The sequence below is a fragment of the Bos indicus genome, chromosome 22 (genome assembly GCF_029378745.1).
Source record: "Bos indicus isolate NIAB-ARS_2022 breed Sahiwal x Tharparkar chromosome 22, NIAB-ARS_B.indTharparkar_mat_pri_1.0, whole genome shotgun sequence".
In the NCBI taxonomy this organism is placed as follows: domain Eukaryota; kingdom Metazoa; phylum Chordata; class Mammalia; order Artiodactyla; family Bovidae; genus Bos; species Bos indicus.
Window position 1 is genome coordinate 57,088,969 of NC_091781.1, and position 250,565 is coordinate 57,339,533.

Below are 250,565 nucleotides of genomic sequence, written 5' to 3' on the forward strand. Positions count from 1 at the left end.
TAAGGGAACCTGTCCCAGGGGTCTTTGGAATGAAGAGGAAAGCATAGAGAGAGCTTGAGAACAGAACAGAAACCAGCGTCACCGATTATCATCGTCCTGTGGGTCCTTCCTTGGTAGAGTCTCCCTCCCGTCGTCTTCGGATGAACGCCTACCCATCCTGCTGGACCCGGCTCACGGGCCATCGCTGACGGTCTCCGCTGTCTCGGCTGCGCAGGCGGAACTGACGGGGGCTCCTCCTTCGGTCCTGCAGGGCCCTGGGCACCCAGCCTCGCCCCTGCACGGTTTGGTCCGGGTTTGCTCCTCCCTCTCCTCCATCCCCCCGAGTCCCTGCAAGGCGGCAGCCCTGTTCGGTCCACCTTTTTCCTAATTGAATTCTCCCTATTTTTGCCTCTGTCACCCCAGGCAAGGCAACTAAATGCACTGCGGAGCTCTGGTAACAGCTTCCTAAGGGGTCTCCCTGCTCGTCTTCCTCCATTCCGGTCCAGGCTGACGTTTGAGCCTGACGGGTCCCTGCCCAAAGCCCTTCAAGGGCAGAGTAGGACTGGAAGACACGGAGTCAGATTTTCATTCCGGTTTGCTAAGGCTGACGTGATGCCCAGCACATTGCTTTCTGGAACGCTTGGCTGCTTCATCTATGAAATGAAGGCATCACCTCCTCCCACAAGGCTGTAGAAGGAACACAATGAAAAACGCATGTGAAATGCATCAAGGGCGTTTAGCCAAACCCAAATTTAGCTATTACTACTTCTGTTATCCTTGAGAGGCCGGGCTCATCAGGGGAGAAGGAAAGCATGTCTGAAAAGTCCCTGTCCAGGAATTCAGACTACATCCTGAAGGGCCCCGTGTCCCGGAGCAAGTTTCTCTGTGTGTGCGTGTGTGTGTGTGTGCGTGTGTGTGTGTGTGTGTGTGTGTTATTCTGTCGCTCTGTCGTGTTCAACTCTTTGAGACCCCATGGACTGTAGCCCGCCAGGCTTCTCTGTCCATGGAATTTTCTCGGCAAGAATGCTGGAGTGGGTTGCCGTTTCCTCCTCCAGGGGATCTTCCTGACCCAGGGTTCAAACCCACATCTCCTGCGTCTCTTGCGTTAGCAGGCAGATTCTTTAACCACTGAGCCACCAGGGAAGCCCCACAAGTTTCTTTAATTATTCACGAAGAGGTGAACTCTTACCTAGGATCCCATTTCCATAAGAAACTGCATTTCATGTGCCCCTTGCTGAGCTCAATCCATAAGGCAAAGGGGAAAAGACTCTTCCTTACCCTTAACATTAAATACAAATATTAGAGAATTTGGTGCGGGTTTTTTGTTTGTTTGTTTTACCACTTATGAAGCACTTTCCTACCCAGCATAGAATTTGGAGACGATTTTAATGGGAAGAAAGCACAGCCAAATCTTAATAGTGATAGTCTCTGGCGTGCTGCGATTCATGGGGTCGCAAAGAGTCGGACACGACTGAGCGACTGATCTGATCTGATCTGGATGGTGGGATTTGAGGTGATTTTAACCTTACTTGTGTTTCCCTAAAACTTCAAAATCTTCTGCAGTTTCAGAGCTGAATAGAAACAATGGTTGCATAATATTGTGAATGCAATAAATGCGCTAAATCGTAAAGTGTAAAATTTTACGTTATGTGAATTTCACCTCATCCAAAAGATCTCCTGCAATACTACACACGTGATTTCATACTCATTTATGAAAATGAGGTTTGAGGCGAGAACAAGCAAGGACTTTTAAGGCTCAAAGGCAGTTCAATCAGCAGTCACTCTCCGGCTCCCATGTCCGAGTCATAATCCCAGGCAGCCAGCCTGCAACGCGCTCCTCCGACCACCAGGGGGCTCTGAAGAGGCCTGGCGTCCCTACTCGCGGGAGGGCGCCTGCTCTTGCTCTTGCGCCTTCGGAGCACGTGTGCGCGCGTGGGGCGTGGCCCGCGTGGCCGCCTGAAGGGCTGGGCGTCGCCCACTCGGCTATGTCCCTGTTGCCTCTCGCCTGACTGAGTAACTTCATGTCTGACAGACTTCGTGTCTGACTGAACTGCCGCCCCGAGTCCTTGCGAGCCCCCCATCTCCTCGCCCCCCGGCCCCAGCCTTCTTCCGTCCGTCCGGGCGGGTCCCAGACTTCCATCTCCCACCCCGAGCGAGTTCCCGGTCCCGCCTGCTGTCCTCCGGGGGGCCCTCGGTGACCCCGGCCCCATGGCGCTGCAGGCGCTGCAGAGCTCGGGGGTGGCCTTCCGCAAGATCCTGTCTGACTTCCCCGAGGAGCTGAGGCTGGCTTTCGCCTACGGCTCGGGGGTGTACCGCCAGGCGGGGCCCAGCTCAGACCAGAAGGTGAGCCCGGGAGGTCCCTTTGCCTTCGGTCCCTCCCGAGCCCTGGAGCTGCCGGGCCGCTCTGCGCATCCCCGTATCAACTCGCGAAGTCCTGACACAAACCCTACGAAAGGGCTCTTAGCAGAGCGGCAGCCTGAGCTGCGCTTCCAAAGACACGTAGGAGTCCGCTTGAGTCTAAGAGCGGGAGATGCAATTATGTGGAGGGAAGAGCTGGTGCCGGGACAAGACGGGAAAAAAAAAAAAACAAAAACACTTGGCCAGGTCCTCGTTCAGTGTTCTCGAGTTTTCTGGAAAGCTTAAAAAAAAAAAAAATTGATAATCTGGGTTCCAGTTGCGGAGATTCAGATTTAATTAGTCTGGGATGAGCCCAGGCTTTAGGAATTTAAAAAACGTCCTAGTCCCAGGTGATTCTATCTCGCAGCCAAGCTTGAGGGTTACGTCTCTGGCTGTAGAAGAAAATACAAAGTGATTCTCCTGACTTTGGGAAGCTGGTGGACGGATGGTAGAGTTAGGGCATTTGCAGTGACTTTAACAAATAGCAAGGGCTTCCCTGGTAGCTCAGCTGGTCAAGAATCCGTCTGCAATGCAGGAGACCCCGGTTTGATTCCTGGCTCCGGGAGATCCCCTGGAGAAGGGATAGGCTTCCCACTCCAGTATTCTTGGGCTTCCCTGGTGGCTCAGACAGTAAAGAAATAGCCTGCAATGCCAGAGTCTTCGGTTCAATCTCTGGGTTGGGATCCCTTGGAGGAGGGAACAGGTACCCACTTCAGTATCCTTGCCTGGGGAGTTCCATGGACAGAGGAGCCTGACAGGCTACAGTCCATGGCGGGTCACAAAGAATCTGACACGACTGAGCAACTTTGCACTTGGCACTAACTAAATCTGAAACCTGTATGCAAGTCAAGAAGCAACAGTTAGAATCAAACATGGAACAATGAACTGATTCAAAATTGGGAAAGGAGTATGTCTAGGCTGTATATTGTCACTCTGCTTACTTAACTTATATGCAGAGTACATCACGTGAAATGGCAGGCTGGATGAAGCACAAGCTGGAATCAACATTGCTGGGAGAAATATCAATAACCTCAAATATGCAGATGACGCCACCCTTATGGCAGAAGGCAAAGAGGAAATAAAGAGCCTCTTGAAGGTGAAAGGGGAGAGTGAAAAGCTGGCTTAAAACTCAGCATTCAACAAAGGAAGATCATGGCATTCAGTCTCATCACTTCATGGCAAATTGATGGAGAAACGATAGAAAGAGGGACAGGCTTTACTTTCTTGGGTTCCGAAATCACTGCAGATGATGACCACAGCCATGAAATTAAAAGACACTTGCTCCTTGGAAGAAAAGCTATGACCAGCCTAGACAGTATAATAAAAAGCACAGACGTTACTTTGCCAACAAAGGTCTGTCTAGTCAAAGCTGTGGTTTTTCCAGTAGTTGTATGGATGTGAGAGTTGGACTATAAGGAAAGCTGAGCACCAAAGAATTGATGCTTTTGAACTGTGGTGTTGGAGAAGACTCTTGAGAGTCCCTTGGACTGCAAGGAGATCCAATCAGTCCATCCTAAAGAAAATCAGTCCTGAATATTCATTGGAAGGACTGATGCTGAAGCTGAAGCTCCAATACTTTGGCCATCTGATGTGAAGAACTGACTGACTGGAAAAGACCCTAATGCTGGGAAAGATTGAAAGCGGGAGGAGAAGGGGACGACAGAGGATGAGATGGTTGGATGGCATCACCGACTCGATGGACATGCGTTTGAACAAGCTCCAGGAGTTGGTGATAGACAGGGAAGCCTGGTGTGCTGCAGTCCATGGGGTCGAAAAGAGTTGGACTTGACTGAGTGATTGAACTGATTGAACTAACAGGGAGAGTTAGTGGGTGAGCAGTATATTTCTCTGACCCAGGACATTTACCAAGTCTGTTTAGGGCAAGGCGTTGTTACGCTTCAGAATTGGCTGAGCATAACAGAAGTGAGGGTACAGTTTTCCTTGTGATTGCAGGTTTTTTTTTCTGCAAATGGGGGAAAACAAGTTTGCTTCCAAGGTGGAGTCAAAATTTAAGACATAAAAAATGGCAGACATATTTGCTGTTTAATGAGGCTTTTGATTGACTTCAACAAGGCTTTTGAGCTCCTGCTGAATTAAGGTAAAAGGAGCAGGAGTCTAGATAGAGATGTTTTCTGTATGTGCAGCTCCTGTTCCGGACTGGGTTTTTTGGTTTTTGTTTTTTAAATAAACAAAGGGAATGGTCACGTGCTGTCTGCTCTAGGGCCTCTTGGCTTTGGACACCTGGCTGTAACCTTTCAGTTAATCTTTCCCTGTTCACTTCCTGGTGAGGCCATCTATACCATGCCTTGAATTTCCTGGTTCCCACCTATACTAGTGTTTAAGTAATGTGCTTATTTTGTATTTTATTGTGCTCAGTTGCTCAGTCTTTTCCAGCTCTTTTCAACCCCATGGACTGTAGCCCACGTGGCTCCTCTGTTCATGGAATTCTCCAGGCAAGAATACTGGAGTGGGTTGCCATTTCTTCCTCCAGGGGATCTTCCTGACCTAGAGATTAAACCCTCATTTCCGTGTCTCCTGCATTAGCAGGTGGATTCTTTACCACTGAGCCACCTGGGAAGCCCCCTAATTTAAGGAGTACATGGAACAACAGACTGGTTCCAAATAGGAAAAGGAGTATGTCAAGGCTGTATATTGTCACCCTGCTTATTTAACTTCTATGCAGAGTACATCATGAGAAACGCTGGGCTGGAAGAAGCACAAGCTGGAATCAAGATTGCCGGGAGAAATATCAATAACCTCAGATATACAGATGACACCACCCTTATGGCAGAAAGTGAAGAGGAACTAAAAGCCTCTTGATGAAAGTGAAAGAGGAGAGTGAAAAAGTTGGCTTAAAGCTCAACATTCAGAAAACTAAGATCATGGCATCTGGTCCCATCACTTCATGGCAAATAGATGGGGAAACAGTGGAAACAGTGTCAGACTTTATTTTTGGAGGCTCCAAAATCACTGCAGATGGTGACTGCAGCCATGAAATTAAAAGACGCTTACTCCTTGGAAGGAAAGTTATGACCAACCTAGATAAGCATATTAAAAAGAAGAGATATTACTTTGCTAACAAAGGTCCATCTAGTCAAGGCTATGGTTTTTCCAGTAGTCGTGTATGCATGTGAGAGTTGGACTGTGAAGAAAGCTGAGCACCGAAGAATTGATGCTTTTGAACTGTGGTGTTGGAGAAGACTCTTGAGAGTCCCTTGGACTGCAAGGAGATCCAACCAGTCCATTCTAAAGGAGATCAGCCCTGGGTGTTCTTTGGAAGGAATGATGCTAAAGCTGAAACTCCAGTACTTTGGCCACCTGGAAAAGACTCTGATGCTGGGAGGGATTTGGGGCAGGAGGAAAAGGGGACGACAGAGGATGAGATGGCTGAATGGCATCACTGACTTGATGCACATGAGTTTGGGTGAATTCCGGGAGTTGGTGATGGGACAGGGAGGCCTGGTGTGCTGCGATTCATGGGGTCATAAAGAGTCAGACACAACTGAGTGACTGAACTGAACTGAACTTTTCTTTAAATTGACAACATATGGGAAATGATACATTTGGGGCACACAGGAAATTATAGATTATAATAGGTTATTTTTTTCCAACATACATTAACATGAAAAAATTTTAAAACATGTCCACTCAAATTCATAACTATCACCACTAGTTTGTAGGAAACTCAGAGCATCTTGATTCTATAGTCACCTCTTCTTTTTCCTGTGAAGATTTTCCTTTGAGCAGACCTGGAATTCCCTCCAAGAAAAGGAAGGAATTTCCCTCACCCTTGTCCCCTGCAAGTTCACAAGTAGATTCCAGCACCTGAGTCTGTCCCAGATGAGTCCCTGCCTCGGTGCCCTGGTTACTGGCAGGCAGCCTCGTGTGTGGTGGTGCATCCTTTGTCTGACCTCCCTTTCTGCTGCAGGAGCATTTCTTACCACGGCAGCCAGTCTCCCTCTTTGGTCCATCTGCCACCACTCTATACCTGCATCCCATCCAGCCCTACCGACCTAGACACAGCTCCCAGAACATGCCCAGCTCTTGTCTCCTCCACAAGAGCGTTTTCACCCAACAGGACTCCCCCCGACCCCGTTCCTCAGGCCTTGCCTAACACTTCACCAAATCTGCTTAACTTGTGCATTCTTGAAGACTCAGACTTACCAGAGTCTTGAAGAGTGTCGTCTCATAGGAAAATTCCTCCTTCCTCTGTGACCCCATTCTGAGTGAAATTCCCTTAGCAAGTCGTTTTGCTAATAATCTGTCTTCTCCCCAGTTGACTTTGAGCTCTTTATCTCAGGACCCATCAGAGCTCATCCTAGATGATCAGGGAGAGGTTGGCTAATGGGTGAAGTTAAGATAACTTATTTCCCTTTGCATAATGCTTTATAGAGCTTGTCCACATGGTGTTATCTGATCTGAAAGAAAAGTGGAGCACATTTAACTGTTTAGGTGGAAGACAGTGTAGCAAAGTGGTCTAGCCCAGAATTTGGAACCAGACTGTGTCTATCACTCATTAACCGTGTGTCCTTGGGCAGGGAGCTTACTCTGTGCCATGGTTTCCTTTCCTGTAGAAATGGGATAATAATGGTATCTACCTTGTAGGATTGTTTTGAGGATAAAAAGAGTTACTGTATGTATAATACAGAAAGTATTTAAAAGAGGGCTGGAACATTACTTCAGTCAGCATTACTGTTATATGAGTTGAGGAAAACGAAGCTCAACCTGGTTCCAGAGGTTTGCTTAAGTTTCTGACCCTGAGTCTGCTGTTAATCACAGCAACGTTGAATCTTAGAACTTTCAACTCTGTCTCGCTGTCTTTCTAGGAGTTAAAACTAAAAATCCTCTTTTCTTCACCTCTCAGAATGTCATGTGGAACTTCGTGTTCACATATGTTGAGACCCTGTCACATGGCATTCAAAAAACCTGAAGAAAAATTGGAACCATTACTCTTTCCTTAAAGTATTGGGCTGGTAAAGAATCTGCCTGCAATGCAGGAGACCCCAGTTCGATTCCTGGGTTGTGAAGATCCCCTGGAGCAGGGATAGGCTACCCACTCCAGTATTCTTGGGCTTCCCTTGTGGTTCAGATGGTAAAGAATCCGCCTGCAATGTGGGAGACCTGGGTTCAGAAGATCCCCTGGACAAGGGAAAGGCTACCCACGCCAGTATTCTGGCCTGAAGAATTCCATGGCTTGTATAGTCCATGGGGTCACAAAGAGTCGGATACAACTTAATGACTAGAAAAAAAGTATTGGGACCAAGGATTATCACTCCTGTCCAGAATAACCACGGCACCGGTGATCATGTGTGACGGGAGGGTGAGTGACTTCGGGCCTCTGTCTTAACTTCGGTGGCTATTAACCTTTATTCTTAGAGTTCCAGCTAAATATGTGTGTTCTTACAGTCAGGAACTGTTCACACTTTTGCCGGATGAAGGTGATGAATGTGACTGTGTTTTATTTGTTGCCTTTGGCCAAATGTTTTTTGGCTGGGAAAGATAGGGGGCGGCAGAGGATGAGATGTTTAGACTGCATCACCGACTCGATGGACATGAGTTTGACTCTGGAGTCAAATTTCAGGAGATAGTAAAGGACAGGGAAGCCTGTGGCTTAGTGACCGAACAGCAACAGCAGCTGTTTCTTGGTGTCAAGTTTTAGTGCCTCAGCAGCACCCGAGCGCGCCTGTCGGGCGCACAGGTGGTGGCCCTGCCCCCAGAGTTCCTGAATCAGAAGGTCTGGGAGAGGGTTTGAGGATTTGCAGTTTTCACTCACTGAGAGGTAATCGTCCTGTAACGCTGGGCTGGTTGTAGGTGTGTGGCGTAATGACTGATCTTACTGCGGGTTGATGACCACGGTAAGTCTAGTTAACACCCATCACCATACATAGTTGGTTTTCTGGTGATGAGAACTTTTAAGGTTTACTCTCTCAGCAGCAAGGATTTGCATTTCTTTTTTAAAATTTTATTTATTTTTAATTGGAGGATAATTGCTTTGCACTACTGTGTTGGTTTCTGCCATACATCAGCATGAATTAGCCGTAGGTATACGTATGTCCCCTCCATCTTGAACATACTGCCCACCCCATCCCACCCCTCTGAGCTGCTGCCGAGTGTCAGGTGAGCTCCCTGTGTTGTATAGCAACTCCCCACTAGCTATCTCTTGTACACATGGTGGTGTATATTTCAGTGCTTCTCTCTCAGTTTTTCCCACCTTCTCCTGCCCCCTGGATTTGCATTTCTAACAGGCTTCCAAATGATGCTGATGCTGCCCATCTGGAACATACTTTGAGAACCACTGGTTTGGTCAGTGGGAGGAAGGGGCAGACTCATTGCAGATCAGGGTGGAAATTAATCTTATTTATACGGAGAGGCACACACTCCCAGGGAGAAGTTGGAAGTGAAGAGGGGATCATAGGTAGTTGGAAGCCTGTGGTGCCCAGTGGGAGGAACTCCTTGGTGCCATCGGTTGGGCAGAATTTGATGACGGGTGTTGGAGGGCAGATGAGCACCCCGATCCTGGTGGAGGGTTGTCTCACTGTGGGGACCCTGCCCAGTGGTCATTCTGATGAGGAGTCCAGGCTCTAAGAGGACGTCCAGGAACCCGGCATGACCCCAGTGTGAGAGGACCAGTGGAAGCTAAGTCGGGCCTCCTAGAGTCAGCCGGGCAGAGGGTGACTGCTGTGCCTGCACTGCTCCAGGCTCCCGACAGCTCAGGGCCGTCACCCTTCCCTGGGCAGACGAGTCACCTGAGGATCTTGTTGGAACACAGATTCTGATTCACTGGGTCTGTGACGCTGATGCTGCTGGGCGGTGGATAACACTTTGAAAGGCAGGAGGCTGGAGTACCAACTTGAGAAGGGTTTTGCAGGCCTATCTGAGTGAGGCAGGGATGAGCGCTGTGGTTGATATGGTGATGTCTGCATCGCCTTTGGGCCGGGCGTTTACTTTTCTGGTTGCCGTCTGGTCCTGCCTCCCAGCTGTTAGGCGCCTGGGGCAAGAAGGGCTCTGCGGTGCGGTGGCCGGAGTCGGGGGAAGCGGGTCACTCAGCCCAGCCCTGCACATCCGCGCTAGTCATGGAGCTCGGAGCTCTATGCTTTCTCCGGTATTAATGTTATGCTGAGCCGACCTCTAATTTAGTAGTTTCAAACATATTACAGGCGCCAGTAACCAAATGTTTGGGCATAACTGTGTGCCAAAGGGACTGTACTTTTTAATTGAAATTCTTCAGCTACTTTTTAGATATTTGTAGCCTGCGAAGGCTGCTTGGATACTGAAGTTCAGTGAAGTGAGTCTGAAGATATCTGTTGAAGCAAATGGGATTTTGTAACCGGGAACAACTGCATTCAGGGTTTTGTGCAAATTACTACTGAGATGAGCTTGACCATAGTTCCATGTGTTCAGAGCTGATAAAGATGTTTTATGTTTGCATGTTGCATTGTAATTACAGAGGTGTTTGAAATAGTCAACCGTGAAAGAGAAATTCACCATGTAAAGGATGTCAGTGAAAACTTTGAGAAAAATTTCTCATTCTCTGTGATGAAACAACACTGGAAGCCCAGACTGAAATTCAGGGACCTGGTTTGGCTCTGCTCCACCGGGTGCCACCTCAGGCACACCATTTATTCTCTCTGAGCATCAGGTTTCTTATTTCTCACATGAGGAGCGTGAACTGTGCCACGTGCCTGTCAGGACCATTGTTTTTATTGATATTTCCAGTCCATTGAGGACCAAGACCAGACAGCCTATAGAGCCATTCTGCCTCTGACATCACAAGTGCCAGAGTTAAAGCTGTGGTCATCGCACCATGAATACCTCAGGCGACAGACAGTCTTGGAAACTAACCCTTTGCAGAAGATTTCATGGAGATGTGTTTTTACAAGGTAGGCGGTCTTTTGAGTGGCTTTGGAAATCAAGCTTCTGCCCTGGTCGGAAATTTAGGTCTTTATATTTTGCACTTGCACAAGGGTCAGTATGGCATTTTGCTCTTTCTCATGCACGACTCTTTTCTTTTCCAGCTTATCAAATACAGAGTTATTAGCACCAGTGTTTTGATCGAAGATCTCCTCAACTGGAATAACTTAGACATTGCTGGTCGACTCCAAAAACCAGTGAGTGAGTGTTGTTAGGGATGGTTCTCCTCTCCGGACCATGCTCCTGGGCTGCTCCCTGCTTTGACTTTCTGCAGATGTTTGCGGTAATTCCACACTCAACCAAGTGCTCCAAGGCTTAATTCAGGGCCGTTAAATCCTTATGAGGGAGGAGGCAATATGGAATTAAGTAGCTTATGTACCATATGAAGCTTTGTATGTTATAAATATTCCATTAAAAAAATAAGGACAAAAGGTAAAAGGTAGAATTCAGGTTTTACAATTCAGTTCAGTTGCTCAGTCGTGTCTGACTCCTTGTGACCCCGTGGACTGCAGCACACCAGACTTCCCTGTCCATCACCAACTCTTGGAGCTTGCTCAAACTCATGTCCATCAAGTCAGTAATGCCATCCAACCATCTCATCTTCTGTCATTCCCTTCTCCTCCTACCTTCAGTCTTTCTTCAATCAGGTTCTTGAGCCTGATTTATAAAATAGTTAAGTCTTCTAATATTGTTATTCACAATTAATTTAAAAAAAAAACAGAGAAGAAACTATACTTTGGGATTTACATCATTCCCATCTTTCCTTGCCATCTAATACACTTTTAATTTGGAGTTTGTCATACTGTTTGTGTCTTTTATGTGTTGTCTGAATTTTGTCAGAAATGATCTGTGTTTGATAAATGAAAGGCAGTCTAAACCCTACTTTCTGGAACACGAGGAGAGTGCTTACAGCACTAAAGGATCAGAGACGGCAGCTGCGTTTCAGATACGTGAGTGTCCTCAGGAGGGATTTCTAGACCCACTGCTTGCTTAGAAAGTCAGTCAGAAGCAGCATGATGGTCCACAATCGTGTCGGGAGTGCACACTGGCACAGTCGCTACAGAGAGCAACGTGGCAGTTCTGGTTCTAAGCTCGTGCCGTAGAGCAGTGCTGTTCACACGCGGCCCCTGGAGCAGCATCAGCGTCACCTGGGAACCTGGCAGAAATGTACCCCAGCCTGCCGAGTCAGAGTCTCTGGGGATGGGCCTAATACTGGGTGTTTGAACAGGCCCTGCAGGAGACTCTGATCTCCTAAAGGTGAGAAGCCCCGGCTCAGAGAAGCGCATGCGCTGTGCACCAGGAGACACACAGGGAAGCTCCCTTCAGCTGCGGGCTCAGCTTCGGGCTCTCACTGAATCTTCCCCGCAAGCTCGTAAGCCTGGCTCAGGTATGAACCCCGTCACAGAGGTAGTGAGAGACAGGGCGTGAGCACATGCTGGCGACTGCAGTGCCGTCTTCACGACCAGTCAGACACACTGGAGCAGTTTGTATCTCGATGGGAGGGGAGCACAGACAGCAGTTTCTTCTAGCTGGTTTTCTTTCCTTTTTCCTTACTCAGGTTCAGATCAGTTCAAAATAGAGCGTGGCCTGCTCAGGTTAGATAAGAACAGAGATGAGTTCTGAATAAAGAAGTAAAATGCCTTTGTCTACCATAAAATTAAATGAAGAACAAAGAGATTAAAAAATAAAATTCTCAATTTCTCAAAGGTCATTTATTCCATTTTGTACTAACTTTTTCAAAACTCGTGGGGTTTCCTCATTTAGAAAAATATTTATTTTGTTTTCTTTCCTATGTCATGAGTTCTCTGATTTGGGCTTAAAACAGGAGACTCCAGAATTAGATTAGTAACTATTTCATGTCAACGGGCCTAACACTGCAGTATCTTCAGGGCTGAGGGTTTTGGACAGCTCCAGTGCGTGTAGTAACACCCAGGTTGGGCAGTGCCCCACTTCGGGAAGTCTTCTGAGCGTCCTGCTTTTCCAGGTGAAGATCGTGGCGATGAATGAGGATGTGGCCCTCCGCTCGGCCCTGGATCAAAACCTGAAGAGCGCTGTGACCGCGGCTTTCCTCATGCTCCCCGAAAGCTTTGCTGAAGAAGACCTGTTTACGGAGATCGCCGGGCTCTCCTACTCAGGTTAGTAGGTTTCGTGCTGCACTTCCTGCCGGAAAGAGATTCGCTGTTGGAAGATCGAGCAGGCCCAACCCCCCCGCCCCTCGCTGGCAACAGAGGTTCTGGTCCCAGCACCTCTCTGAAGGTCTCTGCAGGAACCTGCCATCTGCCTCCTTGCCCCCAAGGTCTCTTCCTTTTCACATCCCTACATAGGCTAACCCTTCTGTTGTTGTTATCGTTAATTTTTATTTTGAAACACTTTCAGAGTACAGGTACGTTTCAGTAATCATCCAGAAAGCTATGCCCTTTCCCCAGAAACGACTCACACTTGTTTTATCATTCTCTCTGTATCAGTGATGTTCAGAAGTTGACAGCAGAACCCCCTGGAAGGCCTGTCAGAACAGACAAGACAGTCGATTTGGGAGGTCTGGGGTGGGGTCCCCAAAGTCTGTATTTCTCTCCCGTTCCTGGTGATGCTGATGCTCCTCCAGGGACCCACTTTGAGAACCACTGCTCCCTCTCTGCACGTAATACGCCGCATGATGCATGTTCTTCTGAACTGTTAGGGAGTCGGGCACACGTGTCACATCCCCTTTAGGCCCATTACTTCAGTGTGTGTTTCCTAAGAACAGGGCATCCTCTCGCAGAACCACAGTGCAGGCGCCAAATAGCAACGATGCATCACTTCTATCAAACTGATAAGTTTTACTTCTAATGTTGTCGGTTGTCCCCATAATGTCCTTTCTAATATTTTACCCTCAAGTACATGATCCCGTCAGGGATCGCATAATGTATTTAGATGCCATCTCTTTTATCTTTTAATTTGTAACGTTTCCTCAGCCTTTCTTTGTCTCGTATGACACTCACATATTTGCAGTCTGCAGACCAGTGATGTTGGTGCCCTGATAAGCAGTGTTTTCTCCTGTCTAAGCAAACTGGGGAGACATTTGAAGGTCAGGCCAGTATCCTATTTCTTAACGAAACTTTCCCTCGAGGGTGAATTTCCACTGATGATTCTTGCTGGAAACAGTCTTTACTATGATGGGTGCAAAGTGGTGACTTGGCCACTCCACCTTTCCTCACATTAAGGAAACTTTCTCCCTCGTTCTCCATTCATCTATTTATTTATCTGAATATTAACTTCCTTTCCCCTTAAGCCAGCTGTGCTCCTCAAAGTTATCAGGGGGAGGAGGAGGCCGAGAGGGCAGAGCCTGGCCCCTCACTGTAGCCTTGGCCCCAGGAGCCCCCCAGCAATCCTTAACATGTTAAGAATTTGTGTATAACTCCATTTTCAGAAAAGTAGTTTGCCTCTTAAGTGGTAGTTTGAAAACCACTATCTTAAATATTCTCTTTACCCACTTTTAAGTATGACTCGAAGAAGTCTATGCTCAAAATACTGCAGAGGCAGCTGACTCATTCTCTGAATCCCTGTACAGATAAGATTTCATGGAGACGCCATGCTCACAGAGATGCAAAAGGTCTCGCTCTTCAGTCTTATTCCCAAAACGTATGTGCTGTGACTGTCATGCAGCACGGGTGAGAAGGCAGGTGAAATAGCCTTGGTCTCGGTTGCTTCCAGCATCTCACGGCAGCCTCGCTGCCTGTCAGCAAAGGCCAAGGGGACAGCATGGTGGGGCTGCTCCAGGAGGAACGTGGGGAGGGGGCCTCTGTCTGGGTGCCTCCCCGACCCCGCTCACCTGTGAGGAAAGGTGGACCTGAACCTTCGGTCGACTTTGTGGGAGAAGATGCAGAGCCGTCCTCTGCTCTGACCACGTCGTCAGCATCAGCTTAGTGTTAGGTGGACTCCAGGTTGCTGCTGTTGTTCAGTCGCTCAGTTGTGTCTGACTCTTTGTGACCCCATGGACTGCAGCATGCCAGGCTCCTCTGTCCTTTACCATCTCCCAGAGTTTGCTCAAACTCATGTCCATCGAGTCGGTGATGCCATCCAACCATCTCATTCTCTGTCATCCCCTTCTCCTCCTGCCCTCAATCTTTCCCAGCATCAGGGTCTTTTCCAATGAGTCAGCTCTTTGCATCAGCTGCTCAAAGTATTGGAGCTTCATCTTCAGCATCAGTTCTTCCAGTGAATATTCAGGGTTGATTTCCTTTAGGATGGACTGGTTGGATCTCCTTGCAGTCCAAGGGTCTCTCAAGAGTCTTCTCCAACACCACAGTTCAAAAACATCAATTCTTTGGTGCTCAGCTTTCTTTATAGTCCAACTCTCACATCCATATATACAACTGGAAAAACCATAGCCTTGACTAGATGGACCTTTGTCAGCAAAGTGATTTCTCTACTTTTTACACTGTCTAGGTTCGTCATAGCTTTCCTTCCAAGGAGCAAGCTCTTTTAATTGCATGACTCTAGGATTTCTCTATAAATTCCAAACATTGACTGAAGACATTTATTTACAGACTTTAAGTAAGCATTCAATCACTTTCAATCTTGAGCTGACTTTTGTTCCACCTCCTGAAAGGACCATGTCATACGCTCCTGGTTTCTCCTGTTGTTTAGTAAACACTTGCTGATTCATAGCAGAATCATCCTCTGCTCTGCTTCTTCTAGAATATTCACTAAGAGCTGCTGTATAGCGATGCTGTTCCATAATCAGTGGCTCCGTAAGTGGGTAGGTGGGTGGATGCGTAGGTGGGCGGCTGAGCACTTACCCTTTACTCCACCACGGATCCTCATGTTGCCGCCTCCGCTCAGCAGACGTGTGTGTCCTGTGTCTCCTGTGCCACACACTGCGCTAGGCCGGGTGCGAGCTCGCAAGCGAGATGCAATGAATCTCCTCATGGAGGTCATGTTCTTTTAGGGAGAGACTGACGGCAAAGAAGCAGTAGGCAGTTGCAGACAGCGGTGAGTGCCGTGAGGAGAAGAAAATACTGCAGGTTGAGGGTGAGGCTGTTTCTCAGTGGGTGGTTCAGGAAGGGCCTCCGAGGCAGGGGATGGTGTCTACGAGCCTGCCCGGGGCTGTTGGGGAAGAGCTGACCGATGAGTGCGTTGCTCCCCAGAGCCAGGTCTCACACCCTGCTGTGTCTGACCCCAGCCCCACAGCCTCTGGTCGCTCCCATTTCTCATCTCGCCTCCTCCTTTTCTTTCTATTTGTCATTGCTTAACCAGCCTTGGGTCTGAGATTTTGGCCAAGTAGCCCACATTACTCATTTCAAAGAGGTTGACTTCTTTTTCCTACAACACTTAGGACACAATGCTTTGCGAATCCTCCCCAGTTCAGTTCAGTCGCTCAGTCGTGTCCGATTCTTTGCGACCCCATGGGCCGAAGCACGCCAGGCCTCCCTGCCCATCACCAACTCCTGGAGCTCACTCAAACTCATGTCCATCGAGTCCGTGATGCCATCCAACCATCTCCTCCTCTGTCGTCCCCTTCTCCTCCCACCTTCAATCTTTCCCAGCATCAGGGTCTTTTCTAGTGAGTCAGTTCTTTGCATAAGGTGGTCAAAGTATTGAAGTTTCAGCTTCAGCATCAGTCCTTTCAATGAATATTCAGGACTGACTTCCTTTAGGATTGACCGGTTTGCTGCTGCTGCTAAGTCGCTTCAGTTCCTCAAATCCTCAAATCCTCCCCAAAGGGGACTGATTCCCACTCTGTGTGGTCCCTACCTTGTGAGTGAGACCTTTTCCAAAAAGTATTCTGTAAATAAATTGTTTAGATTGGGAATCTATTTCCCTATTGAAACAGCATAATATATGATGGTTGTTGGTACGCCAGGACACAGTGTAATTAATGGTTAACTAGCTTGTGATATGATGGAACTAGACTGGGATGGTGCAGATGGGGAAGGATCTAGGTCCTGCAGGCAGGTGTCTTCTGTAGATGTGAGACTTACCTCAGGTGATGTGTTGAAAACCAGCTTTTCTTCTTGCCTTTCCTGGGCTTCTGAGAACGCAGTATCCTTGAATTGATCAGATTCTAATCTCTTCGGGAAACCACCCAAACCTCTCAAGCCCTCAGACTATTCCAGACTTCAAATTACCCACCAATCTCATTTTTATTTATAACTTGGACATTTATTTTCCACTTATTTCTAGTTGAGAGGTGATATGTTGTCCCTAACCTGCGAAGTTCCGTTTCTCCCTGGCGGAGTCTGGGGGACATGGAGAAAACAGTTGTCTCCGTGTCATTGGACAAGTTCCTGCCAGAAATTGTTGGCGGAGGCAGGATCTGTCAGTATTACTAGCAGTAATAATAATAATAATCCCTGTATTCTGTGTAGTATTTGAGGATCACTTTAACTGCCCCAGGGTCAGTATTTATGGCATTATCATTATAAATGGTGGTGAGAAAGGAGTGGGTGGAAGATGGGAGCCTGCAGAATCGGGGAGCAGAAAGCCCTCTAATCCTTCAGTTATTCTTAGAAGTCAGCATTTAAGCAAACAGAAAAGGAAACCGAATGGACTTTTTAAAGGGCCACCTTCACGTTCTTGTGCAAGTGCAGACTACTGACTAGTGTTAGGTAATGATCCCTGGTTTAACATTTATCAAGTGAATCAGTGTCCCATACCTTATAAAGAATTAAGGATGCAATGTCTGCTCTAAGGAGCTTCACATTAATCAACATATGTGGTCATAGTGAGTCAGTGGCAGACTTCAAAACAGTCCAGGTGGAAAAGGCAGGGGTGTATAAGTGCATGTCCCATTCAGGGAGGGAGGAGCGGATGGACGTGATGGAGGTCCACGCTGGTGGCCGGAGAAAGGCACATTCTTTGTCATATGTCAGGAATGACTCTCGGTACTTTGATCTAATAACTCATTTCATCCTCACACACAACCCTTTGATAGGTGCTATATTATTGCCCCATTTAACAGATGAGAAAACCAAGGCCCAGGTCTGTCTCAGGTCAGTTGTCTGGTAGATTAGTAGGTGGTAGCACTGGAATCTGAGCCCACACCCTTTTTTTTTTCTTTTAGCTTTTTATTTTGTATTGAGGTATAGTGGCACCCCACTCCAGTCCTCTTGCCTGGAAAATCCCATGGACAGAGGAGCCTGGTGGGCTGCAGTCCATGGGGTCACTAGGAGTCGGATGCAACTGAGCGACTTCACTTTCACTTTTCACTTTCATGCATTGGAGAAGGAAATGGCAACCCACTCCAGTGTTCTTGCCTGGAGAATCCCAGGGATGGGGGAGCCTGGTGGGCTGCCGTCTCTGGGGTTGCACAGAGTCGGACACGACTGGAGTGACTTACCTTACCTTATAGCTGATTAACAATGTTATGATAGTTTCAGGTGAACAGCAAAGGGGCTCAGTCATACATATACATGTTTCCACCCTCCGCCAAACTCCCCACCCATCCAGGCTGTCCCATAACATTGAGCAGAGTTCCATGTGAGCCCTCATTCTTAATCATTGAAAGTCACTGCCTCTGGTGTTTCGGAGAAGTTAGACCCAGATTGGGCAGAGCATGGAATACAAAGTGAAGAGATGGGAATTTGACAACCAGTATGCAGCTGAGAGCCACAGAAGTTTTCTGGCATTGCAAGTTGGGCCAGGATTTGTGGTTGTGGAAAGATAATTTTGCCAGCAGTGTGCAGGAGGGAGAAAGACTGAGAATGAGAACGTTTTTTCCCTCAGCACATAATCACGAGAGTTTCCTCTGCTGGACGCCCTTCTAAGCTCTGGGGATAAGGCAGGCATGGCCCCGGCCCTCGTGGCGCTTTCTCTGCAGTTGAAAAGCCCGACGGCAGACATGTGGCAGCACAGAACAGGGGAGGGGGCGGGCGTCACTTTGGTGCAACCAGAGATGGCCTCTCCCCAGGGGGACCTGAGCACTGGCGTCTGAGCACCCGTGAGGAGAGCCACAGGAGAGCTGACCAGGCAGCGAGGGGCCTGCAGGGAGGACGGTTGGGACCCGGCCGGTGTTGGGTCACCTCCAGAAACCCCCCGCCTCGTGGCACATAGCAGGCCCCTCTGCGTGTGGGTGGATGGACAGGGCGCAGCCAGTCTGGACGGCGATAAGCGCTCAGGCAGGGCCTCAGGACCACAACAGCCTCACGTGGAAACAGCTGCTCAGCTGGGTGTTCCGTTTAGTCACTAAGTCGTGTCCAGCTCTTCTGTGATCCCGTGGACTATAGCCCACCAGGCTCCTCTGTCCATGGGATTTCCCAGGCAAGAATACTGGAGTGGGTTCCATTTGCTTCTCCAGGGGATCTTCCTGACCCAGGGATCGATCCCTGACCAGGGATCTCCTGCACTGGCAGGTGGATTCTTTATCACTGAGCCTCAGGAATCCCATTCTGTTTAGTACTTTGCTTTTTCTAATCATTATATTACTTCATGGAAGGCAGCATTAGTACAGAGTTCATAAGCTGGGGCTCTGCAGTCAGACTCCTGGGTTTACCTCTTAGCTTTAACCTTAACTAACTTTCTGTCTTTGGGCAAGTTTCTTATCTCCTTGTGACTCAGTTTCTTTCTCTCTAAAGGAGTTTTTTATACGGATGAAGCTAAACCATACATGTAAATTAAATTGTATGTGCCTGGCACATCGTAAATGCTCAGTAAATGTTATCCTGCATTATTCTAGATCCATGTTTGCTTGTATTAACATAGGGCTTCCCTGGTGGCTCAGACGGTAAAGAATCTTCCTGCAATGTGGGAGACCCGAGTTCCATCCCTGGGTTGGGAAGATCTCCTGGAGAAGGAAATGGCAATCTATTCAGTATCCTTGCCTGGAGAACTCCATGGACAGCGGAGCCTGTCAGGCTACAGTCCTTGGGGTCACAAAGGGTCAGACACGACTGAGCAACTAACACACACACCACACAGCCACTTGCTGTAGACAGAAAGGCAAGGCTGCAGTCAGACCTGAGCCTGAACACCAGCCTCGTGGAGGTGCTGGAACCTTTCCGAGCCCGTTTTCTCCTTTGTAAAGGGGAAATAACTATTTCATAAGAAGATTTTCCATGAGATAATATGTATAAAACCCCAGCATCACAGCTCACTGATGGTTGGCGCTCAGAAAATGACTCCTGTCATTATTCATCACTGTTACTGTGTATCATCGCTGACTGCAGAGACTTTCCTCAGGCTGAGACACCCTGATCCGCCCAGTGCTTCAGTGACTGGTGGACACTCAGGCTGCCTTCATCTACCATTGTTTTACTAATGACATGACTACGGTTCACTTCGGCCAAATCTGTTTGGTAGGGAAGAGAGCAAAGGGGGACACTAGCTTCCTTGGACACGTTCGCCAAACTGGGATTATGTCGTCTGATACACTAACCACTAAATACATGTTGGCAAATGATGCGTGTCAGAGTTAGCAGAGGACTTAAGTCAGGTAGAGTCACTTGGCCCTTCACAGTCCTTGAGGAACGAAAAACCCCTTCAACCGCTGACATGTGCGAGAGAGAGAATGGGTTTCTTTTTCGGTGCCAGATTGTCTGAGTGCAGCCTCAGCTACTTCAAGGAACAAGACAAAGCAGTGAGGAAGTGCCAGCTGAGTGTTTCTTAGAGAAAAAAAATTAGGAATGAGTGCCAGCCCTCTACAGTGTGAGTGAACATCCCCATTTCTGGATCCTGGTGGAAGCCAGTAGAGAGACATTTCCTCTGGGGCGAGAGCTCCTGCGATTTCTTCCATGACATTCACACCTCTGCCCTCGCCAGCAGTGTCCCTGGGTGACGTGGATGTTGGGAGTGACTCTCGCAGTCATTTGGAAACAGATTTCCGCAGGCTTGGCAAGCCTGAGCGCTTGCTGAAGCCTCGCTCAGAACGCTTCTTTACTCGGTCACTAGCTGGTTCCTGAGCGTGCCGCGCTCCTGAAAGGGTGTCAGTCACCACCCGTGTCTAACGTCTCTGGGTTACTTACTGTGTGTCTGGTAGTGTTCTAAGTGCTTTACATGTACTAACTCATTTAATCCTGGAAATTCATGAACCTGCTGTACTGCTGCTCCGTATTGTACTGTGTCTGGAGATCCCGAAGCCAGAGCAGGAGGGAGCTCGTGCTGGGCCCTGCAGCTTCTAGTCCAGCGTGCGGGTGAACACAGGCGCTCTGGTCCAGGATCCTCGCTCCTCCCCTTCCCTGTCCTGCAGAGCGCCTGTGTGGCACGTGCCCTTCCTGGCTCACACCGGGAACTATGGTAGGGACTGTAGGGCCGCTTGGGGCTCCTCCCCGTTCCTGGCCATCTTCCTCTGCTTGTGTTTCCTTCTTTGCACTTTCCACCTTCTGAGGTACTGTTTATTTGTTGGGTTTCTTGTCTCTGGTCTTTGTTCCACCTCTAGGATGCGGAAGGCAGACGTATTTCCTTGCGTTGTTCACTCTCCTTCAGTGATTATAGTGGCACCTGACAGATACTAGGTGCTCGGTAAATACTTAGGGGACGGGTGGGTGGGTGGATGGCTGTGGTACTGGTTCCTTCCTGAATCAGTATCGTAAACCTGATGCTTCCTGCACCTATTTGTGTTCTCTAAAGTGTGCAAGAGAAAAATTTATATATGATTCAAATGCATAGCACCAACGCATCAACTATTTGTTCTTACCTCATTCTCCTCCATGTGTGAGTTAGTGCAGTGATGGAAATATTTTGGAGGATGTATTTTGAATGATGTGTTAGGCTGCCACCTAGAAATACTGCCTTAGTCATCTTTGTTGAAATAATTATTTTTTCCACGTGCAAAAGAATGAAATTGGACCCCTTACACACCCTACACAAAATTTAGTCAAAATAGATCATGGATGTGGTAAAGAATACACCTTCCAGTGCAGGAGATCCAAGAGACACAGGTTCCATCCTGGGTTGGGAAGGCCCCCTGGAGCAGGAGGTGGCACCACACTCCAGTACTCTTGCCTGGAAAATTCCATGGGCAGAGGAGCCTGATGCAGGCTACAGTCCATGGGGTCGCAAAGAGTCAGACATGACTGAGCGACTGAGCACACACACACAGATCATGGACATAAGAGCTAAAACCATAAGACTTTTCGAAGAGTCAGTTTGAGTTATGCAGTGTGTTCTTAAATATATACCAAAAGCAACAAAAGAAGAAATAGATCAATATAAAAATTAAACTTCTGTGCTGCAAAAAATCATTGTCAGGAAAGTGAAAAGGCAGACAATGAAATGGAAAGAAACACTTGCAAATCATATATCTGATAAGTAACTAGTATCTGGAATATATAAAGAATTCTTAGAACACTGTAAAAAGACAAATAGCCCAATATAGAAATGGGCAAAGGATTTGCATAGACTTTTTTTTCAAAGAAAGTGTACAAATAGCAAATAAGCACATGAAAAGGTATCAGCACCATTTGTCATTAGACCCCAATTCCCTCTCAAAGCCTATAATCAAAATACAGATGAAAACAGGTGTTGAAGCTGTGGAGAAACGGACCTGCATACATTGCTGAAGGAATGTGAATAATACAGCCACTTTGGAAAAATCAGTTTGGCAGTTCCTCAAAATATTAAAGCGACTATTTGACCCAACAATTCTACTCCTGGGTATCTACCCAAGAGAAATGAAAATATGTATCCACCAAAAACTCATACACAACTGTTCATAGCAGTGTTATTGATTAAAAAAAAAAGGCCCAAAAGTAAAAACAACCCAAATGCCTGCTGAGAGATGGATATATAAATGTGGTACATCCACCCAGTGGAATATTACTTAGCCACAAACAGGAATAAGTACTGATAGGTGCTCCAACATGATGAACTTGAAAACATTCTGATCATAAGATACCCTATATTGTGCAGTTCCACTGGTGACTCAGAAGTTAAAGCATCTGCCTCCAAAGCGGGAGACCCGGGTTCGATCCCTGGGTTGAGAAGATTCCCTGGAGAATGAAATGGCAACCCACTCCAGTATTCTTGCCTGGAGAATCCCATGGTCGGAGGAGCCTGGTAGGCTACAGTCCACGGGATCGCAGAGTCGAACACGACTGAGCGACTTCACTTTTCACTCATACAAAGTGTCCAGAACAGGAAAATCTGTAGAGGAAGAAAGTGGATTAGTCTCTGAGCCGGGCTGAGGGCGGAAGCAGGGAGGGCGAGTGACTGCTGACGTAGAGGGTTTCTTTTAGGGAGGCTGAAATGGTCTTAAGTTAGATGGTTGCTTAACCCTGTAAATATGCTAAAAAAACAGTTATGTGCATTACATAAGAATTATATGGTATGTGAATTATATTTTAAAAAAAAAACAGTCTAAAATGAATATTATGTTGCACATATCAGCTTCCAGTTTGAGCTCCTGTTCCTGACCACTTCCACATCAGGAGTCCCGGGCACTAACCTGCTCTGAAATGCTGTTTCCATGTCACTTGCTGCTTGAGGCAGAGTCTGTATCTTTGTATGCCCTGAGTCCAACCAGCTCCCGGCACTTAGAAGCCACCCAGATATTTACCGAACCGAGATGACAGGAGTGTGGCAGTTCGTCTAAGAGGGAAAGTTAGCCTGCCAGTGTCGTAGAAACCCAGGGCTTCCTGCACCCTCTGCCCTGCCCCTCCCATATACACATCATGACAGCAGTACTGTCTGCTCACTGTGGACAGAGCATCCTCTGATACCTTAATCACTGAAACCTAAAGGCAGTCTTGTGAGGTTCGTGTGACTGTTGCAGAGAAGGAAGCTGATTGAGAAAGGTTAAGTAACTCACCCCCAGTCTCCCAGGGATATGGCCAGACCTGAGAGCCGGGCCTTTCCGCTCACACCCTTATGTTCCTAATAAGGTCCCTGACTGCTGGGGACGTGCTGGAATCATGGAGCAGGCCAGCTCCAAATGGACTACAAGCCTCTGAATTTGTCTTACTTCAGGTCAAGGAGAGATTACCCTTTTGTCTAGCCATCACATTAGACAGGCTGTTCTCTGGCTTGGGTAGTTAAGAGTTAAACTCCCGTAAAATACAAGTCAGCAGTCAGTTTTTCCTCAATCTCTGTGTTTTGTTGTGAGCCTATCTCCAGAGGTAAGAAAAATTGATTATTAGGATTAAATGCTGGTTCATGCAGTGCCCAAAATTTTATTCATTTTTTTTGAAGCAGCGGGTAATAAGCCCATTTGCTTGCTGTTCCCCATGGCTGAGCTGGTTCTGCTGCACAGCAGTTAGAGAAATCCAATTCAGCAGACATTTATGGATCTGCCTTCATGTGCCAGGCAGCAGGTGAGGAGCCGGGGTCACAGGGACGAATACGCTTTGGTCCCTGTTCGAAGAAAGTCCTTAATGTTTCCCAGCTCCTTTCATCGTGACCGGCATTTGTTGTTTGGGGAAGGTTTGGATCATTTGCCTTTACATTTTGGTGAAATATACTCCCTCTCTCAGAAAATTACTGTCTAAAATGTAAGAGCTTTTGTTTGTTAAATGTACAGGAGGTAAGGAGGTGGCATAAATATTTAGATCTCGACAGTGGCGCACTGATGCTTCAATTCTGAGCCAGCTATGTGAGACTCAGAGTTAGATGACATTTCATCCCTTCAGGGAGAAGTAGAAAACATTTATAGGCTCTGAATGAAAGCATGAGGGTATATACACAATTCAAAGTCAACCCAGCTGCCTCTCCATTCACATTTGCTGGGACAGCATGTCTGTGCATCCGTGAACTTACTTCAGAGCGCTAGAGGTAGTGAGCCAGCATTACAGAAGTGAGGGAAAGGGGGGAAATTACAGGGGAGAATTACAGAGTGAAGCGAAGTTAGCACCTGAAATGTCACTGCCCTGATCCTGGGACGTGGCCGGGCCTTGGGCAGGTTGTTGCTCCTTGTCCTCGTCCATGAGATTGAGGATAATCAGCACCTTCCTTGTGAGGCTTGGCAGCCTTAAATGAGACAGCAGATGCGGAGCACATGCCTTTAAAGAGCCCACAGTAAATGTGTCTCTTATTAGAGCAAACGGCCACCTCATGCGAAGAGTTGACTCATTGGAAAAGACTCTGATGCTGGGAGGGATTGGGGGCAGGAGGAAAAGGGGACGACAGAGGATGAGATGGCTGGATGGCATCACTGACTCGATGGACGTGAGTCTGAGTGAACTCCGGGAGTTGGTGATGGACAGGGAGGCCTGGGGTGCTGCGATTCATGGGGTTGCAAAGAGTCGGACACGACTGAGCGACTGAACTGAACTGAACTGAACCATTTAAAAGTAGTCCTTTGTCTTTTTTTTTTCCCAAAGCTGTTTCCTTCTGGTACTTTTGTGTCCTGGCTTCTCAGCTGCACATTATTCCATGGTCATTTTCCATCTCACTGTGTGGTTCCTGTAACTCTTAGTGGGCACGCCCCGGTCTGTGGTCGGTGTGGGTGCACTGTTCCCCTGTTGAGGGACATTTGGTTGCTGCCAGGATTTCACTGTTGTAAATCATGCTTCAGTGAAGAGTCGTGTGTGTGGAGGGTGTTCACTGGCTTCCTGGGAGACCTCAGTCCAGTTCCATCATCTCCGTGTGCCTGTCCCCTTCCTGCCACGTGGGGAGGCGGCAGTGCCCAGCTGAGGGGACAGCTGTGTGGGCAGACGAGGTAGAACGATGACCCAGATCCTCAGCGGGCTTCATCTCCTGGCCTCTGTTTGGGTTTGGGGCTTGGGGCTCGCTCTACAGAGATGAGGCTTCGTCAGTCACAGCTTCCAGAAGGACTGTAGCAGCATACGAGTCAAGAGAGTTACGTGAGAGAACCAGTTTCTCCAGCCTCTCACTAGCAGTCATCCTCGCGTGTAATTGTGTAAACAAACAGAAAACACTGTCTCTGTGTTTGAGCGGCTTGTTAGGGCAGGACTCACTCGAGCTCACTGCCCTAACCAGTTCCCACCTCATCTCACAGAGGTCAGGTTCCAGAGGCTGTCCATGAATCTTTTCCAAAGCTTGTAGTCCCCACACGCTTTCTACCAAATTGCAGTACATGTTGGTTCTTTGAAACTTAAAAATCCAGTGTATTTTATTCCTCACTGAGGTACATGCTTACTGTTGAGTATCTGTTAATTTTTCCAAACAAACCCACAGTTTGCTGTAGAAAATTTGCCATGGTGGGTCATAATTTCGATGATTCCCTTTCTGCTCTGCGGAAAAAAATCGGCAAGGACAACCACACACCCTGGTTTGCCCACTTTATACTCATCATAATGTGATGACTCATAGCACCCCCCTCACTGTCAAAAGTGGCCTCTTTTGGATGAAAAGTTATATTATCATCCTCGCCCCAGGGCTTCCTCAGCTGCAGAGGTATGTGTCTGATCTTCCCACCTCCCTCCTGCCCTGGACGACTTTCTCTCTGCCCAGCAACGGCTTCAGCCATGTGGCTTTCTCTAGGCTTTCCCTGGAGGTCCTCATACGTGCCCAGCCTCTTCCATGTATCACACAGCTGTGTCCTTGGTACTGTTTATTGGGCTTAGTATAACATCCTCTCAGTTCAGTTCAGGCGCTCAGTCGTGTCCAGCTCTTTGTGACCCCATGGACTGCAGCACGCCATGCCTCCCTGTTCATCACCAACTCCCAGAGCTTACTCAAAATCACGTCCATCGAGTTGGTGATGTCATCCAACCATCTCATCCTTTGTCGCCCCCTTCTCCTCCCACCTTCAATCTTTCCCAGCATCAGGGTCTTTTCAAATGAGTCAGTTCGTCACATCAGGTGGCCAAAGTATTGGAGTTTCAGCTTCAGCATCAGTCCTTCCAAAGAATATTCAGGAGTGATTTCCTTTAGGATGGACTGGTTGGATCTCCTTGCTGCCCAAGGGACTTTAAAGAATCTTCTCCAACATCACGGTTCAAAAGCATCAATTCTTCGGTGCTCAGCTTTCTTTATAGTCCAACTCTCACATCCATACATGACTACTGGAAAAACCGTAGCTTTGACTAGGCTTTGGTGTAGTCAATAAAGCAGAAGAAGATGTCTTTCTGGAACTCTCTTGCTTTTTTGATGATCCAACAGATGTTGACAATTTGATCTCTGGTTCCTCTGCCTTTTCTAAATGCAGCTTGAACATCTGGAAGTTCACGGTTCACGTACTGTTGAAGCCTGGCTTGGAGAATTTTGAGGATTACTTTACTAGCGTGTGAGATGAGTGCAATTGTACGGTAGTTTGAGCATTCTTTGACATTGTCTTTCTTTGGGATTGGAATGCAAACTGACCTTTTCCAGTCCTGTGGCCACTGCTGAGTTTTCCAAATTTGCTGGCATATTGAGTGCAGCACTTTCACAGCATCATCTTTCAGGATTTGAAATAGCTCAACTGGAATTCCATCACCTCCACTAGCTTTGTTCGCAGTGATGCTTCCTAAGGCCCACTTGACATCGCCTTCCAGTCTGGCTCTAGGTGAGTGATCACACCATCCTCTAGGTCCAGTTATATTGTTGCAAATAGCAACATTTCCTTCTTCTTTTATGGCTGATATTCCTTTCCATATATGTGTATATATTCCCATCTTTATCCATTCATCTATCAGTGGGCACTTAGGTTGTTTACTTATCTTGGCAAATGGAAATAATGCTGCAGTGAACATAGGCATGCAGATGTCTTATCAGATCAGCTGCCTGATTGTTTGGTGTGGCATCAGGGTGTTGCTGGTTGTTTTCCCAGCCTTGGAGGAGTGGCATGTCGAAGCTTCCCTGTGGGCCCAGCAGCATGCCCCTTTGCTGACCAGGACTCCCTGCTCTGCGGTGCCCCCTGTATGGGTCTCAGGGGCCCTTCTGTTGGGGCGGGGCTGGCTTCTGGGCATGCGCATAGGCGGGGCTGCTCCCTGGCCCAGGAGCTGCCGGCCCTGCCTGTGCGGTGGCTGCTGACGTGCCGGTGGTCGGGGCTTGTCCAAGGGTGACTGGCTGTAGGGCCTGCGGTGGTTCCAGCCCACTGGGTAGCAGGCTGGTGCTGACGGGCTGGACAGAGGATGCCAAGATGGCCCTGGCCAGCAGTGGAGTAGTCGTGGGCGGAATGAGCTTCTCGGGAGGGCGGCCATCAGTGTCTCTGTCCCCAGGAGGAAGCCTCGTTGCCTCTTGCTTCTCCAGATCAGCAGTTCACCACTTGCAACTTTTTTTTTTTTTTTTAATTTTGTTTTATTTTTAAACTTTACATAATTGTATTAGTTTTGCCAAATATCAAAATGAATCCACCGCAGGTTATATCAGCTTTAAAGTTTATCCTAAATGTAAACTTTGCCCTTATCAAATATAATAAGGTTATTCATATTTGCAGAGCACCTAAAAAGCCCTCATACAAACACAGCAGGCAGGGCCAAGCTGAGTGAGCAGCACCAAGGATGAGATAACACACCACCCCCGTCTTGATTGGTCACAGGCGGAGTTTTGTTAACAAGATGAAAGTCTATAAATAGAGAAGCTTGTGCATTGGAAAAACAAGTGCATATTAACTCTCAGGGTGACTTCCTTCTTTACTGAGGTATATTTTAACTGGCTAAAGGGCTTTGTCATGATGGTGTGATCACTCACCTAGAGCCAGACATCCTGGAATGTGAAGTCAAGTGGGCCTTAGAAAGCATCACTGCGAACAAAGCTAGTGGAGGTGATGGAATTCCAGTTGAGCTATTTCAAATCCTTTAGATGATGCTGTGAAAGTACTGCACTCTGTTGGGAAGCGTAGTGCAAAATAGCCGTAAAAGGAGAAAGTCCTTGGGAAAATGGCGAAGGGCCAGAAATACCCGGCTTTGCACTGGGGACAGAAAAACATCTCCTGCCTTCGGTTATGCTCGGCACCAAGAGTTAATAGGAATGTTACTTGTGAAAGCAGGTTGTGGGATAAGCCCATGAGTCATTTAGAGCACACTGGCCTTGAAATGTTTTCACTGATTATGTGTTAACTCCATATGCGCTCTGCTGACCGTATACTCTAAGCTCTTTGTTCCTGCTTCTATAAAAAAGTTTGACTGCAGAAATAAACTTGTCAGTCCTTGCAAGAGACTGTCCAAGTGTCCTCCTTTCAGGTTCATCGCTTCCAAGTCCCGGGGAGAAAATCCCCAACAAGTGGCACCACGAACAGGGACTTGAGAGGAAGGCTGAACAAAGCGATGAGCCCCTGCAGAAAGAGGTAAGCAGGATGGGAGAACATAGCAGTAAAATTCCTTTCATTTCTATAATGCATCATTTTTTTAAACAAAATGGTATTAATGTTTCAAGAGATCAGTTGAACGATTGCTATCATATTTTACTGGAACAATTCATGGTTCTCAGAAGAGGGGACACTCAATCTAGACATATAGAAAAGGGTTAAAAATAATATTTTGTGAGCATATCGGCAAGGATTACATGGTCACTCATACGGGCTATCATAGAACAAATTGAAGGGCATAACGTTGATTTGGAAGTAAAAACTATTCGATCTTTACATGAATATGAGCTTAAGGAACAAGATACGCAAGGTGCTTTGAAATATAAGAATGTTATGCTCAATCAGACACAATCCTTAGAAAAACAACTTAGAGACATATATATACAGGATATATGTATTTGACAGTATTTGTCAAAACTGAAGCCACTTAGAACGGAGGTCATTTCATTCAACGGACAGCCCAAATCTGAGGTTTTTCCTTCTGCTCCGCCTGTAACAGCAATTGCTAACTTTGCTCATACTAATCATTTCACTCCTCCTTGGGAGATGCCTGCTTGCACTTTCGCTTTCCCGATGCAATTTAATCAACCTGCCCAAGACCAAAATACTTGGGCTAATCTAGATTTTAGCATGTTGTCTAGCTTTAAGAAAGCATGCACTCTGTATGGACCTACTTCTCCTTACTGTATAGAATTTCTCGGAGGATGGGCTGGCCATTGGATGCCATATGATTTTTTTCAAATAGCAAAGATAATTCAAAATCCTCAACAATTACTTCAGTGGCAAATATGGGTTAATGATAAGGCCCAACAAATGCTGATTGACCAATCTCATGGTAACCCTGCCAATTTAACCTATGATATACTCACTGGAACAAGAGCCATGGCTGATATGATTGCACAATTAGCTAATATTACCCTTGAGATATTACATTTCATTAAAGAAACTGCCTGCAGGGCATAAGCAAAGGTTGATAGCACTAACTCTGATGGTTCATTTATTAAGATTATTCAAGGACATAAAGAAGAATATTCTCAATTTATAGGAAAATTAAAGGATGAAATTGAGAAATCTATTAAGGATGTGACTTTACAAAATATTATTTTAAAACAACTTGCTTTTGAAAATGCTAATGAGGAATGTCGATCCATGCTTAGACCAATTCAAGAGACTAGCTCTCTTATGGAATATTTGAAAGCATATAGGGACATCAGATCTATGTCCCATAGAGCAAAATTGGCAACATTAGAAACCTTTAATGTACAAAAGGCTGCTAATACCAAATGTTTTAACTGTGGGAAGCCCAACCATATGAAAAAACAATGTTGCCTACCAACACAGGCCGAAAAAAATAATACTACTTCTAATAAGAAGAGACCCCCAAGAATATGTCCAAGATGTAAAAGGGGGTTCCATTGGCTGAATGAATGTCATTCTAAATTTGATAAGGATGGAAACACCTTGAACCCCGGTGCACAACAAAAACAACAGGGAAACTGATAAAGGGGCCGTCCTCTAGCCCCACTACAAAAGGAGGACCTAGTGTTATGATGCTACAAGCAGCTACATCTAAGAGTGCTTGCATTGATGTATCTAGTCCTTATGATATGGAACTAATAGAATTATGCAACCCCCACAAAATTCCCACTGGATATTACAGCCTGATTCCACCCAGGACAATGGGACTAATTTTGGGACATAGTAGCTGCACAATGAGAGGTTTAGTGGTATTGACCGGTGTTATGGACAAAGATTATGAAGGGGAAATACATGTTATGGTAAATGTTATGAAAACGGGAAATGCATACTTACAAAAAGGGGAACGTTTCACACAATTATTACTTTTGCCATATGTTAAACCAATGAAGGCATCTGATAAAGTTCGGCAGGGAAGCTTTGGCAGTACCAACCTTACTGCTGCACTATCCACCTTATTAAAGGAACATCAGAAACCCATGCTTACTTTACGCATACGGGGAAAGAATTTCACAGGCATGTTAGATACCGGAGCTAACATTTCAATCATTAGAGCTGCAGAGTGGCCCCTCGATTGGGGTAAGGTTATGGCTCCTTCTAGACTATTAGGAATGGATGAAACTGATGCCGCACAAACTTTTGTCAGTGCATCCTATTTACAAGTGTATGGCCCTGATCAAATTGTAGCTTATCTTAAACCATATATTACTAATATCCCTATCAATTTATGGGGACAGGATTTTCTTGAACAAACGAAAGCCACAATTTCTTTAAATGAACCTTTTTAATGGGGGCCATTGAGTTAACACTGCTGCCCCTCGATTGGGAATCTAATACCCCAGTATGGACACCTCAGTGGCCCCTAACTAAAGAAAAATTGGCAACTCTTACACAATTAGTAAATGAACAATTACAAAAAGCTCATATAGAACCTTCATTTTCCCCATGGAATTCCCCTGTTTTTGTAATAAAAAAAGAAATCAAGAAAATGGCGAATATTGATAGATTTAAGAAATGTTAATAATACCATGTCACCTATGGGGCCCTTACAACCCAGATTGCCCTCCCCTTCTATGGTACCAAAAGGATGGTCTGTAGGTATTATTGACTTACAAGACTGCTTTTTTACTATACCTTTGCTCCCTAAAGATAGAAAACGTTTTGCCTTTTCAGTTCCTTCTATAAATCACATGGCTCCTATTAAAAGATTCCAATGGAAGGTGCTACCTCAGGGAATGATGAACTCCCCTACCATTTGCCAATATCTCATAACTGTTTTATTACAACCCATTAGAGACAAGTATCCTACTGCGTTTATAATTCATTATATGGATGATGTACTTCTCTCTATGGAATCTGAACTCTGTTTGCAACAGTTATACAATGAAGTTACTACTACTCTTCAAAATCATGGCCTGCTTGTTGCGCCAGATAAAATTCAATGGAAAGCACCCTTTAATTATTTACGACATGTTATAGGAGAATCTAAAATCAAACCTCAAAAAAACTCAAATTTCTGTGCAGTCTCTACGCATGCTGAATGATTTTCAAAAATTGCTAGGAGATATTAATTGGCTGCAGCCATCTGTTGGCATCCCCACCTATGCCTTACAAAATCTATTTAAAATTTTAGAGGGATCCCCTGACCCTAATAGCCCTAGGCAGCTAACAAAAGAGGCCAAAGAAGAACTGGCCTTAATGGAGAAACGCATTCAACAATCTTTTTCAACTCGGCTAGATTATGATCAATCAGTTTCTTTATATATATTCCCCACTGAACATTCGCCCATTGCAATTATAGCTCAACATAGCCCAATAGAATGGGTATATTTACACACTAAACAGTCTAAAAAAATTATGTCATATATTGAGAAAATAGGGCACTTAATTATGTCAGGAAGAAGCCATGTACAAACTTTGACTGGATTTGATCCATATGCAATACATGTTCCCTTGACAAAAAAAGGAATTGCAAATTACCTTACAGTACAACTTGACCATGCAAATGGCATTAAATGATTTTCAAAATGTTATCTCATTTCATTTGCCGAAAGGAAAATTATGGGACTTTCTACAATGTACTAAATTCATTGTAACTAATGTCATTGCATCCCAGCCTATTATCAATGCACCCACCTATTTCATTGATGGCAACAAGAAAGGCATAGCAGGGATTGTCGGCCCTGATATCAAAGAGAAATTACCCACTACCTATTCTTCAGTACAAAGAGCTGAATTATATGCTTTATATGCTCTTTTGTCACTTCAACCATTATCCTTCAATGTATATACTGATTCCAAATACCTTGCTTCCCTTTTTCCTGATTTTGTTACCGCCTTTTCATACAACCTAGATGAAGAATTATACACTCTCTTTTCACAGACTCGAGCTTTAATTCGCTCACGTACGGAACCTTTCCTTATTGCACATATACGTGCTCGTTCAGGTTTACCTGGCCCTCTGGTCGCAAGAAATGATGCTGTTGACAGGCTCATAGCTCCCATTTTTACATCTGCCAATGACAAACATGCTAATCTTCATACCAGTGCTAACAGATTGCAATCTAAATACCGTATTCCTCTCACTGAAACCCCACATATTATTAAAACCTATGATGTTTGCGCCCCTCTGCACTTACGAACTACAATTTCAGGAATTAATCCCCGGGGGCAACAACCTAATTCCCTTTAGCAATCTGATTTCACTCACTGCTCCTTAAGAAAGTTTTCTTTGCTTTTTGTCTCAGTTGATACATTTTTGGGCTTTATCTGGGCAGTACCTGTCTCTTCAGAATCTAACGAACACACCATTTCCACACTCTACTCACCTTCCCCATTATGGGGATTCCTTCTGTCTTGAAAACAAACAATAGACCTGCATTCACCTCACATTCATTTCGTTCATTTTCATCAGAATGGAACATAACACACATTACAAGAATACCCTATAATCCTCAGGGTCAAATTATTATTGAAAGAGCCCACCACACCCTAAAAACTCGTTTACTAAAACAGAAAGGGGAGATATGGAAGAGGAGATAGACTTCTTATCCTATGAACCCTCAATTACAATTATCTTTAACTCTTTATTCCCTGAATTTTTTTAACTTAACAAAAAATAATTCTGACACTCATGCAGATAGACATTTTACAGAAGACAAAACAGCAAATTAGAAATCAATACACCAATATGGTATAAGCAATTTAATCAGTGGCTGCCAGGAATCTTACGACTCCTAGGCAAGGGTTATGGTCTTGTCATTGCAGATGGAGAGGAAATCTAGGTTCCCCTTCGCTATGTCCGTTACTGAGAGGGACCCCAAGACCGGACTCCCTCGGGAAGTGACGAAGTTGACGCAAAGGGTCTCGTCAATGACCCTGGAGGAGCCAATGAGGAAACGCCATCGTCTGAATCCTTACCCGACATGGGCTCAAGTGAAAAACATGACTTGTCAGGCTGAGCAGACACTGAAGAGCAAGAGGAACATCATAATCGCTCCTGGTTTAATAGATCAAGCATTGGAGGCTTTCATAAATCTAAAACAAGTTTCTGGACTGATAAGGACATATTGCTGAATTGGTATAACAGGGGCTTATCACCCCCACGACCCAGGATTGTCGTCCCCATTGTGGGGCCAGAGCAGTGGCACATTTGGAAAATTCCAGCAGCTTTAGAGCACTTCGCTAATGTTTATGGGACTATGGGTGTGTTTTGTCCTTCTAATTATACCTTCCTATACAATAGTACTGGCTATATTCAATCATATGTTCACCTTCTGTACTTGTTTATTGTCGGGCATTTTGATATTGACTTATCGACCAAGATTGTCAATTGTACTGCATGTGCATTGTATACCTGCCTTAATCACACCATTTCCTATCACAATGCTAGCATTGCGCTAGTTAAACAAAGATCTGAGTTATGGCTTCCCATAAACTTAACTGAGCCTTGGACTGATTCTGTATTTCTTTCTGTGTTCTTGAAAATTGGACTCGACAAGCTCAAATAGATCAGCAATTACAAACACGAATGAATGAGTTACAAACTGTGGTTATCCACTTAGGATACAAATGAGTTATCCACTCAGGAGATCAAGTGCAGCAACTGACGTTCCAAATACGTGTACATTGTCACTGGAATTTTACTTCTTTTTGTCTGACTAACATGCCCTATAATAGCACTGAATATCCTTGGGATAAAGTTAAAGTGCATTTGCAGGATCTCACAAATAACTCAAGTTTAGACATCAATTTGTTGAAACAACAAGTTGCTAATTTTCAAGTTAGGGTACCTAGGGAATTGTATAGCACTCAATTCTATGATACTTTAACCAAAACCCTATGGTCTCTAGACCCTAGAGCTTAGCTTTCAGGAAGCAATATTTTTATATATGTATTAATCACCCTGCTCTTTTTGTCCTTGATTATGGGATACAGAAGTCTCTACTCAAGACTCCATGCTTCCCACAACGGAGTCCAAGTAGCAGCCGCCATGCTTAATTTAAAAACAAAAGGAGAATATGTTGGGAAGCGTAGTGCAAAATAACTGTAAAAGGAGAAAGTCCTTGGGAAAATGGCGAAAGGCCAGAAATACCCGGCTTTGCACTGCGGACAGAAAAACATCTCCTGCCTTTGGTTATGCTCAGCACCAAGAGTTAATAGGGATGTTACTTGTGAAAGCAGGTTGTGGGATAAGCCCATGAGTCATTTAGAGCGCGCTGGCCTTGAAATGTTTTCACTGATTATGTATTAACTCCGTATGTGCTCTGCTGACCGTATACTTTAAGCTCTTTGTTCCTGCTTCTATAAAAAAGCTTGACTGCAGAAATAAACTTGTCAGTCCTTGCAAGAGACTGTCCAAGTGTCCTCCTTTCAGGTTCGTCGCTTCCAAGTCCCGGGGAGAAAATCCCCAACACACTCAATGTGCCAGCAAATTTGGAAAACTCAGCAGTGGCCACAGGACTGGAAAAGGTCAGTTTGCATTCCAATCCCAAAGAAAGGCAATGCCAAAAAATGCTCAAACTACCGCACAATTGCACTCATCTCACACGCTAGTAAAATAATGCTCAAAATTCTCCAAGCCAGGCTTCAGCAATACGTGAACCGTGAACTTCCAGATGTTCAAGCTGGTTTTTGAAAATGCAGAGGAACCAGAGATCAAATTGCCAACATCCTCTGGATCATGGAAAAAGCAAGAGAGTTCCAGGAAAACTATTTCTGTTTTATCGACTATGCCAAAGCCTTTGACTGTGTGGATCACAATAAACTGTGGCAAATTCTGAAAGAGATGGGAATACCAGACCACCTGACCTGCCTCTTGAGAAACCTGTATGCAGGTCAGGAAGCAACAGTTAGAACTGGACATGGAGCAACAGACTGGTTCCAAATAGGAAAAGGAGTACGTCAAGGCTGTATATTGTCACCCTGTTTATTTAACTTATATGCAGAGTACATCATGAGAAATGCTGGGCTGGAAGAAGCACAAACTGGAATCAAGATTGCCAGGAGAAACAGCAATAACCTCAGATATGCAGATGACCCCACCCTTATGGCAGAAAGTAAAGAGGAACTAAAAAGCCTCTTGATGAAAGTGAAAGAGGAGAGTGAAAAAGTTGGCTTAAAGCTCAACATTCAGAAAACTAAGATCATGGCATCTGGCCCCATCACTTCCTGGGAGATAGATGGGGAAACAGTGGAAACAGTGTCAGACTTTATTTTTGGGGGCTCCAAAATCACTGCAGATGGTGATTGCAGCCATGAAATTAAAAGACACTTGCTCCTTGGAAGGAAAGTTATGACCAACCTAGATAGCATATTAAAAAGCAGAGATATTGTTTTGCCAACAGAGGTCTGTCTAGTCAAGGCTATGGTTTTTCCAGTGGTCATGTATGGGTGTGAGAGTTGGACTGTGAAGAAAGCTGAGCGCCAAAGAATTGATGCTTTTGAACTGTGGTGTTGGAGAAGACTCTTGAGAGGCCCTTGGACTGCAAGGAGATCCAACCAGTCCATCCTAAAGGAAATCAGTCCTGGGTGTTCATTGGAAGGACTGATGCTGAAGCTGAAACTCCAATAGTTTGGCCACCTCATGCGAAGAGTTGACTGATTGGAAAAGACTCTGATGCTGGGAGGGATTGGGGGCAGGAGGAGAAGGGGACGACAGAGGATGAGATGGCTGGATGGCATCACCGACTCGATGCAGATGAGTTTGAGTGAACTTCGGGAGCTGGTGATGGACAGGGAGGTCGCAAAGAGTCAGACACGACTGAGCGACTGAACTGAACTGAACTGAAAGGGCTTTGTGGTTTGAGAGTCTCTATTTCCCCCCAGACAAGTGCCTGCATTCCTGGGCTGCTGTGTTCACGTCTTGAAGGTGAAAAAGCCAGTGTTTCGAGTGAGAGATCCTGCCAGGCTGACCTGGTGCACTGTCAGCTGGGGGGGCTTTGGTTCACAGGTCATTTGGGGGCCTGCAGTCCACAGGGCAGACTCTGAAGTCGCAGTGCAAAACTGGTTTTGTGCTTGTTTTAACCAGGTGACTTTTGGACAGTGGTTGGAGAGGATAAGGCAAAAGTGTTGAATATTGTGAAGCCCAACATGGCCCACTTCCGGGAGCTGTACGGCAGCATTCTGCAGGAGAGCCCCCAGGTGGTGTATAAGGCCCAGCAGGGCAGCCTGGAGGTGAGCGGTCGGTGGGACATCACGGGTCCGTCCTGAGGCAGGAGCCCGTTTAAGGGGAAAAGTCGAGTGCGCAGTATGACCAGTGTGGTAACTATTCACAGAAAGTGCGTTTTGCGTGTAAACGTGTTCTCTGTGTGTTTGAAATAAGGCTAAAAGGTCGCATAAGAAACTAGTGACAGACAGGAGGCTGCCTCTGGAGAAGGGCCAGGGGCTGACATGAGCCGGGTGGGGGCCGGTCTTCACCGTGTGTACCTTTTTGCCATTTGAACTTCTTGCTACATATATTAATTATTAATCAGAAACAAATAGAAGCAAACTCTGAAATTACCTTCTCTTCGCCTCCAAACCCATCTGCCTCCCAGAGGTAGTCTTATTCACAGGTTGGTGTGTTTGCTTCCAGATCTCATTGCATGCGCTTCTGTGTGTATTTGTACGTGTATAGACATGTAGGAAGTGGCTTGGTCTTTTTCATTTTTTTTTTTACATAAATGTATTCATATATGTTATTCTGAAGCTTGTTTCTCCCCCACTTGTTATATGTATTGTGTCTTGGGACTTTTCTTTTGACATAGCGGACAAGGCTTTCTTTCAAGGCATTTATCAAAAAAATACTAAGTTTTTTGAAAATAAAAGTCAAAGAACCTTTGAAAAATGTAATTTGGATATAAGATTTTTTAAACTATAGGATTTGTGGTTTTTTAATCTTTACGATAACACCATTAACTTTTTTAAAGCTCCTCCTCTTCCACATAATAGAGGCAATTCATGTTGAATAACAAATTAATGGTATTTCTAGAACTGAAAGGAAACTTTAAAAAACAGGAATTATTTTAAATGTAGTGTTAGAGAATAACATGAATGCCCAGAATACCCACCACTCAGGTTAACAGATTTTGCAGTGTTTGCTTTAGATTGAGGTTTTGTGTTTTTAATTTTTACTCTTCTCAAAGTGATGCCTGCACACTTTAAAAATCAGGTGACACCCCAAGGTTTTTACGAAAAGCAGCATTTCTCTGCTGCACAGCTCCTACTTTCCCAGAGAAGCTGCTTTCATCTCCTTCACTGAGGCTTCTGGTGTTTATCTCCATATTTATAAGTAATGTGGTTTGACTGTTATTTCTTGATTTGTTTTCAGTTTTGTACATTTTTTGTCACCCTTTTATGGAAAATGAGAATTTTTTACTCTCATGCACTCCATTCACACACACACACTCTCTCTCTCTCACGCACTCTTTCCGCCTCTCTCTTCACCACCACTCACTTATGCTCCACATATAGTTATTACATGGGCTTTCCACATGGTTCAGTGATCCACCCAGATGGTTAAGATCCATCCACCTGCAGTGCAGATGTGGGTTCAATCCCTGGATTAGGAGGATCCCCTGGAGGAGGGCATGGCAACTCACTCCAGTATTCTTGCCTGGAGAATCCCATGCACAGAGGAGCCTAGTAGGCTACAATCCATGGGGTCGCAGAGTCGGGACACAACTGAAGTGACTGAGCATGCATGTATGCATAATTATTACGTAAATTTAGGTTAATAGTCAAAATTTACTTTATTAAGACAACTGGGTTTCTTCATTGCTGCCATATACTACTGTGAAGTTTACTTTCCTGCACAACTTTGTTTTTCTTGGAGTTAATCAGTCCATTTGTTCCTTCTTGCTTAGTGTCTACATTGTTGTGGTTCAGTCGCTAAGTCATGTCCAACTCTTTGCGACCCATGGACTGCAGCATGCCAGGCTCCCTTGTCCTTCACCATCTCCCAGAGTTTGCTCAAACTCACATCCATTGAGTCAATGATGCCATCCAACCATCTCATCCTCTGCTGCCTCCTCCTCCTGCCCTCAGTCTTTCCCAGAATCAGGGTCTTTTCCAATGAGTCAGCTCTTCACATCACATGGCGAAAGTATTAGAGCTTCAGCTTCAGCATCAGTCCTTCGAATGAATCGTCAAGGTTGATTTCCTTTAGGATTGACTGGTTTGATCTCCTTGCAGTCCAGGGGACTTTCAAGAGTCTTCTCCAGCACCACAGTTTGAAAGCATCAATTTTTCAGTGCTCAGGCTTCTTTATGGTCCAACTCTCACATCTGTACACGACTACTGGAAAAACCATAGCCTTGACCATACAGACCTTTGTCGGCAAAGTGACTTCTCTGCATTCTAATACACTGTCTAGGCTGGTCATAGCTTTTCTTCCAAGGAGCATCTTTTAATCTCATGGCTGCAATCACTGTCCGCAGTGATTTTGGAGCTGAAGAAAGTAAAGTCTGTCAGTGTTTCCATTTTTTCCCCCATCTATTTACCATGAAGTGATAGGACCAGATGCCATGATCTTAGTGTTTTGAATGTTGAGTTTTAAGCCAACTTTTTCACTCTCCTCTTTGAGCTTCATCAAGAGGCTCTTCAGTTCCTCTTCACTGCCATTAGGGTGGTGTCATCTGCATATCTGAGGTTGTTGATATTTCTCCTGACAGTCTTGATTCCAGCTTGTGCTTCATCCAGCACAGCGTTTCTCATGATGTACTCTGCATGTAAGTTAAATAAGTAGGGTGACAAAATACAGCCTTGACACACTCCTTTCCCAATTTTGAACCAGTTTGTTGTTCTATGTCCAGTTCTAACTGTTGCTTCTTGACCTGCATACAGGTTTCTCAGAATGCAGGTAAGGTGGTCTGGTATTCCTATCTCTTTCAAGAATTTTCCACAGTTTGCTGTGATCCACACAGTCAAAGGTCTTAGCATGGTCAAGAAGCAGAAGTAGATTTTTTTTTTTTAATTCTCTTGCTTTTTCTGTGACCCAGTGGATGTTGACAATTTGATCTCTGGTTTCTCTGCCTTTTCTAAATCCACATTGTACATCTGAAAGTTCTCAGTACACATACTGTTGAAGCCTAGCTTGAAAGATTTTGAGCATTACCTTGCTATGAAATGAGTACAATTGTGTGGTGATTTGCACATTCTTTGGCATTATCCTTCTTTGGTATTGGAATGAAAACTGACCTTTTCCAGTCTTGTGGCCACTGCTGAGTTTTCCAAATTTGCCGGCTAATTGAGTACAGCACTCTACCAGCATCATCTTTTAGGATTTGAAATGGCTTAGCTGGAATTTTATCACTTCTACTGCCTTTGTTCATAGTAATGCTTCCTAAGGCCCATTTGACTTCACACTCCAGGATGTCTGGCTCTAGGTGAGTGACCACACCATGGTGGTTATCCAGGTCATTAAGACCTTTCTTGTATAGTTCTTCTGGGTATTCTTGCCACCTCCTCTTAATCTCTTCTGCTTCATCTAAGTCCTTACCGTTTTTGCCCTTTATCATGCCCATCTTTGCATGAAATGTTCCCTTTGTATCTAATTTTCTTGAAGAGATCTCTAGTCTTTCCCTTTCTATTTTGAAAGGACATTTTCCCCTCTATTTCTTGGTGTTGTTCACTTAAGAAGACTTTCTTTTGTCTTCTTGCTTTTCTCTGCAACTCTGCATTCAGATGGGTATATCTTTCCCTTTCTCCTTTGCCTTTCACTTCTCTTCTTTTCTCAGCTATTTGTAAGCCCTCCTCAGACAACCATTTTGCCTTCTTGCATTTCTTTTTCTTGGGGATGGTTTTGGTCACTGCCTCTTACACAGTCTTACGAACCTCCGTCAATAGTTCTTCAGGCAGTCTGTCAGATCTAACCCCTTGAATCTATTTGTCATTTCCACTATATAATCATAAGGGATTTTATTTAGGTCATACCTGGATGGCCTACTTTCTTCAATTTAAGTCTGAATTTTGCAATAAGGAACTGATGATCTGAGCCTTAGTCAGCTCCAGGTCTTGTTTTTGCTGACCATATAGAGCTTTTCCATCTTCGGCTACAAAGAATATAAAAGTGAAAGTCACTCAGTCGTGTCCAACTCCTTGCAACCCCATGGACTCTGGGCCAGAATACTGGAGTGGGTAGCCTTTCCCTTTTCCAGAGGATATCCCAACCCAGGGATTGAACCCAGGTCTCCCGCACTGCAGGTGGATTCTTGACTAGCTGAACCACAAGGAAAGCCCAAGAATACTGGAGTGGGTAGCCTGTCCCTTCTCCAGCGGATCTTTCCGACCCAGGAATTGAACCAGGGTCTCCTGCATTGCAGGTGGATTCTTAACCAAATGAGCTATCAGGGAAGCCCTGATTTTGGTATTGACCATCTGGTGACATCCATGTGTAGAGTTGTCTCTTGTGTTGTGGGAAGAGGGTGTTTGCTATGACCAGTGCATTCTCTTGGCAAAACTCTGTTAGCCTTTGCCCTGCTTCATTTTGCACTCCAAGCCAAACTTGCCTGTTACTCCAGCTATCTCCTGCCTTCCTACTTTTGCATTCCATTCCCCTGTGATGAAAAGGACATCTTGTTTTGGTGTTAGTTCTGGAAGGTCTTGTATTTTCTATATACTTGTAAATAATTCACCCTCAAACTCTCCTACAAATCTGTAAAACATCCTCCTTTGTAGACAAACACATCAGGTGTTTTCTCTGTTTCTTGCTTTTCGTGGGGACCTTCTTCCTGAAGTCCTGTGTCCCCCGTTCCTTTCGGGGCTGGTTGCTTTCTAGACACGCTGCACAGCTCTTCCCCTGGAGCTTTGTTTCATTATCACCTATAGTACAGGGTTCTTCCTTGCTGCTTTCATCTTCTCCTTCTCTCTCTCAGTGGTATTTCGTTGAGATGTCCATCTGCCTCTCCCTAATGATTGCTTTTCTTGTGCTTAAGCAAAATTGCCACCGCAGCAGCACATTCTGCTTACTGTTCACCTCTTTAAATCTGCTTCGTGATCGGCCGTTCTTTTTTGAACTGTTCCTGATGACCAGCTCTAGGACGTTTCTGGAGATGGGGTGTCATTTCCAGGGCCCCAGCGCTTGTGAGTACCCAGTGCCCAGAAGCGGTGGTTTTCAAGGTGTTGTTACAGGACATGTCCACAAGGCGGCAGCACGTCTCCATTTCCAGGTCTGGGTGGGCCGCAAGCAGAGCTTTAAAAGAAAGTGGCTTTCCTGGGTGGGAGAGGAGGGTGGACAGGCCGAGAAGAAACAGCCGAGGGCTTGTGCTCCTTGCTGTTTCCCACCCTCGACAGATACCAAGCCCTGACAGACCGCTCCGCGGAGGACGCTGTGGTTCCTAGGTCGGGGGACGGCTCCGTGCGAGGAGGCTGCAGCGGGGAATCCCACCGGCGTGAGAGTTGCGCACCAGGTGACTTTTGCAAGCTCTTCCAGCCCAGAGCGCGCACCGCTGTTTGGATACGGGAGGTTTCATGGAGGCTTCAGGGGGCTGCGCCTGGATCGGGAGATTGTGGTCCCCACTACAAGAGACCAGACACTCCAGGACTCAGGGGAGCTCGTTTGCTGACCCATCCTCCCCAGCTCTCTCATCTGGCCGAGTCCAGGCTGCAGGGCCCCAGGCTGCTCAGGCCCCAGAAAGGTGACACAAGCCTGCTGAAAGGGCCTTCAGGGAGATAGTGTTCACGTTTCTGTTTTTTTTTTCCCCACCCCACTTCTCTCTAGGTTGAAGGGGTTATGTTAGGTTGGAATAGAGTTCATTTACAACGTTGTGGGTTTTTTTGGGGGCGGGGGGGAGGGTTTCCAGCCACCTGATTCTGTTACGCTAAACATGTTCTGTGTTGATTTCTTTCTCCATACAGATTTCTAGAGTGTGTGGAGCACAGCAGCCTGTGCGAATGGGACCTTTTTGATAATTTATCTATATATTAGTGCATATCTATTACTCTCAAACACCTCATATATGCCTCTCCCTGCTCTTTCTGCTTTGGTAGCCATCTGTTTGGTTTCTGGTCCCGAGAATCAGTTTTTCTTTCCTAAATGAGTCCATTTGTTTCAGTCTTTGGATTCCGTCTCTAAATGACATTAGAAGGTGTTTGTGGTTCTATGCCGGCGGCCCTTCACTTAGTGTGGTCTACTCCAGGTCCATCCATTTTTCTGTTTTTTCTGCAAACAGCAGTATTTCAGTCCTTATTTTGGCAGAGTAATATCCCAGGGTATGAATGAACCAGATCTTCTTGAGGCATCCATCACCGATGGAGATTTTTTGTTGTTTCCAGGTCTCCGCTTGTGAATGACGCTGCATGCAGGTTGGGTGAGTGTGTCTTTGCGAATGAAGGTTGGTTTTACTTGTTTGTTTTTAATTTTTATTTTTTTCACATAGCACCCAGGAGTGTGATCTCAGGCTTAAATGGTAGGTGAATTTTTATTTTTGAAAGGGCCCTTCCTTCCGTTCTCCATCATGGCTCTTAGCAATTGACCTTCCCAAAAATGGCGAAGGAGGCCTCCCTCTCCTCCATGCCCTCCCTGGAATGTATTGTCAGCCTTGATTGATCTGCTTTCTAACTGGTGTGAGGTGATACCTGGTGGTGATTTGATTGCCCTCTCATAATAATTGATAAGGGAGAGCCATGGTTTTTGTGCAAAAAATTAAAACACACAGTGGGTGTAAAAAGCCCTCTTGACATTTGCTCTCTGAAAGGTGCTTGTGTTTTGAATTGTTTTTACTTACCTCCCCGGGCATTTTCTAGGTCTCTGGGAACTTCTACCGTCTCCCAGGCCTCGGGGCTCAAGGCTGGTCAGGCTCCAGGGCTATGACACAAGCCCAGGTCACTGAGGGCTCAGGGAAGAGTCGTGGCATTTTGTGTGTTAATGTGTGTGTGTGTGTGTGTGTGTGTGCCCTCTTCCTTTAGAGTTTTCATTTTTTTTTTTCAATTGGAATTGAGTTCATTTTCAATGTTGTGCTTCTTTGGGTGTTAGGTACCCTAACTGTTATCCACGCATTTCATTTCAGGCTTTTTTTTCCATACAGGTTGTTAGAGAGGGTTGAGCAGAGTCCCTGATGCTGGACAGTTGGTCCTCGTGACGACTTTCTGTATGCTAGTGGGGATTCGTCAATCCCAGACTCCTAATTCATCCCTCCCTCCTCCCCCCACCTTTTTCCATTGGTAACCATCAGTTTGTTGTTTTTTTTTTTCCTGGGTCTGGGCATTGCTTTCTCTTAGGTCAACAGGTCCGTTTCTGTCCATTTTCCACTGCCTGTCCAAGTGACATCACAGGCTATTTGTCGTTCTGTGACTGAGGTCCTTCACTAAGTATGATCAGCTCGGTTCATCTGTGTGGTTGCAAAAGGCAGCATTTCATTCATTTCTATTTATGGCTGAGTGAGAGTCCCTTGCATCTGGGTGCCACGTCTTGCTGGCGCATCCATCTGTCCATGGACATGTTTGTTGCCTGCTGACCTTGGGATTGCAGATTATTCTGCAGTGAACATTGGTTTCGCCCGTTGTTTCCACCCTTTGTTTGGGAATCAGAGTTTTTCTTTGCATATAGTTTCAGGAGTGTGATTGCGGGACCCATTGGTAGAGATCCATCTGTATTTGTATTTATCTTCTCTGAGGGTGCGACCTTCAAACCTTTGCCATCGTGATTCCTGTGCTTTTTCCTTCCCCAAACGACCGTCGGATGGGTCCCTTTCCCCTGGGCCCTATCCCGCTTTGATTCTCTATTGCATTTTTCCTGATCTCCTCTCTGATGGCTGTGAAGTGGTATCTGGTTGAGATTTCTATCTGTCTCTCCCTAATGCTTGCTGCTCTTGTGCTTAAGCAAAATCACCACCGCAGGAACTCATTCTGCCTGCCTACCACTCACCTCTTGAAATTTGCATCTTGAATGGGGCTTCTTTTTTGAACTGTTTCTGATGACCAACCCTAGGACGTTTCTGGAGGTGGGGTGTCATTTCCAGGGCCCCAGCGCTTTTGAGTATCCAGTCCCCAGAAGCTTTGGTTTTCAAGGTGTTGTTACAGGACGTATCCATAAGGCGGCAGCACGTTTCCATTTTGGGGTCTGGGTGGGCGGCAAGCAGAGCTTTAAAAGAAAGTGGCTTTCCTGGGTGGGAGAGGAGGGTGGACAGGCCGAGAAGAAACAGCCGAGGGCTTGTGCTCCTTGCTGTTTCCCGGGACGTTTCCCACCCCCGACGGATGCCAAGCCCTGACAGACCGCTCCGCTGAGGACGCTGTGGTTCCTAGGTGGGGAGACAGCTCCATGCGAGGAGGCTGCAGCGGGGAATCCCACCGGCGTGAGAGTTGCGCACCAGGTGACTTTTGCAAGCTCTTCCAGTCCAGAGCACGCACCGATCCTTGGATGCAGAGGGTGCACCTGGATCGTGAGATCATGGTCCGGTCCACGTGGGACCAGACACTCCAGGTCTCAAGGGAGAGACACGTCCTCCCCAGCTCTCTCAGCTGGCCCAGAGTCCAGCCTCGGGGGCCCCAGGCTGCTCAGGCTCCGGGGACGTGACACAAGCCCCAGTCACCGAGACTTCAGGTACAGAGCCTTGGCATTATCTTTTTTTTTTTCTTCTTTCAATTTCAGGTCTTTTGTTTATGTTGGAATAAAGTTGATATTGTATGTTGTGTTTCTTTGAGTGTTTAGCATCCTGTTTCTATTACACATTTATATAGAAGTATTCTTTGTTATTTTTTTTAAACTGTTGGTTTTTAGATTATTTTGAGTAGTGTTCCCTTGTTGATTAGGTCCTCCTTGACTATTTATATGTATTAGAATTGATATATTACTCCTGTACTTCTAATATATCTCCCCACTTAGCTTTTTGCTTCGTTAAGCATCAGTTTATTGTCTGATTCCTGGAATAGGTTTCCACTTTGTAAATGGCTATGTTTGTATTAGTTTGTTGATGCCATCTCATGAAATCATAGGCTACTTTTGCTCTCTGCCTGACGCCCTTCACCAGTATGATCAACTCTAGGTCCATCCATGCTGTTGCAAAAGGCAGTTTTTCATTCATTGTTTTTTTTTCTTGTCTGAGTCATAGTTCATTATATATACGTACTACATCTTGACACATCCGTCTCTCTCTGGACACTCCTGTTGATCCCACTTCTTGGCTCTCATATCATAAATTATGATGCAGTGAATGTTGTTTGTATGTTTCCTTTCGAATGTCAGGTTTTCTTTTCTTTTTTTTTTTGCATTTATGTCCAGGAGTTTGATCACCGGCTCAACTTTTTGTGGTATTTTGTAAAAATACATATTTATTTATTTACTTGTTTGGCTGCCCTTGGTCTTAGTTCCAGTACCCAGGATCTTTATTTGCAGAATGCAGACTCTTAGTTGCTTAGTTGTGGCGTGTGGCATCTATTTCCCTGACCAGGGATCAATCGAACCTGGACCTCCTGCATTGGGAGCATGGAGTCTTAGCTTTGGACTCTCAGGAAGTGTCCCTCATTGAAATTTTTTTTTTTTTTGAAGGGGAACGTTCCTACCATTCTAAGTCTTATCCGTTCATATTCCCAAAAAGAGTGAAGGAGAGTTCATTTTTTCCTTGCCCCCCAACATTTATTACCATTGTGACATCTTTTTCACTCTCCTCTTTCACTTTCATCAAGAGGCTTTTTAGTTCCTCTTCACTTTCTGTGATAAGGGTGGTGTCATCTGCATATCTGAGGTTATTGATATTTCTCCCAGCAATCTTGATTCCAGCTTGTGCTTCTTCCAGCCCAGCATTTCTCATGATGTGCTCTGCATATAAGTTAAATAAGCAAGGTGACAATATACAGCCTTGCTGCTGCTGCTAAGTTGCTTCAGTTGTGTCCAACTCTGTGCGACCCTATAGACGGCAGCCCACCAGGCTGTTCTTGTTCTCAAGGCAAGAACACTGGAGTGGGTTGCCATTTCCTTCTCCAATGCATGAAAGTGAAAAGAGAAAGTGAAGTCACTCAGTCGTGTCTGACTCTGTCCATCACCAACTCCCAGAGTTCACCCAAATCCATGTCCATTGAGTCGGTGATGCCATCCAACCATCTCACCCTCTGTCGTCCCCTTCTCCTCCTGCCCTCAATCTTTCCCAGCACCAAGGTCTTTTCAAATGAGTCAGCTCTTCACATCAGGTGGCTGAAGTATTGGAGTTGCAGCTTCAACATCAGTCCTTCCAATGAACACTCAGGACTGATCTCCTTTAGGATGGACTGGTTGGATCTCCTTGCAGTCCAGCCACTAAGGCTACCCTACCACTAGGATATTGGAGACCAGTTGACTTTTCGAAGCTCTTGCATCTTCCATGTCCACCATCACTTGGGTGCAGTAGGTCTGGTTGTGCTGCTGCAGCGCCCGCCTGGGTCAGGAGAGTTTGGTCTCCATCAGCATGGACGAGGTATTAGAGGCCCAAACGGGGCTCATTTGCCAGACTATCCTGTCTTACCTCCCTCGGCCCCACTGCAGTACAGCCTTGGGATTCAAGTCTCCTCAGATTTAGGGATGTCAAAGCAGTCAGGGTCACCGAGGCCCATGGTGAATATAATGAGCACCCCCCCTTTTTTGGGTCACTGTTTTTTTTTTAATCCATTCATCCATTCCTGGATACTCTAGGTTGCTTCCATATCTTGCCTCTTGTAAGAGATGCTGCAGCAGGTAAGTGGATGCAGATGCCTTTTTCAGTTAGTCTTTTCTTCAGATAAAACCTAGAAGCAGAATTAGTGAACCCCATTGCAGCTCTATTTTTAATTTTTTGAGGCACTCCATACTGTATGCAGGTCAGGAAGCAACAGTTAGAACTGGACATGGAACAACAGACTGGTTCCAAATAGGAAAAGGAGTACCTCAAGGCTGTATATTGTCACCCTGCTTATTTAACTTATATGCAGAGTACGTCATGAGAAACGCTGGGCTGGAGGAAGCACAAGCTGGAATCAAGATTGCCGGGAGAAATATCAATAAACTCCGATATGCAGATGACACCACCCTTATGGCAGAAAGTGAAGAGGAACTAAAAAGCCTCTTGATGAAAGTGAAAGTGGAGAGTGAAAAAGTTGGCTTAAAGCTCAACATTCAGAAAACGAAGATCATGCATCTGGCCCCATCACTTCATGGGAAATAGACGGGGAAACAGTGGAAACAGTGTCAGACTTTATTTTTTTGGGCTCCAAAATCATTGCAGATGGTGACTGCAGCCAGGAAATTAAAAGACACTTACTCCTTGGAAGGAAAGTTATGACCAACCTAGACAGCATATTGAAAAGCAGAGACATTACTTTGTCAACAAAGGTCAGTCTAATCAAGGCAATGGTTTTTCCAGTGGTCATGTGTGGATGTGAGAGTTGGACTGTGAAGAAATCTGAGCACCGAAGAATTGATGCTTTTGAACTGTGGTGTTGGAGAAGACTCTTGGGAGTCCCTTGGACTGCAAGGAGATCCAACCAGTCCATTCTAAAGGAGATCAGCCCTGTGTGTTCTTTGGAAAGACTGATGCTGAAGCTGAAACACCAGTACTTTGGCCACCTCATGTGAAGAGTTGACTCATTGGAAAAGACTCTGATGCTGGGAGGGATTGAGGGCAGGAGGAGAAGGGGACGACAGAGGATGAGATGGCTGGATGGCGTCACTGACTCGATGGACATGAGTTTGAGTGAACTCCGGGAGTTGGTAATGGACAGGGAGGCCTGGCGTGCTGCGATCCATGGGGTCGCAAAGAGTCGGACACGACTGAGTGACTGAACTGAAGTGAACTGATGCTATTTTCCACAATGGCTGCATCACTTTACAGTCGCAGTTCCCATCTTCACCAGCACGTTTCTTGGTGATACAGCCACTCAGCTACCAGGTGATGTCTCATCGCCATCTTGTTTTGCATTTGAAGATTCACAGATTTTCCTGAGCACCCTGTACATGCTTGGGTTGGATCCTCTGTCTTATTTCAAGCTTAAGCCCATGCAGTAATATTCTAGACGGTTCCACATACTGCAAGTTTCTCAAATAGCCTTTTCTCTCTAGCTCTCAGGACCTTTATGTACTAGGTATATGTGCTCAGTTGCGTGTGACTCTTTGGGACCCCACGGACTCTAGCCCACCAGGTTCCTCTGTCCATATGATTTCCCAGGCAAGAATACTGGAGTGGGTTGCCATTTCTTCCTCCGGGGGATCTTCGAAACCCAGGGATCGAACCCACATCTCCTGCATTGCCTGGCGGATTCTTTACCACTGAATCACCTAGGAAGCCCCAGAACTTTTATTGTTTCTAATTAATTTATTAATAGAACTGCAGTTGTTGGTCTGGAGGACGCATTAAAGACCCCTGGATGCCTCATATACTACGCACCTTGGCCAAGGCCTAAAGGGCTACAAGGTTCGGTTTTCCAATCTGTGCAATGGAGTGGAAAGCAAGGGATGGGGTTTAACTTCACCTCTCCCCACCTCCCCACCCGCCACCACCCCCCGACTCTCAGCCCCTGAACTTCCAGTAGTTATGTAAGGATGTGAGAGTTGGTCCATAAAGAAGGCCTTTTCCAATTGTGATCTTGGAGGAGACTCTTCAGAGTCCCTTGGACTGCAAGGAGATCTAACCAGTCAATCCTAATCGAAATCAACCCTGAATATTCATTGGAAGGACTGATGCTGAAGTTGAACTTTCAATACTCTGGCCACCTGATGCGAAGAGCTGACTCACTGGAAAAGACCCTGGGGCTGGGAAAGATTGAAGCGGGGAGGAGAAGGGGATGACAGAAGATGAGCGGGTTGGATGGCATCGCCACTCGATGGACATGAGTTTGAGCAAACTCCGAGACAGAGAGAGAGAAAGAGGACAGGGTAGCCTGGCGTGCTGCAGTCCATGGGGTCACAAGGCGTCAGACACGACCTAGCAGTTGAACAACAACCCCAAGTTCCGGGGTTGGGAAAAACGTATAATCAAGGAGCGTCACCCGGCCACTCGGAGAAGGCAATGGCAACCCACTCCAGTGTTCTTGCCTGGACAATCCCAGGGACGGCGGAGCCTGGTGGGCTGCCGTCTATGGGGTCGCACAGAGTCGGACACGACTGAAGGGAAAAAACAAAACAAACCCGACCACTCGTTCCGGCGCCTGCGCAGAAGCCGCCGCTGCGCCGTTCCTGGGGAATTTTTTTCCGGCCTCTCGATGACTCGGCGCTCCTACGTGTTTTCTCCCCCGGTCTTTTGGTTTCGGTGCCGCCGCAGGCGTGCCTGCCGAGCGCCGAGGTGTTGATGGAGATGGCGGCCGCGCCCGAGTGAAGGCTTGTGGAGGCCCGGAGCCCGCGTCTGACGACTGGACAGGCCTGAGCGCCCGGGGGAGGCCCGAGCAGGGTACAGAGAAGGCCAGGCGACTCTCCGGGTTGGGGCGCCACCCCGCTTCGGCAAGCAGACGGGCGGTTGGTGGCGGTGGCCGGGTGGCCCTGTGTTGTGGTGGCTGTGACTTGCGTGGTGGGCGCCGGGCCTCTCCTGCCGCGCGCCCCACCCGAGTGTCCGCGGTGCTTTTACTCCGGCCGTGGCTGCGCGGGGACGCGTTAGCGGTGTTGGGTTCTGCGGCGGGGGGCTGCGTGGTCCCAGGCTGCGGCGAGCGGCCGGCGGCGCTCGCGCTGGACGAGGAGTTGCAGGAACCGTGGGCCTTATTTGGATTTCGGACAGGATTTCGGGTATGCGGGTCTCGCTTGTGTTGTGGACGTGGGGCCCAGCTAGGTGGTTTGTAGTGGGTGTTTGGTTACGTGATCTTAAGAGTTCGTTCATTCATTCATTCCCTCCCGGGGCGTTATTGGGATCATCGGAGGTTGGTGCCGGGCACTGACCTGCGGGTGTGGTGGTAGGAACATGGACGTGGCCTCTGCCCTCACACAGCTCACAGGCTGTGGGTTTTCGTCGCTTTGTGTACCTGTGGTTACAAATTGAGGTTAGTGCTGTGAGGAGAGGTGCCAGGGACAGAACACCCTGAGCAGTGCTTTTTCGAGGACGTGAGGGTGCCTTGAGATTTCGGGAGTGGTGTTGGATTTGCGGCTGGTTGGGTGAGTGGGAAGAGAGGAGGCTCGGGTGATCCTCTGGCTAGGAACTGCTTGTTCTTTCAGCGGCTGTCTGTGGAAGGGGCTGAGCTGTGATTGTATGTAATCATCGGGCTTTTTCACTGGAGGAAGAAAACAGGAACCTCGTGTTTCATTTGTTTATTTCCTGGGACACCGACCCCGCTTGGCTTTGATGACTGGGCAGTCCCTCCTCAGTGGCCTGTAAGCGGGTCCATCGGCAGCTCAAAGCTGAGGTTCATACGTTCCTGCTCACTCTCCACCCTCGTTTGTGGCCTCAGATTCTTGAGAAGTTTTTCTGGCTTTGGTGGAATGGTTTTGCCTACGTTTTTCCCTGTGGCTGGGAGTCTTTTCAAGTTGACATTGAAAGTGACTTTGTCCAGGCTGGATAAAACTGAAAATGTAACTTATTAAACTCTGAATTGTTTAAGCACTGGGTTCTTTTATTTTTGAGGCAGGGAGAATGTTAGGTTTGCTGGTTTATGAAGTCTAGTAAGTTTATGAACAAGTACCGTACAAAATAAGACACAAATATATTTTTCTTTTTTTTGATAAATATTTGTGTTATTTTCAGTTTGAGGCGATCAAAGTAGATTTTTCTTTCTGATCACTCAAGTTTCTAATGCTGCTCCTTAGACTGAAGTTGACATTTTTGTTTGGTTTCTAGGATAGATGCTATCCCTTTAACATCAGTGCATTTCTGATACAGATGCAAAAACTCCATATATGTAGTTGAATAAATGGTCAAGGGAAAGAGAGTCAAGTAAAAATTTCTGCTTGTTGAGAACTACTTCAGACATGGCATGCACATTATGAAGTTGGAATAAATGTTAGAGAATTGACCCTTTTGATGTTGTATTTTCCTTTCTTATCTTCAGGAGTCTGTGCTTCCCTCTTCATTGAGTTGTTGTCCAGTGATGGTCTCAGCTTACAAAGTTTTAGGTTTCCGTCTAAGGATTTGGGAAAGCAGTTTGTATTCTCAGACTTGCACTGGAAAACATTAAGTACCCATCTTGAATTGTGAAAAGAACAAGGAAAGTTCTCAGTTGCTGCTAATTTGCCTGAATTTGTTACCCCCTCCCTTTTCTTTTTTCCTTTCGCAGGACTTCTGCTCCAGAGAGGACACCTCATCTGGGACCATGATGCCACTTCCGCATCGTCTGGGTGCTGCTTGATCCCTTGTCTAAGCTAATGCTGTGGGATCCCTTGTCTCTTGTGGAGGAATCCAGCTGACTCTTGGCATGAGGCCCCTGCGTTTTGGGGGTTGAGAGAGACACCCCATGGCGTCTCTGGATGACCCAGGAGAAGTGAGAGAGGGCTTCCTCTGCCCTTTGTGCCTGAAGGACCTGCAGTCTTTCTATCAGCTGCAGTCACATTATGAGGAAGAGCACTCCGGGGAAGACCGTGATGTCAAAGGGCAAATTAAAAGTAAGAGGCTAGGATTTCCTGCTTATCCTGTTCTGTCATTTGGAGCTTTAACTCATGGGATGGTTTTTATCAGCTCCCATGGATGCCACTGTGGACTAAAAAAAGATGTACAAGTTGAGAGTTGTGAGTTAAGTTTTATTTGGGGCAAAATGAGGACTGCAGCTCTGGAGGCAGCATCTCAGATAGCTCTGAGAGACTGCTCCAAAGCAGAAGTGGGGGAGAGTCAATATATAAGGTTTTGGTGAAGGGGGAGTTCAGTACCATGAAGCACTCAATTTACAACAGGTTTTTTGTTAGTCATGAGGGTCTGATGTCACCATGAAGGGATTTAGTGCTTCTCTAGATATGAGGAGATCCAAGGATTGAGATCATAAAATCTGTTCCTAAAAACACCCAACTATCTAAAGAGCTGTCCCACCAGATTCCCTGGAGCGCAGAGCACCTCCCTCCACCCTGAACTCCCTCAGGGGTTGCTGAAGGTCAGCAGCTAGAGCAGCGTGGGGTTCAGTCTCCAGAGGCAGGTGGCACACACTTTGTTGTTCAGTTGTTGGCAATGCTCTTGGTAAGTGCCAGTTTGTAGTTGACACCACCATCACACGATAACTAAGAGTAAGTTAATAATAACAATAGAGAACATGTTTCTAGTGTTTTCCATGTTCAGTTCGGTTCAGTCGCTCAGTCGTGTCCGACTCTTTGTGACCCCATGAACTGTAGGCCTACCAGGCTCCCCCATCCATGGGATTTTCCAGGCAAGGGGACTGGAGTGGGGTGCCATTTCCAGGTTTTTTAGCAGGCAGTATTAAAAACACTCCCCTGCATCAATTTCATTGAATTCTCACCATAACTGTATTGTCAATGAGCCCCATTTTTCTGATGAGGATTCCAGACACACACATGAAACGCCGAGATAATGCCTACACAGTGAGGCTTCACATATAATGTGAAGCTGCACAGTGAGGTGGAGCCTGGCTCTGAACCCAGTAAGTGTAATTACTGTTCTCTGCTGTCTCTTCTAGCCTGTTTGAATTATCCAACTGCCAGTGCCAGAGGGTTTTGGGGTGGAATTCCTTTCCTTTGCTATGTAAGCGGAGGCACATTGTACACCCGTTTACCTGTCACAGATTCAGGCTTTCCTGCCATCCTTAATTCCTTCACTGCACCTTGCCCTCTGCAGCGCAGGAAAAGGAAGGTATGGTTGAAATGTAAGGAGGAAAACCCACAGAGGTGAAACTTGGTGTCTTCCAAGTTTCCAAACTTGGTGAGCTTCCAAGGACCCTCAGGTCCTAAAGGGTTGTAAAAAGAATTTTTGAAGGCAATTTTTGCTGTTCAGAGTATTCATTTCCTAGATTTCAGACTCTAACCCCTAAGTACGATGCTGGTGCTCTGGAACGCTCTTTCCTAGTGATTCAGTTAAGTGCTGGCCACACTTCTGAAGGCAATGAAATTAAAAAGGTCTGATGCCGTATTCACAACTTTGTCGGGTGGGAGAGAAAGGAGTGATCCATGTATTCCTAAGTGGACTTTGGCCTCCACACATGTGAGTCACACACCGCCTGTAATCAAAATAATCTCACTCCCTGTCTCACTTTTCAGTTCAGAAAAAAAGTTGTTGAAAGCATTACTACTTATAACCTCTGACAAAAAATATGACAGCTGAACATTTCAGAATCCTGAGGGCTACAGTGGACGAGGTGGCTTCTGGCTGCAGAGTCTGGAGCAGCCTCTTAGGAGGCTCTTAGGAGACGAAAGAGAAGAAAGAACAAGAGAGAAATGTGTGTTCTTTCACATACTCTCCCAACAACCCTGCAGGAAGGTGGTTGATCTCATTTTACAGAGAAACAGCAAGACTCTGAGATGTACAGTGACTTCTCCAAGGTCACGCAGGGATTGACAGAACTAGGCCTTGGCCCCGTGTCTTCCATGCTCTGCCCGTGGCATCACAGCGGAGGTGAGGCCCTGTATTCTGATCACAGCGAACACTGCAGCTGGAAAACTAGCAAACAAATGAACTGCTTGTCTAAGTGGCCTTGGGACAACTGAGGGGCTCCGTGGTTTTCCGTGAACACCCAGTCACGGTGTCAGCTGGACTGGGTCGTATACTGGGATTCTGCTAAGGCTTTGGTGCTGGTGGCTAGAGAGGTTAGAGAGTGGTGTCTTCACATTGCTGGGACGACTGCGCTTCTATTAGGGAAAATGTGTAAGATTATTGAAATAATAGATAGAGGACCTTTTGTTTCCGTCTGAAAGGAAGTGAGGGCTAATCGTGAATCCTGGCTAGAAAGAGACTGGAAGTTATCAAATTTAGTTCCTCTTTTCTGTCAGTGTTTCTCTCTGCTTTTGTGTTTCTGCCTCCTTTGAGAGACAGTGGATTTCTTGTCAGCTTTGGCTGTGAAGGGAAGATGGGCAAAATGAATCAGACACCTAGATTTTAGGCCCCTCTCCTTTCATCTGGCTCATAATCACAAAACATTTGCAAGAAGTCAAGACTCCGGCTTTCTTCTCAACTAATGGAAAGGAGAAACGTGGTACTGAGCTGAAATGCTGTGGGCTGATCAGATACTGGAAACTACGTCTCCACGTGGAGTTCCTTGCTCCTTCCTCCTGCTTCCTTTACTTGACTTGTGGGTGCTTGGAAAACCTGGGACTGGAAAGAACTCTCAAAGATGATGCCAGCTAAGGGGCCAGGCTGCGAGCACGAAAGCCTGCTTTTATTAGGGAGGGCGTTCCTCATTTTCCGTTTAGCGTTGGTCACAATGGAAGGCTACAAGAGGAACCTTCTTTGGTTGACTTAAGCTTTGGTTCTAACTCCAACATAGCCTCTTAAAAGTAGCCTCACCATCCCTTCAAGGGCAGGTTTTGGGCTGTTTTCTCTCCTAACTCCCAATATCTGGCATCAGAGGGACACTGTGTCTACAGCCCATGGTCCTCCTGGTGCCTTCACTAAGCTTACTTTATTTATTTTTTAAATTATTTTATTTATTTATTTTTGATCTTTTGGGGGGACTGTTTTCTTTCCTTCTTGTTTTTAATTTTTATTGCAGTACAGTTGCTTTACAATGTTGTGTTAGTTTCTGCTGTACAGCAAAGTGAATCAGCTATACGTAGGCAAACATCCCCCTCTTTTTTAATTTTCTTCCTGGTTAGGTCACCACAGAGCATTGAGTAGAGTTCTCTGTGCTACACTGTGGGTTCTAGGCTTCCTTTGTAGCTGCCTTCTGCCCCAAAGCCATACAAAACCTTTCAGGAAGGGTTCATTGCCTGGTCCATCTTGAATTGAGGACATGTGCCTTGTCTGAAATGCATTTTGTTTTTTTTTTTACCAGAGCCTTTTCAGGACACAAGGGCTGTCAGTTGAATTATCTTTCCTGATTCTCTCTGTTCCTCTTAATCAGCCTCTTATTTGGGAAACTTAAAATCTGGGAGCCACTCTGGTGTTCATACAGATTCTGATTCCATTTGTCTTGCTGGAATCTGGGAGGCAAGACCCAAGGCTAGGGAGTGACTTGGGGGGGAGACGATGCTCTCTGTAGTGTCCTCATGCCCCTGCTGGCTAGCCCTCCCTCCACCTTTCGAACTCTCGACTGGGCGTTTTTGTCCTCATAGGAGCACATGGTTCCTTGTATGTCCTTCCTTGGCCTCCAACTATTAACTGTCCTTGAAGTTCTTGAATTTTATCTGAAGTCTGTTTTGCAGCCCTAAGATTGTAGACTAGACTTAATCATAACAGTACTGCTGAAATCACCATCTGCAGCTTTCTTATGGGACCCGAGACCCAGGGGTTCCCTTCTGTACTACACGTCCAGCATGTACAGACCTTTCATAGTATTTGTCCAGGTCTTTGAATCCAAGAGTCTTGACCTCAGAACCAATTTTCTGGTAGGGTTTGCTTATGTTCCTCAGCCTGCCATTGAGTCTCCCCTTAACTTCATAATTGATTTAAATCAATTATTTTTTTAAGCGAGAAGATCCCTATAATGATACGGGCTGGAGGATGGGATTGGGACAGTGGTCCTAGAAGTTTGCCTCCTTCCCTCCTACTGCTTCTGTCCTTGAAGAATGAAAGAACCCTGGTACAGGAGAATTCATGAAATGCACTGGGAGCCTGTTGATGGGGGAAATCTGAGTGCTGTTCCTGTAGCACCTCAACACTCCACTGGTATTCTTCATGGATTCATATGGCGTTTGTTCCATTTTTTAAGGTCTTGTCCAGAAGGCTAGGAAAGCAAAGAACAGGCTGTTGAAACGGGAAGGAGATGATCGAGCTGAATCAGGCACCCAAGGATACGAGTCTTTCAGCTATGGAGGGGTCGATCCTTACATGTGGGAACCCCAGGAGCTTGGTAAGAAATGCTTTTCATTCATTCATTCATTATTGAGCGTCTGTATGTTTTCAGAGTTGGCTGAAGAGACACCAGTAAACCTGCATGGTTGTAAGCGTCCCATGACCTTTGTGTCCTAGTGGGGGGAGATACAGAGAAGGTAATGGCACCCCACTCCAGTACTCTTGCCTGGAAAATCCCATGGATGGAGGAGCCTGGAAGGCTGCAGTCCATGGGGTCGCTGAGGGTTGGACACGACTGAGTGACTTCACTTTCACTTTTCACTTTCATGCATTGGAGAAGGAAATGGCAACCCACTCCAGTGTTCTTGCCTGGAGAATCCCAGGGATGGCGGAGCCCGGTGGGCTGCTGTCTCTGGGGTCGCACAGAGTCGGACACGACTGAAGCGACTCAGCAGCAGCAGCAGCAGCAGCAGCAGGGGAGAGATAACCAACAAGGATGAGCTGGGCATTCAAACACAAAGCATTGCGGCGTTAGGCACCGAGTTAAATCTTTACATGTGGACTCTCATTTAATTGTTGCTGAACTCCATGGGGACCTGCCCAGGGTCAGGCAGCTGGGGCGCTGCAGAACTGAAATAGGAGTCCGAGTCTCTGGACATCAGTCCAGACACAGTCCACTGTCTCTTCTCATATAGATGCTACCTGCCTACTGAAAACCACCGGTTCATGCAGCTTAATTTTCTGAAGTGTGTAATTGTGGTATCATCTACTTGCTTTCCGAGTTATCATCTTTTGAGGGTAATGGAAGTAATCTAAAATTGTTTTGGTGATGGTTGCACAAGCCTGTCAGTAAACTAAAACCCACTGATTTTGTATGCTGTAAATGGTGAATTGTATGTATTTGAATGATAACTCAGTGAAGCTTTTACCAAAAAGATCATGCCACATGGAGCTGAACTAATCTTCCATGTCCTTTAACTGTTGAACGTTAGTGATCATTAATATAATACTGTCTGTCCATGTGATGGATAAATAATGATTTTTTTTTGGTAGTACTTTGTTATACTTTGTTTGCTTTTTGGCTGAGCCACGTGCCATGTGGGATCCTAATTCCCTGACCAGGGACTGAAGCCACAACCCCCGCATTGGATGTGGTGTCTTAACCACCAGTTGCTAGGGGAGTCAGGTACTACTTTACTATACTTTGATACTCATTATCTTGTTCACCTTTCATAAAAGCCATGTGAGGTGGAAAGGATAGTGATGCCCATTCCATTTAAAGTTAAATAAGATTTAAAAGTCAAAGTCAGTTCCACGACCACACACCAGTCAAATTTTAAGAGCTCAATCTCCATGTGTGGCCAGTGGCTAACATATTAGAGAGTGGCAACGTTTTACTTTCATCATGGCAGGAGAAAATAGAAATAAGACTATATGCATATACTTATTTGTTACATATGAAACACAATTAAAAACATGAAGGAGACATTTTAAGTGTATGACCTCTTATGAGTTTTTTGATAACTTATTTCATGATTGCCAGTGTTAAATTTTTCAAGGTGATGTTCCAGTTAACTTCCCTGATTTAACAACTGAAGGAAGGCACAAATTGCAAAAGGTCAAGAGAATGGCAGATTTTCAGAGTTAATGCTTATTAACACTCCTAAAAATTTGAAACTAAATTTTAATTAGATGTTAACATTATGGCTAGGAAGAAGAGAATAATAGATGGTTAAGAATCTAGTATAAAGATCTTGGGACTTCCCTGGCAGTCCAGTGGTTAAAACTTCACCTTCCAATGTAAGGGGTGTATGTTCGATCCCTGGCCAGGGAGCTAAGACCCCACATGCCTTGCAACCAAAAGACCAAGACATAAAACAGAAACGATATTGTAACATATTCAATAAAGCCTTTACAAATGATGCACATCAAAATCTTTAAAAAAAAAAAAAAAAAGAATCTAGTATAAAGATCTAGATACAGTAAAGTACCTACATGAACAAGCCGTCTTTGGGAGGAAGAAATGAATTGAGTGCTGGGAGGGGTTGGGGTCAGGGCCGGCTTTCAGAAGCGGTGAGAGATTGAGCAGGAGCTCTTCCAGATGCTCTGAGACAAAAGGCTACTTGGTTCCATCTGTATGAGGATTGTCCTAGGTCTTGGCTGCTGGACTGAGGATGCTATCGGTTGAACTAGCCCCACAAAGGCGTCTCTTAGCATTTGTATGTTGGGGGCTATTTAGAGAAGGGTTGTGTTCATTCTGATGAAAAAGCCATATTGTACCAACTGTGAAAAGTATAGAAAAGTTTAAGATTAAAAAAAAAGGCCCATAATGTTATTTCCTTCTTCTTTAACAAAAGTTCACATGCCGGGCAGTGTTCTAAGGGTTTTATAAATTTAACTTCTTTAATCTGGATAACAGCACTGTGCGGTAGCTATTCCTGTTTTCCCCATTTTATAGCTGAGTACTCCATGTTACAGAGATGTTAAGGAACTTGTCCAAGGTCACACAGTGTGTGGCAGAATTGAGCACAGGCTGGTTCCAGAGTCCAGGCTCTGTCCTTGAGGTCTTTCTTAATGTACTTTGTGGCCCCAAGGTGACCATAGTTATCATTTTAGCAAACTTCCTTCCGTTTGCTTTTCTAGTTTTTAAATTTTTATTAAGACTCTAAAATCCTAGATTTTTGGCTTGCTTTTGAAATTCAGGGTAGGGAGGCTCCCTCAGGGAAATGACAATTCATTTATGTTGACTCCTCCCTTCCTTCTAGGTGCTATGCGAAGCCATCTTTCTGACTTCAAAAAACACCGAGCTGCCAGAATTGACCACTATGTCGTTGAAGTCAATAAATTAATAATCAGGTTAGAGAAGGTAAATTTTTTTGTTTTAAAACACGTTTTTTTTCTGCAAGTATAAATTCTTTGAAGGGAAATTTACATTTCTGCAGCGGGTGTGTCACCTTAAATCTATCGTGTGTGTCTGACGCTGGCAGGAAAACACCCCACGTACAGTGGTGCTGAGGATGTGGTGCATGGTTCTAGCCTGGGCTGGTTTTACTGAGGGTAGCAGCCCGGGTCGATGACTGGCCACATACCTAGCTTCCCTTTTCCTTCCTGTGAAGCCCACTTGACTGCCTGGCAGCCCTTCTGCCTTCAGATCCTGTCCTCATTTGGGGGGTCCCAGGCACCGTCACGCGAAGGGGTAGAGTGGGTGATACCTTGTGATGGCAGCAGGCTGGGAGCCAGACGCGGGAGGAGTGCCCACCAGGACCAGCGTATGGGGTGGGAACCTCTTGTCCTGTGGTTGGTTTAAGAGCGAGTCTTGAGTACCATGACTGCTCTCTTTTACATCAGCCCTGGAAACGCTTGATGCATATCCGCTGGGCTGTGAGATAGGCCGGCACGGCAGCACTACGGGTTCAGCTCTCTGCGTGCACGTCGTGGGGCAGGAATCTTGTGTCCGCTTTCATTGTCCAGGAGGGCTGTGGAGAATCGGGGGTCCCCCCTTGCTCGCGGTAGCCACCCCACCGTGTCCTTGCCTGCCCCTGGCTATTGCTTCCCTGGGCAGCCGACATTCAGACTGGAATGGGTCATGGGAAGGCGAGTGCCTTCTGGATGCAAAGCTAATAGTCTGTCCCCGTGAAGTTGTTTGTGACATCGTGGGGTTGGAGATGACATAAGACTTGAGTACTGCCCGTGTGCTCCTTCCCACTCGATGCCTCCGCCTGTAGACAGTGTATCCACCACCAGATTCATTCTTTTTGACCCTTTTTTCTCCTTGTCAGCTGACTGCGTTTGACAGAACAAATACCGAGTCTGCGAAGATCCGAGGTAACTCTAGAACTTTGCTCACATTCCTTCTGTTCTTTATCGTTCATCCTGACCCGATCTCTTTTTTTAAGACGGCCTCCCTTTGTGTGTGATTGGTTTTTGTCTTGTTCTTCCCACAGCAATAGAAAAGTCCGTGGTGCCTTGGGTCAACGACCAGGATGTCCCTTTCTGTCCGGACTGTGGGAATAAGTTCAGCATCCGTAACCGCCGCCACCACTGCCGCCTCTGCGGGTCTATCATGTGCAAGAAGTGCATGGAGCTTATCAGCCTTCCCTTGGCAAGTAGGTGACGTGGAGGCGGCCTGGACCCTGACCTCCATCGAGACCAGCCTCCACTGGGGGGCTGGGGGGGCTTTGTGTTTCAGTGTATGGCCCATGGGACCTTCATTCTTTTACTGTTGATCCCTTAGGCCCACTGCAGCCTCAGCCCTGCGCCAGGCCCACGAGGGCAATGGTCTGTGCTAGAGGTGACCAGCGTTTCCCATGAGAGACCAGATAGTGAGCACTTCAGGCTTTGTGGCTCACATCCTGTCTCTGTGGCATTTCCTCTTTATTACACAGCCTTTTTGAAGTGTGCAAACCATAGGTAGCTTGAGGGCCACATACAAAACCAGCGGACTTGGCTCACTGGTGGTTGTTTGCCCACGTGTGGTCTGTCAGCATCGTCCATTCCTCCAGGGCAGGAGGAACCCAGTGGCCTAGGACTTTGACTCTCAGCTGGTGAAAAGTTGCTGGAGATGCTCTCAAGGCATTCTGGCTGACTCTGGGATGTGGGGGGTTTTGCAACCCTGCAGAGTTGCACTGACTCTGCACATGCTGTTGGGTGCAGGGCGTCTGGGTAACGTGGGATGGGGCAGATGTTTCCTGGGTGGGGCTCTGGTGTCCAGTGGGCATGTGTCACCTTGGTAAGTTCCCTCTCTCCCTGAGACAACTCCCTTTCTCAGCTGAGCTATGGTTTGGGGACACTCTTCACCTTCCTTCTCTTGGGCTGATTGATATTTACTGGGCAGCTGCTGTGCGGTAGCCCTATTGGAACAAACCCATAGGGATGCAGCGATGAATGAGACAGTTTGTGCCCTCGGAATCACAACTGCTTGGGCAGCTCTGGGCTGTGCATAGAGCTGTCATCACATGGAACAAGTGGGAAGTGCCCCAGGAGGAGCGACATGGTGGGAACTGATAGGTGGGCAAATGGTTTTTGCCTCAAGGAATTGGGGAAGGCTTCCTGGAGGATGTGCCATTTGAGCTGAGCTTTGGCAGGGGTAACAGTTGGGTTTTGGGCGTGGGGAAAGGCTGCGGGGGACGGTCCCAGGGAGAGCCTGGGTGTGTCCGGGCAGCTGGAGCAGGGCAGGAGGCGGTAAGGCCAGATTGGGATGAGCCTCAGAGCTTCAAGGACAGATTGTCCTTGGCTCCTGGCTCTCTCCTGGAGGCACTGGGCATCCAGCCTACCACAGAGCCTGAGTCCCGACAGGCAGAGGTGTGGGTGCCTCTTGCCCGGGGCAGCATCAGCTCCCCACCTGTGGAGTTCACTACTGCCCATCTGTGTTCTTTACAGACAAGCTCACCAGTGCCAGCAAGGACTCCCTGAGTGCTCACACCAGCCCCAGCCAGTCACCCAACAGCGTCCACGGCTCCCGCCGGGGCAGCATTAGCAGCGTGAGCAGCGTGAGCTCCGTCCTGGACGAGAAGGATGACGACCGGATCCGCTGCTGCACACACTGCAAGGACACGCTGCTCAAGAGGGAGCAGCAGATCGACGAGAAGGAGCGCACGCCCGACATCGTGAGGCTCTACGAGGTGACTCCTGGACCGGCTTGAGTCCCATTCGAGAGGCCGGGCTGTTGGTCATGTGCACGCCCGCAGATTTTGAAGAATGCTTTGGGAAAGCGTTCCTTCCAGTTATTTTTAGTTTCTGCCAGTGGGCACTAGCTAGGGCCCTGAGTGAGTCGCAGTCACTGGGTGTGTTGCAACAAACTGGCTTCCTTGCCCTTCCCTGCCCGCCTGAGAGTTGGAGGTTGGTGCTTTCGGTGGCCCCGGGGCAAGAGGAGGAAGGCTGGTTGCCATGTGGTGGTGTGGACAGGCTCTGTGGGTCAGAGTGGGAGCAGGAGCTGGTGGTGAATTGTGGACCAGAAGGGTCCTGGGACACTCACTTGGGAGTTTGAGAAACTTCCCCGAAGCATAGAGCTTCCTCTTTTGAGTCCCTTCAGATGCCTCAGCTCTGGTTACCACCGGCGACCCTGCAGTGCCTTGAGTAGCTGCTACGTTACAGGAGCAGAGTGTGGCCAGAGCCTGCGGTTTAGAGTCAGACTGGGGGTGAGCTTGACTCTGCCTCCTAACCCGGATGAGGCCCGTAGGCTGAGAAGGATGAGCCAGGAGGGTGTTGGGCAAGGAGGTGATAGGAAACGGGGAGGCGCGGAAGGAAGCAATTGGTGCAAAGCCGGATAGGGAGGAGGGAGTTTTTGTCTGGTCGTCACTGAATGGTCACTGTTAGCAGTTCTGCAGGTCCCAGAGGCTGTGTTTCTGGAACCACCATGAGAATAGTCAGACTGCTAGAAATGGTGTCAGTGAAAGCCTTGCTGAGCTGCAGACGTAGCCGTTGTCCATTGTTACATGGAGCTCACGATCTGATAATTTCTATAAGCAGCCGCCGAGCTTTTGGTTTCCTTCTTTTTTGAAGTGAGCCCTGGCAATGCCTTGCATGGTGTCCGGCATCACCTGGCAGGTAAAGGCCATAGCAACTGATCTCTTTTGCTACCTTGGCGAGCTCACGTGACATGTGTCCTGGAGGGCCTTGCTCCTCTTAAAAACATCTGGCCAAAGTTCACCCTTCTTTCCTTCCTACAAGATTTCCTTGTAGAGTAGGTCTGTAAATCAGGAAAATGGTAACAATGAACAGAACAAAACTAAAAGCCACTCTCTGCATTTTTTTTTTAATTTAGAAAACTGCACATTTTATATACATCTCCACTGATTCCACACAACCTTTGTGTTGCCTTTTCTGTATCTTGAGACACAACCTACTTCTTCTCTTTTGTTCTTAGAAATTACGGCTTTGCATGGAGAAAGTTGACCAAAAAGCTCCAGAATACATCAAGATGGCAGCATCGTTAAAGTAAGCTCTTCCTCTCTGTTTTACTGACTCAGTGGTGACTGTTTTCTGGCATTTTGGTCAGTTCTTCAGTAGCTGAATATGTAGGGCCTGCCCCCTTTCCCCTCAGTCCTCACAGCTAGACGCCGCAGCCCTGCCAGCAGGCGGTGGAAGTGCAGGGAGCCCTGTTTCTTGAGCCCTCTCAGCCCCACTGTCCCGACTACCCCCGTGTATCTGCGCCTCCTGGGTCCCGGTCCCCCTCTCTCCACTTCTTGCCCGAGACCACTGGCTCTGAAGGAGAGCAGGGAAAGGACACAGTCCCTTCTCTGCCTGCAGTTCACTCAGCAGTCACTTCACTCAGTGGATCACACTGCCCTCCTGTGAGCAGCTGCAAAGAAGCGTAAACCTCCCTGGAATGGAGAGTCCTTGACTGGGAGCGTCTGCTGCCTGCTCCATTCCTCCCTGGAACTCACTGGACTCAACGCGCCCTCCTCCCACCCCTGCCCACGGGTTTAAAATTAGAGTGGGCCTACCTTCTACCTGGACGCCAGCAGCGTCAGCTGGTGTTCCGGGCAGTGCGCTGGTGTCCAGCCCTTTCCTCAGGACGTTGTCACCCGAGGGCCTCCTCTCCCAGAGTCCTGTGGGGTTTTTGCTTTGTGCCTTCGACACCACTGTGGGTCCGTGGGCTCTCCTCTAGCCAGAGGGGAGCTACCGTTGCTGAGAACGTCTCCAGGTGTGTTAACTCTTCCTCCCAAGACCAGTTCTGCAGAGCTTCAGTACGTGCGTCTCAGTCTGTCACTCAGTCATTCAGTGGGTGTTTATCAAGCACGCGTTGGGTGCCAAGCACTCTTCTGAGCGCTGGGGCTGTAGCAGTGCACAGCGAAGACAGCGCCATTATCACGGGAGTGCAGACCGTGACAAGCGAACAAGTAACACAGAAGATAACGAAGCCGGGCCTGACGGCTGCCCCGAGGATAACACAGTGGGTTGATGTGACTGAGACCAGGGCAGCGATTCCAGATTTAGGCCAGCCCTGTTATCTTCCACATGACTTGGTGATATCGAGACAAAGTACAAGTCCTCTTGGTTCTGGTCTGATGTTCTTTTTGCAAACTGTGCTGTTAGAGATGATGAAACAACTTTGCTGAGTCTGTAGATTACAGAACACACCAGGGTTTTTCCAGCCAGGATTGCCCGATAGAGGGAAACCAGGTTAGCCTGGCAGGGCTTTTATTTAACTTAACTTGCTGCTGCCTCAGGAAGGGAGCTGAGTGGCCATAGCTGAGGCTGGATTAATAGCTGGGAGATCACGTGAAATGCTTCTGTTCTCAGGAAACCTTAAGCTCGTCCCATGTGTTAGTTACTGGGGGTATAAAAATGAAAAACCATCATCACTGCACTTGGAATTCAGCACTCTGGTGGGAGTGTGTGTGCGCGCTTAGTTGCTAAGTGATGTCTGACTCTTTTCCACCCCATGGACTGTGATTTCCCAGGCAAGAATACTGGAGTGGGTTGCCATTTCCTTCTCCAGGGGATCCTCTTGCTCCAGGGATCGAATCTAGGTCTCCTGCTTGGCAGGCAGATTCTTTACCACTGAGCCACCAGGGAAGCTGCCTGGTGGGAGTGGCAGCCTCGTAAATGAAATTCTGAGACCACATGATAACCACGTTGTTCCTCTGAGACTGATAAGCCCCCACTGGCCTTTTCTGATGTCCCCTCCTCTGCTCTCTGGGTGGTCTTTGAGGAAAGAAAAGTGCCTTCTCCTCTGGTGTGGGGTAAGCAACTCATCCCTCTTCCTAGATGCACAGAAGTCGTTCCGGGAAAGTGTTAGGCTGAAGCAGGGTCAGTCCTGCTTATTTTGACAACGAGCTTAGGAGCTGGCCGTCATAGGCCTCGGCACTGGTTTTCCCACGGCATCAGCAAGTTAAAAGCGACTTCTGGTTAATTAACACTCACATTTTGAAAAGGAACGAGCATTGCATTATATGAAAGTGACAGTGAAAGTCGCTCAGTCGTGTCTGATTCTTTGCGACCCACGGACTATACTGTCCATGGAATGCGCCAGGCCAGAATACTGGAGTGGGTAGCCTTTCCCTTTGCCAGGGGATCTTCCCAACCCAGGGATTGAACCCAGGTCTTCCGCATTGCAGGTGGATTCTTTACCAGCAGAGCCACATGGCGGGGGAGTCTAAAATGACTTGAAGAGAATTAACTATCCCTCTCTCTGTGAGGCCTTAAACCTGTAGAGTCCTTTTACACCACACTCTCCATTCAGTGCCGTGAAACCTAGATCAAACATCTGCATTATTTCTCCCTAGTGCTGGAGAGACAACCTACAGTCTGGAACATGCCGGTGACCTTCGAGTGGAAGTGCAGAAAGTGTATGAGCTAATAGACGCGTTAAGGTAAGGTCTGTTAGGTGATGTTCCTACCTGTTGGCTTAAGTGGAGGATGTGCTGGGTTTACCGGGTGGTGGGCGGCCAGCAGACCTAGCTTACCTGGTCCTGGTGATCGGGGGTGTTGTGTGAGGAGGAGGCTGAGGGGGCTGCCAGCTCCGGCCCTCAGTGCGTCTCGGTAACTTGCTTGAGGAGTTTACCGTTCATGATTGTTAAAGGAACAGGAGCCGGTTGGCGTCAGCTGTGTGTCGGTCACGGGCTGCTTCCACTCAGGGTGGCTCTTGTGTTCTGCCACAGTTACCCTGTGACGTAGAGATTAACACCCCCATTTCATAGGTGCAAGAGTGCACCCCAGCTAGCGAAAGTGCTGGAACCAGGATGGAGTCCAGACTCTTTCTTCAGTTTGACCACTGCTTTTTTTTTTGGCTGCACTGTGTGGCTTGTGGGATTTTATTTCCCCAACCAGGGACCAGAACCAGGCGTGCGGCAGTGAAAGTGGCCGAGTCTTACTGAACCACCAGGGACTTCCCAGCTACTGTTTTTAACTGTGGATTGGCTGTTGGGGTTAGCTCAGCCCTTTGCGGTATAGGAAGTACTGTGATTCAGAAAACAGAGATGCGGAACCCTTGTCCATCCGGACATGAAAGACAGAGGTTGCAGGATCAGATGCAAAGTGAAAATGCAGGTCCTTGATCCAAGTTCAGAATTGTAAGGGACTTCCCTGATGGTCCCGTGGTCAGGAATCCGCCTTCCGATGTGGGTTCAATCCCTGATCGAGGAACTGAGATTCCACATACCACGGGGCAGCCAAGCCCGTGTACTGCAACTACTGAGCCCTCGCCCCACAACTGAAGAGAAGTCTGTGTGTCGCACCCGAGAGCCTGCAGCAGCAACCAGGACCTGATGCAGCCAAATACAGAAATAAATACAAAAAGGAGGCTTGTGAGGCAGTGACAGCAGAGCGCTAAACTAAGCACAGGGCTCCCCTGCTGCACCGGTCATGGCCCTCGGTGGCTGGGTGTTTGTCGTTCGCCCTGTGCTTGTTTGGGGCCTCAGGTACAGCCAGCAGGTAAGAAACGGGCTTCACTTGCAAGGACGTTTCAGGGGAGCCTGGAGCCCATTTCTCGTCATACCTTGCCGGCATGCAAGCCTGGCGACTGGGGACTCTTCATCCGTGTTTCTGAGGCTGGCCATGCCTCGTACAGCGACGTGTTTGTTCTCATGCAGTAAGAAGATCTTAACCTTAGACATGAAGCAGGACCCGCCGCCACATCCGAACACGCTGCGGCTGCAGAGGATGATCAGATACTCGGCCACACTGTTTGTGCAGGTAAAGCCGCCACTCTCCACCACTCAGAGGGTGGACAGGGCCCATGGCTTGCTTGTTCTCTGTTCGTACACTTACTGCTCTTTAGGGTTACACGTGTGTCAGCCACATCTAGAGAAAAATCTGCATGTCAAAAGAAAGTGACATAGACCCTGCTCTGGGTGTGCTCACCACCCTTTATGTAACTGTTCCCCTGTCCCTGGGCATCTGATGGGCTCCCATTTCTCCGCTGCTGTGAGGAGTGCCTGGTGGACCTGCTTGCACAGAGCATTTTCTCCTTGGGATAAGCTCCTGGGGGCTCTCCCTGGGCTCTTGGTCTGGAGGAGACAGGTGATTGTTCAAGGGCTCACTCCACCTGGGAGGCTGCATCTGAGTCGTCTTGACCTCAGAAAGCCCTTGTGAGAGTCACAGTCGCCTGTGCGGCTCCTGACGGAGATGTACATGTGCTGTTGGGTTAGTTACCTGACACCATCCTGCAGAGCGAGGCCCCTCCTGCTTCTGATGGATGACTGTATTCCATAGTCGTCGGTGGGTGCCTGCTGCGGCCCAGGCAGTTTTAGGTGCTGGGTGTCCTGATAGACCTTCCCGTTCTCATAGAGCTTATATTATAGAGAGGGGATGGATGAGAAAGAACCGAATATATGGTTTAAGAGGGTGGAAAGTGCTGGGGAGAAATGGAAGGAGGGCATGGGGGTTGGGCTCAGACGGTAGCTTACAGATGTGGTAATGGACAAGGAGGGCAGGAAAAGGCCTCACTGAGACAGCAAGTAACCGGGATGTCTGGTGTTGATCATCTAATGAAAAGGCTGGCCCTCCATAAGGAAGCTGGCACGGACCTGATTTCAGGGTTTGGTCCTTCCCTGCTCTGCTTGTTAGGGTGACTGTCTGAGACCGATGTGACGTAGCTTCAGCGGGCTCTCACTAGGGAACTTCAGATTCATTTTTTTCCCCCCTGAAAAGGGTTTAAGTGTAAAATTGTCCGTGACCCCCTACAGGAAAAGTTGCTTGGTCTGATGTCACTGCCAACCAAAGAGCAGTTTGAGGAACTGAAACAGAAAAGGAAGCAGGAGATGGAGCAGAAGAGGATCCTGGAGAGGCAGGTGAGCGAGGCAGGGGACGCTGGCACCCGGCTTCTTCCACGCGGCTCCATGAGCACAGAGGCCTCCACAGGCTCCCAGGAGGTCCCATGAGGTTGTCGTTAAGTCAGAACCTCTCACTCACTCTGGTTTGTGTTTTCCTTCTGTTCTGGCCTCTTGCATTTTAGAAATCAAAGTAACTGTTTTTCTCCCCCAGATCCTATTTTTCTTTCAGAGGTTCTGCTGATTTTCTCTTGTCTAGAATACCATGGAGACTGGCAGTCCTCCCCGTGGTACGGGCTGCAGATGACCCAGACACCAGGGAGTTCTTAGAACACTTTGGGACATGCAGTATTAAGCAGAGAATAATATGTGTGTTTAAGATTGTGTGAGAGTCCAGTGTAGATGAGTGGTAATAGACCTCAGAGGTTTAAGGTAAGTGTTTAGCCAGTGAATGTGAAATGGAGGAACGCTTACCTCTTAACTTACTGTTGTTATTTTAATTTTGAAAAATCATGGCTTGATTTTAGCAGCTGGATATCATAGTCCTGAGGTGGGGAATTGGGGTCTCACTGGAATGGGCATGGCGTGGCCGCAGTGGTGGCCGGCAGTGTGGCTGTTGGCCTGGTGACCGTGTTTCTTTTTGGCTTTGGTGTCTTCCCAGGCTGCCCTGGAATCCCAGCGGAGGCTTGAGGAGAGGCGGAGTGACCTGGCGTCCCGCGCGACCAACGGGGAGGTAGCGCCCCCTCGCAGGGGTCCTGCCCCGCTGAGAAAGGCTGAGGGCTGGCTCCCGCTGTCGGAAGGCCAGAGGCAGAGCGAGGACCCGGACCCCCTCCTGCAGCAGATCCACAACATCACGTCCTTTATCCGGCAGGCCAAGGCCGCGGGCCGGACGGATGAAGTGCGCACGCTGCAGGAGAACCTGCGCCAGCTGCAGGACGAGTACGACCAGCAGCAGACCGAGAAGGCCATCGCACTGTCCCGCAGGCAGGCCGAGGAGGAGGACCTGCAGCGGGAACAGCTGCAGGTGCTGCGGGAGCGGGAGCGGGAGCGCGAGCAGGGCCAGGCGGCCTCTCTGCACACGCGGACTCGGTCCCTGGACTTCCGGGAGATCAGGCCTTTTCAGCTGGAGCCGAGCAGGGAGCCACGCACGCACCTCGCTCACGCTTTGGATCTGGGCTCTTCCCCAGCTCGGAGCGGCACTGCCACCAAGACCTCTCCACCCAGCTCGGCTCCCGAGCCCTTCCGAGGGTGGTCTGGGCCCCCAGCCCTGGGCCAGGAGTTCCTGCCCCAAAGCACCGCGTCGCCTCGCAGTGAGGCGCCCTCCCTGAATCCCTTCGATGAGGAAGAAGACCTCGCCAGCCCCTCAGCTGAGGACACGGCCAACCCTCCTGCTCCAGAGCCTTCCCTTGGCCCGCCAGCCTGTGTGCTCAGAGAGTACAACCCTTTTGAGGAAGAGGATGAAGAGGATGCTGTGGCGGGGAATCCCTTCACTAAGCCAGACGGCCCCGCCCCCAACCCCTTCGAGGAGGAAGATGAGCACCCGCCGCGGACACCCGCATCCCCCCCTGTCCCTGGCAACCCCTTTGAGGAGGCCCCCTGCACCAACCCCTTTGAGGAGGAGAGCGACGGTGGGCAGGAGGGCGCCGAGCCCATCGAGGAGGAGCTGCTGCTCCAGCAGATCGACAACATCAAGGCGTACATCTTCGACGCCAAGCAGTGCGGCCGCCTGGACGAGGTGGAGGTGCTGACCGAGAACTTGAGGGAGCTGAGGCGCACCCTGGCCAGACAGAAGGGGGGCACCGACTGACCTGGCCGGGCGGCGGGCTGGGGGCGGAGCATGGAGGGGGAAGGTGGAGTTTAAGGTGCCTGCAAGGTTAGGGTGGAGGAATTGGCTATTTGGTGCTGTACACTTGGGAGCTTTTCCTGTGACAGCTGAATAATAAAATGGGAACGACAACAGGGAGAACCAGCATGCATTTGCTGCTCTTCCTGAATTTTTTTTAATAATTGGGTTTTCCCTGTAGAAGGGACGTGAAATCTTCACTGCCGAGGTGTCACAAGTGCGGTTCTGTTGGGCCGTGGGCAGAAATGGCTTCCGTGTACACCTTGTGCCCGCATTCGCTCCTGCCCGGTGTCGGTCAGTTTGCAGTGTTAGAGGGCAGCCTTTTATAGGGCCCTTCCTTTAGCCAAGACACACAGCATAGAGCTCTTTACATCTTACTTGGTTCTGGCGGAAGTCTGTCCCATTAGACTATGTTCTTTTGCCTGGGACTTCCACTGCCCTCTTGGGCATGTCCTGTGTGATGGCCGGGGACGGTCTCACTGTGGAGGCAACAGTGTAGACCCAGGAAAGCCCCTCTTTAGAGGGGTGATGGGGGTGAGGTTTCCTCACGGTCTCTTGCCCTCTTCCTTTCAGTTCTTATTTCTCTCTTTCAGGAAGTTAATCTCCCAGTGCAGGGTTATCACTGTGAGTCTGTTCATGAGTTTTTTAGAGAACAGCAGTTTTTAACTTTTTGGCTGATAGAAGTAGTATACTTTGGGAGCAGAGTCTCTGTCCAAGTGTTGCTCTGTGGAATTGAATGACCACTGGGACAATTTTCTGTACCCGGAGAAAGCGTCCTCTAGAGCTTTGGCACAGTTACTCTGATCTGGGCTTTTTCAAAGGGCCCAGGCTATAGTTTAGGAGATGGTGGTCAGGAAGCCCTCATGAAACCTTGTCAGAAGAGCTGAAGTCCCCTGAGTCAGAAGGTCAATGACAGTAACTTCCAAGGCTCGTCAATGAGCCTTTTTGTCTTGCAGGTCATCTTGTGCTGACCGTGGGCACTGGTGAGATACTCTCTCACCTACATTTAGTAGTAGTAAGAAATTAAATGGGGAATTCCCTGGCAGTCCAGTAGTTAAGACTCCGAGCTTTCATTGCTGAGGGCATGGGTTTAATCCCTGGTCAGGGAACTAAGATCCTGCAAGGGGTGTGGTGTGGCCAAAAATAAATAAAAGTAAAATGTTTGCAGGAGGCACAACCCAGGATCATTCTGGTAGAACCGCAGTACTTGAACTCTTCACCAGTTAAGGGCAAAAAGGGAAATTGTGAATTTTCGCTTTGGTGCTTAGGTTTACAGGGACATGACCCTTAACTGACATCTGACATCAGATACCCAAGTGTGCTCAGCTCTGGGTAGAGTTGCTGCAGTTACGCTTGTTAAATAATGAACAATAACTCACCACTAGTCACTTTATACCCATAACTAACTCTGGCTCTTATGGTCCCTGGTTACTGGTGTAAGGGCTGAAATTTATTTTGTCTCATTCTGGGAAGACCCCTGTTGATCTTGGGAATGTCTGAAAAAATACTGTGGTGTAACAGTAATCTGAATTTGTGTTGACACTATTCACATTTCTTTAGCCCCTGCTGGCTCTTTGGGCTGAATGAAGAGGTCCTGTACAGAACCTTCCCGAATGAAGAAGCCTGGCAGTGGGGAGTGGGTGGGTGGAGCGTGTGTGGAGGACCTCTTGAGTTTGGGTCCTGTTCGTAAAGCAGTGTGAGTGGGTTACTAAGGTCAGCCAGTTACCAGCCTTGCTGATTGTCATGGTTTTGGGAAGCTGGCAGTCAGGCATCTTAGATGCTGCCTGGTACAGATGTCCTTACCCCCTCAAGGTCAGTGCTCTTCATGCTGTTACTCTTGAGGGACTTAGGATGACTGCACACTCCTCGCTGCTCGGTCTGTCCTTTCTCTCTGACCGAGAAGAAGGAAGCTCTCTGCACCAAAAAGCAGGTAGTTCCGGAGCCAAGTGCTGCTTGCCCTCATAGTTATTTTTCTAATGAGAATATATCTCTTTTAGTTAGCTGGTGGTTTCAGTTAAGACTAGTTTAGCAAACATACCCTTTCCCTGAAATCAGCTGCAGGTAGCAATCTGTTAGTAACTTAAGAGCACTGAGAACCAGACCTATAAGAAACATGTTTTTAAATTTAAAAAAGAATCACTGAATATACTAAACCAAACTAAAACCCTCTGATGTGATTGAATTCCTCCATGGCTACATTCTCCTGTAATCACAGACATGACTGGAGTCAGAATTCTCTATCCCTCTGTTGTACCATTTCCCAGAATTCATAGACCCAAAGATGGGCACAATGTTGGATTTACAGGGATGGGGGAGCACCATGGAAAAAGTGGCCTATGAATTGCAACCACAACCACAACCACAACTTCAAGTTCTTCCCTCATGTCAGTGCTTCACTCGTCCTACATCCCTTCAGTGCAGACAGCTCCATCCATCGCATCAGAAAATGAGCAAGTCCTTGATCCATCGTTGCCAGATGTCCCTAGACACAGATCATGTGTGGAAGAGACTCTGGGGATTCGGGCATCAAATGAAGCTTTTCCCTTTTATGCCTTGATTATATTTTCCCTTGTCTAATACACTAAGGACACTTATTCATTATACTCGCTGCTCAATGTGTCTCTTTTGTTCAGATACTAAAATGTACCTGAGTCACCAAGAGCCATGTAGGAGGCTGGACGTTGGCATAGATGGGTGATGGGACTCAAGGTGAGAGGCTGGTCTCTAATAGGTCACAGGCTGTGGTAGTAGATTGTGCTGGTCACCCGACATCGACAGTTGGAGGGTCATTGATTTGCATGTACTACTCTGGGGCCTTGTATTGGAACCTTTTTAAAAAAATAAAATAACAAGATATTCACGGTTGAGGGTGTGTGTGTATGTGTGTGTGTTTGTGCACACCAAGAATTACCAGATAACATCTGGTCATCTCCTTAATAATACCAGTTCTCTCGTTAATGACTTCTGAGTACAAGAAAACAGCCCCAGCTCCTGTGATCCCCGTGTGGTTATGGCCTCCAGACAAAACCAGGAGTCTTCCCAAGGGATAAATACGGGTTCCAGTTCTGCCCTTATGTTCAGTGATTCCTGCAGTGTTGATGAAATGAACTGTCTTACACAGGTGTCTTGCCCAAAGGTAGCAGAATTGGGCAACGGGAAGAGAGAGGAAGCTGCTGAGTGGGTCTTCGATGTTGCCATCACTTGGACCTTTGAGACCTCCCAGGACTAACCCTGGAGGAGGTGATGTTTAGGAGAGTGTAGGGTGTCCCTCAGGCTGCCACTCACATGCTAGTCCACACTCAGCCTCCAGCCGTTCAGCTCATGTTCCAGCTGAGGTTCCAGTGGCTTCTGCTGCAGGTAAGCAGATCTTGGCTGTCCTCTGCATTCACCTCTCCAAGTTTCTAGGTGGTAGTCGGCCCTGCCAACTCAGATCTCTGGGGTCCGAAGAGTCACTGACTTTCAGTTTGCCCAGCTTTCTCATGTAAGGACAGGAGTGACAACTATCAAACTTAATGTTTCTGAGTTGAAGCTGAAAGTCCTGAAGTCTTTTTGAAAACCCTGCTAGGCTACTGAAGAGTTTAAGGCAGAAGAGCTTTTGACCTTAAAGTTCAGAAGAGGTGCTTCCTGTGGATGAAATGTCCTCCCTAATGTTAGAAACCTGAGTGTCTAAACACGAAGCAGGCCAGGGCAAGCTTGGGTTTTGGAATCAGGCAGACCTAGGCTGGAATCCCAGGGGTGTAACCCTTAGCATGCTTAACCTCACCACACTCTCTTTGATCTGTAAACTGGAGTTGTTTGGAGGTTTAAATGAGGTACCCATGCCCTATACTTGACTTTCTGTCTGACCTACAGCAGGCACTGAGTATTACCTGTTTGTTTTGTTTTTAAATTTTCTATTTATTTAGCTGTGCTGGGTCTTAGTTGCAGCACGTGGGATCCTCGAGCTTCTTTGCAGCATGTCAGATCTTTAGCTGAAGCATGTGGGATCTAGTTCCCAACTAGGGATTGAACCCAGACCCCTGCATTGGGACTGTGGGGTCCTAGGCACTGGACCACCAGGAGAGTACCGTACAAGGAAGGGTACTTTGAGTTGTAGGGTACTTTCAATGAAAGAATCAGTGAGTCTGGAGGTCGGTCATAGAGACTTCCTTTGTTGTTCTGTTGCTATGTCGTGTCTGACTCTGCGACCCCATGGACTGCAGCGTGCCACGCTTCTCTGGCCTTCCCTGTATAGGAGCTCTGGCCAGGAGCTGGGAACAAAGACCAAATATATTTCTTTTTTTATCACAGAGGTGGATTAAGAAACACTTACAAAGGTCACAGCCCAAGGACACTGATCCATTAAAATACTGAGATTTCACCATAAAATTATAGAATGCTTCCCTTCCCCTACACCTTACCACCACACCAAAAGAACTCCAGTATAAGTGTAGACTACAACTGAATGAGGTGCAAAGCACACTCTCTCTAGGGAAGCCCAAAGTCACAAGAGACAAAAGCTAAGACACTAGAAGAGTTGAAGCCTCTGGCCACCTACAGCTATAGCAAACATTAAACAGCTCAAGTCCCAGCCAGAATAACATAACCCTTCATAATAGAGGCTTATTTACCTCAGTTCCTATTACCTAATACAGCCAATAATGTCTGACTTTCAACAAAAAATTTTAAGTGTGCTAAAAAAAGGTAAGGGAAAAAAACCCCACTCTGATAAGACAAGTATATATCACAACCAGATTCAGATACTAGACAGATGTTGGAGTTACCAGATAGCAAAGTTAAGTGATTAATATGGTAAAGAGTCTAGTGGTAAAAGTAAATAATATGCAAGACGAGATGAGTAATGGAAACAGAGATAAGGAAACAGATTGAAAGGAAATGCTAGAAATAAAAAACACTAACAATGCTTCTGATGGGCACATCAGTTAATTGGACACAGCCAAGGAAAGAATCAGTTGACTGGACACAGCCAAGGAAAGAATCAGTGAGTCTGGAGGTTGGTCACAGAGACTTCCTTTGTTGTTCAGTTGCTATGTCGTGTCTGGCTCTGTGACCCCATGGACTGCAGCATGCCACACTTCCCTGTCCTTCCCTATCTCCCGGAGCTTGCTCCAACTCATGTCCATTGAGACAGTGATGCCATCCAACCGTCTCATCCTCTGTCACCCCCTTCTTCTGTTCTCAGTCTCTCCCAGCATCAGGGTCTTTCCCAGTGAGTCAGCTCTCTGCATCATGTGGCCAAAGTATTGGAGCTTTAGCTTTAGCATCAGTCCTTCCAATGAATATTCAGGGTTGATTTCTACTGGAGAAAGGATAGGCTTACCCACTCCAGTGTTTTGGGCTTCCCTTGTGGCTCAGCGGGTAAAGAATCCTCCTGCAATGCACGCATCCTGGGTTCGATCTCTGGTTGGGAAGATCGGCAGAAGGGAAAGGCTACCCACTCCAGTAGTCTGGCCTGGAGAATTCCATGGACTGTATAGTCTATGGGGTTGCAAAGAGTCAGACATGACTGAGTGACTTCCTCTTTCACTTTTCCTTTAGGACTGACTGGTTTGATCTCCTTGCAGTCCAAGGGACTCTCAAGAGTCTTCTCTAGCACCACAATTCAAAAACATCAATTCTTTGGTGCTCAGCTTTCTTATGGTACAACTCTCAGATCTGTACATGACTACTGGAAAAACCATAGCTTTGACTATATGGACCTTTGTCAGCAAAGTGATGTCTCTGCTTTTTAAAACACTGTATAGGTTTTTCATAGCCTTTCTTCCAAGGAGCAAGTGTCTTTATATTTCATGACTGCAGTCACCATCCTCAGTGATTTTGGAGCACAGGAAAATAAAATCTGTCACTGTTGCCACTTTTTTCCCACCTATTTGCCATGAAATGATGGGACCAAATGCCATGATCTTAGTTTTTGAATGTTGAGTTTTAAGCCAGCTTTTTCACTCTCCTCTTTCACCCTCATCAAGAGGCTTTTTAGTTCCTCTTCAGTGGCTCAGAGGATAAAGCGTCTGCCTGCAATACGGGAGACCTGGGTTCGATCCCTGGGTCGGGAAGATCCCCTGGAGAAGGAAGTGGCAACCCACTCCAGTATTCTTGCCTGGAGAATTCCATGGACGGAGGAGCTTGATGGGCTACAGTCCACGGGGTCGCAAAGAGTCAGACACGACTGAGCGACTTCACTTTCACTTTCTACCATTAAAGTGGTGTCATCTGCATATCTGAGATTGTTGATATTTCTCCTGGCAATCTTGACTCCAACTTGTGATTCATCCAGCCTGGCATTTTTCACATGATGTACTCTGCATATAAGTTAAACAAGCAAGTTGACTATATACAGCCTTGACATACTCCTTTCCCAGTTTTGAACCAGTTTGTTGTTTTTCCATGTCTGGTTCTAACTGCCATTTTTTATCCTGCATACAGGTTTCTCAGGAGACAGGTAAGATGGTCTGGTACTCTCATCTCTCTTAAGAATTTTCTACAATTTGTTATGATCCACACAGTCAAAGGCTTTAACATAGAAAATGAAGCAGAAGTAGATTTTTTTTGGAATTTCCTTGCTTTTTCTATGATCCAGGGGATGCTGGCAATTTGACGTTTGGTTCCTTGGCCCTTTCTAAATCTAGCTTGTACATCTGGAACTTCACAGTTCACATACTATTGAAGTCTAGCTTGGAGGATTTTGAGCATTACCTTGCTAGTATGTGAAATGAGCACACTTGTATGGTAGTTTGAGCATTCTTTGGCATTGCCTTTCTTTGGGATTGGAATGAAAACTGACCTTTTTCAGTCCTGTGGCCACTGCTGCGTTTTCCAAATTTACTGGCAGATTTCCCTACTGAAATGCAAATGGGTAAAAGGATGGAAAACAACAACAACAAACCCACAGAACATCTAAGAACGATGGGACAATTTCAGAAGAGGTAAAACATACATAATCAGAATACCAGGAGGAAAAAAAGAGAATAAAAATATTTTAAGTAATAATGGCCAAGAATTTTCCAAAATGAATGGCAGTCACCAAACTACAAGTCCAGGAAAGCTCCGAGAACATCAAGCAGGATAAATACCAAAAACATACCCTAGGTATCTCTCTCTCTCTTTTTCTTTTTTCTTTTTGCCTAGAAATTTTATTCTGGTGCACTTCACTGGATTGACAAGTACCTTAGATATTTAATTTTGCTAGAAATACATACTGTGTGCAGGTTATATAATATATATGTGTCTACACACACACACACACACCCCATATACCTAAATTTGAATTCTACTTGTGTGGGTGATGACAAAGGTGATAATTGTCATAACCTATACACCTAGGTATATCTTATTCAAACTCTATAAACGAAAGACATAAAGAAAATCTTGAAAGAAACCGGAAGAAAAAACTATCTTACCCACAGTGGAAAAAAAGGACGGCTGCCTCCTACTCAGAAACCATGCAAGAGAGTGGAGTGAAACATTTAAAGTGTTGAAAGTTGCCCCCCATTCCCAACCTGTATTTCTGTATCTGGTAAAACTGTCCTTCAAAAGTAAAGAACAACCGACATATTCGGATCAATAAGAGTACCTCAGAAAGAGTACTTCTCAGCCACCTTTTGCTTTTCAAGAAATAGAGATCCAGAGCTCTCAAGTGATGGAACTAGAAAGTGGATAGATACTCAATTCCTTTTTTTCCCCCTTTCGCAAGTCAGTTTTTGTTTTTTGTTTGTTTTTTAAGTCAGTGTTAGACATTGCGCAGTCCTAGCCCTTCACCGTAAAGCTGGAGAAGTTGAATGAGGAAAACTGACAGACTTGAGGTTGAACAGAAAGTTATTGGGCGCCTTGGTATTCAAACTCAGCTCTCCCGAACTACTTCCTCCTGTTAAGTTTGTTGTCCGAATGACCGAGTCTGAGTCTACATAAAATGTTTTCCCTTGGCGGAAGGGAGAAGGACCGAGTCACAGAGCATCAAAACCTAAAGTTCCACGAATTCCAAGGCTGTAAGGCAGAGGAGCTGTCTCCCCGCCCACGCCGCCGCCACCTGAGGAGAGCCCCGCCAGCCAGGACTACAAGTCCCAAGGTGCTCCGCGGCGCGCGTGCTGCCCGCCGGGAGCGACCCTCCCTCTCCCGTGAGTCTGCGCGGGAAGTGGAAGCCGGCGCTGAGGCGAGGCGGCCGGCTGGGAGCAGGGGAGCTGTCGGCCGTGCTCGCTTCTCCGCGCTTCTGGACTCGTGGCCGGCAAGCCGGCCCCGACTCCGCCGCCGCCATGCCCATGAAGGGCCGCTTTCCGATCCGCCGCACCCTGCAGTACCTCAGTCAGGGGGACGTGGTGTTCAAGGACTCGGTGAAGGTTATGACGGTGAACTACAACACGCACGGGGAGCTGGGCGAAGGCGCCAGGTCAGTCCGAGCTGCCGGCTCCCACCAATCGCCTGCGAGCCCGCTGGAGACCTGGCGCCACTGTGCCTGCCCCACTGCGCGGACGGGCAGCTGCTCCAGGTCCCACAGCAGAAGGGGACCCTGGGCCGGGCTGGGTGAGGGGTGGGGTGGATGGAGCCCAGCCCGGGGCCACCGAGCCGCTGGCGTCCCGGCTCTCCTTGCACTCGCGGGCTCCGGGCGAGTTGTGTTTCCTCAGTGTCCCGACTGGGGGGACACCTGTGTCCCAGGGCTGAGGTGGGGGTGCGCTGGGAGAGGTTGCCGCCGCTGGCCTTGGTAGGGCCGGAGCCCTCAGGCGTGCAGCGCGGTGTCTGAATGCTCCGCGTGCTGTCTAAGCCCGTTTGCTGTTCACCGCAGTGTTCCTCTCGGCCCAGGGATGAGGGAGCGCGAGACGGTGAGGGACCGGCTCGGCCAGGCACACCCTCCTGCAGGCTGGTGAGGGGCAGCTCTGAAAGTGCTTCTTCTCCAAGGTCTCCTCACCGTTGTTGTTGTTGTTTTTTAATTTTGGGCTGTGCTGGTCTTCAGTTGCCGCGGGGGGAGCGGGGGAGCTTTCTTTTGTTACCCGAGCAGGGGCTACTCATTGCGCCGGCCTCTCTGGTTGTGGACCACCGGCTGTGCGCGCCCGGGCTTAGATGCGCTGCAGCGTGTGGGATCTTTCTTCCCGACCAGGGATGGCGCCCGCGCCCCTTGCTCCACCACCGGACCACTAGGAACGTCCGGACTCATCACCCGTATAAATGAAGGGACTGCCCGTGCCAGCTCTGCAGCCTCCCTTTACCCACTTCGCCCCTGCACCCCCGACTCCTTGATGCTCTTCAGCCCGCAGCAGAGTCGGGGTTCATTGGAAGGGAAGCTTGCAAATGAAAGGTTTGAACTGGACCTTGAGGCAGCCGACAGTGCTCTGGGCTTCTCAGGTGTTAGATATAAATTTACCGAGTGCCTGCTCATGCCGCCCCGCGATGTGTGCTGGGAATGTAATTCCTGTTTTTCAGAAACTTTGGGCCTGGGTATGTGGGATGGATCAGACTGTGATTGGAGAGCAGCTCCCTGTGGAGGGTGGTCCCCCCCACTCGGGGGGGTTCTTCAGTGCAGGGCTGTTCAGGAGAGCCAGAAGCTACCCCCTAGCTGTGTTTGCTTCCACAGGTGTACCTAGGAACTTGGACCTGCTTGTGTGGGGTCAGCTGGTTATGAGGGCTTCCTGGAAGACTCGGTCATAGGGCTGAACGGGCTCCAGATCGCCTGCATAACTGACTTTGAATCCTTCTATCCACACCAGGAGTCCCAGGGCAGAGGCCAGACAGGTACAGCAAAGGAGGGACACAGTGTGGATGGACCTGCAGTAAAGGGAAATACTGCCCTGTCTCAGGGGGTCACTCACTGCTTGGCCACATGTTAGCTAGGTGGGCCCCATGGAGAATCTCTGACTTGTCAAGAAGCCTGAATTTCAGCTTTTTGTGTAAGTCTCTGGTGTTTTAAATGGTCAGCTGGGGAATTCTAGGACTTCCTTAGTAGTCCAGTGGCTAAAACTCAGTACTCCCAATGAAGGGGGCCCAGCGTTCAATCCTTGGTCAGGGAAGTAGATCCCACTTGCTGCAGCTAAGACCCAGGGCAGCCAAATAAATACGTATATTTTTTAAAAAGACCAGTCAGTCAGAATAGACCTGCTCATACTTGCATGCTCAAATATTTTAATATTCTTTAGGTAAACAGTAGCCAAACAGCCTTTGTTCCTAGTGATAAAGGCTTGCGTTGTTTCACTGGTATTGAGGTTTTAGCCTGGCAGACTTGCTCTTTGTAGGCCCACTGGCCTTTGCCCTGGGCACTTCAGCTGTCCCTCCGTTTCAGGTGCCAGTGGTCAGCACAGCCTTGGGCTAGTGAGTCTTAGGCTGTGCGCTGGGTGTGTGGGGAGCCGCCTTATTCGGTGTCTGAGCTGTTCCACCTCACTTCTGCCAGGTGTTCTTGCCCTCACGATGCAACGGGAGTAGTAACAGCTGCTGGCATTTATCAGGTTCTGTGTTCAGCCCTGTGCTGTGGGGTCCAGGTGAATTTGATAATGACTGGAGCCCAATGCTCACGGCCCTGAGTCTGTGGCTTACTGGTCATGTGACCAAGGACCTTTTACTTTTTGGACTTTTTTTTTTTAAACATTTGTTCATTAGGCTGCACTGGGTCTTAGTGGCAGCCTGCAGGATCTTCGATCTTTGTTTCGGCCTGCAGGATCTTTAGTTGGGGCACGTGAACTTCCTGGTGGTCCAGTGGCTAAGACTCGGTGCTTCCAGTGCAGGGTGCCTGGGTTGGATCCCTGACATGTTTTCTTGATGTAAAAACCCCACCCTCTGGGGTTGCTGCCAGCATTCGAGTGTAAGTGCCCAGGTGCGAACTGAAGGTACCTTTTGTTATTACCCTCCACGCCATGCTCCAGCAGGAACTGTTACATAGGCCTGCTGAATGTTGTCCTAGTAGTTCCAGGTGCGAGAAGCTTTTCACAGATGTGCCCTGATTTGTTTGTAAACAGTTTTGCTACGTGGCCATCTTCTGCTGTGGGGTGGGAATTGAGGAGAGGGGTCCTGAGTCCGGCAAAGTCCAGTCCTGTGAGCTGTGATGGTCTCCAAAGCTTATTATGGTAGTTAGTACTCTGCTTCCGCTTCCTCCCAGAGGCAACTACTTTTCAACTCTAACCATTTGATTAGCGAAGTGTTTTACCGCCATATAAATACCATAGTTAGCTCCTTTTATTTTCTTAGCTTTAGGCTTTATCGATTGACCTGCTACTTTAGAAGGCAAGGATTTAGCTCTCCCAGCAGCACTGCCATTCCCCACCCCAACACATGCATGTTGAGTGTGAGTTGGAAAAGAATTTCCAGACAGTGTTTCAGAAAGGAGTTTATTAAGAACAAAGAGCAGAGATAATGAGGGCACTGCAGGCACAGAGGGCCGACCCCTGACCAACCAGGGAGAGCCAATGCAGGCTTAGTAGCCGATTTTTATAGTCTCAAGACAGAAAATTCCTGCCAGAAGGGTGACATTAGGTGATTGGTTAGGGTGGATATTTGTACCTAGTGTGGGATCAGGGAGCTGGCCGGTTTAGATGGGTTGGGTGCTTATGGCAACGGTCACTATGGGCTCAGTCAGTTCCGGAGGTGACCAGGGTTGCGTCTGTGGCCTTGCTATGGGACTCCACAGTGCATGCTGCTCGACAGCCCCACCTCCTCCCAACAGTCATTTAAGAATTTCGAATAAATTCACTGTTACTTGATTTTGCTCCATCCTGCAGCCGGAACAAAAGCCCCAGTAAGGCCTTGCCTGAATCTCTTGCCTGAATTCACTGTTAAGTCACTATGACTGTAAACACTATACATAGTTGAGTCAGAGTACGGTGATTATTTTTTATTTTTCTTTTTGCAGTTTTTTGTTTCCCTAGCTTTATTAATTGTCATTGCTTTTGTTTTAACTTTGGATTCTGCGCCAGTTTTGGACATCTGCCCAAGCAGATGTCAAACAGTCAGGCTCTCTGTTGCTCCTGTCCTTTTCTTGAGAATAGACTGCAAGCTCCTGTGTGGACTGCTTGTCCTGCCTCCACCGTGCTGACATAAATGCTGAAGCGCAGAGCAGTGACTTGCTGGGACGTGGTAAAGCCAGGCAGGCTCCTCTCCTGAGTGCCGCTTACACCTGTTCATGTTCTGGTGTGGGGGCAGGGCGGCAGCAGGAAGCAGAGGGTGCGTTGAAATTCGGGTCATTTGGGGCGCCTTTAATCAAGGGATGATTTGCAAAGGTGTGGCAAGAGTGGGAAAAGAAACCGTAAGGGGTAATACGGACCAGGGTGCTTGGCTTTCCCCAAGCAGTAGAGGTTGGCTAGAGGCCTGACAGGAGATTCAGGCAAGGCCTTACTGGGGCTTTTGTTCCGGCTGCAGGATGGAGCAAAATCAAGTAACAGGCTCCCTTGAGCTGTTTCCCTCTGTGAGGTGACGGTGGTGGTGTGTCCAGGGAGAACTACAACAGCAACTGTGTAGGGACTAGATGGGGGAAGGAGCCAGGCTGCCTCTGGCTTAACTGTTGACTCGAGCAGGGGTCATGTTGCCCCTGCCAAGGAGCCATTATGCTCGGATACGTATTCGTGTCAGTCCCAGGGATGAAGTCTCTAACGTGTTTTCGTGTGTTTATTTTTACTGTATTTTACTGGAGTGTAGTTGCCTCACAGCATTGTGTCCGTTTCTGCGGTACCGCATCCTGAATCCGTCAGTCGTGTGTGCTCATGTAGCCCCTCCCTCCTAAGCCTCGCGCCCACCCCACATCCTGGCCCTCTGGGTCACCCAGCGCTCAGGGCTGAGCCCCCTGAGTTACGCAGCCGCTTCCTGCTCGTCGTGTTTCACCCAGGGTAGTCTGTAATGTCCGCGCTAGTCGGTCAGCTTGCCCCCCATGTGTCCACAGTCCGCTCTCCGCGTCTGAGCCTGGGTTCCGGCCCTGCAGTAGGTTCATCAGTCCCATTTTTCTAGATTCCAAATGTATACATTAATATTTGCTGTTTCTAACTTCACTGGGTGAAACAGGCTCTGGGTTAAACATTATTTCAGCTGACTCAAACTTGCTACTTTTTATGGCTGAGGACTGTTACATTGTATAAATGTACCACTTGTCTTTATCCATTCATCCCTCTGTGGACATCCAGGTTGCTTCCATGTCCTAGCCATTGTAAGTAGTGCCTCAATGAACATGGGGTTGCATGTGTCTTTTTTTAGAATTTATTTTATATTTTTGGCCACACGGAGTCTTTGTTGTGGTGTGCGGGCTTCATCCAGTTGGCAGTGAGTGGGGCTAGTCTTTGTTGCGCTGCGTGGACTTGTCATTTCGGCGGCTTCTCGTTGTGGAGCAGGGGCTCCAGGAACACAGGTTCAGCAGTCGCGGCTCACCAGCTCCAGAGCAAGGGCTCGGTGGTGGTGGCTCAGGGGCCTCATCGCTGCGAATCATGTGGACTCTTCCCCAGCCAGGGATCAAATCTGTGTCGCCTGCATTGGCAGGAGGTTTCTTATCCCCTGTACCACCAGGAAAGTCCTATGTGTGTCTTTTTGAATTACGTTTTTGGCAGGGTATGTGCCAAGGAGTGGGATTGCTGACACATGGTAGTCTTATTTCTATTGTTTAAGACATCTCCTTAGACACTGATGAAATCACTGCAGATGGTGACTGCAGCCAGGAATTTAAAGGCGCTTGCCCCTTGGAAGAAAAACTATGACCAGCCTAGACAGCATATTAAAAAGCAGAGACATTACTTTGCCAACAAAAGTCTGTCTAGTCAAAGCTATGGTTTTTCCAGTAGTCATGGATGGATGTGAGCGTTGGACTATAAAGAAAGCTGAGTGCCGAAGAGTTGATGCTTTTGAACTGTGGTGTTGGAGAAGACTCTTGAGAATCCCTTGGACTGCAAGGAGATCCAACCTGGGTGTTCGTTGGAAGGACTGATGCTGAAGCTGAAACTCCCATACTTTGGCCACTTGATGTGACTCATTGGAAAAGACCCTGATGCTGGGAGGGATTGGGGCAGGAGGAGAAAGGGACAACAGAGGATGAGATGGCTGGATGGCATCACTGACTCGATGGACATGAGTTTGAGTGAACTCTGGGAGTTGGTGCTGGACAGGGAGGCCTGGTGTGCTGCGATTCATGGGGTCGCAAAGAGTCGGACACGACTGAGCGACTGAACTGAACTGATATGATATTTGTTTTTCTCTCTCTGACTTACTTCACTCTGTATAAGAGGCTCTAGGTTCATCCACCTCCCTAAAACTGACTCAACTTCCATCCTTTTTATCGCTGAGTAATATTCCATTGTATATATGTACCACGACTTCTTTATCCATTCATCTGTCCACAGACATCTAAGTTGCCTACGTGTCCTGGCTGCCACAAATAGTGCTGTGGTGAACGTTGAGGTACATGTGCTTTTTAAATTATGGTTTTCTCAAGGTAGATGCCCAGTAGTGAGACTGCTGGGTGATGGTATTTTTTTTTTTTTTTTTAATTGGAGGATAACTGCTTTACCATACTGTGTTGGTTTCTGCCATACATCACCATGAATCAGCCATAGGTATGCATATGTGCCCTCCCTCTTGAACCTCCTTGGCACCTCCCACGCCATCCTACCCCTCTAGGTTGTCAGAAAATACCAGGCTGGTCTCCACGGCTCATAAAGCAAATTCCCATGGCTATCCATTTTACTTATGTATTTCAATACTACTTTCAGTTCATCCCAACCTCTCCTTTTCCCACTGTATCCAGAAGAATGTGCACTATGTCTGCCTCTGTATTACTGACCTGCTAATGGGTTCATAACTACCGTTTTTGAAATCCGTGCATGTGCATAAATATATTTGTTTTCTGACATCACTGTGTTTAACAGGCTTTAGGATCATCTTCCTCACTAGATCTGACTCTTATTCCTTCCTTTGTATGGCTGAGTACCATTCCACGGTATATGTGTACCACCAGCTCGACGGACATGAGTGTGAGCAAGCTCTGGGAGTTGGTGCTGGACAGGGAGGCCTGTGTGCTGCAGTTCATGGGGTCACAAAGAGTCGGACACGACTGAGCACCGCACTGATATGTGTACCACACGTCCTTGTCCATTCATCTGTGGATGAGCATCTAGGTTGCTTCTGTGTCCTGGCTATCGAAAATACTGCTGCAGTGAACTTTGGGGATACACGTGTCTCTTTGAATTACGGTTTTCTCGGGGTCTGTGCCCTGTAGTGGGATTGCGTATAACGTAGTAGTCTGTCCCTACTTTTAAAGGAATATCCACACTGTTGTCCATGGTGGCTGTAGCAGTTTGCATTCCCACCAACAGTGCAAGAAGGTTCCCTTTTCTCCACAGCCTCTCCAGCATTTATTCTTTGCAGAATTTTTGATGATGGCAGTTCTGACTCTCTGAGATGATATCTCATTGAAGTTTTCATTTGCATTTCTCTAATACTGACTGATGTTGAACGACATTTCATGTGTTGGTTGCCCATCTGTATGTCTTTGGAGAGATGTCCATTTAGGTATTGTGCATGTGTTTTGAATGGATTTTTATTCTTTGTTTGTTGACATTGAGCTCCAGAAACTATATATTTTAGAAGGTAATCAGATGTCAGCTGCTTCCTTTAAAATATTGTCTCTGATTCTGAGTGTGTTGTCTTTACCATTTTGTGTGTAGCTTCCTTTGTTGGGCAAACCTTTTAAGTTTAATTAGGTTCAAGTTTTATTTTTGGTTTTATTTTCATTATTTTAGAAAATGTGTCAGAAACTTATTTTTTTATTTTTCATAATTATTTCATTCTTTAACTGGAGTATGTTTGCTTTACAATTATGTGTTGGTTTTTGCCATACAAAGTGTCAGTCAACCATATATGTGTATATACCCCCTCCATCCTGAACCTCTGTCCCACCAACCCCCACCCCTCTGGGTCATCACGGCTCACCAGGATAAGCCCCTGTTACACAGTAACTATGCATCACTGTGCATTTTACACATGGTCATGTGTGTATTTCCATGCCACGAAGACTCCTTAGAGTCCCTTGGACTGCAAGGAGATCCAACCAGTCCGTTCTGAAGGAGATCAGTCCTGGGTGTTCATTGGAAGGAATGATGCTAAAGCTGAAACTCCAGGACTTTGGCCACCTCATGTGAAGAGTTGACTCATTGGAAAAGACCCTGATGCTGGGAGGGATTGGGGGCAGGAGGAGAAGGGACGACAGAGGATGAGATGGTTGGATGGCATCACTGATTCGTTGGACGTGAGTTTGGGTGAACTCCGGGAGTTGGTGATGGACAGGGAGGCCTGGCGTGCTGCAGTTCATGGGGTCGCAAAGAGCTGGACACGACTGAGCGACTGAACTGAACTCTCAATTTGTCCCACCCAGTCCTTCCTCTGCTGAGTCCACAAGTCGCTTCTCTACTTCTGGGTCTTATTCCTGCCCTGAAAATAGGTTCATCGATACCATTTTCCTAGATACCATATGCTAAGTCACTTCAGTCGTGTCCAACTCTGTGCGACCCCATAAACGGCAGCCCGCCAGGCTCCCTGTCCCTGGGATTCTCCAGGCAAGAACACTGGAGTGGGTTGCCATTTTCTTCTCCAGTGCATGAAAGTGAAAAGAAAGTGAAGATACCATATAGATGCACCAAATACAATATTTGTTTTTCTGACTTCTTCACTCTGTCTGAGAGGCTCCAGGTTCAACCCCGTCCGTGGAACTGAATCAAATCCGTTCCTTATGGCTGAGTAATATCCCTTGGTGGGCTTCCTTTGTGGCTCAGCTGGTGAAGAATCCGTCTGCAGTGCGGGAGACCAGCGTTTGATCCCTGGGTTGGGACGATCCCCTGGAGAAGGGAAAGGCTACCCACTCCAGTATTCTGGCCTGGAGAATTCCATGGACTGTATAGTTCATGGGGTCACAAAGAGTTGGACACGACTGAGTGACTTCCACTTTCAGTATCCCATGGTATATCTGTAGCACAACTTCTTTATCTGTTCACGTGTTGACATACATCTAGGTTGCTTCCATGTCCTGTCTATTGGAAATGGACATAGATAATTGGGATACAGGTGTCTTTCTGAATTATTGTTTTCTCAGGGTATATGCCCAGTAGTGGGATTACTTGGTCCTATGGTAGTTTTATCCCTACCTGTTTTAAGGGGTGTCCATACCATTGTTCGTGATGGCTGTAGCAGTTTACATTCCCACCCACAGTGCAAGGGTGTTCCTTTTCTGTGCACCCTCTCCAGCATTTATTCTTTGTCGAATTTTTGATTGTGGCCTTTCTGACCCTGTGAAGTGATACCTTATTGAGGTTTTCATTTACATTTCTCTAATAGTGAGCAATGTTGATCATATTTTCATGTGTTTGTTGGTTATCTGTATCTCTTCTTTGGAGAGATGTCCATTTAGTCTTCCCCCATTTTTTTGTATTAGATTGCCTTTTTTCTTGAGCTGACTGTGGTTCAGATCATGAACTCCTTACTGCAGAATTCAGACTTAAATTGAAGAAGCTAGGGAAAACCACTAGGCCATTCAGGTATGACCTAAATCGAATCCCTTATGATTATACAGTGGAAGTAATGGATTCAAGGGATTGGATCTGATAAACAGAGTGCCTGAAGGACTATAGGTAGAGGTTCTTAACATTGTGCAGGAGGCAGTGATCAAAAATGCAAAAAAGCAAAATATTTGTCTGAGGAGGCCTTACAAATAGCTGAGAATAGAAGAGAAGCAAAAGAGAAAAGGAAAGATACCCATCTGAATACAGAGTTACAAAGAATAGCAAGGAGAGATAAGAAAGCCTTCTCAAGAGAAGAGTGCAAAGAAATAGAGGAAAACAATAGAATGGGAAAGAGTAGAGATCTCGAAGAAAATTAGAGATACCAAGGGAACAAGGGACATTGCAGTCCAACCAGTCCATCCTAAAGGAGATCAGTCCTGGGTGTTCATTGGAAGGACTGATGCTGAAGCTGAAACTCCAATACTTTGGGCCACCTGATGCGAAGAACTGACTCATTTGAAAAGACCCCGATGCTGGGAAAGATTGAAGGCCGGAGAAGGGGACGACAGAGGATGAGATGGTTGGATGGCATCACTGACTCGATCGACGTGAGTTTGAGTGAACTCCAGGAGTTGGTGATGGACAGGGAGGCCTGGCGTGCTGCGGTCCAAGGGGTTGCAAAGAGTTGGACACAACTGAGCAACTGAACTGAAGGGGACATTCCATGCAGGGGTGGGCACGATATGTATGGACAGTATGGACCGAACAGAAGCAGAAGATAGTAAGAAGAGGTGGCAAGAATACACAGAAAGTATACAGAAGAACTGTACAAAAAAGGTCTTAATGGCCTGGATAACCACAATGGTGTGATCACTCACCTAGAGCCAGACATCCTGGAGTGTGAAGTCAAGTGGGCCTTAGGAAGCACTACTACAAACCAAGCTAGTGGAGGTGATGGAATTCCAGCTGAGCTATTTCAGTTCCTAAAAGATGATGCTGTTAAAGTGCTGCACTCAGTATGACAGTGAATTTGGAAACTCAGCACTGGCCACAGGACTGGAAAAGGTCAGTTTTCATTCCAGTCCCAAAGAAGGGCAGTGCCAAAGAATGTTCAAACTATTGCACAATTATGCACATTTTATATGCTAGCAAAGCAATGCTCTAAATCCTTTGAGGTAGGCTTCAACAGTACCTGGACCGAGAACTTGCAGATGTACAAGCTGGGTTTGGGAAAGGCAGGGGAACCAAAGATCAAATTTCCAACATCTACTGGATCATAGAAAAAGCAAGGGAATTCCAGAAAAACATCTACTTCTGTTTCATTGACTAAAGGCTTTGACTGTGTGGATCACAACAAACTGTGGATAATTCTGAAAAAGATGGAAATACCAGACCACCGTACCTATCTCCTGAGAAACCTGTATACAGGTCAAGAAGCAACAGAACCTTACATGGAACAAGTGACTGGTTCCAAATTGGGAAAGGAGTATGTCAAGGCTGTATATTGTCACCCTGCTTATTTAACTCATATGCAGAGTACATCATGTGAAATGACAAGCTGGGTAAAGCTTAGGTTGGAATCAAGATATCTGGAAGAAGTATCAGTAACCACAGATATGCAGATGACACCACCCTAATGGCAGAAAGCAAAGAAGAACTAAAGAGCCTCTTGATGACGGTGAAAAGAAGAGAGTAAAAAAAAAGCTGGCTAAAGTTTCAACATTCAAAAAACTTAAGATCATTGTATCCAGTCACATCACCTCATGGCAGACAGGGACATGGAAACAGTGACAGACTTTATTTTCTTGGGCTCCAGAATTACTGTGAATGGTGACTGCAGCCATGAAATTAAAAGACGCTCCTTAGGAGAAAAGCTAAGACCAACCAAGACAGCATGTTAAAAAGCAGAGACATCAGTTTGTTGACCTAAGTCCGTCTAGTCAAAGCTATGGTCTTTCCAGTAGTCATGTATGGATGTGAGAGTTGGACCATAAAGAAGGCTAAGTGCCAAGTAATTGATGCTTTTGAACTGTGGTGTTGGAGAAGACTCCTGGGAGTCCCTTGGACTCCAAGGAGATCAAATCAGTCAATCCTAAAGGAAATCAACCCTGAATATGCATTAGAAGGACACATGCTGAAGCTCCAATACTTTCGCCCCCTGATGTGAAGAGCCAGCTCATTGGAAATGACCCTGATGCTGGGAAACATTGAGGGCAGGAGGAGAAGGGGTGACAGAGGGTGAGATGATTGGATGGCATCACCGACTCAATGGACATGAGTTGAGCAAACTCCAGGAGATAGTGAAGGACAGCGAAGCCTGGCGTACTCCAGTCCAGGGTTGCAAATAGTCCTACATGACGGAGCGTCTGAATAACACAATTTTTCTTGAAACTGAACTCAGTGAGCTGTTTGTATATTTTGGAAGTTAATCTGTTCTCAGTTTCCTTGTTTCAGATATTGTCCCCCATTCTGAGTGTTGTCTTTTCATGTTGTCTGCAGTTTCCTTCGTTGTGCAGAAGTTTTTAAGAATGTTCCAGTTATTTATTTTTGCTTTTATATTCATCATTTTTGAATGTGGGTCAAGATTTTTAATTTTTTTCATAATTAAAACTTTCTTTCAACTGAATGTTGTGTTGGTTTCATCATACAACAACCGAGTCCGCCATAAACACACGTATGTCCCGTCCTTCTTGAACCGCATCCACCCTCACCCGTCTAGGTCATCACAGCTCCCCAGGCTGAGTTCCCTGTGTTATACGGCCGCTTCCCATTAAGTATGCATTTTCACATGGTACTGTTTATGTTTCAGTGCTGCTCTCTCAATCCGTCCCACCTTGTCCTTCCCCCACCTTGACCAAAGTCCGTTGTCCCTCTGGGTGTCTATTCCTGCCCTGCTCATGGGTTCAATGCCATTTGTCTAGATTCCCATGTATATTAATATATGATACTTGTTTTTCTGAATTCGTTCTGTATAAGAGACTCTAGGTTCATCCACCACCCTCAGAACTTCCTCAGATTCCTTCCTTTTTATGGCTGAATACTATTCCATTGCATATATGTACGACAGCTTCCGTCTCCGTTCATCTGTGGATGGGCATCTGTCTTGCTTCCATGTCCCAGCTATCATAAACAGTGCAGCAGTGCGCTTTGGGGTACATGTCTGCTTTTTAATTATGATTTTTTCAGGGTATATGGCCAGTAGTGGGATTACCAACTCATATGGTCATATTTGGCAACCCACTCTGGTGTTTGTGCCTGGAGAGCCCCGTGGACATAGGAGTCAGGCCATCTACAGTCCGTGGGGTCGCAAAGAGCTGGACTTGACTGAGCGACTCACAGTAGAGTACGGTCATAGGATGCCCAGTTTAACAGACCTCCATACTGCTGTCCATAGTTGTATCAGTGTGCATGCCCGGTAACAGTCCAGGAGGCGCGCATTTCCCCACACCTTCTCCAGTACTTATTGATGGAAGTTTTGATACTAGCCATTCTGACCCGTGTGAGGTAGTGCCTCATTGAGCTTCTCGTTTGTATTTCTCTCTCAATGAGTGATGTTGATCATATTTTCATGTGTTTGCTGGCCAAGAGTATATATTCTTTGGAGAGATGTCTATTTAGGTCTTCCAGGTATTTTTTGATCAGATTGTTTGTTATTTTTGAAGTTAAGCTCCATGAGCTTTTTGTATAATTTGGAGCTTAATCGTTCATCAGTCGCTGTTTTTGCAAACATTGTCTCCCATTCTGTGGATTGTCTTTTCGTTTTGTTTGTGGTTTCTTTGCTGTGCCAAAGCTTTTAAGTTTAAAAATGTCCTAATTGTTTATTTTTGTTTTTATATTCATTATTTTCAAAGGTGGATCAAGCTTTTTTATTTTTTAAATAATTTTTCTTTAGTTTTTAAAATCAAAATGTTTTTTCTGACAGTTTTTGTTAACTGTTTTACGGTGTTGCGTTGGTTTCTGCCATAAAACAGTGAATCAGACATAATTATACGTACATCCCTTCCCTCTTGAATGTCCCCCCAAGCTGCCCCATCCACCACCGCCCACATGCCATCCCTCTAGGTCATCACAGAGCGCTAGGCTGACCTCCCTGTGCTATGTGGCAGCTACTCACTAGCTATCCATCTTACCACTGGTAATACACATATCTCAGTGCTACTCTCTCAACTCCTCCCACCCTGTGCTTCTGGCACTGTGTCTACAAGTCCATTCTTTACCTCAGGGTCTCTATTCCCACCCTGCAGATTGGTTCATCGGTACCATTTTTCTGGATTTCGTACATATGCGTTAATATACGATACTTGTTTTTCTGACCTACTTTACTCTGTATTAGAGGCTCTAGGTTCATACACCTATCTAGAACTGACTCAAAGTTGTTCCTTTTTATGGCTGAGTAATATTCCATTCAATATATGTACCACAACTTTTTTATCCACTCATCTGTTGACAGATATCTAGGTCGATTGCATATCCTATCATAAGAAACAGAGTCGATAGCCAGGATAGTGACTATCCATTGCACTGAAATAGTGCAATGAACCCTGGAGTTTGAGTTTTTTTGAATTACTGGTTTCTCAGGTGTATGCTCAGTAGTGGGGTTGGTGGGGTGTATGGTAGTTTTTTTTTTTTTCTTGTTTTTTTAAGTCTCCATACTGTTCTCTGTTGTGGCCATATCAATTTACATTTTCACCAGCGGTGTGAGAGGGTCCTCTCTTCTCATCCTCTTCTGAATTTTTTGTTTGTAGAATTTTTTTGATAATGACCTTTCTGACCCGTATATGACTCCTCATTGCTGTTTTCATTGACATTTCTCTGACCTTGAGCGATATTGAGCCTCTTTTATGTGTTTGTTGGCCATCTGTGTTCACAAAGGTGGATCCACAATTTTTATTGTATTTTTAACTTTTTAATCAGTATTTACAAATGATTTTTAATTGGAGTATAATTATGTTAACATGTTGTGTTGGTGTCTTCCATGTAGCAGCTTGACTCAGCTGTAAATATACATGTGTCATCTCCCTCTTTAATCTCTCTCCCCGCCCTTGTCCAATCTGGAATAGCCATCATATGCTTAACTTTGAACTGTTGTATCCAAAAAGGCACACATTTTACCAAAAGGTTAAAAAAAAGGCCTAAAAGGAGAACTACAACTCTAGCTGCTAAGGAGCTGAGGACGGGATGGAACCAGGTTGACTTTGGTTTTACTGTTGGCCGGACAGCAGGTGGTGGGGCCCCTCCCCGCTCCCAAGGAGCCATTGTGCTTGGATATGTATTTTTGTTAATCTTAGGGTTAAAGTCTAACCTGTTTTTCTATTTTATTTTTATTGGAATAGAATTGCTTTACTGAGTTGTTAGTTTCTGCTGTGCAGCATCGTGAATCCTTTACGTGTGTTCATATATCCTCTTCCTCTGGAGCCTTCCCGCCCCCCCAGATATCACCTGTCTAGGTCCTCACAGTGGAGATGGCAATGGCACCCCACTCCAGTACTCTTGCCTGGAAAATCCCATGGACGGAGGAGCCCGGTGGGCTGCAGTCCATGGGGTTGCTAAGAGTCGCACACACGGAGCGACTTCACTTTCACTTTTCACTTTCACCCATTAGAGAAGGAAATGGCAACCCACTCCAGTGTTCTTGCCTGGAGAATCCCAGGGACGGGGGAAGCCTGCTGGGCTGCCGTCTCTGGGGTTGCACAGAGTCGGACACGACTGACGCGACTTAGCAGCAGCAGCAGCAGGTCCTCACAGAGCCCTCACCTGTGCTGTGCTTCCTGTGGCTGTGCTTCCTCACCTGTGCTTCCGCTGGCTGTCCGTTGTCCACGTGGTACAGTGTAGATGTCGGTTCTAGTCTCTCAGTTCACACCCCTTCTTTCCACGCCTGTGTCCACAAGCCCTTTCTCTGTGTGTCTCTTCATGCCCTGCAAGGAGGTGCACCGTACCATTTTTCTAAAGCCTCTATATGTGTGTTAATATATGATACTTGTGTTTTTCCTTCTGACTTACTTCAGTCTGTAAAACAAGCTCTAGGTTCATCCACCTCAGTTCAGCTGACTCAAATTCGTTCCTCTTTGTGGCTGAGTGATATGCCTTTGTATATACGTGTCATATCTTCTTTACCCATTCGTTCATCTGTCGGTAGACATCTAGGTTGCTTCCATGGCCCAGCTATTATGAGTAGTGCTGCAGTGAACGTTGGGGCACACGCGTCTTTTTGTGTCTAGCGTAGTTGGTTTGTGTCTCCGCCCGTGCTGGCTCCTGCTGCAGCGCCCGGGCCCCCCTGCAGCGGCCCCTGTGGCGCAGGCTCTGGGCTCAGGGTGGGCTGTGGCACCAGCTGTGCTTGCCCTGCAGTGCGTGGGCGCTTCTCAGACCAGGGATCGAACCTGTTTCCTTGCATTGGCAGATGGATTCTTATCCACTGTACCATCGGGGAAATCCCTCCATGTGTCTTCCTGAGTTACGGTTTTTCCAGGGTATATGCCCAGTAGTCGGAGAAGGCAACGGCACCCGACTCCAGTGTTTCGGCCATAGAGCGACGTGAATCAGCTATAAATACGCCCGCTCCCTCTGGAACCCCCCTTTCACCACCCCTCATCCCGCCGCTCTGGGTTTCCCTGCGGCACTGCATCAAGCTCCACGTGTCACACAGCAGCTGCCCGCTGGCTGTTCCCCGCGTGATGTGTGTGTGTTTCGGGGCTGCTCTCTCAGTTCACCCCAACCTCTCCTTCCCCCGCCGTGTCTCGAGTCTGTCGTCTACGTCTGCGTCTCTATTCCTGTCCTGAAAATAGGCTCATCAGTACCATTTTTCTAGACTCCATTTACATACACCTGTATACGATGTTTGTTTTTTCTTTCTGACTTACTTCACTCTGTATAAAAGCCTCTAGGTTCATCCACCTGAGTTTTACTGACTGAAATCCATTCCTTTTTATGGCTGAGTAATATTCCATTTTAAATATGTACCAGAACTTCCTCATCTAGGCATCTTCCATGTCCTGACGACTGTGAATAGTCCTGCAGTGAACATTTGGATGTATATGTGTTGTTGAGTTGTGGTTTTCTCAGGGGATATGCCCAGTGGTGCTGGGTTACATGGGAATTTGACTCCTAGCTGTTTAAGACCTCTCCATGCTGTTCTCCCTTTGACTGTGTCAGTTTACCATCCTACCAGCTGTGCAAGAGGGCTCCCTCTTTTCCAAGCCCTCGCCAGCATTTATTATTTGTGGATTTTTTGATGGTGGCCACCCTGAATGGTTCGAGATGATATCTCAATGTAGTTTTGATTTGCGTTTCTCTAATAATGAGCGATGTTGAGCTTTTTTTCATGTGCTTCTTGGCCACCTGTATATCTTCTTTGGAGAAACGGCTGTTTAGGTCTTCTGCCTGGTTTTTGATTGGGTTTGTTTTTCTGATACTGAGCTGCACAAGCTGCTTTTATATTTTGGAGATTTAATCATTTGTCAGTTGCTTCACTTACAATTATATTCTCCCATTCTGAGCGTTGTCTTTTTGTTTTGTTTATGGTTTCTTATGCTGTGCAGAAAGCTTTGTGTTTATTTAGGTCCCATTTGTTTATTTGGTTTTTATATTCACTATTTTACAAGTTTGGTCAAAATTTTTTATTTTACTTTAATTTTTAAATTAATATACTATTTTCTTTTTTTAAAAAAAAATCCTAACTGTGCAGTGTCCTACTTGTAGCATTTGAGATCTTTAGTTGTGACATTTGAAATCTTATAGTTGGAGCATGGAAACCCTTAGTTCCACCGTGTGGGATCCAGTTCCCCGGCCAGGGAGTGAACCTTGGGCCCCGGCCTTGGAGTGTGGAGTCTGAGTCCTGTCCACTGGACCACCAGAGACGTGCCTGTTTCTCTGTCTTTTAGAGTGTGACGTCTGGACCCCTTGGTCCCAGGTTTCCTTGGACTGAAGAATCTTAGTCTCAGGTTTACAACAGTAGGGAAGACAACAGAGTATCCGAGGAAATATGGCCTAAAGAAGTGTGACTGAAGAGAAGAGAGTTAACAAGGAAATAAAAACCTCCAAAGTTTTTTACACCTCGTGGAATCCAGGAGAAACCATTTTTCGGTGTCCCTGCCCATAGTGAATAGCGAGGTTTGGTGGTTAATTGTCTGCTGAAGCCAAGTGGCTTGTCAGTTTTTCTCAATGTTGGTTTCTTTTTATTCTTTTAATTCATTTATTTGTCTTTGGCTGTGCAGGGTCTTCATTGCTGCGCGTGGGCTTTCTCTACTTGAGGTGGGCGGGGCGACTCTGCTGAGGTGCTCAGGCCTCTCCCTGTGGCAGCTTTCTTGTGCTGGAGCTCAGGCGTTAGGCGCGAGGGCTCATTTGCTCTGGGGCATGGGTCGGACCCGTGTCCCCTGCCTTGGCAGAGGGATTCCTCCCCACGGTGCCAGCAGGGAGGTTTTCTCAGGGTGGTTTTACCTGGTTTGGACATCAGACCTGCTTTGTTTGCCTCCTGATCTGCCCTGTTGTTCCCACGGGGTAATTTGAAAAATTTCCTTTCGGTGTCTATGGCAGTAGATGGCTACCACTCAGTCCCATCTTTTACAGGGGAATGTTTTGCATTCAAAAGCCCTATTTCTTTCTGGAGAGTTGCATGGGCATGTAAAACAAGGTAGGCATATTTTGAGTCTGTATATGTATTTCTAATTTTTCCTTTCCCCAACGTAAGGCCTTAGTTAGGGCTGTTAGCTCAGCCTTCTGGGCTGAAGTGCTAGGTGGCAAAGGTTTTGCTGCTGCTGCTGCTTAAAAGAAAAAAAAACCCAACAGCAGTCAGTGAGCCTAAAGAGCATTTGGCATTTCCTCAGAGGACGTCCTCATCAGCTAGAAACACAGATCGGATTGACTCTTTCAACTCGTCATTGTCCTGAAACCGTGGGCTCAGCTTCCAAACGCTGTGGCCCCAGGCAGGGGTGGCCCCAGCCACTCGGCTCTGTGTAGTCTGTCATGTTTTAAAGTGTCTAAGCCCATGTTTTATCTCCAAGAATGGGGAAGGTGGAATGTGCAGATTGAAGTAGATAGAGCGTTGGGATAAAACACTGATTTCTGTTTGTTTTCTTTTAAAGCAGAACACACATTTTTCTACCTTATTTTCTAATTTTTATTTTATGATACTAGTGAAAATTGGAAGGTGTATAAATGTTACAAACCTCTAATTGCTGAAGAGCACTGAGGAAATGGGAGTGCACACTGAGAAGAATAAAGACAAAACAGTTTTCTTGAAAGCAGATAGGTGATTGAGTATTTAAACAAACCAGCATCATTTATAACCTTCAAAAAATTACCCGAGTCAGAGTGTACAGTGCACACTGCATGGAGGTGCAGCGCACGTGGGAACGTAGCCTCAGGTTACGCAGCTGTGACACGCTCCCGTCCACGCACAGGCCGGCGGGGGCTTGTGTCTGTGCGCTCACGCCAGTGTTGCTAGCGAGCATTTGCACCGGCAAGTTTTGAGGGTTAGCTCTGAGGATCAAGCAGTCAAGCCTGGTCCTTAGGAAGGTGGCCTCCAGTTAGCCAGTGGTGAGTCCCTTACTTCCGGTGACTGTCCAGAGGTACGCTTGTTAGCTTCTTCCACTAAAAAAGCAGTGCCAGGTACCACCCGGAGGCAGCCAGGCCATGAAATCTAGTTTAGGAAAATAGCCTGTAGGCTGAGGAACTTGTCCTAGCTTTTGTACTAGGACCCCCAGAGGGGCTCCCTGCTCTCACCTACACTTAAGATAAATGTGTTTTGTTTTGTTTTTTCAGTTGGTGAGCCCCAGAGCAGGAGCTCTGGTGAGGGCCTCTGTGGTATTGTTGAAATACCCTTGTTCCCCAATCCGAAGTAATGGCTCTGCATCTGGGCCTTTGGTGGCTTCATATGCAGGTCTGGCCATTAGTCCCAATTCTGGAATCCAGATTCTGCAAAATCCTGTCATGCCTAAGAAAGTACAAAGGTACTTTTTTTTTTTTTTGTCTTTGGGACGCTTAGGCCTAATATAGCTTGTTTTCTCTCTGGAGAGAACTGTCTCCTCCCAGCGTTTGTAATATATCCCAGATATTTAACTTGTTGCTTTGAGATTTGTGCTTTTCTCCCCCACCCTCCTTTTTTTTTTTTCTGGGAGATCCTGTAGCCATGGACCCCAAGACAATTAAGGACTTAGGTGATATTCTGATCTGAGGCCTCCATGGTAGGACTGTGTATTAGCGTGTCATCTGCATTCTGTGGAAAGGCCCCTTCTTTCTGTCTGTGACTGGCTGCGTTGGGTCTCCGCCGCTGGGTGTGGACTCGACTCTAGTTGCATGAGCGGGGCTGCCCTCCAGTTGCATTCCGATGGCTGCTCTACTTGGGGACCTTGGGCTTGGTTGCCACACAGCGTGCGGAATCTTCCCAGACCAAGGATGGAATCCATGTCCCCTGCGTTGGCAGGGGGATTCTCAACCACTGGACCACCAAGGAATTCCCAAACGGCCCCATCTCTTAAGTCTGTTTCCCTTAGTTCTTTTCCTAGGGTCTGAGCGGACAACACGGGCGGTCTGAAACTCCTGAGGCAGGACTGTCCAGGTGTATTGTTACATTTGGCCTGGGACGAACGCAGCTGTCCCTGAGGCCACGCGGGCACAGTAGCCACCTGGCGTGTCCGGGACTCTGGGCCTTCGCGCTGTTACGGGTTGGCCGCAGTGGGTGTGGAGAGACCCCTGCCTCGCTTACTGCCCTAAGGTCTTCAGCTGTTCGATATTCCCCATTTAGCTGAATAACTGGCAGAATAGGGACATTGCATGGAGACTGACAGGGCGCTAAGAGGCCTTAATTTAAGAATTTCTCTATGAAGGGCTGCAAACTTTTTTTTGCTTCCAACTTTATGGGTTATACTGTCTTTTGTTAGGATAAGTGACTCTGGCTTAAGGCTTATTTTTAAAGGTTGAGCATTTATAGCTGTCCCAGGGATTCCCAGTCCACAGGGTCGCAAAGACTTGGACTCGACTGAACAACTGAACTGACTGAGGGATTCCCTTGTCTCAAACTGCAGGGTTGGCTCCGTGTGGAATATGGCTGGCAACCAACCCTTGTTCTTCCAGCTAATTTGTTGTAAGAGTCAAGAAAGGGGGCCTCTCAGGGCCTGCTAACTGTAATAAGACTCCAAAAGAGCCCAGAAAACGGCGTGTGAGATGAAACGCTGTTCAAATAGACAAGTGAGAGGCCCAGCGAAGACGCGAGTGTGAGGCTTTCCCTTGACACCGTCACAGCACAGCTTTTGGAGGGAAGAGGCCCAGCCTGAGAAATCAGGACAGAGTGAGTGACTCTGGTATCAGTTAAAAGTTGATTTTCTTACCTGCCGTGCCAAGGGCCACCCGAGGCTCCTTGAGGGAGATAGACGTCTTGTTGAAGGAGGGCCACCAGCATCCCGGGCCACCTCAGATGTCCAGTGTGGTCGTCTCCGGAGTGGGAGCCGCCCTTCCCTTCCCCCTGCCCCCAGTCCCACTTCCAATGATCTGTTTGTCTGCAGACTGGGCACGGACCAGGGGGTTCTTTCTGGCACTTTGGAGCCCACTGGCTGGTTGACTTACATTTGAACCATCCCCCTTGCTGGTTTTATCTCCAGGTAGATGCTTAAACTTCCTTTCCCGCCTTGGGTTGTCCTGAGGTTGCCAGGCATGGCTGACAGCTGTGAGCCTCAGTTTAGCTTGAGCCCTGACTTGTTTTTACATCAGGTTCTCCATCCTCGGTTTGGTCTGGATTACTGAACACCCCAAGGGCCACCTCTAGGAGTTGTGGCACTGGGGTCTGTGGGCCGAATTGTAACTTCTGGAGTTTCCACCTAATGTTAGGGCTGACAGAATGTTCCAGCAGGGTCTGACCGTCAGGAGTGGGTGGATCAGTGTCAGTAGATTTTCTAAAAGCCTCCATCTGCCGTCCGTGAAAGAAAGCTGGATTTTTTTTTTTTTTCTTTCTTTTGGGTCACTTCTTTGACCTTTTCGTCGTTAACTGACCTGTGGACACACTTTCTCACCCTCCCAAGGCACACCACATCACGCGCTTCCTGGCTTCTGTTCCCTCCCAGTAACTGTAGCTCCTGCTGGGCCCCTGATTTGGAACTGCGTCTCCGCACATAGTTTAATGTTCGCAGGCTGGTCACCGTGTCGCTGGGCTGCTGCCCCAGTTCTGTTTTTCCTCGCAGATACAACAAGTAGAGAAGACTATTTCGACATCCTTCCAAGTAGAATCAAAGGCCAGTGTTAGGGCCTGAAACCCTTCGACAAACTTACTAGGGTCTTGAGAAAACTGGCTCAGTCTGCCTTGGGCTAACTACATCGATTAAAGAGAAGAGCACATGTCCTTTGATTGCCTCTTTGCCATCTGCCACTTGCCTCAGAGGGCACACTTTGCCCGATCTTGGATGGTAGGAAGTTCCACTGCGAGTTGCTGGGGTGTGGGATTGGTCAGAGGCATCTGGGGAAGTAGGTGCCTCGGGGGAAGCAGGTGGGTCTAGAGAAGCAGGGGAAGCTTGGTCTCCCCCTGAGAGTTGGGGGGTGTTAGGAGATGACCTGAAATGCCAGGTGTGCCTTTGAATGCCCAGAAACCGCTTAGAGTGAGTGGGGTTGTGGTAAAGGACCACGAAGACTTGGACGTACAGAGCCTCAGTCCATTTTCCTATCTTGTGACAGTAAAGATTTCCGGTTGCAAGATGATATTGTAATTTAGAGACGGATTTTCAGGACATTTTTCTCCATCTCCCAACCTATATAAAGGCCAAGCAGTGTTATAGTAAAAGTTTTTTTTTTTTTTTCCCTTTTAAGCCTATCTATTTTTAACACTTCTAATTTTTAAGGATACATTCCTGAGGTGTCTCTTCTGGTTTAGAACAGGATCCTCCCATGTTGAGTCATTTGCAACCAAGAGCACTTCTAGAAATGAAACCCAGCATCCCAGAGACATTTTCCCAGGAGGCTTTTGTCAGAGTGTGGTTGGAGTGCCGTCCTCACCTAGTGGGGTTTTGAGCATCTCCTACTCTGGCCACCTCCATCCCTTGCCCCAGGGGTTCCGATGGGGAACATTTGAACCAGTGCCAGTGCGTTGCTAGACTCTCCCTGAGGGGGGCATCTGTTGTCTATAAGCTTGTGGTCCTACAGCAGTTTTCTCTATGTTGGATGTTGGGGTGTATTCCTCAAGAGTGGGCATCTATAAATCCCAGAATGTGGACTGCTTGGAAGTGGACAGCTGAATAGTCTGTAATGAGGTACGGGCTGCTGAAGCCTGGAGGAAAGGGGAGATTAGAGATGGAGAAAGGAACTCCTGGAGGAACTGGAGCTGGGCATGGTGGAGAAGGCCCCGGGGTCAGGAACTGGAGCTGGGCACGGTGGAGAGGGCCCTGGGGTCAGGAACTGGAGCTGGGCACGATAGGGAAGGCCCCAGGGTTAGGAGCTGGAGCTGGGCATGGTGGAGAAGGCCCCGGGGTCAGGAACTGGAGCTGGGCATGGTGGAGGAGGCCCCTGGGTCAGGAACTGGAGCTGGGCACGGTGGAGGAGGCCCCGGGGTCAGGAGCTGGAGCTGGGCACGGTGAATGCCCCGGGGTCAGGAACAGGAACTGGAGCTGGGCATGGTGGAGAAGGCCCCGTGGTCAGGAGCTGGAGCTGTTCACAGTGGAGAAGGCCCTGGGGTAAGGAACTGGAGCTGGGCACGATAGGGAAGGCCCCAGGGTTAGGAGCTGGAGCTGGGCATGGTGGAGAAGGCCCCGGGGTCAGGAACTGGAGCTGGGCACGGTGGAGGAGGCCCCGGGGTCAGGAACTGGAGCTGGGCACGGTGGAGGAGGCCCCAGGGTCAGGAACTGGAGCTGGGCACGGTGGAGGAGGCCCCGGGGTCAGGAGCTGGAGCTGGGCACGGTGGAGAAGGCCCCGGGGTCAGGAGCTGGAGCTGGGCACGGTGAATGCCCCGGGGTCAGGAACAGGAACTGGAGCTGGGCATGGTGGAGAAGACCCTGTCGTCAGGAGCTGGAGCTGTTCACAGTGGAGAAGGCCCTGGGGTCAGGAGCTGGAGCTGGAGGTGGGAGTGCTCCCACAGGGGATTTGTTGGACAGAGTAAGGTGAGAGACTAGACGGCAGAAAAGCCTGAGACCCTTTCCCCCATATGTTTGGTGGCTGTGATAAAATTGGAGACAACCTGTACCTGACACAGGGAGCAGCGGGTTTGGACAGCATTTCCCATATAATTTAACGTACGAGTTAAATCAGGATCTGTTTGGGATACTCCAGGGGCCCTTTAAAACACCACAAGGTTAGCCGGAGGCCAGAAGAACTTTAATTAGAATTTGATGTTTGGGGGTACTCTTTCTACCCCCTTCTGATGCCTATGTCAGAAGCTTTCTCTATCTCCTTTATACTTTAATAAAACTTTATTACACACACACACACACACAAAAGAATTTAATGTTTGGGAAGTCTGTCAAAAATGTAAAAAACCCAGTCAGATCAAATCATAGGTCACCGTGAAGCAATTATTCCTTAAGCGAAGGTGAAAAAAATAAATTTCAAAAGTAAACTAAGTGTAGATCACTTAAAGGCACAGGAACTCACAGTCTATTATCAGAAGCAGCGTCCCAGGAAAATGTCCTTCTCTCATGAAAGACCAAAGCTAGCCCTTCTATAGCCTGTCTTAGTAAAATCCACTTACCTACTAAGATTTAATTCCACTTTAGAAAATCCCAACCCCATACAAAATTCTTCCCAGTATTCTACTTCTGCAAACCTGTCCTTTTCTGTAGCAATACTTTGTCCCTTATTCTTCAGTTTAGAAATAATCAGCCTTAGCAGAAAAACCACCCTTTTTCCTTTAACAAAGTGTATGTCCATTTCTCATACCTCCTTTTTTAAAAATGTACATCTCACAGACTTTTACATTGGCATTCTATCAGTTGGTAGAGAACGTCTCAAAGCAGCACCGGACAAGCTTAAGTTTCTCTTGCACAAAGGTAGGCAAATTTAGGCTTATTTAGCAATTAATATTTCCAACATTTTATCTATCGTATTTGAAATGGCCTGGATATTCAGTGAATCCCTATATTTAACGTAAATTTAGTTTTGAGTACCAAGGTGTACAGAGACGTTTTGCTTTTTAAAATATTTATTTATGTCTTTGGCTGCGGCAGTTTCCTGGCAGCACAGGGGTCTTCACGGCAGGCGTGGGGCCCTTTGTTGTGGACTCGCTAGTTGTCCTCGGCTCAGTGGTTGCAGCCCAGGCTTAGTCTTGGCGTGGCGCGGCGAGTCTTCGCTCCTTCACCAGGAGTCGAACTCTGGTCCTGCGTGGACGGTTTCTTAACCCATAGTGCAGCATGGAGGTCCTGTAAAGAGACTGTTCAGATGGATGTTTCTAAAACACAGTCATTCCCCTAGAGTTAACCAACAAGGGTTCATCCCATTTACTTAAAAATTTAATCATATCAGATTATTACACCTGTTGGCAAATTTCATAACAAAAACACAGCGTGTACTTAACTGACCTTCAGTAACCTTAGGTGCAGTGCAAGTATTATATTTATTGTTGATGGCTCTAAAGACAGATCTGTATGAGGTAAACCCACAAGCTTAAGTCAGACTAACCAATTTCTATAGAACCAGAGATTTCCTAGTTTTCCGGCTTGAATTTAAAACTGCCTCCTTCCTCTGGGGCACTACAGACAAGCGGGCTGATCCTGACTTCAGGCAAAACAGTTACTTTGCAAAAGCAGAGGACAGCTGCAGGCTCAGAGCCCAGGCAGAATAGTGACATTGCGAAAGCTGAGGAGGTAAGTGCAATCCCCTCTAGGATTTTTGTCCTTTAAAATTCCTCCAAGTACCCCACTCCAGGACTCTTGCCTGGCAAATCCCATGGATGGAGGAGCCTGGTAGGCTGCAGTCCATGGGGTCGCTAAGAGTTGGAGACGACCGAGCGACTTCACTTTCACTTTTCACTTCCATGCATTGCAGAAGAAATGGCAACCCACTCCAGTGTTCTTGCCTGGAGAATCCCAGGGACGGGGGAGCCTGGTGGGCTGCCGTCTATGGGGTCGCACAGAGTCAGACACTACTGAAGCGACTTCAGCAGCAGCAGCAGCAGCAAGTAACCCAAAGCTGGAGTCTCAGGCAATGTGGGCTGCATTTGTATTTCAAAATTTAAATGCTCCACCCTGCCCAGTTTTGGCAGACCTGCAGGAGCAACCAGACAGACAAAAGTACTTAAAAGAAAGACCCCAGTGAAGGGGAGGTGTAGGGAGGAGGGACAGAAAAGACTGAAAACAAGAGAGCAAGACAGCAGGGTCCAGCCACTGTGATCTCTACAGTCACAGAGCTCTCTCGGAAGGAGAGGACAGAGATTTCAGGGGAGGGAAAGCATTGCCCCAACCAGGGTCCCGAGGCCCCCAGGAGCCAGGAAGGCAGACTTACCACATGCCCTGATGGTGAAAAATGAGGTTCAGGTAGGCACTGGTCAGCCACGCTAAAGTTGCACTCTGTAGTCTTGGATGTGCCCGGGTCCTCGCCCTGGAAGGGGACTGCCCCAGGTTGGGTGCCATCAGCTGGCCGGGTTCTTGGCCTTCCCCGACCAATAGAAACGGACAGACCCGAAACTCAGGAGACGCTTTACTGGAGTTCTTGCGCTGGCTACAGGAGGGAGCAGGCCCTGGAGCTGGTTCCTTATATGCTGTGAGGCTAGGGGTGTGTCCAGGGGTCGGGCTAGAGGTGGGGCTTAGGTGTTTTGCCCACCTCTTTGTGGTGTTGAGTGCAGCGGGGCATGCGCAGTACCCTGTTTTTGCTCCCGGCTCTTCAGAAGTGGCAGTTGGGGTTTGTATATTTTGTATCTTTTGGTCCAGAACGTGCCCCACCTGGGCATGCACACGGAGTTATTTTTAGTCCCAGATAGTTTCTTTGTATTTTGTTGCTCCCCAAGAGGTAGGTCCAGGTGCAGGCTTTGCAGGAGTGACGAGGAGAATGATTGTTGGGCCCTGGGGATGAAGAGGGCTGCCTGACAGGAGCCTGTGGAGCTGTGACTGAGCCTGGGGTCGGCCAGAGAAATAACTACCTTGACTCTCCCTGTCTTTCTCTTTTGACAACGCTCACTTCAGTTCAGTTCAGTCAATCAGTCGTGTCCGACTCTCTGCGACCCCATGAATCACAGCACGCCAGGCCTCCCTGTCCATCACCAACTCCCAGAGTTCACCCAAACTCATGTCCGTCGAGTCGGTGATGCCATCCAGCCATCTCATCCTCTGTCGTCCCCTTCTCCTCCTGCCCCCAATCCCTCCCAGCATCAGAGTCTTTTCCAATGAGTCAACTCTTCACATGAGGTGGCCAAAGTTTGGAGTTTCAACTTCAGTATCAGTCCTTCCAATGAACACCCAGGACTGATCTCCTTTAGGATGGACTGGTTGGATCTTCTTGCAGTCCAAGGGACTCTCAAGAGTCTTCTCCAACACCACGGTTCAAAAGCATCAATTCTTCGGTGCTCAGCTTTCTTCACAGTCCAACTCTCACATCCATACGTGACCACTGGAAAAACCATAGCCTTGACTAGATAGACCTTTGTTGGCAAAGTAATGTCTCTGCTTTTGAATATGCTATCTAGGTTGGTCTTAACTTTCCTTCCAAGGAGTAAGCATCTTTTAATTTCCTGGCTGTAGTTACCATCTGCAGTGATTTTGGAGCCCCAAAAAATAAAGTCTGACACTGTTTCCACTGTTTCCCCATCTATTTCCCATGAAGTGATGGGACCAGATGCCGTGATCTTCGTTTTCTGAATGTTGAGCTGGAAAAGGTCAGTTTTTATAACAATCTCAAAGAAAGGCAATCCCAAAGAATGCTCAAACTACTGTGCAATTGCACTCATCTCACACGCTAGTAAAGTCATGCTCAAAATTCTCCGAGCCAGGCTTCAGCAATACGTGAACCATGAACTTCCAGATGTTCAAGCTGGTTTTAGAAAAGGCAGAGGAACCAGAGATCAAATTGCCAACATCCTCTGGATCATGATAAAGCAAGAGAGTTCCAGAAAAACATCTATTTCTGCTTTATTGACTATGCCAAAGCCTTTGACTGTGTGGATCACAATAAAATGTGGAAAATTCTGAAAGAAATGGGACCACCTGACCTGCCTCTTTAGAAACCTATATGCAGGTCAGGAAGCAACAGTTAGAACTGGACATGGAACAACAGATTGGTTCCAAATAGGAAAAGGAGTACGTCAAAGCTGTATATTGTCACCCTGCTTATTTAACTTCTGTGCAGAGCACATCATGAGAAACGCTGGGCTGGAAGAAGCACAAGCTGGAATTAAGATTGCCAGGAGAAATATCAATAACCTCAGATATGCAGATGATACCACCCTTATGGCAGAAAGTGAAGAAGAACTAAAGAGCCTCTTGATGAAAGAGGAGAGTGAAAAGTTGGCTTAAAGCTCAACATTCAGAAAATGAAGATCATGACAGTGCTCGCTGTGGGCTAAATCCAACACGAAGCCATAGGGGAAGAAAGCCGACTTCCTAGCACGTATCTGTTAGCCACTCAGGATGGAGAGCAGGTAGAGAGGGATCCAGGTGTACAGTGGTGTCATAATTTATATAGTCAGTCTGGCATTTAAGCTGTTTCTGTTCCTTTGCTGTAAAAAAATGATACTGCAGTAAAGTTCACGGGTGTCTTTGCATTCAAGTGTGAAAATACCTAAAGGCAGAGGTGAAATCATTGAGTTAAGATCTGTGCTAGTTCCAACATGGCCCCCAAGGAAGTGGAACCAATGAATATACATAGGAAAGGTTTCCTCGCTTCTGTAAGTGTGAAAATGTTAGTTGCTCAGTCATGGCCGACTCTTTGCGACCTCATGGACTGTAGCCCACCAGGCTCCTCTGTTCATGAAATTCTCCAGGCAAGAATACTCGAGTGGGTCGCCATTCCTTTCTTCAAGGGATCTTTCCAACCCAGGAATCAAACCCCGGTCTCCTGCATTACAGGCAGATTCTTTACTGTCTGAGCCACCAGGGAAGCCCCCTTCACTTTTATCAATTAATTGCTTATAACGAGAAGGGAACGGCTACCCATTCCAGTATTCTTGCCTGGAGAATTCCACGGACCAGAGGAGCCTGGAGTGCTGTAATCCATGGGGTTGCAAGAGTCGGCCACGACTGAGTGATTAACACTTTCACCTTTTAAGCAATCTAAGAGATGAAACTGTTTAATTGTTGGGAAGACACTGGGGATCCTTCCTCGGATAGACCATGTGGGTTTCTGCCTCTTGGTGGCCTTTGCCTCTAGTACTGGGTTATAGATTTGTTACAGGTGTGCAGAATTCTGCGTAAGGGAATTAACCTTTTGTTTTGTGTTTTGTGCTTGGCAGATGTTGATTTTGCTTTTGGTAAGTTTTGCCTTGCAAAGGGTTGTATGTATTTATCTGTTTACCTATGGCTGCCCTGAGTCCTCATCGTGGCACGCTGCTCTTCATTGCTACAAGCCAGCTTCCTCTGGTTGCAGCAAGCAGGGCCTTCTCTCATTGCAGAACATGGGCTCTAGAGCGTGAAGGCTTCAGTGGTTGCAGCTCCCAGGCTAAATAACTGGGGCACGTGGGCTTAAATGCCCCGTGGCCTGTGGGTTCTTAGTTCCTCAACCAGGCATTGAACCCGTATCCCCTGCACTGGCAAGTGGACTCTCAACCCCCGCCACCAGTTGTTCCGTTGCTAAGTCGTGTCTGACTCTGTGAGCCTGTGAACTGCAGCACTCCAGGCTTCCCTGTCCTCCTCTATTTCCTGGAGTTTGCTCCTCTTCCTGTCCATTGAGTCAGTGATGCTGTCGCACTGTCTCACCCTCTGCCCTCCCCTTCTCCTCATGCCCTCAATCTTACCCAGCATCACGGTCTTTTCCACTAAGTCAGCTCTTTGTATCAGGTGGCCAAAGAATTGGAGCTTCAGCATCAGTCTCTCCGGTGAATATTCAGGGTTGATTTCTTTTAGGATTGACTGGTTTGATCTCCTTGCTGTCCAAGGGACTCTCAAGAGTCCCCTCCAGCACCACAATTCAAAACCATCAGTTTCTTGGCACTCAGCCTTCTTTATGGTCCAGCTCTCACATTTGTACAGGATTACTGGAAAAACCATAGTTTTGACTATATAAACTTTTGTTAGCGAAGTGAAACCTCTGCTTTTCAATACACTGTCTAGGTTTGTCATAGCTTTCCTCCCAAGGTGTCTTTTAATTTCATGGCAGCAGTCACCATCTGCAGTGGTTTTGGAGCCCGAAAATAAAACCTTTAATTGCTTCCACTTTTTCCCCCTTCTATTTGTCATGGAGTGATGTGACCAGATGCCACAATCTTAGTTTTTTGCATGTTGAGTTTTAAGCCAGCTTTTTAACTCTCTTTTCACCCTCATCAAGAGGCTCTTTAATTCTTCCTGGTTGTTGGTGTTTCTCCCCGCAGTCTTGATTCCAGCTTGTGATTCATCCAGCCTGGCATTTCGCATGATATGCTCTGTGTATAAGTTAAATAAGCAGGATGAGAATATACAGCCTCGTCATACTCCTTTCCCAATTTGAAACCAGTCAGTTGTTCAATATCCGATTCTAACTGCTGCTTCTTGATCCGCATACAGGTTTCTCAGACAGATAAGGAGGTCTGGTATTCCCATCTCTTTTAAGAGTTTCCCACAGTTTGTTGTGGTACACGCAGTTAAAGGCTGTAATGTAATCAGTGAAGTAGATGGTTTTCTGAAATTCCCTTCCTTTTCCTGTGATCCGACAGACGTTGGCAATTTAATCTTTGGTTCCTCTGCCTTTTCTCAACCCAGCTTATGCATCTGGAATTCTTTTCGAGTGCTGCTGAAGCCTTGCTTGAAGGATGTTGAGCCATTGCCTTGCTAGTGTGTGAAATGAGTGTGATTGTGTGGTGCTTGCATTGTCCTTCTTTGGGATTGGAATGAAAACTGACCTTTTCCCATCCTATGGCTACTTCTGAGTTTTTCAAATTTGCTGACATATTGAGTGCAGCACTTTAACAATGTCATCTTTCAGGGTTTGTAATAGCTCAGCCGGCTCCACTAGCTTTGTTTGTGGTAATGCTTCCTAAGGCCCACTTTACTTCGAATTCCAGGATGTCTGGTTCTAGGTGGGTGATCATACTATAGTGGTTATCTGGGTCATTAATACTTTTTTGTGTGTAGTTCTGTGTATTCTTGCTACCTCTTCTTAATCTCTTCTGCCTCTGTTACTCTTTACCATTTCTGTCCTCTACTGTGCCCATCCTTGCATGAAGTGTTCCCTTAATATCTCCAGTATTCTTGAAGAGATCTCTAGTCTTTCCCATTCTGTTGTTATTTTCTGTTCTTTGAAGGAGGCCTTCTTATCTCTCCTTGCTATTCTCTGGAGCTCTGCATTCAGTTGGGTGTATCTTTCCCTTTCTCCTCTCTTCTTTCCTCATCTCTTTGTAAAGCCTCCTTGACAACCACTTTGCTGTCTTGCATTTCTTTTTCTTTGGGGTGGTTTTGGTCCCTGCCTCCTGTACAGTGTTACAAACCTCCATCCGTAGTTCTTCAGGCGCTCTGTCCACCAGATCTGATTCCTTGAATCTATTCATCACCGTCACCGTATAATCATAGGGGATTTGATTTAGGTCATACCTGAATGGTCTAGTGGTTTCTCCTACTTTCTTCAGTTTAAGCCTGAATTTGGCAATGAGGAGTTCATGATCTGAGGCACAGTCAGCTCCTGGTCTTGTTTTTGCTAACTGTATAAGCTTCTTCATCTTTGGCTGCAAAGAATATAATCAGTCTGATTTCTGTGACCATTTGGTGAGGTCCACGTGTAGAGTCATTTCTTGTGTTATTGGAAAAGAATGTTTACTATGACCAGTGAGTTCTCTTGACAGAACTTTTGGTCTTTGCCCTGCTTCATTCTGTCCTCCAAGGCCAAACTTGCCTGTTACTCCAGGTATCTCTGGACTTCCTAGTTCTACATTCCAATCCCCTCTGATGAAAAGGGCATCTCTTTTTGCTGTTAGTTCTAGAAGGTCTTGTAGGTTTTTATAGAACAGGTCAACTTTGGCTTCTTTGGCATCAGTGGTTGGGGCATAGACTTGGATTGCTGTGATGTTGAATGGTTTGCCTTGAAACCAAACTGAGATCATTCTATCCTTTTTGAGATTGCACCCAAGTACTGCATTTCAGACTCTTGTTGACTGTGAGAGCTACTCCATTTCTTCTAAGGGATCCTTTCCCACAGTAGTAGATATAACGGTCATCTAAATTAAATTCACCCATTCCTGTCCGTGTTAGTTCACTGATTCCTAAGATGTCAATGTTCACCCTTAACACCTCCTATCTGACCACTTCCAAATTACCTCGATTCGGGGACCTAACTCTCCCGGTTCCTATGCAGTATTGTTCTTTACAGCATCAGAATTTACTTTCATCACCAGACACATCCACAACTGAGCATCGTTTCCACTTTGGCCAGAGGCTTCCTTCCTTCTGGAGCTATTAGTAACTGTCCTCCACTCTTCGCCAGTAGCATGATGGACACCTTCCGATCTGGGGGGCTCATTTTCTGGTGTTATTTGCCTTTTCACACTATTCATAGGCTTCTTGCGACAAGAACACTGGAGTGGTTTACCATTCCTTCCTCCGGTGGATCATGTTTTGTCAGAACTCTTCACTGTGACCCGACTGTCTTGGGTGGCCCTGAATGGCGTAGCTTGAGTTACACAAGCTCCTTCACCACAAAAAGGCTGTGATGGCAGACCACCAGGGAAATCCTGCAAAGGTTTTAATTAATCAAATTGGTCTGTGTTTTAAACTTTCTGAGTTCAGTGATTTATCCACTCCTAGATTGGAGAAGGTAATGGCACCCCACTCCAGTACTCTTGCCTGGAAAATCCCATGGACGGAGGAGCCTAGTAGGCTGCAGTCCATGGGGTCTCTAGGAGTCGGACACGACTGAGCGACTTCAGTTTCACTTTTCACTTTCATGCATTAGAGAAGGAAATGGCAACCCACTGCAGTGTTCTTGCCTGGAGAATCCCAGGGACGGGGGAGCCTGGTGGGCTGCCGTCTATGGGGTCGCACAGAGTTGAACACGACTAAAGTAGTTAGCAGCAGCAGCAGATTGTAAGAGTATTCCCCATGATTGTTCTTATGGTTCCTTTTATTTTTAAATATTGATGTAAAAACATAAGGACTTCCTTGATAGCTCAGTTGGTAAAGAATCCACCTGCAATGCAGGAGACCCTGGTTCAATTCCTGGGTCGGGCAGATCCGTTGGAGAAGGGAAAGGCTACCCCCTCCAGTATTCTGGCCTGGAGAATTTCATGGGCTGCATAGTCCATGGGTTCGCAAAGAGTCTAACACGACTGAGCAACTTTCATGACGATGATAAAAACATCAAGTGCTCACCTGGAGATGCACAGCTTCTCAGATGAGCACACTGTGTGACTGTCTCACCAAGCAAGACCAAGGACATTTCATTTTTGTATTTATACTTCTGCTTTGGTGAGTTTTAGGGTAATGTGCCATGTGAGGTAAGGATATAGATTTCTTTTCCTTAAATGACAAATCAGGGATCCCAGCATTCAGACAGCATGTTAATAGACTCCTGTGACCTGCTTTTCCTCACTCCACCTTTTTGGGGGGCTGAGTCCTCTCAGAATCTGATGAGAGTTCTGAATTTCTCTTTAGAAGAATACACAGGTGCATAAAGTTTAGGTTAGAAACTCTCATGGGTTTAATTTCTTGTGTTGCAGGAAATTCGTGTTTTTCAACATACCTCAGATCCAGTACAAGAACCCCTGGGTGCAGATCATGCTGTTTAAGAACATGACGCCGACCCCTTTCCTGCGGTTCTATCTGGGTGAGTGTCCCAGCTGTCTGGCGCGGGTTGGAAAAGAATTTCCAGACACAGAGCATTTCAGAAGGGAGTGAGTTTATTAAGAGCAAAGAGCAGAGATAATGAAGACACTGCAAACCCAGCGGGCCAGCACCTGGCAGACCAGGGGGAGCCCCCGCTTTCGGGGGTCAGCAGCCAGTTTCTATCATCTGAAGACAAAGTTCCTGCTGGAAGGGCGGCGCTAGGTGACTGGTTAGGGCCCTCAAGGGTGAGACTGGAGCCGGCATTTTCACCTAACTTAGGGTCAAGAAGCCTGCTTGCTGCTGACCCGGGGCGCTTTGGGGAACGGTTACAGTGGGGCTCAGTCAGTTCCGGACATGATCTTGGTTCTGGGCTCCACCTCTGTGGCCACGGGTTAGGGCTCCGCAGTGAGCACACGGCCCTCGGCTGTGGCCCAGGCCTGCCGTCCCCCGTGCTCCTCCTGTGCGGCCGTCACTGGGGCCTGAGAGGGGAGCTCTGTGAACCTGTTGGTCCTGTTGCCTTGGCTTCTGCACCTGGTGCCCAGCGGCCACCAAGATCTCTCTGCCCGCACCCCCCACCCCCGCCAGACTCACTCCCGTCGCCCCACGTCTCCTACAGGCTCACATCGTGCGGGCCAGTCTCTGCACATTGCCTTGCTGCACTGTGCTTTAATGCCTTTGCTCATGTCAGGCCCTCTGCTGGAAATCCCCTTTCTACTTTTCTTGGCTAAATTAAAAAATAAATCCTTTGAGAGTCAGCTTGGGTACCAGCTCCCCCAGGAAGCCTCCCTGCCCCTTAGATGGGTCTCCCAGGGTGCGTCCCTCAGCACTGGCCACGTTCTCTTGAACTGCGTGTGTGTGTGTCCCCTTTCTGGATCATACACTTTCACGATGCGCTCCTGTCCTCTTGAGGCACAAATTGTGAAGATTCCCTTCATTTGGGCTCAGTCCCTGGAAGTCAGAGCCAACGTTTTAGCCTGGCTCTCTCCTCAGTCATTCTGATCAAGTATTGTTCCTAGTTCCGTATGTCTAGGGGAGGGCAAAATATCTGCCTTACACGGTTACGAGAGTCAAATGCAGTGTAGATTGGGAAATGCATCAGGAAACAAATCGATGATGTTCTTCACTCATTCAACAAATATGTGTCAGGCTCCTGCTAGGACCCATGGACTCTTCTGGGTGCTTGGGGTATCAGGGAGCCACAAGGTCAAAGATGCCTAGTCGTGTAGAGATGACGTTCCAGTGGGAGGAGACAGAATGAACGGGGACTCAGTGACGTGGGTTGTTAGACGACGAGCGCGGTGGGAAAAAAGAAAAGCAGAGCAAGGTGGAGCCGAGGAGTGTGGCGGGGCTTTGCCAGTTCCATGTTTGTGCTGTTGTTTTTAAAAACTGACTTTATTGTGGGATAATTTACCCATAATGCGCAGGTCTTTTGTGCACAGAGGGATGAGCTCCGGTAGATCTGCGGGCCCGTGTCACCCTTCCCCAGTGAAGACAACATCTCTCCTACTCCAGGGAGTCCCCCAGGACTGCTTTCCCGTCAGCTCCCACTCCCAGCAGAGGCGATCACTGCGAGCGGTTCTTCCTTTCGTGTGTGTGCGTGGCCTGTGGGATTCGTTCCCCGACCAGGGGTCGAACCCTGGCCCTCAGCAGGGACAGCACTGCATCCTAAGCACCAACCGCCAGGGAATTCCGGCTGCCGGCAGTTCTTTCACCGTAGGCTAATTATTTGCTTGTTTATTTTTGGCCGCGCTGAGGCTTCACTGCTTTGCACTGGCTTTTCTCGAGTTGAGGTGAGCGGGGCTTCTCGTTGCGGGGCCCGGGCTCCAGGTGCGCGGGCTCGGCAGTTGTGGCGCCCGGGCTTGGTTGCTCTGAATAAGCTGTGGGCTCTTCCCAGACCAGGACTAAACTGTGTCCCCGGCACTGGCAGGCGGATTCTCCTCTGCACCGCCAGGGACGTCCAAGACTGCCTCATTTTGTTTGTTTCAGGACTTCGTCTCGAGTCTCACAGTATATATTCTTCTGTGTCTGGTTTTCGCTCGTGGTGTTGAGAGTCACTCACGTTGTGCGTATCCGTAGCTCACTCATTTTTACTGCTGAGCAGTGTGATGAACATTTGGGTTTTTGACAGGTGTCCAGACAGAGTTACAGGTGTGAGATTTATGGAGGGCAGGGCGGCAGGGCTGACATCCCCGGAAGGAGGCCTGGACAGGAGTTGCCCCAGACGGAGGTGCGGCGCTGGGAACCGGGGGGCCGGCCCGCAGGCGGCTCTGCAGGAGCAGCAGGTCCTGGACAGAGGCTGGGGGCGCCGGGCTTGGTGGTGCTGCCGGGCTGGGGGTGTCCTCGCTCGGGGGGGCTGTGGGCCTAGGTGCTCAGTGCTCCTGGGCACAGGCTCGGGCTGGGCTTGTCCGCAGAGTAGACACACAGCGTCCTTAGAAGCCACCAGACAGGCTTCCAAGGTGACCCTGCCGTTCAGCCTGCAGCACGCAGGGTGAGGGTCCTGCTGGCCCCCCGGCCTCAGCCCAGCCGCTCCCGTTACTCGTCTGCATTTCCTGTCACCCTGAGCTTGGGGCCTTAAAGCCACACAGAGTCCTTACCTGAGAGTTTTGTAGGTCTCAAGTCCAGCAGGGCGTAAACTCAGGCTGTCAGCAGAGCCTCCGCTCCTGGAGGCCCTGGGCTGAAGCGTTCCCCGGCCGCAGCCAGCTTGTTGAGGCCACGCCGCCCTTGGCTCCAGGCTTGGCTCTGGGCCTGGCTCCAGGCCTCCCTCCGTCCTCGGGCACCGCCTTGGCGGCCGGCTGCCTCCCTGTCCTGCGTGCCTCTGACCACCGCCTGGGAAGCTCTCCAGCTCTAAGGACCGTGGAAAGTGGAGGCGCCAGGTTGCCCGGGAGACTCTCCCCATTTCTGGGTCCTTGAGTTTGATTGCATCTGCAGAGGCGCCTTGGCCACATCAGGCGTCATTCACAGGTTCTCGCGGACGAAGAGGGGCCGTCTGTGGGAGCCCCTCCTCCTGCCACGCGAGTGTTTCCAGTGTTAGCCATTCCAGCGGGGGAGTGTCTCCTTGGCATCTTGGTTTGCATTTCCCTGTGAGTGTCTTTCCATGCGTGTATTGGCCATTCATTTCTTTCTTTTCTGAAGAGTCTACTTGGATCTTTTCTTGTTGAGGTGCTCGTATATTCTGCATTCAGTTCCTTTGTCAGATAGATGTATTGTGACTATTTCCTGTCTGTGGCAGGCTTTTCATTTTCTTAATGGTGTCTTTTGAAGAGCAGAAGCTTTCATTTTGATGAATTTCAGCTTCTCAGCTGTTCTCTTTTGTCTAGTACTTTCTGTACTAGACATTCAGTCTGTGATCTAGTTATTTGTGTGTTAAGTGAGAGAAGGATTGAGGTTTGTTTTTGGTTTTTTTGGATTTGGGATATTCAGCTGTTGTAGCACCATTTGTTGAAAGATAGTCACTTCTCTTATGAAATTTCTTGGACGTCTCTGTCAAAAAAAAAAAAATTGACTGTGGCTGGATAAACAAAATGCATATATTCATTCAGTGGGATATCATTTGGTCACGAAAAGGACAGAAGTACCGGCAGGGCTTCAGCATGGGTGAACCTTGTAAACACGCCAGCAGAAAGAAGGCAGACGTGGAAGCTGTGCGTGCGGCACACGAGCAGAGCCACAGGACAGGAAGTGCTTGTCTGGGGCTGGGGCGCTGTGGGGAGGAGGAAGGCCCAGCTTCACGGGTACGGGGGTCTGTTTGGGGTCACAGGAATGTGCTGGAGCCTCAGTAGCCGTGATGTTGCACAACATAGCGAGAGTGCCAACACCCGCCAGATCACACTTTAAGATGGCTACATGGGGGCTTTCCCTGACTGTCCAGCCGTTAGGGCTCCACGCTGTCCCTGCCAAAGGCGTGGGTTCAGTCGCTGTCTGGGGAACTAAGATCTTGCAAGGCACAAGGCCAAAACCAAATAAAACTGAAGTATAGTTGGTGTACAGTAGTATAAGTCACAGGTGTACAAAACAGTGAATCACAGTTGTACAGGTCACGTGCAGTTTGTGACACAGTGCTGCCTGTGTTCCCCACGGAGCGCATCTCTGTACGTTATTCTCGTCTAACGCTTTGTATCTCGCGCCCTGCCCCTTACCGCCCCTCTGTCCGTCCTGGTCCCTGCTGCTAAGCGCTGGTTTGTTCTCTGTATCTGTGAGTCTTCTTTTTTGTTATGCTTACTAGTCCGTTGTACTTTTTAGATGCCACAAATAAGTGATAACGCGCAGTATTTGTCTTTCTCTGACTTAGTTCACTTACATTGTTGTTCATTCGCTAAGTCGTGTCCATTTTTTTGTGACCCCATGGACTGCAGCATGCCAGACTTCCCTGTCCTTCACCGTCTCCCAGAGTTGCTCAGAGTTATGTCTGTTGAGTCAGTGATGCCATCCAACCATCTCATCCTCTGTCGCCCCCTTCTCCTCCTGCCCTCAATCTTTCCCAGCATCAGGGTCTTTTCCTGTGAGTCAGCTCTTCGCATCAGGTGGCCAAAGGATTGGAGCTTTAACTTCAGCATCAGTCCTTCCAGTGAATATTCAGGACTGATTTCCTTTAGGATTAACTGGTTTGATCTCCTTGCAGCCCAAGGGACTCTCAAGAGTCTTCTCCACCACTACAGTTTGAAATCATCCGTTCTTCGGTGCTCAGTCTTCTTTATGGTCCAACTCTCATGTCCATACATGACCACTGGAAAAACCATAGCTTCGACTAGATGGACCTTTTTTGGCAAAGTAATGTCTCTGCTTTTTAATATGCTGTCTAGGTGTGTCATAGCTTTCCTTCCAAGGAGTAAGCGTCTTTTAATTTCAGGGCTGCAGTCATCATCCACAGTGATTTTGGAACCTAAGAAAATAAAATTTGTCACTTTATATTTTTTCCCCATCTGTTTGCCATGAAGTGATGAGACTGGATGCCATGATCCTAGTTTTCTGAATGTTGTTTTTTTTTTTTTTGACGTTTCATGCTTTTATTTCTTGATTTATTTGTGGCTGTCCTGGGTCTTCGTTGCTTCACGAGCTTTTCTCTAGTTGCAGCGTGTGGAGGCTACTTTCTGGTTGCGGCGTGTGGCTTCCGTATTGTGGAGCACAGAATGTAGGGTGCTCCCAGCTCCGGGGCTCCAGAATGCAGGCTCGGTGGTTGTGGCTCCCGGGCTTACTTGCTGTGCGGCATGGGGACTCTTCCCACACCAGGGAATGAGCCCGTGTCTCCTGCACATGCAGGTGGATTCTTTGCCACCGAGCCACCAGGGAAGCCCTAGGCACATTTCAAAGTGTGGAATTCACTCTGTGAACTGACTCCGTGGACTTGACTCCTAAACATACGTTCCAAGAGTTTTAGGCGAGAGGTGGTTCTCCACAGCACGCTGGCCACCACCAAATGCCTGCTTACGGGGAGCTGGCTCAGTGCACTGCGCGCCTCCCGTCACGGGTCCTGACACTGCTGTGGTGAGGTCTGTGGGCCGCCGTGGAAGGTGGCCCAGGCCCACTGTCAGATGGAGAGTGAGTTGTAGAAGTGTGGGCCGTTGTATTACTTGTTGCACATCAGCAGCACCTCAAGCTCCTTGACGTTGTGGACCAGGAACTTCCGGAAGCCGCTGGGCAGCATGTGCTTGGTTTTCTTGTTGCTCCCATAACCGATGTTGGGCATCAAGATCTGGCCCTTGAATCTTCTGCGCACCCTGTTGTCAATGCCTCTGGGCTTCCGTCAGTTCCGCTTGATTTTGACACATTGGTCTGACTGATGCTGGATGAACTTCTTGGTCCTCTTTTTGATGATCTTAGGCTTCACGAGGGGTCTGAGGGCGGCCATGATGCCGAGTCAGAGATGGCTGCCTGAATGTTGAGTTTTAAGCCAGCTTTTTCACTCTCCTCTTTCACCTTTATCAAGAGGCTCTTTAGTTCCTCTTTGCTTTCTGGCATTAGAGTGGTGTCATCTGCATATCTGACATTGTTATTTCTCCTGAATTAATTAATAAATCTTAATTCCAGCTTGTGATTCATCCAGCCCAGGATTTCACATGATATACCCTTCATATAAGTTAAATAAGAAAGGGTGACAATATACAGCCTAGACGTACTCCTTTCCCAATTCTGAACCGGTCCGTTCCATGTCCAGTTCTAACTGCTGCTGCTTATCCTGCATACAGCTTTCTCAGGAGGCAGGTAAAGTGGTCTGGTATTCCCATCTCTTTCAGAATTTTCCAGTTTGTGATCCACACAGTCAAAGGCTTTAGCCTAGTCAATGAAACAGAAGTAGATGATTTTTTTTTTTTTTAATTCTCTTGCTTTCTCTATGATCCAACCTATGTTGGCCATTTAGTCTCTGCGTCCTCTTCCTTTTCTAAATCTAGCTTGTACATCTTGGTTCACAGCTTGAAGTTCTTGGTTCACGTACTGTTGAACCCTAGCTTGAATGATTTTGAGCGTTACCTTGCTAGCGTGTGAAATGAGCGCGATTGTACGGTAGTCTGAACGTTCTTTAGCTTTGTCCTTTTTCGGTATTGGAATGAAAACTGATATTTTCCAGTCTTGTGGCCACTGTTGAGTTTCACAGATTTGCTGGCGTGTTAGATGCAGCACTTTAACCGCCTTGTTATTGTAAACAGCTCAGTTAGAATTCCTTCACCTCCACCAGCTTTGCTCGATGCCTCCTAAGGCCCGCGTGACTTCACAGTCCGGGACGTCTGACTCTAGGTGAGCGATCACACCGTCGTGGTTATCTGGGTCATTAAGACCTTGTTTGTACAGTTCTTCTGTGTATTCTTGCCACCTCTTCTTAATCTCTTCTGCTTCTGTTAGGTCCTTACAGTTTCTCTCCTTTATCGTGCCCATCTTTGCACGAAACGTTGCCTTGCTATCTTCAATTTTTTTTGAGATCTCTCGTCTTTTCCTTTCTGTTGTTTTTGTCTATTTCTTTGCATTTTCGGTTAAAAAGGCTTTCTTATCTCCCCTTGGTATTTTTTGGAACTCTGCATTCAGTTGTTGCCTTTCTCCTTTGGCTTCTCTCTGCAGCTGTTCATAAGGCCTCCTCAGACACCACTTCACCTTCCGCATTTCTTTTTCTCGGGGATGTGTTTGATCAGTACCCCCTTGTACAGTGTTACGAGCCTCCATCCATAGTTCTACCAGATCTCACCCCTTGAATCTATTCGTCACCTGCAGTCTGTGATCATTAGGGGATCATAAGGGCTTAGTTTATACCCAGATGGTCTAGTGGCTTTCCCTACTGTCTTCAATTTCAGTCTGAATTTGGCAATAAGGAGTTCATGATCTGAGCCACAGTCAGCTCCCGGTCTTGTTTTTGCTGACTGTATAGAGCTTCCCCATCTTTGGCTGCAAAGAATATAATCAGTCTGATTTCTGTATTTGACCATCTGGTCATGTCCATACATCACCAGATGTAGAGTTGTCTCTTCATCCATGTTGCTGCAAATGGCAAAAAAAATTTTTATGGCTGATATCCCAGTGTGTGTGTGCACGCGTGCAGCACATCTGAACCCATTCATCTGTTGATTTATGCTTCCATATCTTGACAATTATATTAAATAATGCTGCTCCAAATATTGGGGTGCATGTATCTTTCTAGAAGAGCTTAGAGGGTAAAGCATTTGCCTGCAATGCAGGAGACCCGGGTTTGATCCCTGGGTCAGGAAGATCCCCTGGAGGAGGAAATGGCAACCCACTCCAGTATTCTTGCCTGGAGAATCCCATGGACAGAGGAGCCTAGTGGGCTACAGTCCGTGGGGCCGCAAAGAGTTGGACACAACTGAGCTACTTCACTTTGTATCTTTCTAAAACACGTTTTGTTTTGTTTTCTCAGATGTATACCCAAGAGTGGAATTGCTGGGTCATGTGGTGGTTCTGTGTTTAGTTTCTTGAGAACCTTCTCTACCGTCTTCCACAGTAGCTGCACCAGTTTACATTCCCATCAGCATGTGGACAGAGGAGCCTGGTGGGCGGGAGTCCATGGGGTCTCAAAGAGTCAGACACAATTTAGCGATGGAACAACAGCGTGGTACAGTGGTCCCATTTCTCCCATCCTTGCCGACCCTTGTGCGTGGGGTCTCTGTTGATAGCCGTTCTGACAAATGGGAGGTGATAGCTTAATCGTGATTCTGATTTGCGTTTCTCTGGAGATTATCTTAGAATCTTTCTCTGTGCCTGTGGGTCATTTGCATTTCCTTTGGGAAAGATGTCAGTTCTTCTGCCCATTTTTTGTCAGCTTTTATTTTTGATACCGAGTTGTGTGAGCTGTTTATATATTTTAAATGTTAACCCCTTATTGTATCATTTACCGTTATTTCCCCCCACTTCATAGGTTGTCTTTTTGTTTTCTGGTTTGCTGTGTCCGAAGCTTTTAAGTTTAACTGGGTCCCATTTGTTCAGTTCAGTTGCTCAGGAGTGTCCGACTCTTTGCAACCCCATGGACTGCTACACGCCAGGCTTCCCTGTCCATCACCAACTCCCGGATCTTGCTCAGACTCAAGTGTTTTTAGTTTTTAAACAAGTATTTATGAATTTGGCTTCCCTGGTGGCTCAGAAGGTAAAGTGTCTGCCTGCAATGCAGGAGACCTGGGTTCGATTCCTGGGTCGGGAAGATCCCCTGGAGAAGGAAATGGCAATCCACTCCAGCACTCTTGCCTGGAAAAGCCCATGGATGGAGGAGCCTGATAGGCTACAGTCCATGGGGTCGCAAAGAGTCGGACACGACTGAGCGACTTCACTTTCACCTCTGTATTTGGCTACATCAGGTCCCAGCTGCAGCACGCCGGCTCTTTGCAGAACGCGGACTCCAGTTGCAGACACAGGCTCTGCAGTTGTGGTACACGGGCTTAGTTCCGCGGCGTGTGGGAGGGATTGTAGTTCCTCAGCCAGGGATCAAACCCAGGGCCTGACTTGCAAACCCCTGGACCACCAAGGAGGGTCCCCATTTGTTTAGTTTTGCTTTGTTTTAGGAGACAGATAATAAAAAAATTGCTGAGATTTCATATTTTTCTTCTTTTAGGAATTTTGTGGCAGCTGGTCTTAGGTCTCTGATGCATATTGGGTTTATCTACATAGATAGTGTTAGAAAGCGCTCTAATCTGATTCTTTCACCTGTCGCGCTCCAGTTTTCTTAAACCCGCTTACTGAGGGAGTGTCTTCTCTCCGTTGTATATTCTTGCCTCCTTTGTGGTAGATTTGTGCAGCTCTACTTCTGGTGTCCCTTTTGTGTTCCATTGATCTGTGTCTGTTTTTGTGCCAGTATCTTGCAGTTTGGAGTACTGCAGCTTTCTGATGTAGTCTCAAGTCAGAGACCATGATTCCTTGAGCTGGTTTTAAGACTCTTTTGGCTATTTGAGTTTCTGAACTTGTCATCCTCTCTAACTGATCTGTGTCTGTCTTCATGCTAACAGCAAACTGTATTGGTTTCTGTTGATTGAAAATACGTGTTAAGAGCAGGTAGTGTGCATCTCCTCCCGCCCTTTCTTTCCGCCCAAGATTAAAGCTGGCCCTTGTAGGTTCTCTGCATTTCTGTATTAACTGTAAAGCTTGCTTACCAGTTTCTAGGGGAAAAAAAGCTTGTTGGGATTTTGATCAGAATTACATTATAGATCACTGAGGATAATGGACATTTTAATAGTATTGAGTATGTTTTCTGTAAATATTACAGTAGTTTTTAAAGGTTCATTTTCCTGTTCTTTGGTTAAGCATCGAACAGCCTTATAGAAGTACTGCTAATTTGATACGTGGGTCTAGTGTCTTGTAACCCTGATAATTCACATTTCTAGTAGTTTTTATTTGCTAAGTTCCTTAAGATTTTCTACATACACAATCATTCCTTCTACAAAGAGAGTTTTACTTCTTTCCAATCTTTTTTGTGTGTCCCAATTCCCTGTCTGACATGGCTGTAATATTTTTTTGCATTTTTACCAGTAATTCACAAAAGGTTTGAGTGTTACTCTGCATCCTAACACTTGGTATTGTGTTTTTTTAAAAAATTAGCCACTTTAATATCTCACTGATTTTATTTTGTATTCTTCTAATGACTGATGATACTGAGTATCTTTTCACGTGCTGATTATCCGTTTTTGTTGTTAAATGTTTATTCAGGTATTTAGCCCATTTTCCCTTTGGATTGTTTGTAAGAGTTCTTTTGTCAGAAAACAGGTCTTTTATCAGATGTTCTTCTTTCTCATGGAGTTGTCTTGCCATCTTTGCTGAAAAGAAGTTGACCGTAAATTTAATGTTTATTTGTGGACTCAGTTTGGTTCCATTTCTGTAGTCTGTTCTTTTGCTCATTCCACAGACTTAATTATGTGTGTGTTATGATTGTGTACCTATGGTGGGGGTGTGTGCACTCAGTCATGTCCGGCTCTTTGGGACCCTAGGGACTGTGTAGCCCGCCGAGCTCCTCTGCCCATGGAATTTTCCAGGCAAGAATACTGGAGCAGGTTGCCATTTCCTGTTCAAGGGGATCTTCCTGACCTAGGAATCGAGCCCCCATCTCTTGTGTCTCCTGCGTTGGCAGCAGAATTCTTCAGCACTGCGCCACCTGGCAAGCCCACACTGTAGCCTGCAGTTCAACGGGAACTGGAAAGTGAAATGTTTTCCTATTTTCAGGTTGGTCAAAGTTGTTTTGGCTATTTTGGGTCCTTTGTGTGAATTTAAAGCTAAATTTTTCAGTTTCTACAAAAACATCTGCTAGGATTTGGAGAGGGATTGAGTGAATCCATAGACCGATTTGGCTAGGACCGCCATCTTAACAATATCAAATCTTTCTATCCATGAACGTGGAGGTTGTTTCCTTTAAAACAGAATGAATACTTCTGTACATACCTGGTTTATCTGTGTTCACAACTACAGAAACGGAAAAAGGCCTCATTGTGGATTATGTAAACACCTGCTTTACCGCTAGAAATCTCCACTGAACGCACACCCCGTGCCGCACCAGTGGAGACTGAGCGGGGTCCTGCCGCCCTCTCAGCCCTCTCCCCCCTTTCCTTCCCTTCCTGCTCCAGATTCTGGGGAGCAAGTGCTCGTGGACGTGGAGACCAAGAGCAACAAGGAGATCATGGAGCACGTCAAGAAGATCCTGGGGAAGAACGAGTGAGTCGCTGGGCTGGCCTTGGAGGGGCGCAGGCATCCCTAGCCCAGAGGTCGGGTGGACGGAGCAGACAGGCGGTCGGGAGGGCTGTCGAGGGGGCGGCCGGAGGCCCTTCCTCCTGGGTGCACAGGGGGCTGAGAAGCCTCTGAGACCCCTGCCCTGGTGGCTGCGACCGTGTCCCTCCTGGGGCCTCTCAGGTGGGCCCTAGTGGGGAGCAGCCCCAGGCCTGCTGTGCCGAGTCCCATTTGTTCCGAGAGTGGAGCGAGGGATGGGGGCAAGAGCTGTCCTGAGGCGGCGCACGGGGCACCGAGGCCCCTTTGTCCCGCCCGCTGCCCTCGTTCCTGCGCGCCCTCCTCCGCGGCCCGGGACGTGGGGCGCAGGGCAGGGCTCCCCGCAACGCGCCGCCCACGCCTCCTGCACTCTGCTCTCCGCAGGGAGACCCTCCGGAGGGAGCGGCAGGAGCGGGAGCAGCTCTCCCACCCGGCGCACTTCGGGCCCCGGAAGTACTGCCTGCGGGAGTGCATCTGCGAGGTGGAGGGCCAGGTGCCCTGCCCGGCCGTGGTGCCGCTGCCCAGGGAGCTGACCGGCAAGTTCCAGGCCGCCCTGAGAGCCGGCGCCCAGGACTGAGGCCCCGAGAGCCCCGCTGCTGTGCCCCGGGAGACTGACGACTGCTTTGCAATAAAAGGGCCCCCTTTACACACGTGTGTGAAAGCACATTGCCAGGGGGGGTAAGGCTGCAGCCAAGCTGCTCAGTGAACACCCCGCGCCATCACGCCCGTGAAGTCCGCGCCACTGAGCAGCGCCGTGTGACCCCGTCCGCTGGGCCTTCGGCGGGGACGGGGCTTCAGGGCCGGGAAGGGGCCAGGCCGCAGCCTGGAGACACGCGCCTGGGTCCCGCGGCCGCCGCGGTGTGGAGGCCTGCCGGGGGCGAGCCCGCTGCACTGACGCCCCTGACCGCGGGGCCCCAGCGGAGCAGAGCCTCCTGCGCGGCCGGCACAGGGTGCGGCGCCACGGGCTCTGGCCGGGACCTCTTTCCTCACAGCGCGCCGGGTCGCGTTGCTTTCAGGCCTCAGGAGACAGGGCTGGGCTGACCCCGAGCGCGCCCCGGGAGATGTGTATAAACGCTGCGGGCTTATCTCACTGTAATACAAGTTTGGCGCTCTTCCCATTTGATGCTCGGGTGGTGATACTGTGATTTTGTACCAAAGCCGCATTCAGGGTGGTGGTCTGAATGCGCGGGCTGGGAGGGAGGTGGGCGTGCGCGTCTGAGGAGGAATGGGCAGCTCCTGAATGGCCACGGGCTTCTGACGGGGGTGGTTCACTGAAACTCAGCGCCCTCCCCCACCGCGGTACTGGAGGGAAGAGCCTGTCCCCCGTTCTGCCGCCTCCCCGCGTGGGGGTCTCGGTCCCGCCCTGTTTCTGATGCCGCACCCGCTGAGGGCCTTCCCTCTGGCCGGCTGGGCTTGTCCGATAAATGGGTGCCCTTCCAGACTGTCTCCAGAGCGCAGCGAGACAGCCTCATGCAAACAGCCTTTCCCTCCATGGCCACAGGGGCGCCCTAATAAGGTTGCTGAGGAGGAGCATCACCCAGAACCAAGGTAGGTGCGGACCCCTCTCTAGAGAAGGATGTCCAGCCGCTCGCGGTATGGCGCTGCTGTTCTGGACCGTCTTGTCGGCAGCAGGTAACAGGCTGCATTGGCACTGCCGGGGCGCTGTGCTCTCCTCGTTTCCTACTTTAATAGGGACAAAGATGGGTTTAAAATTTGCAGAAATCGGAAGCAATGATAGAGAAGCTTGCTATGAGGATCTTATAATGGATATACTTTAATTTGCATAAGCAGTGTTCACTAGACGGTTTTTGGCCTTGTCCTATTGAAGTAACCCATTTCAGTTTCATTTTGACTTCTACTTGGCAAAGCCATTTAAAGCTGCCAGTGGTTTCTGCCACAAGTCTGACTGGACCTCAGCATCCTCACCTGTAAAACGAGCCATCAGGTGACACAATGAGGGGTGTTTTTTTACCCCCTGGATAGCAGAGACCCTTCCAGGAAGCCTGGCTCTGCGAGTCTGTGTCTGCATCTGGTGGCACAGGCTGTGTTCTCCAGAAAGGTCTGCGTGGCTTCTGGAAGACGCAGAGGAGACGGTCTGGCCAGTGCTTCCCTTGAAGGTACTTACAGCCCAGTGACCACTGAACACGGTGTGGTGTGAGTTGCACGGCTCTGGCACCGAGGTGCCTCCCTGCCACATACTTGGGGTTCAGGGTTACTGATGTTATTACCGTTATGAGGAGAAATGAAGAGCAGGATGTACGTTATGAGTTTTTAATTCACTTTTAATAGTATAAACCTCATTTAGGTAGTAGTATTAAGCCACAACAATAATGCCACATTGAAACAGCATTTAATAAAATGCATAAAGCTAATATCATGCACTGCAATACTCTATATACAAACACAACAATGCAAATTCTTCTTCAAGACTGAAGACATTGATCAGATATAAAATTCAGTTTAAAAAGAACATGCTATTTTTTAAATGCCATCACATAAACAAAGCTGATTTCAAGCTACAGCTTTCAACAGATTTTAAACCTGGAATTAAAATGTGATGGCATAAACAATATATTCTATATTGTGAAGGGCAGAGGTTACAGAAACGGTCCCAAGAAAGTTACACCCAAATTTTCCTTTAACACACTTCTTTTAAAGGGGTTGGTAATGCAGGTACATTTTAACAGAGAGCTCTGAACTACAGGTAAAAACGATGGTTTGTACTATGAAAACTGCAGCTTTCAGGTATAAAACTAGTTGAACACTGGTTCACAAGATAACTGGGAGAACAGAGACTGTAGAAAAATACTCGCGCTCTTGAGTTGTGTGTGGCAGCAGCATTTGAGTCTGTGAGTGCTCTGGTTGTTAAAATAATTGATGACACTTTTCTAAAGAAAAGCCATTTTTTATATATTTCCAAATGTCATCCAAGTGTTAAGCTTTATCACAGTTTGTCAATTGATAAATATTGCTGAGCCTTTTTTCCTAGCATATCTCAGACATTCCTCACCCCTAAAACACTCTTAAAACTGAGTTTATTCCTAGACTAGTTAAGGTACATAGCCCCAAGGAGAACTTCTGCAGATTCCTTTAGAGACTGCTAAGCTTCCACTTGTATTTTGACTGGAGAGCCCCCTTCTATAGAGTGATTGTCACGACAGGTAAGGACGTGGGAATGGATGAGGCCACTGAAGTTAGCAGGAGCTTTGTCACATCAAAGCCGCGGGAAGCCGAAGGCTGCACACCCGCCGTCTCACAAAGGCACCGAGGACTGTGGTCTCAACGCGGTATTTTCAAACGTTTCAATAAGCTTCGTGTTTTTTTTTTTTAAGTAGCCTGTGGTGTCTGAGTTTTCGTACTTATCCAGTGATCCTTCCAGCAGGCCGGCTTTCGGCCTTCTCACCATTCAGGTCTCCTGCTTACAGGTGCGTGAGCAACTCCTGCTGGGCCCTGGCTCCCGAGTGCGGTGTCTCGGCTTAAAGCTCGATTAATGGGGAGAGTTCATCGGAACAGACCTGGACAAGGACAATTTGGCATCTGTAGTGTTAAGGTATATATCTGCACTAGAATGCAAGTTTTATCTGAAATTTTAGAATCATAATTTAGGAATAAGGGCAGTGAATTTTATTCACATGCTACAGTTAGAGAAATAAAAGATCTGTAATTTATATGCCATAGGAGTTAGCTCAACATTCATGCTTATTTTTCAAGAATACTTGTTTTGTAGCTGTGGTAGAGAGAGTCCCAGAGCACGTGTGGGCGGCTTCCACCACACTGGGAGTCAGGGCCCACCACACAGGTGTTCTCTGTCTTGGGCTGAGTGCGTGAGAGGCCAACACCACTCCTGCCAAGGTCCTCCCAGTTAGGCTGTAAATAGATGTGTAACAACTAGGTTACCGATCCCCACCTCGTTTTGGACACTGGGATAAACTAATGTCTTCCAGCTTCCTGGCCCTGGTGGAGGGCAGGGCCTTTCCCAGCCAGGCTCACCCCAAGGAAAATGTCAGCAAATCCATCCTGCTGAGGGACCAAGAACACCCACGTCAATGACTGTAGCAACTCTATCATAGATTCTCTGTAAAACGTAAGCGGTCTGGCTATGTGGCTACGTGTCTGTATACAGAATATACATCTATGTACACATATGCTATATACACTGTACATACAGAGAAGGTATAAACACATGTACATTCAGTCAGTCATACAAGCCTATAAATCTGTACACACAACGCCAGTGCAGGGACCAGGGCTGGACACACAGAAGTGCCCGCTAGGAGGAGGCACGGGTGAGGAAGCCCGGGGCCCTGTGTACAAAAGACTCAGGCCGCTCTGTTGTGAGGAGAGGCTGACGCTGCAAACTGACATCAAAGTTAAGACATTTTCAGAGTCGCACAGTCAGTGGGGAAGGGAAGTGGGACCCTGGAGGATGTGGGTGGCTGCCCTGCCTTGTTGGGCCTTCCCAGGTTGGGAGGGCAGCAGCCTCCAGAGTAAAGACGTGCACATCAGATGTCACCTGTAGCCCCAGCGCACATAAGGCCACTCCCCCTGGCAAACGGGCAGCATGCTCCTAGGCTCTCATCTGTCCTCAGGCCCTGGAATTTGGTTCCTCAGCCAAGGGCTGCCTGTGAGGCCGAGGGTAGGGTGGAAGCAAGAGTGCTCTGCTAGGCGTTCCCCCAAAGGCCAGGACAGGAGCACTGGACACCGCAAGAGCCCCACGGGCACCCGGCTCTGCCACACAACCCTCGCCAGAGGCCACGTTTAATACTGACGGGCTAGAGACCAGTGCCTCTCCAGGGCGATCACACAGCATCCAAGGGTGACTACATGAGACCAGATCCAAAAACCCGGACAGAAAGGACCCTGACCACAGCTCCTGGCAGAGCTTAGAAAATAAACGATGTAGACCCCCCTCCCCCCAAAAAACCCCACACACTTCCTTAAAAATACTTTCCAGGAATACCTTGGAAAATACCTGCTTGAGTAATTTGGTCTTTCTCTGTGTCATCTTGTTATGTTACATGTAAAGAACTCCACACTTTGAACATGTAACTGTCCCCGCTCTTTGAGACGCCCCTGGAGCAGAGCCCGCATCCTCAGGAAGCAACACCGCGCGTCCATCCTTGCCTCCCTCAGGTGCCCTCGTCCCCTCTGCTCTGCGGTGGGGCCACCAGAAGGCAGGTGTGAATGGTCACTCAGATGCAGAGGGCGCGCTCTCTTCCCCGAATCAGAGTCTCATAAACTACTAACAGGTGAAGAGCCCTGTGAAAGTTGAGGCTAGGTATTTGCTTCCAGTCTCTCTAAATAATTTTTGACTTTGGGCTCTTCTTAACCAATTTGACAGGAAAGGGATGGGCCTGCTGTCAAAAGGTTTGAAATGATTAGGGGCGGTGAGAATTCAGGTTGTGTGGAACCGACTTTTAAGGAAAAGACCACTTCAAAGTAAGGCCAAGGCGATCTGGGACACTAAAGAGGAGTGTTCAGAGCCCAGAATGGTCCACTGGAGTCAGCCATCAGCAGCGTGGGGACTCGGGCGCAGGACCCGGTTAGACTCGGCGACTGTCCCAGGGCATCCTGCGGGCACGGGGCACGTGCCTATCCCAGTGTTCACTGTCTCCCCGCCGCTCCCACCTTCTACTCCCAGCCTGTCTCAACAGCACCTCGGCTCAGGTCTTGGCTAAGCTGCCCTAATACCTAAGGCCACCTGAGTGTAAAGGCCTCACAGAGACAGGATGATGCCCCAGAGAGCAGGCCAGTGTTGACCTAACCATCACTGAGAGCTCAGACCTAAAAGATGTGACACAGGACGACACGTGTTCCCAGGGAGCTGCTCCAGGACCCTCAGACATGCTCCCATCAGAAATCAGGACAGACAGGCGTGCACCTCACTACGTAAGAGTGCCTCTGCGCAAGCCCTCCCAGGCAGAGATGGAGACCCACCCTGGCCACCCTCTCGGCCAGCGTCCCATCTTACTTTTGAAACTTAAGTCACTCTGAAATTAGAAAACCTAAATTGTAAGCTGGCAATATTAAATCCTTTCCATCATTTTACAATGGGTATTACACTTTTCTCTAAGACTTGCTTCAAAGCATGAACAGTAAACGATAATGAGATACAAACAGGAATATCTGTAAGTTGGAGACAGTGTTCCCACTTAATTCCCACCAATGACTCTCTAAGTGCTCCCGACGGCAACGGGGCGCCATCTGGTTCTGCCTCGAGCCCATGTGGTGGCCTGGCAACCACCTTCCCTCCCTGGCGTCACGCCACCCTGCTGCTCGTCTGCCCTGGGCCTAGGAGGGACCATCTGATCCAAAGGTTTAAGAGCTGCAAACCTGGCCTCACTGTACTTCCTTAACCTGGGCCACACACACAGCGCGGACACCTCATGCAGCCTTGCTCTGCTTCCCAGTAGAAACCTGCTGCTTGCTTACAACCAGGGGCATCTGTGAGCACTTTTCTCTAGGTAAACTTCCCAATAACTGCATTCTGTTTTAATAAAACAATGGTCACTAAGATGACTTTGGGGTTAAAGGCTGTTTTTAAGGAGCAGGCAGCCTGCCTTTTCATCCATTATCTAAAACACGCCAGGGGTCATCTGTGGACACAGCCCTGGAGGACCCCAGCGTGCCGCACCAGGAGCGTCGAGAAGCCTGCCGCCCGAGGCAGTGTGGGCCTGGAGATGCTGAGAGCCGCGCCGCATGGCCCCACCGGTCGGCTGCGGCCTGGCCAGGCGCGGGGCGTGCACTGCGGAGATGACAGCCCTCCCGGCCCTCCCCCGAAGACTGCGGTGGGAGGCCCAACAAGTGTTCAGAAGGCCCACCTTGCACTTGCTGGGCAGACCACTCCATCTGCCGTGAGCAGCGGAAGTGATGCAGCGATGTTTTTGGTTGCCGCAGGAATTGGTGGTTGAATCCAGTTCTGAGAACCAGTCACAGAGGAGCCTGCGGAGGCCCATCACAGACCAGGGAACCCGTCAGCATGCGCTTGGGCCGAGGAAGCTTCGGGTTCAGAGCAGCACGCGTGTGCCCCCGCACCGCCACCTCCTCCACGCCTGGGGCTCGGCTGCCAGTAGCAGCATGCGCGGTCAGGAAGGACTCCCTTGAGCAAGTGATTGTCTCCCGTACCCTACTGCATTTTCATAGAAACCATTAGCATTTCGGCAAAAGACAGACACAGTTTTCCATCTGCCCTGCACATTGGCAAGGTGTTGCTAACATTATACATTGATAGGAAGTGCTTACAAAGTGCTAGTATTATTACCCTGGTCATTAGTAGCTATCCCAAGGACACTGTAATATATACACACATACCGTTCTCCTCGGTTCTTTTAGTTTTAATACTAGTCTCTGACATTATAAAACTTTGCTTTTGTTTTTTGCCCTTTGAGAATTTCTGGATACAAATTGAGTTAAAAGATTGTTTAAAAATCTGTTGCTTCATCAAAAGGCATTAAAACATCTCTTACGGCAGGAGCGGATCCTACGAGTCTTTTAGTGGCTACTGTCTGGGACTAACAGATGCGGAGAAGCCAGGTGGGAACAGCTAACATATGGAGTATTTGCACATACCACAACACCACTACTCTACGGTCTGTGTCTCAGCGACCCCGGCGCTCCTCAGCAGGGCGGGCTGTGCGCTATAGGCTGGCTCCGGTGATCTGGCCGTTATACTCCGCTGTCTCCATCTTGAGGATGTAGGGGATGATGCTGTCTATTGAAACGTTGCCAATGAGGCCAGTAAAAAACAGCTCTTCCGTTATGCTGGAACTCATCAGCCTGAGTGCCGGCAGGCGGACGAGAATGCGGGCCAACCTGTAAGAGGGGGGTCGTTAGAGGGGGCGGGGTTGCGGCACTCCAGGCTTCACCCAGACAGGGCCTGTCTGCAGCCCTCGGGACCGAACCAAACCGCCAGTGTCTGCTCGTGCTTTCCTGATTTCAATAGTCGCTCTTGCAGGACTTTATTGTGAGTGCAATGGTGATGTACAAATATGTTCCCTTCTTTGTTTATAACAACTCTCCCCAACCCCACCAAAAAAAACCCTGGCAACCTGTTAATGAAGGTAGGTTAAAACTCAAACCTTTCGAATCACTACACACGTTGAGGAGGAGAATCAAAGTCTATATTCACTGATAAGAATTGCATGACACACAGCTGAATAGAAGCTTAACAGTGGGATGTGCACCAGCAGGAATCATGTTTGGACGTGTGTGTGAGTAAAGGACTCAGAAGGACAGTCACCAAAATGCTAACTGTTGACCTCTGGGTATTGGGATTTTAAGTGATTTTTATCAATTAAAACCTTTTCTGTGTTGCTGTAATTTCCAGTGTTCATTTAGCATTGTGATTAAAAGGAAAGCAGTAAGATGTTTATTCTGAAGGAGCCCCAGGAAGGCACACCACGGCCCTGTCCTGCAGCTCCCTGGACGGGCCAGTCCACCGGCAGCGCCCAGAGGGGCGGGCGCTGGGACGCTGTGCTGCAGGGCACTTTCATCAGGAGGGAAATGGTGGAGAAGCTGCGGCATCTCCTCAGCCACGGAAAACGACTTAAAGAATATATACATACTTGCTGAATATTAAGTGAAAAAGATGCTAGTACAAAATGGATCTTGCTTTGGCAAAAGCTGTGTCTGGCCATGGCAGCGTGCCTAAAGCAGGAGCAGGCTCTCTGCCAGCCAGGCTGGGCAGAGGTCCCTGGGGCCCAAACATGATAAGCTTGCACTTGAATAAAGGAATTTTTAAAATACTAATTTACGCAGAGAGTGGATGATTATTTTGTACAACCCAGTTGCATGCTGTTGGGGTCGGATTTGGTTTCTGTCAATGGACTCCTGTGTCAAGCGCTCTAGAGAGCACCGTCTCCTCAGTGCGTGGGGAGCCAGGGGCAGAGCTGCTGACTCTTCTGGACTCGGGGGCGGTCCCTGTGAGAACTCATGTCTCACAGGCACTGTTAGCCCCAAACAAGAGGACGATACTCCCAACCCCAGGTCTCGCCCACAGTCACCCAGCAACACTGGGACGGCCTGGGCTTCCTGATCCTCCGCACTCTACTGTCACCGAGAAAACGCAAGAATTAAAGTGTGATCGAACGGAGGCTCTACCGGGCTGCCAGAAGTGGAAGGCCAACGTAACTGATATCTGCAGCTAGGTCCAGCCTCGCCCCCGTCTTGCCCGTGTGCCTCACCGGTAGGTGTCTTCCGAGTAGGTTTTCTGAACGTAGTCCTGCAGCTCCATCTGCGCCTTTTCTTGGAATTTTTCAATCTGGCTTGTGCTGGTCAAACCTGGATGATCTGAAGGAAGAAAAGGACGGCAGATTGCCCTCTGTGTATTTGGAAAGCCTCACGTGCAGACTTCTTAGTACTTCTTTTTAATCACACTTCTGACAGACTCCTCAAGTGCAACAGACTGAGCTCTGGGGGCTGGTCTAGGTCAGAGACTGCTGCTAGAACGCTGGTCCCTCCTCTGCTCTGCCGAGACCTGCAGGTTCCCCGGGTGCCCGGCCCCAAGTAGTCACACCAGCCTCCGCGGTCCCACTGGGGTTGGCTCTAGACCCGTGACTTCCTACCTACTCTAGGAAACACACACAGAATCGGGAGTCACCATCTGCTTTCTAGACACGCCAACATGTAGTGTCTCCCGTTCAGTCAGCTATTTCCTCGTTCCCGACTAGGAGGCTGGCAGGTGTGGGGTGGAGAGGGTAAGCTGGGGCCTCTCAGGAGGCTCGAATGGCCACGGGCAGTGAGCAAGGCTGGCCGCGGCCACTTCCTCTCACCCGCAGCTCCGCTGCCTCTCTGCTGTGACCAGCCTTTCGGCGTGCCCTGCAGCTGCTGCCCTGCAGAGGCTGCAGGTAAACGTGGGCAGCGTCCGTCTGTGCTGGAGTATGTGCTAACACAGCGAAACCTTGGCGAGAGCACGGCCGGCAGAGGGCAGTGGCTGGGGGCTCGCTGTCCCGTGGTAGCTACAGGGGATTGGTTCTGGGACCCGCCCCCAGATCCCCTGCTGTCCTTTACGTCGAACGTGCATGTAACCTACACATCTGTCCGTATACTTTTAAATCCTCTCTATATTACTTTCGTTGGAGAAGGAAATAGCAGCCCACCCCAGTGTTCTTGCCTGGAGAATCCCAGGGACCGGGGAGCCTGGTGGGCTGCCGTCTATGGGGTCGCACAGAGTTGGGACACGACTGAAGCGACTTAGCAGCAGCAGCATATTACTTTCGAACTCCTGGAACATTTTTTTCCTTTTGTTTTTTTGGCCACAAAGAATGTAGAAACTTAGTTCCCCAACCAGAGACTGAAACCGGGCGCCCTGCGCTGGAAGCTCGGAGTCTCAACCACTGGACAGCCAGGGGCGGCCCTTGAGTATTTCTGATTTGTGGTTGGCTGAATCCACCAGTGTGGAACCCGTGGGTACAAAAGGCTAAATGTTACTCAGTTTTGTAAGCTGTGGTCTCATTTGGCCAATGAGATACAAATGATCCTGTTAGGATTCAAATGACGTCTATTGAACATAGGAACTTACTACAACATTGGGACTATAAAAACAATTGTAACAAATGTCCTGTTGACGTTAGCAGTCAGCAAAGCACACGTGCTGTGGGAACAGTCGGGCACGTGGGGCTCTACGCTGCTGGCAGCCTGGCAACACGCCCGTGTGCGAACTATCAGTAGCTCAGGTGGGAACCCGCCGCGAGTGACCACCGCATATCTTACCGGGGCTAAAGAGAACTATAGCTTTAAGGTATGCATACTCATAGCCGTCTATATCCAGTCTCGCCATACTGTTACAGAACTCCTGGAGCTTCCAGATGTGCTCCATGACTTGCTTTATCCGGTCTCCAGAAAGTTTATCTAGAAATCAACACAGACATCCTCTGAGAAAGGCTGGTGAGAACAGTAAAGGAGCTAGGTTCTTGGAGGGACACAGATTGGAATAAAGGAGAGAATTTCACTTTTAAATGAAAAATCAGTTACCTCAAGAGCCCCATTTTCCAGCTGTAGGGGAGGTGGCTGTAGGCACCCACACTCTGCTCTGCTGTGTCCCCACCACCCCGCCCCCGGACAGCGACTCTCCCTGGGCAGCCCTGTGGCCCGCACCTGCTGAGGCCCACATGCCAGATCCCATCAAGATCAGTTCTTTCTAAGTCTCAGCAGGCACTGAATAAACATGTGCCGACCTGAACACCTTGGCATTTTTTAGTTGCTACAACAGTTTCGTTTACTGTCTGGTTTAGTCTTCATGACAGTGTCTTGCTGAAGGTAGTGTTATGTTCAGTTAGAAATAAAACTAAAGCTCATTTGTGAACAAATCTAAAACTCTATAAAATGCAACAGGTTATAAAAGTTACCTCTATGTAACTTCTGAAGAAGTAACTAGGAACACGAAGGTGTGACTAGGCGCCTCCAGCACCAGGACGCCCAGCGAGGAGGGTGGCCGGCTCCAGCTCGGCGGCAGGTGTGACGCGCAGGGTCAGCCTAGACCCTGGGCAGCGCGGGCACCCGACAGTCTTCAGGGTGCCGCGGGCACACAGCATGCAGGGACCACACAGGCTGCTTCCGAGCCCTGACGCGGCCCCGACCTCACGGTGCGCCCCGCGCCCACCCACGCCCTGCATGGGTGCCGCGGACCCGGGCCTGTGCCCCAGGGCCCAGCCGTCCCTGGGACCTGGTCTCCCACATGCAACCCCGAGGAACAGTTTCTAATCCACAGGGTCCTGAGAGTTTGTGAGCTGCATCAAAGGGTAACCTGTCCATGAACATCAAGACAGAGATGGTGACTGCTCTGAAAACAGCACAGAATGTCTGCATCAGAACTCAGCACCTTTTCCCTTTCATCTTTGTTACAGGAAAAGCAGCAGCCGGGTAGGAATTTAAACACTAAAACCGGTGGCGACGTGAACGCCCCTCAGCCCTGGGCGGCGCTGGGATAGGCTGGCCCTACCTTCCTGGATGCTGTTCTGCAGGTGGTTGACGATGGCAGCCAGGATGGTGGAGAGGCTCATGACCTGGGCGCACTGGGCCAGGCCGAGGGTAAAGAGCTCGTTCCAGCAGGCCCGCACCAGGCTGGTGTTGCAGTCCTGCCTGGGGACACAGAGGCGGGCTGGGTGTGGGGCCACTGCCCCTGCCCCAAGCCCTGCACACCCCACCCAAGTCCCGTCGGCGTGCGTGTGCCAGAAGCCTCTGGAGGGCTCAGGCCTGCTCTCCACGAACGCCGCGTCCACACGATGCCCCGCCTGAAGTCCCTCTGAGGACAGACGACTCTCTCAGCAGCCCTGGGTGGGGCTGGCCCCAGAGGCTGCAGCGACCAAGGGGAGCTCCCAAGCCTAGAGACGTGTCGCTGCCCAGGGAGGGGTGGGTCTCCACTCAGGACAGCGCGAGTAAGGCCCCCTGAGACCCTGCCTCAAGACTCGGGGACAAGTGCCTTCCGTCCACTCCGTCCCTGCTCCAGCAGCACGCCCGAGGCGCGTGGAGGAGGCGCAGTAAAGGTTGGGGGATGACACAGCCCTGGCAGCCAAGGTGGTCTCTCGCCACCAGTCTGCTGACTGTATTCATTCACAGAGGAACACACTGGAAGGGCCCTCAGACCCCTTCCGGGCCGTTTCTGGAGCCGGGGAGGTCCTGCCAGGGACACAGAGAGGAAGAGCCACTCACCCGAGGGCCTGGAAGGCGGGGATGGACCTGGCCCAGTGCATGGAGAGGAAGAGCAGGCGTGAGGCCGACTCGCAGATGTAGTGCACGTTGAGGTACTCGGGCATCGGGCTGGGCATCGTGAGCTGCAGGAGAGAGCACACGGCCCGGGGCCTGTCAGCACTCAGCCCTGTACAGACCCTCTCGGGAAGCGGGCCCACCCAGTGAGCTGGGGTCTGACGGGCCTGGAGAGCGGGGGGACAGGGCCCAGCTCATCCACAAGGACACGCTCCCTGACGCTGCCTCCCGGCACTGGTTCTCAGCAGTTCCACTCTGAGCTGCAGGTTCAAGTCTAAGTCCAGAGGGAACGGGTGGGCAGGGCCTGGCAGGGGTGTCAGGGAACATCGAGGCAGAGCAGAGCACAACCCAGGGGGCCGGGCTGGGCCCCAGGAGCCCCTCTGTCCCAGAAGGGCTTGAATGCCTCTGCAGCTGGAGTCCCCCCAGGGACCCTTGCCCTTCGATCCCTGGGCAACGGCGGGCAAGGACTCACGAGTTCATTCTAGCGAAGAATACTGGAGAACTGAAGACTCACTCTGCAGACCTCGAGACTAGGGGCTCAGGGAGCCTGGGAGTATCCTCAAGAGAGACGTGAGGCTCGGGAGGTGAGTGCAGAGGGGGGCCCTGGGGACCTGACCAGCCTCCAAGCGTATGTGAGAGCTACTTTCGGTGGCCCCAGCGGGCAGGAGGGCAGGCCCAAGAGCTGGGAACAATGCCTGTGGGAGTCAAGGGCCTGCCTAAGCTGATGCTGGAGCCAGGCTGTCCTGGGAGGGACGGCAGGGCAGCCTGCCTTGGCCTGTCCTGGCAGCGACAGAAGGCCACACCAGCCTCAGGGTCAGCGGCAGAGCCAGATGGCCAGGCGAGCAAAGATGGGCGAGAAGGCTGCCACCACCTGGACGGGCTCACTTCCAGATCTGGTTTTTAACCGCGGCAGGCAGGCAGAAGCCCTCACCTTAAATGTGACGTGAGTGTCTGAGAGGAGGGGGCCCTCGACCTCAATGATGGGCGTGGACTGGTCTCTGCTGATGACATGGATGCCCCCGCCGCCGCTGCCGTCGATCCCGTCCGCCAGGCTCGGAGGCGAGGCGCTGTCTGTGGTGTTAAGTGCCTTTGCTAAGGTATCAAATGCCCTGCGAGCAGAAAGGGAGCAAGCACGTGCTGTAAGTCCACTTCCAGGAGCAGCGCTCTAGCTGAGACATCCTTTAGGAAAACAGCCCAGCAGGAAGAGATAGTTACCTCTGCCTGAGAGGAGCAGCAGCGGCCGCCATGCGTGTCTCCCCAGGGTCTCAGACACTAAGCTAGATGTTATTTGTTCTCACACATAATTTTTGTTTTTCAGAACTACTCTCCAAGGTATAATTCCCTCCATCTCAGAAATGTGAAAGCTAACTTTGCCAAGACTACCAGGAGTTAAGTGGTAGAACTGGAATTTGGCCTAGCTCACATTCCGCCCTCTTTCCACCGGATCCAGACTGGCATCTTCTACCAGACCACAAGGGAACCTGAGGACCGCTGCCCGAGTGGCCCCCGCGTGGCCTGGCCTGACGGGCAGGAGTGGCAGGTCCAGCAGAACAGGCGCAAACGCACCTGCCGGCTGTGGGGAGTGCACCCTGGCAGGGGGCACGGGCGTCCAGCCGCCTGGTGCCATCTCACCGCCGGCTGTGGGGAGTGCACCCTGGCAGGGGGCACAGGCGTCCAGCCGCCTGGTGCCATCTCACCGCAGTATCTGTCCACCCTGAGGGCTCTGTCTCAGCTCTGGACTCACCGCTTGAGAAAATCAGGCTAAAGCACAAGCGAGAAAGGCACTGCGCTACTGACGTTTAGGTCCAGTAAACAGTGGCAGGCATGCTTGGACTCGTGAGCTTCCCCTGAATTACTCAGTCTCCTTTATCATCTGGAATGAAGTTTTCAGACTGTTTTGTATCACGTAACCTGAACAGGTCCACATCCCCATAGTTAAAACGAAGAATCAGACACGCAGGGGCCTGTGACAGTTCTGCAATCCGCCATTAAATACGGGGTAGGCACCCAGTGCTGCCCCGCCCTCGCAAAGCGTAACTGTGTGTTGGGAGGCCTCCGCTCTGGCTCCGTACCGAGTGATCTCACTTGCAGACTGGTCCTCCGGCTGCGTTTCTGCAGTGTCACCATTGTTAAGGGGTCCACTGAGGTTGGCGAGGGAAGTGACTACATTTGCCAGTGTGCCCAGGGCTCCCTGGCTTGTTTCAGCCTGTTAACCAGAAAACAGTGATATTAAAGATGAACATACACACGTGCCTCTCAGGAAAGTGAAGGTATCATTTTGTTTTAAAAGCAGCTTCTACGGAGGTGTGACTACAGTGGGCAGTGAGAGGAAGTGCTCTTGGTAATCAAACACTTCTGCATCTGGACTGTGATGGCAGTTACACAAACCCACACCCAGGTAAACTGACAGACAAGGGACAGACAAGGTGACACTCAGACAAGCTGGTGTCGCCAAAGCTTAAACCTTTGTGCTTCAAAAGGTTATCGGTAAAGTAAAAAACAACTCTCCTCCCACACACAAAAGACAACCCACAAAACGGGAGGAACTTTTTGCAAATTATACATCTGATGATGGTCTAGTAGCCAGAATAGCTAAAGAACTCTAACAGCTCAATAACAGGAAGACAAATAAGCTAGTTAAAAATGCAAAAAAAAAAAATGCAAATAAAAACCACAGTGAAATGTCACATCACACCCACTAGGATGGTCACAGTCAAAAGACATATAATGTCGAGTGCTGGCAAGGACGCGGGGGCAGCGGGAGGAACAAAGTGCACAGCTGCTGGAGAACAGCCTGGCAGTTCCTCAAAAATGTAAACGTACAGCTGTCACACGACCACAGCGATTCCGTTCCTACGCACGTATGTAAGAAAAGTTAAAATACACGTGCACAAACACTTGTACACAACGTTCACAGCAGCATTACTCCTAAGAGGCAAAAAGCAGAAACGACGCGACGTTCATCAGCTGCCGAATGGATCAACCACACGACACGCTATTTATCGGCACTGCGGAGGCCGCGACACGGTGAACCCTGAGAATATTACGCCACAAGCGCAGCCAGGCCCAGAGGCACGTGCCCCACGGCTCCCTCTACACGCAAGGCCCAGTACGGACAAGACCACAGGCAGAAGCACACGAGCGGCTGCAGGGCTGAGAGTGGGAGAAGGGGCAGTGACTGCTAGTGGGTTCAGGCTCTCTGTCTGGGGTGACGGAATGCTCTAGAATTAGTAGGAACAGTTGTAACAATTTTGTTAATATACTGAAAACCATGAATTACACGCTCAAAGGGTAAATTTTTCTGGTGTGTGAATTAATATCTCAATTTTTTAAAAAAGAAAGCCAAAAAAAAAAAAAAAGGTAAATCAAGGTACATAAATAAAAACGTCTGCTGTATCGTGATTACACACGTGAAAGACCAGAATCAGTGGAAAAGATCATAAACAGAAAAGCGATCAATAAATCACAGAACCACCACGTAACAGAATATGGATCTGATCTCTCTCATGTGAACACAGCATGTGACAGATACGCTGCAGAGTGAAAGAGACCCCACGCCTGGGCCCGTACCGTGAGCTGCCCACGGTCCTGAGCTACTTACTGCTCTGCAGGACGCAGCCCCGTGGAGAGGAGGTGAAGGGAGCATGGGTCTCGGTGGTATTTGAGATACCGTTACTTTTATTCAGAGTAAATGATTTTGAATGTATAATTATTTGATAGGAAAGAGCTTCCCAGTTAGCTCCTGAGAACACCTGCCCTCAGGGGCTCTGCGGTGCCCCTGGGGCGGGCCCTGCGGGGCGGGCGCACTGGGCCGCCTGTCCTCACGGTGCTTCACTCCTGCTGCCCAGCTGACTCCGAGCCGTTAGCGGTTAGAGTGGGCGCTGCACGCTTCATGGACCTGACCTCCTCAAGGTTCCCGTCGCCCCTGCCTGGTGGGCACCTGCTCTGCACCGGCCTCTGTGTGGGTGGCACATGGGACGGGGTGCTGTCCTCGGCCATCGGGAGTTCGGGGCGCTCGGGCCCTATTTCCTGCTCCTGGTGTGCCCGCCCCTCTGCCCAGGCGGTCAGTCATGCCCCACCTGTCTGCCGGGCGAAGGCCACGCGCCTGGGGAGACGGCTCAGCGGCGCCCGAGGCCACGAGGCCGACCGCCCCGCGGGAGACGGTCAGAGCAGGCAGCGGGCCTCAGTGGCCCTCAGTCCTCGTCCCCTTCCCCTAGCCCCAGGAGGACGCCCTGGGACGCACTGCGTGTGCCTGAGCAGACGGGGCCCGGCTGCGGCTCTGAGGGGCAGAGCAAGGCCGGCACTGTCCCCGAGGGGCTCCTTCCAGAGCAGGGCCTCGGGCTCAGTGCAGCTGCCGCCCCGTCACTTGGGCTGTGTCGGGGACCACAGGCCATAGACACAATGGGCTCCCTTGCCAGGATAAAGCCCTCTCCTCAGTCTCCTCCCCAGGAGGCAGCCAGTGTCTATGTCTCAGGGTGACAACCGTCTGGGTCTGCACACTGGGTTCCCCGCAGTTGCCCCGCTCTGTCCCTGTCAGCCCTGGCGGGACTTCTTCCTGTGGTCGCCTACTACAGAGGAACTGGGGGCTGCTGCCAGAGGCCGTCTTAGGAGAGGCAGCGCTTCCCCAGCCGGCCGGCAGTCTGCCCAAGTGCATTACCGGGGGAGAGACCTCAGAAGAAAAGAGACCACAGAACATTCGCCAAGGAGAACGCTAGCTCCTGACGTGCTGTGACCATGAGCAGCCCACAGCACGGCTGTAACCCAGGACACGGAGGTGCGGAGTGCACACCCTCCACCCTGAAGCTGAGAGCATCGTGCGCGTCAGAGTGCCCGTGTGGAGACAGAAACAGGAAGGGCGCGAGTGGGACATCACCTTGCAGTCCGTGGCCAGGAGAACCGTTCCGTCCTCACGGATCAAAGGCTGCTGGATGTTCACAAGCATCCCTGGATCAAGAAGACCTGTTTGTCTAGTTAAGACATAAAGAAACCCAGAGTAGCTTCCAGTGTTTAGTGCAGAGTTCACGCTGCACTGACCCTGTGCATCTGCGGGCCAGGCCGGAGGACGCGCTCGCTCGCTCACTCGGCGCCAGCGAGCCGCCAGCCCTGCTCTGCAAGGAGACGCGCCTGGAGCCGGGCCTGCCCGAGACAGGACGTGGACACGCCTCTCGGCTCTCCCAGCGCTGCCACCTGATCTCGGAGCACCAGCAGGGCATTCCCAACCCTGGGGCGCGCCACAGTACAAAACAGGGCTTCTCGTTTCCCTCTGCTCCTTTAAAGTTAGGTTTGAGAGATCGCACTAAAAACAACGTGTCACTGACCCGTGGTGCTGCCCAGACCACACCTGGGTCTCACGCCTTTTATCTCTACTGCAAGAGCCCCGATCCTGACTCACGGAACAGCCGTTTTCCTGCATGAACGATGCCTGAACTACAGCACGTAATCTGAGCCCCTGAGACAGGAAGCTCTGACCCCATCCTGGACCCCTCCTGAGCCCACCCCCCGAGGGCCCGTCCAGGGCTGTGACTGCAGCGGCTCCAACTCGGTGGCCGAGGCCCGCAGGTGGGGCCATCAGCCCCCCACAAGGAGCACCTGCACCACCCACGTCAGCTCCAGGGCCCCCCAGGCTGTTCACAGGCACTGACCTCGCCCCATCCTTCTCGGCCACGAATGTCGGCGTGGCTATCAGAGGACTCCGCAGGTCCTTCCGGATGTAGATCTTCTCAGTGGACGCAGCACAATTGCTTGGTTTCTCCCGCTGCACGTCAAAGGGTTTCCGTTCACTCTGCACAGCTTAAGTGACAACAGAAACACCTGTGTTGAGAAGAAAGCGCCACACCAACAAAAGCCACTCCCTCTGCGGGAGGTGGGGTTCCCCTGGGCTGAGCCCGCTGCTGTGGGGATGATAAGCTCCGTGGCAGACATGCCTGGCCCAGCTTCCACTGGAGACTCTCGCTGCTCACAGGACTCTCTCCCGGGGGAGAAACAGCCCCTCAGGTGGGCCCAACAGAGCTGCCCACCCCCCTGGGGCGGAGGATGCACCCTAACGCCCGGCTCCAGCCAGGACAGCTTCCGCCACCTGCCAGCGGGGGTCACACCAGCAGCCTCTCCCTTCGGCGTCTGGCAGAGTGCATGCACACGTGCCAGAAACAACGGAAGAGAACAGACCTTCACGGGGAAAGAAAAGGGGCGGCAGACGCAGCAAGACAAGGGCGCTACTTCACAGGCAGGGATCTGAGGCTCAGAGGGCATGTGCCGTGCCCAGGCCCCCCAGCTCCCGGGGCAGGGCCGGGGCTGCCTTCTCTCGGCTTCACCCCAAAGCCTGTGTCTGCTCCCCACACACGCACGCTGGCTCCCGCATGTCGGGAAAGATTTCACTGTGGAAACTGACCCTGCCCAGCAGCGGCGTCGCCGCACCACCGAGCTGACCCAAAGGGTGAACCGGAATGAAACCCCAGGGGACACGGTGGTCTTGGCGTACTCGAAGGCCACGCACCGAGACCTCATTCTCCCCTCTTGTTAACGCGTGTGGGTGTGAGCCCTGCTACTCACACTCCATTTTCATGCCCATCTCCAGGCACTTCTTCAGCCGGCAGAACTGGCAGCGGTTCCGGTGGTGTTTGTTGATGATGCAGTCCTGGCTGCTCCGGCAGCTGTAGGTCAGGTTTTTCCTCACGCTCCTTTTGAAGAAACCTTTGCAGCCTTCGCAGCTGACAGCCCCATAGTGGCGGCCTGAGAGAGGAAGGGACATCTGTGGGCCTGCTGTGTGGGCTCCCATGCTGGCAGCCACGGGCCAACTGCGGGCCCCCAGGCCTACATGTCCTCCTCCCACCTTCAGAGGAGCCTGCGAGGCCACGACGGAGGCCGCAAGCTCGGACATGGTACCCGGCACTGGCAGATGGCGTGCCCAAGCTCGGCTCCCGTCAGAGGCCGTGGAGAGGGCTGGGTGGGCAGCCTGGCTGGGAACCCTCAGCTCCGCTGTCCTGCTGGGAGCAGCGCGGAGCTGACAGCAGCCTGCGCTTCCTCAGCCCCCGGGGTCTCGGTCCACATTCACTCCCTCTGTGAGTCCCGTCCTGGCTGCAGACGAACCTGGGGGCGGGGGCGGGCGGGGGTGTGACCAGAGGACGCGGTGTGGGGGCTGTGACCGCATGGCCCAGGAAGGCCACCACGCCTGCAGCTCACGGTGGTTCCATCCTCGAGGTACACGTCCCGAGCACAAATCTTTATCCTAGGCTTATTAACTCTGGGGTCTCTGAACTCTAAAGAGTCCCATCGGTTTACCTTTCGTCACAATCCCGGTGGGGACTGACTCGAGCATGCTCTCCTGTAACCCAGGGTCACAACTGCACTTCAGGGTCAGAGTTCACGGGGTCACCATGGAAGCAGCTGCAGCGCAGCCCACTGCCCTGAGCCCCGACGTGTGGGGCCCTTCTCCAGCTGTGCACCTGGGGGCCCCAACTGTGGGGCTCTGAGCACAGTGGTGCTGAAGTGACTCTGCACACATCTTTCTTCTTTCCCTGCAGTGGATTTCCTCGGGCTCTTGAGGCCGTAGAGGGACCTCTCATGTCTAGACAAAGGCACTGCAAGCCTGTGTTGAGCTTTAAGCCCAGAAAGGGGAAGCTGAGCAGATTCTGTGGCCTCTGGTACACTCAAGCTTCATTCATCTGCTCAAATCTTTACAGGTCTCTCCTTGTTGAGCAAGAAGATGGGGATTCAGAGACACAGGGGTCAGAAAGGCCTGTCACGAAGCAACTAGAAAAGAGCACATCCAGTGCCCAGAGGCCTGAACACAAGGGCAACGAGGACAAAGGCTGCGCAGGGGAGGCGCAGAGAAGGGAGAGCGCTGCGGCAGAACGGGCAGGGCTGGGGCTTCCTTCCTGACCAGGGCTCGTCCTCCTCTTCAGAGGCCTAGCTCACCTTTTTTTTTCCCAAACCGGGACCACCAAGTACCCAAAGCTGCTATGAATGCAGTGACCACAGAGCACAGGTCAGTGTCCCCGGCATCATTACTGTCGACGGCTCCTGCTGGGGCCAGGCCTCTTCTGAGGTCCCTCGTCCCCTCCCGACCGTGCAGGCCCAGGAGTGTGTCCCCAGAGACACAGGGGCTGTGCGTGTTACGCTCCCCGGGGTGGGCCGCCAGCTGGAGCAGCCTTCTCTTTATCCGACAGCACACGCTCAACCACTGAGGTCCCGACTGGGACTCCAGCCACAAGGGCACGTTCCCTCCTGTTTATCACCCTGGGTTATAGGGAGGGCGCGAGAGACGAGCTGCAGTGTGGACCGGGGCGGGACGGGCAGCAGACGTCCTGTGGAAGAGCAAAGCGCTGCGCAAATGCTGACTACGCTCACGACTGATTACGTTTTTTTTTGGCCATAAGGGTATGTGGGATCTTAGTTCTCTACCAGAGATCAAACCCAGTGGAAGCATGTTTTTAATCACTGGACCATGAGGGAAGTCTTGATTACCTTCTTACTAGTACAAAAATAATCACAGTCAACCATGATTTACAAATCACAGACAGTTTCCTGACTTTTCCTTTTGATTCCTATAATCTGACAACCTGATCTGCTTATGGACATCATCATCCCAATAAAGAAAAGTACAGTCGAATTCTGACCCCCCACCCCGCTGCCCGGACCTGGTCTGTGATGCCGGCCCCTGAGGTGCACCCGCGTGACCACCGCTGCTTACCTGAGGCTTTGTCGCCGCACACCACACAGTACTCCACCACCTGGGGCCGCTGGACGTCGGTCTTCCCCAGCAAACGCTCCACAGAAGCAGAGTCCGTGACGATCTAAGAATAAACAGGAAATAAGATGATGAAGACACAGAAGAGCTGTACAGAAAAGATTTTCATGACCCAGATAACCACCATGGTGTGATCACTCACCTAGAGCCAGACATCTGGAATGCGAAGTCAAGTGGGCCTTAGGAAGCATCACTACGAACAAAGCTAGTGGAGGTGATGGAATTCCAGTTGAGCTATTTCAAATCCTTTAGATGATGCTGTGAAAGTGCTGCACTCAATATGCCAGCAAATTTGGAAAACTCAGCAGTGGCCACAGGACTGGAAAAGGTCAGTTTGCATTCCAATCCCAAAGAAAGGCAATGCCAAAGAATGCTCAAACTACCGCACAATTGCACTCATCTCACACGCTAGTAAAGTAATGCTCAAAATTCTCCAAGCCAGGCTTCAGTAACATGTGAACCATGAACTTCCAGATGTTCAAGCTGGTTTTAGAAAAGGCAGAGAAACCAGAGATCAAGTTGCCAACATCCGTTGGATCACTAAAAAAGCAAGCGAGTTCCGGAAAAACATCTACTTATGCTGTATTGACTATGCCAAAGCCTTTGACTGTGTGGATCACAACAAACTATGGAAAATTCTTAAAGAAATGCGAATACCAGACCACCGGACCTGCCTCCTGAGAAATCTGTATGTAGGTCAAGAAGCAACAATTTAAACTGGACATGTAACAACAGACTGGTTCCAACTCGGGAAAGGAGTATGTCAAGGCTGTATATTGTCATCCTGCTTACAGAGTACATCATGAGAAATGCTGGGCTGGGTGAAGCACAAGCTGGAATCAAGACTTCTAGAAGAAATATCAATAACCTCAGATATGCACATGACACTACCCTTATGGCAGAAAGTGAAGAGGAACTAAAGAACCTCTTGATGAAGGTGAAAGAGGAGAGTGAAAAAGCTGGCTTAAAGCTCAACATTCAGAAAACTAAGATCATGGCATCTGGTCCCATCACTTTATGGCAAATAGATGGGGAAACAGTGGAAAAAGTTGATAGACTTTCTTTTCTTGAGCTCCAAGATCACTGCAGATGGTGACTGCAGCCATGAAATTAAAAGACGCTTACTCCTTGGAAGGAAAGTTATGACCAGCCTAGACGGCATATTCGGAGAAGGCAATGGCACCCCACTCCAGTACTCTTGCCTGGAAAATCCCACGGACGGAGGAGCCTGGTAGGCGGCAGTCCATGGGGTTGCAGAGAGTCGGACACGACTGAAGTGATTTAGCAGCAGCAGCAGACAGCGTATTAAAAAGTAGAGACATCACATTGCTGACAAAGGTCTACCTAGTCAAAGCTATGGTTTTTCCAGTAGTCATGTATGGATGTGAGAGTTGGACTATAAAGAAAGCTGAGTACCAAAGAACTGAGATGCTTTTGAACTGTGATGTTGGAGAAGACTTGAGAGTCCCTTGGACTGCAAGGAGATCCAACCAGTCAATCCTAAAGAAAATCAGTCTTGAATATTCACTGGAAGGACTGATGCTGAAGCTGAAACTCCAATACTCTGACCACCTGATGTGAAGAACTAACTCACTGGAAAAGACCCTGATGTTGGGAAGGATTGAAGGCAGGAGGAGAAGGGGGCGACAGAGGATGAGATGGTTGGATGGCAGCACTGACTCAATGGACATGAGTCTGAGTAAGCTCTGGGAGTTGGTGATGAACAGGGAGGCCTGGCGTGCTGCAGTCCACGGTGTCGCAGAGTTGGACACGACTGAGCGACTAAACTGAACTGAAGATGATGAAAAACCAGAACAAGAAGCCAAGTCAGGATCAACTGAATTCCTAATCTTGGGTTTCTAAGAACAACTCTGGGCAGAACTGGGGAAACCCCACCTGACAGCCTCCTCTGCCAGCGGGAATGGGGGCCAGGCCTCTGGGCCACACCCTTCGGCAGTGGTGGGGGTCGGGTGGGGCTGCCCAGGGTGTGATGTTACTTCTCAATGACCCACCCTCCAATCTGCTACCACCACCAAGACCCGGGGCAGTGGGGGAGTCCCGTGCAGATGCTCCAACCATGAGGATACTCAAAGTCTCTGGCTGCTTCTCTACACTCGTGAAACAGCTTGGAAGTTCAGACTAGTACATTTAGCAGAAAAATAATTAAGCCTTACTGATTAAACAACTAGCTCTCTCGTGAGGCTCTGGAAGTGGAGGGACTAGGACAGGGAGCCTCTGAAACCTATTTCTCCTGCCTTTGTAGGAGACTTTCTACACGACCCACCGTGCTCTCCATTTACAAGAGTGATGTGACTGAAAAAGGCGCATGAAAAAGTGAACAACAGCTGCTATGAAATAATGTGGGTCACAGCCTAGCCGAGGCCAAGGGGCTTGTGTAACTCAATGAAGCTATGAGCCATGCCACGCAGGTTCACCCAAGATAGACGGGTCACAGTGGAGACAAAACGTGGTCCACCGGAGGAGGGATCGGCAAACCACCCCAGGATTTTTGCTGCGCGAGCTCCACGAACATGAACAGTGTGAAAAGGCAAAAAGATACGACACTGGAAGATCAGCCCCAGGTCAGAAAGTGTCCAGCACGCTACTGGGTAAGAGTGGAGGGCAAGTCCTAACAGCTCCAGAAAGAACGAAGTGGCTGGGCCACAGTGGAAACAACGCCCAACCGTGCATGTGTCTGGTGGTAAAAGTCAAGTCTGATGCTATAAAAGGAACGTTAGGTCTATGAATCAAGGTAAACTGGATGTGGCCAAGCAGGAGATGGCAAGAGGAAACATCGACATCTTAGGAATCAGTCAACTAAAATGGATGGGAATGGGTGAATTTAAATCAGATTACCATTGTATCTACTACTGTTGGCAAGACTCTGTTAGAAGAAATGGAGTAGCCATCATAGTCAACAAGAGTCTGAAATGCAGTACTTGGATGCAATCTCAAAAATAACAGAAAGATCTCAGTTCGTTTCCAAGGCAAACCATTCAACATCACAGCAATCCAAGTCTATGCCCCAACCACTGATGCCAAAGAAGCTGAAGTTGACCTGTTCCATAAAGACCTTCTAGAACAAACACCAAAAAGAGGTGTCCTTTTCATCATAGGGGACTGGAATGGAAAAGAAGGAAGTCAAGAGATACCTGGAGTAACAGGCAAGGTTGGCCTTGGAGTATAGAATCAAACAGGGCAAAGGCTAACAGAGTTTTTCCAAGAGAAGACACTGGTCACAGCAAACACCCTCTTCCAACAGCACATAAGAGATAACTACACAGAGACCTCACCAAGTGGTCAATACCAGAATCTGACTGAAATTCTTTGCAGCCAAAGATGGAGAAGCTCTACACAGTCAGCAAAAACAAGACCTGGAGCTGACTGTTGCTCAGATCACGAACTCCTTATTGCAAAATTCAGGCTTTAATTGAAGAAAGTAGGGGAAACCACTAGGCCATTCAGATATGACTTAAATCAAATCCCTTATGATTATACAGTGGAAGTAATGACTGACCGGTTCAAAATTGGGAAAGAAGTACAGCAAGCCTGTATATTGTCACCCTGCTTATTTAACTTACATGGAGAGTACATCATGTGAAAGGCTGGGCTGGATAAATCACAAGCTGGAATCAAGATTGCCAGGAGAAATAACAACCTCAGATATGCAGGTGACACCACCCTAATGGCAGAAAGTGAAGAGGAACTTAAGAGCCCCTTGATGAAGGTGAAAGAACAGAGTGAAAAAGCTGGCTTAAAACTCAATATTCAAAAAACTAATATCATGACATCAGGTCCCATCATTTCATGGCAAATAGAAAGGGGAAAAGTGGAAACAGCGATAGATTTTATTTTCTTGGGCTACAAAAATCACTGCAGACAGTGACTGCAACCACTAAATTAAAGGACGCTTTCTCCTTGGAAGGAGAGGCATGACGAACCGAGACAGTGTGTTAAAAAGCAAAGACCTCACTTTGCAGACAAAGGCCGCCACAGTCAAAGCTATGGTTTTTCCAGTGGTAACGTACAGGTATTAGAGTTGGACCATAAAGAAGGCTGAGTGCCAAACAATCGATGCTTTCAAATTGTGGTGTTGGAGAAGACTCTTGAGAGTCCCTTTGACAGGAAGGAGATCAAACTAATCCATCCTAAAGGAAATCAATCAACTCTGAATATTCACTGGAAGGACAGTTGCTGAAGGTCCAACACTTAGGCCGCCTGATGTGAAGCTGACTCACTGGAAAAGGCCCTGATGCTGGGAATGACTGAAGGCAAGAGCAGCAGCGGGCAGCAGACAATGAGATGGCTGCATAGCATCACGGACTCAATGGGCATGAACTTAAGCGAATTTTGGAGACGGCGAAGGGCAGGGAAGCCTGGCATGCTGCAGGCCATGGGGTCGCAGAGCGGGACACCACCACCACCACCACTAAGCCTTACGGTCATTTAAGCGCAGTGACTATATACAGAAATCATTACGTGGGATGACCTCTTGTAAGAGATGCGAAAGATCACAGCCATCCTCTCACGAGCGAGGAGTCTGAGCAAGCAGGGAGGAATTCAGATTTCAGGTGATCAGAGTGGAAGCTGGGAAGGGAAGGATGAGTAAGTCCATCATGCAGTGTCTCAGAAGCACAGCTCTGAAAGCTCTGCACACTGGTGTTCTGAACACAGCTGAGCAGAAGGAAAGAAACCCTTTCCTTCCTGAATTCTCTCCACAGCGGAATGCCCCTGCAAAACACATGGATGCTTAGCGGCTTTGCTCACAGTGCTCAAAAGGCTGAAGCGACCCCAGTACCCATCAACAGATGAATGATAACCCACGCGTGGTCCATCCGCAGAGCAGAATATCATTCAGCTTTAAAAGGAGGAAATCCTGACACGTGTGACCACACAGATGAACCTTGAGGATACTGGGCTCAGTGAAATTAGCCAGTCACAGAAGGACAAGTATTACAGGAGTCTCCTCATGTGAGGTCCCTAGAGTCATCAGACCCACAGAAAGGAGCGGAGTGGTGGCCAGGGGCTGGGGAGAGGTGGGGACAGGTGTTTAATGGCCATAGAGCTTCGGTCGGGGAGGATGGGGCGTTCTGTGGATGGACCAGAGCGGGGGAGGGTTGCAAAACAACGCCAATACACTGAACTGGACACTTGAAACTGACTGAGGCGGTGAAGTCCACGTCACCACAAGCTTCTTTTTAATTAGAAAGCAGAGCTAAACACGACGGTGGACTGCACGCGCCCTGTGCTTGGCCAATGCGGGACACCGGCCTGAGCCCTACTCCTCCAGGTGCTGGACCTGGACATTCAGCGCATCCCAGTAAGCCTGCTCTTCTGCCAGCTCCTGCTCTTCCCTTCCCTGCACCTGCACGGATCCCACCTCGCCCATCAGAGGGAGAAGCAGGGCAGGAACAGAGGCCAGAGCTGAGGGGCCACAGGCTGCAGCCCACAGGAGCAAGGACAGAACAGAGGGCTGGCCAGGCCGGGTCAGATCAGACCCAGCCGGCCCTCACCTGGCTGTGGTCAGCTGTGGTGAGACAGTCATCCAGGGGGCCACACCACCTGCTCAGTCGGCCTCCTATCTCCACCCTCCCTGAGCACTGCAGTAGCTGCCGTCTGGGCCTTGCCCCTCACTTGCTGCTTTTCACTTGAACCAAGGCAGCAACCTGCCATGGCTGCAGGTCCTCAAAGGACCTTCAGGGACGGATATGGCCTCCAGAGTAGAGGTGAGAGTCCAGAACAAGCGTGGCAGCAGAAATGCTGAGATAAACACCTGTCAACGGGTCTTACTTGGATCCTGCCGGGGACGAGGTTGTCCGAGGTGGTGAATATGAGCTGCTTGGCACTGGAGGTCTCTGGGGAAGCCAGGATCACCTTCCCAGTTCCAGCTCCATCGGGGCTGGTCAGGATGAACTGCTGCTTGGGGGATCCGGAGGCGTCCACCGCGGTGACGATCTGGATCTTCTGCCCCGTCTGCTGGTCGGTCACGATCTACAAGACACAACGCGGAGGGGCTCTCACAGAGAGCGTGCAACTGCCAGCGCCGGCCTGGGGGTGGCTGGGCCAGGACGGCCTCACCAGGGCCGGAGAGGGGGCAACAAGGAGCCTTTCAGAGTCCACTTCTCACAGAGCTGTGTCACTGCAGGGTGATACCATCCCTACTACTCTTACAGTCACAATGCTCTTCAGAAGGAGGGGACGGGAAACTGCACCAAGGCGCCGCAAAGGCGCAGATTCCAGGGGCCAGGCCCGTCCTGGGGGCGTGGCCTGGGGCGTGGCCCGCGGCTCGAGACTGCTCCGCCGCACACGTGGGTGAGAGCAGTTCCGGGCCTAGACCCCCACGGTTCTCACCACAAGGAGAATAAACATTCGTGTTTCCTTTTCCTTTTCTCTGTGTCTGCATGAGTTGGTGAATGTTAACTAAACGTATTGTGGCAATCACTTTACAATGTGATGGTACAATCTAAGTTACTGTGGTTTATACTCAGAACAGTGCTGCATATCAACTAAGTTTCAATTAAACTGGACCGAGAAAGGCCCCTTCTGTTATGAATGAAATGGAGACAATAATAAACAGTAGACGGTATCTTAACTTACATATATAGAGAGAGTGTGCTTAAGGAGGTCCATACATCCATCCGTGCTTGGCTCCATGTACATATGGATGTGTGTACCTCCTTGTTCTAGGCAAACTGAGAAATGTGAACAACTCTAACTTTTATTTTTTGGCCACGTTGCCTGGAACTTAGTTCCCCTGACCAGGGATGGAACCCAGGCACCCTGCACTGGAAGCATGGAACCCAAACCACTGGATGAGCAGGGAATGACCTCTCCTGAGTTTCTGAACCCAAGCTGACAAAGGCTGCTTTAAAGAAGGGTGGCCTCCGAAGGGCAGGCCCTGTAAATGCCCGCCTCGGAGTGACGCGCAGGGGGCTCCTTGCTGACAGCCCAGCCTCCCGCCGTCCTGACTCTGAGGTCCTCAAGCACAGACATGACACCTGGCTTGGGCTGCACCCGCAGGGTCGGCACCGGAGAGAGGCCGTGAACGAGACCACGGCAGCCCTGGAGGTAGTGAGCGCCGACTCCGACAAGCCCTGAGCCTGGCTCTCCGGGGACACCCACCGCTCAGGAGGCCCCTGCAAGAGGGGGTCTCTTCCCTGCGTCCCTGCCCCAGTGCACCAGTCATGACTAATCAGCTGCTGTGGGAAGAGCAACTTCTCTGCCTCCCGATCGTGATGTTCACGGAAGTTGTTCCAGCCCATTCCTGCCTCTCTTCCAGGCCAGGCACCGGCCCGGAGCACTGCCCGCTCTCTCCCCAAGGACCCAGCAGGCCTTCCCGGCAGACGGGACTCCTGGGGTGCTCGCGCTGGGCCCTGGGCCGGGCAGATGTGTGGTGTCTCTGGGGGACCCCAGGGCCCTGGGGCACATCTACAGACGGACCTGTGCCCCCTCCTGACAGAAATGCCTCGGGACACGGCATCCCCAGCAAACGCACAGAGTCCTACCCAGCGGCTCTGCCAGTGTCCAGTACAGGAGACGAGCCAACGCTGGTAGGTGCCCAAGAAAATGGCACAGGCAAGGAAGCCCGTTGCTTAACGCGTGCTCACTGGGCAGCTGCTCGCTGGTGAGCGCTGCTCCCGGTACTGAGGGTGCAGACGTGAGCCCGGTGGGGAGCCCACCTGCCAGAGGACAGACCGGCCGTGCAGCCATCGCACAGTCAGCGCCAGCGCCACGGAGGATGCCAAACAGCAGGGGAACGGAGAGAGCCCGACACGGGCAGGGCGTGGGGCAGCCTGAGGAGGAGAGACTGCTCTGAGGGAGTGACGCTGAGGCAAGAGAGGGGGCCATGCAGAGCTGCTACAGCGCGGGCCAGAGGCCCCGCACACTGTCACTCCCGCCAAGGGGCCAAAGGCCCACCACGCTAGAAGCAGGGCCCTCAGCGGGAAGGACAGGAAGGACCTTTCACCGTTACCAGCTGCGGTGTGCCGGGCCCCTGGAGCAGTCCAACTGGAGACAGAGAACTGGACCGGGTGAGAAAACATGTCCCGGCGGCCAAGGGAGGGCCTCCTGCCTACTTCGTGAGGAGGGGAGCTAAATGGCCTTCGAAAGGCCCTCCCCTAGCCTGGAGATCTGGGAGTCAGAGGTCTGACCTCCTCTTCACACCTGTCAGCTCTCACTTTCTTCCTGAAGTGTTCTGGAATCTCACAGTGACCATGAGGTGGGGAGACCTTGCTAACACACATGGGCAGGCAGACTCCGTAATGAGACTGAGGAGACAGTAAACTGAGGGGACGTATCCAAAGATTAAGTCTCCTCAGAGGAGAAAGGTGTGGCAGGGAGAATCATGTCCCCTCAGAACGAAGTCTCAGCCCTGGCCCCCAGGACTCACACAGCTGACCTAACTTGGGGCAGCCCCTGCGGATGTCGTTGACCTGAGTGGCAGCGCACTGTGCTGCCCTTTAAAAGGCGCCCACGTGACAACAAAGGCAGAGGCGGCAGTGACTCGGCTGCAAGCAGAGATGCTCCCCTAGAACCGTAAGACAGAGCCCGGCCCTGCCGACACCAGGATTCCGGGTTTCTGGCCCCCAGAAGAGGAACACACTTCTGTTGTTTTAAGCAGCTCAGTTTGTGGTAATCTGTTGCGGCAGCCCCAGGAAACACACACAAGACGCAAGCTTTAATTTCTTTACTTGGAACAAATGTGCAGACTCCCAACCTGCAAACGCTAACAAACTGCGGGCGAGGCAGGGAGCGGTGGGGGAGCACTGAAGGGACACTGTTCTGACTCTTAAGGCTAAGGCCTTCCGCAGCCTGCTTCCTATCAGTGCGGCTTTAATGCTGGTTCTGAAAAGCACTTTTGTTCTGATGTGACTGATACACTGCTTCCCTGCTGGCTCAGCTGGTGGAGAATCGCCTGCAATGTGGGAGACCTGGGTTCTTACCCCTGGTTGGGAAGATCCCCTGGAGAAGGGAAAGGCCACCCACTCCAGTGTTCTGGCCTGGAGAATTCCAAGGGCTGTACAGTCCATGCACTGATACACTAGAGAAGAACGTGTGTCTAATGTGAATCGTGAGTGTGTCTGTAACACTCTTTTCAGTGAGAAACACCAGGTGAACACAAAGAAGGCCTCCGGTGAAGCGAGTGGTGCGGGAGAAGCCAGCACAGGGGCCCCCGGGACGTGGTCCCTGCACCCTCTACAAGTGAGCTCCAGTCTCCTTCAAGTGAAGGCCGCGTGCACTGGGTTGCGTGCACTCCTGTGGACACACGTAGCATGGCAGTTTACACTGAACCCACGCCCGTTTTTAGTGTCAGCAACAGCTCCTGAGCATTGAGCCATAACGCCATCTCTCCCCGCTAGCCCTGTGTGGCGTTCGCCGCTCAGTCTGCACAGGGTGGGCACTGCTGGGGATGTGCAGCCCTGTCAGAGCAGTGCCGACTGCGCTCTACCAGCCCAAGGCCCCGGGTTCTAATCCAAAAGGCTCTCAGCGATGGCCTCACATGCTGCCATTCTCGTCTATTCACCCTCTCTGTTCCAGCCAGGCTGGGCCCATCGTTTCTACTGGAAAAAAGAGCTTGCAAAGGGACGGCTTGAAGGCAAAAAGCCAGTCATGACCTAACTTCCGTTTCAATTCTCCAACTTTTACATTAAAAAAAACAAAAAAAAAACTAAACTCCAATTGACAACATTTAAAAGTGGGGTATTTCCCACAGAAGTCCTGTCTACTGCTCTTCAGGCTTCCCTGATGGCTCGGGGTAAAGAATCCACCTGCAATGCAGGAGCTGGGGGCTCAACCCCTGGATTGGGAAGACCCCCTGCAGGAGGAAATGGCAACCCACTCCAGTATTCTTGCCTGGAGAATCCTGTGGACAGAGGAGCCTGGCGGGCTATACAGTCCACGGGGTCACAAAGAGTCGGACACAAATGACCACCCATGCGCACACACACACACACAGTTCTTTTTAACAAACGAGCAGCTCTGGCCATCCTGGGCCCACGTCCCCCCCTGTGCCAGCGGGGTGGGTGTGGCTGCCCCTTTAGCTGGTTTCCCCAACCCCTGCCCCGCCTCCTCCTCCACTGCTGCTTGGGCCTGGGAACACCTGAGTCTGTGATTCTGAGATGGCGCTTGGAGCTGCAGCCACGACTGGAATGCCTGCCCACTGCCTTCCAGCCGCGTCAGCGTGGAGCAGCCCTCTCGCTTTCTGAGCCTGCTTACAGCTCTATAAAAAGGATCTCCAGGGAAGTGAAACAACACACGTCAAAGTGCTTGGCACACAGCCTGGAACATAACAGGACCGAGATGAAAGTACTTCCCTTCTCTCAGCTCTCTCACTTCTCCCCCTCACTTGGGAAGCCTTGTCTCAGCCATTTCATCTCATCAATTCTCCCCCACTGAGTAAATCAGGACTTTCTTTTGCGGCTCACTCACGCGTGTCAGGCCCTAGGCTCACTTCAGTTCAGTCGCTCGGGTGTGTCTCTTTGTGACCCCATGGACTGTAGCACGCCAGGCCTCCCTGTCCACCACCATCTCCCGGAGCTTGCTCAAACCCACGTCCATCGAGCCATCCAACCATCTCATCCTCTGTCGCCCCCTTCTCCTCCCGCCTTCAATCTTTCCCAGCATCAGGGTCTTTTCCAATGAGTCAGTTCTTCGCATCAGGTGGCCAAAGTATTGGAATTTCAGCATCAGCATCAGTCTTCCAATGAATATTTAGAGCTGATTTCCTTTAGAATGGACTGGTTGGATCTCGTTGCTGTCCAAGGGACTCTCTCAAGAGTCTTCTCCAACAGCACAATTCAAAAGCATCAATTCTTCAGCACTCAGCTTTCTTTATGGTCCAACTCTCACATCCATACATGACTCCTGGAAAAACCACAGCCTTGACTAGACGGACCTTTGCTGGCACTAGGCTAGAGACAGGCATTACGGAGATGGTGCCTGCTTTCACCAAGCTTTTAGTTTAATGAGAAAGACTGGCAAAAAAACAAGTAAACAGACCAACCAGGAAATAATTTAAGTGTATGATACATGCTTTGAGGGGAAAGATCAGGCTGGGGTAAGAGAAAAATGCAGGCACTTTAGAAAGAGAGATGAGGAAATGCCTCTGTGATGAGGTGACGTTTTAAAGAAGATTCAAGGATAAGGAGAATGGTGGCAGGTACAGGTCTAGGGGAAAGTGTGTTCTAAGCAACAGGACATGTTCTGATGAGGGACGTCCTGAGAGGAAGGAGCTCTGGGAACTGATGTCAGGCCCAAGGATCTAGAGGGGAGGGGGCTGGCCCTGTGGGGAGTGTGGGCCTCTAAGCACAGTGAGAGCCACTCAGGGGCTGTTCCCCAGAAGCAGGTCTTCCGGTTTCTTGTGCTATTGGAGACCTGCCCTATACTATTCTATATACACAGACATTCACACATGCATCCCAGACAGACACACAGGTCTTTATGTAATACATGCAAACTCTGTCATCACTACAGGCCAGCACACGTTAGAGCATAACAAAGAACAGCAGCAAAGATAACGAAACTTAAAATGAAAACGGTAAAAAATGTTTAAACATTTTTTGAACTACACAAAAAAGTAAATGATTTTTTAAATAAATAACTCATATGAATAATTAGTGTTGCTCACAGGCGAAATGATAAAACATTGGCCCATTCTCCATTTGGCCCCACGAACGCCTCAATTCCTACAAGTTCAGGTGGGTAAAATACCTGACAAAGTTTTCTTTCTTAAATAAGATAAAATGTGTTTTCTAAATACACTCAAAGTTTTAAGTGAGGGAATGATGGGAAACAAAGACCTTCTTAGATGTTGGCTGGAAACTGGCAGCTGGGGGGCAGTTGGGGCGGCCCTGGGGAGAGCTGAGCGCGGAGGCGGGCGCAGGCGGGGGGGCACCAGCGTGGAGGCGGCGCCAGAAGCGGCCCTCCGGTCTCCAGCCTGAGCAGGCGGTGGACGGGCGAGAGGCGGCAGGCACTGAGAGTCTGCTTCTGGCCTGCCAAGTGTGAGATGCCCAGGTGAGGATGTCCAACCAACTACAGACAGGTGAGTCACGCTCAAAGTACACTTCCAGTTGCAACTTCCACACATAAAGGGCTGGGAAGTCATCATTCCGTCCTTAAAAAAAACTGAAAACCAAGGACTTTCCTTGAGGGCCCATCAGAGAGCTGACCGTGAGGCACACTGAGATCTGGAGAGAAGTGGATGCGTCAAGTCTACGGTCTGCTTACGTGGGTCAGAAGCCAAGCGGGCAGGAAACCCAAGTGGTGATCCCAGTGAGGCTGGAGACCTCGTGTACACTCGTGTACACAGCACAGGGCTGAGAAACTCCGGGGGGTAAGGTCACAGAGGGTCCCGCATGCTCACGAGTTTCGGCTCCAGGAACCCACCTGGGTCTCCTGGTAAAGAAATGAGAATGATCTTCTGGTGACTCTGGCAGGGGAAGAGGGAAGAGTATTCTTGGTAACAACAAAACAAAACAAAAAACTCAACGTAACCAAGGTCTGTTCCCCAGGAGAGAAGACTTTACCAGAGACTTGTCTTATCCCACTGCGGAAAGGCCATTTCTTCAACTCCAGGTCCCTCTACCCTGCCTTTCTCATCTAAGTGGGGGCAGGGGAAATAAATAAATACTTGTGAAGGTCATAGCCCAAGGACAGAGGACCATGAAAATACTGAGATTTCGTCATAAGATTACAGACCTGGGCAGTGTATTAAAAAGCAGAGACATTACTTTGCCAACAAAGGTCCGTCTAGTCAAATCTATGGTTTTTCCAGTGGTCGGGTATGGATGTGAGAGCTGGACCGTAAGGAAGGCGGTTCAGTCGCTAAGTCACGTCCGACTCTTGTGACCCCATGGACTGCAGCCTGCCAAGTGCCTCTGTCCACGGGATTCTCCAGGGAAGAATACTGGAGTGGGCTGCCATTTCCTTCTCCAGGGGATCTTCTCAACCCAGGAATAGAAACCAAGACTCCTGCCTTGCAGGCAGGTTCTTTACTGACCAAGCTAAACTGATGCTTTTGAATTATGGCATTGGAGGAGACTCCTCAGAGTCCCTTGGACTGCAAGGAGACCCAACCAGTCCATCCTAAAGGAAATCAACTCTGAATAATTCACTGGAAGGACTGATGCTGAAGCTGAAGCTCCGATACTTTGGCCACCAGATTCGAAGAGCCAATTCATTAGAAAAGACCCTGATGCTGGGAAAGATCGAAGGTGGGAGGAGAAGGAGATGACAGAGGATGAGATGCTTGGATAGCATCACTGACTCAATGGACATGAGTTTGAGCAAGCTCCAGGAATTGGTGATGGACAGGGAGGCCTGGCGTGCTGCAGTCCATGGAGTCGCAGAGAGCTGGACACAACTGAGTGACTGAACAGCAACCACCCTTCCCTTACACCTTACCAACTAGGCTACAGAATGGTAACAGCGGATTACGGCTGAGCTTCAAGATACAAACTCTCTGAGGAGGAATATCTAGGGCAGCTCAAAGTCAAGAGGACAGAAACAAAGGCATCTAGAGGAATCTGAAGTTTCAGCCACTTACAGCCACAGCAAACATTACACAGAGCGCAACCCCCAGCCAGAACAACAACGCCTCATACAGAGGCTGATGCACTTCCGTTCCTGCTGTCTAACACAGCCAACATTGTCTGACATTTAGCAAAAAAAAAAATACACAGAATTTCAAAACATAAGAAAAATACAATCTGGAAAGACAAAACAAGCATCAGACCCAGACTCAGATGTGACACAAATGTTAGAACTTTCAGATAAGGAATTTAAAATAACTCATGATCAGTATCTAAGGATCTCTGAAGGAAAAAAAAAATAGACAACATGTAAGAACAAATGATAAACCTACAGAGATATGAAAATTCTCAGAAAACATAGCATGCTAGAAATCAAACACACTGCAGCAGAAATGAAGTATGCCTGGGCACAACCAAGGAAACCACCGGTGAGCTTGAAGACAGGCCCGAACAAGCCCTCCACTGAAACGTGAAGGGGAAAGCACCAAGAAACCAACGCAGAATACACACGCGACACACAAAACCCAGAGCACAGGACCCAAGAACCACGGGATAGCTGCAGGAGAGAACAGATACGTAACTAGAATACCAGAAGAAGAAGTATTCAAAGTAATAATAGGTGAGAACTTCCCGTAGTTAATGACAAAACACCAAACCACAGATCCATGAAGCTTAGAGAACATCAAGCACAGTAAGAACTCAAAAACTACATTTAAGTATATCCTATTTATAAGACCAAAAAAGATAAAAAGTTAACTCTCCCTGTCAAAAACATGGGAAAAGATTTCTCTCCCACTCTCCGTTTGGGAGAAAAGTCCACCTCACCAATAAAGAAAAAAAAAATTTTAGAGCAGATTTGTCTTTAGAAACCATGCAAGACAGAAGATGATAGAGCAAAATAGTTCAAATGCTGTTGAAATGAACCACCAAACCAGAATTCTACATTTGACAAACATATCCTTCAACAGTGAAGGCGGCTCCATCAATGAACGGATAAATCAATTATGGCACACGGTGGAGAGTTATGTAGCCCTAAGAAAGAATAACATACACGCCATAAGTGTGGGTAAACATTATGTAAGACACAAAAGAAGCCAGACACAAAAAAGGTCACATACTGTGTGACTCCATTTATAGTAAATATCCAGAACTGATAAATCCACAGAGATGGAGTTCAGATAACCACTAGGGACCAGGTGGAGGAGGCACAGGGAAAGCTGCACAGTGGGTAAGGGGAGTGAAGGAGTGAAAGAAATGTTTTGAAACTTGTCAGAGGAGGTGGCTGCACCATATTATGAATATGTTCAATGCCACTGAACTCGTTACTTTAAAATGCTTAATTTTATGTCATGTATTTCACAGAAAATCATAAAAAAAAAAGACAACCCAACATCAAGAAAGTCAAAGTGAAATAAAGACTTTCTCAGACCAAAAAAGTGAAGTCGCTCAGTCGTAGCCGACTCTTTTCGACCTCGTGAACTGTAGCCCACCAGGCTCCTCTGTCCATGGGATTCTTCAGGCAAGTACTGGAGTGGGTGGCCATTTCCTTCTCCAGGGGATCTTCCCAACCTAGGGATCGAACCCAGGTCTCCCGCATTGCAGGCAGACGCTTTAACCTCTGAGCCACCAGGGAAGCCGCTTTTCTCAGACAAAAACTACAAATTCATCACCAGCAGATATGCCTTGTAAGTAATGTCCCAAGGTTTTTTTCAGGCAGAAGGTAAATGGAACAGATCAGGAACTTGCATTTACATAAAGAATGGGAGAACACCAAAGAAGGAATTAATGAAGGCAAAACTAAATCTTCTTTTTCTTATTCTTAATTGATCTTAAAAAAAAAAAACTGTTAAAATTAAGTAACAATGTACTGGGTGACTACTGCATGTGGGTAAGTGAAATGAATTACAGCAATATTACAAAAGATGGGAGGCAGGGGTTGGCAATACTGTGAAAAGGTTCCCATTATAGGTGAAACAGGGTGCTGTCAGTTGATGATAAATTTAGATTAGTTTAAAATGTGAATTGTAAACTTTAGGGCAACAACTAAAAACACTTGTGAAGAGGTACATGTGATACACTAAGAAAAGAGATAAAAGTGGATCAGATAAGTTGCTCAATCAAAACTAGAAAAGGCAGAAAACGAAGCCTGGCATCATACCAGAAACAGTTACATACACGGTAATATTAGTTCAAATATATTGACAATCTGTTTTAAATGTGGGTGTTCTGTATACACCATCTAAAAGAGACTGTCATCTGGATAAAAAAAAAAGACTCGACTATTCATTGTTACAGAAAACCCTAAACGCAGACAGGTGAAAAGTGAAAAGTCAAAAGACAGCTAGAGTAACTACTTCAATGTGAAGACAAAGCAGACTTCAGAACAAGGAAAATTTTAGGCATAGAGAGGGGCTTCATATGATAAAATGGCTCAATCTCCCGCAAAGACGTAACAATCCTCTTAATGTGCATGCGCCTAGCAACAGAGCAGCAGAGCACACGAGGCAAAACGGGTACAACTGCCAGAAAGAGACGAAGCGGTCAACCGGCCATCTGGAGGTGTCGCTTCTCTGTCAGATATGCAGGCAGGAGATCAATCGGGATACAGCTGACCTGAGCAGCACTATCAATCACCCTGATGTAACTGACATTCATAAAGTCCTCCAGCTAGCAACAGCAGAACATACATTCTTCTGACGCCTGCATGAAACATTCACTCAGACCACTTCTGGGCCATAAAACACACACACACACACACACCACATTCTGGGCCATAAAACACACACACACCCACACACACCACACCACACACACACACACACACACTCCCTCTCAAAATATTTCACTGAGTATGTAAGGAAACAGGCGCTCTCACACCAGGCTGGCTGGAGTAAACTGGCAGAACCTCTTTGGAAGGCAGTTTGGCAACGACTGTCAAAATTACACGACACACTCTCAATACCAGCGACCCGGTTTTGAATAATTGATCCTACAGGAATACTCTCAGGTGAAAGGTTATTTATCACAACATTCATAAAATGAAATCTCAAAACCCTACTTAATAAGAAGAGGAGGCTCTATTTGTACCACTTTACTCCAAGAGTAAAGCACAGAGCAGTGCGGGCAGAGTGTGGCAGGCGTGTGAACTATGCTGCGCTGCTCACATGTGCACTCACGGGTGTTGGTGCAGGCCAACTCTGAAAAACTAAGCAATACGGCAACAGTGGCCATTCTTGGGAGAGACGTGGAGAGGGAGACTCATCTTCTACTTTCTCTGGTATGACTCAGTTACGGTGTGTACCTATTACCCACTCAACACATACAAACAACTCCTATGAGAACCTGAGAGGAGCCACCAGAGTCAGCAGAGCAAGAGAGGAAGCACCAGAGGCTGCGGATGGAGAAAGGACAGACAGCAGGCACCGGCAGCTCAAGAACGACGCGAAGGAATACAGAGCTGATGGAAGAGACCGAGGGAAGGAAGCTGCAGGAGCCCGGGATGCACTCCCCTGGGGAATGTAATGCAGATTCCAAACTTCTAAAAAACAAACAGCAGAAGTCTTTTCTAGTAACAGGTGAAACATCCAAAAAATAGAGGAGATAAAAAAGCACCATATCATATAAATGTATTTCATAAGCTTAAATTTAAACATTTCCTTCAGTCAAACAATAAGTACAATTATGCTCTACTGAAAACATAAATGTGAAATGGAGAGTGTGGAGGAATAGCTCAGGGACACCTTAAAATCCACAGGTGGAAAAGAAGCTTTAAGCCAAGATCCGCCCCAGAGAGAAGGAAGGTGGCGTCCAGTGAGCGCAGTGACCCCCAGCACGTCAACTTTGGTGCGTACTGTGCCAAGTGTTTCTCTTTTAATCTCCAGCATCACTGACTCGATGCACAGGAAACTGAGCAATCTCTAGAAGATAGAGAAGGGCAGGGAAGCCTGGTGTGCAGAGTCAGACGTGACTGAACAACAGATCACTTTAAAAGCTGGATTAAAAAATGACATTTGAACGTAATATGCGCATAATCTTGGAAGTAATAAAGGACCGAGCTTGAAAACCACTGGCCTAGAAAGACTGCATATGATGGAAACTCATGAAATTTCCCGAGAAGCTAGGTTTTGTGACTGGACTGCTCCAGTGAGGCCTCCTTCTCAGACAAGCCGGTGTTTCCCTCTTGCCGCCATCTTCTTCCTCCCACACTTTCTGCACGGGACTTCTGCATCCCCAAACACCACAGCTCTCCACCCAGTCACAAGTCCGCCTCTCCCCACACTGGGAGCGTCGCTCTTCCCCACGTGGTCGCAAAGCCCTTCTGCAACCAGTGGGCTGACATGTAGCAGTGACACAGACCCACCGGCGGGGCGGCCCTCTGCTGGTCTGCACGACTGGATGTGCTGCTGGTCGTGTGCTGACTGGCACCTTGATTTTTGCTGTCATTATTATAAACAGTAAAAAGAAATCCTAGGATGGGGGAAAAAACAACTATAGAGGACTTGGTTGAGAAAACTGATGAATTTTAGAATTTGGACTATGGATTAGATAATGGCTTGTTTCAATAGTAAATTGCCTGATTTTGATCACTGTAGTGTAAATACATAGGAGAATGTCATTCTCCATAGCAAATGCAACAGAAGTATCCAGGGCAAAGCAGCATGATGTCTCTATTTTTATTCTCAAATGATTCAGAAAAACATACATCATACATACATTCAGAATGTTACAGCAAAAACTGGTGAATCTGTATAAAGGGAATACAAGATTCCTATGTATTATTTTCCTTACGTCTGAACTTGTATGGAAATACAACATTAAAAGCCCGTAACACAGACGCTAACCCTATTGCCGTCTACTCCCTATAGGCTATGGGCACTACCTCTTCACCTGTTTACAGCGCCATCCAACAGGCACTGTCACTATCGCCACTTGACAGTTACGGATGTTAGAGAAACTTCCCCGGGTCACACAACTGAGGAGACACAGGATTTACTCCTAAAGTCCGTTCCGTTCAGAGCCAAAAGTTTCTAAATGTTGCACAGCTTGCCATCCTTACTGAATAATCTTCCCTCACAAACTTATCACAGAGCTACTATCTAGGTCAGAGCACTGATTACTCACTAAAACATCAGGAAATGAACTCTTTTCCCACAATGGGTTGGAGATCCAACGCTTAAGTCAGGGCTAGAAAGGAAAACTTCATAGAAGACATCGGCGCCAACATCAAGAACTAGAAACCAACTTACATTGGTTATGACCATAACTCTTCTTTAAAATACCAAACTTTCAAACACACTTCAGTTCAAGCAAAGTATATTCAATTTTATTGACAGTTCACAATGAAAAGATTTTCAGCTATACTTACTACACATAAAACTCATGTTAAGGGGTTATTTTCCCTAGAGAAACTGAAAGCACAACACCACAGATCCATTCTACAAGACTTGTGGCTCAAGAACCTGCATTCTAGCCAGGACAGTGGTGGAACCACGGACCAAGCGCCAGGGCATGGGAATACCCCTCTGGATGAACTGGGATGCCCGCACAGCCCCTAAGAAAACAAGGATTCTTCTTACACCAACACAGGGGGCTGTACACTCTCTCTCGAAATATACACTAACTCCAAGACTAGCTGGAGTCTTCTGGGGGAGTGTTCTATGCTCTCACCTGCCCTTGGATGGCTGTGAAACCACAATGTAACAGCCATAGTTAAACATACAAAGTTAGTCCCTTTTCCAAACCTGGGCGAGTTATGTAGGCAGGATCCTAATACCTACTACATTAAACTATAAAGGACTCATTTTCAAGTCACAATCAGCAAATAAGAACAAAGTGAAAGAAAAAATAACTTAGCTACATAAAGTTTCTAATTCTGAAGAATAGTAAAACCTCATTGGACCAATAACTTCTAAATTTCCAAACACTCAGATATGTGTGTCCTACTTGGTGTGAAGTGAAAAAAATTACAAGTATATGAACTTCCGTTTTATGATTAACTTATGTAAAATAGGCATGATGGAAATACAATTTTTAACAACTCATTTCACTTTCCTTAATACAACTCTGTTATGCTTAGTTTTTAACAATCCATAAAATCACTTTTACGAATGGGGAAACACTACAGAAACCATCTTCTTATTACAGCTTACTGCTCACTTTTACTTAGCTTAAAGTAAGCAAACTGAAAATGAAATCGATCCTTAACTAATTCACTTGAATACCTGGCTGCCTGGTATTTTCTCAGACTTCTGTTACATATTTAGTGCTTTTTCTGCCATTCATTTCTGCTCACATGCTTTGGTTTGGTCTTCTGATTCAGCCTTCTGAGGTAACTATGAATCTAATTTGAGTCATCAGCATTCCCCTTCTTCCTGCTTGCTGGTCATGATTTCAATACACATATCTTCTCTTTCTTCAGTGAGCCAGAGGCAGGCTCAGAGCCCTGGGGAAGGCTAACCTTCCCATAAGTGAATATGAAATAGTTAACAGGAACGATACTACTACTGCTAAGTCGCTTCAGTCTTGTCCGACTCCCTGCGACCCCATAGATGGCAGCCCACCAGGCTCCCCCATCCCTGGGATTCTCCAGGCAAGAACACTGGAGTGGGTTGCCATTTCCTTCTGCAATGCATGAAAGTGGAAAGTGAAAAGTGAAAGTGAAGTCGCTCAGTCGTGTCCGACTCTTCGAGACCGCATGGACTGCAGCCTTCCAGGCTCCTCTGTCCACGGGATTTTCCAGGCAAGACTGCTGGAATGGGGTGCCAAATAGTTATTATAGATAACGAGGACACACTGAACATTATCATGTGCCAAGCGCCGCTTTAAGCATCTTACAAGCAATATCCACTGATTTTTCCTAATAACCTTATGAGGTAAGCACTACTATTATGCACATTTTCTAAATGAAAAAACTGAGATGTTAGGAAAGCGATAAAGTGGAGCACTGGGATCTGACTTCAAGCGGGGTCCATGCTCTTAACTGCTAGTTTACTAGGACATGCTGCCTCTCAGTTCTGAAGTTCAAAAGTTATAAAACGGTACTTCATTCCAATAGTTTGAAGTGACACTTCAGACTTTTAGATTAAAAGTAAGTTAGTTTAGCAAATGTAAACTCTTTCTTCTTTTACATTTTAAAACATAAATGAGACTGCACTATACTGGATGCCTAAGAAGCACAGCTCCTTCCTGAGACCCTCAGGCAGCTCTGTTTTTGGAACGGATTCAGGGAGGGTGGGTGGCTGGACCCCAGGGGGACTGGGGAGGTACCTGAATGCGCTGAGGTGAGGCTACCGCAGAATCAGTGGAGATTATCTGGATGCGCGGGGAGGGGCTGGTCATCCCTGGAGATTCCGGCCGAGAAGTCTGTGTACGTGGTACCTGTGGGCGAGAAGCGGGCTGGATCACAAGGGGGCTCAGAAAGGTTCCCAGTGGGCGTCTGAGGACCGCGCCCCTTGGTTTCACTGTGGCTCCGAGTGACAAAATGTGTAGTTCAGGATGACAAAGCATCAACGAGACGCTTCTCCAGAAGGATCCTGAAAACCAGCTCAAACAGCTGTTTCTAATGTTGAAAATGCAAGAAAAAATGAAAGGAATTTTCAGGTCTGCTCTGTGCAGCATCAATTAAATATAAAGCTACCAAAATAACTTCTTAGAAATCATCTTTGAACTTTTTTCCCCCACTGTCTACAAAGCCAGCTATAAAGCACTCCTGTGAGATGACAGTTTTCAGAAGAAACGCTCTCACAGTACTGCTGAGGATGGCAAACAGAACCAGAATTACACTGTAAACTACCATTATTAGTACTTGTCAAAGAGCCTGGCAACCTCCCACCCCACGGGGTGAAACTTGAAAAAGTTCATCAGTAACACAAGGTCAGTACCCATCAAAGTAAAGGTTCAAGGTTCAGAACAGTCACTTGGACACCTGAAGTGATCAGGTATTATTTTTCTTTGAATAAAAGTATGTTATGAACCAATATTTTTCAAACTTAAAAAAAAAAGAATAATAGGAGGAGGAGGAGGAGGAAGAAGAAAATACTTCTTGATTCATTCTATGAGGCCAATAATACCTAATACCAAAACCAGACAGATGATCACAAGAGAACTATAGACCCAGATCAATATTCCTTATGAATAAAGATGCAATCATCTGAAACAAAATCCAAACAAAATGAATCCAGAACCATATAAAGAACCATACACTATGACTAAGTGGGATTTATCCCAGGAATGCAAGGTTGCTTCAACATATGAATCAAACAATAAAATATACCTTAGAAGGGGACAAAAGTCAAATGATCATCTCAATGGACAGAAAAAGCATTTGACAAAATTCAATACTCTTTCATGATTACAAAAAAAAAACACCCCATTCAACAAACTAAGAAGTACTGATATGTCAACCTGTTAACAAGTCTTTATAAAATATAGCTAACATAATGCTTAATGATATAAGACTAAAACCCTTCTCCCAATGATCAGGAACAAGACAAGGAATTCTACTTTCCCATGTCCACTTGACATCATACTGCAACTTCTAGACAAGGCAGTTAGAAAAGAAAAAGAAATAAAAGCAGCAAGATCTGGAAAGAGGGAAAACGATCCCTATTAGCAGATAATATGATCCTTTATACAGAAAATCCAGAAGACTCCACAGAAAAACTACTAGGTCTAATAAATGAGTTTCAAGGTCGCAGAATACAAAATCAACATATGAAAATCAGTTATTTTTCTATACGTTAGCAAAGAGCACTCAGAAAATTAAAGAAACAATCCCACTAACCATAACATCAAACACAAGAAAATACCCAGAAATAAGCTTAACAAACAAAATACAGCATTTGTATACTGAAAACTACAAAACACTGTTGAAAGAAATTAAGATGTAAATAAACATAAAGACATCTGTGTTCATGGATCAGAAGACTTAATACTGGTAAAATGTCAATTCTACCCAAATTGATCAATAGATTCAATATAGTTGCTATTCGAATTCTAGCTGCATGTATTGCATAAATTGATAAATTCATCCTAAAATTCATGAAAATGCAAGGGAACCAGAATAGCCAAAACAATCTTGAAAGAGAACGAAGTTGGAGGACTGAACTTCCTGGTTTCAAAACTTACTTGTCTCTTGTGTCTCCTGCATTGGCAGGCCGGTTCTCTGCCACCTGGGAAGCCCCTATTAGAAAGCAATGGTAATTGGAACAGTGTGGCAATGGCATAAAAATAGACTAATAGAGCAATAAAACAGAACAAAGAGCGTAGAAACTAACCTTTCCATCAATGGTCAGATGATTTTTGACAAAAGTGCCATGATAACTCCATGGGGAAAGAAGAGCATTTTCAACGAATGGTGATGGAAAAATAGAAGAATGAAACTGGACACCTCACTCCTATTATATAAAAAACAATTAATTCAAGAGAGAGAATTCTAGGGAAATGGTGGAGTAGGAAGCACCAAGGAATCTGTCTCTCTACCTAGATCACAGACAGACTTCAGAAACTGTCTGATGGGACTATTGTGGAACTCCAGAGTCCAATGGAGGCTTGCAATTTCCGGGGGAAGACTTGGACGATACAGTGCGGTTAATTTTGGTCAACTCCAGCTCCTAGCACAACAGTGCAGCTACCTGTCCCCGCCCCTATCCCAGAGCAGGGAACTGTGCACACACTCCGGAAGCAGCCTGCACACAGCCTTGGGAGCCAGGGTGGCAGAAAGGGTCCTTGTCTTCCAAAACTGGGGACCCGTGCGCCAATTGCTGACTGCTTCTGATCCCAGAGGTGCAGACAAGGAGGTGGCATCCATGGTCTTTGCACTTCCTCCTACTGTTGCCAATGCCCATCTCTACTAAAGTGATTTCCAGGGGACTTAAAAGACTGGTTTGTTCTCCCACCACCCCCTTTTCTCTTTGTTCTTCTTTTGGGAATTAGACATTACAGACAAAGACTTTCAAACTAACTGCATATACAGGAAAAATTAGAAAGTAACTACACATGCTTAGGGAAAGACACATGTTTAGAAAAGACCTTAAATTTACATGTCAGGATGTTGCTTACAGAAAGTGCTTACAATAAAAACAAATTAACAAAAACCAGCAAATACCTGGCAAGAAAGAGAATCTGATTTCTAGAGTTACCACATTATTAGATTCATATGTCCAGTTTTCAACAACAAAATCACAAGGCATACAAAGAAATAAAAGTATGGCCCAGTCAAAGGAAAAAAAAAATTAACAAAAATTACATCTGAAAAAGATCTCACATCAAATGCACTAAATAAGGACTGAACTAAAGGAAGATGTGGAAAAGTCAGAGAATGATATATGAACAAAATCAAAATACCAATAAGCGACAGAAAATCTAGAAAGAAAGCAAAAAAATTTTGGAGCTAAAAAGTTCAGAAATTGAAATGAAAAATTCACTAAAGGGATTCAAAGGAATATTCGAGTAAGCAAAAGAATCAGTAACCTTGATGGGATTTAGTGAATCTGAGGAACAGAAAGAAAAAAGATGGGAGAGAAGTGACCAGTGCCAAAGAGGCCTGCAGGATACCAGCAGTGAGACCAGCAGCACTGTGGGAATCAGAGAGAGAGGGGTGTGGGCAGAGCACGCGAAGAAACAGTGGCTGAAAAGCTGCCCAAATTTGATCAGACATGAACATAAACATCCAAGCTCACCATATGAGGAACTCACAGAGACCCAAATCAAGATACATTATAAGCAAAGTTCAAAAGACAAGAAGAGAAAATCTTGAAAGCATTTAAAAGAGAAGCAAATTGTCACATACAAAAAATCCACAATTAGGTTATTTGCCAATTTCTCTTTAGAGACTTTGAAGGCCAGAAGACAGTTGGCTAATACATTCAAAGTGCTCAAAGAAAAGAAATATGTCAATCCAAAATCCTATACCCAGCAAAACAGTCCTTCAAAGGCGAGGGAGGTTATCATTAAAATGGCAAAACATAAAGAGGATTCTAAAGGCTGCAAAAAAAAAGGGGGGGGGGGGAGCGGTTAAAAGGGAAGTCCCATAAGGCTATCCTCTGATATCTCTACTAAATACTGCAGGCCTGAAGGAAGTGACAAAGATAAATTCAAAATCCTGAAAGGGAAAAACCTGCAACCTATGACATTCTACCCAGCAAGGTTAGAAGAGAAGGAGAGATAAAGAATTTCTCAGACAAGCAAAAACTAAAATAATACAGGAAGACTAAACTTTTACTCTTAAAAAAATACCAAAAGGTCTTCTCTAAATAGTAAAGAAGGGGCCGTCCCTGGTGGTACAGTAGGTAAGAATCTGCCTGTCAAAGGAGGAACACAGGTTCAATCCCCAATATGGGAAGACTCCACATGCCACGAAGCAACTAAACCCGTGCACCAGAACTACTGGGCTGGCGCTCTAGAGCCTGTGCGCGGCAACTCTGAGTCTCTGTGCTCTGACTCCTGAGTCTACAGGCCGAGAGCCTGTGCTCCACACCTAGAGAAGCCAGCACAAGAGAAGCCTGCACATTATAACGCAGAGCAGCCCCAGTTCACCACAAGCAGAGGAAGCCTGCACATGAAAATGAAGATCCAGCGCAGCTAAAATAAACTATTTAAAAACGTTAAAATAAATAACTTGGAAAGAAGGAAGAACCTACAGGAAAGAGAAAAATGCAACTAGAAAGTAGATAGTGTAAACAGACCAGTAGACCGATTAAAACATTTTAAAACAATTGTGTGAAAGTGAAAATAGCTGCAACAAACAAGAAAAGGATAAACATGAAGACATAAAAGACATCAAAACCATAAAATGTGTGGGAGGTAAGAAAACAGGTTTTGTTTGTTTTTTAGAATATGTTTGGAATATATATGAATACCAGTCTAAAGTAAATGGGGGCTTCCCTGGTAGCTCAGATGGTAAAGAATCTGCCTTCAATTCAGGAGATCCGGGTTCGATCCCTGGGTTGGAAGATCCCTTGGAGAAGGAAATGGCAACCCACTCCAGTATTCTTGCCTGGAAAATCCCATGGACAGAGGAGCCTGGTGGGCTACAGTCCATGGGGTCACTAAGAGTCAGACACAACTGAGAGACTCACACACACAAATCAAAAACATACAGTATATTCACAAAAACCACAAAGAAGAAAACACAAGCATAATATAAAAGAAAACCATCAAACCACAACAGGAAAAGAAGAAATGTAACATCAACTGGAGAACAAGGTTTACAATGGCAGTACATACATATCTATCAACAATGACATTATATGTCAATGGACTGAATGTTCCAATCAAAAGACATAAAGTGCCAGATCAGATAGTAAAACAAGAGGCTACAATATACTGCCTACAAATGATCCACTTTAAAGCAAAGAACATATATAGGTTGAAAGTAAGGGGATGGAAAATCTAATTTCATGCAAACAGAAAGAAGAAGAAAGCAGGAGTAACAATACTCCTATCAGACAAAACAGGTTTTAAAACAAAAGCCGAAAACAAACATAAAGAAGGAAACTGCATAATGATTAAAAAAAAGGATCAATACAAGAAGGTATATTATACTCATTAACATACGTACCCAACATGCCCGCACGCATGCTCGGTCACTCGGCCGTGTCACACTCTCTGCGACCCTATGGGTGGCGGCCCGAGGGCCCCTCCATCTGAGGGATTCTCCAGGCGAGAGCACTGCAGTGGGCTGCCACGCCCTCCCCCAGGTTGTCTCCCCACCCAGGGATCAAGCCCGAGTCTCCATGGCTCCTGCACAGGCAGGCAGGTTCTTTACCACTAGAGCCACCTGGGAAGCCCTACGTCACCTGGGCTAGAATTCGGGCTTCAATATTCCCATAAAGGGACACAACAGTGTATCCAGCCTCGTGTTTTCCTTCTGTAATATAACTGCTGCTGCTGCTAAGTCACTTCAGTCATGTCCGACTCTGTGCGACCCCATAGACGGCAGCCCACCAGGCTCCCCCGTCCCTGGGATTCTCCAGGCAAGAACACTGGAGTGGGTTGCCATTTCCTTCTCCAATGCATGAAAGTGAAAACTGAAAGTGAAGTCACTCAGTCGTGTCCGACTCTTCGCAACCCCACGGATTGCAGCCCACCAGGCTCCTCCGCCCATGGGATTTTCCAGGCGGGAGTACTGGAGTGGGGTGCCACTGTCTTCTCCGTAATATAACTGCTTCCACCAGTAAATCAGATTTAATCAGTATTGGCTAAGGGTTGGTCTGAGAGGTCTGGGTGGACACTGGGAGAAACTATCCGGATCTCGGAGCAAGTCTGAGTAGGGTCATCTTTTCCTGGTATGGGCAGTAAAGTTGCTGGGGTTAAAGTTTTGCAAATACTCAAACATATCTGTGGGCTTTCAAATAAAAGAATTTGCTATCTGAAAATTCGTGATCATTTAGTAGGTCTGGTACCTGGTGAGCAATCAGAACCTGAATGGGGCTCCCAGAGTAAATTTCCGTGCTCCCTCAGCTACAAGGGACAGTGCTCCTAGCACCCTAAGACAGGGAGGCCAGCCTTCACAGTGGACTCCAGCTGTTTGGAGAGATAGGCTTTGGCTGTGTGGTTTCTCCCAGTCTTTGGGTTAGGATTCCTAAGGCCGCACTCCCTGTTTTCTGGGTGCAGAGTCAGAACAGTTAGGAAAGTTAGGTAGACCCAAAGTGGGAGTGCTGTGGAGGAGGCTTTTTCAAGTGTCCACGGCTCCCGCTGGACTGGTTCTCGTTTGAGGGGTATCTGATCTTCCTTACCTTTTAATGCTTGATATAAGGGGCTGTGCCATGAGACCACAGTTAGGTACCCAGACTCTGCAGTACCTGGTTAGGCCCAGAAATGCTTGTAGTTGTTTATGGGTAGTGGGAATCTGTAGATGGGTATCGCCTGTGTATAATCTGCCAGAAGGCTGCATCTACCAGGGGTAAAAATAATCCCCAAATAGGACACTTGTTGTACCAACTGGGCCTTAGATTTGGACACTTTGTAACCCCAATAAGCCAGGAAATTAAGGACCTTGAGTGGTGTATATCATGGTGTGGGACTGAGTGGGGGAGCAAATCAAAAGATCATCAATATAGTGAATAAATGTTCCTCCCTCAAGAGTTAGGTCTTGTAGATCCTGGGCTAGAGCCTGCTCCAAAAGATGAGGGCTAATAAAGCCTTGGGGTAGGTCAGCTACTGAGGGGGTACTGATGAGGAGTTCTACTTCAATGCGACAAGTATTGTGATTCTAGTGCCAATGGGATGAAAGAGAAGGCATCTTTTAAATCTGAGAGTGAGAACCAGCTGCTGTCTGGGGGTCTTTTTTTCATAAGTATATAAGGATTAGGGACTATTGGGTATAAAGGTGTCATGGCCTTATTAATGAGCCATGAGTCTTAGACTAGGTGCCACCCAATCTGATACTAGGTATAAAAAGACTCCACATAAAAACTATCAGACGTGATAAACGAATTCAGCAAGGTAGCAGGATACAAGATTAACACACATAAATCAGTTGCATTTCTTTACACTAACAATGAAATAGCAGAAAGGGAAAAAATCTTTTTAAAGATTCCTTTAAATACCACATTAAAAAATAAAATGAATAGGAATAAACTCAATCAAGGAGGTGAAAGACTTATATGCTGACAACTTTAGAACACTGACAAAGGAATATGCATACAAAAAAATGGAAACACACCATATTCTTGGATTAGAATATTGTTAAAATGACCATACTACCCAAAGCACTCTACAGATTTAAAGGGATTCTCCATTAAATTACCCATGACATTTTACATGGAACTACAAAATTCCAAAATTTTTATGGAATCATAACAGATCCAGAATTGCCAAAGCAATCCTGAGAGAAAAGAACAAAGCTGGAAGCATAACCCTCCCAGATGTCAGATAATACTACAAAGCTACAATAATCAAAATCAGAGAACCCAAAAATAATCCCACACATCTATTGTCAATTAATTTCAGACAAAGGAGTCAAGAATACACAACGAAGACAAGCCAGCCTCTTCAGCAAGCAGCTGGAACACTCCCTCACACCCTACACAAGAATAAACTCAAAATGGCTGAGACATATATAAGACATGACACAATAAAACTCGTAGAAGAGAACACGGGCCAAACATTCTGTAACGTAAATCATAGCATCGTTTTCTTAGTTCAGTCTCCCAAGACAACAGAAATAAAAATAAAACTTACAAGCTTTTGCACAACAAAGTATACCATATACAAAATGAAAAGACAACCTGTGGACTGGGAGAAAATGCCTGCAAATAACGTAACCAGCAAGGGCTTAATTTCCAAAATATACAAACAGCTCATACAACTCAGTAACAAAAAAAGCAAACAACCCAATAAAAAAATAAGACCTAGATATTTCTCCAAAGACGACACACAAGTTGGCAAATAAGACACATGAAAAGGTGCTCAACATCACTAATTATCAGAGAAATGCAAATCAAAACAACAATGAGGTATTACCTCACACCAGTCAGAATGGCCATGGTCAAAAAGTCTACAAATAACAAAGGCTGGAGAGGGTTTGCAGAAAAGGAACCCCTCCTACACTGTGGTGGGAGTGTAAACCGGCACAGCCACTATGGAGAACAGTACACGCGTGTGTGCTGAGTCGCTTCAGTCGTGTCTGACTCTGTGTGACCCTATGGACTGTACCCGCCAGGCTCCTCTGTCCATGGGGTTCTCCAGGCAAGAACACTGGGGTGGACTACCACGCCCTCCTCAGGGGGTCTTCCCGACCCAGGGATCGAGCCTACGCCTCTTACATCTCTTGCACTGGCAGGTGGGTCTTTACCACTAGCGCCTCCTGGGAAGCCCGGAGAACAGTGTGGGGTTCCTTAAGAAAAAACAAAACCAAAAACAAACAGAGCTGCCATATGATCTAGCAGTTCCACTCCTGGGCATAAATCTGGCGAAAATTCTAACTGGAAAAGATAACATGCACCCCAATGTTCATGGCAGCACCACTTACAATAGCCAAGACATGGCAACAGCCTAAATGTCCGACAGATGGGTGGACAAAGATGTGGTGTGTATATAGTGGCATGCAGTTCAGCCATAAAAAAGAATGGGGGAAAAGAAGGAAATGATGCCGTCTGCAGCAACACGGATGGACCCAGAGGTTATCATATTAAGCCGAGAGAGAGAGAGAAAGACAAATAGCACACGATATCACCTATATGTTGTCTTTTAAAACTATACCAATGGACTTATTTACCAAACAGAAACAAAATCAGCGACACAGAAAACAGACTACAGTCACCAAAGGGGAAGGGCACAAGTTAGGACTCTGGGATTAGCAAATACAAATGTCAATAAAAATAACCAATAAATGCTCTATAATAAGAAACGTTTTCTGTGAGCCAAACTGAAGACTAGCCCAGAGGCCAGCTTCCCAGATTACTCTGACCAGCTCCTCTGGAGAAGCATGGCTGCCAAGCAGAGTTCTGCATCTTGTCAAAACAAAGAACATTATACTTCTTCAAGGTTTAAGAACAAAAACAAACAAAACCCCACGTGGATCAGAGATCAGCAAGTCGGCAAGGCCTTGGCACCTTGGAAGAGAGTCTTATCATCAAAGGAGAACCAGCAATGGCAATCCAAGAAGACAGGAATTTAATCTTTATTTTTAACATGGACATTCTTCTGGTCAATGTGACCTTTTCTTTTTAATAATTAAGGCAGATATACAATGCATGTTTGATAGGCCACGAACAGGCTATTCTACTGAGTATAAAATTCAAGTTAACTCATGCATAAAACAGAATGACTTCCCTGTATCTAATATGTAAAAATCTTTCATTACACACACACACACACAATACACAAAAAATAAGCAGGGTCCTACTGTGTAGCACAGGGAACTATATTCAATATCCCATAATAAACCACATGTATAACTGAGTCACGCTGCTGTACAGCAGAAATGAACGCAACACTGCAGATCAGCTAGGTGGCGCTAGTGTTAAAGGACCCACCTGCCAGTGCAGGCGACACAGAGACCCAGGTCCAATCGCTGGGTCTGGAGGATCTGGAGAAGGAAAGCGCAACCCACTCCAGTATTCCTACCTGGAAAGTTCCATGGACAGAGAAGCCTGGTGGGCTACAGTCCAAGGGGTCACAAAGAATGAAACACAGCTGAGTGACTGAGCACTCGCACACATACATACTTCAATTGAAATAAACAGGTAAATAAATATTTTTAAAAGTGAGAGACAAACCAAGACATTGCAGATAAACAAAAGCTAAGGGGATTTGTGATCACTAGCCTTGCCCTGCAAGAAACGTTCAAGAGAGACCTGCGAGGAGAAAGGAAAGACGGTAGGACCCTGGGAAACAAGAACGCCAACACATGTAAACACGTGGCGATCATAAAACGCCAGTGTCACTGTGGCAACGGTTCACCACTGGGCCTTTTGCTTCCTAAAAATACACTTAAAAAACCCTCAATTATTGTAAATACTATTGCTATATCTTTGGTATGAAACTCAGAATCTTTTTTTCTACATAATTAAGGAGACTAATGTATTTAAAAAGAATTATTAGCTTATGTTTTGGGGCATAAAAATGTAATCAGTGACATCAACTACAGAAAGAGGTAGGGACGGAGCTGTAAATGAAAAACGTTTGACAGTGAGTGAAATTAAGCTGGTGTAAGTTCATACTAGTGTGAATTTGCAACTTTAGGATGTTACATGTAACCTTCATGGTAACCATAAAGAAAACAGCCATGGAACAGGTACAAAAGAAAATGAGAAGTGATTTAAACATTTCACTACTAAAAAATCAACTAAATATAAAAGAAGATAGGAATGCAGGAAATGAAGGACAGAAAAGCTGAAGGCATATATACAACAAAGAGCAAAATGACAGAAGTTCCGCATGCATAAATATTTTAAATGCAAATCAATAAAACTCTCTAATCAAGAGAGAGAATGGCGGAACACCGTTGAGACATTCTGTTTCAACTGCATGCTGCCTGGGAGACTCACTTTAGAACCCAAGACACAAACAGACTGAAAAGGAAAGGAAGGGAAAAGATAATTTATGCAAACAAAAACCAAAAGAGAGCAGAGGTAGCTGTTCTAAAATCAAACAAAGTAGACTTTAAACTTTAAAAGGGTTTAAGAGACAAAGAAGAAAGAAAGAAGAAAGTGAAGTTGCTCAGTCGTGTCCAACTCTTGTGACCCCATGGACTGTAGCCTGCCAGGCTCCTCCAACCATGGGATTCTCCAGACCAGAATACTGGAGTGGGTTGCCATTTCTTTCTCCAGGGGATCTTCCCAACCCAGGGATCGAACCCAGGTCTCCTGCACTGCAGGCAGACTCTTTTATCCTCTGAGCCACCAGGGAAGCCAAAGAAGGATACTAATAAGAGATTCAACACAGCAAGAAGATATAATAATCACAAAGTTACACACTTAATAACCAGAAAAGTACATGAAGTCCAAACTGATACAACTTAAGGAAGAAATAGACAGTTCTGCAATAATAATTGGAGACTTCACTATTGCAATCTCAAGAAGGAACAGAACCATCAGACAGAAGATGTATAAGGAAAGAGAAGACTTAACACAAGAGAAACTAACGAGACTGGACACACTATAACAGGACACTCTACCATGAAACAACAAATACACATTCTCCTCAAGTACACAAGGGACATTCTCCAGCATGGGCCATAAATGCAGCCAAAACTTATGTCTCAGCAAATTTTAAAAGACAGGAAGTCAAGTGGGCCTCAGGAAGCATCACTACCAACAAAGCTAGTGGAAGTGATGGAATTCCAGTTGAGCTTTTTCAAATCCTTTGGATGATGCTGTGAAAGTGCTGCACTCAATACGCCAGCAAATCTGGAAAACTCAGCAGTGGCCACAGGACTGGAAAAGGTCAGTTTGCATTCCAATCCCAAAGAAAGGCAGTGCATTGCACTCATCTCACACGCTAGTAAAGTAATGCTCAAAATTCTCCAAGCCAGGCTTCAGCAATACGTGAACCATGAACTTCCAAATGTTCAAGCTGGTTTTAGAAAAGGCAGAGGAAACAGAGATCAAATTGCCAATATCCACTGGATCATCTAAAAAGCAAGAGAGTTCCAGAAAAACATCTATTTCTGCTTTATTGACTATGCCAAAGCCTTTGACTGTGTGGATCACAATAAACTGTGGAAAATCCTGAAAGAGATGGGAATCCCAGACCACCTGATCTGCCTCTTGAGAAACCTATATGCAGGTCAGGAAGCAAGTTAGAACTGGACATGGAACAACAGACTGGTTCCAAATAGGAAAAGGAGTACGTCAAGGCTGTATATTGTCACCCTGCTTATTTAACTTATATGCAGAGTACATCATGAGAAACGCTGGACTGGAAGAAGCACAAGCTGGAAGCAAGATTGCCGGGAGAAATACCAATAACCTCAGATATGCAGATGACACCACCCTTATGGCAGAAAGTGAAGAGGAACTAAAAAGCCTCTTGATGAAAGTGAAAGCGGAGAGTGAAAAAGTTGGCTTAAAGCTCAACATTCAGAAAACTAAGATCATGGCATCTGGTCCCATCACTTCATGGGAAATAGATGGGGAAACAGTGGAAACAGTGTCAGACTTTATTTTTTGGGCTCCAAAATCACTACAGATGGTGACTACAGCCATGAAATTAAAAGACGCTTACTCCTTGGAAGGAAAGTTATGACCAACCTAGACAGCATATTCGAAAGCAGAGACATTACTTTGCCAACAAAGGTCTGTCTAGTCAAGGTTATGTTTTTTCCAGTAGTCATGTATGGATGTGAGAGTTGGACTGTGAAGAAAGCTGAGTGCCGAAGAATTGATGCTTTTGAACTGTGGTGTTGGAGAAGACTCTTGAGAGTCCCTTGGACTGCAAGGAGATCCAACCAGTCCATTCTGAAGGAGATTAGCCCTGGGATTTCTTTGGAAGGAATGATGCTAAAGCTGAAACTCCAGTACTTTGGCCACCTCATGCGAAAGGTTGACTCATTGGAAAAGACTCTGATGCTGGGAGGGATTAGGGGCAGGAGGAGAAGGGGACGACAGAGGATGAGATGGCTGGATGGCATCACTGACTCAATGGACGTGGGTCTGAGTGAACTCTGGGAGTTTGTGATGGACAGGGAGGCCTGGCGTGCTGCAATTCATGGGGTCGCAAAGAATCGGACATAACTGAGCAACTGAACTGAACTGAATCAGACAAAGTGTTCTCTGACCATAACAGAATGAAGTTAGAGACTGCCAATAAGAGGAAACTGGAAAAAATCACAAATTTGTGGAAATTAAACAACACAGTCTTCAATGACCAATGAATCAAAAAGGAAACCATAAAGGTAATTATAAAAAACTTGGAAATGAATGGAAACAAAAACATAACATACCAAAACTTAGGGAATTTGCAAAAGTGGTGTTAAGTGGGAAACTTATGAGCTACAAATGATTTTTTAAAAAAAGAAGAAAAATCTCAAACAAATAACCTAACTTTTACAACTACAGTAAAAAAGAAAAGAACAAACCGAATTCAAAGTTAGCAAGAGAAAGGATATAATAAAGATTATTATTTATAATAAGAAAACTATATAAAAAATCAACAAATCAAAGCTGATTCTTTGAAAAGATCAACAAAATGGACAAAACTGAAGAAGAATGTTCAAACTATTGCACAACTGCACCCATCCCACACGCTAGTAAAGTAATGCTCAAAATTCTCCAAGCCAGGCTTCAACAGTACATGAACTGTGAACTTCCAGATGTTCAAGCTGGATTTAGAAAAGGCAGAGGAACCAGAGATCAAATTGCCAACATCTAATGGATCATCGAAAAAGCAAGAGAGTTCCAGAAAAACATCTACTTCTGCTTTATTGACTATGCCAAAGCCTTTAACTGTGTGGATCACAACAAACTGTGGAAAATTCTTCAAGAGATGGAAATACCAGACCACCTTACCTGCCTCCTGAGAAATCTGTATGCAAGTCAAGAAGCAGTAGTTGACATGGAACAACAGACTGGTTCCAACTCATGAAAGGAGTACATCAAGGCTGTATATTGTCATCCTGCTTATTTAATTTACATGCAGAGTACATCATGCAAAATGTAGGGCTGGATGAAGCACAAGCTGGAATCAAGATTGCCAGGAGAAATATCAATAACCTCAGATACGCAGATGACAGACACCACCCTTAGGGCAGAAAGTGAAGAAGAACTAAAGAGCCTCTTGATGAAAGTGAAAAAGGAGAGTGAAAAAGTTGGCTTAAAACTCAACATTCAAAAAACGAAGATCATGCCATCTGGTCCCATCACTTCATGGCAAATAGATGGGGAAACAATGTAAAGTGTCAGACTTTATTTTCTTGGGCTCCAAAATTGCTGCAGATGGTGACTGCAGCCAAGAAATTAACAGACGCTTGCTCCTTGAAAGAAAAGGTATGACCAACATAGACAGTGTATTAAAAAGAAAAGACATTACTTTGCTGACAAAGGTCCATCTCGTCAAAGCTATGGTTTTTCCAGTAGTTTTATGCATGAATTCGAGAGTTGGGCCATAAATAAAGGTGAGCACCAAAGAATTGATGCTTTTGAACTGTGGTGTTGGAGAAGACTCTTGAGAGTCCCTTGGACTGCAAGGAGATCCCCCCCTCTCCAATACTACGGCCACCTGATGCGAAGAACTAACTCATTAGAAAAGACCCCGATGCTGGGAAAGATTGAAGGCGGGAGGAGAAGGGGATGACAGAAGATAAGATGGTTGGATGGCATTACCAACTCAATGGACGTGAGTTTGAGCAAGCTCTGAGAGTTGGTGAGGACAGGGAAGCCTGGCGTGCTTCAGTCCATGGGGTTGCAAAGAGCCAGATGCGACTGAATTGAACTGAACCTAGCTAGATGGACTAAGGGGAAAGAAAGAGATTTCAAATTTCTGAAATCAGAGACAAAAGTGAGATTATTATCAATTCTATAGAAATATAAAAGTTTATAAAAGAATACTATGATCAGTTGTATGCCAACAAATTGGATAACCTAGATGAAATTAACAAACCTGCCATGACTAAAGGGAGAAGGCAATGGCACCCCACTCCAGCACTCTCGCTTGGAGAATCCCATGGATGGAGGAACCTGGTGGGCTGCAGTCCACGGGGTCGCTAAGAGTCGGACACGACTGAGCATCTTCACTTTCCCTTTTCACTTTCTTTCATTGGAGAAGGAAATGGCAGCCCACTCCACTGTTCTTGCCTGGAGAATCCCAGGGACGGGGCAGCCTGGTGGGTGCCGTCTATGGGGTCGCACAGAGTCGGACACGACTGAAGCGACTTAGCAACCATGACTAAAGCACGAATTAACAGAAAACATGAATAGACCATTAACTACTAAGGAGAATGAATCAATCCAAAAGATCTCATTAAGAAAACCCTGGACCCAACAGCTTCACTGGTCATTTCTACCAAATACTTAAGGCAGCATTCTCAGACTCATCCACAATACTGAAGAGTACGGAACACTTCCTAACTCATTCTATTGAGGCCAGCACTGTCCTGCTATCAGCCAGGCAAAGATACTGGATCAACATACACAAATCTATCATCATAACACATGGCATTAACACAATGAAGGAAAAATTCCACAGTATCATCTCAATAGAAGGAGTAAAAGCATTTGACAAAATTTATCATCCTTTTACGATAAAAACACTCAATGAACTAGAAATAGAAACAAATTATCTAAACTTAATAAAAGCCGTATAGGAGAAACCCAGAGTCAATACCACACTCAGTCGTCAAAGACTGAAAACTTTTCCTGTGTAACAAGCATGTCTGCTTTCACCTTCTCTACTCAACACTGTACTGGAAGTTCCAGCAAGAGCAATGAAGCAAGCAAAAGAAAGAAAAGGCATCCAAGTGAGAAAAGAAGAAGTAAAAGGTAAGTGTGTGCTTAGTCGCTCAGTTGTGTCCGACTCTTGCAACCCCTGCCAGGCTCTTCTGTCCATGGGGTTCTCCAGGTAAGAATACTGGAGTGGGTTTCCATTTTCTTCTCCAGGGGATCTGCTCCACCCAGGAATTGAACCTGGGTCTCTTGCACTGCAGGCAGACTCTTTACTGACTGAGCTTTGAGGGAAGCTCCTAAAAGGTAAGAGATTTGTACATTAAAAACTGCAAAACACTGCTGAGAGGAATAAATGGAAACATTTTCCATGTTCATGGGTTGAAGGACTTAACACTGCTAGTATGTCAATACTTCCCAAAGTGATTTACAGGTTCAATACAGTTCCTATCAAAGTCCCAATCTTCGTCTTTTTTTTTTGGCAGAAATGGAAAAACCCATCCTGAGCTTCGTATGGAATTTCAAGGGATCCCAAATAGACAAAACTACCTTGATAAAGAACAAAGTTGGGGGACTTGGGTTTCATGATTTCAAAACCTGCTACAAAGCTTTAGTCACAAAATCATGGTATTAGCATAAAGACAAACATATAGACCAAAGGAAAAGACATTCCAGAAGTAAATTGTTGCATATCTGGTTAAACAATTTTTTGACAAGGGAGCTGAGACCATTCAATGGGAGGAAAAACATTCTTTTCAACAAAAGTGCTAGAAAAACAATATCCATATGCAAAAGAATGAAGCTGGGCTCTTACCTCATGCCATACACAAGAATCAATTCAATCAGAGACCTAAATTAATTCAATCAAAGACCTAAACGTCAGACCTGAAACTACAAAACTCTCAGGAGAAAACCTAGGAGAAAAGTCACCACACCACTAGATTCGGCAGCGATTTCATGATGCGATACAAAAGGCACAGGCAGCTAAAGGGGAAAAAAGAAATCACACAAAGAAATGATAATATTTGTGCATCGAAAGACAGTATGAACAGAGTGGAAACGCAAACTACAGAATGAGAAAAAACATTTGCAAATCATGTATCTGACAAGGTATAAACCTCTGATTATATCAAGAACTTCTAAAACTTAGCAACATAAAAAAAACTCAACTTGATTAACAATAGGCAAAACATATGAATAGACATTTCTCCAAAGAAAATATACAAATAACCAATAAGCACATGAAAGGTTGATCAACATCACAATTCATTGGGGAAATAAAAAAAAAATCAAACCTGCAAGATGCTATCTCATACTCAGTGTAATGGCTACTATCAAAACAAAGAATTGAAAGCAGTGCCTCCAAGAGGTATTTGTACACACATTTGCAGCGGCAGGATTCATGAAAGTCAAGAGGTGGAAGCAACCGAAGTGTCCGTGTACAGATAAACAAAATGTGACATGTTCATACAATGGAATATTATTCTGCTTTTTAAAGTAAGGAGATTCTGGCACATGCTCCAACACAGATGAACTTAGAGGACATTATGTTAAGTGAAATAAGCCACTCACAAAAAGACAACCAACTATTGTATAATTTCACGTAGGTGAAATATTGAGAGTAGTCAAATTCTTCGAGACAGAAAGGAAGAGTGGTGACCCTTGGGCTTCCCTGGTGGTACTAGTGGTAATCCACCTGCCAGGGTGGGAGACTGAAGAGACATGGGTTCTATTTCTGGATAGGGAAGATCCCCAGGTGAAGAATATGGCAACCCACTCCAGTATTCTTGCCTGGAGAATCCCATGGACAGAGCAGCCTGGTGGGCTACAGTCCATAAGATCATAGAGTCAGATACCACTGAAGTGAGTTAGCACATACTCACTTAGTGAAACACTGAGTAGTCAGATTCTTAGAGATTAGAGAGTAGAGTGGTGGTTCAAAGAGGAGATGGCAATGGGCATTAGTGTTTAATGGATACAAAGTTTGTTTTACAAGATGAAGAGAAGTTATGGAGATGGATGGTGGTGGATGCTGCACAACATTATGAGTGTATTTAATACTACTGACCTGTATACATAAAGTAGTAAATATTATATTTCATATTTTAAAAACAGGAAAAATTAACTCAAAATGGATCAAAGTATTAAATGTAAGAGCTAAAACTATAAATTCTTAGAAGAAAATATAGGTGTAACTCTTTGTGAACTGGGATTAGGTGATAGTTCCCTCAATATGACACCAAAGCATAATCAACAACAACAACAACAAAAACAGATGAAGTGGCCACCATCAAAATTACAGTTTTGTGCTTCAAGGGATATGATTTAGAAAGTGGAAAGACAGTCTATAAAATAGGAGAAACATTTTGCAGGTAGTGTACCTAAGACATGGACATGTACATACAGACTATAAAGAACTATTTATAACAACTTAATACTTTTTTAAAAAAGAGGCAAAGGAGGTGAATGGAAATGTCTCCCAAGAAGATATACAAATGACCAGTAGCATATGAAAGGCTCAACATCATTAGTTACTAAGGAAATTAAATTTAAACCCACAACAAGACATCACTTCACACCCATTTGGATGACTACAATCCAAAAGATGGACAATGGCAAGTGCTGACCAGGATGCAGAGAAACTGGAACTCTAGTGCACTGCTAGAGGGGATACAGAGTGGCAGACCTTCTTTGCAAACAGTCTGGCCAATTCTCAAAGGGGCCATGTGAACCTACAACTGCACTCCTAGGTATATACTCCAGAGAAAGGCAAATATATATCTACAACCATCCTGGACAGAAATGTTCATATCAGCATCATTCATAATCACTCAAAAGTAAAAACAATCGAGTATCTGCTAATTGATGAATGAATAAAGAAAACACGGTGTATGCATGCAATCGAGTACTCTTTGGCAATAAAAAGGACTTCAGACTGGGACATGCTACACCACGGATGAACATGTGCAGCACGCCACAGAAGTCCATGTATTGTATAATTTCATTTACACAACAGTCCAGAGTAGGCAACGCAGAGGGACAGAAGGTGCATCAGTGGTTCTCAGGCACTGGAAGGACGGGGAAGGGGCAATAACGTCTAATAGATAGCCCCCTAACAAAAACAGCAGCTTGGTGCATCTCAGATCCCCAGTGAGAGACTGAACCAGGCCCTCGGCAGTGAAAGTGCGGAGACCTAACCATAGGACAGCCAGGGAATTCAATGGAATTTCTTTTTAAAATGATGAAAATGTTTTAGAATTAGATAGTGGTAATGGCTGTACAACCTTGTGAAACTTACTAAACTGTACACTTGAAAGGGGTGAAATTTATGGGAAGTGAATTATATCTCTTTTATAAATTATAAAATTTATAAATTTTATAAAGCATAGCATGATGAATTATTGGGGTGGTTAGGAAAAACTTTTTCTTTCATAAGCATTAATTTCACCAACAAAAAGTTCACCACAGAAAGACAACAGAATGGGACCGCCCGGTGGCGCAAGTGGACAGGACTCCTCCTGGCACTGCAGGGACCCAGGCTCAGTCCCTGCCCCGGGAAGGCTCCGCACGCTGTGGAGAAACCAGGCCTGTGCGTCACACCTACTGCGCCCCTGCTCTGGAGCCTGGGAGCCACAAGAACCGAGCCCACGCGAGCCAACTCCTGAGGCCCGCGTGCTCTGGGCTCCTGAGCCGCTCACTGAGCCTGTGTGCCTACAGCCTGTGCCTGGCAACTCAAGAAGCCAGTAGAAGCCCATACACAGCTACCAAGAGTAGCCCCACTTGCTGCAACCGGAGAAAGCTTGCCTTCAGCAATGAAGACCTAGCACAGCCCAAAATACATTATTTTAAAAAGACCAAAAAAAAACCACCCCAAACCCAGAATGCAATATTCTCATAGTGATTTTTAGTTGACAAAATGCTTCATATCAATTAGTTTTCTCTTGGTTAAGACAGGAGAGTGTGATGAGGCTTAAACCTTACAGAATGTATCGCCCAGCATCCACCTACACCATCTGTTAGCTCTGTTTATTTCTGATTAAAAAAAGGCTGGCCAGTCACTTTGTCAGTGCACAGGAATTAAATCCGTCTTTAATAATGAACATTTAGAATTCTGGCTGAGTCTATTACTACTCTGTAAGTTAATTCTACCCATTTCAGATCCTTTGAATTCTTAACCGATAGAATAATATGCTGCCTTTCTGACTCACTTTACTCTTCAGAAGTTTTAAAGCAATCAGCACTATTTGAGTACCCATACGCAAGGAATTAGATAAACCTAGGCTCTGAAACACGTACCGTCACCCTGATAAAGTCCCTTAACCCTCTAAACTTCAGTTTCCTCAAATTAAACGTGGACATATTGTTACTACTTTATGGGATTGATGAGAGGGTTAATAAATAATATGCTAAGTATTAATGCTATTTATTTAGTACATAGTTGCTATTAGTAATATCACAAACTTCCTGAAAATGTTTTTCTAAAGCCTGAGTTATAAACAGTGTATAAATATCTTTGTTACACATGATTAATTGTACTGCTGAGACTTTCCTTGAACAGAAATTTCTTTTCTTTTTATAAAAAATATATTAAATTCTACCTCACATTATACACACAGATTAGAAAACAAAGGTGTAGATCTTCATGACCTTGATTACAGGCAATGATTTCTTAGCTATTATACTTAAAGCAAAAGAGAGAAAAGATAAACTCTGTCAAAGTTTAAAACTTTTGTGCTTCAAAGGACAACTATAAAGTAAAAAGTAACCCACAGAATGAGAGAAAATATTTGTAAATCATATCTGATAAGGACTTGTATTTTTATAATATATGGTTAATCAACCCTTACAATTAGATATCAAAAAAAATTTAAAAATGAGCAAATGAACAGCAAAGGAAACTACAAACAAGGTGAAAATCAACCCTCAGAATGGGAGAAAACAATAGCAAAATGAAACAACTGACAAAGGATTAATTTCCAAAATACACAAGCTGCTCATACAACTCAATACAGAAAAACAACCCAATCAAAAAGTGGGAAAAAGACCTACTAAACAGACATTTCTCCAAAGACCACACACAGAGGGCTAACAAACACATGAAAAGATGTTCCACATCACTCATTATTAGAGAAAGGCAAATCAAAACTAGAATGAGGCATCACCTCACACTGGTCAGAATGGCCATCGTCAAAAAGTCTACAAACAGTAAACGCTGGAGAGGGTGTGGAGAAAAGGGAACCCTCTTGTGCTGCTGGTGGGAATATAAACTGATACAGCCACTATGGAAGATGGTATAGATATTCCTTAAAAAACTAGGAGTAACACCACCAGATGACCCAGCAATCCCACTCCTAGGCATATACCCTGAGGAAACCAAAACTGAAAGAGACACATGTATCCGATTGCTCACTGCAACACTATTTACAACAGCTAGAACATGGAAGCAACCTAGATGTCCATCGACAGATGAATGGATATAGAAGCTGTGGTACATATACACAAGGGAATATTACTCAGCCATAAAAAGGAACACATTTGAGTCAGTTCTAATGAGGTGGATGAACCTAGAGCCTATTATACAGAGTGAAGTAAGTCAGAAAGATAAATATTGTATACTAATGTATATATATGGAATCTAGAAAGAAGGTACCAATAAATTTATTTGCAAGGCAGCAATGGAGAAACAGACATACAGAACAGACTTATGGACACAGGAAGAGGGGAAGAGTGGGTGAGACGTATGGAGAGAGAAACATGGAAACTTCCATCACCATATGTGAAATAGATAGCCAATGGGAATTTGCTGTATGTCTCAGGGAACTCAAAGGGGGGCTCTGTATCAACCTAGAGGGGTGGGATGGGGAGGGAGATGGGGGTGGGGGGAGGTTCAAGAGGGAGGGGATATATGTATACCTGTGGCTGATTCATGTTAATATCTGACAGAAAACAATTCTATAAAGCAATTATCCTTCAATTAAAACATAAATACATTTTAAAAAAAGAAAAAATGGGCAAAGGAGCTGAACAAACATTTCTCCAAAGATACACAGATGGCCAACAAGCCCATAAACATTGTTCAACATCATCAGTCATTAGGGAAATGCAAATCAAAACCACATTAAAATATCATTTCATACCCATTAGGATGGTTATAATGAAAAAGAAGGTAAGTGCTGGCAAGGACGTGGAGAAACTGGAACTCTCATATACTACTGTTGGAATATAAAATGGTACACTTTGGGAAACTGTCAGTTCTTCAAGTGGTTAAACACAGAGTTGCCATATGATTCAGCAATTCCACTTCCAGATATATATACCAGAGCAAAGAAAATATATGCCCATGTAAAAATGTGTACATGAATATTCACAGCAGCGTAATTCCTATTCATTCATTGTGTTACACATTTATGAACTGTGAACACAGGTATGTTATACTACAATAAAGACTTTATTTAAAAAAAATAACAGCATTCAAAAAGTATTTCACAGGGACTCAGAGAAGCATTCTAAGTCAGTAGCGCTGACCTTGCCCCTCTGTGGCTGTGTGCTGGGGATGCATGGCAAGCAGAAAGGGCCCTGCCTTTCCTGCACTTGGGGGTGGGGATGGATGGCAATAGGGGAGGAGTGTGGGCTGGGCAGCAAGACTACTTGCAGCTTTCTGAGCCTGCCTGAGCTATAGTATAAACCCCCTCGATTCTAGTTCCTTCACATAAAGGGAGATGCTTCTAAAGCTTCTAATTCCTTTCACATGAGAAGCGCAAAGACCTCCACAAATTTGCTGATGGGGGCAAGCATCATGCTGGTGATGGGCTCCCTGTAGCTCAGTAATAAAGTAAGATTGGGTGAACAGTCTTAAATATCCCTGGGATTCAGAGAAGGATGCCTAACTTTAGAACTGACAGATGAAAGGGAAAAACACTTCAGATCCCTTACCCCTAAGACCTTTAGAGAGGAAGTGTGTTCCAGTGGTACCAGGGGTAGTTTTTAGATATGATTCAGCTTGAAGGCAAAGTGATGTCATGATGGGATCCCTCAGAAATTCTTGCAGCTGTGTGAATTTAAAAGCCTAATACTATGATCAGACATCAAAGCAGGCCATCTATTTTTTTCCCCCAAGCATTCTGTTGAAAATCATTTCGCACAATGATAAAAAGTCCATTTGGGGACTCTCCTGGTGGGACAGTGGTTGAAAGTCCACCCATCAACTCAGGGACATGGTTAGGGTCCCTAATCAAGGAAGATCCCTCATGCCGCAGAGCAACTAAGCCCACGTGCCACAACTACTCTAGAGCCCAGGAGCTGCGACCGCTGAGCCCGCACGCTGCAACTGTTGAAGCCCACGCTCACGCTCCACAACAAGCCGCCAAACGAGCAGCAGCGCAACTGGAGGGTAGCCCCCACTCGCCACCACGCGCGCTTGTGCACAGCCACAAAGACCCAGCACAGGCAAAAGTAAATAAATAACAATTAAAAGAAAAACAACAGTCAATTTCGTAACAAGCCATAAGAACATTAGATACATTTCTGACCAGTGTAAGCATCTCCTTTCCAGCCTCCCTTTTTAGTGCCCAAAGTACGTCGTGGCCCTCCCCCTTAGCCGACTTCTCCCCTCTTGCATCTGCTCCAGCCCATCAGCTCACAGTGACTGTAAACGCCTGGCAACACCCAGGTGTGTTATACCTGGCCAGAGCACTTGCACTTTGCCAGAAAACTGCCAGTCCAAAGGACTCAACTAAACCATGAGCAAGGAGGGTGTGAAAGCACGTTCGGATACAGTTCTTCAGAGTACGGTCTCCGACTTGTGCTTACAGAGTAAATAGGTGGTTCCGTTTCACATCCTTTCTAAAGTGAACCATGGTTACGCAACACACGAATGCTTGTTTCCTGCCTAAAGAGTTCATGAAAGCCTTGCTCCTCTGGACAGCTCCCTCCCTGGACCCGGGGGCTGGTGCCCAAGTCCAGCTCGGGGCTCCCAGAGCAGCTGCATCCAAGCCCTCAGCCCAGGGCCCGCCCAGCAGCTGCTCAGAGGCCCGAAGGGACAGCCTCTGACGCCTCAGGCCAGGCACACACTAGGCCCACAATGACTGGTTAGAGAGGAACAGTTTTTAACTTCAGGAATAAACAACAAGTCATTTTTACAGTCCTTGATCCTGGGACTCTGCCTAGGCTTTTTTTTGTTTTATTCCACTCTTGTATCTATCTGCTAACTAAACATTCTGCAGGTACCCCACAGTGTCTGCCCTGGCAGTTTCTTATATAAATAAACCAAAGCGTACTGGTTCCACCAACACATGTGAATGTATGAGGCTGATGGGAAAAGCACATGGATTTTTGCTCTCGAGTGAGAACCATCTCTCTTTTACCATAACATGACACTGCCTTGCGCGCATTTTTTTGGGGAGTGAGGGGGGGAAATTCTTAGGAAAAAGTTCTGTATTAGGCATTTGCTATGAATATCTAGGTTGAAGAGAATGCCCACAGCAGTCAGCTAATTAAGAAAAAACTAAATTTCTAAATCTACAATGATTCCTCATTTCAATTTTCGGCTACAACATTCCTATGGGTTATGGGTAGTTGGACCATAAAGAAAAGTCACTAACTTTTTATTACTTTATCAATCACCTCCCTATAAAAAAATAGAATGGCCACTTCACACCGTCGGGGGGCGGGGCGGGGGGTGGGGGGGGGACGACGACAGATCATGTAGACCCAACATGCAACCAATCTCAATCAGGGGCTTCCAGCTTCTCCTTAACATTCCTAGGAAATGATGAACAAGTAAACAACCGCCTAAGTGGGTAAAGGGTTTCAGGCAGGAGACACCACCAGCCTGACTGAAATGTACCACATCCTGCTTTTATTTTTATTTCGAAGGACCATGAAATAATAAGTACGGTGAAGGGTCAATGGGCAAAGAATTAACCTTAGTGCGGCAGCTTACACCAGAGGGAAGAAGCCGGAGGAGCCTGTTGGTCTTCAAAGTGCACGCCGTCACCTCCTACAAAGGGCTAGAAGCTTCCAGTGTCCATGTTTCTAAAGAACGACATCTCCTGAGGAGTGGCAAAGCCAGCTCTTCTGTATACTAAAGCCTCTCGGTATTATAAATCAGCCTCATTTACGTCAGAACTGATCGACCATTTTAAAATTTTCAAGTTGATAGTATATTTAAAAAGATAAAAGACTACAGCCCTAAATTTAGCACAAATACAAAGATCCAAAATCAGTGAGGACTGCCCCCGATCATACAAAACAAGGAGGTGTGTAAGAGCGGCGGGGTTCACTCTCTGCTCAGAAGCAGATTAACCTGCTGAAAAATAAGAAACAAACAGCTCTTGCCCCACTTGAATCTACCCAGCACGTCCAGATCCAAGTTCCCATGAAGAAGTAACTTGCTAGGCGCTAAGCACAGAACAGACACTAAATCAGCTTCCTTCAAATACACAGCAGGCATCTAACTCCACGGCTATTTCACCAACTGCTCGAAAAACAAGTGCCTGTGAAACACACCGCATCACAAGAAGGCTCCCTCCAGAAACAGACGAAAAGAAAAGGCTGCAAAAATGACTCTTGTTTTTCTGCAGGACACTGCACTTACCATGCCAACGGCTCTCTGCAGCTTTATTTACATTTTTTCTCAGCAACTTCCCCAGCCAGACAGTCCAACCAAAAGAGCCAGGGGTTCATGGGGGGAACTCATGGGCATGTGCTTCAAACTGCCAGTGCAGATTCCATTTGCCAAAACCAGACAGAGCTGTTTAAAGATGCCCTCTCTATGACCCTGCTCTGCTGAAGGTCAAGTGCACGATCACTCTGGGTAACTAAGGAAGCAAAATTGACATGTTCCTGCTGTTTCACCAGCTGCTGAAGCCGTTTGTCTAATAATATGATTAATTGTTTTTAGGGAAGATGCATTTTGCTTTTCAAAGTTCTCCCTTCACCTAGATTGCTGCCTTTGCTACATGCCACCCCTCCAACCCACACCCCAGACCACCTTTCCTGAACAGGGGGCTCAGGAGAATGTTACCATGGGGTGCAACCAACTCAGTTTTAAAACTATAAGGGGTAAAGGGAATCCTTGAAGAACTCGGAAATACCAAGGTCTGCACACAGCATTTTCAACACCGCAGTAGATTAAGTAAAGACACAGGGTCTTTACAAGTTCCTCCTTCCCTGAAAGCAAAAGGCAGCAACATAACCGTCTGCATTACATATGAAAACACCCACAGGAATAACAAGCACTGGGCTAGGCTTCCTACATCCACCCAATATGTAATAGGCACAGGAAGCGCCTCCGATTCTGGTGAGGAAGAAGGTGTAGTCAGAGCAGGTGAGTGACTGTGGAATGGCTTCGAATCTAAGCCTCTCCATTCTCCCCAAGGCCACAGAGGAAAGGGAGCTCCTGGGGTGGGGAGCTAAGAGCACTTGCCTCCGGTTTTAAGCAGAGTGAATGCTGGTCCATCACCAAAACCAAACCAAATACAAGAAAGCCTAGGGCAAGGGCAGGAAGAAGCACATGGATGTTTACTTTTATGTAGGATGGGGGCATGGGATTGAAAGAAGGAACTTTGGAAAAACTAAGTTCACACTGCCATGAATAAAGAATTTCCACACCCCAAGTTTCTATGTGTACTAACTTAAAACAATCTAATTTGAAAGAATATGCCATCCATTTTTCAGATTCTAGCACAAATCTAGGCACCCAATCAAGAGGAAAGATGATTCTCTTAAAAGAGAATCATCTTTCCTCTTGAAAGGAGAGATCAAATTAAAAGTCCTTCCATATCAAGAACTAAAGTTCTAAAAAACTCAGTTCACTAAGTATAGCCAATAAACGACACATTCAAGGAAAGATTACTCCAAGGAAGTAAAAAGCTACAGACTCAACTGTTGAGGTCAACAGGTCTGATCTTCTCATCAAAAATTTTGTTCATGTCCCGTGGACTGGTGATTCTACTTTCAGGAATCCACCCTACATAAACCATCCTAAATACAGAAATAACTCTGACAGTGTGTAATCCTGTATTATTTTTCTAGGGAATATAGGAAATTCCTCTCTCAGGGGTTCAGATAAGGCAGATACTCGCAGATAAAGCAGATACTGCAGGTCTGGGTTCCCTTGGAGGAGGGCCAGGTGTCAATCAGGCTCAGACAACACCGCAGCAGCAGCAGGAGCCCCATGCCTGGCCTCGGTGGTGTGGTGTGCAGTCACAGCATCAGACCAACTCTTCTGTGAGATCTGCGTGTCGTGTCTAGCTGCAGAGCTATTTCTCCAGCCCTCTTGGTAACTCTCTCAAATAAGTTGTCCATCCATCCTCACATATATTTTAACTCAATGCTTTTTGAGAATCTTACTTCTATTTAAATTAAAAATAAACGTAACGTATGATTCGACAACTCCACTCCTGCACATACATCTGGAGAAAACTATGGTTTGAAAGGATACATGCACCCCAGTGCTCACTGCTGTGCTGTTTACAGCAGCCAAGACATGGAGACCACCTAAATGTCCATCAACAGAGGAATGGATAAAGAAGTTGTGGCACATACATCCGACGGAACTGTACTCAGCCATTAAAACAGAATGAAATAAGGCCATTTGCGGCAATATGGAGGGACCTAGAGAGTGTCACACTGAGGGAAGTCAGTCTGACAGAGGAGGAGAAATATCATATGATATTCCTTATATGTGAAATCTAAAAAGAAATGATATAAACGAATGTACTTACAAAATCAGAAAGAGACACACAGACTTAGAAAATGAACTCATGGTTGCCGGAGGGAAGGGATAGTTAAGGACCTCGGGAAGGTCATGTTTACACTGCTGTATTTAAAATGACCACCAACAACAAAAACCTTCTGTATAGCACATGGAGCTCAGCTCAGTGTCATGCGACAGCCTCACCGGGAGGCGAGTTTGGGGAAGATGAACACGTGTGTATGTATGGCTGAGTCCCTTCACTGTCCACCGGAAACTGTCACAACATGGTTAATCGGCTATCCCCCAATACAAAATGTTTTTTGTGTTTAAAAAGTTAAAAATAAAAATGTCCAGAAAATAAATAAATAATCACCGACAGCTGGTTTCTAATGTATTTGCTATTAGATTTCTTGACTGTATGTACTGTCTGACTGTACCCATGGACTGCAGCACACCAGGCCTCCCTGTCCATCACCAACTCCCGGAGCTTGCTCAAACTCATGTCCATTCAGTCAGTGATGCCATCCAACCACCTCATCCTCTGTGGTCCCCTTCTCCTCCCGCCTTCAATCTTGCCCAGCATCAGAGTCTTTTCCAAGGAGTCAGTTCTTCGCATCAGATGACCCAAGTATTGGGAATTTCAGCTTTAGCATCACTCCTTCCAATGAACACCCAGGACTGATCTCCTTTAGGATGGACTGGTTGGATCTCCTTGCAGTCCAAGGGACTCTCAAGAGTCTTTTCCAACACCACAGTTCCAACGCATCAATTCTTTGGTGTTTCTTATGGTCCAACTCTCACATGCATACATGACTACTGCAAAAACTATAGCTTTGACTAGACGGACCTTTGTCGGCAAAGTAACTTCTCTGCTTTTTAATACTGTTGAGGTTTGTTATAGCTTTTCTTCCAAGGAGCAAGCGTCTTTGAATTTCACAGCTGTAGCCACTGACTGATATAGCATGGATATATTTTTTTTATCAGTGTTAATTTATATTACAGAAAAGTCAGAAATGAATGTCCCAAACTAGGAGATGGGTTAGTGAATTATGCTATGCTCCCTTGATACATAATTATGTAGCTACGAAAAATGATGGTCATACATTCCATGTAGCAATCTACAAAAAGAATGATGACCTTTAGTCTGTGAAATTAACATGAAAGTGATCAAAAGATACAAAGTTGTATGCACAGGATGATTACAACTGGATGACACTCAAAAAAGATCAAAAACTACATGTCTGTTCATTTTAAAAAGAAATCTTAACACTGAGTGCTTACTACGTTCCAGTTTTAGACAGGGGGTATTAGGGGGTGGAGAACAACAGCAAATGAGACAAAGTTCCTGCCTTTTTCTGGAAGTTACATTTCATGTGACAGGTAAACAAGTATACATTTGTCAGATGGTGTTAAGCATCACGGAGGAAAATAAAATTGAGGATAGACAATGACAGAGATAGAAGTAGAAGTGGCCATTCTATTTTTTTATAGGGAGGTGATTGATAAAGTAATAAAAAGTTAGTGACTTTTCTTTATGGTCCAACTCTCACATCCATACGTGACTACTGGAAAAACCATAGCTTTGAATAGACGGATGTTTGTCAGCAAATGTGTGTCAAATGTGTCAAAATGAAAGACATACAGTTTTCTTCTTTTTCAAAACTTTCAGAATGTTGTATCACTTTTATAGTAAAAAGAAAAAAGAAAAAAAGGAACAAACTGTTTGCAGGGAACTTCCTGGCAGTCCAGTGGCATTCTCACTGCCAAGAGTCCAGGTTCAGCGCCTGCTTGGGGAACTAAACCCCGTAAGGTAAGCAGTGTGGCCAAAACAACAGAACGACAAAAAACTGTTTCCAAAACAAAGTTACCTTCTACAACCAGCAAATATTGCTAGAATTTAGTACAATGAATCTTATTTTCCATCCAAAGTCTGCAATAACTGTGTTCTTCTTTTCTTCATTTTTAAAAGAAAAGCTTCTACCCATTCAAGAAAGAACAAGGAAAGCTTTTCCATCTTTTTTGGTAAGATGAAATATAAAAACATACTGTACTATAAGATAACTTATGAAAGAAATCAAGGATGACACCAACACGGAGAGACAGACCATGTTCTTGGATTGGAAGCGATCAATATTGTCAAAATGACTAGACTACCCAAAGTCATCTACAGGTTCAATGCAATCCCTATCAAATCACCGGTAGCATTTTTCACATAATTAGACAAAAAAATTTTACAGTTTGTTATTAAACAGAAAAGACTCCAGGTTGCTAAAGTAATCTTGAGAAAGAAAAACAGAGATGGAGGAATCAAGCTTCCTGACTTCAGACTGTATTACAAAGCTACAGTAATCAAATATAGTATGGTACTGGCACAAAAACAGAAATACAGATCAATGGCACAGGAAACAAAGTTCAGAGATAAACCCACTCTCTGGCACCCATGGTCATCTAATCTACGACAGAGGAGGCAAAAAGAAACAATGCAGAAAATACTGTACCTTGCCAATAAGTGATGCTGAGAAAACTGGTCAGCTGCATATAGAAGATGAAATTAGAACATTCTCTAACACCTTACAAAAAAATAAACTCAAAATGGATTACAGACCTAAATGTAAGACCAGACACTGTAGAACTCAGAATCTACCTGTGCAGAAAACTCTCACACGAGTCGCGGCAGGACCTTCTGGATGCTCCTCCTAGAGGAACGAAAATAAAAACAAGATGGGACCTGATTAAACGTAAAAGTTACTGCCCAGCAAAGGAAACCACAGACAAGAAGAAAAGACAACCCACAGAAGGGGACAAAACATGTGCAAACAAAGTGACCAACAAGGGATTATTCTTCAACATATAAAAACAACTCAAGCAGCTCAATATCAAAAACAACTCCATCAAAAAAATGGACACAAGAAATGGACATTTCTTCAAAGAAGACACACAGATGGCCAAAAAGCTCCTGAAAAGATGTTTAATATCACTAATTATTAGAGAAATGTAAATCAAAACTACAATGAGGTGTCACCTGATACCAGTCAGAACAGTCACCATCAAAAAACCTACAAAGAATAGATGCCGGAGAGGACGTGGAGAAAAGGGAACCCTCCTACACTGTTGGCAAGAAGGCAAACCTGTGCGGCCACTATGGAGAACAATATGGAGGTTCCTTAGAAAACTGACAATAGTTACTGTATGACTCAACAATCCCACTCCTAGGTATATATCCAGAATAAAACAAAATTTCAAAAGGTACATGCACCTCAATGTTCACCTCAGCGATATTTACAACAGACAGGACATGGAAGCAACATAAATGTGCATCCACAGCAGAAAGGATAAAGAAGGTGCGGGACACACTGCTGCCGTTCAGTCACTAAGTCTTGTCTGACACTTTTGCAGCCCCATGGATTGCAGACCACCAGGTTCCGCTGTTCATGGGATTTCCCAGACAAGAATACTGGAGTGGGAAGGAATCTTCCTGACCCAGGGATCAAACCTGCATCTCCTGAACTGGCAGGCAGATTCTTTACCATTGAGCCAACAGGAAAGCCCACAATGAACTGGACTGAACTGAAGTCAGTCAAATGTATCACTCACGCTGCTGCTAAGTCGCTTCAGTCGTGTCCAGCTCTGTGCGACCCCACAGACGGCAGCCCACCAGGCTCCCCCGTTCCTGGGATTCTCCAGGCAAGGACACTGGAGTGGGTTGCCATTTCCTTCTCCAATGCCTATGCAGAATCAAGTTTTTTTAAAAAAATGATACAAATGAACTTACCTACAAAACAGAAACAGACTTAGTTATTGAAAACAGACTTACGGTTATTAAGCGGGAAAGTGGAGAGAGGGATAAACCTGGAGATTGGGACCGACACATACACATTATTTACACATAAAAGAGATACAAAATAGGTAACAGTAAGGAGCTGCTGTATAGGTCCTACTCGATACTCTGGAACGACCAATATGGGGGAAAAAATCTATATGTATATATATAGCTGATTCACTTTGCTGTGAAGCAGAACTAACACAGCATTGTACGTCAACTATACTCCAATAAAAAGTTTTAAAAACTGCTGTAAAAAAATACTCCTCAATCTCCTTACCTATTAAAGAACTGCTACTGAAGTTTAACGAGGCTCTGTGTTTCTGTACCTATGATCTAAATGGAATTATCTCAGTGGGCAGCCAGGACCCTGGAAACATCTCACTCTGCCGGCTCCTGTTTGGGTGCCTTTGGGTAAGTCCTGTACTTGTTCTAAGACTGTCTACTTATTTGAGGTTAATATCACTTTCCTCACAGATACTGGGAGGATTAAATGAGGCAATAAATATAAATGCAATGTAGTATAATAAAAAAAACCCCCAGCATTTCTATTACAAGTTTCTTGAGGAAATCAAGTGCAGTGTTAAAACTACAATCCTCAGTAAAATGCTATTTTTCCCTATGTAAGATGTTTAGGATTTTCTGTATTTTATGTTTTGGCAGACAAAAAGGTTTCAAACCCTCCAGTCCTGCGACCAATGAACAAATATGGTCTCCAAAGTCTTTTGAAAGTTTCAGATACTAAACGTATACACCTCAAATGCAGTGAGGTTTTAAGAAAGGAGACATTTTCTGGTATAGATCATCACCGTTCTCTTCTGAGACAGCAGAGGGAATTATTTTGACAAGACGCTTCTCCACACTGCAGCTCTTCTACAAAGACAACACACGTCCTCACCTTCTGATCACCTCTTTTCCTCTTGCACCACTTATTCTAACACTAATCTTATTCCAAATCCCAAAACGCTTCATATTCTTACTACTCTTAAGTCACAGGTTATTTAAGTACATACAACCATCCGAATTCTCCGTTCTATCTTCTGCGACAGCTGCGCCTAAGCACTTACATAATATACTGCCTTCATGATAAACTGCCTTCCTTTTATTTCTGTTGAATATAGTTACTGTACTATATTAATGTTTTTTTTAAAGTTATTTGTATATGAATTGTTGTATTTCCTCTTAACATCATGCTGGTGTAATAAAAGGTTGACTTTAAAATACTGCAATAAACAGAGGGGGCTGAGTTGGAAAGAAATGAAAACCCCAAGGAGGAAGAGTCCCACAGTATGTCCTCAATGAATGCTTGCTGAATTAACAACTGAGCTGATCACTGACCCAGCTACTTTTTGCATATAAGAATGCATGATTAAGAAAAAAAACTTTAAAAAGGAAAAGAATCAACTTGGAAGATAAAATTCCAACCAGGTAGCTTTTTAAAAAATTTGCTTAAGTACAGTTGATTTACAGTGTTAATTTCTGCAACACAGCAGTGATTCGGCTACACATATATGCTCTTTTTCATATTCTTTTCACCACGATTTATCATAGGATACTGGTGTATTTCCCTGTGCTATACCACAGAACCATGTTATTTATGCATCCGACATATAACACTGCACCTTCTAGTCCCAAACTCCCTACCCTCCCCTCCCCTCCCCCGGCAACCGCAGGTCTGTTCTCCATGTCTGAATCTGTTTCAGTTTTGTAGACAAGCTCGTGTCTGTCCTATGTTAGAATTCACATAAAGTAATGGCACCCTGTGTTTCTGACTTATGTCGCTTACTGTGGTCATCTCTAGGGCCATCCAGCTTGCTACAGACGGTGTATTTCACTCTATTTTATGGCTCACATTTCACAGTATACAGGCACCACATCTTTAGCCATTCATCTTCAGTGGGCACTGAGCTCACTTCCATGGCTTGGCTACCGTAAACAGGGTTACTATGAACAGTGAGGTGTATGTATCTTTTCACATTAAAGTTCTGTCTGCCACTTAGATAGCTTTTAATTCAGCAATTCTGCTTCCAGCCTAGAGAAATATACCCACAAGTGAGTCCAGAAGGCAACAAAGACAAAGATGTCTGCTGCAGCACTATTTATGTTTGAGAAACTGTGGAAGCAACTTAAATGTGCTTCTAAGAAGAGGGGCTAAAAAAAAATACAGCTGTAACTTATGTAAACAATATGATAGTAAAAGAATTATGTATATCACTGTTGACAGTTAAAGCAATCTGTAGAAAAATAAATCTATCTAGTCTGATTCCATTTACATTAAATTTAAAAAATCTATATATTTCTAGTTACGTATACACGAACATAAATACTTGGGGAAATGTCTGGAAAGTACCAGACCAAACTGAAAATCAACAAATTTCAAACACCCAGGGCTTCGGGTTCAAGATGGCAGAGTGGGAGGATGTGCGCTCGCCTCCTGCGAGAGCACCACAAGCCCAGCTGGCTGTTGAGCAGCCCCTGACGGGGGGCACTGGAACCCACCAAAAAAGGTGCCCCACATCCAAAGACAAAGAAGAAGCCGCAGCAAAGAAGCAAGGAGGGTGCGAGCATGTTAAAAACCAAATCCCATACCCGCCGGGTGGCCGGCCCACAGACTGGAGAGTGATGATACCAAGGAACTCCTCCCACTGTTGTAGAGGCTCTGAGCCCCACGTCAGGCTTCCCAGCCTGGGGCTCCAAAAAAGGGACTGGGAATCCCCAGGGAATCTGACTCTGAAGGCTACTGGGATTTGATTACAGGACTTACACAGGACTGGGGGAAACAAGACCCAGGGGAAAGGAGCAGTGACCCCACAGGAGACTGAACCAGACCTACCTCCTAGTGTTGGAGGGCCTCCTGTGCAGGCGCGGGTCACAGGGGCTCGCCATGGGGGAGGGAGCACTGGCAGCAGCAGGCGGGGAAGGGGCGCCTTGGTGTGAAGCCCTCTTGGAGGTTGCCACGAACCATACCATAGAGCCCACAGACCCAGGGCTGGGCTGCTTCAGGCTAAACAACTACCACCACCCTTATGGCAGAAAGCGAAGAAGAACTAAAGGGGCTCTTAATGAAAGGGAAAGAGGAGAGCTGGAAACGGCTGGCTTAAAACTCAACATTCAAAAAACTAAGATCATGGCATCCGGTCCCATCACTTCATGGCAAACAGACGGGGAAACAGTGGAAACAGAGACAGCCTTTATTTTCTTGGACTCCAAAATCACTGCAGATGGTGACTGCAGCCATGAAATTAAGACGCTTGCTCCTTGGAAGGAAATCTATGACCAACCTAGACAACATATTCAAAAGCAGAGACATTACTTTGCCGCCAAAGGTCTGTCTAGTCAAGGCTATGGTTTTTCCAGTAGTCATGTATGGATGTGAGAGTTGGGACTATAAAGAAAGCTGAGCACTGAAGAATTGATGCTTTTGAACTGTGGTGTTGGAGAAGACTCTTGAGAGACCCTTGGGTTACAAGGAGATCCAACTAGTCCATCCTAAAGGAGATCAGTCCTGAATATTCATTGGAAGGACTGATGCTGAAGCTGAAACACCAATAGTATGGCCACCTGACACGAAGAACTGACTCACTGGAAAAGACCCTGATGCTGGGAAAGATTGAGGGCAGGAGAAGGGGATGACAGAGAATGAGATGGTTGGACGGCACCACCAACTGGATGGATATGAGTGTGAGCAAGCTCCGGGAGTTGGTGATGGACAGGGAGGCCTGGTGTGCTGCGGAGCGTGGGGTCGCAGAGAGTCGGACACAACTGAGCGACTGAACTGACTGAAGCTACCAACAGGGAGGGGGATGACTCCATCCGTCGGCTGACACAGGATTAAAGCTTCACTGGCACAGCCCTGTCACCAGAGCAGACACAGTGTTCCCCCGTTCCTCCCATCTGGAACTTTACACAAACCCCTCCATCAGAGGGCAGACAGAAGAAGCAAGAAGAACTGCAATCCTACAATGGCTAGAGCAAAAATCACATTACAGAAAGTTAATCAGGATGAAAAAGCAAAAAGTTATGTCCCTGATGAAGGGGCAAGATAAAACCCCAGAAAAACAACCAAATAAAGTGGAGATAGGCAATTTTCCAGAAGAAGAATTCAGAATAATAATAGTGAAGATGATCCAGATCTCAGGAAAACAATAGAGAAGATGCAAGAAATATTTACCAAAAACCTACAAGAACTAACGAACAAACAGATGAATAAAATACTAGAAGAGATCAACAGCAGGATAACCAAGGCAGAAGAGTGGATATATGGCCTGGAGGACAGAGTGGTGGAGATCACTGCAGCAGAACAGAATGCAGAAGAACAAACGAAAGGGGGAAAAAAAGACAGCTGAAGAGAGCTCTGAGACAACATTAAAGGCACCAACATTCGCATTACAGGGATCCCAGAAGGAAGAGGGAGAGAAAGGCCCCGAGAAAATAGTTAAAGAGTTAATAGCTGAAAACTTCCCTAACATGGAAAAAGCAACAGTCAACCAAGTCCAGGAAGTAAGAGAGTCCCAGGCAGAATAAGCTCAAGGAGGAACACACTGAGACACACAGGAATCAAACTGACAAAAATTAAAGACAAAGATAAAATACCAAAAGCAACAAGGGAAAAACAACAAATGACATACAAGGGAACTCCCATAATGTTATCAGCTGATTTCCCAACATACTCTACAAGCCAGAAGGGAATGGCAAGATATATGAAGTGTATCTGTATCTATGTATAAAGGGATGAAAGAGAAGAACCTACAACTAAGAATACTCTACCCAGCAAGATTCTCACTCAGATTTGATGGAGAAATCAAAAGCTTTCCAGAGAAGCAAAAGTTAAGAGAGAATTCCGCACCACCAAACCAGCTCTACGACAAATACTAAAGGAACTTCTCTAAGCAGGAAACACAAGGGAAAGACCTACACAAAATAAACCCAAAACTATTAGGAAAATGGTAAAAGGGACATACATATCACTAATTACTTTAAATATAACTGGAGTAAATGCATGAACCAGAAGACAAAGACTGGCTGGGGAGAGAAAAACACGTTCATGTCTGCACTTTCCCTTATCACACCACTCTACTTAACACCCCAAATTCTATGTATTTATTTTGTTAGGTTATTCATGGCTTGCAAGTGTAGTGACCTTTTATGTTTTATTTGGCTACTGACTGTGAAAACTGATTAACATCTTCCACTATTGTGATTTTTACTTAATACGATAATTGTATCATGACTGGTCAACAGAAAATAAAAGAATTCTTTATCACTAAAACTATCATTTTTTCTGGAACTCTCTTGCTTTTTTGATGATCCAGTGGATGTTGGCAATTTCATCTCTGGTTCCTCTGCCTTTTCTAAAACTAGCTTGAACACAGTTCATGTATTGATGAAGCCTGGCTTGGAGAATTTTGAGCATTACTTTGCTAGTGTGTGAGATGGGTGCAATCGTGCAGCAGTTTGATCATTCTTTGGCATTGCCTTTCTTTGGGATTGGAATGAAAACTGACCTTCTCCAGTCCTGTGGCCACTGCTGAGTTTTCCAAATTTGCTGGCATATTGAGTGCAACACTTTCACAGCATCATCTTTCAGGATTTGAAATAGCTCCACTGGAATTCCATTACCTCCACTAGCTTTGTTCGTAGTGATGCTTTCTAAGGCCCACTTGACTTCACATTCCAGGATGTCTGGCTCTAGGTCAGTGATCACACCATGGTGGTTATCTGGGTCCTGAAAATCTTTTTTGTACAGTTCTTCTGTGTATTCTTGCCACCTCTTCTTAATATCTTCTGCTTCTGTTAGGTCCATACCATTTCTGTCCTTTATCGAGCCCATCTTTGCATAAAATGTTCCCTTGGTATCTCTAATTTTCTTGAAGAGATCTCTAGTCTTTCCCATTCTCATGCGAAGACTTGACTCATTGGAAAAGACTCTGATGCTGGGAGGGATTGGGGGCAGGAGGAGAAGGGGACAACAGAGGATGAGATGGCTGGATGGCATCACCGACTCGATGGGCATGAGTTTGAATGAACTCTGGGAGTTGGTGATGGACAGGGAGGCCTGGTGTGCTGCAATTCATGGGGTTGCAAAGAGTCGGACAAGACTGAGCGACTGAACTGAAAACTATCATTTAACAGAAAACCTGTAACCACTTTTTAAAATCCAAATGTATATCAGAATTATCTTGGAATTTTTTGAAAAAAAAAAAAAAAAAAAACACAAATGGCCCAGATATTGCTTTTGTTTTCACCAAAGCTCAGGAAAAAAACAAAACAACAACCCAAAATTGGTTATCATACAGACCAGATTTTATTATATTGTGATTAAGTTAAAATAACAACAACAACAAAAAGAAAATTATAAATGTGAAGCCTAGCAGCTATAAAATTTCTAGAGAAAATGCAGGAGAAAATCTTTATGACCCTGGGTTAGGTAAAGATTTTTAGATACAACATCAAAAGCATGACTTACAATATTAAAAAGAGATAAATTAGACTTCATCAAAATAAAAAAAAGATTCTGCTCTTCAAGAGACACTGCTAAAAGAATGAAAAGTCACAGATTGGGAGAAAATATTTGGAAACCACTTATCTAATAGAGAACATATATCTAGAATATATAAAGAACTGTCAAACTCAAGAGTAAGAAAGCAAACAACTCAACAGCAAAGAAAAAAGTCAAAAGATTTGAACGGGTACTTCATCAAAGATGTAATATGAATGACATAAGCACATGTAAAGTTGTAAAAAACAACTCTCCGGTAAAATCAATCAAGAAAAAAGGGGAGATGACACAAATAATATAATCTTAGGAATGAAAATAAGCTATAACTAGAGATGCTTCAAACATTAAAAATATAAAACACAGTTATTCTGAGTAGCTATATGCCAATAAATGTGAAAACTTGAAGTCAAATTCTTAGGAAAACATAACTTACTAAAACTGAAAGTCAATTACCAAAAAAAAAATCTGAATAGCCTTTTAACTATTAAAGAAATTAAATCAGTAGTTTAAAACCTTTCTAAGCCCTGGCAGTTTTACTGATGAGTTCTATAAGCATTCAAGGACCAAATAATTTAAATTTTACATCAATTATTACAGAAAGTAGAAATGGAGGGGCTCTCCTTCCAACTCATTTTATGAAGCTAGCATAACCCTGATTACAAAACTTAAGAACATTTAAAGTCAGTCTTCTCATGAACACAGATGGAAAATTCCTACACAAATAATTAGCAAACTGAACTTAAAATGCATGTGTGAATCATGATTAGATTGGGATTAACCCCATAATCTGTAGCATGCAGCATGGCATGCTATAGTCCAGTCTCAAGAAATGGACACAACTTAGCAACTGAATAACAAAAACCCCAGAATCAAGATGAGCTTAACTGATTAAAAGAGAGATATCACATTTTAGTATATTTTTTAAAAAGGGATTAAAAACCCAACATCTGCTGAATCTGAGTTTTTTCTAACCAGGCATGGAAGAGAAGGCCTTGCTGAAAGCATCCCTGTAAGACAAGGGACAAGACAGCACTGCTGCTCCCAGCGCTTCTGTTACACTCTGTGCTGGAGATTCTGGCCAGGACAGAAAGGCAAGACAAAAACATAAGGACTGAAAAAAAAAAATTAAAATGAACATATAGTGAAACCATTAGAATTAACAGAGATAGAACTCTCCCAGAGTTATGAAAATAAAAACAAAAAATTTTAAAATGAGACCTTATTAAACCTAAAAGCCTTTGCATAGCAAAATCATAAACAAAAACAACCCACAGAACAGGAAAAAACATCTGCAAACCATGTGACCCATAAGACATTAATCTCCAAAATTTACAAACAGCTATGAGGCTCAATATAAAAAAAAACCAAGCACAATGAAAAAGCTGCCAGAAGACCTAAACAGACATTTCTCCAAAGACATACCAATGGCTAAGGTGCACGTGAAAAGATGTTCAGTCCCATTAATTATTAGAGAAATGGAAATGAAAACTATAACGAGGTACCACCGCACACAGGTCAGAAGGCAGAGGGTGTGGAGAAAAGGGAACCCTCCCGCACTGCTGGTAGGACTGTAAATAGATACAGCCACTATGGAGAACAGTATGGAGACTGCTTAAAAAACTGGGAATAAACCCAGCCTGTGACCCCACAGTCCCACTACTGGGCATGCACCATGATAAAACCACAGCGGGAAAGACACGCGCAGCCCTATGCTCGCAGCAGCGCCACTCACTACAGCAGGACACGGGGGCAACCTGAGTGTCCATCGGCAGGTGGGCAGATCAAGAGCACGCGCCACATGTACAGGGTGGAGTATTACTAAGCCAGCAAAAGGCGCTGGAGTCAGTTCTAGGGAGGTGGGTGAACCTGGAGCCTGTTTATACAGAGTGAAGTAAGTCACAGAGAAAAGCAAGTGTCATATATGAATGCATACACAGGAATCTGGCAAGATGGTGCTGATAAACAGACTGGTGGATGTGTGGGGGACGGCGCGGGGAAGGAGAGGATGGGACGAAAGGAGAGTGGCATGGAAACATACACACTGCCGTGTGTAACACAGCCAGCCAGGGATGTGCTGTATGATACAGGGAGCTCAAATCGGTGCTCTGCGACAACCTGGAGGGGTAAGATGCAGTCGGGGTGGGAGGCGGGAGTGTTGGGAGCCAGAGTGAGGTACTCCGCCCATGGCAAAGGTCATGAGGAAGGAGGCTCGACATACGCAAAGGCGGGATCGAGCCTCAGGAGTCCCGCTGGAAATCCTCGAGCATCTACCCCCATAACCTGAGCCTGCCTACTTTACTACTTTGTGCTCTTACCTACACCTCTGACTTTACGGGGGGCTGTCCCCCACCACCTCTTTCGGAGAAGGAGTTAACCTAGAGCTCCAGTCAATAAAAACTCTTGGGTGTGACAAGAGTGTTTTAACCTACAAACTCCTCTGAAGGTTCTCTAGCCTGCCTGACAGGCTCGTCCGGCCACATGTGATTGCTCACAGCCTCCCAACCGTGAGAGGCACAAGATGCTTTAAACCCTCTAAAAACAGGTTCTTTAGAGAAGTTAGAAAACTATAAGTATAGTGGGCTAATTAGAAATTGTGTTGGTGAAGGGTTTTTCATTTGTTGAGCCAATGTTTGTTGCTAAGTCTCCATATCCCCTGCCCTTACACACATTAATGAATATATAGAAGGAATAAGTATTAACCTTTGATATTAATCATGTTAGACCTTAGGCTAAGTAAATTTTTTCCTTAACTAAAACCCACTACACCCTCACCCTGTACGAATGTAACTTTATTTGGGTGGCGTCTGTTTTGAGACTAATCAGCCCTGGAGAAATAAGTGTCCTGACTGACTGACCGCTATCACAAGGAGAGGGTCATAAATTGTCAGCAGGCCCCCCTGGCCAGAAGATGATGTAACACCCCTAAGACCTCTGTATACATTTGTATGAAGCACCTGACTTTGATAAAAGTCAGGACTGCTGTCCCCACGTGACTTTTGTATAACATCTCAGTGTATAAAAACAGACTCTGGAAAATAAAGAATTGGGATCAGTTTCTCGAAATACTGGTCTCCCCATGTCTCTCTCTCCCTCTGGCTGAGTCTCCATCTGGAGCGCGGAACCCACCAAGCTTACTAATTTTGCCTGGGCTTCTAAGATCCGACCGGGGAGGCCTCAGTGTCTCCTCTCCTTCGGGAGAACGGAAGGACGCCTGCGGCCTACGTAAGTGGTGCAAGCTTCTTGTCTTGAAGTTTTATTGGTCTCCCGCGTAAACCAAGCCACTCAGCCTCTTTTCTCCACTGAATTTTCCTACTGAGCTATCCTCATCCTATTACTCTTTATATCTTTGATAAAATATTTAAATAAATAAATAGGTCGCCGACGCCGTCCCCGCTTCGAATACCCTGGATCAGCCGGGGCAGGACCCCGGCAAGGTCCAAGAGGGAGGGGACACATGTACACCGATGACTGAGTCATGTTGATATATGGCAAAAGCCAACATAATATTGTAAAGCAATTATCCTTCAATTAAAAATAAATATTTTTAATTTAAAAAATTTCAAAAGAACTACAATGAGGTATCACCTCACATCAGTCAAAATGGCCATGATTAAAAGCCTATAAACAGTAAATGTTGGAGCAAGTGTGGAGAAAAGGGAACCCTCCTGCACTGTTGGTGGGAATGTAAATTAATATAACCATTGGGGAGAACTGTATGGAAGTTCCTAAAAAAAAAAAAGAGCTAACATATGATTCAGCAACTCCACTCCTGCACATATATCTGCAGAAAACTATGGTTTGAAAGGATCCATGCACCCCAATGCTCAGTGCAGTGCTGTTTACAATAGTCAAGACATGGAGACCACCTAAATGTCCATCAACAGAGGAATGGATAAAGAAGGTGTGGCACATACATCCAATGGAGCATTACTCACCCATTAAATAGAATGAAATAATGCCATTTGGAAGAAAAGCTACGACCAACCTGCTGCTGCTGCTAAGTCACTTCAGTTGTGTCCGACTCTGTGCGACCCCAGAGACGGCAGCCCACCAGGCTCCCCCGTCCCTGGGATTCTCCAGGCAAGAACACTGGAGTGGGTTGCCATTTCCTCCTCCAATGCATGAAAGTGAAAAGTGAAAGTGAAGTCGCTCAGTCGTCTCCTACTCTTAGCGACCCCTTGGACTGCAGCCCACCAGGCTCCTCCGTCCATGGGACTTTCCAGGCAAGAGTACTGGAGTGGGGTGCGATTGCCTTCTCCGATGACCAACCTAGACAGCAATAAATAGACAGCAGAGACATTACTTCGCCAACAAAAGTCCATCTAGTCAAAGGTATGGTTTTTCCAGTAGTCATGTATGGACATGAGAGTTGGACTATAAAGAAAGCTGAGTGCCAAAGAACTGATGCTTTTGAACTGTGGTGTTGGAGAAAACTCTTGAGAGTTCCTTAGACTACAAGCAGATCCAACCAGTCCATCCTAAAGGAGATCAGTTCTGAATATTCATTGGAAGGACTGATGCTGAAGCTGAAACTTCAATACTCTGGCTCTCTGATGCAAAGAACTGACTCTTTGGAAAAGAACCTGATGCTGGGAAAGATTGAGCCCCGGAGGAGGAGACGACAGAGGCTGAGATGGCTGGATGGCATCACCGCCTTGATGGACACAATTTTGAGCTCCGGGAGTTGGTGATGGACAGGGAAGCCTGGCATGCTGCAGTCCGTGGGGTCACAAAGAGTGAGACACGACTGAGCGGCTGAACTGAACTGATGCCATTTGCAGCAACGTGGATGGACCTAGAGATTCCCACACTAAGTGAGGTCAGAGAAGACGGCCATAATATAACGGCCAAAGTTTAAGAAAAAGGGTCCAAATGAGCTAGTTTACAGAACAGAAACAGACTCACGGCCTCAGACAGCAAACTTATGGTTTACCCAGGGAAAAGGTGGGGCGGGGAATACACTGGGAGCCTGGGACTGACAGATACATACCACTATATTTCAAATAGACAGTCAACAAGTATCTACTATATAGAACAGGGAACTTGGCTCAATATTCTGTAATAACCTAAATGGGAAAAGAATTTGAAAAAGAAGAGATACATGTATAGGCATAACTGAATCACTCTGCTGTACATCTAAAACTAACACATTATTAACTACACTCCAATATAAAATAAATTTTGAAAAATGCAATCCCTATAAAAAATAAGAGATTGCTGGATTTAAACCATATCTATAGACAAGATCTCTATATACCAGCAGAGTTGGAAAACAAAACTTTAGTATGCTCTTTTCAAATAGCATCAAAGAACGTTAAGTACTGGGAAACAAATCACATGAAAATTATGCTGCATCTCAGCAGAACAAATTAAAAACCTAAATAAATGGAAAAATTTGCTACATGTATGGATTATAAGACTCTGTACCATCAAAATATAATTCTTCAACTTCCCTGGTGGCTCATAAAGAATTCACCTGTCAATGCAGGAGATGCAGGTTCAATCCACAGTCCAAGAAAACCCCACGTGCTAAGCCTGCGTGCCACGACTGCTGAGCCTGTGCTCTAGAGCCAGGAGCTGCGACTACTAAGGCCCGTGCTTCGCAACGAGAGAGGCCACACCTGCCACAGCCGGAGAAAAAGCCTGCACAGCAATAAAGACCCGGCATAGCCAAAACAAAGAAAATCACTTTTTAAAAAGATATAAATTCTCTCTAAATTCATTCATGAAGCAAATGCAATTCCAATTTTAAACAGCCAACAGGCTTTTTGTTTCTTATATGTATAACCTAACAAATTAACTTTAAAATATATGTTGAAGGTGAAAAGGACCACAGATATTCACAACCATCTGAAAGGCCAGGAACAAAGTGAAGGAAATCTGATCTTTATTATAAAACTTCATATGACACTTAAATGCCAATTCCAGGAGGCCCAAAGGCCTAAACTCTAAAAGGCAAAACTAAATCTTCAATAGACAAGTTAACCACTGAACCGTGGGGTAAGGATGAATTTCATAAACAAGATACAAGGAGTGAAAACTACAAAGGAAAAGACTGATGAATATACAGTATCATGAAGAGAATAAAAAGGTAAGCCATGAACTGAGAGTATGCTCACAAAACATAAGCAAAAAAGATTGACATCATCAATCTATAAAGAATTCCTACTAGTGAGAAAAGACAGGTGAAAACACAAATACATTTACGAACACAATTTCAAAAAATGAGGCACCCATAAAAACATAAAACCGTGTTCAATGTCATTAATAAATGAGGCAACATAAAGCCACATTGGGCAAGAATTTCGTACCTACCTGACCAGTGAGATCCTACCACACAGCAGCAAGAATATGAAGCGTCAGCTGCTCTCATCCAACCAGCGCTGACGGGGCTGCACCGTGTGGTACAGCCTGGAGCTGACCAGGAGCCTCCGCACAACCAAGCAAGCCTACAGTATCACCGCGAGCCTAGAGAAGCTCGTGCCCACGTGCACTAGAGGCACACGCATCACCAATGTCACCCCCATCCTGTCACTCCCAAAAGGGAGCGGTAACAATCCTGGTGGCTCAGACAGTAAAGGGTCTGCCTACACCCCAGGTTTGATCGCCGGGTCAGGAAGATCCCCTGGAGAAGGAAATGGCACCCCACTCCAGTATTCCTGCCTGGAAAATCCCACGGACGGAGGAGCGTGGTAGGCTACAGTCCGTGGGGTCGCGAAGAGTTAGACACGACCGAGCGACTTCACTTTTCACTTTAAACAATCCAAGTGACTACCAGCAGCAGAATAAATACGTAAATGCATAGCTTCACCGAGAGGAAATGAAGGAACCGGAGCCCTGCTCCTCCGTTCCTGGCGTTCCCACTCTCTCCACAGCGCCTTCCCCACCCAAAACCAATCCGCGTGTGTATCTGAGAGCCATGGGCTTGAACCCCAACAGATAACTTATTCGATTTCATGGGGAAAATGAGTCACATTAATCTACTTACAGAAAACTGCAGTGTATACCTCTGAAATGTGACATGCCAGACACATGTCAAGTAGTACTGGCAGGTTCTGGGTGCTTCTATCTGTGACTGGTTACAAATGACACACTAACCTGCTCGGGTGAATACTTGCTGGGAAGACACTCACAGAGCCCAGTCTCTCAGGATGCATGACCACGCTATTTGCAAAGTGGAGAGCTATGAGGCAGCTTCTCTCTCCATCTTTCTGAGGCTACCTGCCCACTTTCCTTGGCATTTTTCTGAGAGTCTGATCACTCTCTAGCTTCTCTTGGAGGACTAGCTTTCTCTGCTTCTACGTTCCCCAACAACCTGGCCTTGCATGTAGCATCAACTCAAGACCTGACACTGTATGATCTTCTAACTCCAGAGTCTAATGTAACCTTTTACTGATCATGTACCAGTAAACATGTATTTAACTCTCTACTGGGTCTTAACTATGAAAATTGAGAGCACCATTTCACAGACATTAAGATTAAGTAAAATGATAACACACACAGAGTTTAACAATACCTGGCACACAGTAAGGATTCAACAGTACCACTGTTAGCAAAGTATGTTCTGTTGCAAAGTTATTTCCGTAATGTGATTTTGATTCTACAAAACTGGAAACAGAGAAATGGTGGGGATACAAGAGTTGAAATCACAATGACTCAAAAGTGACCGCTTCCAACTCCTTAATGCACTCTATTCTGTAGCACAGTGTAAACACCACAGAATGCAAAGCACACTGGCATCGAAACCACCAGAAATTCAGCCTTGTGCACGAGACCTAGTCACACCAAGTTCTTTGGTAGTTTCATTCTGGCCATGTGCTCTGTGTCTTGGAAAAGCCCGTCGCATGGTTCTCCCTATGCATTCGTGCAGTAATTCACCATCTCTAACCCCCGCCCCCCTTATGCAGGTCAGGAAGCAACAGTTAGAACTGGACATGGAACAGACTGGTTCCAAATAGGAAAAGGAGTACATCAAGGCTGTATATTGTCACCCTACTTATTTAACTTATATACAGAGTGCATCATGAGAAACGCTGGGCTGGAAGAAGCACAAGCTGGAATCAAGATTGCTGGGAGAAATATCAATAACCTCAGATATGCAAATGACACCACCCTTATGGCAGAAAGTGAAGAGGAACTAAAAAGCCCCTTGATGAAAGTGAAAGAGGAAGAGTGAAAAACTTGGCTTAAAGTTCAACATTCAGAAAACAAAGATCATGGCATCTGGTCCCATCACTTCATGGCAAATAGATGGGGAAACAGTGGAAACAGTGTCAGACTTTATTTTGGGGGCTCCAAAATCACTGCAGATGGTGATTGCAGCCATGAAATTAAAAGACGCTTACTCCTTGGAAGGAAAGTTATGACCAACCTAGATAGCATATTCAAAAGCAGAGACATTACTTTGCCAACAAAGGTCTGTCTAGTCAAGGCTATGGTTTTTCCAGTGGTCATGTATGGATGTGAGAGTTGGACTGTGAAGAAAGCTGAGCACCGAAGAATTGATGCTTTTGAACTGTGGTGTTGGAGAAGACTCTTGAGAGTCCCTTGGACTGCAAGGAGATCCAACCAGTCCATCCTAAAGGAGATCAATCCTGGGTGTTCATTGGAAGGACTGATGCTGAAGCTGAAACACCAATACTTCGGCCACCTCATGCGAAGAGTTGACTCATTGGAAAAGATCCTGATGCTGGGAGGGACTGGGGGCAGGACGAGAAGGGGACGACAGAGGATGAGATGGCTGGATGGCATTATCGACTCGATGGACATGAGTTTGGGTAAACTCTAGGAGTTGGTGATGGACAGGGAGGCCTGGCATGCTGCGGTTCATAGGGTCGCAAAGAGTTGGACTCCACTGAGCGACTGAACTGAACTGAACCCTCCCTTGTATCTTCTACCATAAAGTTACTTTCACCTTGTTTTTAAGACAAAATCCTATGCTTACTCTAATGTTTGATTATTAGGAATTTAATGGCTTAATTATTGGAGAAGGCAATGGCACCCCACTCCAGTACTCTTGCCTGGAAAATCCCATGGATGGAGGAGCCTGGAAGGCTGCAGTCCATGGGGTTGCTAAGAATCAACACGACCGAGGGACTTCACTTTCACTTTTCACTTTCATGCGTTGGAGAAGGAAATGGCAACCCACTCCAGTGTTCTTGCCTGGAGAATCCCAGGGATGGGGGAGCCTGGTGGGCTGCCGTCTATGGGGTCATACAGAGTTGGACACGACTGAAGTGACTTAGCAATGGCTTAATTATATTAGCATTTTTACTAGGATTATTATTTTTTTTAGTGCTCTGGGCCATTGTGAATGCTTTTTTTCCTATAAGTTCTGTTACTTTTACTGTGGAGAACACAAGGTTTTTCAGAGATGCATATTTCATGTAAAAACAAAAATGCTTGCTTTCTAATTCTTTTTTTTTTTTTTTTCTAATTCTTAAGAGTAGGAAATTTATCAGCTTAATCAGTCCACCAGGGATACAAGTTGGCTGAATCAAGACCAGGGTAATGTGTTATGGACGTGGCCACACAGGTACATGAAGAGCAGGGACTGTGGGCAGCAACGGTTTCAAAGTGGGAAGCACTTCAAAGCACCCACCCTCAAGGAAGAGACTGGTCTGTCAGATCAGGGTCTGAGTTCCGGTTTGCATGATCAGCATGCTCCCGCTACAACCTTCAAAGACAGGCCAACCTCCTGCTCAGACTCTCCAGTGACTCCCCAATACAGAGAGAAGAAAATACAAGTTCTCCAGCACGGCCCACAGAACTCATCTCATCTCCCACCACTTCTGTCCCCACCACGCGGTCCTGCCGCACAGGCCTCTGCATGGCTCCTCCACTGTGCTAAGCACGCTCCCTCTCCCGCACCTGGGCCGCTTGGCCCACGCCCCGGCACTCACAGATGAATCGCTCTCTCACGCCACTCAGGTCTCCATTTAAGTGTCGCCTTCTAAGAGAAGGCTTCCCTAAGGTGCTTAGACAGGACTACTCTTTACCACTTCCTGTCTCTTCACTTCTCTTTAGAGCACTTACCGCTCTCTTGACAATTTTTGTTTGTTTAGATGTTGGTTATTTCCCAACAGAATAGAGTTTTCATGCAAGGAAAGTATCTTAAAAACCAGAATGAGGCCTAGCACACAGTAGGCACTCATTAAATACTTGTTATATGGATGAATGGATATTTACGAAGTATCTTCAATCTATCAGTGAACAACTGTAATTTGATTTACTAGTAATACTTTACCTGACTTCCAGTTAAATACAGCAAGTACAGGCATTTATTATCTCTATTTCTTCAACAAATCACATTTAAGTATGAGTAAAGGATTAAAAAAAAAGTACAAATCCACAAGGGAAAAATAGTAGTCAAGGAGATGACAGCGGATCCCAAATCCTAACAAACTCTAGGAAGATGGAAAGCAGATGGTGGAGAGGAAACTGACTCAGCATAAAGAACAAAGCCTAGCTCCAAATGACTGTGGAGGGGACACTACTGAGAAATACGCTCGCTGCCACCCCGGAGCCTGGAAGGGCTCAGTGCTAGATCCCGCAGTCCTGCGGAGGCCGGGCTGAGAAACACGCGAAAGCCAGGGGCTGGCTGAGCATCTGTCATGCGGCCATGTGACTCACCCAGGACCACCACCACGTTATGCCCCTGTGGGGAAAGGGTGGCCACCAAGCCCCAGACCAGACACAGAACAGCTTCACAGTGAGGAGGGAGCCCCCATTCTTCAGAGTGCAATGAGGGACATGAAGTATTGAACCCCAACCCTCACCTTGTACCACAGCTTTGAAAATACTGCAGACAAGGCATGAAGTACCCCCACCACTACACTGAAGAATTCTTGCTTAGAAACCCTGAACGGTCCCAGAAAAGAAACCTGTGAATACTGCCATCTGGGGCACTCTCCAAACAAAGTGTGTAGGTGCCCATCTAATCACCCCAAAGCAAGATCAAACTGGACGCTGACAAGACTTACTCCTGTACAAAACATGTTCGTTTCTGCTTTCAGTTTTAAGTGCTTCATTTTAAAAATGTGAGCCAACAATAAGGATCATCAGCCATTTGAGAAAAATACTCCTTACGGAATAAAGGAACTGAAAGAGGCAAAAAGGAGTTTGGATAAAACAGCGTCTATGGAGGCAGCAAAAGAAAACTAGAGAGCAAGACACTGGACTTCTCACCCTCACTAAAAAAGGACAAACCACCACATCCATGAGACAAGTAAAATTTGCCGTGCAGCTCCATCCTGTTCAGCTAAACCTGCTCCTGCGAAAGTGGAAACAAAGACAGAACAGGAAAAGGTAACTCTTCAGACAAAAAAGAAAAAAGAAAAAAGAACAGGGGAGCAAAGGAAAACAGGCCACAGTGGCTCATCAGAAGCAAGAAACTAAAGAAGGTTTACCTGCAGAAAATGGAGAACTGAGAGAGGAGAGTCCAGCCCCTGATGAAGCGGGAGAGAAGGGGGCCACCGCTGCGGGGCGTTACACACCAAGTCTTAGAGGTCCCTGTCTCACTTCGTGAGAAATGCGGAGGAATAGTTACCAGCTATTTTGTAAACACAGGGTTAAAAAAAAAAAAAGCAGTTCTAGAAACATTTTTAAGGCGGGAATCCCACCATATACAATCCTTCAAGGGTCAATTTTTTTTTTTTTTTTTGAGTGGTGAATCATCTGCTGTTGCTTATTTTTCGATACAACCTGAAATAGCAGAATATTGAATGCCGGACACGTTGACTGTCTTGGGTGCCAGCTCAACGTGCCACGGAGGGGGGTCCTTTTCATTTCCTATTATATACAGCATACTAAATGACAACTTGGGAGCCCCAGGTGTGCACTTAATATGCCTTTAACATTTAAAATTATTTCTGTTCTCATTTTGTTTTCAGTAAAATCGTTTCCTCAAGAAAACAACTTCTTGATCTTGGCTCTGCCTGTCAGAACTGCCTGCTCTCTGTAACTCCTCTGGTCGTGGCAGTCCATTCTCCTAGTAACTGCTAATATGCTGTGAAAGACTGAAAATCTGAATAAGTACATGATGCTAAATTGTGCATCAGTGGGACTTACAATTTAACAGTTTATCAACATTTGAAGATATTGGCATTTGACATCCTCTAAATATAACTCCCAACTACATGGTTTTTCAGATGCTTGGTACACATGTTACAAACTGTGAACAAACTGAAATATTTGTGTACTGATCCTCAAAAACAACCAACAAAATTTCAATCAAGAAAGGAAAATAAAAGAAAAAGGTTGCTATAAAAGAAAACCAGAAAAAAAATTCTTAAAATGAAAAATAAGACAGCAAAGAAGAAAACAAAATTGTAGCAGCAATAGGAGCTGGGCACTGACTGCTGCAATGTAGTGTTACTGTATGTCATGCTCTAGACACACCAACTCTGAACGATAACCCTCCACAGTAAGTACCATCATTAACCCCATTTGATAGTTGGAACAGCAAGGTTAACTAGTATGTTCAAGCAACTGGTGAGAGCTGAAGACAGATCTAAGTCAGGAAATCTCTCCAAAAGTAGAAGCATTAGGAAGCTGGAAATAGGAGATAAAAGATGAGGAAATGAGCGGATTAGTTCGAGAGCTCCAGTATCTACTTAATGAGGAGTTCTGGAAAGAGATTGGAAAAGTACTGAGGAAAGAAATGATCAGAGAACTAGTGTCAAACAATTTCAACAGGGGGGTCATGAGTTTCTAGACTGAAAGGACCCTCTGAGTGCCCAGAACAATGTATGAAAAAATAACTACACTAAGAGACATTACCGTGAAATTTCAGAACAACAGGGACGAAGAAAGGATCTTAACAATGGAGGCAGGGAACAGAAAAGGCAAGAAAGAAAGAGGGAGAGAGACTCGCACAAAGATTGAGAACGTAAATGGCTTCCCAAAGCTGGAAGACAATAAAATGATGCTGCGAAATTCTGAAGTAAAATATTTTCAACTTAGATTTCTATCTCCATCAAACTATTACTCAAGCATGTGGATATAAATAAAGACATATCTAGATATTTAAGATCTAAAAACAATTCACTTCTGATGCACTGTTTCTTAGGAAGTTATTTGAGCATGTTGTTTTATTTTTTTAAAAAGGAAAAAGACATGAACTCAAGTAAAGAATCCCAAACAAGAGAGAAATAAAGGATGACAGCTGTGCAGCTGGCTTAAAAAGCCATCAGTAAGCACTGGAGCAGGAGGTCAGAGGACTTGAGAGGAATGTTTTCACAGGAAAATAAAGGAAACTGAAAATTCCTCTGATGTATTTGTATGAAAAATAGTTTTCAGAGAGTTCTACAACTCTATTTGAGATACTAGGAAGTATCTGTGATAATGTCATAATCCCTAGTATCTCCAACATGGTAGAGAAGTTGTTAAAAACTTATTACTGATTTTGCAGAAATAAAGAGGATTATAAGCAAGTACTGTGTGCAACTGTATACCAACACACTGGATAACCTAGATGAAATGGACAAATCCTTAGAAACATTTAACATACCAAGATTGAATCATGAAGAAACAGAAAATCTGAGTAGACCTATAACTAGTAAGATTGAATCAGTAATCAAGCCTCCTCACTCCTCAAAAAACCCTGGCCCTGTCCTACTGAATTCTACTGAACATCTGAAGAAGAATTAACACCGTTCCTCTCAAACTCTTATAAAAAACTGAAGAGGAGGGAACACTCCCGAACTGATTCTATGAAGCCAACACTGCCCTGATACCAGTTAGGCAAAGACTGAAGAAAAGAATACTATAGATCAATATCCCTTATGAATACCAATATAAAATGCCTCAACAAAATTCCAGCAAAATGCTAACAGCAGCATGTTAAAAAGATTACACGCCATGACTAACTGCGGTTTGTGTGCTCTGCCATGTCCAGCTCTTTGCAGCCCCATGGACTGTGGCTGCCAGGCTGCACTGCCTATGGAATTTTCCAGGCAAGAATACTGGAGTCGGGTGCAATTTCTTCCTCCAGGGGATCTTCCCAACCCCAGGACTGAACCCTCACCTCCAATGTGTCTCCTGCATTTGCAGGCAGACTCTTTACCACTAGCACCATCTAGGAAGCCCAAGGGGGTTCATTCCTGACAAAACTCAACACCTGTTTATAACAACAACAGCCAACAAACCACGAATAGCAGGAAACTATCTCAACATAATAAATGTCATGTGACAGCTAACATCACATTTTGTGATGAAAACCTGAAAAACGTTTCTCTGAGGCCAGAAAGCCAAGGACGACTGCTCTCACCTCTTTCAGGCCACATGCTGAAGTTCCAGCCGGAATGGTTAGGCAAGAAAAATAAACACAAGGCATCCAGATGGAAAAGGAGAAGTAAAACTTTCTTTATTCACAGATGACACGGGGCTTCCCTGGCAGCTCAGCTGGTAAAGAATCTGCCTGCGATGCAGGAGACTTGGGTCGGGAAGATCCCCTGGAGGAGGGCATAGCAACCCACTCCAGTATTCTTGCCTGGAGAATCCCCATGGACAGGGGAGCCTCGCAGGCTACGGTCCATGAGGTCGCAAAGAGTTGGACATGACTGAGGGAATAAGCACACAGATGACATGATCTTCCACACAGAGAAACCTCAATCTCTCTCTCGCATTCACACACATCTGGTAAAATAAACAAATTCAGCTAAGTTGTGGGATATAGAATCAACACAAAACATCAGCTGCACTTCTACACAATTAACAATGATGCTCAAAAAAAAAAAAAAAAATTAAGTATATAATTCCATTTAAAACAGCATCAAAAATAAAATACTGCCAGGGTAGAGGGGAGGAGTCAATAGTTACTAAGTGTTTAAAGGATACAGAATTTAAAAAAGGGGGGGGGTGGTGGAGAGTTTCAGTTTGGAGAGATGCAAAGTTCTGAAGATAGGCAGTGGTAATGGTTATAAAATAATGTAGTCAATGTCACAGAACGGTACCCTTAAAACGGTTCTAATTTTAAATTTTATATTTTACCACAATTAAAAAAAAAATCCTCTCTCCCAAAAAAGGGCAATGTCTAACACTGATTTAAAAAAAAAAAAAAAAAAGGCAAGGTAAAGATACTTTTAGAATAAGGAGTTAAATACCAGAAGAAACCAAATTTAGAGACGAGGTTAAGGAAAGGGTGGGGGTGGTTCAGAAGCTTCCTGTTCTGTCTCAAGCCAAACATAATATTGGCCAACATTTAAATCAATGTATTCTTATTACAAGAAAATGGATATATACATACTACAAGAAAATGAAAACTTAAATGCCAGCTTGTAAGAGGGCAGAATAATAAAATGTAACGAGTTATGTCTTTTCAGGACACTGAAAACCTGAAACTGGAGCAATGAGTTTGCTTTCTTCCACTACAGGATGTAGTCTTGCCAATAATGAGTTTTTTCCAAGTACAGGGAGTGCCCTAGGTTTTTAAACATTCCCTTAGAAGTGTGGCGTTTTCTGCAACAGTGATGTAAGTCCTGATGATAAATCAAGGAATAGGGTCATAAGAATTGGGGTATTTTCTCAGTGGTGACAGGGTCTTCCATTTCAAAGATCATTTCAAAGATGTGACAAGTAAAACTAATGCTACTGTTACATATGATTCAGCCTTCCACTGTTTCAGCTACAAACTCTCAACTACCAACTAGCCCCTTTAAAAAAAATTAACGCATGTTCTTTATCAAATGTCACAGTCAATTCTATAGCACACACATTTAGTAGAAGCCTGGATCTAGCCATGCCTCGGACACTGTGTGACCACAAAAGAATAGTTTTAATTTCTTTAAATAAGAGTTACTGACTTTACAAAATGTTACAATTAAAATTTGGAAAATGAAGGTATAAAGAAAATTGCCCAAATTCAAGAAAACTAAAAACATTTTTAGCATTTAGGGTATTTAAAAAAAAGAAGCCACTGTGGGGGTCACTTGCAATGTATATACAGAAATATTGAATCATGATGTTGTGCACTAGGAGCATGGTGTTGTGGGTCATCTATACCTCAAAACACATATACACACACACACAGTTCAAATCTGTGGTTATCAGAGGTGGAGGAGAGGGAACTGGAGGAAGGTGGTCACAAGGTACAAACTCCCGGTTATATGATAAATGCATGCTAAGAATGTCACTCAGAACATGATCAACATAATTAACACTGCTTAATGTTACACATGAGAGTTGTGAACAAGACTAAATAAAACCTAAGAGTTCCCATGATGGGGAAAACTATTTTCTTTTTCTTTTAGTTTGCATCTATGTAAGATGATGGATGATCACTAAACTTACTGTGCTAATCATTTCATGATATGCATGTGTCAGATCATTATGCTGCACACCTTACAGCTTCAGGTCACTTTAGTCACTCAGGCGTGTCCAACTCTCTATGACCCCATGGACTGCAGCACGCCAGGCCTCCCTGTCCATCACCAACTCCTGGAGCTTGTTCAAACTCATGTCCATTCAGTCAGTGACGCCATCCAACCATCTCATCCTCTGTTGTCCCCTTCTCCCGCCTTCAATCTTTCCCAGCATCAGGGTCTTCTCTAGTGAGTCAGTTCTTCGCATCAGGTGGCCAAAGTACTGGAGTTTCAGCTTCAGCCTCAGTCCTTCCAGTGAATATTCAGGACTGATCTCCTTTAAGATTGACTGGTTTGATCTCCTTGCAGTCCAAGGGACTCTCAAGAGTCTTCTCCAACACCACAGTTCAAAAGCATCAATTCTTTGGCACTCAGCTTTCTTTATAGTTCAGCTCTCCCATCCATATATGACGACTGGAAATACCATTGCTTTGACTAGATGGACCTTTGTTGGCAAAGTAATGTTTCTGCTTTTAAATATACAGCTTATATAGTACTATATGTAAACTATATCTCAATAAAACTGAGAAAAAGATGTTTTTCATAGAATAAAATATGAACCTACTGTGCCATATAAAAGTCTGGGCTCTGAAGTTACTCAGATACAGCAAAGCGATCTCCCACCTCTTAGTTTTCTCTTATTTAAAGTGGGGAAAGTAATGTTTCCCTTTAGCATTAACCGAAGTATTAAATGAGGTGATGAGCTAAAGCATAATACCAGGCACACTATATTATATAGAGAGGTACATGTTAACTACAAGTACCTTAAAAAACTGGAATCCAACTGTATACACTATTGTTTTTAATGCTTATTGTCATGAAGTTTCACTATTTTGGAAAGTATATACTTCTAATTAAAAAGCAGAAGTCACAAATCCTTTTGGTTTTTAGGTTTTTTTCTTTTTATTTTTTTTTTTATTTTGGAAAATACCCCCTGATTTTGGTAGTGGCATCTAGTTGCTGTTATGGGTTATTTTTTAAAAACAGTTTTTATTGAGATATAATTCACCTACTATACACTCTATTTTAAGAGTACAAGTCAAAGGTTTTTAGTATATACACAGATATGTGCAACCTTTTACCACAGTAAATTTCAGAAAAATCTCAACACCTCAAAAGGTATCAGTTCCACTATCCAGACCGAGGCAACCGCTATAATCTACTTTCTATCTCTACAGAGTTCCCTGTTCTGAACATTTCATATGAATGGAAGAATATGCTCTTTTGTGACTAGTTTCTTTCACTTAGTATAATGTTGTCAAGGTTCATCCATGCTATGGCATGTTATCAGTAACTCATTCCTTTTTATAGTTCAGTAATACTCTATGGTCTAGATATACCACTTTTTGTTATTCATTATCAGTTGTTGAACATGTAGCTGCTTCTGCCTTTTGCCTATTTTGAACACTACTGTACACACTGGTGAGCCAGTTTTTGCTCCATCTCTTCTGGGTGTGCAGCTTGGAGTGGAGCTGCTGGGCCATATGGTAACGTCATGCCCACCTTCTGAAGGGCTGCCAAGCTATTTTCCAAAGTGGCTGCACTATTTGACATTATGACCAACAACACAGGTTTCCAACCTCTCCACGCCCTCTCCAATACCTATTAACCAACCTTTTTTTCCTCAAAAAAGACACAAACTCCTGAAACTGACTCAAGAAAAAAAGACAATACGAATAGAACTAGAACTAGTGACGAGACTAAATGAGGAACTAAAAACTACCTGCAAAAAAAAAACCCCCAAGCCCACACGGCTTCAATACCGAATTCTACCAGACATTTAAAGAATTAGCAATTCTTTATAAACAATTCCAAAAAATAGGTCACACAGTTTGTAAGCAGCAGGGCCAGGATTTTAACCAGGCAATTTTTCCAGAGTCTATACTCCTGACCACTGTATTAAACTCTCTGAATAACTGAAAAAACCTGAATACATTATAGTACATCAAGTTGTTATTTTGTATGATCCATTTTTCCCAGTTTATTTTGGTAATGTGATTTCTCTGGTCTATAGCAAAAAAAGATTGCTCTGAGTACTTGGGAAAAAAATCATGTACACAAGTGACGATGTTGCTATACTCATTCATATGGCAAAAGCAAAAAAGAAAGAAGAAATTGTTAGTTGCTCAGTTGTGTCCAGTTCTTTGCAATCCCACAGACCATAGCCCACCAGGTTCTTCTGTCCATGAAACTGAAATTCTCCAGGCAACAATACTAGAGTGGGTTGCCATTCCCTTCTCCAGGGGATCTTCTCAACAAAGGGATCAAACCCAGGTCTCCCACATTTTAGGCTGCTTCTTTACCATCTGAGCCACTAGGGAGGGACCTGTTAAAGTTTCCTACATGTTTTTATTTCAATGACCTCTCACAACAAGCCCACAAGATGACAGGCACTGTTCCTCCTCCCGTTTTCTAGATAAGGAACCGAGGCACACGCAGCCACAGACGGCAAGGGGCAGGGCCTGGGTTTGAACCCGCATCTTTCTGATCCCGGGAGAGCCCACCCTCCAGGGCAGCCTGTCTCATGCCGCATCCCTACAATAGAGCTCTGGGGAGCAGATCCCCAGGCCTGTTACTCACTGGCGTGGGCTTCTGGCAAACAGGCAGGGAAGGGGTCCTTCACCGTCTGCTGAATGAATGAACAACTATCCCAAGCTGACTGCTATTAACCCCGAACTGAAAAAATTTATTCCCACTCAATTACTGTTTAGCAACAAAATGATGACCTGCAGCTTCTCTTACATTTGGCTAACCTAATGTAATACAGTTACTGTATGTTAATAGTTTAAGTCATTAAGCTTAAAATTTCAAAATAATCATGGAAATATAGGGAATAGTTTAAATAGGAAGATTGCTTTTGTTCTTCAAATTAACAATGCCTATTGTTGTGGAAGTCTCCACAAAATGTACTTTTTGCCATGGGAATCAATAGTTGCACTATTATACATGAAATTCCATTTCCTCATGGAAATAAGGCATCTGACAGAAAATTTCAGCTAGTAAATTTTCTGAATACATACAGAAAGCTTATATTATCCTTTAAGTTACTATAGGTCAGTACTATATGTAACTAAATAAACCCATAAGACGTAATGATGACTTCTTAAGGCAGTGATCCATATACTAGGCTCCAAGTCTGTGTCAGCTGGAAACTGTATTAAATGCAAAATAACCCTAAATATTTGAAAAGCCAACAATGATTTTCAAGATAACTGTTCCTATCACAAACTAATGCAATAAATAAACACAAGCATTTTAACCCTGATGTTTTCACAGCTCTGTAGCTCTTTAAAAAATGTAATATTGAAAAATCTGTGAAATCTATCTGCTTTCATCTTCAGTTAACACTAACCATGATCTGTTGATGGTTAAAGACATGACTTAATCATGATTTGCTGAAGCTCCAATACTTTGGCCACCTGATGTAAAAGCCACCTCATTAGAAAAGAACCTGATGCTGGGAAAGGTTGAAGGCAGGAGGAGAAGCGGGTGACAGAGGATGAGATGGTTGGATGGCATCACGGACTTGATGGACATGAGTTTGAGCAAGCTCTGAGAGTGGGTGATGGGCAGGGAAGCCTGGTGTGCTGCAGTCCACGGGGTCACCAAGAGTCGGACATGACTGAGCGACTGCACTGAACTGATGATTTGCTGGGTGAGAGGGATGATTATACTGTCGCCTTAAAATTAATGGTTTATCGAAAATCTGAAAAATCTGCTCACCATTTTTACTGATTTAAGCTGGCATGTGTGTACTTATTTTTTATTTTAAAAAATCCTTCCTTTAAATGTCCACTCTTCGGTAAACCTGCTTCTTCACTCTAGGAATATGATTAGTGGCTCAAAACACAACTGTGAATCCTTCTAATGGCTCCTCTTTGCAGCACGAAGCACGGTTTAGACGAGGAGCTTTGGAAGAAGTGAAACACAACAGGGCCAGCGTGCCCTTGGCCGATCACTTCTTTGAGCCTTGGTTTCCTCACCTTCATGTTCAGTGATCGTATCAAGCTCAGAAGGTTGCTGAGGACTGAAGCCCTTGTGGAGGGCTAGCACAGAGGGAGACGACCTGGCCTTACTTCCCTCCTGGACACCTCGGGCTGCCTGCCTAGACCGAGGGACTTCGGTCTCTGCCCTGTCTTTGCACAGGTTTCTGACTTAAGAAGCCCCGTCAGCACCTGCCAGGTTCCAGCCCTGCCTCCTGGGGCCTAACAAACGATGACTCGCAGTGCAAGACAGCCTCCAGGACTACCCTCCACGCATGGAGTTCTACGTCTCACCACTCTGTAATTACTCCTTAACCAGACCCCAAGAACACTAAAGGTACGACTAATGGCTTATTCACCTCCATATTTCTTGTTTAGTTGCTAAGTCGTGTCCGACTCTTTGCGACCCCATGGCCTGTACCTCACCAGGCTCCTCTGTCCATGGCATTTCCCAGGCAAGAATACTGGAGTGGGTTGTCATTTCCTTCCCCAGGGATCTTCCCGACTCAGGAGTCTCCTGCACTGGCAGGCGGATTCATTACCACTGAGCAACTTAGCAAAACTCCCAGGACAGGGAAGAAGGTCAACAATGACTGTGGACTGCACAGAATCCACTCCCCACCACACACAGTATTAAGAGTATTAAATGTGCAAGAAACTAAGAGCCTGGGACTTGAAATTATACTTTCACAAGCCTGACAAGCATCAAACTTTTTGAGCTTTTGTTCAAGGTAAAATCTTTAAAGTCACCATATTGTATGCAGCTAGGCCACCCTATTCACGCCAAGGAACTTGAAGAGTCAACGTTTCTGTGGTTTTAACTGTCTTCAAAGGCAGCACCCTGCTCTGGATTTGGCCCGCACGCTGCCTTCATCGGGACGGTTTTACAGGGCGGCGCACACTGATGTACCTCTGCTGGAAGAGCAGGAGTGCCAACTGGCAAGCCGGCCGCCGTCACTCACCTCAGCCACCTGCCGGGCCCCCACTCTGTGCTGCACCAGCCCCTCCGCACTTGTAGCCATGGTGAAGCAAGACCATTAGAGAACCTGTTTGGAAAGAGGCAGCGACTTCCATCAGGTGGGCAGAAACCAGCCTCCTTGAAAAACATCAGTAATAAAATTCTCCTTTGGTACTGTCTGGCACAGATTTTGTCCTCAGACCACAAGCTAAGCAGCTTCTTCAATCACAGGTACCAATACTGATTAGTAGAAACACTTCAGTTTGGGGACAAGACTTCCCCCTGGTAAACACGAAAATCAATTTGGAACTTTACCAGGTCTCTTGGGTTGTAACAGCCTGGTTCACCTCTCAGGCAGGTGGGAAGCACCGCCATCTCTGTGGATGGCCTGTGTCACAGCGTGCTGAATGCGAAGGTGGCTCTCTGAGAAAGCTGTTAAGGTCGACTTCCAGACAGAGCACTAGACTGCTGTCGGCAACTACGCTTCCATTACTAGTGACCAAGCAAGAAGCAAAGCCCTGCCGGGTGCTAACACACCTCACTCAGGAGTTAAAAAGCAAACAGTAACAAAAGCAGTAAGGAGACGACATTACTGAAGGGGGCTAAGAACATGGTACCCATTAATTTATCAATTTATACTTTTAAGTCCTCATTAAATTAGAAACACAAATAATTCAGCTTTATGTTACTAGAAAAATTATGCCACCATTTGCCTCAAAATTGAGGAAGATCGTCTAAAGAGCCGACACGGTGCTGGTCTCCTGGGTCAGGAGCACTGGAGTGCAGGCACCTTGATGACACTTGACCCCTGGTCTCTTCCGGTCATGCAGCAACGCTCCCGAGGGGTCTCTACGTGTCGGCTACCCAGTCGTGTCCGACTCTTTGCGACCCCTCGGACTGTAGCCCGCCAGGCTCCTCTATCCATGGGATTCTCCAGGCCAGAATACTGGAATAAGTAGCCATTCCCTTCTCCAGGGGACCTCCTGCTCTGCGGGTGGATTCATTACCCTCTGGGCCATCAAGGAAACCCTGAGTAGTCCCTAAACCCTTTCCAATAACTCTGCCACAGTGAACCTAGGATAAAGGGACTCCACTTTGGACCCACTTTCTGGACAAGGCAGACTTCATTACTGACTGCACAGACCCATGGTTAACAGGAATTTAAAGCTCCTGTGTGACTTACTCTCAGCATTCACACATAAAATCTATATGGTCCAATCGAGTGTGTAGTACACAAAATGCACATACAGTCCGTGTGCCTGGCCACTCCTCAGGCACTGAATATTCTGCAATGCAATTTTACAGAACACTTTCCATAGTTCTCACCTAAAGTGTTACTTTAAGCACTGATGTCTATAGAACTTTTTCACTCTGGTAACCTATATTATTCTATCCACTATTAGACAGCCACCATTTCTATTATCACTAATTCCCCTTCAGATTATTTTCTTACCAAAATGAGAGAGAAATGGAGAATGAAACCATGACAGACAAAGAGAAGAATGGCCCCTGACTTCAAGGATCACTGTCCTCTAAGAGCAGGTATTACACCAACCTTGACAATGACCCCAGGTCACCAGTCTCAGTGGATTGTCTTCATAGAACAAGATCAGGTCCAAGATGAGGGAGGAAGTGTTTCTGATTGTTTATTCTTTTAATAACTAGCCAAGGATTTTAACATTTGTTTACTCCTCTTTGTTTCTACAAGAAAAAGCTTTGAGAAACACTCTTGTCTCTTCCCCTATTACAGTCTGGTTCAAACTAGTAAGAGACAGAGGAAAAAAGAAAAAAGACTTCACACGTACCAGAAATCAACTTGATAAGAAGCCCACTACTATATGTGGGAAGTCTAGAGCTCTAATCTTTTTTCCTCAAAACCATAAATAAGAGCTAAGGAATCAGATGGATAAAGATAGCAAACAGATACACTACATTAAGAAATAAAATCTAAACAGACATACTACATTAAGAAATAAGGTCCAAACACGCAGCGGTGACTGCAGCGCTCTGAGGTGTTACTAGCGTTTGTGTTGCTGGCAAGTGCGTTTTGATACAAGAAGTCCATGAACTTGAGTATTAAAAAACAGTGTTAGGGAAATACCATTGAGTATTAGAGTAGAGAAATAATAAAGTATTAGAAAGGCATACCTTTCTACCAGGTGTCCCTAAAAGAGGTGCCTGACCCTCCGACATATGAAGTGAAAAGGATTTTACAGGTGACTGTCTGATAGTAACTCAGAAACCTTTCTGCAGTGACTCACTTTAACACCAAGTCTGCAGGACTCACCAACCTCAGATTAGGCTTAGGGGTCCCAAGATCCTGCTAATGACTGGTGATTACAGACATTAGGTCTCAGAGAAGTAGCAGTTAGCTGTTAAGTTCAGAAAAGCCAATCATTCTGCATATTAATCCTCTGTTGATTATATAAATGATAAATATCTTCTACTCTTCAGCTCATCTGCTTGCTTTCTTCATGGTGTCTTTCGACGAAAGGAAGTTCTTAAGTTTCATAAGGCTGAATTTTTTTTTTTTCTTTACAGTTTGTACCTTTATTTATGAAAATTCTGTCCTACCCCAAAATCAAAAGCCTACTTTTAATATGTTTACGACTCTCACATTTAAGTTCTCAATCCATCTGCAAATTAACTCTTGAGTCAGAGGTAGACAAAAGGCCCAATGAATTTTCTTCAAATACGGATGATCAATTTTCAACCCCATTCATGGAACAGTCTAAGCTTTCCTCACTTGTCTGCAATGACAGCTCGAGCTTCCCTGAGGATGTGATTCGCGGTTCTCTGCTCTACCGCACACCTGTCCTGCCTTCCTCTGTCTACTTCATCATCTGACACTACCCTTTACAGCTCAGGCTTGCTCTCTGTTGGGGCAGGCACCCCTCCCCCTAGCTCTCCCTTCCATGCCAACCTCTTGGTCAAAAGCAAACACTCAATACCCAGAGCAACAACCTTCCTTTATATATTGGATTGACCAAAAAGTTCGTTTGAGTTTTTCCCATAAGGTGCTGTGGGAAAACCGGAATAAACTTTCTGGCCACCCCAATACTCTATGTCTTTTAATTCTTGATCTGTTAGTTTTCGGCCACCAAAGAAGCTACAGGCATCAACAAAGGCAGCTTAGGAAATGCTTACAAATGAACAAGGACGAATGTGGACCTCTGGAAAAGCAAGCAGAGACTAACAGAATATGAGAGAGACTAAAACTATGAAAAGTGCTTCCAACACTGATTTAAATCCAGTGAGACCAGGTAGGAGACAGAGAAATTTTTAAAAACATATTCCATTTCATCATATTTGAAAAAACATGTTAAGCTGCAAACCGCATCTTATTCTCAGGTATAAACCAAAGAAGACAGAGGCTGCTTCTTGCAGGCATCACAGTGTAGTGAGAAATAAGTAAAGCAGCATCCTCTAGTGACATCAGAAAGTGAGGGGGAACCTTTGACTTAAATGCCCTAGAGAAAAAAGACAATGTCAGGGGGTCAGGCTCCCCTCAGGGCTTGTTTTCCTGGCTACCCCAGCCACAGGTGGCCCCTGGGACACAGGGAAGGGCAAAGCCTTGCAAAGGGTATTGGGAGATGGTTATCAATTAGGGGATGTCTTTCAAGAAACAGCGGCTCTGGGGAACAGTGGGTTATGTCCACATGTAGTTTGAAAAGCCATAATCACTAGTACAACATAATTCTGCATTTGAAATCTGAAAAACAAAACAGAAAACACTACTGTTTAGATACTACAAACTAGACAAAGCCCTTGACAACAGCCTTGCTGGCAGAGGGAAGCAGCGCCATGCTGAAGTAACTGACACTCGCTGCGTGGTCACTGCAGCCCAGGCCCTGCACTTACCAGCACCGTGGGCAGGACACTAACGCAGCTCTCGGTTCAGAAGCACAGGGCTTCAAAGGCTGGCGCTCACCCGCTCAGCTTCTAACCCTGGAGCACCGCACCCTCCCCTTTCCTAATTAACCAAAGAGCAGAAAACCACGTACCCTAAGTTAAACAACAATAAAACCTACCTACTATGGAATACTTTCCTATGGTGGTTTTAAACTAACCAAGTTCAACTACCATCCATCCTTTTAAAATAACTAGGCAACAAGTTGACTGCTGAGCATGAGTAACAAAAAGAAATAAAGGAGAAAGTCCTTGTCCTTGAAGAACTTATGAAGGAAACCAGTAAGAGCTGAGCAAGGTAAATGCTACAGTTCAAAGGAAGAAGAGATGACAGTTTCACAGGAGAGAAGCCTGTGGACTGGTCTTGAAGGGAAGTGGAACGGAGCAAACCAACACAGGGCGGGTGGGAGAGAGTTCTAAGCAGAGCTCAGACAGACCGGCAGACCAGAGGAGGACAGCAGGGTCGAGGGCCAGCAGGCAACCTGGGGGAGACGGCTGGAGCGGCCAAGGAGAGGGGCAGACACTGAAGACAACAAGAGCTGCCAGCGGTCTGGCAGAGAAACAAACAAAGTGGTCATATCTGGCTCTTCCAAAAAAAAAAAATCCTTCGGGGGACAGTGAGGAGGTGACAGAAAACGGTCTACAGAAGGCCAGTTAGAAAGTGGTGGCAACAAAGACTAGGGATACAGTCTTAACCTGAACTAGCATGTCTTTTCAGCACACAAACGGCAACAGGGCGCAGCACATAAAACCATCATAGAGACCACAGAAGGGCAGAAGTAAAATTACCATTGCTTGGCCTTCTGTGGCAGGAAGTTTTAGAACACAAATTCCTTCAAATACAAGTAGATTGGTATCACTCTTAACAACAACAAAGAGGACACAGCAGTGACTTTAACCAACTCTTCCAGATTTACAGAAAGCATCCAGCTGACCAAACTTTGCAACCAGGGTGTCTTTGCTTTCAGCGGGGGGCTGCAGATCCCACTGCAGCGAGAGCGGGGCTCAGCCTGGGAACACCCGAACCCCAGGGAGCTGGAGAACAGCCCGGCCATGCTCTCCCCAGGAGCAGGCTGAGAGGCCGATGTCTCAAATGACAATAAACACGTCGTGGGACAAGGAAACTCTGTCTTCACTGACAGGAATGGGTCAGCCTGCCTTCCCCTTCACAAAGAACCGATTCACATCATCCTTATTTATACAGTATGTGGCCCAAAATTACATAACATTAAAGATTTACTGCCTTGATATTTCCTCATCTAAACAAATATACTGGGTTCAGAGGCCCTGGCAGGCTTCTAAGCTGGTCTCTCTGATACTGGACTGCATGAGATTATCATGAAGAAGAGGTCTTAACACATATATAAAGGGCCTGGCACTGTGCCAGGCACACAGCAGGCGTGCGGTGCATGGCGCTACTGCCAGCACCAATCCCAAAGCCGCGAGAAAGCAGCGACAAACTGTATCCAAACGCATATTATAATCGGGGATAGGCCCCTTATTTTGACATAAGAGCCACATGAAATTTAACTACATATGTATATGTATTATGTGCTCATACAATATTTATAATTCACCCTATTAAACTGCACATCTGAGAAATGAAAGGGCTGAATTAGGATAAATCTCAAAAACATTTGAAAATAAACCAACACCAACAACTATTCGCAAAATACTACCGCGTATAGAACTTCTTGCCTGGGAAATCCCAAGGGCAGAGGAGCCTGATGGGCTACAGTCCATGGGGTCGCAAGAGTCGGACACGACTGACTGACTCAACAACAACAACAGGACTTCTAGACAGACAACAAGGTATTCAGTGTAAGTATTATTATGCTATGACTGTCAGAAGTCTCTTTGTACTGAGAAAATAAAAACGAAAATATTAATATAAAACACCTGAGAACTTAAAAAATGAGAAATACACAGCTCAAGACTTGAAACCACAGATCGACCTGAAGGCAAGACACAGATCAGGTGACAGATTCGGTGAGTGCGCATCGGCACGGAAGATGCTACGAGAACACCATCGGGCCAAGCTGAGGTACACAGCCTGTCGTCAGAGAGAGACTCAAAGATGACTTAGCTTTGGGGCCAGGTGATTTCCTGTGCCCACAGGAAACTTGCTTCTTCCCTGTAACAAGTCTGGGGTCCAGGAAAGGACAGTGGAGGTGCGTGGGGGCTGGGGAGGCGGGTGAGCAGAGGCTAGCGGGGAAGAGGAGCGGCTCTCTGTGGAGTCCCAGCGACCAGAGCAACGCCGCGGGTCTCCATGTGGAGACCTGTCCTGAGACGCACTGCTCACTGCGGGGGCTCTCCTCAGTCTACCAAGGGCCCAACGGCAAGGACGAAACGCACGCTCCCGGTTTCTATGAGTGTGGCCCAGCGAGAGACGGGAGGAAAGCACGACAGCTTTTCGGAGCACCTACTACGTGCCTGATATCACTGCTGCTGCTGCTAAGTCGATTCAGTCGTGTCCGACTCTGTACGACCCCACAGACGGCAGCCCACCAGGCTCCCCCGTCCCTGGGATTCTCCAGGCAAGAGTGCTGGAGTGGGGTGCCACTTCCTTCTCCAATGCATGAAAGTGAAAGTGAAGTCACAGTAGGCAGCATTTAATCCTTAAATCCATTCCTTCTGAGTAGGTGCAACATTAGCTCCAGCAATGCAGACAGGGGGGAAAAAAGGAGCCTCAGTTTACTCAACTTGTTCCAAGCCACCTAGTTGGAAAAAATGTACCTGGGGTTCTAACTCAGGCTTCTCTGACTCTAAAACCACAGCCTTCCTTCTGCACCAGACTGCCCTTCAAAATAGTTTCCTGAAAGACAAAGTCAACAGAAGAGAATTATAAAGAGTGACAGGAGACCAGCTAGTCATCCAAAGGAACAAACGGCTTACATCAGCATGCTGGATCTCTAGTAACTTACGTATAAAACCACTAATTCTGAAACAGGGCTTCCCTTGTAGCTCAGTCAGTAAAGAATCTGCCTGCAGTGCAGGAGACCCAGGTTCGATCCCTGGGTTGGGAAGATCCCCAGGAGAAGGAAATGGCAACCCACTCCAGTATCCTTGCCTGGAAAACCTCATGGACAGAGGAGCCTGGTGGGCTGCAGTCCATGGGTCGCAAAGAGTCGGGCATGACTGAGCGACTAACGCTAACACTGATTCCTAAACATGTGATTGACGTTTCAGTATTACAGAAATTTCTGACCTAGCTCCACCCAGACAGCAACACGACAGTTCCTTTGGAACTTGAACACACTTTCGCCTTATAAATTTTACCAACATAATAATCATACTGATTAAAAATAACAAGGATAATTTTACAATCTTTAACGTAAAAATTTTTCTACTGAAGCCTAACATGCAGATACAAAACTGCACACAAATCATAATGAAGCAGCTCCATGCATTTTCACTCAGTGAACACACACACACAAACCGCACCCCCTCAGAGCGCCACCGGCACCTGGAAGCCCCCCGACGCCCCTCAGGGCCGCCTCTCCCCTGCTGCCCTGCCTTCCACGCTCAGGGATTCCTTCTGCTTGTTTCTCAGCTGTATGTTAGTACAGTTTTCCTGGCTCTGGCTTCTCTGCTCACAGTTGTGATAACCATGAGCAGCGAGTGCATTTTCACTCCTGTGCAGTGTTCCAGCACATGACTGTGGCACTACTTACTTATCCATTCTACAGCCGATGAGCATTTAGATTATTTCTAGTTTGGAGTGCTAATGACTGGCATTCCTCTGAGCATTCCTGCCCAGAGCTTAAGGTGGTATAACATGATTTTCCAACTTTACTATGGTGTGAAAGGGATATGCATTCAGTAGAAACTGCACTTCTGTTTGTGAATTCTGAACTCTTCCCAGGCTAGCAGTATACATTTATGATCCTCTCATGATGCCGGGCAGTGGCATCTGGCTACCTCCCAGTCAGTCACATGATCTACTGTTACAATCATTACTGTTACAGTTAAACAATTAAACTGCTAAAATTATTCTGTTTCTCACTTTCAATATAGTAGTCAATGAATTACTGGACATATTCAATAATTATAAAATAGACTTCCATTACACGATTTTGCCCAACTGCAGGCTAGTGTCAGTGTTCTGAGCATATTTAAGGTAAACAAGGTAAGCTTCGGTCTTTGGTAGGTTAGGTGTATCATGCGCATTTTTAATGGCACCCCACTCCAGTGTTCTTGCCTGGAAAATCCCATGGACAGAGGAGCCTGGTGGGCTGCCGTCTATGGGGTCACACAGAGTCGGACACGACTGAAGCGACTTAGGAGCAGCGCACTTTTATGTATATTTTCAACTTATGAATAACCCCATCATAAATCAAGGAAGATCCATATGTGCCTTCTAATGCAATGCTATCTTTTCTTCACTTGAAAATTTTCCTACTTTAAAAAACTATCTTTTATCTCTTCAGAAAAGAGCCATGTTATACATTTAGAACTTCCCTGACGGCCACTGTTGAGAATCTGCCTGCCAGTGCAGCGGACATGGGTTTGATCCTGAGCACGGGAAGACCCCACATGCTGCGCGGCAACTGAGCCAAGTGCCCCAACTACTGAGCCGGCACTCCAGGGCCTGGTAGCTGCGACTGCTGAAGCCTGTGCGCCTGGAGCCCGCGCTCCCTAGCCAGAGAAGCCGCTGGGAGGACAAGGCCACATACCCAGAGAGTGGCCTCACCTCGCTGTGATTAGAGAAAGCCCATGCACAGGAACAAAGACTCAGTGCAGCCAAAAATAATACATTCTTAAAAAAGTTAAGTTTTAAAAAATCTGTACTGTAAAGCCTTTGACTGTGTGGATCACAACAAACTGTGGATAATTCTGAAAGAGATGGGAATACCAGACCACTTGACCTGCCTCCTGAGACATCTGTATGCAGGTCAAGAAGCAACCATTAGAACTGGACACAGAACAACAGACTGGTTCCAAGTCAGGAAAGGGGTACGTCAAGGCTGTATATTGTCACCCTGCTTATTTAACTTATATGCAGAGCACATCATGAGAAACGCTGGGCGGGATGAGGCACAAGCTGGAATCAAGATTGCCGGGAGAAATATCAATAACCTCAGATATGCAGATGACACCACCCTTACAGCAGAAAGCAAAGAGGAACTAAAGAGCCTCTTGATGAAAGTCAAAGAGGAGAGTGAAAAAGTTGGCTTCAAGCTCAACATTCAGAAAACGAAGATCACGGCATCTGTTCCCATCACCTCATGGCAAATAGATGGGCAAACAGTGGAAACAGTGTCAGACTGTTTTGGGGGGCTCCAAAATCACTGCAGATGGTGACTGCAGCCATGAAATTAAAAGACGCTTGCTCCTTGGAAGAAAAGTTATGACCAACCTAGACAGCACATTCAAAAGCAGAGACATTACTTTGCTGACCAAGGTCCATCTAGTCAAAGCTATGGTTTTTCCAGTAGTCGTGTATGGATGTAAGAGTTGGACCCTAAAGAAAGCTGAGTGCTGAAAATTGATGCTTTTGAACTGTGGTGTTGGAGAAGACTCTTGAGAGTCCCTTGGACAGCAAGGAGATCAAACCAGTCCATCCTAAAGGAGATGAGTCTTGAGTATTCACTGGAAGGACTGATGTTGAAGCTGAAACTCCAATACTTCAGCCACCTGATGTGAAGAGCTGACTCACTGGAAAAGACCCTGAAGCTGGGAAAGATTGGGGGCGGGAGGAGAAGGGGATGACAGAGGATGAGATGGTTGCATGGCATCACTGACTCAATGGAATGAGTTTGACTGGGCTCTGGGAGTTGGTGATGGACAGGGAGGCCTGGTGTGCTGCAGTCCATGGGGTTACAAAGAGTCAGACACGACTGAGCGACTGAACTGATAAACATATTCTTTTCAGCAAAAGGCTGACATGCACTTTGAGACATCTGCTTTTAACCTTGGTAAAAGGTGATTTTTCAATAATTCTAGGCTTATTCACCTAATCAACCTAGTAGAAGTATGCATTATTCCAAAAGTGATGGAGCAGGGGATGAGAGGCAATGAGGGCACTACAAATGACGTTTCTAAAATGTTCGACAAATGCTACACAATCAGATACACTATATAATAACCACCACCAGGGGAGACACATCCTGAAACCTCATGGAATTAACTTCCTAAGAGCCATCCAATCTCAGCCGGCTATCTTTCTCAGTGGAGACCTACCTGGCACACAGAGGCAGGCGGTTACTGGAGAACATGAACAAAAAACGTCAGGTGTCGCCCAGGAAAACCATGCCGCCTCAGATCTGCTCTCCGGCCCAGCAGCCTCTCACTTCTCTCCCCGCTCTTCGGATACCACTCACTCCGTTTTCCAAGCCTCAACACCTTGTCTCACACGTTCCGCTAATCCAAGCAGGAGAGAATGATAGCCTCTTCTATCGTTGGCATGAAATTCCTCCCTACTGACTTCACTAACACTTCAAGGAATTAGAATCTTCAGCATTATTTGTCCATAATATTAGGATAAAAGGTTTCACCTCCTTTTATGGACTTTTGTTGTCATTTAGTCACTCAGTCACGTTCAACTCTTCTGCAACCCATGGACTGTAGTCTGCCAGGCTTCTCTGTCCATGGGATTTCCCAGGCAAGAATAAATGGAGTGGGTTGCCAATTCCTCCATCAGGGACTGAACCCACATTTCTTGGCCTGGCAGACGAGTTTTTTACCACTGACAGCCATGAGGGAAGCCCTCCTACTATGGACTTCAAGGCCTCTTATTACAGTGAAGCAGGTAATTTTTATTGTCCCTAAAAAGCACACTTTGCCTCAGGCTGGCTGTCATGATTACAGGCTCCTTGGAGCCCGTGGGTAATCAGAAAGATACTTGAGTATCTGAACCAGTCTCTTCCTTTCCCATCCTAATTCCCTCCCACCCCTCTGCTCCCAGACCCCAGATGCTGGGATAGAAAGCTGCTCTTTCTGTCCCCTAAGAGTGTCCTAAGCCAATGACCTAATCTGGGCTTTCAAGTCCTCTATCCACTCTCCCACCATCACTGTGACTTACTAGCTGAGTGTTCCCAGGGAGACTTGGCTTTGGGTACAGAGTCCCTGCTGCTTACACTCAAGCACTCAGGATACCTGAAGAAAGGATGGAAAGCAGGAAGCAGCTGTCCCTGACAAGGGCTATGGGGAGAGAATGGCAGGGTTGGGTCACACAGAGAATCTCAGCCCCCAGGCCGAGTATGCTGAGGCAAGAGAAACTGCAACAGGTAAGGAAGAGCCTATCTTCTCAATGCGTGACAGATTCGGTTAAAGGTGATAATCGTACCCGGAGGAAAAAAAGTCTACAGTAAGTTCCCTATAACGAGCAACAAAGTGAGAAGAGGAAACTAACCTCCGACAGAGGACTTCTGCAGCAGGTGGGAGGCTAGCCTTGATGAGCTGTAGCACGGATCCTTCCCAGGTTTTTCCCATGCAGTTCTGTTTAAGGGGGACTAGCATCTGCTCCACGGATGCTCTGGGACTAAAGGAGCACACGGCACAAAAGAAAGAGGACTCAAGGGTAAAAATTCCGAGAGAGTCCTGGAAATGCAGAGACATTCAGGGAGCAAGACATGCGGGCCAGCGCTCAGTGCCACGGCTTCAGGAGCCACAGGCACAACCGCCGTGCTCCCTGTGCCGCCCAGGGAGCAAGAGGCCCCTGTCCCGACCCCAGTCTCAGTGCTGGCTCCCCGCCTCCCCATCTTACATGCGGGGAATCTCCCCACTTAAAGTTCCAGAGACAGGAGTAACTTGACTTCCTGGAGACAATCACTAAAACTTCCCAGAAGCCCTCATAAACTGGGGTTATCACAAAGTTTTTCCTCTTTCTGAAAGGCATGTTTATGACAACAAAACTTAAAGGTCACCGTAAATAAAACTGCCAAAAGCAACAAATAATTTAATAATACATATATATACACACACACACACACACAGATATAGTTAGTTTTTCCACTAAACTATGAGTTCTTTGGTTACCCTAAGGAGTTCAAGGATCAAAAGTGCTGGATTGAAAAATAATACCAAAAAATTCTTAAACAGGACAGAAAAAAAAAAATCCAAAAATAAGTGAATAAAAGGGTGACTGTTCTAAAAATATTGTAACATTTGCAATATCTGTATTATATAAAATAAGTCAACAGAAATGTTCCATTTACCAGACTCTTAAGCAGAAGCTTGATATATACCTGACAAATGCGCTTGTGACGTTGGTAAAGCAATTACAAGGTGATTTTCAATAACTCTATTGCATGATTCATCTTTGAAAAGGTAACTATTTTAAATTAATTGCTACAAAGACTGAATTGCCAACTCTCTGCAAGCTCACTAAGTCTTCTTCTTTGTCCTTTGATCCTCTGTGATAAGAATAAGACCAGCATTTTTTATTTCAAGAAAAATCACACTGTGCTCTAATCCTCCAGTTAAAGTAAATGGCAAGAATACATACGCTGTTTACTAGAGTTCCATTCGGAGAAGGCAATGGCACCCCACTCCAGTACTCTTGCCTGGAAAATCCCATGGACGGAGGAGCCTGGTAGACCGCAGTCCATGGGGTCGCTAAGAGTCGGACACGACTGAGCGACTTCACTTTCACTTTTCACTTTCATGCATTGGAGGAGGAAATGGCAACCCACTCCAGTGTTCTTGCCTGGAGAATCCCAAGGACGAGGGAGCCTGGTGGGCTGCTGTCTATGGAGTCGCACAGAGTCGGACTCGACTGAAGCGACTTAGCAGCAGCAGCAGAGTTCCATTCGCACTAACTTACATGCAGTTTACTTATGATACAATTATCTATTTATCTCAAAAAAATAAAAAACCATAAACAAACACATTAGGTGGGTAAAAAAGGATTCCCCTCAGGTTCCTTACACATATTATGGACTTCCCAGGTGGCACAGGGGTAAAGAATCTGCCTGCCAATTCAGGAGACAAGAGACATGGGTTCAATCCCTGGATAGGGAAGAACCCCTGGAATAGAAAACCACAACCCACTCCAGTATTCCTGCCTGGAAAATTCCACAGACAGAGGAGCTTGGTGGGCTACAGTCCACACGGTCGCAAAAAGTTGGACACGACTGATGCATGCACACCATGTCTGCAGACAATGCCACACTCTGAGAAACCACTTCCTAACTCACCCAAATACTGTAACAGATACTTATTTTACTGCCAACACTGCTTCTTAACCGCTAAACAAATCCACATAAAAACACACCAGTAATGAGCAGCAGCTTATCAGAGATATCAAAAGTATCAACAATTCAATCACTCAACAAGCAGTCACTGAGCCACTATGCTAAGTGCTGGAAATACAATGATGTGCAAAATTATTCCTGCTCGCATAAGGTAAAGGGAATCTTACTGATGGTAAAGGTATCCGTCAAACGATCACATTTACGGAATGTAATTATGCAGAGAGAAATGTTATAAAGGAAAAGAACACAGTGTAAAGAAAAAGGAGTTGATCTAGACTGGTATGGGGGATCAGAATGGGACTCCCTAAGGAAGTGAGGCTTATGCTGACATCTGCAGGACTTGGGTGGGGGGTGAGGGGGCCGGCACGGGCGAGCAACAGCAAATGTGGGTTTTAAGCAAGAGGGAAGAGCATCTGAAAGGGCCTGGGGTAAAGGTAAGCCAACCCTTCAAGGAAGCTGAAAGCAGGCCGGTGTGTTTCGTGCACGAGCTTGGAATACAGGCATAAGAAAATGATGAAAAGTCTTAGAAACGTTTGAAAATAGGGAGGAGGAAAAGGACCTCTAGCATTATGTCCTGGTAGGGCTTGAGCACCATAATGCCTGTAAGAGAATTTTATAAATTGTAAAGCACTGCACAGTTTTGTTAATAGTATGAGTCCCACTACTTCTCTTTCTAAATACACTTTTGGCCTGGATGCCAAGTGACCAGCTGAAAGCATAAGAGCCAAAATTAGTTCCCCAGAGTTCTAGTCCAGTGTTTTGCCCTACACCACATTGTCTAAAAATTTCACTGTTTGCCTCACTTAACCATCTAATGTCTTTTCCAGACAGCTAGTTCTTCATGACAATAACTCCAACTGTGAGCACTTACTACACACTTTTCTAAGCTCCTTATTTACATTTAACTCATTTAATCCTGAATTCTAGAAGGAAAGTTCTATTCACTGTTCAGATGAAGACACTGAGGCTCAAAACAGTTAACTTAGCCAAAGTCACAGGGCTCGTAAATCCTGGCACTGTTAACCCCAACCCTAGCTTCTGCCTACATCTGTGGCTAAGTATGTACGTAGAGATACACTGAGGAGGGAGAGGACAGAACGCAGGTGTCTGGAATTACAATCATATACTTGCCACCCACCAATGTCTAACTCATCTAGCACCTGGGTAATAGTGGGGCTCAGCAAGTATCTGAGGAATTGAAGGGATGACAAAGGATTTTAATGTGGAAGTAAAGTGATTTTCTGATGCTTTCCCACCAAGTCATGTATTCAACAGCTATGCATTACATGGCTTTATTTTCCTTGACTCTCGCTGATGACTCTTCTCCATTACCTTTATCATATTTCACAGACTGCAGCTCGGAGGTAGAGGGGGGAACCGATGGAGCAATGAACTAGCGGCCAGCCTCACTGCACACCAAACGCCCTCCCTCCTGGGGCTCTGCACTTTTCCCTCTCTCACGCTACTCCTTCCTTGGTTTCTTCTATTCAATCACCTTCTCACAGAGGCCTTCCCTGACCACTCAATGGCAGTTTTCTCAGGCCTGCAACACTTCACTCCCACCCCCAATTCTAGAAGAGCAGGGGCCTGGTCTACCTGGTTCTCTGAATGTATTCCAGGACCCTGGGCTGATCGAATACATATTTAACCAACGAATGAAAAGACAATACTCCGGATTCCCCTCTGTTCTCTGAAGCCCTGCATACCCGTAAGCTTTCCACTCCAGGTGGCTCCACACTCCATTTTCAACCATAACAACACTTCTGCAGGACTCGAGGTTTGCAAAGTAGCCTGGACTCCATTTTCTGAGTTGAGCACCTCACACGAACTGAGAAGGGAGGTCCGGCCTGGTAAGAACGCCCATCCTCCCATTTTAGGGTCGATGAAATTGAGCCTCAGGAAGGGGATTCGCCCGCAGCCGCGCCGACAACACGGGCAGGAGCCCTAAGAGGTGTCGCTTCCACAACGCCCTATCCCACGAGCCGACGGCCCTGGGTTCAGGATGCTTCATCACTTTTATTACTATTGTTCAGCAGCACTCATTCCGGACCCGCTCCAGGCGGAGGACGCGCCCCTGCCCTCGCCGCGTCCCCGCGCGTCCCACGCGCCCCCGGCCGCGCCCCGCCCCCAGGCCTCAGGCCCCGCCCCCAGGCCCCCGCGCCGCGCCCGGGTCTCTGCTCCCGCCCCGCCAAGGGCTCCCGCGCCACGCGGGGACCACCCCCTGCCAGCAGAGCCCAATCAGCAGAGGCCCAGGGGGCGGGGCCGCGAGGCCCCGTCCCTCCTATCTGGGCGCCAATTGACCCCCTCAGCTGTCACTCATAAGGTCGCACTCGCACACCCGCCTTCCTCCCTTTCCTCCAACCCTCCCCTTCAGGGGGGGGAAAAAAAACAGAAACGGCGGTTGGGCCACGGCGGTCGCCAACGGCGGACGGGAAGCGGAGGGGAGAGGAGCTGGGGAGCGAGGGAAGGAGGGCTCTGGGAGGAGCAGGCGATGGAGGAGGAGGAGGGGAGCCCGGCCCAGCCGGAGCCGTCGCCGCCGAGGACAAAATGGCGGCGCTGGCGGAGGGCCAACTGTGAGGCGGGGCCGCGGTGTCCCCCCTCCGCCCCCACCCTCGCGCCGGCCGGGCCGGTCAGGGGGAGCCCGCTCGCCTCGCCGGCCGCGGGCGGGGAGGGGAGGGGAGCGGCCCGGCCCACTATGCAAAGCGGCCGGCGCCACCGCCCCGTGGCAAAGGTAAAAGGGTCGGGTTCAGCCGCCGCCGCAGCCGCGGCGCCTCCATGTCCGCGCGCCAGGCCCGCCCCCTCCGCCGCCGGCCCGAGCCCGCCCCGGCCCTTTTTTTTTTTTCCCCCTTCAATTTTTACCTCAGGATTTGGCGCCAAAGCGGCCTCGAAGCAGGTCCCGTGTCTGCGGCGGGTCGGCCCCCGGCGCGGAGGGCAGGGCGCGGGGGGGAGGCCGGCTTCCCGACGTCGGCGTTTGGCGGGAGCCCCCGGGCCGCTTAGGCTCGCGGGGCAGCTGGCGAGAGACGGGACGCCGGGGTGGGAGCTGGACGGCGGGGGCGGGCCCGGAGGCGCCGCCGGGGTCGCGGGGAAGGAGGGGTTTGTTATTGTTTTTGTCAGTGAAAGGTCAGAGTTCGTGACCCCGGTGCCGCCGCCGCCGCCGCCGCCCGCGCGCTGGGAGGAGGAGGGCGAATGTTCTTCTTCCTCTTCCCAGCGCCAGCCTCGCCGCGGCCGCGGGGGGCGGGCGAGCACGCGATTGGCTGAGGCGCGCGCGCGCGCCGGAACGCGCCGTCCGCGCCGCTCCGGCAGGCCCCTCCGCGGCCGCGGCCCGGGCGGCGCCTCCGGTCTCCTCCGGGGTCTCCGTCCGGGCTCGGCCGCGCCGCCATACGGCCACCACGGAGCTTAAATGCCGAGGTCCTCGGGGCGAGGGGTTGGCTGGTCGTCGTCAAAAGCCGGGAGCGCCGGCCTCCCCGTCATTCGGGGTGGCTCGCCCGCGAGCTCCTCGAGGCCGGGTGGGCACCGTGTTCTCGCCGTAACGTCCCCCACCCGGGCCTCCGCCGAGCCCAGCCGAAGCCTCTGTGCTAGTGGACTGAAGAAGTGATGGCGGCGGAGCGCCCGGAGGGCGGAAGTGGGTGGTTTGTTGGGTGGGCGTTGACCTGTTCGTGCCCTCGGTCCGGATGATCCGAGGATGCACCACCTTCTGGGAGTATCAGGTAACGTGTTGAAGCCCTCCCAAGCCTGTCACTGTCTTTTCTGAAATATATGCCCCAAGTCTTACGTCCAGAGTCTCCTCGCGATTTGAAACTGAACAACAGTGCTTCCGTTCAGTTCAGTCGCTCAGTAGTGTCCGACTCTTGGCGACCCCATGGACTGCAGCACGCCAGGCCTCCCTGTACATCACCAACTCCCGGAGCTTGCTCACACTCATGTCCATCGAGTCGGTGATGCCATCCAACCGTCTCATCCTCTGACGTCCCCTTCTCCTCCTGCCTTCAGTCTTTCCCATCATCGGGGTCTTTCCCAGTGAGTCAGTTCTCATCAGGTGGCCAAAGGATTGGAGCTTCAGCTTCAGCATCAATCAGTCCTACCAATGAAGTGCAACAATGCTTAAGTGTATACAAAGAAACTCCTTGTAGAGTTGCTTACGTATACAAATAGTTGATTCTCTTGATCCTATGAATCTTGGGTTGTAGGTATTCACTAGATATTTCTCTTAGTGATGATTTGACTTGCTTTGCATGGTGCGGACTGCCGTTTTATTTGAGACGCCCTGAATTGCATAGGCCAGACCGCTTGATGACCGTGCTTTTGATAGGCCCAAGATCCGCTGCTAATTGATTTTTTTCCTGAACTTTAATTGTTTATTATTAATAAATTCTGACTCAAAAATGGATGATTTAACCATTTTTTTTTTTTTTTAACCAGTAGCCATTTAGCTTTTATCAGTGTGACCTCAACTTTGAGTATTTTCTCCATAATCTTGTAATATTTTTATTTGATAGGAAATGCTTTAACACACCCATATTCCTTGTTTTCATCTCTCAAGGAAGAGGAAGATGAGAACCAGAAAGGTCAAATGATATGCCTAAGGGAACACAGTATTTTAATGATAAATCCTTGTAAACATGTACTGCTTTGTAATGGTGTACTTCCCGGCCCCGCCCCCCCCCCCCCCCCCCCCGCCGCCATTAGGTAGGTTTTCAACGTTGTATACCACTTCTAGCTATAGCTTTAAAATACATACATTGAGGTTTTTTGTGGGGTTTTTTTTGGGGGGGGGCGGCAAACAAAACTGTACTAGATTTTGAAATGAACACTAAACAATGTTTCTCTGATGGCTTATGATTTTCTCCTTTTAATACTCACAGTTCTGTGAACAAGGCAGTGTTATTTCATTTTACTGAGGTGAAAGAACTGATGCCCAGATAAGTGACCTTTCTGGTGCTCCGGGTGCAGATAGTGAAGCCAGATCTCTGATCTAGTCCTTTTGCCATGCCATATCGGTTTGCTCTGTTTGTACTAGTAGTCAACGAATTGCCGGTTAAAACCTTGGTTAATGTTGATACTACCAGTAATAGCAGGACCTTCCTGGCGGTCCAGTGGTTAAGACTTGGCTTTCCAATGCAAGGAAGAGGAGGCCTGGTCCAGGAGCTAAGATCCCACATGCCTTGTGGGCAAAAAACCAGAAGCAATATTGTAATAAATTCAATAAAGATTTAAAAAAAATTTTAATAGCAAGCCTTCATAATCCTGAGCACTTTTCTGCCTCAGAAAACAAGTACATGGACATGCACTGGCAGACTGCTGTTAGAGTATGACAGGCCTCTGCAAACGGAGGTGGGCACTGCCAGAGTGCCAGTTTTTTGCTCCACTGTGTGTTGGGCAGAAGTTTTTAGTGGTAACTCTTAAGTGACTTTGTAACACTTGATGGATTTTATAATAACAAAAATACACACATTGTGTTAAACTAGCTATACTTTTTTTGACTAGTAATAGGAAGTATCCACATTTGCATTCACAGTTGCTTTGAAAGTTGTTTTATCAACCTTTTAAGGATTCTTGGGGAGTGTACTGTAGAACTGCCAGGTGCATTCTGGGTCTGAAAGCTCTGGGTGGGGCCTGGCATGAGCATGTCTGCTGGGCATCCCGGGTCATTCTGATGCACGCCACAGGCTCAAATCACTGCGTGAACTCCAAAAACGTGGCAAAAAGAAAACTTCTTGTTCAAAAAATTTTTTTAACTTGACTGCCTGAATACTGCTCATTCACAGAGCCGTTGGGAGTGATCTGTCCGGCAGTGCCCAGTGCTTGTACGTGCCTTGCCTCAGCACCTGCCCACACTGAGCCTGTGCTGAAACGTGCCTTGTCCTCATCTCAGCCCGTAACACAGTTCCTAGTACAGAGTGGGTATGAAGTGGGCACCTAGTGCATGCTTTTCCCAGCAGCAGCGTATGATGAGCAGTGTTGGTATCATCAGCTTGTTTTTACGGATGAACTCAAGTGAAAACATGGTTTAGTTAGACTTCCTGGACTGGCCTGTGAGCCCGGGCCTCCTAGCTCCCTGCACAGAGCTTGTGAATGGGATCCAGGCATTCCCTCCTCGGCCTCTGTGGTCCTCTGGACAGGTTTTTTTCCCCACAACACTTAAACAGGTCTGTTCTGCAGTCATTAACTGAGAGCAGGAAGATCATCATGCAGTTTTCATTTTGTACCTGAGTAGATGTTTTTTGCCATCCAAGCTTATCTGTGTTTAAATGATAAAATGTTACTGAAAATCAAGTTTTAATTAAACAATAGTTATAGATGTGCTAAATTTTTCAAATTACTATTATCAGTAGAGTTTCTTTTTACCTAAAAGGTATGGCTTTTGTGATAGCGTAAATAATGGTTTTTCCTTTTTATTTTCATAGACTAGGAAGACTTAATGATTACCTTCATAAGTACTTATGTACATCTTTGTATCATTTTTCTGTAATAGCTTGTTATTGTACATAGTATTTGTGACACTTCTGTCATTTATATAATTATGACATGTTTATAAAATAAACTTTTAAACCTCATATAATTGTTACTAGCCTTTTAAAAAAAAAAAACTTGGAATATGAATAGATGTAATCACTGAATACCAGATTGCACATTCCTTATACTTATGCATTATCCTGTTTAATCTTCACAATAACCCTGTGAAGTAGATGATATTATCTTTTCTTTTTTTTCACAACTGAAGAGGCAGGAAACCTTTAACAGAGGGAGAATAACATCTGCAAAGTCACCTGGATGGCATATGCTGGGACATTTATCAATAGTGATTTCTGCTAAGTTTTATATATATTTATATATTTTGGTCATGCTGCCCAGCTTGAGGGATCTTAGTTTCCAAACCAGGATTGAGCCCATGCGCTGGGCAGTGAAAGCCTAACCACTGGGAATGGTTAGGACCGCCAGGGAATTCCTTCTGCTTAGTCTCTTCTGTCCTTGAGGACTTAGAAAAGAAGAAAACCTTTCTCTTCTACCCACCTCTGCGATTCTGTCACAGTCGAGCTTTGTCACAGTAGAAGTTTACTTGGGGAAGTCTCAGCTTCTGTATCTGTGACCCATGTTCTTCCCAGGTAGAGGAAGCCTGGTGCTGCAGTGGATGGATGGTTCTGGAACACAGGAACACTGTAAGAGTGGGTCCCAGACCGCTCCGGAATGGCTTTTACTGAGTCATGACTCTAAGGGGTTTTTGTTGTTTCTGTTTGGTTTTTGGCCACGCTGAGCAGCATGACCAGGGATGTTAAATCCCTGGTCGGGGAAGTGCCAACTCTGGTTTCTGCCCCCTGGCTCCCATGCCTTAATAAGTTGTACTTGGTTCACATTATCTTGAAAACATAAGGGAAAATCAGATTGTCTTCTCAGAATAGGGCACCTGCTGGGACTTCCCTGGTGGTCCAGTGGTTAAGATTCCACGCTTCCACGGCAGAGGGCACAGGTTTGATCCCTGGACGGGAAACTAAGATCCTGCATCCCATGAGGCATGGCAAATAAATAAACCTACTTTTAAAAAAAATCTGCCTGCCCTTGTCCCTGTTTTAGAATATGGTTGGGAGCCATGTGTTTTTAAATGTCATCTAATTGGGCCTCTTTGAGTCGTGAGGCCTGGAGTTCTTTACTAACCCAGCACCACTTCAAGAGCTAAGCCACTTGGGGCTGTCAGCCGTCTAAAACAGCATTCCTTGAGGTTCCTAAGAGATGAGTTCCACCCCACAACCTGTTCACTATAGCCCAGGAAATGCACCTCAAAGCAGAGATGCCTTGGGAAAGCCTCTCTCTCAAGTGCTTTGCTTTGGATTCTGCCCTCAGCCTCGGGGAGAGAGGGGACGCTGCTAGAGGCCTCCGGCTTCCAGGGAGCTCTGGGTGCACGGTCAAGACTGAGGGTCTAGACAACACAGACCCCCTTGGTTTTCCCTTGCATTTGGCCCCTCCTCCTCTGGTCCCACGTTTAGGTCTTAGCTCTGTCCTAACTGCTGTGGTTTCCTAGCCTTCCTAACGAATCCAAATAGCTTCCCTCCATATCCATTCATTCATCCACCCTTCCTTGCTGCTGCTGAAACAGCCACTCCTAGCCCTCTTCTGTTTAAGAAGTTCTAATGGTTCTGCATTGCTTAGGGCTGAAGGGAAAACTCAGATGCCTAAGGGGAGGACCTTGAGTGAGGGTAGGAGCCGAGGGTAGGAGTCTAGCAGGCAGTCTAAGGGAGGTTCAGAAACACCATTCGTATGTTAAATGGTGTTAGTGACCCAGCCCCTCATTGGCACCTGGAATGCGGCCCAGAGACACCTCATCTCAGATTTCTCAAGAGAAGCCAGGAGTCCAGATGTGTAAATGTGAAATCTCTTACCTTTAAAGTACTGGCAGTTTGCAACCGGTTTCTAAAGTCTGCAGGCCAAGCAGCATCTTTTAACCGTGGTTCTGGGCCTCAGAACTAGTTTGGGACCTTTGAGTAAGCAGATAAAATCCAAACTCCTGAGCCAGGGTGATCGAAAGTCCTTCCCAGGGGTCCTTTCTGCCACCTTCAGATGGCAGTGGTGATCTCTCCACAAAAACACTGGGGAACTCAGAACTGTGATTCTATTGAGCATACAGAACTCATCTCAAGGAAGGGAACATGGCAGGCAGAAACAAGCCCCCCATTTAAAAGTTGAATCCAAAGTGTGTGTGTGTGTGTGTGTGTGTGTGTGTGTGTGTGTGTGTGTGTATGCTGCAGATGGGGGCCCGTTCCTCTTCTAGTTCTTGTATTTTGAATAAACTTCATGTCTCCTGCCAGGGCAGGAGGAGAGCAGTCACTTGTCTGTATAGCGTGGGGTCAGGGGATGAGGGTCTCAGGGTTCCTTATAGACACTCACCTGGCACTCCTGTCTTTACCCCCATCGTGGCCTTCCCAGACCCTGTGCCTTCGGCTTCTGAGCCTGTTTGGGAAGCAGGGGCCAATGTGTCTGGCTGGCATCTCCCCCTGGGGGCACTTCAGTGTTCAAATTCTGTGCCAAGGTAGCCATCACTGTCCCTGCATGTTGTATCTTCCAAAAATGACAGTTTCCACAGCCTATGCCTCTTGGATTTTCTCTGTCCTTCAGGTTACATCTTTTTATTCATTTACTGTCCTTTCTGTAGGTTTGGGAGGGAGCCAAGAAATGCATGTTTCCTGGTTATCTAGCTGCTTCTTGAGGCTCCAGGTTTCAACATGAAATTTTATTTGTTCAAAGACATTTCGGAAATGACAGGTAAATCAGCATTTCTTTGTGCTAGGAAGTCAAGATTTATGAGTGGATCAGAGTTTCGATCAGCAAAGTCAGTTTCCGGAAAAACAAAGAATTTTTGTAGATTTGCCATGAATTTCATACATTTTCCTCTTTGTAGTATTTTGAAGCTTTTAGAAAATAAAACCAAAAAAAAAAAAAAAAGAAAAGAAAACTAAGTGTCTTTACTTTTGAATACATGACTTTAATTCTTCTGTTTTGGTTTAATTTGTCTAATTGAAACTTTGTGCTCTTTATTTTCCCCCCTTACCTGATACTTTTAAGCCAGTGGTTCAAAAAAATTTTTTGACCATGATCTATTAAGTATATTTTATATCAACAAGCAGCACATCATATATAGTATGCATGCATGTGTGCTTAGCCGCTTCAGTCATGTCTGACTCTGCACCCTGTAGACTGTGAACCTGCCAGGCTCCTCTGTCCATGGGATTCTCCAGGCAAGAATACTGCAGCGGGCTGCCATGCCCTCCTCCAGGGGATCTTCCCAACCCAAGGATTGAACCCGTCTCTTACATCTTTTGTATTGACAGGCGGGTTCTTTAGCACTAGCGCCACCTGAGAGGCTGCACATATATATAGTATATATGTATATACATATGATTAAAACAAAAATGTCATGAACCTGGTCCCTGGCGATGATGGAGTATTCTGCTGCCTTCTACTTTGCTCTCTGTTGTGCGAGGCAGGGCGGGGTCCTGGTTGTGATCCATGACACTGATTTCGTAACTTACTTCCAGAGTTTGAAAAACAAGGAAAAAGAAATTTCATTTATGGTGCTTTTTTTCCCCTTTTTTGCTTTGTGCTTTCTGAATACAGATTTTCTCTTGTCCAAGCTTCTCTTTCGCTCCCCACACTGTTACAACATCATCCTTGAAAGGTGATCAGCATAGAGAAGAGACCTGTCACTCTGCTCTGCCAACACAGAACGCCCTTTACTGTAAGACATCATCAACCACCTGTCCACAGAAGAGACCTGGGCCACATATACAGCGTGTCTGCAAAATTGCTCCATGATCACCAGGACACTGTGAGGGTGGCCACGGGGCGTTAAGCTTCTCCTGAGAGTTCTATGGAAGGGGATGTTGCCATGCCAGGCAGCGGCTCTGCAGTCCCGGGTCTGACAGAGTCAGGCTGGTTTCCCCTCCGATGTCCACTGCCTCAGCCATGTATTCCTCCTGAGATCGTCTGGCACAGTGTCGAATTCTAAAAGGTGCCTTGAAGTCTTGTCATGGTACCAGTGACAGCCCTCATTCCTAACACATCATTCCAGATGCCCTTGGGTCTCCTCTTCGGCTCAGAATCTGATTATCCACTAACGACTCCAAGCCTGGCCACAAGCTGGGGTCACTGCCCACAGACCAAGCTTTGACTCTGAAAACCTTCCCAGACCCTCCCAAGCCCAGATCCCCAGCCTGCACATCCACAATGTCCCGAGGGCACTTGTAAACCTAGAGAAGGGAACCCCAGAAGAGAGGGGTGAGCCACAGAGGAGCCCAAGGCCACGCAGGCAAGGTGGGGATGAACTCCACTTCATGCTGGTCATCTCAGGCCACAGAACCTACACAGCTGTCCCCTGGGCTGGCTCCCCCTCCAATGTTACCTGCCGTGCCCCAAGGAGGGCAGCCTTGGTAAAGTGGTCCAGCCTCTGTTTGCAACATGTGGTACATGGGTGGTCACCCCGACAATACTGGTCTGGCTTCACATGACCGACAGGCCCCCGACTGCCCTGCTTGGTTTCACTTCTGGAAACAGCCCCGTCCCTTGGGGACATGCCCACCCCCCGGGACACAGAGGTGTTCTCTCTCCCTAGGAACTGGAGTGGCAAGGGTATGATGGCTTCGACCCCAAAATAAGACCTATCCGTTCTTACAGGACACATATTAACTGCAACCTTCAGGCATGACTTCACCACAAGATATAAATTCACAAAGGGTTCGAGAATAGCAAGTAATTGATCAATTTTTAGATTATTATTTATAAATACATCTTAGAAATTCTAACCTATTCCATTATGTGAGAAACATGTGATGAATCCCCAAGATCACTTGCCTTAAAAATCCTTTATATGTGAGTGTTCCTCCTAACATGTCAACTGAATCACACTAGAAGCATGAAATGTTAAAACTTTTTAAAGCATGTGTACTTTGGATTTTAAATATTAAGTTGGATTTTAAATACCCCATCTTAAGTTGAAGCCAACCTTGTGCCATATCATTGCAGAAAAACAGAACTGTATTCACCGTTGCAATTAGACACTGAAATAACACTGGATTACGTACATGGCTGGATAAAGAAATGCATTGTGTGTGTTATGACTTTGGGGAAAAGGTCCTACGGATTAGTCCACGGCAGTCAGAGTTTTCTGTTGATTTTAGGAGGGACTTCACATTGCAAGTCTGAGAAAATATTAATAACTCAGAGTATCAGCAGTTATAAGCATAGGTTTCCCGATCGTGAGTGTGTGACCCCAGGCTAGTGACACAAGGTCTCTATTCCCCCGTTTCCTCATCTGCAAAATAGAGATAATAAGAACGCACCTCAACGGGTCCTTGGGACGATTAAATGGAGGAGCGGGGTTAAGGTGCTTAGAGTCCTTCATGCCGAGATGCTCGCTATTTATTATTTGTTGTTAAGAATCACACAAAGGTCTCCTAGGAGCTTGTGAGAGGCCAGTGCTGTTGGCTGCTGATTCAGTAACTGTTTGATTAGGGGCTTAAAATACAGGTAACATCAAACCAGCTTCCCCAAAGTCCCTGAAAGTAATAGCAATATATGCAACAGATGCCCCCAAAATGCTTATGTAAGTTACTCTCCCATAAAACATACCCAAATTCACAGTAAGGCACAGCCCTTGCACTACACTAATCCAAACCACAGTCTTCTTTTCAGAAAATGTGGCTCCAGAGAGTGGCCACTGGGGCTGAGTCCCCAGCAGCCAGCCCACCCCACTCCTTTTCCCCCAGCTGACGGGTCTATGCGGGTCACCTTGGTGCCCTTCACAGTGACCAGCTCACTAAGTGTGGTCCGGCAGCCGTGTGCAGGGCCCGCTCAGTGCTTCTAAGAAAAAGCTATATCCCCCACCACTGGGGGTGGTCGGCGGTCAGCCTCTTGGGAACCAGCCTTGAAATCAAGCTGACAATGGACAGTAGGTCAGAGAAACCCAAAAAGTCTGGAGCTTGGGAGACACTGTCCAGCCCTGAACCCATCCTGCTCTCCCGCCTCCTCTGGGTGAGCTGATCTCCTAGCTGTCTAATGCAGTGTGAGGTTGGTTTCCTTTTCTTTGCTATTGAAAAACAGACATCTTAGTGTGGACACAACTGTCCCCTCAACTGACAGTTAACACGGAAGCACGGAAGCCTCCCTGCTCACAGAGGCTGCACACCCCAGGCTGAAGCCATGAATGGAAGAATCTTCCAGAATGTTGTTGACTTTGTCTCAAGGCAGAGAGAAAGCTGGGCTCCATCTGCTCCTAGCACTCCCAGCCCAAGTGGCCTCGTCACGATTTACAGCCTCAGTGTTCAGCGACGCCATCTCCACTGTCAATCAAACGAGAGGTTGGACTAGACGGAGAAAGGACTCCAAGCTGCACACCTCAGCCCCGGAGCATGGTGCACGCCCCGACACCCCCTGGGCGTCAGCCCCCACGCCTCCCCGGCCCAGGCTGCGTCCAGGGGAGTCTGTCAGCCTGAGTAGAACAGCTCAGAGTGGATTTCTGACACCCAGAAGTTCCATTAAGGGACCCAGGACCTCAGTCACTGTCCCCGGACGCTCCCGTGTGCCCGTGCGTGCTGTGTCGGTGACCACAATCACTTCTTCCTGCTGATGAGGCCCCATCCAGGCTGGAGAGATGCGCCCAGTCTCAGGAAAGCTGTGAAACCGCCGCGGTTAAAGAGAGTGCTACCTGCCTTCCAGGGCCGGGGACTGCAGTCCGCTTTGACAGACAGCTGGTGTGCGCTGAACGCTCTGGGGGGCTGGGAGGGTCTCCGGGTGATAGGTGAAGTGAAGGCCTGGGGGCTCCGAGCCGCTGGTTCCTGAGCCACAGCACAGCGTCCTCCCTAGAAATGCACTCTGCTGGGGACATGTTGGAGGGGCTGCCTGGCACCCCCGGCGGGCAGGCGGAGAAGCAGTGAATTGGGGGGCCATGGGCAGCTGTTCCTCCAGCCTCCCGGCCCAGGGAGAAGTGCCATCAGCCAAGTGGGCGGCTTCCCCTGAGTTACTCCAGGCTCACCCAGCGGACAGACAGTGACATGAACACGTAAGGCAAGTCGGACAGAGAAAGGGGCGGGCGAGGGACAACAAAAAAGTGGGCCAGTAGAAATCCGATGAGATGAGTCCACTGAGAATTAGGGGAAACACAGGAGAAAACAAGGCGCCCAGGTAACCAGGCGGGTCAGGGCCCCGTCACACAGGAGCTGTGGAAGACCTCTGTGGCTCCCTCCTACAAGACCCATCCAGTGTGTTCTATCTACAACCCGGGCTTCTATCAGGGGCAACTATTCACCGAGAATAAAAAGCCCTGTCACAGCTCCTTTAGAGGATCAGAAATAGGATGTCACTCGGGGGAAGAAACCTTCAAGGGACTTCCGGACACATAATTCTCCCTGGAGCTCAGAAACTGATAACGGGGCCGCAGCACAGGCAGGCTGGGGAAGTGCCCACTTCCTCTCTGAAGTCCTGCTGCACTTAAAAAATATATACATATTAATTAAATTAAATATAAATTAAATTAAAATTTATTAAAAATTTTAAAATATTTATTTATTCATTGGGCTGTACTAGGTCTTAGCTGTAAAGGCAGGACCTTAGAGCTTCGTTGCAGCCTGCAGATGTGGCATTCAAACTCTTAGTTGCAACACATGGGATCTGGTTCCCTGACCTGGGATCGAACCCAGGTCCCTGGATTGAAAGCCTGGAGCCTTAGCCACTGGACCGCCAGGGAAGTCCCTTGCTGTGCTTTTTAAAGGATCAAAGA

At 46.8% G+C, this 250,565-nt stretch overlaps 4 protein-coding genes and 1 pseudogene across 15 annotated transcripts; 3 read left to right on the forward strand and 2 right to left on the reverse strand.

Annotated features, from left to right (window-relative positions):
- The first annotated feature begins 6,016 nt into the window (after positions 1–6,016).
- On the forward strand, positions 6,017–34,712 carry LOC109575905 (phosphatidate cytidylyltransferase, mitochondrial-like). 2 transcript variants are annotated; one of them, XM_070776943.1, is made up of 5 exons: positions 6,017–10,256; positions 10,392–10,484; positions 12,272–12,422; positions 28,263–28,366; positions 33,131–34,712. In XM_070776943.1, the coding sequence occupies exons 1-5, from the start codon at positions 10,236–10,238 to the stop codon at positions 33,437–33,439; spliced, it is 678 nt and encodes a 225-aa protein (XP_070633044.1). In that variant the 5' UTR covers positions 6,017–10,235; the 3' UTR covers positions 33,440–34,712. The 2 variants fall into 2 exon arrangements, with proteins under 2 accessions (XP_070633044.1, XP_070633043.1); XM_070776942.1 differs by having other exon boundaries at positions 6,017–10,484.
- A 9,764-nt stretch (positions 34,713–44,476) lies between these two features.
- Positions 44,477–72,504, forward strand: RBSN (rabenosyn, RAB effector). Of its 5 annotated transcripts, none has more exons than XM_070776941.1 (12): positions 44,477–44,882; positions 51,476–51,800; positions 56,000–56,140; positions 58,848–58,948; positions 59,862–59,907; positions 60,027–60,188; positions 61,462–61,703; positions 62,948–63,018; positions 65,313–65,399; positions 66,618–66,720; positions 67,713–67,817; positions 68,458–72,504. In XM_070776941.1, exons 2-12 carry the CDS (start codon positions 51,653–51,655, stop codon positions 69,601–69,603), a joined length of 2,352 nt encoding a protein of 783 aa, XP_070633042.1. In that variant the 5' UTR covers positions 44,477–44,882; positions 51,476–51,652; the 3' UTR covers positions 69,604–72,504. The 5 variants fall into 5 exon arrangements, with proteins under 5 accessions (XP_070633042.1, XP_070633039.1, XP_019840267.2 ...); XM_070776938.1 differs by lacking the exon at positions 44,477–44,882 and adding an exon at positions 49,483–49,718; XM_019984708.2 differs by lacking the exon at positions 44,477–44,882 and adding an exon at positions 49,483–49,668.
- Positions 72,505–77,741: 5,237 nt separating this feature from the next.
- MRPS25 (mitochondrial ribosomal protein S25) lies at positions 77,742–122,728 on the forward strand. Its single transcript, XM_019984337.2, has 4 exons — positions 77,742–78,019; positions 110,803–110,909; positions 121,945–122,032; positions 122,465–122,728. The coding sequence occupies exons 1-4, from the start codon at positions 77,886–77,888 to the stop codon at positions 122,655–122,657; spliced, it is 522 nt and encodes a 173-aa protein (XP_019839896.2). The 5' UTR covers positions 77,742–77,885; the 3' UTR covers positions 122,658–122,728.
- Positions 115,869–116,773, reverse strand: LOC109576037 (large ribosomal subunit protein eL32-like; annotated as a pseudogene).
- Positions 122,729–124,341: 1,613 nt separating the features above from the next.
- NR2C2 (nuclear receptor subfamily 2 group C member 2) lies at positions 124,342–239,302 on the reverse strand. Of its 7 annotated transcripts, none has more exons than XR_011563087.1 (15): positions 239,165–239,302; positions 223,204–223,287; positions 164,324–164,434; positions 149,319–149,519; positions 143,472–143,574; positions 141,332–141,511; positions 140,425–140,572; positions 139,656–139,749; positions 136,855–136,988; positions 135,714–135,891; positions 134,729–134,850; positions 134,019–134,158; positions 132,829–132,928; positions 131,263–131,368; positions 124,342–129,892 (listed from the first exon to the last, which is right to left on the reverse strand). XR_011563087.1 is itself a non-coding variant. In XM_070776950.1 (15 exons), the coding sequence occupies exons 2-15, from the start codon at positions 223,261–223,263 to the stop codon at positions 129,718–129,720; spliced, it is 1,890 nt and encodes a 629-aa protein (XP_070633051.1). In that variant the 5' UTR covers positions 223,264–223,287; positions 239,165–239,302; the 3' UTR covers positions 124,342–129,717. The 7 variants fall into 7 exon arrangements, 6 of the variants coding, with proteins under 6 accessions (XP_070633051.1, XP_070633052.1, XP_019839891.1 ...); XM_070776950.1 differs by having other exon boundaries at positions 132,791–132,928; XM_070776951.1 differs by lacking the exon at positions 223,204–223,287 and adding an exon at positions 194,223–194,274 and having other exon boundaries at positions 132,791–132,928; positions 239,165–239,291.
- Between the last annotated feature and the right edge of the window lie 11,263 nt (positions 239,303–250,565).

Coding starts and splice junctions, on each gene's coding strand:
- LOC109575905 (XM_070776942.1), top strand. CDS start 10,236: ATGGAGATGTGTTTTTACAAGGTAGGCGGTCTTTTGAGTGGCTTTGGA. Junction 12,423..28,262: donor CGCCGGGCTCTCCTACTCAG/GTTAGTAGGTTT, acceptor TCCTCCTTTCAG/GTTCATCGCTTCCAAGTCCC. Junction 28,367..33,130: donor ATGAGCCCCTGCAGAAAGAG/GTAAGCAGGATG, acceptor TTGTCATTGCAG/ATGGAGAGGAAATCTAGGTT.
- RBSN (XM_070776941.1), top strand. CDS start 51,653: ATGGCGTCTCTGGATGACCCAGGAGAAGTGAGAGAGGGCTTCCTCTGC. Junction 60,189..61,461: donor TATCAGCCTTCCCTTGGCAA/GTAGGTGACGTG, acceptor TGTTCTTTACAG/ACAAGCTCACCAGTGCCAGC. Junction 66,721..67,712: donor CGGCCACACTGTTTGTGCAG/GTAAAGCCGCCA, acceptor GACCCCCTACAG/GAAAAGTTGCTTGGTCTGAT.
- MRPS25 (XM_019984337.2), top strand. CDS start 77,886: ATGCCCATGAAGGGCCGCTTTCCGATCCGCCGCACCCTGCAGTACCTC. Junction 78,020..110,802: donor GAGCTGGGCGAAGGCGCCAG/GTCAGTCCGAGC, acceptor CTTGTGTTGCAG/GAAATTCGTGTTTTTCAACA. Junction 122,033..122,464: donor AAGATCCTGGGGAAGAACGA/GTGAGTCGCTGG, acceptor TGCTCTCCGCAG/GGAGACCCTCCGGAGGGAGC.
- NR2C2 (XM_070776950.1), bottom strand. CDS start 223,263: ATGGCTACAAGTGCGGAGGGGCTGGTGCAGCACAGAGTGGGGGCCCGG. Junction 134,159..134,728: donor CCCGCCTTCCAGGCCCTCGG/GTGAGTGGCTCT, acceptor CTGTGTCCCCAG/GCAGGACTGCAACACCAGCC. Junction 131,369..132,790: donor TATAGTTCTCTTTAGCCCCG/GTAAGATATGCG, acceptor TTCTTCCTTCAG/ATCATCCAGGTTTGACCAGC.